At 46.8% G+C, this 288,358-nt stretch overlaps 1 protein-coding gene across 1 annotated transcript; it reads right to left on the bottom strand.

The window, feature by feature from the left end:
- Window positions 1–71,570: 71,570 nt before the first annotated feature.
- Window positions 71,571–209,186, bottom strand: PTH1R (parathyroid hormone 1 receptor). The gene is made up of 13 exons (XM_033165718.1): window positions 208,977–209,186; window positions 125,515–125,620; window positions 110,766–110,876; window positions 109,058–109,176; window positions 101,582–101,676; window positions 98,415–98,601; window positions 92,776–92,929; window positions 88,283–88,343; window positions 87,910–87,976; window positions 79,594–79,688; window positions 74,584–74,725; window positions 73,783–73,824; window positions 71,571–72,091 (listed from the first exon to the last, which is right to left on the bottom strand). The coding sequence occupies exons 1-13, from the start codon at window positions 209,049–209,051 to the stop codon at window positions 71,729–71,731; spliced, it is 1,617 nt and encodes a 538-aa protein (XP_033021609.1). The 5' UTR covers window positions 209,052–209,186; the 3' UTR covers window positions 71,571–71,728.
- Window positions 209,187–288,358: the final 79,172 nt, after the last annotated feature.

Below are 288,358 nucleotides of genomic sequence, written 5' to 3'. Positions count from 1 at the left end.
CCCTCCATCTTTCCCAACATCAGGGTCTTTTCTGTTTAGGGAAGTTTTTAATGTTTGATGTTTTATTGTCTTCTTAATATTCGGTTGGGAGCCGCCCAGAGTGGCTGGGGAAACCCAGCCAGATGGGCGGAGTAGAAATGATAAATGATGACGATGATTCACTGTGGTGGGTTCATTTCAATAGGTTGCAGGACTTCGTCGGATGCAGCCCTTTGACTTTGAACAGGCCTGCTTTGAAAACGGAGGGAGGAATAGAAAGATGGACCTTGAGCAGAGAAAACAGGGGGAAAAAACCCAGGAAATACCATCATGGAAGAGACGAAGGCTGAGAAAAGCCGACAGGAGGAAAAGAAAAATAATAATCCGAAGAGCCAACGGTCCCTGGTTTGGAGAGAGCGAGTGTGAGAAATGGCCCTTCGGCGAGGACAGACAAGGCCTTGGTGGGTAAAGCGATTTCTTTTTGTGGAATTATTTACACCTGGACACCAAGGAGAGGGGGACAGCCAGCCAAAATAGACTGAGGTAACGGTGGAAAAAAAAGGAGAGCTCTTCTGAGTGGGCACTGTGGGTTTTATCTCAGTTTATTTTGCTTTTTTAAACCTTTTTTTTTTGGTCAAAAATGAAGCAACCTATACTGAGCGTTATGGATTTTATTTTCTTTTTTAACTTAGCGGGTAGCGCCGTTCATCAATTTGAAGACAGGTTTTTGATTCACTGAACGGGGACTCGCGTCCTATTAATCATGGCTTTGAGTGTTTTCAGAAGGGTTTGGGGTTTCGTTTGAGTCAGGAATTATCCGTATTTTCTTTTCTCTCCTCAGCTCAGGCTCGCTTTGCATCCAGGACTTTGGACCGGTAAAATTTATGGAGTTCTCCCCCCCCCCCTTCCACACTTTTGAAATCCCTTCTCTTTGCAGCCTTTTGTGAAAGCGATGCTAGCTTCTGTTGCTAAATGTCGGTCCAAATGGCTGAGGAATTCTTTACTGAAATTTTAAAAGGGGGTGAGCGGATTAGAGATGGGCCTTTCTCGGGATAGGTTTTGAAATTTCCCGAGGTTTCATGGGGGGGAGGGGGGGGGTAAACCTGGAAGCCATTCCTAGGCCTCTTCTCCTTCGTGAATTCTGTCTAATTCTCTTTTAAAACCATCTAGGTTGATGCCCATCGCTTCCTCCTGTGGCAGTGAGTTCCAAAGTTTAACTCTGTGCGGCATGAAGAAATACTTTCCCCCGTCTTCCCTGGGGCGGGGTTGGGAGTATGGGAGATAAGGATCCGACCTGCCAGCCTGATTCAGGTGAGGAATTGCATCCCCCTGAAAGTCCTGTTTTTTTATGGCGAGAGAACGGTGGCCATTTTGGTTGTTGTGACCTTGCACGATTTCGTGGCACGATTTCCCTCCCAAAGAGGGGGGGGGGGTTTGCGATCTTGCGTGGCTCCTCCAAATGTGTGTTTTGGGGCAGGGAAACGACAGCACCAAATCTGTGGGATGTAATCCACTGGGAGCAGACGAGTACAACATTCCTTGTAATACTAGAGAAGACATGCAATGTATTTGATTTTTGTTGGAAGCCGCCCAGAGTGGCTGGGGAAATCCAGCCAGATGGGCGGGATACAAATAATAATAATAATAATAATAATAATAATAATAATAATAATAATAATAATAATAATGCGAGGGAATGTTTGGTCCAGCTTCCTGTTCCTCCTGGCAGGAGCATCTTTCCTTTTGCATGTGGTAGAAGGTGGGCATGACCTTACCTGTCCAGGTAACAAAAGGACGAGTCACACAGCACCCTCCCTTTCTTTTCAACTTCCTTCTTCATTTGACCAGCTTCTAGCTAGGACTGCTCCGCTAGCTCTCAGCTAGCAGAAGCACTGGGGTTATTCCCCCATATGGGGTAGATCCACGTGTACATATTTGTAACTAAGTCTGCCTTCAGGAATCCAACTGTGAACTGATGTGAGTAAACTTCTTTTATTGACTTTGAATAAGATCGTGGCGTCTTTATTCTTTTAAGAGGGATTCAAGGGAACTTACCAGGAAGGTGCAATTCAATCTGAAGACGGACTGAATTGTATAATAGTGAGAGGCTCACACGAGCCTGCAACCAGCTATCTGCTGTGCATGTAAGAAAGGGGAATGTAAACTCTGCTAAGTAAATGAACTTGCTAGCGCAAGTTAGGAAGGATTTTAAGAAACAATATATCCTCTCCTGCCTCCCTGAAGATTCCCACAAAATCATGCAATGTCACCACAACCCAAATGGGCACCATACTCTCGCGATAAAAAACGGGAAGATGGCATCCCAGATTTGGGCTTCCAATTGCTGGAGGGTACATAAGAGGCGCATAAAATTTTGCACAGTGGGGGAAAAGGGAATAGGACTTGCTTTTTCTCCCTCTCTTTTAATACTAGAACCCCTGAAGGGGAACGTTTGAAGATTCAGGACAGACGAAAAGAAGAACGTCTTCACAGGACACCAAGGAAACTGTGGAATCTGCTCCTGCAAGAGTTTGGGGCGGCCACCAATTTGGACAGCACTGAAAGAGGATTAGACAAAATCATGGAGGCTACAAAGGTATGAATGGCTGCTAGCCAAAATGGCCATAGGATAACTCTAGGATAAGAGGCATTTGCTGAGAAACAGCGGCAGGGGATAGTTAGATTGCCCATTTTCATTTTCAGATAACAGTGTGAATCCATTTTCTATTTTCTCATTAAGCAGAAACGCTTCATCTTGTGCAATTATCCTTTGGGAGGTAGATTTAAGGCTGTCTTGTTCCTTCGGAGAGTGAACTGCTAAATTGTTTCTTGGCTCTCCTATTCCTCAATTTTATAGTTTTTTGTTTTTTTTAAAAAATTGGGTTTCTTTTTTGTGGGAGTGGGGAATAGAAATGCCAGGAAGTACTGTGATGACCATCAAATTGGATGCCTTCTCTTCTCTTCCCCCCTCAACCGCACAAAGCCTAAAACCAAAATGTCTCAAATGGGCTGCGATTTGCCTGTGTGAAAGATTCTACGATTCAAACACAGAGACACCGAATGTACTTTTGTTCCTTATGGGAAATATTTCCATTAAAAACATTTTAAAAAGAGGATTGGGCAATTTTTTTAAAAAATTGAAATGATAGGAAAATAATTAATATATTTTTGGAATTCTGGGTCTGATATTTTACTTTTCCATCCCGCAATGTTCCAACTTAATATTGAAGGCTGAAAATTCCTAGCTCTTTCAATTAACTGTCATTTGGAAGGTTGGCTCAATTTTAATACGGAAAGGGGTGGGGATTTAAATTGGAAGTAATTTTTAATTTGCATTTTTACCTACAGTTCAAAAAGAACAAGTAAAGAATAAATGAAGAAAAATCAAAACAAAACCACAACAAACCAAGGACACAAAACAAAACACCTAAGGACTTCCCTTCCTCTCCTAGTCTGGTATCTTTTAGTTCCCTTCTCTCCTGCATATTCTGTTACCAAGTTCTACTCTTCTTACAAACTATCTCCTACTTCCCCTTTTGCTGCTGAATTTATTCAAGTCCCGGTAATCTGTTCACTTGTTTATACTGATTTTCAAAATACCCGAAGGATCGTCTCCACCCCCATCGTTCAGCCCGGACACCGAGGTCCACTTCCGGGGGTCTTCTGCTGGTTCCATCACGGAGAGGAGTAAAGTTACAGGGAACCAGGCAGAGGGCCTTCTCGGTAGCGGCACCTTCCCTTCAGATGTCAGGGAGAAAAAGAACTGCGCAACTTTTAGAAGATATCTGAAGGCAGCCCTGTATCAGGAAGTTTTTAACGTTTGACATTTTTTTACAGTGGTACCCTGACATACGAGCGACTCAACTTCCGTATTTTCCGACTTCCGAATGACCTCCGGAAGCGAAGAAATGGCCGCCGCTTCCGAAATTTTCGACTTGCGAAGGGAAAGCGGCAGCATGATACCCCGACTTACGAAAATTTGAATGCGCTTTTTTCGACTTCCAAATTTTTTCCCCGTTCCGAGATGGCGCCTTCGACTTACGAAGATTTCAACTTACGAGCGCGCCTTAGGAACGGATTAATTTCGTAAGTCGATGTACCACTGAATTTTGTTATATTTTGCTGGAAGTTGCCCAGAGTGGCTGGGGAAACCTTGCCAGATGGGCAGGGTAATAATAATAATAATAATAATAATAATAATAATAATAATAAGGTATTTGGTTGGCTCCTGTGAAAACAGGATGCTGGACTAGATGGGCCATTGGCCTGATCCGGCAGGCTCTTCTTAAATTATTACATATTCTTGCACTTTGCCATTTATCTCTACTGCTTGTGCACCTCCAGTTTCTTCATCCATCTTCTTTTCTCCAGGTTTAGCCTGCACAGACCTCCCAAACTCTCTTCACAGTTCTTGGTCTCCAGAGATCCCGTTCGCCCTCCTAGTTGCCTTCCTCTGGGCTTGCTCCAGTTTGCTAATTTTGCTAAAGATGCAGCCAGGCTCTCAAACGCACTTTGTTTCCTGCAGGTGCAAAGCCTGCCAGCTTTTCCCCTGAGACACGAGCAGCCGATCGATGGGGCACCCTGCGGCAAAGATTGCTAAACTTGCAGCGATGAGATGCGGCAATCAAAGGGATTGTCGGATGAGAGGAAATTACCCGGCCGAGTGAGGGAAGGATGGAACGAAGCCAAAGTTTGCGTGAAAAGATGGCTCTACTATTTCGAGGGAATCTTCCAGCATGAATATAGTCTCCACAAGTTCTTCTTCTTTCACATAAACCGATTGGAGAAAGTTGCATTACAAAACCGGGAAATGCCAAGAGCCAGTGTAGTATAGTGGTTAAGAGCAGTAGTCTCATAATGTGGTGAACTGGGTTCGCGTCCCCGCTCTTCCACATGCAGCTGCTGGGTGACCTTGGACTAGTCACACTTCTCTGAAGTCTCTCAGCCCCACTCACCTCACAGAATCGGGAGGAAGGGAAAGGAGAATGTGAGCCGCTTTGAGACTCCTTCGGGTAGTGATAAAGCGGGATATCAAATCCAAACTCTTCTTCTTGTTGTTGTTCTTGTTCTTGTTGTTGTTGTTGTTGTTGTTGTTGTTCTTCTTCTTCTTCTTCTTCTTCTTCTTCTTCTTCTTCTTCTTCTTCTTCTTCTTCTTCTTCTTCTTCTTCTTCTTTGCTGAATAAAGGAGAATGGCAGGAAGTGGACTCTCTGTCATGGAATTCTACTCAATATTGATCCAAAGCAGATTCCAAGATATAGTTAGCAGAGTAAAAACTTAAACATGTTGCAGGATCCCCAAAAAATAGACCAGAGGCAATTAATACTTCTTCCATCAGGGCTTTACTGCTACTGAAGGCAGATGAGCACAATGGTCACAAATTCAATACATTCAGGATTGGCGCTGTCAATAAGAAATCCAGTTGCAGCAGACTTAACTTAAACTTACAATAACTTCTTATAAGTCTAAACCTGAACACTAAGCATGTTAAGGTACCACTAAGGTACCTTAACACTAAGGTACCACTGTACATGGTTTATTGCTTTCATTTTATGGATAAGTGAATTCGTTAGATAGAAAAATCCATGTTAAATTGCTGCTTTAGGGGTTGTTTAAGTCTAGAACGGATTAATCCATTTTGCATTACTTTCTATGGGAAAGCACGCCTTGGTTTTGGAACGCTTTGGTTTTGGAACGGACTTCCGGAACATATTAAGTTTGTTAACCAAGGTACCTCTGTGATAGATTTGTAGAACTGGAAGATATCCCATAAGGTAATCCAGTCCAACCCCCTACAATGTATATATAGTTGAAAATCCTTTCTAGCCAGTGTGGCAAATCAGACCGGTGGTGCAGTCAGCATGCGAGTCTTAAACTCAGGGATGTGGGTTCGAGCACCACTTTGGGCAAAATATTCCTGCATTGCTGGGGGTTGGTCTTGATGACCCTCGTGGTTCCTTCCAACTCTACAATTCTATGATTCTCTGCTTCTGCTCCAGGTCCTCCACAGGTTCCTTGGAAGGTAATAATAATAATAATAATAATAATAATAATAATAATATTTCTTATTTATACCCCACCCATCTGGCTAGGTTTCCCCAGCCACTCTGGGCGGCTCCCGACAGAATATTAAGAAGACGATAAAACATTTAAAACTTCCCTAAACAGGGCTGCCTTCAGATGTCTTCTTAAAGTCAGAGAGTTGTTTATTTCCTTGACATCTGGTGGGAGGGCGCCACCACCGAGAGGGCCCTCTGCCTGGTTCCCTATAACATTGCTTCTACAAGTGGTAACATGCATGAAATACAAATCTTCTTTTTTTAAATATTTATTAATTTTTTTAAAAGAAAACAACAATAAACAAAAACAAATACAAAACAATACAACCATACAAAAAACAAATCTACAATAAAAACAATAAGAAAACTTATTACTGTCACTAACTTCTATCCTTTACATTGTATACTGACTTCCTCTCATCTCCCCTTCCTACGTTCCTTGTCAATCATCTTTAGTAATTTCTTTACATCTTAAAAAATCTTATTTTACTATAAAAAAATACCTAATCATTAATCTTATCTAATATCTTAACTCATTCTCTCATCCTTCCTAAACACTTATCCAAACTCTAAATCTACAGTCTAACTTTTCTTCCAAATTATATCTAATTTTCAATCATGCAATAATTTTTTAAAATACAATTTAAATTTCCTCCACTCTTCTTCCACCGCGTCGTCCCTCTGGTCACGAAGTTTCCCGGTCATCTCAGCAAGCTCCATATAGTCCATCATTTTCATCTGCCATTCTTCAATCGTTGGTATTTCTTCTGTCTTCCAGTTTTTAGCTATCAAAATTCTTGCTGCTGTTGAGTGGCTCGAATGAAATACAAATCTAGATGGATTGACACGAGCTTGGCTTTGACAGGTTCCCTGCGGGGGACATGGATTCTCTCCAGAGCTCTTCCGACACTGACACTGAAATCTCTCTAGGGGATTCGCTCTTTATCGCCTCCCGATCTAAAGACCTGGCTATCGCCAACCTCAAGCCAAAAATCTCCAGGCCTCTCCTGCAATTGTGTAAAACCGATTGCGCTGCCTTTGACAGATGAAGATAACGGTTTGGCATTTTGCAAGCAGAAAGTCAGTTCCCCCTTCAAATGGTTTTCAAATGTCATCGCTTAGGAGGGTGACATTTCCCCGTACACGTTTTTTTTTGCACCAGGAGAGACACAAATTGCAGCCTGCTATTTCAGGTGCATTAAGGCTGCTTTGGGGTTTTCAGTTTATTTCCCCCGCAATTTACTCACAAAGTAGCTTTGCATTTCCTTCCAGTCTGTTTCCATGTTATTATGAAGAAGTGAGCAAGCCTTTTAGCTGGCACCTATCCGCAGTGACAAGTTGCATGAACCGATTATTTATTTTTTAGATTTACCGTACTTTTCCGTGTTTAGGAAGAGGTTGTTGTTGTTGTTTTTTACTCTAACGTTATGGTTTTCCCAGTAGTGATGTACGGAAGTGAGAGCTGGACCATAAAGAAGGCTGATCGCCGAAGAATTGATGCTTTTGTATTATGGTGCTGGAGGAGACTGTTGAGAGTCCCATGGACTGCAAGAAGATCAAACCTATCCATTCTCAAAGAAATCAGCCCTGAGTGCTCACTAGAAGGACAGATCCTGAAGTTGAGGCTCCAGTACTTTGGCCACCTCACGAGAAGAGAAGACTCCCTGGAAAAGACCCTGATGTTGGGAAAGATGGAGGGCACAAGGAGAAGGGGACGACAGAGGACGAGATGGTGGGACAGTGTTCTCGAAGCTACTAACATGAGTTTGGCCAAACTGCGAGAGGCAGTGGAGGATAGGGGTGCCTGGCGTACTCTGGTCCATGGGGTCACGAAGAGTCGGACACGACTGAACGACTGAACAACAACAACAACAAAAATGTTCAAAAACGTGCCTCGTCTTGTATATGGATAGTGAATGGGGTGGATGGGCGATTGGCTGCAGCCGCGAGCAGGAGCTTGTCAGCGATGATTTGGTGGGTGATAGTTGTCTGCTAGAAGGGCTTCTTCGGATTGGCTGGTGTGCTGCACTAATTGGTTTGGTGATTGGTTTCTGCAGCAAGGACTGCCGTGGATTGGCTGCCGCTGCCGTGATTGGCGGCTGCTGTTCTGGGACACGCACGATTGTCAGCGGATAGCTTTTCTCAGGTGGGTTTGTGATTTTCAGCTGTGGTAGGGTCTGCTGGTGATTGGCTGTCGCTGTGGGAAATGGGCGGTCGATTGGCGGCTGCCGCCGATTGCAGTTGAGTGATTTTTGGCAACCCTCCCCCAAAGCTGTATAACTCTGTTTAATCCCCCCCCAAGAAAAGCTCAACAAACTAAGCCATCTCCCCCTTTATTTTCTTAATTTTGAGTCCCCCCAAATAGGGGGCGTCTTATACAAGGGGGCGTCTTATAGACAGAAAATATACAGCCCATCAAAAGATATCAGGGCGGTTCCCAGAATAAAATACAGGAGGAAAACAAGTAAATAAGTAAAACAAAACAGCCAAACAACACTCCCCACAGACATATTTAAAAGCCTGTAAAATATGAATCAGCCCAAGGCCTGGTTGAAGAGGAACATTTTTGCCTGGCTCCTAAAGGTGTATAATGAAGGCGCCAGGCGAACCTCCCTGGGGAGAGCATTCCACAAATGGGGAGCCACCACAAAAAAGGCCCTGTTCTTGTGCTGCCACCTTTTGGACCTCTCGTGGAGGAGGCACACAAAGAAGGGCCTCAGAGGATGATCGCAGGGTCCGGGACAGTTTATATGGGGAGGAAACCCACCTGTTTTCTCCTCGGCTGCTTCCTATCTGGGCTACCCCCTGCCATGCAGTAATCTCATCTAAAGCATCCATGACAGATGGCCACCCGACCTCTGCTTAAAAAACCTGCAAGGAAGGAGAGTCCACCACCTCCCGAGGGACATTATGTCAAACAGCTCATAATGTCAGAAGGTTTTCCAGTATGTTTAATGGGAATAATAATAATCATAATAATTTATTTAAACCCCGCCCATCTGGCTGGGTTTCCCCAGCAACTCTGGGTGGCTTCCAACCGAATATTAAAATACAATAGTCTGTTAAGCATTAAAAGCTTCCCTAAACAGGGCTGCCTTGTCTTCTAAAAGTCTGGTGGTTGTTTTTCTCTTTGACATCTGGTGGGAGGGGCGTTCCACCGGGCGGGTGCCACTACCGAGAAGGCCCTCTGCCTGGTTCCCTGTAACCTCACTTCTCGCAGTGAGGGAACCGCCAGAAGGCCCTCGGAGCTGGACCTCAGTGTCTGGGCTGAACGATGGGGGTGGAGACGCTCCTTCAGGTATAGCCTACTGGACCAAGGCCGTTTAGGGCTTTCAAGGTCAGCACCAACACTTTGAATTGTGCTTGGAAACGTACTGGGAGCCAATGTAGGTCTTTCAGGACCGGGGTTATGTGGTCTCGGTGGCCGCTCCCAGTCACCAGTTTAGCTTCCGCATTCTGGATTAGTTGTAGTTTCTGGGTCACCTTCAAAGGTGCATTGCAGTAATCCAAGCAAGAGATAACAAAAGCATGCACCGCTCTGGCGAATCTACTGTAATGTAATAAATAAATTGAATAGGTAAACCTCCCCACTCCTCACCTACAAGACGGATGAGAAGGTGAGGAGTGGAGCCTGAAGCTGCCCAGTCAACTTTTGCAAGGGTTTGAACCCTGGGCTCCTAGCTCCTAGTCAGGCTTGGGAACTGAACATCTCTCGTTTTTGCATGTGCACCTTCCCATCTCTTAATAACGACTGAACTAGAGTCAAAGCAGCAAAACAGGACAAGGGGACTTTTACTTGTTGCTGTGAAGAGCTCACACCTGTGTAACCAGCGTTTGCCGCACTCCAGCTGACACAGCTGGAATATCAGCAGGAGAAAATCACTTTGGGGAATATGTTTACAAGAGGAAAACAGTGTTATCTGACTTTCTCTAGAAGAAGGGGGGGAAACTTTAATGTGCTTTTACACGGGCAGGCAGCTTTTGCTCACCTTTGAAATTATTTTTCCAGCCGATTTATTTCTCTCGCCTCTTCGCAAAGCCGTGACCATGAGCTTCGGAGTCCAGCTACTGGCAGCTTTCATGGATTGCCTGCCAGCTATTGAGCGCTGTTATTGATTGCAATTAATACTCTTGTTCTCCTGCTTGATGGAGGTATATTTTTTTTAAGTGGCTTCGTTTCTGTGTTGCTGGCAGGTTGTTTTGCTGACTTTTCCACGCGGAAGCTTTTTTATTTGTGCCTATATGCAGGGAAACGGTACTATCCTCCACTGCCTCCCGCAGTTTGGCTAAACTCATGCTAGTCGCTTCGAGAACACTGTCCAACCATCTCATCCTCTGTCGTCCCCTTCTCCTTGTGCCCTCCATCTTTCCCAACATCAGGGTCTTTTCCAAGGAGTCTTCTCTTCTCATGAGGTGGCCAAAGTACTGGAGCCTCAGCTTCAGGATCTGTCCTTCCAGTGAGCACTCAGGGCTGATTTCGTTAAGAATGGATAGGTTTGATCTTCTTGCAGTCCATGGGACTCTCAAGTGTCTCCTCCAGCACCATAATTCAAAAGCATCCATTCTTCGGCGATCAGCCTTCTTTATGGTCCAGCTCTCACTTCCGTACATTACTACTGGGAAAACCATAGCTTTAACTATACGGACCTTTGTCGGCAAGGTGATGTCTTTGCTTTTTAAGATGCTGTCTAGGTTTGTCATTGCTTTTCTCCTGTTGCAAATCCGGAGGACAGGTCTTCTTTCATTTGCCCACCTGTGTTTATTCCGTCATGGTGTTGGTTATATAAGAACTACTGAAGAACATTTCATCCAATTTCTTCCTTCCTCCACCCACGTTTGTTTCATCAGGGTGGTGTCAACTTCAGACCCACTGAAGAACTCTCCGTTCAGTTCATCTTTAATAAACTGCCTTGAACCTTCTGTTGGCATCAAGATACTGTTCAGTGCTTAGCCACTTGTTGAATGGTTCAGTTATTCAGACACTGAAACGTTCACCATGCATATAATTCATTCCATGTTTTTGGCAAAACCAGTATTGACCTGCACATGGCATTGTAATATGTTTTTGCTTCTTTGAATGGTTATTAGTCAACCTTCATTCAGTTATTACTCTAGTAAATTCCCTTTTACATTTATTAGCCAGTTTGTGGTGGTTTGGTTTGGTACAGCGTGTTGATACTTTCACCCCTCCCATCGTTTGAATCTGCTGATCATAGTATGAGAAGGAGGGGGGCGGCGGGAACTGCTTTTTATCTTCCTGCGTCCCAGCCTGACTCTGTGTGGTTTTGATCTGTAACTCTGTAGAGATAAGATGGAGAGCGAATACTAAACTCTCACACAAGTCTGTAGTTTGTAGTATATAATATGAAGAAATAAAGAAGTTACCGTATTTTTCGCTCCATAGGGCACACCGGACCATAGGGCGCACCTCGTTTTTAGGGGAGGAAACAAGATTTTTTTCCCCTGGTTTTCCTCTTCTAAAAGCCCTGTTTTTTAAAGGATCAGCTAAAAGTTTTGCAGCTTTTTTGCAAAGGGATAAGCCCTGTTTTTTTGAGGATCAGCTAAAGGTTTTGCAGCTTTTTTGCAAAGGGAAAAGCCCTGTTTTTTTGAGGATCAGCTAAAAGTTTTGCAGCTTTTTTTGCAAAGGGAAAAACCCTAGGGATGTCCCATTCCAGAATGATAATTTTGCTATTTATACCCCACACATCTTATCGGGTTGCCCCAGCCACTCTGGGCAGCTTCCAACATATATAAAAACATAATAAAACATTAAACATTAAAAAAGCTTCCCTATACAGACGGCTCAGGGGTCGGACAACTCCATACCCTCCAACATTTCTCCAATGAAAATAAGGACACCCTAAGGAAAAGCGGGACATTCCGGGATTAATTCAGAAACCAGGACAGCTTATCTAAATCAGGGATGTCGCTGGAAAATAAGGACACTTGGTGGGTCTGGAAACGGTTGGTTCACTTCAAGAGAGACACAATCGAAAATACCTCCACCACAGCATACCCATTCCTCCAAAATAAGCTAAAGAAAATCCCCACAACACTAAACAGGTTCACATACTCTGTGCTAAAAGCATGGAAGGAAAAAAGTTGACACGTGCTTTAATTCTGTTGCTGGTTTTCACTTTTGGATGTTTGAAACTGTTGTTTTCACCGATAATTTCACTGTTTTATTTTTCTCTGTAAACTGCTTTGAGGGCTGGTGTTGTTTTTTTACAAGCGGTGTGTGAAATTTGTGAAATAAGAATAAGGGCGAGCGAAACCTTGGAAAATAGGAGAGTGTAAAGGATCTGAGTGGCTTGAGTCTCGCGAAAGGGGACACGACGGCACGCTGGCGGCAAAGGAAGATCGAGACGTTCGGTGTTGGCCGAAGGGTGGAGAGCAACATCGACAGGAGGCATGACCCAGATCTGCATCAACAGACACTGCTGCTTGTCCCAGAACTGCAATAAAACCCCTGTTCCAGTGGGTCTTGGAAGACGCTCCTTCCCTGCTGCTACCTTTTTGCTAATTTCACGGAAATGTTTACTGGATGTCCAAGGGTGAGAGACTACCAAGTGTTCGTAGGGATCGGTGCCAGGAATGTCGCTCGCTGGCTATACAAGGGCCCTGTTTGCCTCTCGCTGACTGGCCTACTTTCTGGCAGCAAACCACCATGCTTCCTGCTGGATCCGACTTTACCTTGGAACGCCTGGGAAGATAGGGGAACAGAATGCGGCCTCCCTGCCAAAAAGGCGCTTGACCCGTGGCTTCCAGGAGCCTTCAAGCGAAGCCCAGGAGCAAAGCATCTGTGTAATTGTCCGCCGTGTTGGAAGAAGACGAAGCGAGCTCTGTCCGTGCGGCGAAGCCCAACGCCCAACGCCTCTGGCTGCACTAAAAGAACGATCGCTTGGTGCAAGGAGAGCCAAGCGTACGTTAACACAAGGACTGCAAATATTATGGCCCGAAGACGTGACGCGGAGTGGGTACCGGGGCAACAGAGATGCCTTGTTGCCGTGCCCGCTGTCCGCTAGCCGATCTGGTTGTGGAGGAGACAGTGGTGGAGCTTCATGCTCTGGCACCGGGGGGGGGGGCGGAGAGCAGGCGGGGGCGGGGCTGGTGTGCGTCCCAGGGGCGTGACGCGCCACCTGCAGGGGCATGACGTGCGTCCTGGGGGCGTGGCATGCCATCTATGGGGGCGGGGCGCCCAGCACGGACAGGGGGGCAGCAGTGATGACACCCCACCAGGATCGCGCTGCCGGGGGCGGGGCGCTCCCCCCGCACCTCTCTTCCTCCACCAGTGGGAGGAGACTGTGAAGTTAAGGGTGGAGGAGAACATGCAGTCCACGTGTTTAAGCAAGCTGACTGAATTCTTCTCTCTCTCTCTCTTTGGCGATCCCTCGTAGCCGAGTAAGATTGTCTTCCATAAGCACGGTTTTAACAATGAGTCCATAAGTGACTATGGAGGCCAATTCTGGATCCACATGTCCTTCCACAGTGGGGACATTGGTTTCTCCCTTGCGTCCTGAGTTCGAGTGTCTTCAAAGCCCGTGACACCTTTGGTGAAGGCTGTTCTCCAATCTGAGCGCTCGCAGGCTAGTGTTTCCATCAACGATGACTGAATTCACACCTCCCAGTACTAGGCATGGGCAATTCTCTCCATTTCTGGTTTTTCCAATCTTAAGTTCAGTTCTCACTACAATGGAAAATAATATTTAGAATATACTGGACCCCATTCCGTTTGTTTAAAAAAGGGCTGTCTAAGGTATCTAACTGTTGGAGATGCAATAGCGATAATGTGTCTCTAAAACATATGTTTTTTTTTCCTTTGTCCTATATTGAAAGATTTTTGGCAAAAGGTAACTGAAACCATCAACAGAAGAAGAAGAAGAGTTTGGATTTGATATCCCGCTTTATCACTACCCGAAGGAGTCTCAAAGCGGCTAACATTCTCCTTTCCCTTCCTCCCCCACAACAAACACTCTGTGAGGTGAGTGGGGCTGAGAGACTTCAGAGAAGTGTGACTAGCCCCAAGGTCACCCAGCAGCTGCATGTGGAAGAGCGGAGACACGAACCCGGTTCACCAGATTATGAGTCTACCGCTCTTAACCGCTACACCACACCGGCTCCCAAGATGATCAGGGGTCTAGAAGCCTAGCCTTATGAGGAACGGCCGAACGATTTGGGTATGCTTAGCCTGGAAAAGAGGAGAATGAGAGGAAATATGATAGCTCTCTGCAAATATCTTAAGGGCTGTCACATGGAAGATGGAGCAAGCTTGTTTTCTCCTGCACCATTGGGTAGGGTCATGGATTCAAGTGAGAAGAAAGGAGATTCTGACTGAACATCTGGAAGTATTTTCTGGCAGCAAGAGTTCTTCATCTGTGGAACAGACTCCCTCAGGAGGCTGCGGGCACTCCTGGTTTTTAAGCAGAGGTTGGATGGCTCAACTAGATGACCCTCGGGGGCCCCTTTCAACTCTATGATTCAATGATTCTCGTGTGTGTGTGTGTGTTTGTGTGTGTTCTCATGAAAATTCATCAATAAAAGAATTTTAGTTCTTCTGAGGGGGAAGGCGAGAAAGAGAGTAAGAGGCAGAAAGGTACGAAATGGCAAGATGGAGTTGCAAAATCTGAAAATGAACATGCCCTTTCCCCAGCTGTTACGCCCGCTGCGACGAAAGTCCTTGGCAAGTGTGCAGTGCCCCCACGGGGGGCCAAGTGCTTTTGGCACCCACACCCTTCCAACGTAATTTTCAAGGGATCCAAACCTTTCCTCCTCCTGTTGGTAATTATGTCTGGTGGAGGGAGGGAAACAGCTGCAGCCCCTGCCAAGTGAAAATTAGGTTTGAAACAAGGATGGGAAAATCTTTTCGGCGCCAACCACCCCTGCTGGTCAACTTTGACAGGTAGGTAGGTTGGTGGGTGGGGTGGGGGGTGGGACAACTCACCTGTCAATCACTCGGTGCCACGATGATGTCACGTGACTGGCACCTTTCAAAGTTTTGCCTCTCCAGACTGAGCGAGTGGGTGGTAAAGTGGCAAATCAAATGCAATTCAATATAAGCAAGAGTAAAGGGCTAAGGCCAAAAATAAATCAGTTAATTTCACATATTGTTATGTACTGAGCTGAATCCTACAAGAATAGGATCCAGAAAGAAGCAGCCTGATTGGTCCAAGAACAATAGGATCCAGAATGCAGCAGTCTGATTGGTCCAAGAACAATAGGATCCAGAATGCAGCAGTCTGATTGGTCCGCAGGAGCCACCCAATCCAGCTCCAGGTGGAAGTGAATCAGCGACCTGATTGGCCTGCAAGAGCAGCCAATCAGGCCCCTGGAGGAAGTGAATCCGCAACCTGATTAGCCTACAGGAGTAGCCCAGAATTAGCCAATCACGTGGGGCCCATTGTGTAAATAATGTATATATAGTGTTGTGTGTTGATTCAATGGTTTTTATATCTGTATTACTATTGTCTGTATTCGCATTAGGGTAAAGTAACTGCCTTTCTGTTCCAGAAGGAACAGCTACCATTGGTTCATTCAAGTTGCTGCATTTGGATCCTCAGTCTTATTGGTTCCCACCAAAAGGCAGCTTTGTGATTTCTTGAGATTGTTCCCTTCCAAATGTATCCTTTCCAGCCAGTCTTCTGCCCCTATAAATGTAGCTTCCCTCTCCTCAGTCTCCAGTCTTGTTTGCCTGAATAAAGAGTGTTACATGAAGAAGCTGTCTCCTGCCTGCTGTGTCAGAAAGCTGAAACCACTTACTGAAATCACTAACCCCACGCTACAACATATAGCAGACGTTTTGGGGGAAAGACTCATTCCTTGCTACTATGAGCTGAATAAAGAGCATGAAATTCACACTTGACTCCAAGTATATTTCACATATATACTCTGAACCAGTAGTGACAGACCAGGGATGAGATCTTGGGGTCAGAGTAAGAAACATTAACTCGGTGTGGCAGGGACTGTGAAAAAGGCAGATTCTTTAATGCGATGTTGAGTAGGAAGGGATCCTGAAAATAAAACTGGCAGGATCATGAATGCCGTTATGCAAACCTATGATGTGTCTGCGTTTGGAACACTGTGCTCAGTTCGGGTTGTCTCGCCACAAAAAGGACAACGTAGAGTTGAAAGAGGTTCGGAAAACGATCGAGGAGATGGAGCAACGCCACTGTTGAATTTTTAAAAAACGTGTTGGTATTAAAGGTTTCTTAGTTTACAAAAATACGTGCATTGTCTCTTTTTTCAAGTTGCATTTTCTACAGACCAGCTTCATTTGTTGTGCGACATTAGTGTTGCACACTGGCGGAGGAACAGGGGTGCGGGGAGAGAGCTCCGCCCCAGGCGGCACGCTCTCTTCTATGTCCAACCTGCTATGCACCAGGTAGCGCCTGAACACAGGCCAAAAAATGCTTTGCAGTTCCACCTGGGACACCTATTGAATCGGAGGCCATTTCATTCTACCAGAAACAAACCCACAGGGAGGAAAATGAGTGTTTTTCTGTTCTTCCCACCAAACAACTCTAAAGACTCCAGGCACAAAAATCTATGGATAGACCTATTTGCTTGTCAGGTAGCTTAGACACAGCAGGTGTGGGTGGGTGGGTGGGTGGGTGGGTGGGTGGGGGGTGCATCTCCCATGTCAGCAATTTTGAGACCAATTGCCCACAAAGCTCTATCACAGGTTGAGTGATTCTTCTATAACGCACTTGGAAAGTGGAAGCTTGCAGGAAAATTGCTGCAGCTATTGTTCTGAAATTTAGCAGGCTTCAGGACGAGCAATCACGGCTGCCAATCATATCCAATTCCCCCAGATTTGTTTAAAAGTGTTTTCAATAGCCTTAAAAAAATAATAACGGAAATTTAAATGTCCCCTGTACAAAGCTGTCAGAATTAGCCTGCAATTTTTTTGGGGGGGGGCCTTAACCAACTCAGGGGGGACGCGGGTGGTGCTGTGGGTTAAACCGCAGAGCCTAGGGCTTGCTGATCAGAAGGTCAGCGGTTCGAATCCCCGCGATGGGGTGAGCTAACGGTGTTCGGTCCCAGCTCCTGCCAACCTAGCAGCTTGAAAGCACGTCAAAGTACAAGTAGATAAATAGGTACCACTCCGGTGGGAAGGTAAACGGCGTTTCCGTGCGCTGCTCGGGTTCGCCAGAAGCAGCTTAGTCATGCTGGCCACATGACCCGGAAGCTGTACGCCGGCTCCCTTGGCCAGTAAAGCGAGATGAGCGCCGCAACCCCAGAGTCGTCTGTGACTGGACCTAACAGTCAGGGGTCCCTTTACCTTTACCTTTAACCAACTCAGGAGAGACCCCCAAGCCTGCAAATTTCATCCACTTTTGTAGAAAGGAGAACCAGTTACAGACTTTTAAAATATATTCTCTGCAACAGTGGGAGACAGAGCCTTGTTTTTAACGGAACTGATTTGGATCTGAGGCAACTGGAATCTCCTTTCTTGTAGAAACTGAAGCCACTGGTTCGAGTCCTACCCTCCAGAGCTGAAGAAAACAAGCTAGTTCTATCGTGGCTTCCAGACCCTTGACCACCTGGGTTGTCCTTCTCTGCACACGTTCCAGCTTGTCAACACCCTTTTAAAATCGTGGTGCCCAGAACTGGACACAGTATTCCGGGTGTGGTCTGACCAGGGCAGAATAGAGTTTGAATAGAGCCTCACTTGACTCAGTTGGTACATAGAAATAAGGTCGTTCCACCCCTAAAGCGGGCTTGTTTTTGTTTCTGGCAACCCCGCACAGATTGTCGATTTATGACCTCCCTCTGGTATTGTTCTCAATCACTCCGCCGAGCCGCATGTTTAGAGCATGATACATTTCGCTGTGGCAATATGCGAGACAGGCCTCCTTCTCCACCAACTCTAATGAGAATGGAAGGTCTTCTCTGAGTCACCAGGGCTCAGCGCCCCCTTTCCATTGGCCGACATCTGATGGGGGGGGGCAAGACTGAAGATTCCTATGCAATGATGCCTCGGCACCTCTCTGCCCCGGGGAGGAGGGTGTTGACATCTTGTTGGGTGAGATCCCGTCGAGGAAGCGGGAGGAGAGGGGGAGAATGAGAGAGGAGAGATTGTTTTTTACAAAAACAAACTTGACCTCCCAATTTGTCTCGAGCTCTACTTTCGCTATGCCCCGATGCTTTTGTAACAAACAAGCAAAGTCAATGAATCGTAGAATCGTAGAGTTGGAAGGGACCACGGGGGTCCCTCTTGTTCAGGGGTAAGCAACCTAAGGCCCATGGGCCGGATGCGGCCCAATCGCCTTCTCAATCTGGCTCGCGGACAGTCCGGGAACCAGCGTGTTTTTACACGAGTAGAATGTGTCCTTTTATTTAAAATGTATCTCTGGGCTATTTGTGGGGCCTGCCTGGTGTTTTTACATGAGTAGAATGTGTGCTTTTATTTAAAATGCATCTCTGGGTTATTTGTGGGGCCTGCCTGTTGTTTTTACCTGAGTAGAATGTGTCCTTTTATTTAAAATGTATCTCTGGGCTATTTGTGGGGCCTGCCTGGTGTTTTTACATGAGTAGAATGTGTCCTTTTATTTAAAATGCATCTCTGGGTTATTTGTGGGGCCTGCCTGGTGTTTTTACATGAGTAGAATGTGTGCTTTTATTTAAAATGCATCTCTGGGTTATTTGTGGGGCCTGTCTGGTGTTTTTACATGAGTAGAATGTGTCCTTTTATTTAAAATGTATCTCTGGGTTATTTGTGGGGCCTGCCTGGTGTTTTTACATGAGTAGAATGTGTCCTTTTATTTAAAATGCATCTCCGGGTTATTTGTGGGGCCTGCCTGGTGTTTTTTACATGAGTAGAATGTGTCCTTTTATTTAAAATGCATCTCTGGGTTATTTGTGGGGCCTGCCTGGTGTTTTAACATGAGTAGAATGTGTCCTTTTATTTAAAATGTATCTCTGGGTTATTTGTGGGGCCTGCCTGGTGTTTTTACATGAGTAGAATGTGTCCTTTTATTTAAAATGTATCTCTGGGCTATTTGTGGGGCCTGCCTGGTGTTTTTACATGAGTAGAATGTGGCCTTTTATTTAAAATGTATCTCTGGGTTATTTGTGGGGCCTGCCTGGTGTTTTTACATGAGTAGAATGTGGCCTTTTATTTAAAATGCATCTCTGGGTTATTTGTGGGGCCTGCCTGGTGTTTTTTACATGAGTAGAATGTGTCCTTTTATTTAAAATGCATCTCTGGGTTATTTGTGGGGCCTGCCTGGTGTTTTGACATGAGTAGAATGTGTCCTTTTATTTAAAATGTATCTCTGGGCTATTTGTGGGGCCTGCCTGGTGTTTTTACATGAGTAGAATGTGTCCTTTTATTTAAAATGTATCTCTGGGCTATTTGTGGGACCTGGTGTTTTTACATGAGTAGAATGTGTGCTTTTATTTAAAATGCATCTCTGGGTTATTTGTGGGGCCTGCCTGGTGTTTTTACATGAGTAGAATGTGTGCTTTTATTTAAAATGCATCTCTGGGTTATTTGTGGGGCCTGCCTGGTGTTTTTACATGAGTAGAATGTGTGCTTTTATTTAAAATGTATCTCTGGGCTATTTGTGGGGCCTGCCTGGTGTTTTTACATGAGTAGAATGTGCCCTTTTATTTAAAATGCATCTCTGGGTTATTTGTGGGTCCTGCCTGGTGTTTTGACATGAGTAGAGTGTGTCCTTTTATTTAAAATGCATCTCTGGGTTATTTGTGGGGCCTGCCTGGTGTTTTTACATGAGTAGAATGTGTCCTTTTATTTAAAATGTATCTCTGGGCTATTTGTGGGGCCTGCCTGGTGTTTTTACATGAGTAGAATGTGGCCTTTTATTTAAAATGCATCTCTGGGTTATTTGTGGGGCATAGGAATTTGTTCTCTCCCCCCAACCCCCCCAAAATATAGCCCGGCCCACCACATGGTCTGAGGGATGGTGGACTGGCCCACGGCTGAAATAGGTTGCTGACCCCTGCAGTCTAGTCCAACCCCCTGCAATGCGGGAATCCTTTGCCCTACGTGGGGCTCGAACCCGTGACCCTATGACTTAACATGGGAGAAAATTCCCTTGAGGGATTCAATATGTAGGCTTGTTTCAAATTCCCAATTGGGCAGGCTTTAGATTCAGGAACGCATTACAGGGCCTGGTGCCGTGATTCTGCGAGAGCTCTCCATTAGAATGCAAAATATATAGGGTGGAAATACACCATCTTGGCTGCTTCGTTCTCTGGTCAACCGACTACTGACCCTCCAGTCACCCAACCATCTCTCATCCAACCACAGTCCTTGAAAACACTTACTCAACCGATTATATATATATATATATATATTTCAGTACATGCAAAGCCCTCCTTGTACCTTAGCTCAGAGGCGATGCAAATGTCACCGACTCCGGAAAGGTCTAGGACAGGCGGAGGCAAACTCGGCCCTCCAGATGTTTGGGGACTACAACTCCCATCACCCCTAGCTAACAGGACCAGCGGTCAGGGATGATGGGAATTGTAGTCCCAAAACATCTGGAGGGCCGAGTTTGCCTATGCATGGTCTAGGAAGCCCCTGAGCCCATACTTCCAGGCCACAGAGCTTGCCCCACACTCCCTGGTGTGGATTTGGCCTTCCTCATACCCTTTCCCTCCTTGGCTAATTCTGTGGGGGTGTTAGGACTGCAGGAAGGGCCCACTCTAGTGTGGTGTAGTGGTTAAGAGTGGCAGACTTGTAATCTGGGGAACTGGGTTCGCGTCTCCGCTCCTCCGCATGCAGCTGCTGGGTGACCTTGGGCTAGTCACACTTCTTTGAAGTCTCTCAGCGCCACTCACCTCACAGAGTGTTTGTTGTGGGGGAGGAAGGGAAAGGAGAACGTTAGCCACTTTGAGACTCCTTCGGGTGGCGATAAAGCGGGATATCAAATCCAAACTCTTCTTCTTCTTCTTCATATGCTCAACATAGGAAGGCAGCCAAGGCGGTCAAGGGTCCGGAAAGCAAACCTTATGGAGCAGATCACAAGTTTCCAGTTGGGGTTTAACTCTTTTATTATTATTATTGAAAGAAAAGAAATGTCCGCTCTTTTAGAGAAGCCATTAGCACACTCCTAACTAAATACCCATGAATCCAGGTCCTCGCCTCTGGAGCTCGCTCCATCTTCCATGACAGCCCCTCAGATATTTGAAGGTGGCTAAACATATCCACGGTGGCGGGTGGTGCTGTGGTCTAAACCACTCTGAGCCCAGGGCTTGCGGATCAGAAGGTCGGCGGTTCGAATCCCCGCGACGGGGTGAGCTCCCGTTGCTCGGTCCCAGCTCTTGCCCACCTAGCAGTTCGAAAGCACGTCAAAGTGCAAGTAGATAGATAGGTACCACTCCAGCAGGAAGGTAAACGGCGTTTCCGTGCGCTGCTCTGGTTCGCCAGAAGTGGCTTAGTCATGCTGGGCACATGACCCGGAAGCTGTACACCGGCTCCCTTGGCCAGTAACACGAGATGAGCGCCGCAACCCCAGAGTCGTCCGCGACTGGACTTAATGTCCAGGGGTCCCTTTACCTTTACCTAACTAAATGCCTCAGTCCAGGGGAAATGATTCGCAACTAGTGTTAGGCATGAAGAATGTGGCGCTGTCACCCTGAGGTGTGAATAACCATCTTGAAAATGGGAATTATAGTATTGCAAAGGGTGCAAGGAGTTATAGTTCAGCGAGAGGTAAGCTACAGTTCCCAGGATTCATTGGGGAAAGCCAGGTGTTTCAAATGCATGATGTACAATACACAACCTTTTCTTCTTTGCGGTGTGGGGATCTTGAGAAACCTTGTTTTTCCTTTAAATATTGCACAATCTCCTTGCCCTGTTTCCCCCTCTGAGTTCCTATCACGAGGCTCATTTCAAACCACAACAATTTAATAATACTGCCATTTAACGGGTGTCTCAATATTGATGTTTCCCCCCCCCCCCAGCCACAAATCGAAAACCACCCATGTCGGTTTTAACTGCCTGACAAACTTCTTGTAAACCCCACCAAGAGTTGATCGGCACAGCTCATATAAATATTGTTCTCTGTCGCAGAGGAGAACGGTGTTATTTCATTTAGGGCTTTTGCTGAAAGGTAGAGAGCTTTTGCAATGGTGTTTGGCAGTCCTGGAAAGTGGGTGTCTGAACAAAACTCATTAATTTGAAAGAATGAAGCCACACAGGCTCCTATAACATGCTGCTACAGATACATGATCAAGACTGCTACTGGTAATTCCTGGTTCATGGTTTATATACCCGACGGAGGGTGGTTTCTGAAAGGAATAGGGTCATTTATTACGCAAGCTGAGCAAAACTCTGCTGATCCGTAAGTGTGCTGATGTCTTCCCGCATCAGTCGCTGTGATGTTCGGGCTGAAGAATGCTTGAGAAGCGTGGTGGGAGTGTAAGAAGGTGAGAATATATTGGGATATGATATATCATGAGTTAAGAAAAATGTTGAAATATAATTTTGTTAAGAAACCTGAAGCTTTTTTTACTAGGTATTGTAGGTACAGACATTGAAAGAAAGGACATTAAGCTTTTCCAATACGCAGTGACTGCAGCTAGGATTTTGCTAGCACAAAGGTGGAAACAAGAAGAATTACCGACGAAAGAAGAATGGACAGTGAAATTGATGGAATATGCAGAACTGGATAAAATTACGGGAAGAATCCGGGAACAGCGGGACCAGAAAGTCATCAAAGACTGGTTAATGTTTACGAATTATTTAAAAGACAATTTACAATTGAATACGCTAATAGGACTTCAAGAAGTTTCGTAGTTAATGTGTAGAAATATTATTGTAAGTATGGTAGATAGAGTAAGCAGGAATTTTATGATAATGTAAGCAATGGTTGATTAAAGAAGTATAATATTAAGATATAACTTTGAAAGCCATGTGGAAGGTCTGAGGGAAGTCATGGCTATGTCAGCCAAAATTGGAAAATGTATGAGAATGTATGTTTGATTTGTTTTGTAGTAGTATAGTATAAAATAATAAAAATTATTATATATATAAAAAAAGAAGAATGCTTGAGAAGCTCCCGAACGATCGCCCAGGAGGGAAAGAACATGCCAGTTGGGCATGTGTCTCTGCCAGGGTTCTACTTGTGAGTAGGACATCTCCTGACAACCACCACATATGGTAAAAAGTACCCTCCTTCTCTTTAGACTTCCAACACAATTTTGAAACAGTGGCTCCCCTCCCTTGATGGTCTCAGCATGTGCTTAATTTGCGCAACGGCTAATCCAGCCTCAACCATCCTTTCTTTCTGCAGGTCCACTCCGTCTTAATCTGTTTCGGAAAGCTCAAAGCCCCAGCCGAATGCTGCCGAACAAACTAGAACCATAAATTCCTCTCCACCTTGGTGATGCCAAGCCAGTTGGGTTTGATGGGCTAATAAACAGCAGCCGTGGAAGCCTTCATTACTGAACCCACAGGAGAGAAAAAGCAATTTTTTGCTGATTAATTGTTTTCTCAGACACTCTAGACAGGCAGGGGTATTTGGCTTGGCAAGACCACGTGTAATTTTCAAGATTCTCCTCGGTGTCAAATGTCTGGGATGTCTGTGTTTATCTAATTTATCTGATAGAACAGGTTTTGTAGCATTCATGCCGAGTTTGGAATTAGCACGCAGTCTTATGTTGAGAAAGCGCATTTTGTGTTATTTTAAGATGTCCTTTAAAAACCGATTAAAAGATGAATATTGACGCCTGGAACCGAAACACTCGCATTCAGCAGGGAACATTTGATCCAGTTTTGGATCTGCTGGAAATATCGGTTTTGTCTTCATGGAAACTGGAGCCAAAGTTGGGAAGGTTGTGCCTTTCTCTGTGCGTGCTTCAAATTGTCAGATATTGTAAAAAAAACACCAAGTAAGTGCATGGAAACTGATGCGTTCTTGTTGCTTTCTTTTTTTTTTTTTTTTTTTTTTATAAGATTTTATTATTTTCTATTAAACAAATAAGAAACATAACATAAACAACAACATTAACAATACAAAAAATACAATGCATAAACACAGCACAAAAACACAATCAAACAGTTACAATAAAGAGAGACATGTACAAACCTTTAAACTAACACTTATCCTCTTATTTTCCTTGTTTCTATCTTCTCTGTTTTGGGGACTTCCCCCATTCCCTCCACTGTCTTCAAAATCTTATATACTTTCTAGGTAGCTTTGTATCTTATTCTATTCACATTTGCTCTATTTTTAATGTGCTTTACTTTACTTAATCATATCTTAACTTAAACACCAAATCTTAACATATTTTCTAACAATTAAATCTTTCACACAAAGTATCTTAGTGACAATTTTGTCTAACATATACCTACTAAAGCCGCTATTCTATTTAATTCTGCTCAAATGCTCAATTTTACTGATTTAACCAAATAGTCTTTAAATTTCTTCCAATCTCGTGACACCTTCTCCTCCCTCTGGTCCCGGATTCTGGCGGTCAGTTCTGCGAGTTCCATATATTCCATCATCTTCATCTGCCATTCTTCCACCGTTGGTATCTCTTCGCCTTTCCATGTTCTTGCCAATAAAATTCTCGCTGCTGTTGTGGCATACATAAAAAACACTCTATCCTGACTGGGTATCTCTTCACTAGTTATGCTCAGAAGAAATGCCTCTGGTTTCTTACAAAAGGTAACCTTCATTACCTTCTTGAGTTCGTTATAAATCTTATCCCAGAAAGCATTTACCGCTGGGCACAACCACCACATATGAAAAAAGGTACCTTTCGCATGTTTACATTTCCAACATACATCTGACATTTTGGTGTTCATCCTAGCTATCTTAACTGGTGTCAAATACCATCTGTAAACCATTTTCATTATATTTTCTCTTAAACTATTACAAGCAGTGAATTTAATACCTTTTTGCCACAATCCCTCCCAGTCATCCATCATGATATTATGTCCTACATCCTTCGCCCAATCTATCATTGACGATTTAACCAGTTCATCTTTCGTATGCCACTCTAGCAAAAGATTATACATTTTGGAAAGGTTTTTAAAGTTCGATTCTATCAGTTCTGTTTCCAGTTTTGATTTTTCTACTTGAAAACCAACTTTTTTGTCCATTTTAAATGTTTCATATACCTGATGATAGTGCAGCCAGTCGGGGACCTGGCTTTTCACTTGATCGTAGCTTTTTAGCTTAAAAGAGTCCCCTTCCTGCTGCAGTATGTCCATATATCTTAACCAATTTGCAGACATGTTCGGTCTCTTATAGGCTTTGGCCTCCACTGGAGAGATCCATCTAGGGGTCTTTCTCTCTAGCAAGTCTTTATATCTACTCCAGACCTGATACAAGGATTTTCTAACTATATGTGACTTAAAAGTTCTGTGGATCTGAACCTTGTCATACCAAAGGTATGCATGCCAACCAAACATGTTATCGTGTCCTTCCAAGTCCAATACATCAACATTCTCTAATTTAAACCAATCCTTTAGCCAGCAAAAGGCCGCTGCTTCAAAGTAAAGTCTTAAGTCCGGCAGGGCAAAGCCTCCTCTATCTTTGGAGTCTGTTAGAATCTTAAACTTAATTCTTGGCTTTTTGCCCTGCCATATAAACCTTGATAAGTCCTTTTGCCATTTCTTAAAACAGTCCAGTTTGTCCAGAATTGGTATGGCTTGGAATAAAAACAGCATCCTTGGTAGGACATTCATTTTTATCACGGCAATTCTTCCCATTAACGACAATTTCAATCTAGTCCATATCTCCATGTCTTTCTTTATTTCCGTCCACAGTCTTTCGTAGTTGTCCTTGTACAGGTTCAGATTTTTGGTTGTGAGATTGATACCTAGATATTTTACTGTTTTGACAAAATTGAGGCCAGTGCCTTCCTGTATTCTTTGGATTTGTTCTGCACTCATATTTTTTCCTAAAACTTTGGTTTTCTGCTTATTTAATTTGAAACCAGCTACAAGTCCAAATTGTTCGATTACCTCCAGGGCTCTGGGGACACTGCTTTCCGGTTCCTGCAGGGATAACGTCAAATCATCTGCGAAGGCGCGTAGTTTGTATTCCTTCTCTCCCACACGAATTCCTTTTATCTGTTTGTCCTTTCGTATCATATTCAGGAGGACTTCCAGGACCGTGATAAAAAGTAGAGGGGAGATAGGGCACCCTTGTCTTGTTCCCTTCTCAACTTCAAACTCCTCCGATATCACACTGTTTACAATTACTTTAGCTCTTTGTTCTGTATAGATGGCATTAATTCCATTCAAAAACTTTTCACCAACTCCCATCCTTTCCAAATTCTTTTTCATAAATGTCCAAGAAACTTTGTCAAATGCTTTCTCTGCGTCGACAAACAATAGTGCCGCATCTGTATTTATGTTTCTCTCCAGTTTTTCTAAAATGTCCACAATAATTCTCGTATTATTACTAATTTGTCTTCCTGGCAAGAAACCTGCTTGGTCTCTATGTATATAGTCTTTCAACACTCTTTTCAACCTTGTAGCCAATATATTTGCAAAAATCTTATAATCCACATTCAAGAGGGATATTGGACGGTAATTTTTCATTTGAGTCACATCCATATCTGGTTTTGGAATCAGTGTGATAAAGGCTTCCTTCCACGTCTCTGGTGCCCTATCTCCTTCTAATATCTTGTTGCAAACTTCTCTTAGTGGCTGCGATAGCCAGTCTTTCATTGTCTTATAATATTTCGCTGTTAATCCATCCGGTCCTGGAGCCTTCCCCAATTGCATGTTATTTATTGCATCTTCTATTTCCTGCGTCGTTATTGGGTGGTTGAGAGTAACTAATTTTTCCTCTGGGACCTTTTGCAATCCGTTTTTTTCCAGAAATCGGTCTATTTCTGCTTCATCTATCTTCTCCTCCTTGTACAGTTGCTTGTAGAATCTTTGAAAACACCATCTGATTTCCTCTGGTTTCTCCACGTTTTTTCCGTTTACTACCAAGGTATTGATGACATTTGCCTTTTGTCTTTTCTTCAATTGCCAAGCTAATAATTTTCCACACTTATTGGCCGATTCAAATGTTCTTTGCTTCATCATTTTCACTTTCCATTCAATGTCCTGATTCATTATATTGGCATATTGGGATTGCAAGTATTTAATTTCTTTTTGAATTTTAACACATCTGGGATGTCCTCTTAGTTCTTTTTCCTTTTCTTTGATTAATTTCAACAATCTCTCCAACTCTGCATTTTGTTGTCTCTTCTTTTTTGCTTTTTCACTAATGAGAAATCCTCTCATTACAGCTTTGCTTGCATCCCAAGCAATTCTTTTCTCCACTTCTGAACTCCAATTTATCTGGAAATATTCTTTCATCTTTTTCGCCGCTCTTTCCACTAGCTTGGTGTTTCTCATCAAAGCGTCATCCATTCTCCATCTAAAAGAATCCTTGGAAATCATTTTTAAATTTAACTGTACAGGATTATGGTCTGAAAGAGTTTTGGGGCCAATTTCTGCCTTTTGTATTTTTGGAGCCAATTCATTCGAAATCCAAATATAATCTATCCTCGACCATGACTGCTGAGATTCGCTGAAGTATGTTGCCTCTGTATCTGTGGGATTTTTTAATCTCCAAGAGTCCACCAAATTCAAGTTGTCCACCATTTCGAAAAAAGTCTTTGGGAGTTTCCCATCATTCGTTAATTTAGTTCTTTGAGATCTGTCCATTAATGTGGAAACTGCACCGTTAAAATCTCCAAGGCAAACTAATTTGTAATCCAAATAGTCCAACAGCAAGTCATGTATTTTCTTATAAAAGATTGACTTTCCATCATTTGGTGCATAAAGTCCCAGAATCAAGAATTTTTCGCCTTGTATGTTAATTTCAATTGCGATATATCTCCCTTCTTCATCTTTAAAAAGCTGTCTTGGGCTATATTTCTCCTTTGCGTATATCACTACTCCTCTCTTCTTGACCTTATCCGATGATATAAACTCTTGGCCTAGTTTTTTATTCTGTAATAATCTTCTGTGACGTCGGGCTATGTGGGTTTCCTGTAAGCATATTATATCCAAATTCTTCTTTTCTATGCTGTAAAACACTCTGCGTCTCTTTGGTCTCTGGTTCAATCCCCGGACATTCCATGTCATTAACTTGAGCGCCATTTTCCTTTCTCTAGTCTTCTCCTCCAGTTGCTTCTCCTTTCTTGTCTTCCTCTGGATCCTTGCCTGGACTTGGTAGACTTGGTGGTGGTCCCGGCGGTGGTGGGAATACCTCTGGGAACCTGTAAAATTGTGCTGGGTCGAGTGGTGTGCCTTTAAATTGTTCCAGATGCTTGTCCAAGAACTTCTGTTTCTCCGCCAGGGACCTTATTCTTATCTTTTTCCCTTCAAACGAAAATGCCAGGCCTTCTGGAAATTCCCAACTGAAGGGGATTTTCCTTTTTCTAAGCTCAGTTGCCAAATCGTTGTAAGGAACTCTTTTGTCAAGGAAAAATCTGGGGATATCCTTGTAAAAAATTACTTTGTTCTGCTCTACCACCAGGTTGTTTCTATAGTGACAGTCCAGAAAGAAGTCCCTATCGTGTCGATCGTGGCACACAATCAAACAGTCGCTGACTGTTTTGTTACTTTTCTTTCCTCTGGAACCTCTTGGACCAAATCTGAAGGCCTTCACTATGCGCGCTGAGACGTTGATTTCTTCTATCTCCCAAAATCCTGAAAATAACTTCACTATGTAGTCTTTTAGGTCTTCCCCTTCCACTTCTGGAAGATTTCTTAGGCGGATGTTGCCCTCTCTTTGATGTAGTTGCAGAAACGCAAGGGACTCTTCCACAGACCTCTGTCGTGTTCCAATATTCTCTATCTGTTCCAAATCTAAATTGTCCAATTTTTCCTCCACCTTTTTTATTTTTTCCTTAACCACTTTAATTTCCTCTGAGTCCTTTTTCAAGGTGGTCACCTCTTGCCCAATCCTATTAATCTCTTCTCTGTTCTTCTTTACATTCTCCTCAATTTGCCCAATTGATTTTTCTAGGGTCTGCGTGGAATTTTTAATATCAGCTTTTATATCCGCTTGAAGTTTTTCTATCGCTGAATTCACTGCTGTATTTCCTGATGAGACTTGATCTTGTGTTTGCTTCAGCCCATCAGTAACGCTTTTCAGTCCTGCTGCAATTTCTGCCACACTAGCAAACAATTTCTCCATTTGTTCCTGCAGAGTTAGGGAAACAGAGCCTTTTCTCTTCTCAGAGCCAGTTCCTTTAGATCTAGTTTCCATTCCCTGTGGGCTCTGCAACTGTAATCTCAAGGTCACTCCAGTTGCTGTGGTAACAATCTCAGACATTCACAGTAGAAGGCCAACAGTCCCAAAAGTAAACACCAGGTGGCCAGCAGATCAGTTCTGAGAACAAAGAGACTGCTGAGCCAGGAGCCCACACCAGTCCCAAAAATCCAACTTTTAGGCAAAGAGTTTAGATTCCACAGTATAAATTCCTTAAAGCCAAGAAGGGTCCACTTTCATATAGCCCAAGTCAGTAACAATTCTTGGCTTGCAGTGTTACCACCAAAGTTTATAAAGTAGCTTGTATCTGGTTACAAAGAAGTCAAAATGTCTCCACTGGTAAACAGTCACTGAGACACCAACAAAGAAAAAAAATGGCAACAATATATCACAGCCCGCTACTGACCCGGAATCCTAATCCAGAGGGTGAGGGGCGTCTTCTTTTGCCATATCAACTGTTTTTAAGTCTTAAAACAAACTTTAAGCAACTTTTAAACCACTTTTAAAAAGTTTGGCAGAGTTCGCAAAACTTTTCCGTTAGTCGCGGCTTTGATCTTTTAGCGCTACCAAGCTCGCGCGAACAGTACAAAGGGAACAGGCTTCCTTTTGCAGTTCCTCTGCAAGTAGTGCTCTTTAAACTTGTAAAAATAATCCAATTCTTTAACTTACAGAGTTTCTTCGGAGATTTCTATGCAGGAAGTGCCGGGTGCTCAAGTCTGGCGGGATCGCTGCTTTGATCCTCCGCAGGCAGATGCTTCTTCAGTCCCGTGCCGGCGCTCCGCTCGCCCGATTCTCCCCCTTACGAGGGTCAATCGGGAACGGAGACGGCACGTCTGGGACCCACGAAGCTCAGGTCCACGGGACGCTCTTCCCGTGGCTTTAAGGGACCCGTGGCGCAGGCACGGAAGTCCCTAAAGCCTGTCGGAGGACGGAGCCATCGGACTCCCGTCCGCCATTGACCGGCACCTAACCGGAAGTCCGATGCGTTCTTGTTGCTTTCAAAACAAATGTGTTCCTCAAGAGCATCCCGAGATCGTGTTTTTCATGTCCTCCTAGTGGTGCAGTGACAGAACTGCTAGCACACTTGCAAAGCTAAGCAGGGTCTGTTGTGGTTTTGAGTTGGATGGGTGACAGTGTGCTGAGATTCCTGCACTGAAGGCGGTTGGACGAGATGACCCTCAGGATCCTTTCCTGCTCCACAATTCTATGGAATCCAAGAAGAGTGGTGGGGAGGCTGGATCTGGCCCATCTAGAATACAGTTTCCGATCCGTGATACAGGGTCTGTTGTATCTTGCTTAAAAATAACAACAGATTAGCATGTAAGTTTTTCCCATCTGTGTGGGATGTGACATCACAGAAAACAGTCCAATACAACATTTCCTGTTTGCCCAAAGCAGACATGCAGGGAAATGTTGCTCCAGCCAGGAGGACTTCCTGTCACAACTGTCTGGAACATCCTCCCCCTCCGTGTGATCAGGTAGATGGGTTTGACCCTGGGAGACCCCATAAATGGGCCAGTCACACAGCCATCTTTCTCTTGACCCTTACTCTCTTCAACTCTTGTTGCTCTTGATGTTCTTGATCGGCTCAATCCCCATATGGGATGAACTCAAACTCTCTTCTGTAACTACAAGCTAAAAGCCTGGCACCAGGGAACCTACTGTGAACTGAATGTAAGTAAACTTCTTGTCACTTTTAAGAGAAGACTGTTGTGTCTTTATTCTTTGGAAGAGGGAACAAAGGGGATTTACCGGGAACAAACCCAATCTGTACAAGCCAGATTGGATTGCTTAAGTACAGTGGTAGCTTGGTTTATGAACTTAATCCGTTCCGGAAGTCCTTTCTTAAACCAAAGTGTTCTTAAACCAAGGCGTGCTTCCCCATAGCAGCAGGGGACTCAACTTACACTCAACGGGAAGCGGAACATGTTCTGCTTCCAAGGCAAAGTTCAGAAATCAAAACACCTACTTCCGGGTTTGCAGCGTTCTTAATCCAAGTTGTTCATAAACTAAGCTGTTCTTAAACCAAGATACCACTGTAAAGAGATTCAAACGAATCTACCAACTAGCTTCCTGCAATATACAGGGGAATGTTCTCTGCTACCAGCTCACTAGTGTGGGTGAGGAAGGATAATATTTATTCTATCTATCTATCTATCTATCTATCTACCTATCTACCTATCTATCCTCTCCTAGTATCCACAACATTCCCACAATCTGCTGGGGGTTTGACTAGAGGACCTTTTGGATTCCCCCCCCCATTCTACAATTTTATGATTCTACTAGCTGACCCGCCACGCCTTACTGTAGCTGAATAGTTGAATTATTGAATTGGTTGTTACACATATTATGAAATAGAAATTGTGTGACTGTGATGTTGTGGTTGTGGGTTAAGTAGTAGTTTCGTCGAAGGTTTGCCAACGTTTCTATGTTTTTGCTTCTTTTTTGTTGTTTAATCATTTGTTTATCCTTTTTTAAAGGTTCTTATGTTAGAAATGTGTGTTCATTGTAGAACTGAAGTACTTAGGAAGAGTTGTGCATGGCGATGGAATGTTGTGTTGAAATTGGCGAGAAAGGGCTGAGAAGGTTTTTTTGTTGAGTTTCTGTTGCATCATAAGACTTGAGGGTAGACCGTTAGAGGCTGGAGGCGGCGACGGCCGAAAAAATGGAGGCTGGAGGCGGCGACAGCGGCAAATGGTAGCCTACGACTGAGGTAGTTGAGGTGTTTGTTGATTGGATGTTGGAGAGGAGGGGCTAGGAGCTGCTCATTGGCTGGACGCAGGTAGTTGAGGTGTTTGTTGATTGGATGTTGGAGAGGAGCGGCTAGGAGCTGCTCATTGGCTGGACGCAGGTAGTTGAGGTGTTTGTTGATTGGATGTTGGAGAGGAGGGGCTAGGAGCTGCTCATTGGCTGGACGCAGGTAGTTGAGGTGTTTGTTGATTGGATGTTGGAGAGGAGGGGCTAGAAGCTGCTCATTGGCTGGCACAAATCCACCATTTTAGGTGTGTTAGGTCTGTTTTTTCTGTGATCCACCTGGCTAAGAACCTTCCCCTATACCCACGTAAAGTTGTGTGAAATTTTGAGCATAATCGGTCCAGCGGTTTAGGAGAAAGGCTGTCACGAACAAACATCCACCCCTTTTACACACACACACACACACACACACACACACACACACATATGAATGAAAGCCTCTATCTCTTTCCCAATGCATTCCAAAACATTTAATTCTACTAATGTCCCACGAGACTTGCCTGCCGTCTGTGACATACAGTACATCTCCTAACATTGCTTCAGTTTTAAACCATCAATTATTATTATTTTGAACTGAGCTGTACAATACCATCTCCATAAAATTTGAGGTTTTTGTTTTGTTTAAATCACATTCCCCTTAATGGCAGTATTCAGGGAAATAAAGGAACCGACATTACGCAAATATTGCCAGTGGTTTTCAGCGGTACCCATTTTGCAAATCGCTCTGCCAGCTTAACCTGCACTTTTTCGGCAGAGGGCTCTCCGTTTATCACTGTTAATGGAATTTAAAACCAATAGGCTTTTTGAAAAATCATATTATGAACAATTGGACTCAAATAAATTACATGCATTGATGCTCACTTTGGACACAGAGGGCTTCGTTTCAACTGAGCTATTGACGTATTCAACTCCCCCCCCCCCCCCCCGAGGAATGCTTGCCAGGATCAGTACTGGCTTCTGCTATAGGACTGAGGTCCAGGAAGATCTTCCCCACGGACCTTTTAATTAGGAGGAAGGTCTCGTTAAAACATCCCCAAATACCTGCATTGATGCCTCTCGGGCCAGGCCGAGACCGGGCTCACAGTTAGGAGTCTGTCTCATCGTGACTCCACCTCTGGTCCCTTCACTGAAGTCAAGTCAGGATGCAGAGCATGGACCGCCTCTCAGAGAAGCTGGAGGGAGCAGGAGATATTTCAGTAGGCGATTGGGGAGCTGAATCAACTCCCGCAAGGAATCTTGGCAGGCAGAAGGAGGAAGTGATCTTCTCAGTGCTAGTCGCTGGGAACCACAGGAGAGGGGAGAGAGAGCTGCTGTTGCGCTCATGGTCTCCTCGCAGACTTCCCACAGGCATCTGGTTGGCCACTGCAAGCTCAGGATACTGGACTAGATGGGCCTTTGGCCCGATCCTGCAAAGCTCTTCTTAAATTCTAAGGGGCTCTGAGAAAAAAAATGATGTCCATGCGGTGATATGATTCAGGTTTATAAAATTGTGACTCATGTGCTGGAAGTCATAGAATCATAGAAGAGCCAGTGTGGTGTAGTGGTTAAGAGCGGTAGACTCGTAATCTGGGGAACCGGGTTCGCGTCTCCGCTCCTCCACATGCAGCTGCTGGGTGACCTTGGGCTAGTCACACTTCTCTGAAGTCTCTCAGCCCCACTCACCCCATACAGTGTTTGTTGTGGGGGAGGAAGGGAATGGAGAATGTGAGCCGCTTTGAGACTCCTTCGGGTAGTGAAAAGCGGGATATCAAATCCAAACTCTTCTTCTTCTAGAATTGTAGAGTTGGAAGGGACCCCAAGGGCCAATCAGTCCAACCCCCTGCAATGCAAGAATCTCAACTCAAGCATCCATGACAGATGGCCAGCCAACCTCTCCTTAAAACAAAATAAAAAATAAAAAAAATCTTCCAGTAGCACTTTAGAGACCAACTAAGTTTGTTCTTGCATGCACACTTCTTCAGATACACTGAAATAGAAGTCACCAGACCCTTATATATAGTGAGAGGGTGGGGAGGGGTATTACTCAGAAGGGGGGTGGGAATGGGGGATTGGCTGATGGGTGTGGAAAACCTGTTGAGGACTGTTAACGACTGCAATTAGTCTTAAAGGAAAAAGCAAGGGGTGAGATGGCTAAAGATAGCTTTGACATGTATAATGAGATAAGAATCCAATGTCTTTGTTCAGACCAGGTCTCTCCATGGTTTTCAGTTTGGTGATTAGTTGCAATTCAGCAACTTCTCTTTCCAGTCTGTTTCTGAAATTCTTTTGTATTAAGACAGCTACTTTGAGATCTTGTATAGAATGTCCTGGGAGATTGAAGTGTTCTCCTACTGGTTTCTCTGTCTTGTGATACCTGATATCAGATTTATGCCCATTTATCCTTTGGCGTAGGGTTTGGCCTGTTTGTCCACCAACCTCTCCTTGAAATCCTTCAAGGAAGGAGAGTCCACCGCCTCCCAAGGGAGACCATTCCATTGTCGAACAACTCTTACTGCCAGAAAGTTCTTCCTGATGTTTAGTTGGAATCTCCTTCCTCAAAGCCTTTGGTTCGAGTCCTACCGCTCCAGAACAGGAGAAAACAAGCTTCTTCCCTCTTCCACGTGACAGACCTTCAGGTATTTGAAGTCGAGAGAGCGAAATGCTTCTCCCCTCGTATGGGGACCAGCACTTTAGCACCGTGTTAGGAACAGGTCAGCAAGAAATCACACAGCGTCAGTCAGGGGCGTACCCAGGATCAAAACTGGGGGTGGGGGGTGGGCAAGCCATGGTCGCTCAGGTTGTGTCATTTCAGCACGGAAAAGGTGAATGAAACCAAAATTTTAAGAAAATTATATATAATTATAGCAGTGCTTTATTACAATAGTTATTACAACGATTTGCTTGAAAAAATAATAATTTTTATTCTAGTTACATGTCTTACACTAATATCATTTTTCTTGGGTTTGAAGAAAACTTGTTCAAAACTTCCGTTTCAATCCAGTCCTGATTTTCCTTGAAGAATTTCCGATGGACGCTCATCAAACACAACCCAGTCAGTCTGTCCTCTCCCATTGCACTTCTGAGCCATGTCTTTACCCTTCGAAGGGTACTGAAAGATCGTTCAGCAGCTCTACCCATGCTGCAGCTGTCTGTTATCCTAGGACATTCTATAAAAGATCTCAAAGTAGCTGTCTTAATAGAAAGAAATTTCAGAAATAGACTGGAAAGAGAAGTGGCTGAATTGCAACTAATCACCAAACTTAAAACCATGGAGAAACCTGGTCTGAACAAAGACATTGGATTCTTATCTCATTATACATAACAAAGCTATCTTTAGCCATCTCACCCCTTGCCTTTCCCTGCAAGACTAATTGCAGCCGTTAAGAGTCGTCAACAGGTTTTCCACACCTATCAGCTGATCACCCATTCCCACCACCCTTCTGAGGAATACCCCTCCCCACTCCCTCACTATATTTAAGGATCTGGTGACTTCTGTTTCAGTGTATCTGAAGAAGTGTGCATGCACACGAAAGCTCAAACCAAGAACAAACTTAGTTGGTCTCTAAGGTGCTACTGGAAAGAAATTTTTATTTTGTGTTGTCCTCCTGTCAGTCATCGCTCAACTTTTCCCTTATTGGAGGATGGGACACCAAAAGGCAGAGGATGGCGGGGGGAGAGGTCATCGCCCTATGCCCAAGGCATCCTTCACCACTCAGTTTTTTGTTTTTGTTTTCCTTATTCAGAGAAATAATACTGGTATGTCAAAAAGAAGCTAGGAGGAGCACCCTTCCCCCAACATCTAGTTTTCTATGTCCAGAACAATTACCTTTTCTATGTACAGTACAGTAAAGCTACAATCCTAAAACACACATAGGCAAGAAACAGCCTCACTGAATTCAGCAGGACTTTATTCCAAGTAATCATGCATGGGTTGTACCATTTTGTTTTTTTATTGCGAAGAGTAAGATTGTGTCCTGTGAGCCCTCTGAATCTGAAACAGACACATTTTGCTAGATCTTCTGCTGTTTGATCCCACCTAGTGCCACAAGTCAGCCTTGTAAATAAGCTGGTATATAATTGTTAGAGATTTCAAAGTGCCTACATGCAGAAAGTCAGCTTTTCATCTGTAGCAATTACCAGTTGGCAGAAAGCCAAGATCTGCTCTCTCTCCAGACCCTTAGCAACGACCTGTGATTGGTCAATGAGTTCCTAAAGAATGAGCTCTGTGTGAGAGCTTGTGGTTGGTCATTAGTTGGTTGTTAGTGGTGTGCTGAATGTTGAGAGAGAGAGAGAGAGACAGAGAGAGGAGATTTTATGTTTTGTTTCTTTTATTTGTAAAGTCTGTACATAGTAACTTATGGATACTAGTTGCTTCAATAAATACTGTATATAGTTATCCAAGTGAGTTCCTGAGTTCCTGCGTTGTGCTGTCCAGTTAATGCTCTACAGCCAGAAGCTTGAAGAAAACCTGCGGTTAACTCTGCTGTGTCCAGGACTACGTTATATTCCTGACACTAAATCTTAAGAATAATGATATCATTAAGTAATAAAAGGGCAAAGGAACCCAGACGCTGACCTTTAGCCAAAGCTCCTGGGAACTCATTGTCTCCAGAATCAGCCAGATCCTGCATTTCCTTCCAGTGGTTATATCTGATAAAGTGAGGGCAATGCCATCCCTGCTGTCTGAAGCTATATTGATTTTATGCTTTCTGCCGGACGTTATTGACCCTCTTCCTTCTTTAAAAACAGGTGCATGATGATGACACCAATTACAGAAGCTTCAGGAAATGCAATCAAAAGAAATGAGAGGTTTTATTTTTCACATGGCTGTTTTCCTGCAGAACTGCTCCTCTTCCAGGTGCCACACACTACCTGCTCTGCATTTGTAAGAAATTGATCCGTTAGTGTAGGGACACCAGGCAGGTGTCTTCACTTGTACTCTTTTTGGCTCCTGCTTCAAACATTTCTGTTTACACACATCTACCCAGATATCTAGGGACGCGGGTGGCGCTGTGGGTTAAACCACTGAACCTAGGACTTGCCGATCAGAAGGTCGGCTGTTCGAATCCCCGCGACTGGGTGAGCTCCCGTTGCTCGGTCCTTGCTCCTGCCCACCTAGCAGTTCGAAAGCACGTTAAAGTGCAAGTAGATAAATAGGTACCGCTCCAGCGGGAAGGTAAACGGCATTTCCGTGCGCTGCTCTGGTTCACCAGAAGCGGCTTAGTCATGCTGGCCACATGACGCAGAAACTGTACGCCGGCTCCCTCGGCCAGTAACGCGAGATGAGCTCCACAACCCCAGAGTCGGACACAACTGGACTTAATGGTGGTGCTGTGGCCTAAACCACAGAGCCTAGGGCTTGCCGATCAGAAGGTTGGCGGTTTGAATCCCCGCGACGGGGTGAGCTCCCGTTGCTCGGTCCCAGCTCCTGCCCACCTAGCAGTTCGAAAGCACATCACAGTTCAAGTAGATAAATAGGTACCGCTCCGGCGGGAAGGTAAACGGCGTTTCCGTGCGCTGCTCTGGTTTGCCAGAAGCGGCTTACTCATGCTGGCCACATGACCCGGAAAAACTGTCTGTGGACAAATGTTGGCTCCCTCAGCCAGTAAAGCAAGATGAGCGCCACAACCCCAGAGTCGTCCGCGACTGGACATAATGGTCAGGGGTACCTTTACCTTTACCCAGTTATCTAAATACGGTATATAAGTTTTATGGCATGACTTGTAGCAGCATTAAAGCTGCTAGCACATTTGCAGAGCTAAGCGCTGCTAACCTGACTTCCGTCGGCACCTATAACGTGGGGCCCAAGTCGGTGCCCCTGCTCTGAGCACAGGCACGATGTGCTGACAAGACCCTCCTCCTGTCAGCAATCGTGCTGCAGCATTCTGCATGATCTCGCCTTCCTTTCGCTGCCGTTTCCAGCACCCCTGTGTCCTGCCATTATTACATTTCGCTCCCTGCCGTGGGTGGTTTCTCTCTCGGAAAGGCCAGCCAATCATCGCTGCAAATAACTCAAGTATTAAGCAAGCAGCGGGGCTGCGGCAGAAACAAGTTTGCAGCCAGCCAGCCAGAGATTCATCATTTGTGGCAGGGACTCTGCTTGGGCCCAAAATGAAGCCTCGGGTTTGGTTGTGCTCTGCCTTCCAGCAGCCACAGGGGTCAAGTTGTCCTTTTATGTCCCAAGTCATGCTAGAAAACATCCCCATTTCTTGCTGGAGCGAGCAGCAGGTTTTCCTTTGATCTTGGCGGGATGAGGATCTGCATTTCAAACCTCGGCTTCCACAGCCAAAGACATTCTCTCTCTCTCTCTCTCTTTCTTTCTCTCTCTTTTGGACTTGGGGCCTCTTGGCTGCTTTGCAAAATCCATCAGGTCTGGGACTCTTCCCTGCCCCCTCCCTCCCCCCTTCACAAACATTGATTTTTCCTCACATTCACACAAACATCAAAGGCTTGGGGTGACACGACAGCAGCCGCAAGAAGGAAACATCTGCAGTGTCTTCCCCTTCCTCCTGAATCGAGTATTTCTAAATGTTGGCACGTCCAACGTGGCATGGCTCCCACTGGCGCTTTGTCGGCTGTGATATAGTCTCATTTCACACGTGCAAATCCCTGTCCACGGTGCCCACCCCTTCACCAAAAACACGAGACGAGACCAAGGTATGGGTTCGAATTGGCCACAACTTTATTAATTTCAGAAGTGGGAGAACTTGGCATAGGCCTTGGCAGGCAACCCTCTCAGCCCGAGAGCTGAGGATATGCAGGATGTTGAGGCACAGCAGGTGGGGACTGTAAACCACACACTTACACAGCATGCCCACCCACTAGCCTCGGTTCGGGAGTTTGACCTGTGCGCCGCCTCCCAGAGGTCAGGGACTCCCGAATTTTGCCCTCTAACGGGCCCCGCACGCGCCGCCGCTTGGGAAGAGGAGCATGGCCGCTCCCTTCCCCCAGATGATAGACTAAAGGCAGCCTTGCCAAGGCCTAACTCCGCCAAAGTTGTAACGAAATGCTGCGGGGGAGGCAAAACCTGCCAATGCAGGGGAAATTCCTTCCCGGTCCCGAATACGGCAACCATCTACGACCACAGCAGCGCCCGCTGACCTGCAACGCAAGAAGTTAACCTGCAAACAAAAGAATTATTGACTTGAAGACCGGAACCTACCGCAGCAACTATAAAGAGAAAGTTGAGTTAATTAGAGGGAGGGGGTGGGTGAACCTGCGGGAGAGAAACGAAAAGGGGGGAAATCTGGCGGCTCTGCCGCTTTTACCTGGCCCTTGACCCCGCCCCCGGCCTCTGTCCCTTGTCCCATCCTGGCCGGAGGCCGGTCAAGGGCTGACCTGACCCAGGGGGAGTGGAACCTGCCCAGGTGATCCCGCCCGGTGCCGCAAACACCGCCCACCTGGGAAGGGAGGGCGGGAATTTTGCTAAGTTCGTTTGCTTGTCGGCTGATATCAACCAGCCCTTCCTCCAAGGAGATCAGAACAAATGGATGGGAATTCCCTTCCTTCCCCCGTCTGGGCCAAACACCTGCTCACGGCCATACCTGCTCAATTTCAGTTGGGTTATAATCCCTTCTTGCATTTACAGCTGACGCGGAATTTCATAGAATCATTGAACTGTAGTTGGAAGGGGCCCTGAGAGCAGGGGTGTAGCGAGGGGGGCAGGCAGGGTGTGTGCTACCCCGGGCAGCGCCCTGGGGTGGGGGTGACACTTGGGGTGGGGGTGGGTGGGGGTGGGTGGGGGTGGGTGGTCCCCGCCCCCCGCAAGTGACACCGCATCCTCGCTGGCCTGCCCCGCCCCTTGCGCCTGCGGGTGGCTCCGCCAGGCAGCGGGGAGAGAAACCCTTTTAAAAAAAGGAAAGCCAAAGCAAGCAGGCTGCTTGCCTTTGCTTTGCTTTTTCAAATGGGCTTTTCTCCCTGCTGCCGGGGCTGGAGCCGCAGTGACGGGGTGCCTCCGGTCGCTGCCCCGGGTACCGAGGAGCCTTCCTACGCCCCTGCCTGAGAGCAACCTAGTTCAACACCCTGCAATGAAGAAATCACAGCTCAAGAAGCCCTCAGAGCCCACCCAACCTCTGTTGAAAAACCTTCAATCAAGGAGAGTCTACAACCTTCCGATGGAGTCCATTCCACTGCTGAACAGCTCTTACCGCCAGAAAGTTCTTCCTGGTGTTTAGTTGGAAACTCCACTGGGTCCTACCCTCCGGAACAGGAGAAAACAAGCAGAAAGTGACTTTGGCCCTGTATACACTTAAGGAGTGTCTCCACTCCCATTGCTTAGCCCGGACACTGAGATCCAACTCTGAGGGCCTTCTGGTGGTTCCCTCACTGCGAGAAGTGAAGCTACAGGGAACCAGACAGAGGGCCTTCTTGGTAGTGGCACCCACCCAGAATCACAGAATCATAGAGTTGGAAGAGACCACAAAGGCCATCCAGTCCAACCCCCTGCCAAGCAGGAAACAGCATCAAAGCATTCCTGACAGGTGGCTGTCAAGCCTCCGCTTAAAGACCTCCAAAGAAGGTCCTCCAAACAACCTTTCTCCCTCCTCTATATCACATCCTTTGATATATTTGAACATGGCTATCATATCACCCCTTAACCTTCTCTAAGGTTAAGAGAACCTTAACCTTCTCTTCTCCAGGCTAAACATACCCAGCTCCCCAAGCCGTTCCTCATAAGGCATCGTTTCCAGGTGGAACGCCCTCCCATCAGATGTCAAGGAGATAAGTAACTATATAAGCTTTGGAAGACATCTGAAGGCAAGCCTGTATAGGGAAGTTTTTAATGTTTTACTATGTTTTTATATATGTTGGAAGCTGAGCAGAGTGGCTGGGGCAACCCAGTCAGATCACCAGGGTACAGATAATAAAATTGTTGTTGTTGTTGTTGTTGTTGTTGTTGTTGTTGTTGTTGTTGTTGTTATCTTCCATGTGACGGTCCTTCGGATATTTGAAGGTGGCTCTCATATAACCTCTCAGGCTAAACATATCCAACCCTCTCAACCATTCCTCTTATCATATCTAGAATCTCCTTCATTGGAAGTTTGTAAGCAAAGGTTGGATGGCCTTCTGTCATAGAATCATAGAGTTGGAAGAGACCACAAGGGCCATCCAGTCCAACCCCCTGCCAAGCAGGAAACACCATCAAAGCATTCCTGACAGATGGCTGTCAAGCCTCCGCTTAAAGACATTCAAAGAAGGAGACTCCACCACACTCCTTGGCAGCAAATCCCACTGTCGAAAAACTCTCACTGTCAGGAAGTTCTTCCTCATGTTTAGGTGGAATCTTCTTTCTTGTAGTTTGAATCCATTGCCCCGTGTCCGCTTCTCTGGAGCAGCAGAAAACAACCTTTCTCCCTCCTCTATATGACATCCTTTGATATATTTGAACATGGCTATCATATCACCCCTTAACCTTCTCTTCTCCAGGCTAAACATACCCAGCTCCCTAAGCCGTTCCTCATAAGGCATCGTTTCCAGGCTTGGACCATTTTGGTTGCCCTCCTCTGGACACCTTCCAGCTTGTCAGTATCCTTCTTGAACTGTGGTGCCCAGAACTGGACACAGTATTCCAGGTGAGGTCTGACCAGAGCGGAATACAGTGGTACTATTACTTCCCTTGATCTAGACGCTATACTCCTATCGATGGCTGCTAGTCACAATGAAGAAGGCAAACAAAACGTGCACAATAAAGCTGGTGTGAAAATTCAGTTTACGTGAATAGTAGTGTATTCAGCATCAATAATAATAATAACACCAAGGTTGTAGGCTCGATCCCTGTATGAGACTGCTGCATATCCCTGCATTGCAGAGGGTTGGACTAGATGATACTTTGGGTCCTTCCAAGTCTATGATTGTATAACAGGATATGCAAAGAGATTTAACAACCTGCATTCTACGCCATGCTGCTGGTTAACTCTGAGAGTGTTTTTAACTCGGCCGAGGGCTCTCTCCCACTGGAGATTGTGCAAAGCCTCGTGCTTTGAATCTAGGCACCCAGCTGATCCTTTTTGTCCGTTACTCACACGTGGGTCAGATCGGTATTTTCCACCTCCACAAAGCTTTTGAGTGGAGCAAAACGCCTGCTTGGAGAACACAGCAGAGACTTTATAACCTCTTGCATCTTTGCCCCAATGTTTAAACGTCGAGGTGCGAACCAGCAAAGGGTCCGCGGATTCTGAATCATTACTTTGTCATGGAAATAAAAAAAAAACTGGGGGCGAGCAGGGCGCTTTTAGTGAAATGTCATTCACAATTAAATAACAGCCTCCAGCAGCGAGGCTTCCTTTAAAAGGGTACCTGTTTCCTGTATATGAAGTATATGAAGTACTTACAGACAATTGTAATGTCAAAACGCTAAGCATTTTCCTCTGCCTTATCCACCCATCTGGGTATCTCAGTATAGGTGGCGTTGTCCGAATATCACACTAGAAAAAATTAAATTAGTATTTATCCTCCTCCTGCTCGAGGACTCAGAGCCACTTAGAAGAAAATATAGATATACAATGAAAGAAATAAAAGAGGGTTATTATCAAAATGATGGTTTTTAAAATGAAAATGTTGAAAGCAAGCTGTCATTTATAAAGAGCAGCATAATTGTTACGAGACTGTTCATAGGAGAGTGGTTCCGACTTTTCATCTGAAAGGCAGTAAGGAGGGGGTCACAGTGAATCTCCACGGGGACATCTTTCAACATCCGGATCCCCCGAGGATCCAAATTCTGTGCCGCAAAAGTTTAGTTATTGCTGTAGTTTATTGTGTTTTTATTTTGTTTTCTTGGTATTAATATGCTGTTCACCGCTTGTAGGGGGCAGTTTCGTTTGCGGGAGATTTGCCGTCAAACCTAACAATGCTAGTTAGTACATGAAGGGGTTAAGGACCACAAAGTCCTCATAGTTAGAGTAGGCTCAATGAGGTCACATCTCCTCTTCTTCTGAGAGGAATAATAATATAATAGAATTGTGGAGCTGGGAGGGGCACCAAGGGGCCATTTAATTCAACCCCCTGCAATGCAGAAAGTAAAGCTTGTTTCCTGTTCCTCTCTCTCTCTCTCTCTCTCTCTCGTTCTTTGCATGCAACAGAAGCAGACATTCCTTAGCTCTTAACTTAGCAGTCTGCTTTTGCTGTATTTCAACTAAATATTTTACCTGCATTACCCTTTTTGCGGTTGCTTAATGGAAAATGCACGACTGTGACCTCAATTAAGTAAGTAAATCGTTTTTAAACTTACTTCGCAGTGTGGTCTGTTCCACGGCATGAGGGTCGAAGTGGGGGAGGTCCGATGCTTCATGCAGCTGAACAGAAAGAAGGTTTAATGTCAACAATGCAACTAAATGATAGCACAATATTAATACAACTCTAATAATGCCTTCTGATTTCTTCATGGAGCACATAGTTAAACTATGGAACTCCTTCCTGCAGGAGGCAGTGGTAGCCACTACCTTGGATGGATTTAAAGAGGATTGGATGAATTCATGACGGAGACGGCTATTGATGACTACTAGTCATGATGGCTGTGCTCTGCTTCCATAGCAGGAGGCGGCAGTGCCTCTGGATACTGGTTGCTGCAAACTATGCTTCTCTCCTGCTCAAATCCTGCTTTCAGGCATCGCCTTGGAGCATCTGGTCAGGCACTGTGAGAATAGGATGCTGGACTAGGTGGGCCATTGCCATTTGCCTCTGCGCCCGCCCCCTTCAGCATTAACAACAAGTGGAATTTGCTGCCAAGGAGTGTGGTGGAGTCTCCTTCTTTGGAGGTCTTTAAGAGGAGGCTTGACAGCCATCTGTCAGGAATGCTTTGATGGTGTTTCCTGCTTGGCAGGGGGTTGGACTGGATGGCCCTTGTGGTCTCTTCCAACTCTAGGATTCTATGAACAACAACAACAACAACATTTGCTGTTGTTGTTCATTCGTTCAGTCGTGTCCGACTCTTTGTGTATTTGGGAGTGTTATTTTGTTTGAAGTTTCTTATCCTCTCCCCCCCCCCCTAGATTTAATAGCAACTAAGCTATCTTGAGTCATATAAACATAATTCCTTTTTTCTCCCTCTGCGGAAACTGATAGATCATCACAGTGAAACGAGATTTTTAGCCGGCAACTCGTTCAGGTTGTTTGGAAGTTATTTTTGGCATTTGGAGTTATTTGTAAAGTTGTTGAGTTATTAATCTTCCTTTGGATTAGTTTACAACGTTTCGGAGTATCTTTTCTTCAGCGACTCTGCTCTTGAATCATGAAATAGATTGTTTGTTTGAGTATTATATAAATATACGCTCATCTCGTTACAGGGATCTTTCACGGTGTGGATTCTACCTTGTCACCGGAGGAAGAAGGCTCCCTAACCCCAGCCTACAAGACCAGCACACTACAAACCCTGCCCACGAAATAATGCAGACATAGGAAGATCCGGCCCTCCAGATGTTTTGAGACTACAATTCCCATCATCCCTGACCACTGGTCCTGCTCACGGGCGTTTCTAGCCCCTTGGCTGCCCAGGGCGGGAAGCCAAGAGGCACCCCTGGGCACTTTGCTTCCCTCCTTTTCCCTTTCGGCCACTGCTTTCAGCGCGAGGGGCAGGCCAGCGAAGAGGGGGCATCACTCTTGTTGCTGGCATGACACCCCTTCCTTGCTGGCCCGCCCCTCACGCTGAAAAAAAGCTGCTGGAAGGGGGAAAAGGCGGCATGCCCCTATTCGGGGCCTGCCCGGCGGGGCAGGGTAGAGGGGGCGGCCAAAGTGTCACCCTCCCTCCCCTGGAACCCGGGGCGGACCGCCCCCTGCCCCCATTGCTCCGCCCCTGGTCCTGCTAGCTAGGGATCGTGGGTATTGTAGGACAAAAACATCTGGAGGGCCGAGTTTGCCTGAAATAATTCATCATCACGATGCCTCCCTTCCCTGAGCTCCCATTTATCAAGAGCTCCATTCATCGTGTGGTCACATTCCTCAGGGTTCACAGAGCCCGCTAGTGTGCGACTTCTGCGCTTGCTCCGTAAGCGTCTTTCAAATGTTAAACTAATATTAGCCAAGCGATTGGCGTCTTCTCTTTCTCAACAGGCATGGGGAGGCGGGGGCCTCCAGCCACAACCCCCTTATTAGCAGCTTGGCCAATGCCAACAAGAAGCTCATGGGTAAACACCGATTATTATTTTTTAAACGCCGATTATTTGTGAGCCATTTCCAAAATGGCAACCCCAGGCGATCTTAGGAGATGAGGAAGCTGGCAAGATCTAGCCTCCTACGACATGGGAGAGGCCGCAAGATTCAGATCGCCTTGCCTCAAAGAGGATGTTGCAGAGTTGGAAAAGGTTCGGAAAAGGGAATCAGTCCCAAACGATCAAGGGAATGGAGCGACTCCCCTTTGGGGAAAGTTTGCAGCATTTGGGGGTTTTTTTTGGTAAGAGAAAAGGCAAGTATTATTGTAGACTTATTTTATTTTTTGCTGGAAAACGCTTTGCTATTTTTAAACGACACAGCTGTATAGGCATATTTTTTAATAAATAAACATAGAATGGTAGAGTTGGAAGGCGTCATCTAGTCAAATCAAATCAGTTTATTTCAGCTTTAAGCTCATAGCAAGACAAGACAAAAAAAAAAACGCAGGAAAAGCAATTACACTCACACAATTGAATTTAAAAGGAAATTGGCGACAATGAAATTATTGGCAATAGAAGACTTAATAAATATACAGAAATAACGTGCATGTTACTTCCAAGCAATTTCAATTTCAATTTCAATTTCCTACTAACAATCCATTATGTCTCTTGAATGTCAGAACGGAAGTTAAAAATTCTGCCATTTGTAAGGCATCTATCCCAATCTGCTGCAATGCAAGAATTTCAACATGCGGTCTCCCATCCAATTTGAAACCATACCGGACTCTGCTTAGCCTTGCAAATGTGCCAGCGGCTTTATTGCTGCACCACCTGGCAAGAGAATGCTTGCTTTTCAGAGGGCTGGACTAGATTTCTCTTTGGGTCCCTTGCAACTCTACAGTTCTGTGAGTCTATAGGGATAGGTTTGTAGCCCAAAGCCAGCTTTTTCCTAACACTGCCAGAGGCCAAAAAGGGATCTCAGTTTTTCAGGAACAGGTGCAAAGGGAAGTCGTCTTTGCCTTTGGCAAATAAGCAGCGTTGGAGTATACGGGGACGCAGATCGGTTTGTGAACATTGCTTAATGTGCGGCGAGATCGTTGCTGACACAGCCAGGCGATTTGCGCCCCGCTCTAACCCGACAGGCTGCAATGTTTGACATATTGCAGCATTTGACACCCTGTGTCAACAGCCGTTCCGCATGCCGAGGGCATCTTCTGGGAATCATGCGCCGCTGCCCTTATGGGAGCGACACCCTGGAGGCGGTAAAAGGCTGAGGCCGAAGGTTAATGGCTCTTTGCTGCTCCAGGGAGCGTGATGGGATGTGGGCGGCCTGCAGAGTAGGGCTGGGGGTGGCTTTGCTCGGCTGGAAATGAAAGCTGCGCTGAGCAATGTAACATGGGGGTGGAGAATCATTGTTGTTGTTCAGTTGTTCAGTCGTGTCCGCCTCTTCGTGACCCCATGGACCAGAGCCCGCCAGGCACCCCTATCCTTCACTGCCTCTCGCAGTTTGGCCAAACTCATGCTAGTCGCTTCAAGAACACTGTCCAACCATCTCATCCTCTGTCGTCCCCTTCTCCTTGTGCCCTCCATCTTTCCCAACATCAGGGTCTTTTCTAGGGAGTCTTCTCTTCTCATGAGGTGGCCAAAGTATTGGAGCCTCAGCTTCAGGACCTGTCCTTCCAGTGAGTACTCAGGGCTGATTTCTTTAAGGATGGATATGTTTGATCTTCTTGGAGTCCATGGGACTCTCAAGAGTCTCCTCCAGCACCATAATTCAAAAGCATCCATTCTTCGGCGATCAGCCTTCTTGATGGTCCAGCTCTCACTTCCATACATTACTACTGGGAAAACCATAGCTTTAACTATACGGACCTTTGTTGGCAAGGTGATGTCTCTGCTTTCTAAGATGCTGTCTAGGTTTGTCACTGCTTTCCTCCCAAGAAGCAGGCGTCTTTTAATTTCGTGACTGCTGTCACCATCTGCAGTGATCATGGAGCCCAAGAAAGTAAAATCTCTCACTGCCTCCATTTCTTCCCCTTCTATTTGCCAGGAGCTGATGGGACCAGTGGCCATGATCTTAGTTTTTTTGATGTTGAGCTTCAGACCATATTTTGTGCTCTCCTCTTTCATCCTCATTAAAAGGTTCTTTTAATAAAGTGGAGAATCATAAGCCCAGCTAATTGACTTCGGAGTGGTGTGAATGTGTTCGGTCCTGGGAACCCAATAGTGCCCAGGGCAGAGTTACTGTATATACTTGAGTATAAGCCTAGTTTTTCAGCACATTTATTGTGCTGAAAAAGCTGCCCTCGGCTTATACTCAAGTGAGGTGGGCGGTGGGGGCGGCGAGAAAGAAGCCCTTTCTCTCCGCTCGTGCCGCCGCCACCACCCGCTCACCCCAGTCAACCATTCCTTAAGAAGTGTACAAGAACCCCACAGGTGCTCACTTCCCCTGGCTCCTGCTTAAACAGGACAGGATCCCAGCCTTCTCTGTTCTCTGTTTGAATCCCTGCGACGGGGTGAGCTCCACAGCAGCAAAGGAGGAAGAGGAAGGAGCAGCCCAAAGGGCTGCTCGTTCCTCCTCCTCCACCACAACAGCGGCAAAGGTGAGCCGGCTTATACTTGAGTCAATAAGCTTTCCCGGGTTTTTGTAGGGAAATTGGGTGCCTCGGCTTATATTTGGGTCGACTTATACTCGAGTATATACGGTAATCCAGATTTCGTCTGTTCACTGAGTGGGCGAACTGGGGTGGAGCTGCCAAGTTTGGAAACCTGATGTTTGGAAGTCATAGAATTGTCGAGTGAGAAGGGAACCCCAGGGTCATCTATTCCAACCCCCTGCAATGCAGGAATCACAGCTAAAGATTCCCTGGCAGATGGTCATCCAACATCATTTGCAAAAACCTGTGTAATGTAATATAAAACAGGTCTGGGAGCAAGTCGTCCACATTTAATTGCTTGGCCCCTGTGTGTCTTGAGAAACAATCCAAGTTCATCCTGATCAGCAACCCCAAAGATTTTTTAAATTTTACTTTTCATTTTTTTTAAAAAATAATAATCTTTATTTCAAAATATTTTTTAAAAATACATTCACACACAAATATACAACAAAGAAAAATGCAAATCATACAATACAAGCACAATCACAAAAGAAAAAAAAGATAATCAACCCACCCCAAAACAGCAAAAAAATAAAAAAATAAAATAAAATAAAAACAATGACTCCCCGTCATTTGTATATCGTTTCCCTCTACGTTTTAACATTTCTTACTTTTCCTCACCAAACAATACAACCATCTAACAAAATTCATCCATCTGCCATATAACATACTATCCATCTATATATTCCCTTATGTATCTCTCATTCTTGATGCTTTTGAATTGATGCTTTTGAATTATGGTGCTGGAGGAGACTCTTGAGAGTCCCGTGGACTGCAAGAAGATCAAACCTATCCATTCTCAAAGAAATCAGCCCTGAGTGCTCACTAGAAGGACAGATCCTGAAGTTGAGGCTCCAGTACTTTGGCCACCTCATGAGAAGAGAAGAATCCCTAGAAAAGACCCTGATGTTGGGAAAGATGGAGGGCACAAGGAGAAGGGGACGACAGAGGATGAGATGGTTGGACAGTGTTATCGAAGCGACTGGCATGAGTTTGGCCAAACTGCGAGAGGCAGTGAAGGATAGGCGTGCCTGGCGTGCTCTGGTCCATGGGGTCACGAAGAGTCGGACACGACTGAACGACTGAACAACAACAACAACAAATCTCTCATTCTAGACAAATCACCAATTCCGTTTTTATACCTTCTTTAATTAAGTAATCCTCCACATATTTCCACTCGCTTTTGATTTTTTGTTTGTTCAACAAACAAAACAAAACAAAACAAAACATTTTTTTCAATTTTTTTATTTAATTTGCACATACAACCAAACATATATTCACCTTTTTTTAAAAAACAAAACGTAAATACAAACAGATTACAGAAGTAAATACTACACCAATGTAACTTTCCTCCACCAGTGTATGTCATTTCTTATTCCTTAATATTCCCCGTGGCCTTTGGGTTGGACTCAGTCTGACCCTTATGTTTCCCTCCCCTTATGGTTTTGATTTATGGGCTACTACTAAAATGAGGCTGCATTTTAAATTGTATTTTAACCTGTATTTTAATTAACTGCTTTTTTTCTTTTTTCTTTATGTTTTATTGTAATTTTATTGGTGTTAGCCACCCTGAGCCTGGTTCTGGCTGGGGTATAAATAAAAATTTATTTATTTATTTATTTATTTATTTATTTATTTATTTATTCATCTACTGTAAATATATACTCTTATGAAAACTGTATGTAGCAACCGTGCACATTTTACCTCTTAGCCAACGAGAAAACCATTGAGCGTTCAACATAATATCACGATATTAAAAGATGCCCGCATCTTGGGAGAAAAGCGATGACAAACCTAGACAGCATCTTAAAAAGCAGAGACATCACCTTGCCAACAAAGGTCCGTATAGTTAAAGCTATGGTATTCCCAGTAGTGATGTATAGAAGTGAGCAAAAGAGAGAGAGAGGGAGAGAGAGGGAGAGAGAGAGAGAGAGAAAGGGAGAAAAGAGTTAGTTTTGCCATCCAGAAGTGTAGAATTCAGAAGCGGCAAACTGAAGGCTTTGTCAAACTTCCCCCTCACGAAATGCCCATGGAACTCAACTCGAGAGCTTCCACTCTCTTCCATGCAATCAGATTTCAACCCATCAGAAGTGTGCAATTTGCAATTCAGGATAATGGCACTTCACTTTTCGCCCAGGCTTAGCGGCAAAAAAGGTCTTGAAGTAGCTGTCGTGAGGAAGACATTAAACAATGTTTGCATCGCTCAAACAATTAACAATGTTCACGCTTCTCAGCAAGGCCTCTGGAGTGTTAGTCTTTCCCCACAATTAAATCAGGTCTCTGGTAGGGGTTCCCAGATAATATGAGATAATTAGCATCTCATCAGGACTGCATTTAAGTAGAGCACTTGACACCCCCGCTTCCCCAAATGCTCAGAGCATGCAATTACTTATCTATTATTATTATTAGTAGTATTAGGCAAATGCACATCAGGAAGAAATTAGAAAAAAAACTCCTCTGTGGAAAAATTCCGGCATTAGAAAGCCGAATGGTTAAAAGTAGTTTTCAGCCGTTATCACAGGGTGGGAGATAATTCTTTCCCCCCTTGTCACTGAAAGGCTCTCTTTGAATGATCAACTTTCTTTCATCAACAAAGGCAGTGTTTTTTTTCCTGGGGGTACGCATACCCCTAAACATTTTGTGAATCTTTTTAGTTTTGTCCATTTACTGTATTTATTTTTCCCCATTTGAACTATAAAATGGTGAGTCAAAATGAGAGTACCCCTAAACATTTTTTTTAAAAGAAAAAAAGCCCTGAACAGCAGGGGCGCCGGCTTGCTCCCCACATTGGGAGGGGGGCGCACAACGTGATGTGTCACATGACTCACCCCGCCCCCACCGCCGTGATTTGGGTGGGGAATAGGGAGCCTCCTTCTGCCCTTGTGACATCGAGCGGGGAGGAGGGGGGCAGAGCGGGGCCACAGGATTTTTTTGGGGGTGCGGCCCCCTCCTTGAAAATGTGGGGAGGGGGGGATGAAGACCCCCTCAGGCCCCACTACTCGGCGTGCTTGGCTTGTAGCAACAAAGGCAGGATTTGTCCTCAAAGCAATGCTGAGTTACTTTTGCTGAGTTCTTAAAAAACTAAAGAAAATCTAGGCCAAGTTCAAGGTTATGTATTCAGTGGTCTGTGTCTGCCTGAGCTTGAGTCTGGACTAAGGATTCTGAGCTCCTGTGTTCTGATTCGATACAGGTTGTCCAATCGCAGAACGTTTCAGGATTTTGGCCTCTGCCATTGGCCCTTGAACTCTGAGTCGTGATTCGCCGTTTGGAAGTGTAGACAGCCAATCACGTTGGGAGTGGGAGTGGCCCAGGCTTTCAGGAATGTATATAAGCAGTCACTTTGTCCCTGTTTCCCAGTTATGTAGTTCACTAAAGGTTCTTGCTGTTATCACTGCGTCTTGCCTCGAGGAAACCCACCTACAGTTCAATTAGTACAGTGGTGCCTCGCAAGATGAAATTAATTTGTTCCGCGAGTGCTGTCGTATAGCGGAAAATTTTGTCTTGCGAAGCACTGTCGGAGGAAGCGCGGCTTTACAAAAAAAAAAAAAAAACACACAGCAAAACGTTTTCGTTTTGCGAGTCGCGGCCATAGGGAAATTCATTTTGCGAGTCTCCCTTTCGTTAGCGAATGCCTTTCGTCTAGCGAGTTTTTCGTCTAGCGAGGCATTTATCTAGCGAGGTACCACTGTATTTACAAATTCCCACTTGACAGCATCAATTGGCGGACTAGGCACTACTGCAGGTACCCCATAATATCCGTTCCACATTTGTAAGAATTTGATCTTTTAATAATAATATTAATTTTATTATTTACACCCTGCCCATCTGGCTGGGTTACCACAGCCACTCTGGGTGGCTTCAATCAATCAATCAATCAATCAATCAATCAATACCAGATAAGGCTTCCAGCTAAATATAAAAAGTGCAGTGGCAGCTACCCTTTGGAACTCCCTGCCTATTGATATCCGCCAGACGCCCCCGTGATGGGTGGATCTTGGCGCCTCTGCCTGCACATTGTTCTGAGAATGAGGCAAGCAAACCATGAGGGTGTTTATCTGGGCAGAGTAGAAAATATGAAGGGGGGGGGGAATGCTCTTGTTTTTACCGTGCCCTGAGCTAATGATGCCGAGATAAGCAGAGAAAGGACAGTAACGTGGATGTATGTTTGTTGCAGGAGGGCTAGCAGGAAAGCAGCCTTTTGATGAGGAAATGGATAATTCCAGAGGATGCGACTTAATCAGATCTGTCTGCGAAAGGACGATGAGTGCGCAGTAATTGCCTTTGATCCGAAGGTTAATCCAATCAAAACCCAGCGGAGGGCAGTCTGGAAATGGCTGCCAGCTCCAAATAAGTCCCCCCCCCCCGCAGATAAAAGCCTATTTTTGTTTACCCGATTGGTAAATGGAGCATTCTGCCGGCTCGGTTTCACTTACGGCAAAGGGCCGTGTTTGCATCTGACATAATAATAATAATAATAATAATAATAATAATAATAATAATAATAATAATAATAATAATTTTATTTATACCCCGCCCTTCCCAGCCAGAGAACCGGGCTCAGGGTGGCTAACATCAATTAAAATCACAACAAAAAACATAAAAACGATCAATTTAAAATAACAGATTAAAATACAAATTTAAAATTCAATTAAAACTGCAGGTCTCAATTTCAAAATAGCCCACCAATAAAAGATGAAGCATAAATATTAAACAGAAACCAACCCAAAGGCCAGGTGGAACAGCTCCGTCTTGCAGGCCCTGCGGAAAGATGCCAAATCCCGCAGGGCCCTGGTCTCCCGTGATAGGCTGTTCCACCAAGTCGGGGCCAATATTGAGAAGGAGGAGGAATGGAGAAAATGACCCAAACTTGCAAATCTCGGCATAGTTTGCTCTGCTTCCTCTCATAACGAGGAAAGACGGAGGGATACTGTGGCCCAGATGGCACACTCATTGATCTCTGCCTGCCTGAGCGAGAAAACAAATGGTCTGGATGCATGAAGGAAGTTCTCCCCATCAGCTCTCATCTCACCACCTCTCCTTCGAAATGACATCTGGTAGTAGGGATGAGGACGCGTCTGCTAGACATTTGCCTCCAGCCACAGCAGAGAAACCAACAAAAGGTGGGACAAAGAGCCACCCCCCAGGACTGCACAGGCACTGCGACTGCTAAATTCACAATCTTATGGACCAGAAACTTGTTTTTGTAAAAGGAAAGCTGAGAGTCGAAGGCTCCTGATATAACAACAACAACAACAACAACAACAACAACTTATTATTATTTACACCCCGCTCATCTAGTTGGGCTTCCCCAGCCACTCTGCCCAGCTCCCAATAGAATTATTATTAATAATAATAATAAAAAGCGATAAAATACCAAACACTAAAAACTTCCCCATACAGGGCTGCCTTCAGATGTCTTCTGAAAGTCAGATAGTTGTTTATTTCCTTGACATCTAAGGGGAGGGCGTTCCACAGGGCGGGGGCCACCACTGAGAAGGCCCTCTGCCTGGTTCCTTGTAACCTCACTTCTTGCAGGGAGGGAACTGCCAGAAGGCCCTCAGCGCTGGACCTCAGTGTCAGGGCTGGACGATGAGGGTGGAGACCTCTAGTCATAGTGGAAAATGCAGATCGATACACCCTTGCAACAGCAGTCAAAAAGTAAATAATTTTTTGAAGACATGGCATCGCATAATTTGCCTCCTCCCATTCCAGCAGAGATGTCACCTTGCCGACAAAGGTCCATATAGTTAAAGCTATGGTTTTCCCAGTAGTAATGTACGGAAGTGAGAGCTGGACCATAAAGAAGACTGATCGCCAAAGAATGGATGCTTTTGAATTATGGTGCTGGAGGAGACTCTTGAGAGACCCATGGACTGCAAGAAGATCAAACTTATTCATCCTTAAAGAAATCAGCCCTGAGTGCTCACTGGAAGGACAGATCCTGAAGTTGAGGCTCCAGTACTTTGGCCACCTCATGAGAAGAGAAGACTCCCTAGAAAAGGAGAAAAGACCCTGATGTTGGGAAAGATGGAGGGCACAAGGAGAAGGGGACGACAGAGGATGAGATGGTGGGACAGTGTTCTCGAAGCGACTGGCATGAGTTTGGCCAAACTGCGGGAGGCAGTGGAGGATAGGCATGCCTGGCGTGCTCTGGTCCATGGGGTCACGAAGAGTCGGACACGACTGAACGACTGAACAACCCATTCCTGCCTCAGGGCTGGATTCAGCTACCTCATTCCATGGGCAGGAGTCCATCCCCTAACTTGGCTCGGTAGATCAACGATCAGATTCACTTGTTTCATCAATTCCTAATACTGGCCTCCGCGCCATCTAACTTGCATTACGGTGCACAAACAATGATTGACGGCTCTCCAGGAGGTGCCACCTGCCAAGTCAGAAATGAAAAGCATTTGAGCACAGAAGAACAATCAATCCCCTTTGTTTACTCAGCCAGGTTACTTAAAAGTGCATGCGCAAGAGAGAAAGGGAAACTCAGCTGCAATGCGCAGGCATGAAATCGCCCCGAAGCAGTGGATTTCATCAGGCTCGATAGCTCCATGTGTCTCTGGGCGTTTTACTGAATGAAAACAGAGCCGGTCCTCTCCTTTCTCCCCTCCCCTTCCTTTGAAACTTGCAGTTATTTATAGCGACCAAAGAAACCCCCAAGAATGCTAAGAACAAATTGCAAAAGGAAATGCTTCAGGCAAGGAGGACTAATGAGAAAGTTGAGGAAAGGTGCTGGTGTCTCATGTTTCTGGCTGCCAGGCCTGACCAAGTGCTGGGAAGTGTTTGCTGAGGGATCCCCTGCCTAAGGATCTAGTGAAACTGGCCGTGTGGGAGCGATTAGCAACTGAGGGTCAAGCTGCAAAGTGGTCTTAGTACCAATGAGAGCCAGTGTGGTGTAGTGGTTAAGAGCGGTAGACTTGTAATCTGGGGAACCGGGTTCGCGTCTCCGCTCCTCCACATGCAGCTGTTGGGTGACCTTGGGCTAGTCCCACTTCTCTGAAGTCTCTCAGCCCTACTCACCTAACAGAGTGTTTGTTGTAGGGGAGGAAGAGGAAGGAGAATGTTAGCCGCTTTGAGACTCCTTCGGGTAGTGATAAAGCGGGATATCAAATACAAACTCCTCCTCCTCCTCCTCCTCCTCAATGGACAATTTCACCACCACCTGTCTCTATGAGAGTGCATCCCAGCCTTGGATATGACTGAAAACACTTGCCACTCACTCTGTAGGTGGGCTGCCACTTGAAATCATATTTTAACAAAACGCTTCCGCCACAGAAAGCCCAGGTTGTAGGAAACAAGGTACTGGGTTCAGCTGAGATAGAGAATAATGAATGTTCAGATTTGGGTACCGTTTTCCAGTTGTGTTTCTCTACAATACGTACAATCGTTTGAAAGCTTGCCAAAACTCCAAACTCTCTATTATCTAAACAAGCCTTCTTAGCCTTTATCAGCAGTAGCACCTGGTCAAAGGGCATGAAGATGATCTGTGATCGCTACTCCCTTCCAGACTTTGCCGATCTATCCTCATGTGACAAAGACAAAATTCGCGACTGGATTCTTGCTAAGGACGCAGCCCTCGACCTAGAACTATCTAACGCGGCCAGACTCTCCACGTGGTTTCCTCGCGTGAAGGTAGTTAGATCTCTGGCCCACTATTTGAGTGAACGGATAAATCCTACACTAAGAATAATAATAATAATAATAATAAATTTTTATTTATACCCCGCCCTTCCCCGCGAAACCGGGCTCAGGGCGGCTAACACCAATAAAATCACAACAAAAACATAAAACAGTTCATTAAAATACAGATTAAAATACAAGAAGGGCCTTCACACTAGCCCGATTTCATGCCATCCCCACAGCATTCTTACAGAGTGTATTTTCCAATACTCCTCTGGATCTTCGACTCTGCCCATGCAACAAGGGAAAGATAGAGGACCTTATTAATTGTTTCTTCTACTGCCCAATATATGTCTCAGTAAGACCCAGGCTTTTCCTTTTAATCCCACCGAATATCGCCCAGGACGATGACCTCATGAAATACTTGCTGTCGGATGCCAACCCACTGATATCACGTGGAGTAGCCATCTACATATTACAGGCCCTGAAACTCAGGGCCACCTTTTTGGCTAACTTACCTCAGCCCTAGTCCTATGTAACTTCCTGACACAGACACAGTCGACATGCCCTGTTATGGCTCTTTATCTCATCTGTATTCCTCAGCATGATTTTACACTTAATGTTCTAACTGTATTTGTAGTATCCTATGTATAATCACGACAGGTCACTGCCTGGTCTCTCATGGCCATATGGCTAATGCAATAAATAAATTGATTGATTGACATACAATTGTAAGGATGTTGTCATGCAGTAGTTCACTTGGCTACAGACAGGTGGCGCTGTGAATTATAGAGTGAAGGAGAGAATGAGGGGACTGGGAGACAGGGATGCAGGCCCAGGAGATATGAGAGGAGGGAACCAGAGGATGAAAATTTGGGCCGGTGAGCAGGCAGATGGCACAGGTAAGTGGTCCATGCAAGCTGTGGAGGTTTGGGTGAGGTCTGAAGGACCCATGCCCAATGGGATAAGCTTCCAGGAAGATGTGAGCAGCTAAAAAAGCCAATGCAATTCTGGGCTGCATCAATAGGAGTATAGCATCTAGATCAAGGGAAGTAATAGAACCACTATATTCTGCTCTGGTGAGACCTCACCTGAAATACTGTGTCCAGTTCTGGGCACCACAGTTCAAGAAGGATACTGACAAGCTGGAAGGTGTCCAGAGGAGGGCAACCAAAATGGTCAAAGGCCTGGAAACAATGCCTTATGAGGAATGGCTTAGGGAGCTGGGTATGTTTAGCCTGGAGAAGAGAAGGTTAAGGGGTGATATGATAGCCATGTTCAAATATATAAAAGGATGTCATATAGAGGAGGGAGAAAGGTTGTTTTCTGTTGCTCCAGAGAAGCGGACACGGGGCAATGGATTCAAACTACAAGAAAGAAGATTCCACCTAAACATTAGGAAGAACTTCCTGACAGTGAGAGCTGTTCGGCAGTGGAATTTGCTACCAAGGAGTGTGGTGGAGTCTCCTTCTTTGGAGGTCTTTAAGCAGAGTCTTGACAGCCATCTGTCAGGAATGCTTTGATGGTGTTTCCTGCTTGGCAGGGGGTTGGACTGGATGGCCCTTGGGGTCTCTTCCAACTCTAGGATTCTATGATTCTATGATTTGCAGTTCCTTGTGGCATTCCAGGTGAGAAAATGCCACCAATTTCTGATATTGCGACAGAGGAGGTGCAAATATTTGCGCAGCGATGGAGAACCTCTGAACGCCGAAAGCTGTGCAGATTGCTTTGAGGGAAGCTTTCTGCCTCTGTCACTCAGCCCAGCAGAAGCAACTTAATTAGCTGGTGTGGGCTCGAGCGACAGAGACTAGCCTCCTGATCTTCACCCCAGCAGGACGCCCTGTAGACTGCAGGACTCTCCGGTGGTAATTTGCGCTATCTCGAGCAGGTGCGGGCCAGACCTGTAAGGAAGAACCTGGCCTGGAGCGTAGGAGAAGAAGAGAGGGTTGGGCTTTAATGAGCCATGCATTGAGATGGCACAGTCGGATGCGCAGGGTGCCATCTTTGCCCGCCCACACATGTTTGCGATCTCTGGCTCCGAGCAAGCCGAGCGATGTCTTCTTCATCTCCCGCAGCCTCTGAAAAGTAACAGAATGTGCTTGGCACCAGCAGCGAGCTGCCGAACGCCAATTATACCAGGCTCTGAAAGAAAAACCACAGCGCCTACATATAGCTAGCTCCCAATGCTTGCCTTTGGGCGAGTCGGCCGGAAAACAAGTGATGAGATCGAGCCTTGAAAACTTTGTGCTGTGTAGCTCTCGGCTGGAGGATACAAAGAGTCTTCTTTCACTAACATTCCCTCCCTGGGCTTGGAAGCGCCTGGGGACTGATAGGGGCCACGAAAGACCAGGCCGAGCTCAGCCATTAGACAGAGTAGGGCAGCTGCCTCAGACAGCAAGATATTGAGGACAGGGGTGGGCATTGAGGTATTGGAGAATAGGTTCATGTACAGCACATACCCTGTGCGAATGCCTTCATTTAAGGCAGGGGCCAGCAAACTTTTTCAGCAGGGGGCCGGTCCGCCGTCCCTCAGACCTTGTCAGGGGCCGGACTATATTTTGGGGAAAAAATATGAACGAATTCCTGTGCCCCACAAATAACCCAGAGGTGCATTTTAAATAAAAGGACACATTCTATAGGCGAAACACGAAAAATTAGAATATCGTGGAAAGGTTTGTTTCTTTCAGTAATTCAACTTAAAAGGTGAAACTAATATATGAGATAGGCTCATGACATGCAAAACGAGATATGTCAAGCCTTTCTTTGTTATAATTGTGATGATTATGGCGTACAGCTGATGAGAAGCCCAAATTAACAATTTCAACTTTGGGGTTCTCATCAGCTGTACGCCATAATCATCACAATTATAACAAACAAAGGCTTGACATATCTCGCTTTGCATGTCATGAGTCTATCTCATATATTAAACTCCAGTAGCTAATGAAAACAATTGCTTACATAAATGGACTTTTCCACAATATTCTAATTTTTCGAGTTTCACCTGTACTCATGAAAAAACATGCTGATTCCCGGACCATCCTCGGGCCGCATTTAGAAGGCGATGGGGCCGGATCCGGCCCCCAGGCCTTAGTTTGCCTACCCATGATTTAAGCCAACCCACTGTCCTCTGTCACAGTGGTGTCTAATGCCCTTTTGACCCTAATCTGCCCCCACAACTTTGACAGTGGAGATAAGTCCTAGCCATTGTAGGTAGTAGCTAGTAATACCTCCTATGCATGAGTCTAATAGTCTTTTACAGCCACCCCAGTTGGTGGCCATCATCGCTGCACCTAGTGGCAGTGAGTTCCTTAGTTCAGCTAGGCACTCTGTGGAAATAAAGTTTTTTGTCTGCTCAGAACCTTCCAACTGCATGGTACTCAAAGAAAGTCCCCAAGTGGAAACAAATCAACCAGAAGTGATAATCGTATGAAGAGTTGTTGTTGTTCAGTCGTTCAGTCGTGTCCGACTCTTCGTGACCCCATGGACCAGAGCACGCCAGGCACCTCTGTCCTCCACTGCCTCCCACAGTTTGGCCAAACTCATGCCAGTCGCTTCGAGAACACTGTCCAACCATCTCCTCTGTCGTCCCCTTCTCCTTGTGCCCTCCATCTTTCCCACCATCAGGTTCTTTTCTAGGGAGTCTTCTCTTCTCATGAGGTGGCCAAAGTACTGGAGCCTCAATTTCAGGATCTGCCCTTCCAGTGAGCACTCAGAGCTGATTTCTTTAAGGATGGATAGGTTTGATCTTCTTGCTGTCCATGGGACTCTCAAGAGTCTCCTCCAGCACCATAATTCAAAAGCATCTATTCTTCGGCGATCAGTCTTCTTTATGGTCCAGATCTCACTTCCATACATCACTACTGGGAAAACCATAGCTTTAACTATACGGACCTTTGTCGGCAAGGTATGAAGAGTATGAAGAGTACATCAGGCCAAAGGCCCAATTTGTCCAACGTCCTGCTTTCACAGTCAGATACCCCTACGGGAAGCCCACAAGCAAGACATGAACACACGGCCAACGCTCTTTCTACCTGAGATTCCCAGCTACCAATATTCACAGAATCGTAGAACTGTAGAATTGGAAGGGTGCCGTGGGTCATCTAGTCCAACCCCCAGCAATAGCAGCTGCAGTAGCACAATCTGGCAAGTGTTGGCCACCGCTGGGAAAGGCTGATTGCTCCAGGACCAACGACAGGCAGAGCTATGTAGACTATGTCTGCACAGAACTTTTGATACGGAGAGAAATGCATTGCATGAATATTATTTTAATACAGCTGGTTACGTCTTTGTGGTGTGTTTGAGAGTAAGGAGACAGGCAGGTGGAGGCTGGCTGAGAGGAGGTTGATGGACTATTGACCAAAGTTTTGACAGCCTGCTCCAAGGACAGTATTCTGTTCAAATACGCAGAATGTAGACCAGTCGTGCTGGCCCCAGGGGTTTGTCCGTAAAGCGAGGTCCAAGTCCAGTCTTGGATCTAGGGGTCCAAAGGAGGTCACTCCGGCGGGGAGCGAGGCAGAGAGCAGGTCAAGGTCCAAGGCAGGTGCAGGCACGAGGTTGCAGGTCAAGCATACGTTCGCAGCTAAGTTGCTCACGCAACTTGGGCTGGGTCTGGCTGGCTTTTACCAGGCCCTATGCTTAGGGCGGCCCCGATCCTCCGGAGACTCGCCTCTCCTCCGGGCCTGGAGGCGAGCACTCCTCCTGTAAGCACTTAGCTCTCTTCGCCTCTCTGCCCTGAGCCTCTGCAGCTCAGGAGAGGCTGGTGGGTTACTGGACCCAGGGGCTGCCTCAGCTTCCTCTGAAGAGGCTGGGAGTGGAGCACCTGCAGGCAATGGGTCCTCCCTCCCATCAGGAGCCAGAGCAGACTCCGCTGATGCCTGCACCTGGGGATCCAGCACAGGTGGGGATCCTTCAGGCTCAAGCCCTGGCCCTGGCTCAGCTGGTTCTGGAGCTGGGGAATCCTGTGCAGGCTGGGATCCCTCAGGTTCAGCATCTGAGTCTGACTCCCAGGCCATCACACCAGTTTTGAATGCTTTTCCTTTCTTCCGTGGCTTCCATAAAACCGTCCGATGGTCAAGATCTGTGCAGAAGAAGGCCTCCCGCCCTCTTCATCCACCCAACCCTCCCCCCCCCGCTACTTAGGATGCATGACCTGAATCCATCTTTCCTGCACAAAGCCTCAAATGTATGCTTAGCTGTTACCTTTGACCAGATGACGGAGATGGAGGAGAAAGGGAGCTTTTAAGGAACAGGCCCTGTCACCGAGCTGAGTTTGTTTAACCATGGGGGGCGTAGTATAAACTGAACCTCCTCCCCACCTCGCCATGCCCACCAAAAACTGCCTGGGCTTGGCGCAGAGGGGGTTCCTATGTGCTTGTGGTCACAGATTGGCTCGAAATCTATTGTGGGAAGAGAGGGCTTGGCATTTTGGATCGTGCCCATAGTGCAGCTCGCCCAGACATGGGCTGCCATCTGACAGTGGCCAGCAAGATGCCAGCCAGATACCACAGGGTTTTTTTTAAATTTTAAATAGAAGCAGACTTGTGAAGGCAACATGTTCTGGGGGAGAGGCGATCTCTCAGCATGCAACCCGTCTTTATCTGGCTAGGAAAACGTTCTCCTTCTTCCAGTCAAATGCAAGAGCTTCTCTCCATCCAGAGCTGCGTCCCCCAAACTTGTTGGGGGCCAATGCCCCCTTGGTTCCATCAGTTGGCCCCAAGTGCCTCTTAAAGGTAAAGGTAAAGGGACCCCTGACCATTAGGTCCAGTCGTGTCCGACTCTGGGGTTGCAGTGCTCATCTTGCGTTACTGGCCGAGGGAGCCGGCATACAGCTTCCGGGTCATGTGGCCAGCATGACAAAGCTGCTTCTGGCGAAATCAGAGCAGCGCACGGAAACGCTGTTTACCTTCCCGCCGGAGTGGTACCTATTTATCTACTTGCACTTTGACATGCTTTCGAACTGCTAGGTGGGCAGGAGCTGGGACCGAGCAACGGGAGCTCACCCCGTCATGGGGATTCGAACCGCCGACCTTCTGATCGGCAAGCCCTAGGCTCTGTGGTTTAACCCTCAGCGCCACCTGCGTCCTGCAAGTCCCTCTTACCCACATCTATAAAAAGCCTTTTTCAGAATCGTGGTTTGCACAACCCACTAAGGAAATCTCTAACGCAATTAAATTCAGGACCCATAACAATTCATTGCACGTTGATTCAAAATCCAATCCAAACTGTTTGGTTTAATTAATTCAACAGAATGGATGACCTTGATTTGGAGACCCCAGTTTTTCAAAGTCTGACGGAATCATAGAATTGTGGGGTTGGAAGGGACCTTGCGGGTCATCTAGTCCAACCCCCCCGGTAATGCAGGAATCTCAACTCAAGCATTAATGACAGATGACCATCCAACCTCTGCTTAAAACCCTCCAAGAAGGCAAGTCTGCCACCTCTTGCCACCCCCTTGCTTCTTAGAGCCCCTCCTGGAAATCGCACTGCCCCTCCAGGGGGTGGTGCCGCCCCCTCTGGAAACCACTGATTTAGGGTCTTCAACATCCGGCAGGTATATTTCCCAGCTATCCAAGGGGAAAGATCCAGCACTGGATAAGAGCTAGTGGCTCGTGCGACAAGAACAGAGGGGCCTTAAGCTCTGTGATGTAGCAGATACTCTGCATGCAGAAAATCAAATCACAATTGGACTCCTGACATTCTACAGGCAAGGTTGAGAAAGCCCTGTGTTTCTTAAACCCTGGAGAGCCCCCGACAGTCAGTGTAGACAACGATGAACTGGGAGGATCACTGATGACTGTCAATCACTGTCACACCTACGGATAGTCGGTCCCCCCCAGTGGGATTCACGCTGGACAAATGCCCCTTTTGCCCAACGGCAGTGCCGGCCTCGGAAAAAGACTGATGCCAGCAAGCTGGTTAGAAGGTCGGCACTGCTCTGTATCTTGTCCATCCAACTGTGTAAAACTCTGCAGTCCCATAACCGCTCACTTGGAAGTAAGCCTGCCTTTGTAAATAAGCTTACACAAGTTTTGAGCCTGTACATATTTTTACTAGGCTGATGAGGACTGGCAGAGAACTTATTTTCTGCTGTGGGTATAGAAGGGTGGTGGTGGTGGCAGACCTCCCCTTTCAGCCCCCCCCTGTTTCTATGCTGGGTTGCAGAGCTGGGATGGGGGAGCTGTTTGTCCCCGTTTTTCCAGCCTACTTGCTTGCCTGCATGCATGCAGGTTGCGGTCTCTCGAGGCGACCAGGCTAGTGCTTAAATATATTGAATTATATGAGAGTTACCTCTGTACAGGATGACATGTATAGAATTGTGCTTTCTGCTCTTATCTTTCAAGGGGGAAAGAGTAAAAGTGTGATCTGTGGCCCTGAGTGCCATTCATCAGCTTCAGTTGGGGACCCAGCTAGGCTCCTATCTGGGCAGGAATAGCCTAACTACTGTTGTCTATAGAAAATAAAATAAAAAATTCCTTCCAGTAGCACCTTAGAGACCAACTAAGTTTGTTCTTGGTATGAGCTTTCGTGTGCATGCACACTTCTTCCCAAGAACAAACTTAGTTGGTCTCTAAGGTGCTACTGGAAGGAATTTTTTATTTTATTTTGTTTTGACTATGGCAGACCAACACGGCTACCTACCTGTAACTGGTACTGTTGTCTATGCTCTGGCAACCTCTAGGTTAGATTACTGCAATGAGTTATACGTAGGGCTGTCTCTGAAGATGGTTTGGAAACTTCAGCTGGTGCAGAATTTGGTGGCCAGATTGCTCACCGGGGCAAGACGGTTTGAGCATATTGCCCCGATCCTGGTTCAACTGCACTGGCTACTGATTAGTTTCCTGGCCCAATTCCAAGTGCTGGTTTTGACCTATAAAGCCTTAAATGGCTCAGCACTGCAATACCTCAAGAATCGCCTCTTCCCATATGAACCTACCCGGACCCCGAGATCATCTTCTGAGGCCCTCTTTCATGTGCCTCCTCCTTGAGAGGTCCGGAGGGTGGCAACACGAGAACGGGGCCTTCTCTGCAGTGGCTCCCCATCTGTGGGATGCTCTCTCCAGGGAAGTTTGCCTGGCGCCTTCATAATACACCTTTAGGCTTCCGGGTCATGTGGCCAGCATGACTAAGCCACTTCTGGCGAACCAGAGCAGCGCACGGAAACGCCGTTTACCTTCCCGTCGGAGTGGTACCTATTTATCTACTTGCACTTTAATGTGCTTTCGAACTGCTAGGTTGACGGGTGGTGCGGTGGGTTAAACCACAAAGCCTAGGGCTTGCTGATCAGAAGGTCGGCGGTTTGAATCCCCGCGACGGGGTGAGCTCCCGTTGCTCGGTCCCAGCTCCTGTCAACCTAGCAGTTAGAAAGCACGTCAAAGTGCAAGTAGATAAATAGGTACCGCTCCGGCGGGAAGGTAAACGGTGTTTCTGTGCGCTGCTCTGGTTCGCCAGAAGCGGCTTAGTTATGCTGGCCACATGACCCGGAAGCTGTACGCCGGCTCCCTCGGCCAATAAAGCGAAATGAGCGCCACAACCCTAGAGTCGTCCGTGACTGGACCTAATGGTCAGGGGTGCCTTTATAAGTTGAATAAATGATTGTAATTATCATCTGTGGAGTTTCTTTGGAGTCGAACCATTCCCTCAGGTTTCTTGAGGTGGGGGGGGGGGATTGGGTCTCTCTGAAAACTCTTCTATATACCTGGAGTCTGTTTGGCAATGGGCTGACTCAGAATAAGGCAGCTCCCTCTGTTCTTATGTTTTAAGAAACGGACCACGGCTCAGTGCTTCTTGCAGAATGTGCCATCTGAGGAACTGTTTGCAGATTTCAGCGTGGCACTCCTGGAAACCCACTGAAAACCTTGCCGCTGCCCCCCTCCCCTCCGCCAGTCCACATGCCCGCCCGCATTTCAATCTCAAGTGACAGCGATTTCCCATTACAGAATCAACAGACCACACGCCAGACTCTTTTTCTCATTTATTTGCCGATGGATGTCTTTCGTTTGTAAACAATTCTTGTGCATTTTGCTCAATCATCTCCAGACACATGTTACTCATCATAAATCATCTGTCGTGAAAAAAACAAACAAACATGAAATCATTTTTTTTCTTTTCTTTTTTTGGGGGGGAGGACCGGGGTGGCGAGGAGAGGGCTGTGCGTTGGGACGTGGAGGGAATAATTCCTTTATGTCGAGGGAGACTTCCGATTGCTGCTGCTTGTACCCGTCAACTTGTTCCTGTGACAAACATGGGAAACCTAGAAAGACGAAGACTCGCTCCCATCGGGGAAAATATGAGCAAACTGATCTCTCCGAATGTTAGAAGAGAGAGGACAGATAAAAGAAAGTCCTTCACACAGTGCATGTGGAACTCCCTCCCACAGGAGGCAGTGATGGCCACCAAAATAGAGAACTTACATAAATCCATGGAAGAGTAGTCAATGGCTACTAGCCAGGATGGTTATGCTCTGCCTCCACAGCTGGAGGCAGAAATGCATGCTTTCCAGAAACCACAGGAGGGGAGAGTTGCTCATGTGTTCGAATCCTGCTTGCTGGATGGCTAAAAAGAAGTTTGGTCAAAACTCATGGAGAAAGAGAGGGCTAGGACCCTCGTACCTAAGGGACTGCCTCTCCTGGTATGTCTAGGGTAGGAACTTAAGGTACTCAAATAATAACTTTTTGAAGGTTCTGAGCCACAAGGATGCTAGGTTGGCTTCAACTAGGGCCAGGGCCTTCTCAGTACTGGCCCCGACATGGTGGAATGGTCTATCACAAGAGACCAGGGCCCTGCGGGATTTGGCATCTTTCCGCAGGGCCTGCAAGACGGAGCTGTTCCACCTGGCCTTGGGGTTGGTTTCAGTTTAACCCAGATGCATCATTCTTTTGGTGTGATTGGTGGGCTACTTAAAATGAGGCTGCAGTATAAATTAAATTTTAAATTGTATTTTAATCTGTATGTTAATGAATTGTTTTATGTTTTTGTTGTTGTGATTTTATTGGTGTTAGCCGCCCTGAGCCCGGTTTGGTGGGGAAGGGTGGGGTATAAATAAAATTTTATTATTATTATTATTATTATTATTATTATTATTATTATTATTATTATTGCTCCTCTATGCCTGGGCTTCTAAATTTAGTATGCTGCTTTGCACAACAGGAACTGACTTCAGTGCAATGCCCCTTAATTCGATGCTAGCAATGGCTTTGTGGACCCTTGTTTCACCGTTGTTCCTCCCCTCCTCCTGAATTTTGAGAACTCCCAACCTCTTCTTGAAAACCAAATTTTGTGTTCCCCCCCCACCCCACCCCCATGACTAGCTCTCAGTACGCTGTGTGAAGTCAAACACATTGCAAGCGCTTCCCTTGGGCTAGATCCTCCTTTCCAGCTTGAGTTTCTCATTATATAACTGCCCCCCCCCTTCCTTGCTACTTTGCAATTATGTCCAACACTCTCTTCCTCATCGCTAGGGCTGGGTGGAATCTGCCCATTGTGGTTTCTCCGTTTTGTTTCTTTCTGCAGACCTCAGCTCAGTTAATTGCATTTCCACAGCTAATTGCACATTTGCTTTAAGAAGGAAAAGCATTTCGGTGTTTGCTTCCCTTAATAGATTCAGGTTTTTGAAGGCAATTTCCCCTAACATCACGCTTCTCGGATGCCGTTCCCCCCCCACTAAAACAGGCTTTTTAAAAGCACACCTCCCCCAAATCATTCACGTTTGCTGTAGTGACAATTGTAGAACTCGATAGCAAAATTCAGAGACGTGCAAATTTCAAAGGTCATTTGCATTTCGGTCTGCACTGTCGTTTGAGGAAGTGAAGACAAGGTTGATTCTCCTTTAAATGCACGTTGAATCGAGTTTCTTTTGCAGGCCTACATTGGACCTGATCTGAACTTGGCTTGTTGGCATTAGAAACTTTGTAGGGAGATTGGGGGGCAAGCTTAAAAACTAGGCCTAATCCCAACATGAAGCTCAACATCAAAAAACCTAAGATCATGGCCACTGGTCCCATCACTTCCTGGCAAACAGAAGGGGAAGAAATGGAGGCAGTGAGAGATTTTACTTTCTTGGGTTCCATGATCACGGCAGATGGTGGCAGCAGTCAAGAAATTAAAAGACGCCTGCTTCTTGGGAGAAAAGCAATGACAAACCTAGACAGCATCTTAAAAAGCAGAGACATCACCTTGCCGACAAAGGTCCGTATAGTTCAAGCTATGGTTTTCCCAGTAGTGATGTACGGAAGTGAGAGCTGGACCATCAAGAAGGCTGATCGCCGAAGAATGGATGCTTTTGAATTATGGTGCTGCAAGAAGATCAAATTTATCCATTCTGAAGGAAATCAGGCCTGAGTGCTCACTGGAAGGACAGATCCTGAAGCTGAGGCTCCAAGACTTTGGCCACCTCATGAGAAGAGAAGACTCCCTAGAAAAGACCCTGATGTTGGGAAAATGGAGGGCACAAGGGGACAACAGAGGACGAGATGGTTGGACAGTGTTCTCGAAGCTACCAAACTGCGGGAGGCAGTGAAAGACAGGAGTGCCTGGTGTGCTCTAGAAGCAGTAATCCTTCTGAATACCAGGTGCTGGAAACCACCAGAGAGGAGAGGGCTCTTGTGTTCGAATCCCGCTTGCAGCTTTCCCGTAAGAGGCATCTGGTTGGCCACAGTGAGAACAGGATGCTGAACTAGAGAAGCCACTGGTCTGGCCCAGCAGAGCTTTTCTGGTGTTCTTAAGCACATAGCAGAGGATTTCCTACAACCAGGAGCAATGGAAAACCACCCCATGCTTGTATCTGCAGACATTTACATCACCATTTCCCTGCAACCATCATGGCACACTGACACCTGGTCTGCCAGCGGCCCCAAATCGAAGTCTCTCCAGCATTCTAGATTTTGCCACAGGAATAAGTTGTGGGTACATCTCCATTAACGGGGAAAACAACAAAGCTAATAGTAATATTGGGGTACATCAGAAGTGACCCTCAGAGGTAGCACATGTTTGTGGTCGGGATAGCATCTAAGCTACACCTTCCACATGTTGAAACCAAACGCAGATGGAAAAGAAGAAGAAGAAGAGTTTGGATTTGATATCCCACTTTATCACTACCCAGAGGAGTCTCAAAGCGGCTCACATTCTCCTTTCCCTTCCTCCCCCACAACAAACACTCTGTGAGGTGAGTGGGGCTGAGAGACTTCAGAGAAGTGTGACTAGCCCAAGGTCACCCAGCAGCTGCATGTGGAGGAGTGGAGACACGAACCCGGTTCACCAGATTACGAGTCTACCGCTCTTAACCACTACACCACACTGGCTCCCATAGAATTGCAGGGTTGGAAGGGACCCAGCTCTGTCAGAATTCCTGACAGTTGACCGTCAATGGAATGTAAGCTTTAGGGCATCAATGAAAGCTTTCAGATATCTCGCCCCCCAGCTCCTTTTGGAAAAGGGGCTTCCTGGCAGGACTCTCAAGAAAAGAGATCTTCCATTTGGGTTGCCGCACGGCCCTGCATTTTGATGGAGAACGGCCAGGGACCCCCTGATCTGCTTGCAAGTGAGAGGGGAATACAGAAGGTTAGCAGCAGACCCAGGTTTCAAAAACGTTGGCTTGCTTGATGCCACGACTTTGACGTCAGCTGTCCTCTTTGTGAGGTGACACACCTGCCACACATGCGGTGAGCTGAGAAGGGAGGCATAACACTTTCTAAAATGGGGCTTGGGGAAGGACTCATCCCATCGACAAGCAAGGGAGGCTGAACTAGATATCTCACAAGGTTCCTACCAAACTCCATCACCAGCTGCTTTTGTGTAAACTCACAGCTACTTAGAATCCTAGACTTTAAAAGCTGGAAGGGGCTCCAAGAGCCATCTAGTCCAACCCCTCGCAATGCAGGTATCACAGCTGAAGAATACCCGACAGGTGGCCGCCGAAACTCTGCTTAAAAATCCCCAGTGAACCTCCAGTTGCGTGTTGTGCTTTTGTGGAAGTGTGGTGTGTGTGTGTGTGTGTGTGTGGATTTAATCACAGGACATTGATTTCAGTTTCTTTTCCTTTCCTTAAAAAGGAGAGCAAGTTTCTAGCCCTTAACGTCTGAGAATGCACAGGTAAGTCAGAGCAAAACCTCAGGAGCCAGATCGAAAGGTTTGGTGTGTGGGCGGGGCGGGCTTCAGACCCATTTAGCTCCTCCCCTTCCTCACGACTAGCAGTGCCATCATAAATTATGCAAACTAGGAAACGCAGGGAATAAATTATGCAAAATAAGCTCAACTGTGCAAATCTGGGTAACTGATACCGGTTGCAGCATTCAGCTTCTTTTGGGGGACAGGATCAATATATCTATATTTTGAAATTGCAGAACAGGCGCGTTGACCCTCTTGGGTCTTCTGGCTCTAGAGAGTAGAAATCGGACAACTTGATGGGAGGGAAAAAACCAAGACACTTTTCAAGCTGTCTTACAGACCCTGAAATGGTTTCCTTTTACAATGGACAGCTCCGTCACTCCTTATTCCCCAAATCTGCTCTTGGGTTCATTAAGGTAAATTCACTTGACGTGTGTAAGCCAGTTTTAAATGGCTTCTTAACTCTCTCGCACAATAACTAAGACTGTAGGCTCTTAGGTGCTGGAGAATTTGCTCCCATGGGGTGTGAAGGAAGGATATCAACGGAACTCATTTTAATAGGGATTTCCTAATTGTTTTATGCCAGATTGTTTTGATTATTATTAAGCACGTTTGGAAATTTTTGGAAGTTATGCATCAGTCGCAGTTTAGCAAAGGGATCTTTTACTTCCGGAGTTTGGATTGGTTGCAAAAGGAGAAGACAGAACAGGCTGGCTGTGGCACACAGAGAATATCTGTGCTACATACTGAATCTGGTTTAGGATTTATTCCCTCTCTGACAAGGGAACTGTAGTTCTCAGAAAGGGCCCCGGGATCCCTAGCAGGGCATTCTCAGCCTCTATGCTGAACTACAACTCCCAGAATTCCTTTGGGGAGCCCATGACCATCAAAGTGGTACAAAACCAAGAGGTGTCAGACATTCCCACCCAAAACAGGGCCATGATCCGAAGACGATGTCCCCATTGAAATCAGTGGGATTAACGCCCGCGTAAATGTGGACGGGGTTGGGCTGCTCCCTAATCTCTGGAGTTTGAAGATCTCGAGAAACAATTCGCACAACCAGTTTTCAAGTGGTGGTTACCTGGGTGAGCCTGATCAGGTTGGTGCTACCAAGGCGGTAGACAAATTTCTGACCTGTGCCAGGATACTGGGGGCAAGGAAGCAGCTGCCACCATTCCCCTAAGCCCCCCAGGGAAGCTTGCTCCGGACTCCCTAAGATGGCCTACTGAACTCCCAGATATGGTAGAGCAGGGGTCAGCAAATTTTTTCAGCAGGGGTCCGGTCCACTGTCCCTCAGACCTTGTGGGGGGCCAGACTATATTTTGAAAAAAAAAATATGAATGAATTCCTATGCTCCACAAATAACCCAGAGATGCATTTTAAATAAAAGGACACATTCTACTCATGTAAAAACATGCTGATTCCTGGACCGTCCACGGGCTGGATTTAGAAGGCGATTGGGCTGCATCCAGCCCCCGGGCCTTAGTTTGGGGACCCATGTGGTAGAGATACGCTGTCCCATTGTAGGTGTTGGAAGTATGAGTTCACTGCCAGCCCCATTGGATTCTACAAGTGGAATTGGAGCGCGCCATCTTGTCCTTGGTGTCTTGGGCCGGCCCTGCTGTTGGACGACCGTGAACCATCATGTCCATAAAGGTCTTGTGAATTGTCCCCATTAGGTGCTATGACAGCAGAGGTAGGATATTCAGCATAGCTTTTTGGGTAGGTGGAGGTGACCAGCAGCATCTCTGGACAACCTGGGTGGGGACTTTGGGTCCACCCCCCCTGCTTCGCACCATCACCTCTGCCCTTCCTATGACTTTTAGCCAACATCCCTTTATCCTTTGGAGAATATGGAGCACCTGATCACTGGGCAGCACAGATACTTGCTCCAGAAGCTCTTAAAAACTCAACGGTCCAAAATCGGCCCCCAGAATTTAGTACAGGGCTGGGCCTCCAGAAGCTGTTGGACTACATCTCCCATCATCCCCTGCATGGGCAGTGGTATGTAGAAATGATGGGAGTTGTAGTCTAGCAATATCCAGAAGGCCAAAGGCACTGCCCTCATCCTGAATCTGCAAAATGGGCCAGTCGAGAAGCTTCACCATAGGATTCGTATAACTCACCCCTCACTGCTATCAAAACCCTTCTCACTTCCACCTGACCCCGCTGTTTTCTCCGGATGCCTTTACGTTTCCGATTTAAATTGGTTATCAAGGACATTCCCTTTCCAGGGATCCTGGAAATTATCATTCTGGGAGAGGACAAGAATGATTGATGTGCCCAACAGACTTCAATTTCCAGGATTCTTTTGTGCTGGGCGGATGGGGGTGGGGGCAACGAAATTGACAGCCAAACTGACAAAAAAGTACATACAATTCAGCAGCACAGATTCCACCCCCCACCACCACCACTCACAAAGCAGGATGGATGAGATTGCTGTGGAAGCTGGGCTGCCAGCTCTCGGCTGCTTCCATCCAATTGCACCGGTTCCTTTCACACAAAATTTCAGCTCCGCTCAGACAAAGGACCCTTCACGACTTCCATTTGGCTGTTATTAAAGTGAATCACCGGGAGTAAAAACCCCACGTTGTTCAGATGAGAGGTTTCCTGCTTCCTGTAGGAACCATGCAACCAGGTCTTTCGAGGACTGGCTCTTAATCAAAGGAGGAACAACTATTGAAAGCCCTTCCAGGAAGCAGACCCCAGTTAGCGACAGCCAGAAATGAGGGTTCATTGGGCTGAACCCCTCTTGGGCGGATCAACCACACGACAAACCCTGTTTCTTTCCAATAAACATGGGGGAACGGTCACGTTCAGGAAGGCCCAGGAAGGCCTTGGGGCAAACTTGCACCACCACCGGGCAATGATGCTCTACCCTTCACTCTCTTGGCGCCAAAACATGACGCACGGCATCTTCTTCCATTTCTATTTCAGTGGCAGATAAAGCTCAGAGTGCTGTCTTTGTAAACTCAGAGGATCTCCTTCATTTTAACCGGGAACGATGAGCTCTCCTGGGTCTGGAGAGCCCTTGCCTTCATGAACACCTTGAGAAAGCGAGAGAGCAAGCCAGGGAACAAAAGTGTGCGTGCGTTTGTGTGTGTGTGTGTGTGTGATCGGACCGTGGACCTGCATTTCCCCACAGAACTCAATACCTCGTTCCCGAAGAACCGGGGGGGAAATGTCTGAAGAACCTCGGCATTCAGTAATTGGCCGGGGATTCCTGTGAACACCCAGCGCTTCCTGGGTCACTTCTCCTTTGGACGTCTGACCATTCTTCCCGCCCACCCCTTTACATCACCGTCTCCTTTTCCTCTTCCACAAGGACCGTTGGCCGGTCTCCGTTGTAGAGTCCCGACCCGTTGAGATACTCCTCGTCTTTGTTGTACTGTTCCGGTCCAGTGGAAGGCATAGAGTTCTCCGAAATGGAGCCATTTTTGACGTAGCCCGGCAAGTTCCGGTGGCCGTTGAGGGCTCCTGGAAGGAGTTTCGAATTGAGCTGCAGGGCGACCCCGCCTCTCGCGGTGACATTGGTCACGCTGCTGTGGGACACCATGGGCCCGTAGCTGTAGGTGGTGCTCCCGCTGCGAGCTTTCCGCTTGAAGTCAAGCGCTAACGTCCATCTGCTCCACGACTTCTTTATCTCTGCTTGAACCTGGCGAGGAGGAAAAAAAGAAGGTGCCTCGTTACTTAAAAATAAAAATTCAACACAAGGACACAGAAATAATAATAATAATAATAATAATAATAATAATAATAATAATAAATTATACCCCTGGCTGGGTTTATCCAGCCACTTTCCCCAGTTTTTAACACCAAACTAAAATTTTTCCCTAAACAGGGCTGCCTTCAGATGTCTTCAAAAAGTCAGAGGGTTGTTTATTTCCTTGGCATCTGATGGGAGGGCGTTCCACAAGGCGGGCACCACCACCGAGAAGGCCTTCTGCCTGGTTCCCTGTAACCTCACTTCTCGCAGGGAGGGAACTGCCAGAAGGTCCTCGGCGCTGGACCTCAGTGTCCGGGTAGAACGATAGGGGTGGAGACGCTCTTTCAGGTCTACTGGACTGAGGCCATTTAGGGCTTTCAAGGTCAGCACCAACACTTTGAATTGTGCTCGGAAACGTAATGGGAGCCAATGTAGGTCTTTCAGGACCGGTGTTATATGGTCTCAGCGGCCGCTCCCAGTCACCAGTCTGGCTGCCACATTCTGGATTAGTTGTAGTTTCCGGATCACCTTCAAAGGTAGCCCCACGTAGAGCGCATTGCAGTAGTCCAAGCAGGAGATAACCAGAGCATGCACCACTCTGAAGAGACAGTCTGTGAGCAGGGAGGGTCTCAGCCTGCGTACCAGATGGAGCTGGTAGACAGCCGCCCTGGACACAGAATGAACCTGTGCCTCCATGGACAGCTGTGAGTCCAAAATGACTCCCAAGCTGCACACCTGGTCCTTCAGGGGCACAGTTACCGCATTCAGGACCAAGGACTACTCAGCACATGGATGAAGGCTATTTCACCAAAGCAGACCATCATCATAGAATTGTAGAGCAGGAAGGGACGCTTGTGATCATCTAGTCCAACCCCCTGCCATGGAGAAATATGCAGCTGTCCCATACGGGGATCGAACCTGCAACCTTGGCGTTACCAACGCCCCGCTCTAACCAACTGAGCTATCCAGGCATCGGAGAGAAGACGCTTGTACAATAATGTTAAATGCAATTCTGCGCAGATATGTTAAACGGACACATCATTTAGGAGAGCTATCTTTCTTTCTTAGCTGCAGGCAAGGTCACCGTTTTTATCATGTGTTTAAAGTCCTGCAAAATGGTTCTGCTGTCTCTTCCTTTCATCCCGGGAATCTTGAGGGTTATCCTTTCACCAATGGCAAGATTGCTTAACTTCTTATTTTAATGTATTTTAATATTTGTTGGAAGCTGCCCAGAGTGGCTGGGGAGACCCAGCCAGATGGGCGGGGTATAAATAAATAAATTATTATTATTATTATTAATTATTATTATTAATTATTATTATTATCTTATACTGCAACTCAATGAGACACATTCTTAAAGGTTCAAACCCCCCCCCCCCCATTTTTGCCTCCTCGGATCTACCTCTCTGAATATCAGGAGATTTTTTAAAACAAATATTAGGGAGCATTTGAAACTTTCAACCCACTCAGCGCTTCTCCTTGGAAGCTTAGAGGAAAACAACCCACACCCACCATAGCTGTCAACTTTTCCCTTTTCTTGCGAGGAATCCTATTCGGAAGAAGGGAATTTCCCTTAAAAAGGGGGGAAAGTTGACAGCTATGACACCCACATCGGGCTCTGGAAGATGTAAGACACTTACCTCCCCGTTGCAAAAGCAATAGATAATGGCGACGAAAAACCCCTAGGAAAGAGGAGGAGGAGGAGAAAGGACAGATTAACGTTGAATCAGCACATGGCTATTTCACCTACCACATTTTTCGCTCCATAAGAAGCACTTTTTCCCTCCTAAAAATTAAGGGGAAATATCTGTGCGTCTTATGGAGAAAAGGGGGTGTTGAAAGGACCCCGCTCAGCAGCTGATCAGCAAGAGATCGGGAGAGAGATAAGAGTCCCGGCTCCCTTTCAGCCCTGCCCTCCTACGTTGAATGTGCTGCAGAGGGAGGTTGTTTGTTTCCCCAGCGACATGTGACTGGCTGATTAGATTATCTGTCTGGAAACTGTAGAAAAGGCTCCCTTTCCTTTAGAAGCTGCAGAAATGTGAGTTGAACCCCATAAAAATGGGGATTTTCCTCTTTGCTTTCCCCCCTTTGCAAAGGGAGCTTTGCTTTTCCCCCTTTGCAAAAAAGCTGCAAAACTTTTAGCTGATCCTCAAAACAAACAAACAAACCAGGGCTTTTCCCTTTGCAAAAAAAGCTGCAAAACTTTTATCTGATCCTCAGAAAACCAGGGCTTTTCCCTTTTCAAAAAAAGCTGCAAAACTTTTAGCTGATCCTCAAAAGAACAGGGCTTTTAGAGGAGGAAAACCAGAAATATATATATATATTCTTGTTTCCTCCTCTAAAAACGAGGTGCGCCCTATGGTCCAGTGCGCCCTATGGAGCGAAAAATACGGTAAGCGCAGATATCCTCTGAGTTTGGAAGAGGACACAGAACCCCATACCTGGAAAGAGTTAAAGAGCATTTCATAATGCATCTGAATTTGCCAGATGATCCCTGACACTTCGGTGTACGGCATAGCCATAAAAACAATATAATGGACTCCGAAGAGAGGCATGAGGACCAGGGTGGATTTCAGCAGCTTCCTGCAGAGAGAGAGAGCAGAGAGGACAGGGAAAACGTTAAGAGAAGCTGAATTCGTTTCCAAACCACGAGCCACGACGAAATACCGACATCCAGGGTACCTCCCTTCGTTGGAATTTTAAAAACAGAGGCTGGGAGGCCACCCGTCATGGTGGTTACGTCGAGACCCTTGCATTGCAAGGGGGGTTGGACTAGATGACCATCTGTAACCCTTCCGAGCAGAGTTCTAGGATTCTATGATTTAAGCTCCTGTGAAGAGAAGCCCCTGCAGGAATGCTCAGGAGGGCTGAAAGCTTTACCAAGGACTTTCTGAAGGCAAGAGCTGTTTGACAGTGCAATGGACTCCCTCGGGAAGACGGTGGACACTCCTTCCACAGAGGTTTTTAAAACAAGGAGCTGTGATTCCTGTATCGGAGGGGGTTGTACTGGAAGACCCTTGGGGGAAACTCTTCCAACTCTACGATTCTTTGCTTCTATGGGGGCTGGCTGAGGTGGATTGGTCAGCTGCCTCATCTGCCCCCAACTTTGGCAAATAATAATAATAATAATAATAATAATAATAATAATAATAATAATGGGATACGGGTGGCGTTGTGGGCTAAACCACAGAGCCTAGGGCTTGCAAATCAGAAGGCCAGCGGTTCAAATCCCCGCGACGGGGTGAGCTCCCATTGCTCGGTCCCTGCTCCTGCCAACCGAGCAGTTCGAAAGCACATCAAAGTGCAAGTAGATAAATAGGTACCGCTCCGGCAGGAAGGTAAATGGCATTTCCATGCGCTGCTCTGGTTCGCCAGAAGCAGCTTAGTCATGCTGGCCACATGACCAGGAAGCTGTACGCCGGCTCCTTTGGCCAGTAATGCGAGATGAGCGCCACAACCCCGGAGTCGTCCACGACTTGACCTAATGGTCAGGGGTCCCTTTATCTTTAATAATAATAATAATAATAATAATAATAATAATAATAATATATTATTTCTACCCTGCTCATCTGGCTGGGTTTCCACAGCCACTCTGGGCAGCTCCTAACAGAATATTAAAAACACAGTTACAGGTAGGTAGCCGTGTTGGTCTGCCACAGTCAAAACAAAATATAAAATCAAAAAATCAAAAAAATCTTTCCAGTAGCACCTTTAGAGACCAACTAAGTTTGTTCTTGGTATGAGCTTTCGTGTGCATGCACACGAAGAATGTGTATCTGAAGAAGTGTGCATGCCCACGAAAGCTCATACCAAGAACAAACTTAGTTGGTCTCTAAGGTGCTACTGGAAGGATTTTTTGATATTATATTTTATTAAAAACACAGTAAAAGATCAAACACTAAAAGCTTCAGGTGTCTTCTAAAAGTCAGAGAGTTGTTTATTTCCTTGACATCTGGCGGGAAGTGCATTCCACAGAGCGGGCGCTACCACCGAGAAGGCCCTTTGCCTGCTTCCCTTTAACTTCACTTCTCGCAGGGAGGGAACCGCCAGAAGGCCCACGGCGCTGGACCTCAGTGTCCGGGCTGGACGATGGGGGTGGAGATGCTCCTTCAGGTACACTGGGCCGCGGCCGTTTAGGGCTTTCAAGGTCAGCGCCAACACTTTGAATTGTGCTCGGAAACGTACTGGGAGCCAATGTAGCAGAAAGCGCCTCAGAACGTCTGAGTGGATGTGGACATCTGGTACCATTCAGGAACGGTGCTCCCCGAAGGAACACTGACTGGAAATGATGCTGACGGAGGGAGGAGGGAGGAGAAGGAAATGCCCGGCCAACGGTTGCCGCCGCATGGAGGCAATTACCAAGGGGCACCCGCCGCCCTGAGGCCCAGCCTCTTCTGCAGCGAACAGGGTTGGAGGTTGGGGGAAACATCATTAAAAGCAAAAGAAAACAGCCGAGAGCCTCCAAAACCATAATGAGTAACAAGCCTCAAATGGCGTGTAATAAATCAATAGGTAGATGATAGGCCTCGGTGAGGATGGAAAACGAGGCTTGGCATTTTTTTTTTTTTTATTGCCAATGGCAGCTGGTTCAAACTCCCTCCTCCTGCTTTGAATTAAACATTTTCCTTCCAAGTTCTCAAGGTTCTCTCTTCCCTCCCCACCCCTTTTTTTTCCTTCTAAACAAACTCGGCCCAACTGACGAATGCGAACCTCTAGCTTTGCCAGGATTACTCAGATGTAGCTGTGATCGGTTAAGGCTGAGCAGAGATCTGCTTGCATGCCGAATTCTGAGCAGGACGTGTTCCTAGACCCTTAGCTGGATAGGCGGTAGAGAGCTAGGAAGTTCATTGAATCGTAGAGTTGGAAGGGTCCCCCAAAGCTCATCTAGTCCAACCCCTTGCCATGCAGGAATCACAGCTGAAGAATCCCCGGCAGATGGCCAACCAACCTGTGGTTGAAAAACCTCCAGGGAAGGAGAGTCCATCCCCTTCCAAGGAAGTCCATTCCACTGGTCCACATCACCATCAGAAATGTTCTCCCTAATGTTTCGTTGGAATCTCTTGCGACTTGTATCAATTGGTTCGGGTCCTACACTCCAGAGCAGGGGGGAGGAAAAAAAAGCTTGCTCCATCTTCTGTGGGGTATTTGAAGATGGCTCTCATATCTCCTCTTGGCCTCCTCTTTTCCAGGCTAAACTTACCCAGCTCCTTCAACCGTTCCTCATCAGGCTTAGTTTCCAGACCCTTGACCATCTCAGTCACCCTCCTCTGCACAAGTTCCAGATTGTCAACAATCTTTTAAAACTGCGGTGCCCAGACCTGGACACGGTATTCCAGGTGTGATCTGACCAAGGCAGTATAGAGCAGAACTAGGTACGATTAGTTCCCTTGATCTGGGCCAGGGGTCAGCAGCCTAAGGCCCATGGGACGGAAGCGGCCCCGTGGAGGTCATTTGATCGGCCCACGAGCCGCCCCTGAACTGAGCCACCCACACGCTGTACTAAACTGCATCTGCGCAGGGACCGAAAATCGCAGATGCGCGCAAGATCAGGCCCACAGAGGGCTCTCCATAGGACCAATCCAGCCCAGGCAAGATAAACCTTGCTGACCCCCGATCTGGACCATGGGTAGGCAAACTAAGGCCTAGGGGTTGGATCTGGTGCAACCACCTTCTCAATCCGGCCCACGGATGGTCCAGGAATCAGCGTGTTTTTACCTGAGTAGAATGTGTCCTTTTATTTAAAATGCATCTCTGGGTTATTTGTGGGGCCTGCCTGGTGTTTTTACATGAGTAGAATGTGTCCTTTTATTTAAAATTCATCTATGGGTTATTTGTGGGGCCTGCCTGGTGTTTTTACATGAGTAGAATGTGTGCTTTCATTTAAAATGCATCTCTGGGTTATCTGTGGGGCATAGGAATTCGTTCCTCCCCCCCCCCCAAAAAAAAAATATAGTCCGGCCCCTCGCAAGGTCTGAGGGACAGTGGACCGGCCCCCTGCTGAAAAGGTTTGCGGACCCCTGATCTGGACACTAGACTTCTGCTAACAGCATGTGTGGGGTTAGGCATTCTTCGGCTGAAAATGCTCTAATAACAGCAATAATAGTAATAATAATAATAATAATAATAATAATAATAATAATAATAATAATAAAAAGGTTAAGGTAAAGGGACCCCTGGCCATTAGGTCCAGTCACGTCCGACTCTGGGGTTGTGGCGCTCATCTTGTTTTACTGGCCGAGGGAGCCGGCGTACAGCTTCCGGGTCATGTGGCCAGCATGACTAAGCCGCTTCTGGCGAACCAGAGCAGCGCACGGAAACGCCGTTTACCTTCCCGCCGGAGCGGTACCTATTTATCTACTTGCACTTTGATGTGCTTTCGAACTGCTAGGTGGGCAGGAGCTGGGACAGAGCAACGGGAGCTCACCCCGTGGCAGGGATTCGAACCTCTGACCTTCTGATCGGCAAGTCCTAGGCTTCTGTGGTTTAACCCACAGTGCCACCCGCGTCCTAATAATAATAATAATAATAATAATAATAATAATAGGCAAATGAATGGGAAAGGTTCAAGAATTCATCAGTTCAGCCAATGGAACCTCTGCCTTCTGTGACATCAGGGCAGTTCAGCCAATCGCTGCCATAGGCACCACCACTATACTGTCTCGAAGTGCGTGGACTGGGAAACAGAGCATCTTCCGTGGTCGTTGGACTGCAGGTACAATCAGCCCCAGTCAGCATGGCCAATGGCCAGGAATGATGGGAACTATAGTCTTAGTCTAGCAGTATTTGGAGGTCTGTAAGTTCCCCATCCTTGCCTTAACAGATCAATCCTTGTTTCTCTGTGTAGAACTTAGTTCTCTCAGGCTTGTAGTTCACCTATCTCATGACACACTTGAGAACCAATTTTCAATTTCTGCCAACATCCAAGAATGTACAGAATTGGGGAGAATCTCTTAAATTGTGTGCGATGCATGACTTGGTAGTAACGGAAATCTTAAATTCCTTCCACGATGAATATCTGGTGGTGATACCAAAGGTGGATTTCCACCAGTTGTTACTAATAAAACGAAGGGAACCTTAATTTGAAAGTCTCTGCAGCACTTGACAAGACACAAGTGCATGTTTTGTCTACTTGTACATTCAAAATGTTTGCCACCGTGAAGAAACTTTCCATATTCCCAAATGAAATTTATTGGGCACCCTGAAAAATACATGAATCTTGTTTCCCCAAATTGTCCTCAGTATGTTGAAACCATCGCTATAGCCCAAATGTAATTCTGATCTAAATTTCATGTTTGAAGTACTGCTTGAATTTGAATTAGAAACAAAATTTAAATTAAAAAAACGTAACGTTTCTCCCCTAAAAAAAAAAGGGATCCCAGTATATGGATAGGCTGTGGGCATTCCCCTTCTCTGAAATGTCCCTGCGGGGTAGGACAGCCCCAAGCACTTACCTATACTGTTGCCTCGTGTCGCACCTGCCTGCGTTTGTTTCTCGGAGTTTGGTTGCGAGGACTCTGAGAATTTTGATGAAAAGGATAAAATTTGCCTGGGAGAGAAAGAGAGACAAAGCGTTTTTTCAAAGGGTGCCGTAGAGAGAGGCCTCTCGAAACCCATCTCCAGCTTCTACTAAAAGGGTCAGTTGTTGTGGGAGAAATTCCCCGGGGGGGGGTGTTCAAGGAGGGTCACACCCATTCCCCAACTGGTCAGACTTTATTCAGTTACAGGCAGGTAGCCGTGTTGGTTTGCCATAGTCAAAACAAAATGAAAAATAAAAAATCCCTTCCAGTAGCACCTTAGAGACTAGGTTTGTTCTTGGTATGAGCTTTCGGGTGTATCTGTAGAAGTGTGCGTGCAGACGAAAGCTCATACCAAGAACAAACTTACCGTATTCTTCGCTCCATAGGGCGCACCGGACCATAGGAAGTACCTCGTTTTTAGAAGAGGAAACAAGAAAAAAAAAATTCTCTGGATTTCCTCTTCTAAAAGCCCTGTTTTTTTTGAGGATCACCTAAAGGTTTTGCAGCTTTTTTTGCAAAGGGAAAAGCCCTGGTTTTTTTGAGGATCAGCTAAAAGTTTTGCAGCTTTTTTGCAAAGGGAAAAACCATGGAGGCGCAGGTTAATTCTGTGTCCAGAACCTAAAAGGATATTAATTTTGTATGGCATAACAGCTGCCGGGATATTAATAGCCAGAAATTGGAAAAACAAAGAGTTACCAAAAAAATTGGATTGGCAGATATTAATGGTGTAATGTAATGTGAGAGCTGGACCATCAAGAAGACTGATCGCCAAAGAATTGATGCTTCTGAATTATGGTGCTGGAGGAGACTCTTGACAGTCCCATGGACTGCAAGAAGATCAAACCTCTCCATTCTGAAGGAAATCAGCCCTGAGTGGTCCATGGGGTCACGAAGAGTCGGACACGACTGAACGACTGAACAACAACAACAATGGTGGAATATTTACAACTAGCAAAGAGCACCGGAGGAATAAGAGGACAAACGAGACAAAAAGTCCACAAAGAATGGAGATGTTTCAAGGAGTATTTGGTGAATAATGGAGTAGGTAGTTTCCTTATGGCAGAACTAGACTGAACCTGATGAAAAACCAAGACAGAGTAAATTAAGAGATAAAAAAGAATAAAAACAAAATTGAATAAATGTGCAATAATGTAGGGGAAAAAAAGAGTTTCTTACAGCGAGATTAATTGGAAGTCATTATTATTATTATTAATTATTATTATTATTAATTATTAATTATTTTAAAATAGCTTTATTTAATTTCTAACTTATAAAGTACAACCATATCAAATCAACCAATAGAAACAAATAAACAAAAAAGGCATATAATCTAGACATAGTAATCCACAAAAAATAATATATGAAAAAACAAAACACATGGGGGGGAAAAAGCAAAGAATTATAAATAACGATTAAAAGTTGGCTTCCAATTGTCTGTATATCGCTTCCCTTAATAATAAAACAAAACTTGCTATACCTTATACAATAATTGAAAAGTAAATAACTAAATAAATAGCTCACATTTTAATATAAATCTCTCCACATATATCTCAATCTAAGCAAATCACCCAATCCGTTCTTATACCTTCTTTTTTCAGATAGTCTTCCACATATTTCCACTCAGCCTTAGATCTTTGTTTTGATATATTTCGAATTGCTGCCGTCATCTTAGCCAAATTCATGAATTCCACCAATTTAATCAACCATTCTTGAATTGGAAGTCATTTTTTATTTTTTTGTGAAGATTTGGAATCGTTTGCAAGTTATCTATAATATGTAGATGTTTCTTTTTTTCTGTTACTTGTTTTGTTTTGTCTTGTCTTGTTCTGAGTTGTTTGATGTTTGTTAACCGTCTTTTAGTGTTATTTGTAATTTTATTATAACAATAAAGATTTATTAAAAATAAAATAAAATTCTGTGTCCAGGGCAGCTCCCTACCAGCTCCCTACCCATGTGTTCATCTTGAAAATCTGGGAAACTGGTTTGGAAAAGGTGGATAGCACAAACTTTATCTCCCTCTTTCGTAACTCTAGAACTCAGGAAGCTGAATGTTGGTCGATTCGGGACTGATAAAAGAAAGTCCTTCTTCACGTAGCGAACAGTTAAACTATGGAACTCACTTCCACAGGAAGCTGTGACGGCCACCAACTTAGATGGAATAGAGAGCTATCGATGACCATGTTCTGCCTCCACAGTTGGAAGCAGCAATGCTTCTGAACACTAGCTTCCAGAAACCACCGGAGGGGAGAGGGCTCTGTGTTCGAATCCTGCTTGTGTGTCCCCCCCCAGGCACCTGGTGGTTAGCCACTGTGAGAACAGGGTGCTGGACAAGATGGGCCACTGGCCTGATCCTGCAGGCCCTTCTTATGTTCTGACTTTCTTCGTCGGTCCATTTCCTTGCTGGAAATCGCTGGGCTGGTTTTTCCTTGGCACGAGGAGGTGCCAACAGCCCAGACCACACAAGGATACAACGGAGGAATCTGGCAGGATTAGTGCGGTGAAGTGCCAGGCCCCACAAGGCTTTCAAATTTATGGCCCAATTAAGAGAAGACAATGATTTAGACGGGATGGAGGTTTGATGTTCTTCAGAGAAAATCCCAGAGCAGTGGATCATTTTGCAAATGTTCCTTTTCAGTGTTTGAGCTGTGGCCCACCTTGTGTTTAGTCTCTTTGGTAGCCTTGACATAGGTCTGGAATATCCCGGACTTATCTAGGATTCATCTGTCAGAAATAGCATCCGGGCGGATTTTCAGAAAATCGGTAAAAATGTCCGGGGAAACCCATGTCAGAAGTGTTGAATTTTTTGGCAAATTTCCTTTAAAAAAAAAAAGCTCAAAAACAATTTTTTTTTTGGGGGGGGGGTTTGCAAACCTTACGTGACCTCTCTTTCCTGCCAAGTTTTGTTTTAGTTTCTTTTGTTTTCGGGGTGCCCCGGGGTGAGGAAGGGAGGGAAAGGGGGAGGATTTTTCTGCAGCAAAGCGGAGAAAACCGCGGCTGAAGTTTCTCTGTGCCGAAGCCGCAAAGGACTCCTCGGAAAGGGAGGGAGAAAGAAAGAAAGAGGGAAAGCTCAGCTGTTCTGCACTCGGAATACATTGCGGAAATGAGTGCAAGAGAAGGAAAAAAACTCCCCCTTTTCCCCATGCTGTGCAAAATTGTATAAACTTCTATCATGTTGCCTTTTACTTGCCTAATGTTATTAATGAATAATAATAATAATAATAATAATAATAATAATAGCCTTTTCCCCAGACTGGGACTCAAGACGGCTTACACAGATTAAAAGCAACACAGATAAAATGCAAAAAGCTGAAAACATATAAGATCACCGTTAAAAAGTAATTAAACTCTAAATTGAATTAAAACAATAGGAAAACAACAACCACAAGTCTATTCAAATACAAATAGCCAAAACAGCACAGCACTGTAAATCCCCTTCTTTAAAAAAATAGTCAATTGCAATAAATTGGGAAAATGCTTTGGTTTAGGAACGGACTATTTTTTAAAGAGGAAAGTTTTTGGAAGAAACTGAGGCTTAGGTTTGTGTTTAGAATGGTGAATAATTAGAAAATAGTTTAAAAGGTTAGACAGTGATAGAGAAGAATATATAATTAAGGAATAGAATTGGGAATGTTTAAAATGAATTGGCAGTGAGAGATTTCACTTTCTTGGGCTCCATGATCACTGCAGATGGTGACAGCACTCATGAAATTAGAAGACGCCTGCTTCTTGGGAGAAAAGCAATGACAAACCTAGACAGCATCTTAAAAAGCAGAGACATCACCTTGCCGACAAAGGTCCGTATAGTTAAAGCTATGGTTTTCCCAGTAGTAATGTATGGAAGTGAGAGCTGGACCATAAAGAAGGCTGATCGCCGAAGAATTCATGCTTTTGAATTATGGTGCTGGAGGAGACTCTTGAGAGTCCCATGGACTGCAAGAAGATCAAACCTATCCATCCTTAAAGAAATCAGCCCTGAGTGCTCACTGGAAGGACAGATCCTGAAGTTGAGGCTCCAGTACTTTGGCCACCTCATGAGAAGAGAAGACTCCCTAGAAAAGACCCTGATGTTGGGAAAGATGGAGGGCACAAGGAGAAGGGGACGACAGAGGATGAGATGGTTGGACAGTGTTCTCGAAGCTACTAACATGAGTCTGACCAAACTGCGGGAGACAGTGGAGGATAGGCGTGCCTGGCGTGCTCTAGTCCATGGGGTCATGAAGAGTCAGACACGACTGAATGACTGAACAACAACAACAAAATGAATTGGAAGTCTGCTAAAGATTTAATACAATGAAATCAGCAAAGAGGGAACTGAGGAAGTCGTGAAATAGAGTAAGAAATTACAAAAATGCTTGTATATATACTATGTGATGAGATGTAATTTTTATGTTATTGAAATGATGTTTTATGTGTCTCAATTATGTTAAAATCAATTAAAAGTAACCAGGCTTGAAAGTGCATGATAATAATAATAATAATAATAATAATAATAATAATAATAATAATAATTTGCCCCCTTCATGGATCACTGCCTTGTCGTGGCGAAGGGGCTTGAATTACTCAGGAAGCTATGGACAGGTCAAGATGGACAGGTCATAGTGGAGAGTTTGGACCAAACGTGATCCACCTGGAGTAGGAACTGGCAAGCCACTCCAGTATCCCTGCCAAGAAAACTCCATGGACAAAGACAACAGGCATATAAAAGATATGACGCTGGAAGATGAGCCCCTCAGGTCGGAAGGCGTCCAACATGCTACTGGGGAAGAGCGGAGGACAAGTACAAGTAGATCCAGAGCTGATGAAGCGGCTGGGCCAAAGCCGAAAGGACGCACAGTTGCTGATATGCCTGGAAGCGAAAGGAAAGTCCAATGCTGTAAAGAAAAGTATTGCATAGGAACCTGGAATGTAAGAACCATGAACCTTGGAAAGCTGGATGTGGTAAAAAATGAGATGGCAAGAATAAACATTGACATCCTAGGCATCAGTGAACTAAAATGGACAGGAATGGGCGAATTCAGTTCGGATGACTATCATATCTACTACTGTGGGCAGGAATCCCGTAAAAGAAATGGAGTGGCCCTCATAGTCAACAAAAGAGTGGCAAAAGCTGTACTGGGATGCAATTTCAAAAATGATAGAATGATCTCGATACGAATCCAAGGCAGACCTTTTAACATCACAGTAATCCAAGTTTATGCACCAACTACCAGTGCTGAAGAAACTGAAATTGATCAATTCTATGAAGACTTACAACACCTTATAGAAATGACACCAAAGAAGGATGTTCTTCTCATTATAGGGGATTGGAATGCTAAAGTAGGGAGTCAAGAGATAAAAGGAACAACTGGCAAGTTTGGCCTTGGAGTTCAAAATGAAGCAGGGCAAAGGCTAATAGAGTTCTGTCAAGAGAACAAGCTGGTCATCACAAACACTCTTTTCCAACAACACAAGAGACGACTCTACACATGGACATCACCAGATGGGCAACATCGAAATCAGATTGATTATATTCTCTGCAGCCAAAGATGGAGAAGCTCTATACACTCAGCAAAAACAAGACCTGGAGCTGACTGTGGCTCAGATCATCAGCTTCTTATAGCAAAATTCCAGCTTAAACTGAAGAAAGTAGGAAAAACCACTGGGCCAGTAAGATACAATCTAAATCAAATTCCTTATGAATACACAGTTGAAGTGAAGAACAGGTTTAAGGATTTAGAGTTGGTGGATAGAGTGCCTGAAGAACTGTGGATGGAGGCTCGTAACATTATACAGGAGACAGCAACGAAAACCATCCCAATGAAAAAGAAATGCAAGAAAGCAAAGTGGCTGTCCAATGAGGCCTTACAAATAGCGGGGGAGAGAAGGCAAGCAAAATGCGAGGGAGATCGTGAAAGATACAGGAAATTGAATGCAGATTTCCAAAGAATAGCAAGGAGAGACAAGAGGGCCTTTCTAAATGAGCAATGCAAAGAAATAGAGGAAAATAACAGAATGGGAAAAACCAGAGATTTGTTCAAGAAAATTGGAGATATGAAAGGAAGATTTCGTACAAAGATTACCACAATTAAGGACAAAAGTGGAAAGGACCTAACAGAAGCAGAAGACATCAAGAAGAGGTGGCAAGAATACACAGAGGAATTATACCAGAAAGATATGGAGGTCTCATACACCCCAGGTAATGTGGTTGCTGACCTTGAGCCAGACATCCTGGAGAGTGAAGTCAAATGGGCCTTAGAAAGCCTCGCTAACAACAAGGCCAGTGGAAGTGATGATATTCCAGCTGAACTATTTAAAATTTTAAAAGATGATGCTGTTAAGGTGCTACACTCAATATGCCAGCAAATTTGGAAAACTCAGCAGTGGCCAGAGGATTGGAGAAGATCAGTCTACATCCCAATCCCAAAGAAGGGCAGTGCCAAAGAATGCTCCAACTACCGCACAATTGCACTCATTTCACACGCTAGCAAGGTTATGCTTAAAATTCTACAAGGCAGGCTTAAGCAGTATGTGGACCGAGAACTCCCAGAAGTGCAAGCTGGATTTCGAAGGGGCAGAGGAACCAGAGACCAAATTGCAAACATGTGCTGGATTATGGAGAAAGCTAGAGAGTTCCAGAAAAACATCTACTTCTGCTTCATTGACTACGCAAAAGCATTTGACTGTGTCGACCACAGCAAACTATGGCAAGTTCTTAAAGAAATGGGAGTGCCAGATCACCTCATTTGTCTCCTGAGAAATCTCTATGTGGGACAAGAAGCTACAGTTAGAACTGGATATGGAACAACTGATTGGTTCAAAATTGGGAAAGGAGTACGACAAGGCTGTATATTGTCTCCCTGCTTATTTAACTTATATGCAGAATTCACCATGCGAAAGGCTGGACTGGATGAATCCCAAACCGGAATTAAGATTGCCGGAAAAAATATCAACAACCTCAGATATGCTGATGATACTACCCTGATGGCAGAAAGTGAGGAGGAATTAAAGAACCTTTTAATGAGGGTGAAAGAGGAGAGCGCTAAATATGGTCTGAAGCTCAACATCAAAAAAACTAAGATCATGGCCACTGGTCCCATCACCTCCTGGCAAATAGAAGGGGAAGAAATGGAGGCAGTGAGAGATTTCACTTTCTTGGGTTCCATGATCACTGCAGATGGTGACAGCAGTCACGAAATTAGAAGACGCCTGCTTCTTGGGAGAAAAGCAATGACAAACCTAGACAACATCTTAAAAAGCAAAGACATCACCTTGCCGACAAAGGTCCGTATAGTTAAAGCTATGGTTTTCCCAGTAGTAATGTATGGAAGTGAGAGCTGGACCATAAAGAAGGCTGATCGCCGAAGAATTGATGCTTTTGAATTATGGTGCTGGAGGAGACTCTTGAGAGTCCCATGGACTGCAAGAAGATCAAACCTATCCATTCTCAAAGAAATCAGCCCTGAGTGCTCACTAGAAGGACAGATCCTGAAGTTGAGGCTCCAGTACTTTGGCCACCTCATGAGAAGAGAAGACTCCCTAGAAAAGACCCTGATGTTGGGAAAGATGGAGGGCACAAGGAGAAGGGGACGACAGAGGATGAGATGGTTGGACAGTGTTCTCGAAGCTACTAACATGAGTTTGGCCAAACTGCGGGAGGCAGTGAAGGATAGGCGTGCCTGGCGTACTCTGGTCCATGGGGTCACGAAGAGTCGGACACGACTGAACGACTGAACAACAACAACAATAATTTGTACCCCGCCCATCTGGCTGGATTTCCCCAGCCACTCTGGGCGGCTTCCAACAAAAATCAAATACAAAAATATCACACATTAAACACTTCCCTAAAAAGGGCTGCCTTCGGGTATTTTCTGAATGTCAGAAACCATGGTGAACACTTAGGAAAATGTTGCAAACTCGATAAGTAATGGTTACAGGTGGGTAGCCGTGCTGGTCTGCCATAGTCGAAACAAAATAGAAAATTCTTTCCAGTAGCACCTTAGAGACCAACTGAGTTTGTTCTTGGTATGAGCTTTCGTGTGCATGCACACGAAAGCTCATACCAAGAACAAACTCAGTTGGTCTCTAAGGTGCTACTGGAAAGAATTTTCTATTTTGTTTCGATAAGTAATGATAATGATAATAATAACAACTTTCACACTGTTTCTGGCTGCTTCTTGCTCCCCACCCCCTGTTTGCTCTTGAGCCCCCCTGGCAGACTAAGAGTCTCTCTCCCCTTCTCCTTCTCTCTCGACCGCAGTCTTCGCTACTTACCATTACAGCTATGAGGATAGGAACCTGGATAACCCATTTGAAGTAGCCAGCACTCAAATCCCAGCACCTGGGGAGGAAAGAGGGATGCTGTCAAGGCCGAAGTGAGTCAGGGCATTTTGGTCCTCGAGGCGAACCACAAAACGGTGGCGCCTGCCTGATATCAATAGGCAGGGAGTTCCAAAGTGTAATTGTTGCTGCAGTCAAAAAAAAGTTTGGAGGAATGAGTATTGCGTGGCCCGTTCTGAAATGGAAACGGTTGCTTGGGCACTTATGGAGCGAGGGAATGCAGTTTGGGATTTGTGACCCATATCAAAAGAGCCTGGACATTGCCCCGGGGTCTTTGAGAAAGGGAAAGAGTAGCTTATAGACTTACTCTGTGTCTGCAAACGTCGCCCTTAAGGTCGCCCAGAATGTAACGAACACAACAGGGAGCCCTGGAAGAGAAAAGGAAAGGAGGCGGGTGAAAACTGGGCATTATAGTGTCAGGAACATAGGAAGCTGCCCTATATTGAGTCAGACCATAGGCTCCATCTAGCTCAGTAGTTTATACTCTGGCTGGTAGCCACTCACCAGGGATTGAACCGGGAACCTTCTGCATGCGAAGCAGATGCCCTGTCGTGGAGCTACACCCATTCCCCTTTTGTGGCAGCCATTTCCTGTTTTCATTTTGTGCGGAACTAAACGGCTCAGGACCGCGATAGCAAAAGGATGGCCTCTCCCCGTATGAACCTACCCGGACCCCGAGACCCTCATCTGAGGCCCTCCTTCGTGTGCCTCCTCCACGAGAGGCCCAGAGGGTGGCAACACGAGAACAGGGCCTTTTCGGTGGTGGCTCCCTGTTGAGGGAAATGCTCTTCCCAGGGAGGTTCGCCTGTCGCCTTCGTTTCATATCTTCAGGCGGCAGGTGAAAACGTTCCTCCGGTGGTGTAGCATGGGTTGCAGGCACCCAGGGCAGGCAAACGACTGGTACCACTGGAGCGACCCACCCTCAAGAGACAAAGCTGAAGCACAAAACTGCACAGTCCTCCCTCGTTGCCCTCGCTCCTCCTGTCCCTCTGCTGACACCTCCCCCTTACATGTGTAAGATCCTTGGGGCAGAGACCTGGAGGATTTCTGCTTGCTGCCGCTTACACTGTAAAGAGCGGCGTTCGTGGGCACAAATTGTATTTTTACATTCTCCATTGATCAGGCCCCCTCTCTCACACCCAGATACATGTACTCCCCGCTTTCCACAAAACCCCAACGGGTGGCACCGCCGAAATTGACTTCTATAGCATCCACATTGCATGCGCTGTGCATCTCCAGTCTATAAACACAGTGTGTACAATGCAGGTCCTATAAGGTCAGGTCATCTCAGATGAAGCTGGCCAAGGGGGGGGGGGACGCTGCAAGGCCCTGAGCTGCCTCCCCACTCTCCATAGCTGGAGTGAACCGTGGAAAGGGCCAAATGACAAGATAGGCGCACTTAGAGGAGCAGCAGTCTGAGGTTGCGGGGTGTGGGTGTGTGTCAAAGAACCATTACTATTTCTGCAGGAGGGTCTCCAGCGAACAAGAGATGCCCAATCAGAACGAAAAGGCCACTGAGAAGATGTTCCCCCTCCCTTAAGAACCTAAGAACAGCCTGCTGGATCAGGCCAATGGCCCATCTAGTCCAGCATCCTCTTCTCGCAGTGGTCCAAACAGATGCCTCTGGGAAACTAGGGAGGAGCATGTGAGTTTGCGCTCTCCCTCTGTGGGTTCCAGCAACTGGTTTTCAGAAGCATTGCCGCCTCCAACTGCACATACCCTCCAATATTTCTCTAATGAAAACAGGGACGTCCTATCCCATACCCTCCAACATTTCTCTAATGAAAACAGGGACGTCCTATCCCATACCCTCCAATATTTCTCTAATGAAAACAGGGACGTCCTATTCCATACCCTCCAATATTTCTCCAATGAAAACAGGGACGTCCTATTCCATACCCTCCAATATTTCTCTAATGAAAACAGGGACGTCCTGTTCCATACCCTCCAATATTTCTCCAATGAAAACAGGGACGTCCTATTCCATACCCTCCAATATTTCTATAATGAAAACAGGGACGTCCTATTCCATACCCTCCAATATTTCTCTAATGAAAACAGGGACATCCTATTCCATACTCTCCAATATTTCTCTAATGAAAACAGGGACGTCCTATCCCATACCCTCCAATATTTCTCTAATGAAAACAGGGACGTCCTATCCCATACCCTCCAATATTTCACTAATGAAAACAGGGATGTCCTATTCCGTACTCTCCAATATTTCTCTAATGAAAACAGGGACGTCCTATCCCATACCCTCCAATATTTCACTAATGAAAACAGGGATGTCCTATTCCGTACCCTCCAATATTTTTCTAATGAAAACAGGGACGTCCTATCCCATACCCTCCAATATTTCTCCAATGAAAACAGGGACGTCCTATCCCATACCCTCCAATATTTTGCCAATGAACAGAGGGACGTCCTAAAGAAAAGCACGACATTCAAGAATCAAATTCAGAAACCAGGACAGCTTCTGTAAATCCAGGACTCCCCCTGGGAAGTAGGGACATCTGGAGGGTCTGCAACTCTGGAGACAGAGCGCAGCCATCTTGGCAAGCAGCCACTGACAGCCTTCTTCCCCATGAATTTCTCTAATCCTCGGTCGCCATCGCGGCCACGCACCCTCCTTGCACTTGACGAGCTTATGCTATTTCGAGAACCTCCCTTCCCTTCCCTGAAGCGCCACTCACTCCATGGAAACAGAAAGGCTCCAGCTAATGAGCTGTGCACGCTTCATCACCTCATCCTGTTTCCTACAGCAGCTCCACTTCCTCTGAAAATTGTAGGTTGCCCCTGCTTATGTCAAATAGACGGGGGTGGGGTGGGGGTGGCTCTTGACGTGAGCGGAAAGAAGAGGGGAAAGGGAATGGGTGAGAGAAAGCAGGACGAGGGGCTCTCCCAGGACCCCATAATCTGACTGAGGTGAGCCTGCCCTGTGACATTGACAAACCCAGGAGAACAAGGGACATCGGATTTTGTGGTTTCAAAATGGCAGTGTGAGGTTTGGAGCTTTCAGGGTTAAATAAGCTCAACAGTTTGCCCCTCCCACAGGGAAGATGTGTCACAACATCCGGGGTATCTGATGTATGCGAAGCCTATGTGATTTATGTGACGCACTGTTTATTTTCCTGGTCAGTCCTACTTTCGCTTTTGACCGGGCGACGTGTCTTCCGTAAGACCGGGAGAGAAGCTCCGTGATTTATATGCCTGTAAATAAAGCTTGCTTGACTCGAAACAAGCCAGACTTTGTGGGAGTTTAATTGCTGGCAAGAAAGGCACACATACCATTGCGCAAGAAGAAGTTTGAACAACTCTGCAAAAGCACCGGAGAAGCAAGATACGCCGCAGGAAGCGTAGCTGGACACCACTCCAAGTGCTGTACTGGTTTTGAGGCTTTTCCAGTTAAAACCAAAAGCCCCAACAGGCAGCCTGGCTCTCTCCTCTACCTTGTTTTACACGAGAGTCGGTGTGGTGTAGTGGTTAAGAGCGGTAGACTCGTAATCTGGTGAACCGGGTTCGCGTCTCCGCTCCTCCACATGCAGCTGCTGGGTGACCTTGGGCTAGTCACACTTCTCTGAAGTCTCTCAGCCCCACTCACCTCACAGAGTGTTCGTTGTGGGGGACGAAGGGAAAGGAGAATGTGAGCCGCTTTGAGACTCCTTTGGGTAGTGATAAAGCGGGATATCAAATCCAAACTCTTCTTCTTCTTCTACTCCTCTCTGGACAGATGCAGGCCCTGTTCTTAAACTTTTGTACCTGCCCGATGCCCTGAGCTGAACGACATTGCAGGGACACAGCCCAGTTCAGCTTGCTTGGGATAAGAGACTTGTGTGTTCTTACTGTTTTTACTTTTTGCCACATGGGTTTATTTGAAAATATACAAGCGAAGGAAGAAGAGGGCCACTTTCCCCATCTGGGCAGCCCACCAAGGGCCAGGTGCAGGGAAAAATAAAGTCTTGCTTCAAGCAGCACATAGTTAAACTATGGAACTCCCTGCCACAGGAGGCAGTGATGGACACCAACCTAGATGGCTTTAAAAGAGGATTGGAAAAATTCATGATGGAGGAGGAGGAGGAAGAAAAAGAGTTTGGATTTGATATCCCGCTTCCTCCGCCACTGTCTGCATTCTCACACAAGAGGAAAGATAATTACTAAACAAAATATCCTCTCCTACTCATCTAAATCCATCCAACAGGAAAATCCAAACCCAGGGCCACTCGCTCATCTGCTGCCCTCCTCTCCTGGGGGAAAAACGCCTACCAATTTCTTTTTCTCAAATCATTTCCTAACATTAAAGGTAAAGGTAAAGGGACCCCTGACCATTAGGTCCAGTCGCGGACGATTCTGGGGTTGCGGCACTCATCTCGCTGTACTGGCCGAGGGAGCCGGCATACAGCTTCCGGGTCACGTGGCCAGCATGACTAAGCCACTTCTGGCGAACCAGAGCAGCGCACGGAAACACCGTTTACCTTCCCGCCGGAGTGGTAGCTATTTATCTACTTGCACTTTTGGCGTGCTTTCAAACTGCTAGGTTGGCAGGAACAGGGACCGAGCAACGGGAGCTCACCCCGTCGCAGGGATTCGAACTGCTGACCTTCTGATCGGCAAGCCCTAGGCTCTGTGGTTTAGACCACAGTGCCACCCGCGTCCCTGTTCTAACATTAAGTAAGTCCATTTTCTCATATCCACATCGCTACGCGAACATGCCCCATCTATCTCCACGATCAGGTAATTTCTCAAACCGGACAGGAAACTCTGAGCAGTTGGGTAAGGCCGACGGGAAGCAAGACTCACCCCAGCCAAATAACGTGAATCCCCAAAGGTACTTCTTCTCCGAGAAGAAGGCCATGAAGATGAGGCTGTGAAGGTAGAGTCCTTCCACCAGGATCCAGTAGTAGTTGGTGGCCAGGAAGTAAAGGAACAAGGTCACGGCTACCTTGCAGCCCACCTGAGGGAGATCAGAGAAAGGAAAGGAGGAAGAAAAGAGGGTTAATATACCAGAGCACTTAGAACGGACACAATCTTCTTGGCCTGACCCAACCTCACCGCCAACATTATACTAGGAGCTGAGGGTCCAGTTATGAGCCCGAACCTGACGTTTATCAATATATCTGGACCGACCTGAAGAAGGCATATGAAACGAAGACCTTAAATGGACGTCTCATTGCTCATCCTTTGTGTACACAGTTACAGGTAGGTAGCCGTGTTGGTCTGCCATAGTAAAATAAAAATAAAAATAAAAAATAAAAAATAATAATTCCTTCCAGTAGCACCTTACAGACCAACTAAGTTTGTTCTTGGTATGAGCTTTCGTGTGCATGCACACTTCTTCAGATACATAGTCCTTATCGACAAGATTTACTACAAGGTCGAACTCTCAGTATCGGTTATATTGAATAGCAAATTGCAAGACTGCGTACATATTTTTTTTCAAGTTCCTTGTGACTGTACGTTCATGCCAGTGGTCAGCAACCTTTTTCGGCAGGGGGCCGGTCCACTGTCCCTCAGACCATGTGGTGGGCCGGACTATATTTTGAAGGGGAAAAAATGAACGAATTCCTATGCCCCACAAATAACCCAGAGATGCATTTTAAATAAAAGGACACATTCAAGCTGATTCCCAGACAGTCTGTGGGCCAGATTTAGAAGGTGAGTGGGCCGGATCCGGCCCCCAGGCCTTAGTTTGCCTACCCATGGTCTATGCTTTCTGCCGATATTATTTTGAGTCATAATACGAATTGCACTGGGACATTGGGTGTCAATTATGCTTTTATCATATAGAGAGTTGGGTTCGATAAGACCTAACCACTGGGATCATCACCAAGGCCATTGAGGAATCTGCTGTCCATCCCAGCTACCACCCCCACCCCTTGCAAAGATGCACCCAGGAGAGGGATCTCTCATCTTCCTCTTGGAATATCCAGGACAGATCATAGAATCATAGAATCAAGAGTTGGAAGAGACCACAAGGGCCATCCAGTCCAACCCCGTGCCAAGCAGGAAACACCATCAAACCATTCCTGACAGATGGCTGTCAAGCCTCTGCTTAAAGACCTCCAAAGAAGGAGACTCCACCACACTCCTTGGCAGCAAATTCCACTCCCGAACAGCTCTTACTGTCAGGAAGTTCTTCCTAATGTTTAGCTGGAATCTTCTTTCTTGTAGTTTGAATCCATTGCCCCGTATCCGCTTCTCTGGAGCAGCAGAAAACAACCTTTCTCCCTCCTCTATATGACATCCTTTGATATATTTGAACATGGCTATCACATCACCCCTTAACCTTCTCTTCTCCAGGCTAAACATACCCAGCTCCCTAAGCCGTTCCTCATAAGGCATCGTTTCCAGGCCTTGGACCATTTTGGTTGCCCTCCTCTGAACACGTTCCAGCTTGTCAGTAACCTTCTTGAACTGTGGTGCCCAGAACTAGACACAGTATTCCAGGTGAGGTCTGACCAGAGCGGAATACAGTGGTACTATTACTTCCCTTGATCTAGATGCTATACTCCTATTGATGCAGCCCTGAATTGCACTGGCTTTTTTAGCTGCTGCATCACAGGAAGTACTTATTTGTGAAGCACAGTGTTATTTTTCTTTAAAAAAGAGGTGACAGAACTCACCATGAACGCTTCCCAACTGCAAGGTGCAGGAACTGAGTTTTGGTGAAGTTTCAGCCGGGACATTTTCCCCCCAGCTGGAACTGTGTTCTCCCACCTCTCAGGTGGATTCTGGCACTTCTCCATTGCTATGATAAGAGAATGAGGGAGGTGTTCGGGGTGAGTTCTGGCACATCTTTTTCTAGAAAAATAGCACTGGTATGCTTATATGCAGAATTCATCATGCAAAAGGCTGGACTGGATGAATCCCAAGACGGAATTAAGATTGCCGGAAGAAATATCAACAACCTCAGATGTGCTGATGACACAACCTTGATGGCAGAAAGTGAGGAGGAATTAAAGAACCTTTTAATGAGGGTGGAAGAGGAGAGCGCAAAATATGGTCTGAAGCTCAACATCAAAAAAACTAAGATCATGGCCACTGGTCCCATCACCTCCTGGCAAATAGAAGGGGAAGAAATAGAGGCAGTGAGAGATTTTACTTTCTTGGGCTCCATGATCACTGCAGATGGTGACAGCAGTCACGAAATTAGAAGACGCCTGCTTCTTGGGAGAAAAGCAATGACAAACCTAGACAGCATCTTAAAAAGCAAAGACATCACCTTGCCGACAAAGGTCCGTATAGTTAAAGCTATGGTTTTCCCAGTAGTAATGTACGGAAGTGAGAGCTGGACCATCAAGAAGGCTGATCGCCGAAGAATTGATCCTTTTGAATTATGGTGCTGGACTGCAAGAAGATCCAACCTATGCATTCTGAAGGAAATCGGGCCCTGAGTGCTCACTGGAAGGGCAGATCCTGAAGCTGAGGCTCCAGTACTTTGGCCACCTCATGAGAAGAGAAGACTCCCTGGAAAAGACCTTGATGTTGGGAAAGATGGAGGGCACAAGGAGAAGGGGGTGACAGAGGACGAGATGGGGTCCATGGGGTCATGAAGAGTCAGACACAACTAAACAACTAAACACAGCACTGGTTTGGGCTGCAAAATAGCCCTGGCAAAGGTAAAAAAGGGTAAGGAACCCCTGGACAGTTAAGTCCAGTGAAAGGCGAATATGGGGTTTTGGCGTTCATCTCGCTTTCTGGCCAGGGGAACCAGTGTTTGTCCACAGACAGCTTTCAGGGTCATGCAGCCAGCAGGACTAATTCGCTTCTGGCACAGCAGGACACTGTGATGGAAACCAGAGTGCATGGAAACACTGTTTACCTTCCCGCTGGAGCGGTACCTATTTATCTACTTGCACTGGCGTGCTTTCGAACTGCTAGGTTGGCAGGAGCTGGGACACAGCAATGGGAGCTCACCCTGTCACGAGGATTCGAACCGCCAACCTTCTGATTGGCAAGCCCAAGAGGCCCAGTGGTTCAGACCACAGCGCCACCCTGACAAAGCACATAGCTAAACTACGGAACTCCCTGCCACAGGAGGTGCCGATGGTCACCAACTTGGATGGCTTCAAGAGAGACAAATTTGTGAAAGAGAGGGCTATCGATGGCGGCTGCTAGCCACGATGGCTATGCTGTTGGAGAAAGCAACGGCTCTGAAGACCAGCTGGTTTCCCAGAAGAGGCATGTGGGAACAGGATTCTGGGCTAGACACCTTTGACCTGAGTCAGCTGCAGGGCTCATTACGTCCTTAGTCAAGGCCGACTGGAATTGCTGCAGACCATTTGGGTTTTATTTTTAACACTGTGGGTGATTTGAACGCAGATCCATATCAATGGCATGCTTGATTGCAAAGACACTCGCCCCTTGGGGAGTGAATGAGCAGCAGTTAGATTTCATAACGTCACCAGACAGGGCCTTCTTCGGGAGATCGGCCGCCGTGGCGCGGCGATCCCTCCGGCGCCCCGGCGTGCCACCTCTCTGCCGCCTCCCTCCCGCACTTGCCGCCCCTCGGGAAGGGGGGGTGGGCGAGCGGGGGATGAGGGGCGTGGCGCTGGAGCGGCGCAGGGCTCTGTGCGCCCTTCCAGTGCTCCTGGGACGGGAGGCAAGGGCGGCCGGCTCGCAGTCCGCCCGAGAGGCACGCGAGCGCCCGGCTGCCAGCCCGCCCGTGGGGGCGGGGGTGGGTTGGGGAGGGGGTGCCCGGTATGCCGGCGGGCTCGCAGGGGCGCCCCTGGGGGGCTGGCGCCCTGGCACGGTGCGACAGATGCCCCTATGGATGAGACGGCCCTGTCACCAGACACGGACCCTTGGATTAAATGAGAGAATAATGAGGGAGGCAGAGAAAGGATGCTGGGGCTTGATTTAAACTTTGGCGGCACGAAGTGACCTCAGTGCCTAGGAGTTGGCTCCTATGGACTGAATTATTATTATTATTATAACAATTGTGAGCTGTAATCTATTGTTGGAGAGGTGCCCAGGACAGGACATACATCTTCGAGTGCATCGCTGCTGAGCCTTTCCGCCTGGCCCATTACAACAAGCGATCCACTATCACTTCCCGGGAGATCCAGACTGTTGTGTGCCTGCTGCTGTGCACCAAAGCCGCCACCAAGTACACCAGCTACAAGTAAACTTGGAAAAGAACTGCTCCACTTATTTTGTTTTGTTTTGTTTTGATGGGATGGCATCCAATTTCATTGTGCTTGTACAATGACAATAAAGAAATCTTAAAAGAGAGAGAGAGAGAGAGAGAGAGAGAATCTGAAGAAGCTCATACCAAGAACAAACTGAGTTGGTCTCTAAGGTGCTACTGGAAGGAATTTTTTATTTTTTATTTTGTTTTGACTATGGCAGACCAACACGGCTACCTACCTGTAACTATATATATGTGCATGTGTGTGTGTGTGTGTGTGTGTGTGTGTATATATATATATATATATATATATATATATAGTGTGTGTGTGTGTGTGTGTGTTCTAGAATGGGGAGCGGTGCCATCTTGTGGCTAAGGGATATTAACCCTTAGCCTGCAGGATAATAAGAATAATAAGAATAATTTTTTTATTATTATTTATACCCTGCCCATCTGGTTGGGTTTCCCCATCCACTCTGGGTGGCATCCAAAAGAATGTTAAAATACAAGAATCTATTAAACATTAAAAGCTTCCCTAAGCCAGTGTGGTGTAGTGGTTAAGAGCGGTGGACTTGTAATCTGGGGAACAGGGTTCGCGTCCCCGCTCCTCCGCATGCAGCTGCTGGGTGACCTTGGGCTAGTCACACTCCTCTGAAGTCTCTCTGCCCCACTCACCTCACAGAGTGTTTGTTGTGGGGGACACTCTGTCTTCTAAACAGGGCTGCCTTCAGATGTCTTCTAAAAGTCTGGTAATTGTTGTTCTCTTTGACATGTGGTGGGAGGGCGTTCCACAAGGCGGGTGCCACCACCGAGAAGGCCCTCTGCCTGGTTCCCTGTAACTTGGCTTCTTGCAGCGAGGGAACCGCCAGAAGGTCCTCGGAGCTGGACCTCAATGGACCCAATGGCCCATCTAGTCCAGCATCCTGTTTTCACGGTGATCAACCAGATCACTACGGTAAATTCAAGCACAAGAGCCCTCTCCCCTCCCATGGCTTCCAGCAGCTGACAATGAGAAGCCTTGCGGAGGAGCGGAGACGCGAACCCAGTTCACCAGATTACGAGTCTACCACTCTTAACCACTACACCACACTGGTTCTCAAACAGGATGCTGGACTAGGTGGGCCACTGGACTGATGCAACCACCTCTTCTGATGCTCTTATGGGCTTCCTCTTCTAGGATTCTGTGATGCCCACCAGTTCCTTAAGTGCCCAGAGATGCAACCCTGTTCTAACCCACCCCTGTTTTAATTGTCGAATCCGGTAGAGGTTTTGTACCGGGGGTTGCTGCTGCCCAGGGGCTCATACTCACCAACTGGGACTTGTCTGCTGGAGGTGCCTCCGTGATGGACTTGAAGTCTTCTTCCGAGATCCGCTCCATCTCCTCCAGCGCCGAGCCGGAGTACAGGACAGCGTCCTTCACGAAGATGCTGATGGCTCGAAGCATGTAGGAGACGAACAGGTGCATGTGGATGTAATTCCTTGTGCAGTGCAAGCGCCTGGCGTGGGAAACAGGAGGCAGAAGAGGGATGAGTTGTGGGGAGCACCGTCAGTAAGATGGACCGTCTCTTAGGTTAGCAACAACGTATAGAACTGCAACAGATATATGTTGGAAATGTAAAGAAAAGGAAGGCACTTTCTACCATATGTGGTGGAAGTGCAAGATAACAAAAGCATTCTGGGAAACAATATACAGTGGACGCTCGGGTTGTGAACGTGATCCGTGTGGGAGGTGTGTTCGCAACCCGTAGCGTCCTTAACCCGCAGCGCTGCATCTGCACATGCGTGGGTTGTGATTTGCTGCTTCTGTGCATGCGTGTAATGAATCAGATCTAAGTTAGGGGATGTTCAGAAACCCACGGTGTTTTAGGAGTTAATGGGCACCCCAGTTTGAGTGGCAGATACCCCGTGGGAGGCGGGACCTTCCGCTCTTTAAAAGGAGGGAGCAGCCGTTAGTGTGAGGAGAGTGGTGACTGGAAGAAGGAGGGTGTGGGGCCAGGTTTGGGTTAGGTTAGGATCGTTGAAGATGTGTATTTGTTGCTGAAAGAGTTTACACCGTTATGAAACTAAGCTTATGAACCATTGCTGAAACCGTTATGTTCTGTAAGAAATAAAGACCTCTTGCTGTTGAGCTAAGAAAATATCGTCGTTCTTTTGGTCCAGCGAGTTATGTATGCTCTTGAGGAGGTGAACTCAGGGAAAGGACAAAACTGACCTGCAGGGTGATCGTTTGTGTCTTGGAGTTCCCTCAGGAGGGGCTAGCAGGTGGAAACCCTGGTATTGCCACAGAGTTGCTAAGAGGGCTTAGCTAACTGGTATAGTGTGAGGGGATCTAATAAGGAGAAACCCCGAACTGTAGACAAAGGAGAGGTTAACCCCTGAAGCCCTGAGCAGAGGATATAACCGGCCACGGCTGCTGGACAGGAAAACTCCCGTTACTAAGGGATCCCCAGATTATAGATAAAAGGGGATTGAAATAACAGAGGGACCTCAGAGGGACAGGTGGGGTTGTAATTTGACCCAGAACACCTGATTAAAAATTCACTTAGTAACGAGGGGAGAGTCTGAAGTGGAGGTTCGTCGCAGCGCCAAAACCCAGAAGTAATCAATTCCAGTACTTCTGGGTTCGGCGCGTTCATATCCCACAGCGAACGCAACCCAAGGTATGACTGTATAATGAGTTGGAAAAAATGTTTAAGGTAACTTTTGTGACAAAACCAGAAGCCTTCTTATTAGGAATTACAGGTGAAGAGATACGAAAAGAGCAGAAAAGACTATTTATGTATGCGACAATGGCTGTGAGGATGCTTTTTGCCCAGAGATGGAAGGAAGATAAACTCCCAACTAGAGATAACCAAGAAGACAGACTTTGCCGAAATGCGAGGATCAGAAACCGAGAAGATAAGAAAATTTAACAAAGATTGGAGAATATTTAAAGTGTGTCTTGAAGAACACTGTAAAACATTTTAAAAACGTTAGCAGGATTACCGTAACACTTGTAATGCAATAGTTTTATGGTTACCGTAAATTTAGGAGCGTAAAAAAATTGGATAACATTATAAGATGCAGTATAAAAAGATTTACAATGGAAACCAGGGTGGGATTGGGGTTGGGGGTGGGGAGGGAAGACCAAGGATTCAAGGAAGCCTATATATGTATCGAAATTGATTTTATTTAAAGGTAAACAACACTTGTAAAAAAAAAAACTTAAAATAAAAATTATGAAAGAAAGAGAAGGAGCATCTTGTAGATCTATTTGCTCAGGAAAGGATTTCCCTGTGGCGGATCTGCTCCCCAGGAGATTCCTCCACCCACACACCACTTCTGCAGGAGAAATTTGGACGGAAAGGAGAAGGAAGCTCAGAGAGACTTCAGAAAAGTGTGACTAGCCCAAGGTCACCCAGCAGCTGCATGTGGAGGAGCGGGGACGCGAACCCGGTTCACCAGATTACGAGTCTACCGCTCTTAACCACTACACCACACTGGCTCTCAGTGTGAAGAAGTACGCCAGTAAGTGGGAGATGATCATGGCGCAGCAAGGCCAGTGGGGCCCGGAGCTACCCGGCACTGGAACAAAGTGGCTTCTTGAGGCCTGCCAGCAATGCCATCCTCTCCTGCTAGCTCCCGCAGGACGCACCCTGCCTGGCGCCTCCCGGGAGGAGGAGGAAGGCGGCTGCTCAGCTGCCCAATTTGAGCTGAGGACTCGACACACCACCCTCGCCAGGACCGGTGCTAGGGTTTCTTGCGCCCTAGGCGAGACCACCTTCTGGCGCCCCCCGCCGCCCGCCAAAGCCTGCTTTAGCGGGAGGTGGGGGTGGTGGAGAGGCAAGCAGCAGTTTCTCTGCTGTAGCGAAGAAGCTGCTGCTCGCCTGTCCCACCACCTGCCCCCCGCCAAAGCCTGCTTTAGCGGGAGCCGGGGGGTGGTGTAGGGGGCAAGCAGCACCTCTTCGCTACAGCGGAGAAGCTGCTGCTAGCCCGTCCCACCCCCCTGCGCCCAGGCCTGGCCAGCGCCCCCTCCATTTTGGCGCCCTAGGCAATTGCCTAGTTCGTCTTAATGGATGAACAAGCCCTGACCCTCGCCTTCTGCCGGCTCTGTGCTGGGGCGACAGCACACGTCCCCACAGAGAGAGCTCCAAGTGCCCCCTCTGGCACGTGTGCCGTAGGTTCGCCACCACTGATCTATGCATCAAAGCCCTTGAAAACAGCTCTTTGTCTTCAGCAACTGGGGCCCAGGCCAGCGGAGCCAGGCATGGCTTGGGAGAGAGAGAGTACCAAGGGCCGGGTCAATGTGCTCAGAGGGCCGCAGTTTGCCCCTGACCTGATCTGGGGGTTTGCCACCCTTGCTGTAGGGCCAAAGTAGCTCGGGCAATGGGCAACCGCATTGCTCCTGCAGTCCCTTTTAAAAATGTTCAAAATAGATACTTGAGTGTGTACACACACTGCATATGGCAGTACAGACAAGAAGTTGCAGCTACTTACCTGAAGTATCCTAGGATAAGGACGGCGATGGTTAGGGACCCCAGCGAGATGGAATAGCCGACAGTATAAATCAGATAAAGGCGATCGAAGACTTCCTGAAGCAAACACAAAGTAAGGGGAGAAAGAGAACGTTAAGGGAATTGCATTGAGACACTGCCGTTAATTTTGTTTCTCTGCGAAGGAACACAGGGAGCTGTCTTATACAGAGTCAGACCATTGGTGCATCCTGCTTCCTATTACCTGCACAGACTGGCAGCAGCTCAGGCAGGGAAATTCCTACCTATTTGGGACCTTTGAATGCAAAGCAGATGCTCTAGGGCCAGACCCTCCAAGTGCCCCTGATTTAGAGAAACTGTCACGGTTTCTGATTTCATCCCAGAATATCTCACTTTTCCTTAAAAGGTAAAGGGACCCCTGACCATCACGTCCAGTCATGTCCGACTCTGGGGTTGCGGCGCTCATCTCGCTCTATAGGCCGAGGGAGCTGGCGTTTGTCCGTAGACAGGGTCATGTGGCCAGCATAACAAAGCCGCTTCTGGCGAATCAGAGCAGCACACGGAAACGCCGTTTACCTTCCCGCCGGAGCAGTACCTATTTATCTACTTGCACTTTGACGTGCTTTCGAAGTGCTAGGTTGGCAGGAGAGGGACCGAGCAATGGGAGCTCACCCCGTGGCAGGGATTCGAACCGCCTACCCTCTGATCAGCAAGCCCTAGGCTCTGTGGTTTAACCCACAGCGCCACCTGGGTCCCTATTTTCATCAGAGAAATGTTGGAGGGCGTGGAGTTATCTGACCCCCGAGCCATCTGAAGGCAATCCTGTACAGTTGTACCTCGGAAGTCAAACGGAATCTGTTCTGGAGGTCTGTCCGACTTCCAAAATGTTCGGAAACCAAGGTGCGGCTTCCAATTGGCTGCAGGAAGCTCTTGCAGCCAATCGGAAGCCGCGTCGGACGTTTGGGTTCCAAAGAACTCCCTGGAAATGACCCTGATGTTGGGAAAGATGGAGGGCACAAGGAGAAGGGGGCGACAGAGGATGAGATGGTTGGACAGTGTTCTCGAAGCGACCAACATGAGTCTGACCAAACTGCGGGAAGACAAGAGTGCCTGGCGTGCTCTGGTCCATGGGGTCACGAAGAGTCGGACACGACTAAATGACTGAACAACAACAACAAATTTGATCAAACCGGTTTTTAGAAAGAAGCAGAGCTGGCCTATCCAGTGGTGGCCCTGTATCTCTGGAACTCACCGCCAAAGGAATTATGCAAGGTTCCACTTTCGCCACCCTTTAAACCAACATTGAAAACATGTTTCTTCCCATCAGCATTTTACTAAAAGCAGGCTTTGACCTGCTGCCATTTTTGGTTTTGTAACTGGATTGCTTTACTTCCGATCTTTTTAATTCTACTTTGCAGTTATTGTCTCTCTAAGCAGCTGAGATCAATTATGTGAAGAGAGAGAGAGAGAGAGAGAGAGAGAGAGAGAGAGAGATGTATTTAAAAGTGGGTTTCTATTGTTTTAATGCTGCTTGAAAGACTGCCTCCGGGCTGCTGAGTATTTTGCAGAAAGGGTTTCAAGGCTCTTTAGGTTGGCGCAATTAACGTGGATTAAAGCTGTCTGCAGCCCCAGCCCGGCGTACCCATTTGAAGAACAACAGTGGGCTTTCTGCGGTTAGGAAAGCGAGAGGGAGATGCACTGAAAAGTGTGGGATCAATAAATGATGAACGGGGTGTGTGTGTGTGTGTGTGTGTGTGTGTAAACGCCACAGAAGCCAATCGGGGAGACTGCAAGATGAGTCCTCATTGCTGCACAACTTGTCTGCAGGCAAATCAGAGCAAAAGCTCAATAAATATAATCTACGCTGTGTTGACAAGCTTCAGAAAAATACAGTGGCACCATGGTTCTCAAACGCCTTGGTGCTCCAACACCTGGGTTTTCAAATGCCGAAAACCCGGAAGAAGCATTTCGGTTTTCGAATGTTTTTTGGAAGCCGAACATCCAACGCGGCTGTCGTCTATTGTTTCTGGAGGCCCTGCACCAATCAGTGTTGAATGGTTTATTCACGGTTCATTATTATTCCGCCAAATGTATACCTCTTTAAAAGTTACTGTAAATCTCATGACCTCGTTTTGCAGGTGTGAACAGGTGTTGTTAATTGAATGGTAAATGTAGTACAGTGGGTACCTCGACTTACGGATTTAATCCGTTCCGAATGCACATTCGTAGGTCGAAAAATTTGTAAGTCGAAAAAAGCGATTTCCCCATAGGAATGCATTGGAAACGAAAAATTCGGAAAAAATTGTAAGTCGAGTAAACCGCATCTAAAATTCGTAAGTCGAGTAAACCCCATCTAAAACTGCCAACGGATGTCCTTCGGATGTCGAAAAATTCGTAGGCGTGCGGGCACTTTTTTCATTCGTCAGTCGAAAAATTCGTATGTCGAGTTATTCGTAAGTCGGGGTACAACTGTATATAAGGAGTGTTGTGTACTCCTCTCTGTACCCTGGTGGTTGGGTCACGGTTTGTGGGATTTTGCAATCTTAGTGTAACTTCTTTTTTCTATAATTAAAAACCATTTTGAATACGTGCGGTTTCCTCAGCGTATCTTCTGCGCAGCAGTTGCTCCGCTGAATTTTCATAAGAATCGGAAGCCGCGCCTTGGTTTTTGAACATTTCGGAAGTCAAACGGACTCCCGGAACGGATTAAGTTTGGCGCTTTTGTTTTTGCTATTCATTTTGCATTTTTTGTTTTTGAGGATTTTTCGGTTTATTTGTTTTTGTGACTGTGTGGAACCCAGTTCTGCTACTGATTGATGGATTGTGTGACTGCGGAAATGGATAAAAGCCCCCCATCCAAACAAGGACTATCATCAGTGCAGGTAAGATTTTTTTTTTTAATCATCTGCAATACTGTCTTATTTATTTTATAGTACAGTACATTGATTGCTTTCATTTTATGGATCAAGGGTCTCGTTAGATAGTAACAATCATGTTAAAGTGCTGTTTTAGGGGTTCTTTTTAAAAGTCCAGAACGGATTAATCCCTTTTGCATTACTGTCTATGGGAAAGCATGCCTTGGTTTTGGAATGCTTTGGTTTTGGAACGGACTTCCGTAATGTACAGTGGAACCCCGGGTTACGTACCCCCCCATGATGCGGACGTTCGAGTTGCGAACGCCCACAACCTGGAAGTGTCTCCGGAGCGTGCGCAACCCGTGTGTGATCCCCAGATGCGCAGAAGCGTTCTGCACACTTCGCACATGCGCAGAAGTACTCAAATCACGCTTCTTCTGGTTTTTTTGGGGGGGTGCGTTCGTGATACGCACGCCGTGTTACGTACCGTGATCCGGAATGGGTTGCTTACGTAACCCAGGGTATCACTGTATTAAGTTTGAGAACCAATTTACCACTGTAATGAAAGATGTATGCTCAATGAACAGGTTGTCTGGAGGGGACTTAAGTCAGTTTAGGCAGGCTTTCCTTGGCATATAACAGGGACAGGCAAATTCTGAGCATGACATTCCATCCACTGGTAACCTCAAGGCTGGATTACTGCAATAAACTCTTTGTGCGGTTCAACATTTTAATTTACAGACTCCTGAACAACTTAGGTCCAGGTTATATCAGGGCTCGCCTGAACCCTTCTATCCCAGCGTGATCACTGAGATCACCTGAAGGTGCATCAATTTTTTTAAAAAAATCCTTCCAGTAGCACCTTAGAGACCAACTAAGTTTGTTCTTGGTATGAGCTTCCATGTGCATGCACACTTCTTCAGATACACTGAAACAGAAGTCACCAGACCCTTATATATAGTGAGGGAGTGGGGAGGGGTATTACCCAGAAGGGTGGTGGGAATGGCTGATAGGTGTGGCAAACCTGTTGACGACTGTTGACGACTGCAATTGGTCTTACAGGAAAAAGCAAGGGGTGAGATGCATCGTTGGTCATTCTTCAGGTTGGTGAGGCTCATTTGACAACAATGAGAAACCAAGCCTTTCGTGTCATCAGCCAAGTCCTGGGGAACTCTCTGCCACTAGAGATTCAGTGGGCGCCTGCTGAAAACTTTTCTTTTTCTGCCAGACCGATGCAGGCAGTTAAGGATACATTTTCCCACAATAGTTAAGCGAGATCTGGTTTTATTTATCATTTATAATATTATTAATTAGTTTTTTTGTGTACCCGACACATCTGACTGGCTTGCCCCAGCCACTGTGGGCGGCTTCCAACAGACTATAAACGAATTGATTTAGTTCGTAAAGTCTACACGCCGCTTGATCATAAGAAAAGAACGTTCAGAAAAAGATAGTTGTCACTAATTAAAAAATCAGAAACGATAATTTAACACTTTTGATGGACTGAAAACTCTCGTCTCGTTGCTTTTTCTGCTTTTCGTTGCATGCTTTTATGTACGGTTGTTGGGAAATGCTTTGAGATTTTATGAACTGGGGGCACGTAAATATCCCCCCTTATTTATTCATAAAAATATATGTAAATGTCTTAAAGGAATGAGGAAACGATGGCACCCCATTCTCCTACAGGACATTCACAAAACCCGTGGCTGATCTTAAGGCCAGGACTTTCCACCCTTTGCGATACCCTTTCCCTCTCCTCGCTGCAGAAAACCCTCATCCCTTTCCCCTTGCAAGTTTCAGTAAGGCAGGGCGGAACCGGAGAGCTTTTGAAATGACATCTCTGGTTTTCGACCTGCCTTTGGAGAGAGCGGCGGCTTTCTCCGGAATGCAAAACCTCAGCCCTATTACATCAGAATCCCCAGGACCTGGGAATGTTTTCCTGGCCGTATTCGCCTCTGGAAATGTGCGCTTGCCAAACTTAATCTATTCAGAAGCTAAATAAACAGAGAGGCAATAGCCGCGGTTGAATTCAGCCGGTGGGCATGGATGCAGCGAAACGGCGCCTTCTCCCCCCCCCCCATGCGCGGGGTTCCCACCGGGAAGTCAGGTTGCACCAGCCTGTTGCTCTTTGCTCCCTGAAAGGCCACATTCATGGGCCACGCATCTAAAGCTCTACAATGCAGCTTGAAACAGTCCTGGCTTGCCCCAAAGAATTCTGGGAGCTGTAGTTTGTGGAAGGCCCCTCAAAGAGCAACAATTCCCAGAGCTCCTTGCGGAGAGGGATTGCTCATGTTTCGTTGTGTTTTTTTTAAGGATTGTTCCGCCCCGCTATGTTTTTAGCTTTTTCTGTTTTATCTATAAGCTGCCTGGAGTCCCTGTCAGGGAAGAAGACTGGGTATAAATATAAATATATGATAATAATAGTGGTTAAAGCATTCTTAGCAATTAGTTTATTCAGTAATCACAACGAGAGACAAAGGAATCTCAATAATAATAATAATAATAATAATAATAATAATAATAATAATAAATCATTTATACCCTGCCCATCTGGCTGGGATTCCCCAGCCACTCTGGGCAACTCCCAACATCCCAATTATTATTATTATTATTATTATTAATCATTTATACCCTGCCCATCTGGCTGGGATTCCCCAGCCACTCTGGGCAACTCCCAACATCCTTATTATTATTATTATTATTATTATTATTATTATTTATCATTTATACCCTGCCCATCTGGCTGGGATTCCCCAGCCACTCTGGGCAACTCCCAACATAATAATAATAATAATAATAATAATAATAATAATAATAATAATGTGATAACACATCAAACATTAAAAACTTCCCTAAACAGGGCTGCCTTCAGATGTCTTCTGAAAGTCAGATAGTTATTTCTCTCTTTGACATCTGACGGAAGGGCTTTCCACAGGGAGGGTGCCACCACTGAGAAGGCCCTCCGCCTGGTTCCCTGTAACCTCGCTTCTCGCAGGGAGGGAACCGCCAGAAGGCCCTCGTAGCTGGACCTCACCGTCCGGGCTGAACGATGGGGGTGGAGACGCTCCTTCTAGAAATGATGCTGCTCAATGTAAAGTCCCACCCCTTCAGTCCCTACATCATCCCTGCACCGGCTGGTCAGTGCTTTCTGTCTTTGAGATTTATGTTCTGCTATTCTCACAGCCCGCTTGGTTTGGGGAGACTGGGGGGGGGGGGGCGGTCGGTCGGTCAGGAATGCTTTCAAGAGACACTGAGTCTACTATCTGTCTCTCCTCCAGTGCTTCTCCTCCAATATTTCCCAGCTTTTGTCCTCGGCAGCCTCTGAACTATGCCCTTCTTCAAACCACTGTTCTAAATCTATACTGTCCTCCTCGTCTCAGGAAGGTGCAGAGAGGGGGGTGGGCAGCTCCTACCATTCCTCCTCAGTCCAGCCCCTGACAGACAGGAGGGAGCAGAGGAGGGCATGCTATCATTTGCAACTAGCTCTTTACAGGCTGAAGTTTGCAAGCTGCATGCACCATCTTCTTAATATTTATTATTATTATTATTATTATTATTATTATTATTATTATTAGGCCTCTTCCCCATCTGGAGATTGAAGCCCTCACCCTGCGACCTGGAGGGGCCCTAAGCTACTGAAGGTGATGGGGCCCTTTATATGTCCAGCTGTCCTTGGTCAACAACAAATTGCCACTGTTTTTTGTGTTGAATACAGGTGAAATTCGAAAAATTAGAATATCGTGAAAAAGTCCATTTATGTAAGCAATTGTTTTCATTAGCTGCCGGAGTTTAATATATGAGATAGACTCATGACATGCAAAGTGAGATATGTCAAGCCTTTGTTTGCTATAATTGTGATGATTATGGCACACAGCTGATGAAAACCCCAAAGTTGAAATTGGTAATTTGGGGTTCTCATCAGCTGTACGCCATAATCATCACAATTATAACAAATAAAGGCTTGACATATCTCGCTTTGCATGTCATGAGTCTATCTCACATATTAGTTTCACCTTTTAAGTTGAATTACTGAAAGAAATTAACCTTTCCACGATATTCTAATTTTTTGAGTTTCACCTGTACTGTATATGCTATATGGTAATTTATGGACCTCATAGGTATCTCAAGCATAGCTGTCAACTTTTCCCTTTTTTTAAAGGGAAATTCCCTTATTCTGAATAGGATTCCTTGCAAGAAAAGGGAAGAGTTGACAGCTAGGATCTCAAGCCATTGGCACACGCAGAATGTAGGCACCCTATATATAGAAGTGAGCAAACCAGTGATATTTTAGGGAGCAGGCTAGCTGGGCCTGACTTACATCATAGGAGACTACACAACACACAAACAAACACTGTTGCTGTATGGAGGTTTTATTTTATTCATTTTGTATCTTATATTTTGGAAATGTGCATCCAGTTTTTTCCCCCTTTAAATTTTTTTGGTGCCCCCAAGAGAGCGGGGCCCTGAGCTATAGCTTGTTTACCTCATATGTAAATCCGGCACCGGTTCCGCAGCTGAGGTCTGCATGTGACAGGCCCAGGATCTTAAGGTCTGATTAAGCAATGCAACCAACCCCACCTGATGGAAATGGGTGGGTGGGTGGGCGGGGAATGAAACCAGCTCACCCTTTCCGTGGTGTTGATGGTGAGGAACTTGGCACACTCGCTGTAGTTGGCCCAAGTGCGGTTGTTGCTGGGCACCAGAGCCCAGCTCCCGTTCAGGTCACACCGTCGATAGGCATGGCCTAGCAAGGAAGAGAAGAAGCGAGAGTTCAGGTGAGGCGAGGCAGTAGTTACCGACGGGCGAATCTCTGTCTCCGTTACTCCCCATTTCTCAGCTTTCCCATCTTTAGTTCTGTTCTCCGTTTGTGATTCTCCCCACCCTCCTCAGCATTTTAGCACAAATTTCTCTTATTCCGCATATTTTTGCAGGTAAAAGTAAAGGTAAAGGTACCCCTGACCATTAGGTCCAGTCGCGGACAACTCTGGGGTTGCGGCGCTCATCTCGCTTTACTGGCCGAGGGAGCCGGCGTACAGCTTCCAGATCATGTGGCCAGCATGACTAAGCCGCTTCTGGCGAACCAGAGCAGCGCACGGAAACGCCGTTTACCTTCCCGCCGGAGCGGTACCTATTTATCTACTTGCACTTTGACGTGCTTTCGAACTGCTAGGTGGGCAGGAGCTGGGACCGAGCAACGGGAGCTTACCCTGTTGCGGGGATTCGAACCGCTGACCTTCTGATCAGCAAGCCCTAGGCTCTGTGGTTTAACCCACATTTCTGAGCTTTCCCATCTTTAGTTCTGTTCTCCGTTTGTGATTCTCCCCACCCTCCTCAGCATTTTCGGGCAAATTTCTCTTATTCCGCATATTTTTGCAGGTAAAAGTAAAGATAAAGGGACCCCTGACCATTAGGTCCAGTCGCGGACAACTCTGGGGTTGCGGCGCTCATCTCGTTTTATTGGCCGAGGGAGCTGGCGTACAGCTTCCGGGTCATGTGGCCAGCATGACTAAGCCGCTTCTGGCGAACCAGAGCAGCGCACGGAAATGCTGTTTACCTTCCCGCCGGAGCGGTACCTATTTATCTACTTGCACTTTGACATGCTTTCGAACTGCTAGGTGGGCAGGAGCTGGGACCGAGCAACGGGAGCTTACCCCGTTGCGGGGATTCGAACCACTGACCTTCTGATCGGCAAGCCCTAGGCTCTGCGGTTTAACCCACAACGCCACCCGCATCCCTAAGGTAAAGGGACCCCCTGACCATTAGGTCCAGTCACGGACGACTCTGGGGTTGCGGCGCTCATCTCGCTCTATTGGCCGAGGGAGCCGGCATACAGCTTCCGGGTCATGTGGCCAGCATGACTAAGCCGCTTCTGGCGAACCAGAGCAGCGCATGTTCTGCACGTTTATTTTCTGCTAATAAAGTTATTTTTGTGCACAGATGCGTTTTTAGCACACATCACTTGGCTGGAGAGCAGCATTGCAAATTGGGAGCACTGCAGACTTCAAAAAAGGAGCTGGGCATTAGGCTTCAGAAAGTGCAAGTTAGCTAGATTCCCCTTTGCAGGTGAACTGAACTGAGCTTTTGGATTAATGCAGGCGTTAGGATAGACCTGGACCTCTTTGGAAGATGTTACGTTTCCCTACACTGGAGAGCATAGATTGTGCCCGCTTTCCAACAGGATCACCAGCCCTTTGAGGTGTTCTGGGGTGAAGCTCTGGAGAAGAAACCCAGAGCCTTGCTTAGACCCAAAGTCCAGCTGTGCTACATATTTTCTGCCTGCCCTCCGTGTCAAAAGAGCTCAGCTGATCAAACTGGGCCCAACAATGGCCTTACCTTCGTGGTTGAAGTCGTAGATGTAATCTGGGCAGGGCATGGCCACTGTCTTCCCTGGGGCACCTTCGGGCCAGCAGATGAGGTTGTCCCACTCGGGGATGCAGAACCCATCTGGGAAAGCAAAGCAAAGAAGTCTATAGTTGAAGGGCTGCAATGGAAACAGAGCCATGAATCGTCCGTGAAAAACGGCCAAGCTTAGAAGGAGAAATTTCACAATACTGGTGAAAGATGTAGGGACAGGATTCCCGCCGGCGGAAGTCCTGCACAAGGACTTTGGCCCGTACAATGAAGTTCTCTCCCTTTGTGTGCCCTCAAAATTGTCTGTTGGGACCCCCGATGAACCCCAGAAGAGAGGATTATTCCATCAGCCAAGTTAAAAAGCTTGTAGTCGCAGAATTGCTACATTCTAGGCCAGGCATAGGCAAACTCTGCCCTCCAATTTCCTCCATCCCTGACCACTGGTCCTGGTAGCTAGGGATGATGGGAGTTGTAGTCCCAAAACATCTGGAGGGCCAAGTTTGCCTATGCCTGTTCTTTTTTTTTTTGAAAAAAACAACAATTTTATTGTTTGCTTGTCATATACAAAATGATTAATAAAAAATGATGCACAGAAATTTTGAAAAATGTACATAATATACACCCGACATTAGACAAACAAATAACTGTGTACCATATTACATAAACAAATAACTGTACCTGTATAACATATTACAAAAAATAATACAGAGACAAAAAAAAACAAATGATAAGTTTACTGAACTCTAATACGATTACTTAATTTGTTGTTACTTCTATCTTATATTGATTTCCGTGTAATTACAATATCATACAGATAAATCCGTTTTAGCAAAAAAGAAAGAAAGAAAAAGAAAAAAAGAAAGAGAAAAAATAGAAACTGCCCACCCCTCCGCCCCAAAGAAACCCCCATATCAATATTTTCAACCCATTTTCCAATCCCTTCCAACTTCCTGTCATACCCAACCGTATAGTTCACTCTTACTTATAAGTGTGTATCAACCTGTCCACATGACCTCATATAGATCTTTATAACACTACTATTTCCACCATTACCCTATTTTTCCTTCATATCCTTCCTTCTTCTCCTAGGCTTATTGAAACGCTGGCATAGTTAACCGACCCCTACTATATTTCTGAACATACATTATATACCAGTAATTGCTCCATTTTTCCTGAAATTTTTGTTTTGATCCCCCCCTTAAATTATTAGTTAACTGGGCCATTTCGGCAAACTCTTGCAATTTACTTTGCCACTCTATTATTGAAGGTGGTTCAGGTTCTTTCCACCTTGTAGCTATTAAAATTCGAGCTGCCGCTGTAGCATATGCCTGTTCTAGGCCCCTTTCCATTCAAAGGATCTCCAAAGTGGCTTACAAACAAGAAATGACATCACTGGTGCAACATTCGCCATATAATATAATTAGTAAATCACCTGTAAAATGGCTGCAATCTATAAAACATTATTCACAAACCAGCAAGTAACAAAAATTGCTGTTACGGCATTAAGTCATATTATATGACGGAGGTGGTTGAAGGAGCAGAGGAACCAAAAGTTGCTGATCTCTCAACTTTGTCGGTGGAATGGCCTGCATCCTTTCTCTCCCACCTGCTGTCATGGGAGGGAGTAGCTTGGTTTCTTGGCAGAGCGGTTGCGGGAACCTACATCTCCTATCCCTTCCTCTGGAACAGCCGCTGCTCTTCTGCATCAAAGTTGTCCATTTTTTCCACCTTGAGATGTGTGAGCATGGGTGCAGTTCATGCATCTTGCTCACAAGGCCAGAAGCTCCCTCAGTCCCGTCTCTGGATATCATAGCAGCAGCAGAAAAAGGTCCTTCCATTCATTCTGTTACTTCGCCCGTTGCCAATGGGTGCGTGGAATCCCTCCCCTTGTTTGCGTCCCTTGAAACTGCCCAAATAGGAATCTTTAAGTTACAGGTAGGTAGCCGTGTTGGTCTGCCATAGTCAAAACAAAATAAAAAACAAAAAAATTTCCTTCCAGTAGCACCTTAGAGACCAACTAAGTTTGTTCTTGGTATGAGCTTTCGTGTGCATGCACACTTCTTCAGATACACTGAAACAGAAGTCACCAGACCCTTATATATAGTGCGAGGGTGGGGAGGGGTATTACTCAGAAGGGTGGTGGGAATGGGTGATTGGCTGATAGGTGTGGTAAACCTGTTGACGACTGTTAACGACTGAAATTGGTCTTACAGGAAAAAGCAAGGGGTGAGATGGCTAAAGATAGCTTTGTCATGTATAATGAGATAAGAATCCAATGTCTTTGTTCAGACCAGGTCTCTCCATGGTTTTAAGTTTTGTAATTAGTTGCAATTTAGTAACTTCTCTTTCCAGTCTATTTCTGAAATTCCTTTGTAGTAAGACAGCTACTTTGAGATCTTGTATAGAATGTCCTGGGAGATTGAAGTGTTCTCCTACTGGTTTCTCTGTCTTGTGATTCCTGATATCAGATTTATGCCCATTTACCCTTTGGCGTAGGGTTTGGCCTGTTTGTCCAATATAGAGAGCTGAAGGGCACTGTTGGCATTTGATTGCATACACAGTGTTGGAAGATGAGCAATTAAATAGTCCTGGGATGGTATGTTTGATGTTGTTGGGGCCAGTAATGGTGTTGTCCGGGTTTATGTGGCAGCAAAGTTGGCATCTGGGTTTATTGCAGACTCTGGTACCAGTGTCCATGTTGAGTCCTGTTGTAGTATTATTGTGGGTGAGGAGTTGTTTAAGATTGGGTGGCTGTCTGTAGGCGATGAAAGGTCTTCCTCCCAGAGCTTTAAATTCACCTTCAAATTTCAGTCAAGGCAGCAGCAATTCAGGGCTTATCTTTGTCCAAGCATCCCCCTCTTTTGGGGGGCTCCAGAGCTTTGCCCGTGAAAACCCACTCTCTACTGCTGAATTGGAGCAAAGAGAAATCTGCAGAAAAACCAGACAGCTGTTTGTTCTGCTTTAGCTTTAAAGAGCAGGTTTTTGCAGAGACCCGTGCCTGGAAAGAGTGTGAAGAAAGGTAAGTGTTGATATTGGAAAAGCCCATAGAAGTGCACAGAACACTTCTAGGAGGAATTGTTTTGCTCCTAGTGTGAGTGACCCTGGAGAAATTCCACAAACCCGATCAAATATCTTTCTTTGTGCACTTTGACATTCCTCGGATATTTCATCCATTTATGAACTTCTGAAGTCACCCTGAAATTCCACTATCAGCCAAGCATGGCAGGAACGTTTAGCGATGAACAGGACGTACCCAGATGAAAAACAGAAGAGCCTCAGCCCCATATCCAGGTCTTTGTTTTACACGAGGGATTTGGGGCTATTTGGTTCCAGATCCGGTCTGCTCACGGGATGCCCTGTTCAAAGAAAACACGCTGCGTTTGGGCATGGTGGCAAAAGGCCTGTTTGGTTTCATTTCTCAGCCGTAACTCCCAGCTGCCTGGAATTGAGGCAGGAGAATTGCCCCGAGAGACCCTGATGGGAAGCAGAATTGCTGCAAACAGACTTGGGCAAACACCGAGGGACCGGTTCCTGCTACCCACAGGCTACGGCGGTCTTGGCAGCCTTCGCGCCTTCCCACTTTGAGATGCTGTAAGGGAAAGGGGTGTTTGGATGAATGGGATTCCGGAGGCAAATGTTGCTGGTCCTCGCCATCAAGCTGAGGTGGGGTTAGCTTTCTCAGATGTTTGCTTTTCCCAAGTTTCTGACGAGTGCAAAACAATACCATTTCTCTTATCATCCATGCCACCTCTAGGAGCATGCAAAAAGAACCCGCACGTTTCCGAGCACAATTCAAAGTGTTGGTATTGACCTTTAAAGCCCTAAACCATGGGTAGGCAAACTAAGGCCACCCTCTCACTATATATAAGGGTCTGGTGACTTCTGTTTCACTGTATCTGAAGATGTGTGCATGCACACGAAAGCTCAAACCAAGAACAAACTCAGTTGGTCTCTAAGGTGCTCTTAGGGACCCAGGTGGCGCTGTGGGTTAAACCACAGAGTCTAGGGCTTGCTGATCAGAAGGTCGGCGGTTCGAATCCCTGCCACGGGGTGAGCTCCCGTTGCTCGGTCCCTGCTCCTGCCCACCTAGCAGTTCGAAAGCACACCAGTGCAAGTAGATAAATAGGGACCGCTCCAGCGGGAAGGTAAACGGCGTTTCCGTGCGCTGCTCTGGTTCGCCAGAAGCGGCTTTGTCATGCTGGCCACATGACCCGGAAGCTGTCTGCGGACAAACGCCGGCTCCCTCAGCCTATAGAGCGAGATGAGCGCCGCAACCCCAGAGTCGGACGCGACTGGACCTGATGGTCAGGGGTCCCTTTACCTTTAAGGTGCTACTGGAAGAATTTTTTTTTATTTTTTATTTTGTTTTGACTGTTTCCCAGGGACAGTCCCGGATTTACAGATGCCACCCCCGCTTTCCGATTTGATCCTGGAATGTCCCGCTTTACCTTAGGACGTCCCTATTTTCATCAGAGAAATGTTGGAGGGTGTGGAGTTATGCCACCCCCGAGCCAAGGAGATAAGTAACAAGACAACCATTAGAAGACACCTGAAGGCAGCCCAGTATAGGGAGGCTTTTAAATGTTCAATGTTTCATTATGCTTTCACAGTCAAACCTCGGGTCCCGAACGCCTCCGTTTTGGAACGTTGCGGCTCCCGAAAGCCGAAAACTCGGAAGTAAATGCTCCGGTTTGCAAACATTTTTCAGAAGCCGGACGTCCGACACGGCTTCCGCTGAAGTGCAGGAAGCTCCTGCAAGCAATCGGAAGCCGCGCCTCGGTTGTCGAACATTTCGGAAGCTGAAAGGGCTTCCGGAACGGAATACGTTTGACAACTGAGGTTTGACTGTGTATGTGTTTGAACTCGCCCAGAGTGGGTGGAACAACCAAGTCAGATGTGAGGAGTAATAATGATGATGATGATGATGATGATGATGATGATGATGTGGTACCTCTGGTTGCGAACGGGATCTCCTGCCTCAATTGCTTTGTGTTCCCTCCCTCCCTCCCTCTCTCTCTCTCCCTCTCTCTCTCTTTCTCTCCTCTCTGCCACAAGCTCTGCCTCAGTGCGAAAGAGCACATTGAAACCATCTGCACAAACGCTCTGGCCGGGAAGCAAAAAAGCAAACAAGGTCCCGAGGTGTTTATCCAGGAGCGCGGAATAATAAATCATCCCCTGGGTTTCTCTGGCACGGAGGACGAGGCAGCAGAGACCGCAAGCCGGGATACGCTGTGCCGTTGTGGTCAGCCCATTACGGGAAGGACAGCCCGCGGGTTGGAGAGAAAAGGGGCAGAGCGGCCCAAATTATTTCGGCGGGGCGTGGGGAGGAGAAGGATGAGCGTGAATCGGGTCTGTGTCAAACGGCCACCAAGAACGCCTGCTGGCCTTAAGAACACAATAAGAACCTGCTGGATGAAGCCAATGGCCCATCGAGTCCAGCCTCCAGCGATTCCCCCAAGGGAAGCCTGCAAAGCAGGATTCGAACACAAGAGCCCTCTCCCTTCCTGCGGTTTGCAGGAACCAGTATTCAGAAGAATTGCTTCCTCCAACCGTGGAGACAGAGCAGTTGTGATGGCTAGTAGTTATTGGTAGCCCTCGCTTCCATGACTTTGCCCAATCCTGTTTTAAAGCTACTCAGGTTGGTGCCCATCGCTGCCTCATGTGGCAGGGAGTTCCATATTTTAACTTCGCCCTGCTCTGGAGAAGTATGCCCTTTTAAACCTCTCTTTTACTCTGATCGTAATTATATATATATTCAAGAACCTACGCTTAGATATGCATATGCTTTATGCAACTTTCTGGATGTGCCGTTGATTGTTTTGTACCTATTTTGAATACGTTCTGGCTAGTAAAGCTGGAATCATAATTGCGGGTCTGGGAAATTTTTATTCCAAAAGGAGCCAGCTTTCGTGCACCCAACTGCTTCACGCTGTGCAATTTTAATATCTGCAATATACCCTTAAAACCATCTCACAATTCTTTCGTTCTGAATCAGCGAATGGCAGGCAGGCGGCTGCAGAAACCCAGGAGACAGAAAATAACTTTCGAGACTGTGAAATAGTGTGCGCGCACATTCGGGGGGCCTGCAGACAATGAGCCTAAGTCCTCGAACGCATTCCTATTTTCATCCGTCCAAGGTGATGCTTGCCCTAGCAAATCAGAGATTTATTTATTTGGGTAAGGAGGCAGGACGGATGGGACCGACCCAAGCTAAGATGGAAGCAGCCGAGAGGCACCCAGAATAGCCACGCTGCCAGCCTGGAAGTTAATAACAGGCTTTTGTGAAACGCCTCCTTCACTCTCTCTCTCTCTCTCTGCCTTTTCCGCAAAATGTCCCTTCTTCCTTTCCAAACCATGGTCAACACACAGGCTCCCAATTCATAAAAAGCAAAGGGAGAAGGGGATTGGGTGGGTGGGGTCCTGGACGGTCCACGGCTGCTTATTTCTCTTCATCCCCTTCCAGGGCCACATTTGGGGGTGGGCACCTCATCCCCACTGCCAAGGCTGCGACGTCATGTTTACCTACGTCTCGAGAAACACACAGCATTTGGGGGTTTCCTGTTCCTTCGGGATGCCTTTCATCTGGGAGCTAAATTTAAAAAGCAAGCAAGCAAGCAAACCGCAGCCTTGTGGGGACAAATTTTTCTGCTCTAGGTTTTAGAAAAAAGAAAAAAAAAACCCACACAAGTCTTTCTCGGGTTTTCCCTCCCTGGAAACCTGAGCCAAGTGCTGCATATGGGAAACGTACGGAGAGAAACGAGGGCTGGAAAATGAGTCAATGCCACAAAAGCTGGAGGCACCTCAGCTCTGGGACATGGGGAGGTGTGTGGCCCTCCTCTCCTCTTTATGTGGCCCTTGGGGACACCTCCTCCTCGGCCACACACCCCTGGCCAAGCACCCTTCACTGCCCCTTTTGCACCCATCTTGAAGCTGGACGGCCATCTGCCAGGGTTTCCCTTCCAACTCTTCAATTCTACGATTCGATGAGCATTCCTGCCTCTCCTGGAGCTCCAGTCGTGACCCTTCCTTGCCTGGACGGACAGCCATGTGAGAGTCGGTGCAATAATTTGCAGAGATGGAGCTTCAGTGGGAGAAGGAAGCAGGGGGGCAGTTTTCCCCACACCCTGAGAGTCTACGCAATAATTTGCAGTCGGCTCATGCTGGGATGAAGCTTGCAAGTTGCACGCATGGTCGTTGTCTTCACATATGTTGTTGTTGTTCAGTTGTTCAGTCATGCCCGATTCTTCGTGACCCCATGGACCAGAGCACGCCAGGCACCCCTATCCTCCACTGCCTCCTGCAGTTTGGCCAAACTCATGCCAGTCGCTTCGAGAACACTGTCCAACCATCTCATCCTCTGTCATCCCCTTCTCCTTGTGCCCTCCATCTTTCCCAACATCAGGGTCTTTTCTAGGGAGTCTTCTCTTCTCATGAAGTGGCCAAAGGATTGGAGCCTCAGCTTCAGGATCTGTCCTTCCAGTGAGCACTCAGGGCTGATTTCCTTCAGAATGGATAGGTTTGATCTTCTTGCATGGCAGGGGGTTGGACTAGATGGCCCTTGGGCTCCCTTCCAACTCTACAATTCAGATTCTTGCATTTATTTAAGTCCTCTCTTGCTCCTGAGCCACTCTTCCTTCCTCCTCGAGGAGGAGCCACGAGGATCGAGCCCCTCATTTCGCTAATTAAGTGCTTTCGTTCACGATTAGACCTGGAGAGAATTATGGAAAGGCCACCAAAGTTTTATGGGCGATCTGTGCTCCCCAGGAACATCACAAGCAGGGAGGGTGGAGTCGGTAAAAATTTATGAGCCCCTCGGTCGCAGCTCTACAATGGAATCGATTCCATGTGGCTTCCCTCTTAAATGGGGTTTGGTTTCTGCGTCCTCCCCTGCCTCCTTATTATTAGGAGGAATAAGGTTTTCATCGGAGAAATGTCGGAGGGTATGCAAGAATTTTAGGGCAAAAGTCAGAGGCGCATGAAATCCAGGGGGGTGGGGATTGTGTTCAAACCCATGTATTAGTCCAGGAGGTATGAATTAGGTTGGCCTGTTTGTGAAATGTGGACTGAGGAATATTCCTGCTCTCCGACAGTTCCATTCCTGGCTATTTGGGCTTCGTTCAAGAATGACAGAGACTGTTTTGCTTCCCTCCATGTTTTCAAGGTCGGAGGTGATCTGGCCTCTAGCATCTGGAAATTGTACCCCCACCCCAAGAAAGCTTGCCACTCCTTTACGTCCCTGTCTGCAAAAGTTATTTTGGAAGTGACTTCCAATGCAAACCATGGAGATATTTCCCTGTCTTTTGGGGATCATTCATGTTCTCCGCCAGTTTATTTCCAAGCTGAGGCTTTGTCTAACTTACATAAGAAAGAACACTTTCTGGTTTGACCCTTTCTCTTTAGAAGGGTAAAAGTGGGGACAGCGCCGAAGAATTGATGCTTTTGAAATATGGTGCTGTAGGAGACTTTTGAGAGTCCCATGGACTGCAAGAAGATCAAACCTATCCATTCTTAAAGAAATCAGCCCTGAGTGCTCACTGGAAGGACAGATCCTGAAGTTGAGGCTCCAGTACTTTGGCCACCTCATGAGAAGAGAAGACTCCCTGGGAAAGACCCTGATGTTGGGAAAGATGGAGGGCACAAGGAGGAGGGGACGACAGAGGACGAGATGGTTGGACAGTGTTCTCAAAGCTACCAACATGAGTCAGACCAAACTGCGGGAGGCAGTGGAAGACAGGAGTGCCTGGTGTGCTCTGGTCCATGGGGTCACGAAGAGTCGGACACGACTGAACGACTGAACAACAACAACAATAGAATACAGAGCTTATGTAGTCCCATTGACATCAATAGGTTTTTAAAAGGCAACAGCTTTTAGTGTAATAATCGACAACAGCTGCGCGGATGCTATTTGCCCAAAGATGGGAGGATAAATCACCTACAGAAGAAGAATGGTTGATAAAGATGATGGACTGTGCCGAAATGGCGAAAATCAGACTGGGGAAATCAGAGATCAAGAGGACAATAGATTTAACAGAGAATGGGGAAATATTATAAGTTACTTGAAAGAAATCTCTAAACAATTAAAAACATAGGCAGGATTGTGAAACAACAACAACGAAAAGCAACCACTTGCAATGAAGCGAGAATTATGGTTACAACTGAGTTTTAAGAAAATATGCAGAATATGATACAATGCAGTTTGAAAAGAATATTTAGGGAAACCATGGAGGGAAGTCTTGGGATTCTGAGAATCCTATTTGTAAAATGATTATGATTTAAGTAGGTCAGTATTTGTTCATTTGCTAAATCAGGGGTGGCCAACTCCCAAGAGACTGCGATCTACTCACAGAGTTAAAAACTGGCAGTGATCTACCCCCTTTTTTAGGGGTTCAGGTCAAATTTGTTGAGCTTTTTTGAGGCAGGAGGGAAACCCCGTGGGGGGGGGGGGGGTTGAAAAGCTAAAATTTTGAGCCTTCTGAGACAGAGCCAAAGTTGTGGAGTTTCTTTGGGGGGAGCCAGTGATCTTCCACAGACGTCCAGCGATTTACCGGTAGATCCCGATCTACCTGTTGGACGTGCCTGTGCTGCATTTCTCTACTAAATTTCCTCCAAGGAGTTCAAGGTCCGTGGTTCAAGGTCCACGGTTTTATCAGGTTCATGGGGCCGGGTGGTGATTCGAACCCTGGTCTCCCAGGCAAACACTTTAACCATTGCACCACCGTTGGCTCTGAGGCAAGTAGGGGGACTGTGGTTTTCCACCAGTATCTAAAAGTGGGGGTTGTGGGGAGATGGTTTCAGGATGCAAAACCCATCTGGGTGGCCCTTTCCCCCCTCAAACCTCCTCGAGGGACCTCTTAGAATGATCGAATCATGGAATTGTAGAGCTGAAGGGGACCCCAAGAGTCATCTAGTCGAACCCCTTGCAATGGAGGAATCTCAGCGAAAACATCCAAACTCTGCTTAAAAACCTCCAAGGAAGGAGAGTCCAGAACCAACTCAGGGAGACCGTTCCACTCTCAAACAGATCTCGCTGCGAGGAAGTTTCTCCTCTTGGCTGAAAGGCCAGGCACAATTGCTTTTGCTACCCATTTCCAGAGCCGCCTTGTCTGTGTTAATAAATCAGATTGCATCTTAAAGCAAAAAAAACCGAAAAACGGTCTATGGAACACTCCAAAGCCACTTCTTAACATTTTGGCGAAGTGTCTGTACATTCTCTTAATTATCTATGACTTCATCTCGCTCATTAAAACTAACAGGACGCAGACCCCGGGCCTAAGCGGACCTGACAGCTCTTACAAGTTTGGGAGTGCGGTCGGAAAGACATCCGATTTCGGCAAACACTCCCCTCCCCTGCTTTGTTCAAAGCCCCTCTCCAAGCTTGGCTTTCCTTCCAGGCAATTTTCACCTTCATTGTGGCCCTTAAGTGGGAAATCCCTTCTCTCCAGGGGCGTACCCAGGATCGAAACTAGGGGTGGGGTGGGGGCAAGCCATGGTCGTTCAGGTTCAAAAACAAAAACAGCTTCAAAAAACAGAAACCCCCCCCCCCAAACAGAAAGCCCCAAATGGCTGACAAACTCAGTTTCCCAAGATCCTCCGTCCTCGCAAAGGAACTACTCACCATGCAAGGGAACTCAGTTTGCCAAGCTCCCTTGCAACGGTGAATCCTGGGCAAATTCAGAAACTGTTCCTCTCTTGCCAGCACGATGTAGCGTGGATACAAAAAGCAGGCAGACGAGGAAGGATGAGAACCCAGGCTAAGACCATGGTCAGCCCTCGGATTCGCCCCCTGACCCTGCCCAAGTCTCAGCCTGCATCCCCATTTGACCAAGCAGGGCGCAGGCTAGGATCCGGTCTCTGATAGGCACGGCAGCTCTTTGGCGGCACGAGGGAGGGGGAAACAGCCGGCACAACACACACACACACACACACACACACACCCCAACTGCTTCGGCAAGAGCGGAAGAGCTCAATTGTTATTGAGATTTTGGGAGGGGGAGAAAGACCAGTCTTGAGCTTTTTTTCCCTTTTAGGCTGCTGATAACCATTTAATTTTTTTTTGCTTGGGGGGGGCAGTTGCCCCCCCCTGCCCTCCTGGGTACGCCCATGCTTCCCTCTCTCTCTCTCTCTCTCTCTCTCTCTCTCTCTCTCTCTCTCTCTCCTCCAATCCCTGTTCCAAGCGCGCAGCAAATTCATTGGAACCCTTTTACAAAATCAGATCTGTTGGACAGCTCGGATCTAAGGTCTTGCAAACAGATCTGGCAAGCGCTGAAAGACCGAGATGTCCGTAAATCAAGGTGTTCACCTTCGTCGCCTCGTTACCTTCGCCTCTGTCTCTCTGCTGATCTAGGATTCTCAGCTCTCAGCGGCTGCTTCAGGGAAGACTCTTACTCTCATGGGTCATGGGTTCGAGTCCCATGTTGTGCAAAAAGATTTCTGCGGTGGGGTAGACTTGAAATTCCTTTGCGGTCCCTTCCAGCTCTGTGATTCTGCAAATGTGGGTTTTAGAGCCCCCAAATGTGGGCACTGCTGTGTCTTACTGCAGGTCAAAAGTACAGCCTTTCTATTAGGCATTTTAGGTAAGGACATTTTGAAATGTGATAGAAATTTAGTTTTGTATGCCACAACAGCAGCAAGAGTCTTAATAGCCAAGAGCTGGAAATTGGAAGAACTACCTACTATTGAACAATGGCAGATGAAGATGTTGGAGTATATGGAGCCTGCAGAAATGACCGGGAGAATCCGTGACCGGAGAGACGACGCGGTGGAGAAAGAATGGGGAAAATTTAAATTGTATTTAAAAAAGTATTGTAAGATTTAAAGTTAGGTTGTTATTGGAAAAAAAAGGATAGGCTGTCAAATATATAATTTGAATTAAATAATCTGAATTTCAGAAGAGTACAGAATGTAGAAATAGATTTAGAAAATGTTCTTTGTTGATTATTATTTTTAAATATGTGATAGATTGGGAAGTTACGTTAAATTGGGAAGTTACGTTAAATATTTTGAAAGGGACGCAATAAGGGGAAATAGGAGGAAGTCCATCTAAAGATGTGAAGAAAGTTGAGATTTTTAAAATAATAGTTTATTTTTGTTTTTACTTTTTGTAGAATGTTTTGTATTGTAGTTTTTTTTCCCTTTTGTACGTATTTGTTGTTGTTTTTTGAAAATCTTAATAAATATTATTTCAAAATGTGGGCACTGCTGTGTCTTACTGCAGGTCAAAAGTACAGGAGAAGGCATCCTAGTTGGGAGGGAGTCTCAATGAGGTGTTAATTGGCTGATGTAATGAAGATCCACCAGGATGCGGTTATAGTGGGTGGGATTCTGCCCATGTGGAGCAGGAATCCTGAAATAAGCAGAAAAGGCTGTGCGGCGTGTTTTCAGGACACACACACACACACACGAGAACTTTTGTTTTTGGAAAGGGATGTTTTCATAACCATGGGACCCAGGCTCGTCCCAGAGCAACTCGCAGCTAGGACTGTAATGGGGAAACTGCTTTCTGGGTGGCAAACAGGGCTCTCCGTGGTTTCAATGAAGAACAGCTGCAGTATTGACAAGGGACTGAGAGTTTGTCGCAAACACAACACACACACACACACCCTCTGCAAACTGCAAACACACGCACACTCACTCTCTGTCGCTGGCTCCCTGCATCTGGCGCCCATTAAACGAAACTCGAAACAGAAGATATATGCGCGAGACTGAACCAGCCCTGTGGTGGGAGTGGGGGCCTGGTAATTTTGACAGATGGGGCCAGACACGTGCAATTTGGACCCCTAAATGACTCCTGGGGAAGGGGGAAGCGGCATTTGGTTGCCAACTGACTGGGGGAAACGGCCAGGTCTGCTCTTGTGTCATTAACAGCATCTTCATCTGCAGTGACTGAGAGGCAGCATGGTTTAGTGGTTATGGCATTGGGCTAGGGACCTGGATTCAAATCCCCACTTGGCTATACGAGGTGTGCTGGGTGACCAAGGAGTGCCTCTCAGTTTAGCTTACATCGCAGGGGTTTACATGAGGAGACAGGGACAGAACTAGGTGGATTATGTTCAGGTCCTTGGAGGAAAAGGGTTGGAGATGAATGCACTAAATAAATAAAACAATTATTATTATTTTGCTGGTCAAGCTTTATCCTGGGGTGGTGATAGGCACGATTCCCGGATAACGTCTGCAGCTGAGGCTGCTATTAAACGTGCAAGCTGATTTCTTTTTAAAAGGCAAAAAGTTGGCAATCTGAACCGCTCATGAATGATTCCGGACATCATTATCTGTGTAAGGCTGTGGACAATCCCGCAGGGACTTCTTGAGTGTGCAGTGCACGCAGGAGAGAGGGAAAAGGCAGAGAGAAGAAATTGTGTACAGCTGTTGGCACCCATCTCTCTCAAGATGGAGTGCGCCTCCGGGGTGTGTGTGAAGTCAATCTGCTGTGTTAGCAGCACCAGAGTAACCTCCCTGGGGTGCAAACCTGGGCAGTGTGCATGCAGATCCTGGGCTGCCCAGACAACAAGACCCCCCTCCCTCAATGCTCTCCAAGTCTTCCAGGAAGTGGGAAGAAACTCAGCCTCGTCTATAGCTGAGCAAATATCAGGCACCTACCTAACCTGCGCTAGCAAGTTCCTTTACTTAGCAGAGTTTCACATTCCTCTTTTAAATCCACAGCAGATAGCTGGTTGCAGGCTTGTTTAAGCCTCTTACTATTAGATTCCTGGTAAGGTAGGCTACTCCGAGAGACTGAGAGACTGGCCCCCAGTCTCAGGCTTCGGGGACTCGGCTTCCTCTCCGCCTTTGGCCATAGATCAGCAGGACAAAGCGAAAAGAGCCGTTTACCATTTAAAGAGTCTTTAATGATCACAGCAAAAGAACAGAGCAGCCGTTCTCGGAATGAAGGTGCTCCCAATTCAGGTTTCCACCCCAGTCACTTCCGTGCCTTGCAACCTGATCTCGCAACCACTGTGCTTTTCGTGTAGCCACCTTATCTGCTCTACGTGACCTTGAACTGGTAGGCTGGACACTTTCCAGTGAGAGAGAGTCTGCTAGCTCTCTCTCTTCCAGTTCTTCTTCACTTTGTTGTTCGTCTCTGTGGGAATGTTCAGGGAGGCAGGAGAAGGTATATTTTTTGTTAATATCCTTCCTAACCTGCGCTAGCAAGTTCCTTTACATAGCAGAGTTTTATATTCCCCTTTTAAATGCACAGCGGGTAGCTGGTTGCAGGCTTGTTTAAGCCTCTTGCTATCATACAATTCAGAATTGAATGGTATGTTACTGGTAAGTCCCCTTATATCCCTCTTAAAAGAATAAACACACCGCAATCTTGTGTAAAGTCAATAAAAGAAGTTTACTCACAACATCAGTTCACAGATGGATCCCTGAAGGCAGACTTAGTTACATAGTATATACATGTGGAGCTATCCCATATGGGGATAATCCCAGTGTCCTCTGTTGGCTGGAAGCTAGCTAAAAAGCTGCTCCAATGATGGAGGAAGTCAGAGAGAGAGAGAGAGAGAGAGAGAGATATGCGTGCCCTGTCCTTTTGTTACCTGCACAGGTAAGGCCACGCCCACCTCTAGTTGCATGCAAAGGAAGTATGTCCCAGCCAGGAGGAAACAGGAAGTTTTCGACTGGCTGGACCAAACATTCCCCTGCATGTCCACTCTAGGAAAACAAGGAATGTTGCACTTGACTGCTACTTATGTATCACATCCCACAGTCTGGAGGAGAGAGGCTCACTCACCTTGCAGTTTGGGTCCTTTGGCCTTTAGATGGCGCTCACACTTGGCCTTGGCTTTGAGCAGCAGGAAGATCTGCTCCTCCTTTGTCAGGACATCATCCACATCCTCCTGCAAGGAGACAGAGCAAAACAAGGTCAATATCGCCGATATGTCTATTGCTGCAAGCTTTGCAAATAAAATGGTGGGAGAAAGCGGGGCACAAGAGACCCCCATGCCTGGAATACCATGTCCAGATCATTTAGCTTGGGGAATTGGCTACAAGTGTGGTGTAGTGGTTAAGAGCAGTAGACTCATAATCAGGTGAACCGGGTTCGTGTCTCCGCTCCTCCACATGCAGCTGCTGGGTGACCTTGGGCTATTCACACTTCTCTGAAGTCTCTCAGCCCCACTCACCTCACAGAGTGTTTGTTGTGGGGGAGGAAGGGAGATGAGAATGTGAGCCGCTTTGAGACTCCTTCGGGTAATGATCAAGCGGGGTATCAAATCCAAACTCTTCTTCTTCTTCAAAACCACCAGAGAGGTGCAATTTTCAAAAGATGGCTGTATTGCAACAGGACTAAATGTAAGGTTCTGTACTTGGGCAGGGATAACCAGGAGCAGAAATACAGGATGGGGGACACCTCGATTGGCAGCAATACATGTGAAAAGGATCTAGGGGGTCTTAGCGGACCATAAGCTCAACACGAATCCAGAGTGTGATGCAGCATCAAAAAAGGCGAATGCGATTCTAGGCTGCGTCGACAGCAGTCTAGTACCCACATCAAGGGAATTCATAGTACAGTGGTAGTTTGGTTCTCGAACGGCTTAGTTGTTGAACAAATCAGCTCCCGAACGCCACAAACCTGGAAGTAAGTGTTCCGGTTTGCGGACCTTTTTTCAGAAGCCGAATGTCTGACGCCGCTTGCACTTGAGTACAGGAAGCTCCTGCAGCCAATCGGAAGCTCTGCCTTGGTTTTCGAATCGAACGGTTTGGGGAGTCGAACGGACTCCCGGAACGGATTAAGATAGAGAACCAATGTACCACTGCATTGCTCTCTTCCGCCTTAGGCAGACCAGACCTGGAATACCGTGTCCAATTTTTGCCAGCACAATTTAAGAAGGATGCTGACAAATTGGAAGGTGTGCAAAGGATGATCAAGGGTCTGGAAGCCAAGCCTGATGAGGAACGGTTGAAGGAGCTGAGCATGTTTAGCCTGGAAAAGAGGAGGCTGAGAGGAGGTATATGAGAGCCGTCTTCAAATATCTCAAGGGCTGTCACACGGAAGAAGGAACAAGCTTGTTTTCTCCTGCTCCGGAGGGCAGGACCCAAACCAATGGATTCAAATTACAAGAAAGGAAATTCCGACTAAACCTCAGGAAGAACTTTCTGACAGAAAGAGCTGTGGAATGAACTCCCTCAGAAGGTGGTGGAGTCTCCTTCATTGGAGGTTTTTTTAAGCAGAGGTTGGATGGCTTCTTTAGCTGCGATTAAGCTGCCTTATACCATGTGATCACTGGATAGCTCAGTTGGTTAGAGCGTGGTGCTGATAAGGGCAAGGTTGCAGGTTCGATCCCTGTATGGGGCAGCTGCATATTCCTGTATTGCAGGGGGTTGCACTAGACTCAGGGGTAGGCAACCTAAGGCCCGTGGGCCGGATGTGGCCCAATTGCCTTCTCAATCCGGCCCACGGATGGCCTGGGAATCAGCGTGTTTTTACACGAGTGGAATGTGTCCTTTTATTTAAAATGCATCTCTGGGTTATTTGTGGGGCCTGCCTGGTGTTTTTACACGAGTGGAATGTGTCCTTTTATTTAAAATGCATCTCTGGGTTATTTGTGGGGCCTGCCTGGTGTTTTTACATGAGTAGAATGTGTCCTTTTATTTAAAATGCATCTCTTGGTTATTTGTGGGGCATAGGAATTCGTTCATTATTATTTTTTCAAAATATAGTCCGGCCCACCACATGGTCTGAGGGCCAGTGGACCGGTCCACGGCTGAAAAAAGGTTGCTGAACCCAAGACTAGATGATCCTCAGGATCCCTTCCAACTCTATGATTCTATACTATTGTCTGAGACAGAGTTCCTCTATGATATGCTAATATCTATCTTCTATAATATATTCCTTTTTGGGAAGACCAGGGTGACTTCACACAGTACAGCAGAACAATGGAACAACGAACAAACGAGCGGAACAAAGGTATCAGGTGTGACTGAATTTTAGAAGGCGGTGGAATCACAAAGAATAGCAGCTTTGTGGAATTACAAGTTAATTATACCCCCTTTGACATTTCAACGAGGCCCTGCTCTTATGGGTTGGTTCATATGCAAATAGATGCCAATGCAATTGATCTAATTAATCAGCTAAAGGTCAGGCGTGCCATCAACTCACAATTCCTGAATCAGCCGACAACTTCTAAGGGCCAATTATAAATAATGAGAACACAAAGGGGGTCTTTGCCTCATTTCACACCTGGTCACTCGACACCCCATGCTGATCCGCTGGCAGGGTTGCAGCACGTGATGAAAGACGACCGCGGAGGGAAAAGGAACGAGTTCCCCGTCTGGATGTGACTGCTGCAGAGTCAAAACCAGGGGGTTGTTGTTTCATGAAACCTTTGCCCCCCCCCCCCAATCCCTCTGCCTCCATATTGGAGATCTTTGTCAGTTTGCATTTCTTGGTGCAGAAAGTATTGATCTGATGTATAGAGTTCTTTCCTATTCTACTTAATTCAAGAGGGTTCCAGAAGCTTCTCTGTGTGAAAGAAACAAGCAGGAGGTTCATGATGTTTGGGTTATTCCTTCAGAGAAGCTGAGAGCAGCTGCCTTAAACTGGTTCTGTTATCTCTTCTGTCAAGGTCACGTTGACTATAAAAATAAGGCCAAAAGGAGCCTGGGTTTCACTTTTATCTTTCAGTCTCTTTTCCTTCTGGTGTGGTGTTCACATCATATGCCTAGTGTTAAGTTTTTAGTCTTATTATAAGTTATTGTAAGTTGCAGCTTCCTGTCTGCCATGGGTCAGCTTCGGACACATGTCTCTTGTTCTCTGAGAGATGCGCACTCACCGACGGGGTGAAAGGGGGGCTGCAGGGCTTCGCAGAGACTTCAGAGAAGTGTGACTAGCCCAAGGTCACCCAGCAGCTGCATGTGGAGGAGCGGGGATGCGAACCCGGTTCACCAGATTACGAGTCTACCGCTCTTAACCACTACACCAGTGTTTTTCAACCTTTTTTGGGCAAAGGCACACTTGTTTCATGAAAAAAATCACGAGGCACACCACCATTAGAAAATGTTAAAAAAATTAACTTTGTGCCTATATTGACTATATATAAAGTAATTCTCTTGAATAGGAATCAAATAAACACAAAGAAAGTATTTTATAATCTTGGACTTAAGAGCAGGGGTCCCCAAACTAAGACCCGGGGGCCGGATGTGGCCCAATCACCTTCTAAATGCTGCCCGCGGATGGTCCAGGAATCAGCGTGTTTTTACAGAATTGGAACCTGTCCTTTTATTTAAAATGCATCTCTGGGTTATTTGTGGGGCATAGGAATTTGTTCATATTTTTTTCAAAATATAGTCCAGCCCCAAGTAAGGTCTAAGGGACTCTAGTCTTGTACCTGAGTGACTTTTTGTGACAAAGACATGAGTGGAGAAGCTCCTGAGACATCCTGACATGATATAGGCAGAGGGCCTTCTCGGCAGTGGCTTCCACCCTGTGGAACGCTCTCCCATCAGATGTCAAGGAAATAAACAACTACCGGTATCTGACTTTTAGAAGACATCTGAAGGCAGCCCTGTTTAAGGAAGTTTTTAATGTTTGACATTTTAGCATGTTTTTAATATTTTGTTGGGAACCGCCCAGAGTGGCTGGGAAAACCCAGGCAGATGGGCGGCGTATACATAATAATAATAATAATATAGAATTTATTATTATTATTATTATTATTATTATTATTATTATTAGGCTCCAATACAGAAAATACTACAAAAGCACCAGACATCTTCAGTACAGTACTCTGCTCTCTCATCCAAATGAAACTCAGGCTGCAAAGGGACTTTTCAGTTTTCGTGAAACCGATGAGCGAGCACCACTATTAAACAAATCCATTTGTTTTCTAGCTTCTTGGTTTATTTATTTTTTAAAGGGGTGGGCTTAAAACGAACCTAGGTAGTTTAAAACAAAAACAAAAAACCAAGCATCACAGTGCCATCCTGTACTTGCCTACAATGGAACTCGCGCCCAGGTAAGTGCATTTAGAATTGCAGTCGGGAAACTTTTAAGTAAACTTTTAAGTAAATATCACGAGGATTGGCTTGTTTGGTTGGTTTTTTTTTGCGGGGGCGGCAGTTGATTGGTAGGCAGGAAAACATAGAGACGCGACACTTTTCCTGGCATTCCCCAGCGGACAAGGGAACTTAAGGCACAGCCGCCAGCCGCGCGAACTTTAAAGCCGGATCTGCTTCCCTTGATTAAACACCACCGCATTAAGCAAGCCTTGGAAACGCAGCAAGTCTTTTCTCGCACCTGTTCCTGAAGCAGCACAATATCTCTTTCTCCCCCCCAAACTACAAATCCCAGCAGGCTATGCGGGAACAGGTGGCGGAAGGAAGGTGGAATGTTTTCAGCCCGCTTTTCCAGAATACGCCGATTCACGGGTCGCGCGCTTGGCCGCGCTGCTTGTCGGGACTTGAAGTCCCCCCCCCCCCCGCTCTTCCAAGCGACGGTGTTTTGTCCGCGGAGGGGGCAGAGCAGGTCTGGCCACGGTGCACCCCGGGAGCTGTAGTCGGAGGCGGGCTGACGAACCGTGGCGGCGGCTTGCGGCCCGCTCTTTCCACCCCCCCTCCCGCTTCTAAGATGCGCGCGCCTACATTGGCCTCGGAACCCCACTTGCGACAAGGCGCGCGCGGCGCGCAGGACCCCTTCAGGGCCACGCAGACGGCTGAGGAGGCGGGGAACTCCGGCAGGCCGGAGGGCGCTGACGATTGGCCGGCGGGAGGGCGAAGGAAGGAGGGAGGTGCTTTTGAGGCGGCCGGCGCGGCTGCTGCGTCCAGGGCCGTGCAGTGCAGTGTAGCCTCGGCGCTGCTGGGGCAAGGCGGGTGTCTGTTTTCGGCTCTGTGTACAAACGCGGGCTGACCCTGATTGGCTGAAGGAAGGCAACAACAACGGCCGGGACGTTTTTCCCACGGCACACCAGGCAACATCTCGCGGCACACTAGTGTGCCGCGGAACAGTGGTTGAAAAACACTGCACTACACCACACTGGCTCTCAGCTTCCTCATCCCACAGAGAGATCATTCACAAACTTAACAACTCTGTATGTGGTTTACAAAATTCATTAATAATGTGCGACACTTCGACACCTTCCAGTACATGAAATCTTAAATAATATATACCAGGCACGTCCAACTTCCAAGAGACTGCGATCCACTCCAACTATTAAAAAAATCTGGCAGTTGTCGAGCTTTTTTGGGGGGTAGCTTCATCATAGTTGTTGAGCTCTTTTTTGGGGGGGGGGTGGAGACAGGGTCCTGAGATCAACCAGAGACCCCCCCCCCCCGATTGAACAGTAGATTGCGATCGACTGCTTGGACATCCCTGATAATACAATGCCAAAACGATGGTGACACGCGCAGCTCAGTAACTCAAAGCCAAACAGTCCAAATATTCCTGAAATAAGTCCATGAGAACAACTCTCTACGTGTATTCCCAATGCAACTCCAACGACGAGATACCCGGATTTGAAGCTCCACCCACTAGACCGCACTTCCTCCTGATTTCCTTTCCCCCTCCCCCAAGAGAATGGGAAGTGGGTCTAAGCACCCAGGCATGTGTCTGTACGCTCTTTACAGATTAGGAAACACTGCTCACGTCTGCAGCCTTTAAAAGTGTTTGGGGCACCCTACTAAACAGCCCCCCCCCCTCTTTCAAGGCTGCCAGCGGGGGACGTTTTCATTGCCGTCCTGATAAAAATAGCGCAAGACGACAGCTGACGACAGGCTCCCAAAGGAACATCTCTTCCCTGCTGCCTTGGAAATACCGGCGGGGTTAAATATATATATATTTTTTCTGGGGGTGGGGGTGGGCATCTCCCTTGTAAATCGCCCTGTCTGCCACCAGGAATTCTACCTCCCAGATGTCCTTTCCCCTCCATCAACAACATCCCAGCTGAATCCTGAACACAAACAATGACACGCTGGCGATGTTGGAAATTGCCGTCTGGGCCGGTTCCTCTCGGTTCCAAAAAAGGAGACGCTGCTAATGGGGTACAGGGGTGGATCTACGCACAGGAAAAATCCCACTATAAATAAGTCAGAAAATTAGATTATAACAACAACAAAAACAAAACCCTATGGCGGGAAAGCATATAAAATTTCCTGCTCTCTGGTGCCATCTAGTGTCGCATTTTTATAGCACATTCAAATCATTGGTTTTTTTTTACTAACGTAGCTGAACCCTAGGTTGGAGACAGTGTTTATATTGTGATTTTATGTTGTGAACCACCCTGAGATCATAGAACCATGGAATTATGGGGTTGGAAGGGATCCTGAGCTCATCTAGTCCAACCCCCTGCAATGCGGAAATATGCAGCAGTACCGTACGGAGATCCAACCTGCAAACTTGGTATCATCAGCACCATGCTCAAACCAACTGAGCTACGGGTGGTATACAGATTTAATAAATAAGTGAATAAATAAATAAATTTCTGCAATAAAAAGTCCCCACAGTAACCACACACAGAGGATGCTGCCTTCTCTAGAGTCAAAACACCAGTCTAGCTAGTTCAGTACAGTAGTACCTTGGTTCTCAAACTTAATCCGTTCCGGAACTCCGTTCCAAAAACCAAAGCGTTCCAAAACCAAGGCGCGCTTTCCCATAGAAAGAAATGCAAAACGGATGAATCCGTTCCAGACTTTTAAAAACAACCCCTCAAAACAGCAATTTAACATGAATTTTACTATCCAGCGAGACCACTGATCCGTAAAATGAAAGCAATAAACAATGTACCGCAGTCATACAATCAATCAATCAATCCATCCATCCATCAGCAGCTGAACTGGGCTTCACACAGTCACAAAAACAAAACGAAAAAGAGCCGCAAAAACAAAAAGGAAAAATAAATAGCGAAAACAGACAGACCTCAGCGTAACACACAAAATGGAGCACGTTCAGCTTCTGAAAAAACTTCGCAAACCGGAACACTAACTTCTGGGTTTGCAGCATAAGGGTTCCAAGTTGTTCAAGTACCAAGGCATTTGAGAACAAAGGTACCACTGTATTGTCTCTACCCGTGGGTCAGTCTTGGCCCCCCGAGGCCGTTCCCCCAAACCACACCCACCTGTCAATCAGCTGACAACTTCTGGGTGAAGTCACCCAGCGGGCGAGATTCCATCCTGGGCTCTGGCTGCGCCCGCCAGTTCCCCCGTGGGGAACGGTTTTTTGTGCATGGTGCAGCTGGAACAGCAGGGGTTAAACCCTGCTCATGCCCGCCATAGAGAGATGTTCCATTGTGCTACATCTTGATTGACATCTCGCTCCGTGGTCCATAAGGACATGGGAAGCTGACTTAGACAGAATCAGTATGACCATTGTGTATGCCATCAAATGCCAACAGTGCCCTTCAGCTCTCTATATTGGACAAACAGGCCAAACTCTACGCCAAAGGATAAATGGACATAAATCTGACATCAGGAATCACAAGACAGAGAAACCAGTAGGAGAACACTTCAATCTCCCAGGACATTCTATAAAAGATCTCAAAGTAGCTGTCTTAATACAAAGGAATTTCAAAAATTGACTGGAAAGAGAAGTTGCTGAATTGCAACTCATTACCAAACTTAAAACCATGGAGAGACCTGGTCTGAATAGAGACATTGGATTCTTATCTCATTATACATCACAAAGCGTGTTCTCCCATCGAAGAGAGCACGGGTTGCAGAAGGGTTAAAGGAGCAGCTCCAAGTTAATGGGAGGGGGTTTTGGGCTGGCCACAGCTAGGATTGGTTAAGGCAAGTTGCTGGGGAGTTTAGCATGTTGCTAGTTGGTTGATTGACAGCTCTTGCCTTTAAAACCTAAGTTTGTGAAACTTTGGTTTCACTTTTGCGGTGTGCAACGGATCTCCCGCCCGCCCTCCCTAATTTGGGAACGGTGCTTTTGCTGCTTGACCTTGCTATGCCTGTCATGGGGTTGTCTGCTTTGAAGCGGGAGCCTGGTAGGAATTTATCCGGTGGCTGATTGGCTTTTGTCACTGGTTTTGCCTACTGCGTAGCAAATCGTCACAACTTGTAAGGTTGGCGGTTAGGCATTGGTATAAATTTGCTTGCACTAGGGGTCAGGATAGGCTGGGCCTGCCCCTAGTAACGCTGCTTCAGAGGTATGGATAGGCTGGGCCTACCTCTGAATGCGCGGGGCAGGGGTAGGAAATTGGTTGGGCCTACCCCTGAAAATAAGGGTATTCTGTTAAAAGAATCCAGGGACTCTTTCTGCTTTTGTCCATACCCAATGGTGGGAGGCTTGGGCCAAGCGGAGTCCTAGGGAGCATTTGGGGGAGAAGCCTGGGTCGTTGCCCGACTCCGCTTCTGCCTTAGGTGTTCACCCTTTTCTGACTTCGCCCTCAAAAGCGAATGTCAGCTGTCCCATGGCTGGGGGGAAAGTAGTCGGTTCCAATGCCTAAGCAACCACTCACATTGGCTGTATTTAAATAAAGTTGTGGCCAAAATTATGCCAAAAACCCAAACCAAAATTAATGTGTCATGACTGAATTACTGGGGGGGAGCTGGGACGGTAACCTCGACATGCAAAGCTATTTTTAGCCATCTCACCCCTTGCTTTTTCCTTTAGGACTAATTGCAGTCGTTAACAGTCATCAACAGGTTTTCCACACCCATCAGCCAATCCCCCATTCCCACCCCCCTTCTGAGTAATACCCCTCCCCACTCTCTCACTATATATAAGGGTCTGGTGACTTCTCTTTCAGTGTATCTGAAGAAGTGTGCATGCACACGAAAGCTCAAACCAAGAACAAACTTAGTTGGTCTCTAAGGTGCTACTTAGAATGGCACGCGGGTGGCGCTGTGGGTTAAACCACAGAGCCAAGGCTTGCTGATCAGAAGGTCGGCGATTTGAATCCCCGCGATGGACTGAGCTCCCGTTGCTCGGTCCCAGCTCCTGCCAATCTAGCAGTTCAAAAGCACGTCAAAACTGCAAGTAGATAAATAGGTACCGCTCCGGCGGGAAGGTAAACGTCATTTCCATGCGCTTCTCTGGTTCGCCGGAAGCGGCTTAGTCATGCCGGCCACATGACCCGGAATCTGTACGCCGGCTCCCTCGGCCAGTAACGCGAGATGAGCGCCGCAACCCCAGAGTCGGACACAACTGGACCTAACGGTCAGGGGTCCCTTTACCTTTTAAGGTGCTACGGGAAGGAATTTTTTTTATTTTGTTTCGACTACGGCAGACCAACACGGCTACCTACCTGTAACTAGAATCAGATCGTGGGTTTATCTACTTCAATATTGAAAACAGGGCAATTAAGCCTCCGGGCAACCTATGCCGCCATCGCTGGTGGTCCGGGTGCCCAAGCAGGCTCTGTCTGGGTGGGCAGCCTCTGCCCAAGCAACAAGTTGCTCAATCTCGCTGGGGAGCCAAGCCTCGTAACTCTGCCAGACGGAGGCCAGCGTGCCAGCTTTTAAAGAGCTCCAGAAGGCAGAACCCATAAACAAAAGAGCAGGTGGAGACCGAGAGAAATAAACATATTTGATTACTCAATGCTGCCCGCCTTTGCCCTCACCGGCCAGTTCCATCCTCTCTCTCGCTCTCTCTCAAAGTAGACATCGCTGCATGGAGACATCTGCCCCACCTGCCGGGGGTGGGGGTGGTGGTCTTCGTTTGCTGTGAAAGCAATTAACCGGGCAACCAGGCCATTGTCGACACGGTTTAACTAGCGGCCGCCGGCCCGGGGTTTTTCTGCTTCGCGAGCCAGCGTTTCCACTGGGACCGTTTCCTCCACGCTCTTTGCAATCAGCATCGCCCTAACGAGCAGAGCCAATCCAATTACTCTCAGGAATTTTGAGCCCCGCTCCGTTTTGAGCCCCGTCCAAGCTTTCCATCGGAGACATCGTCCTCAAGCATCGGCAAAAACCGGGCCCCACGCGCGTTATTATAGGATTCCCGATTCGCGAGCCCCAGAAGATGTGGCTGCCGGTTTGTAGCACCACAGAATTGTAGAGTTGGAAGGGACCTCCAAGGGTCCTCTAGTCCAACCCCCTTGCTATGCAGAAATCTCAGCTAAAGCATCCATGGCAGATGGTTCGCCGACCTCTGCTTAGAAACCTCTAAGGAAGGAGCACCCACTACCCAAGGGAGTCGGGTCCACTGTTGAACAGCTCATACTGTCAGAAAGCTCTTCCTGATGTTTAGTCGGAATCCCCTTCCTTGTAACTCGAAGCCATGAATTCGAGTCCTACCCTGCACTAAACCCATTGGAGTGGTTTGTATCTTCACCCCTCCTGGCTGTGGGTCAGTTCCTTCACTGTTCTGCATGGCCTTAGCTATTATTTGAGGCTCCTCGTAAACGCCCTGCACGCTTCCCTCGGAGTTGCGCTGCAACATGGAACCCGGAGTCAAAAAAGTGATATAGGGTTGGGATGGTATCCTGTTGGGTGTGTGTGTGTATGCCGCTACCCACTTCTCCCCCCCCACCTAAACTCCCATCTCCTTCCCTCGCAGCTGGCCCAAGCATCTGTTCCCTCACAGCTTAACGGAGGAAGGCACACTTTGGAGAGCAGTTTGCCAAATTGTTCTCTGAAGCACCTCCCTCCCTCCTCTAAAGCTCGTTCCAGGGACTTTTTATTGCCGGGGGACCTTGGAGAGCGCCCTCTGCCTTCTTTAAACACCCCCAGCAGCTCATCTGAGCCACCTCCTCCACTTGCACACCCAGCAACTGACGTCATTGCACAGCCACTGGCTTGGCCACCTGCTGGCAGCCCTGCAAACTACAACGTGACGACATTTTTTCTTACCATCGTATAGAGCAGTGTTTTTCAACCTTTTTTGGGCAAAGGCACACTTGTTTCATGAAAAAAATCACGAGGCACACCACCATTAGAAAATGTTAAAAAATTTAACTCTGTGCCTATATTGACTATATAGGCACAGAGTAATTCTCTTGAAGTAATTCTCTTGATTTTTTCAATTTTTCCCACGGCACACCAGGCAACATCTCACGGCACACTAGTGTGCCGCGGAACAGTGGTTGAAAAACACTGGTATAGAGAGAAAAAAATCCACAGCCACTCTCTTCCATGATGGGGATAAATTTTACCAGCCAATTATAACCCGTTCCCAAACCCCCCACCCCACCCCTGACCAATCTACCTACTGCTTGGGAGCCTGAATTCCATCCGCCAACATCACAACATTTTTTTTAAAAATAAAAAAACCAGTGTATACATTTTATGAAATAAAGAAAGAAAAACAAACAAACAAACAAACAAAAGGACACTTTTGCCGGAGAGTACTGAAGTTTATTGTCTTTTCCACCAGAAATGGGAAGACCATTTATTAGGGTTTATACTAATATATGGATTTTATTAGAACAGTTTCCCTCTTCTGCCCTCCCATATTTATAGGCACGTCTGCCATTATGGTTTGGGAATTGCTTTTATCGCAAGGGTGAAGATCATTTCTGCACTGTGGGACCGGGGGTTGGACTAGATGAGCTTTGGGGGTCCCTTCTAGCTGTACAATTTGACGATTATTTGGGGAGTTGCAGCTCTTCTGCATTTCTGGCTTTGATCATGTAACATGGCTGTAGAACGGCCATGAAGATAAATTTAAAACAAGGAAGAATCTGGAATGTTCTGGTTTTTACGGGTTGGTCTTTGGGAGACCGTGTGATACCCGGACTGAGTCGCACCTGCTGCTGGTGTTTAGGATTTGCAAATCCACAGGTGGAGGGGCAGCTACTCCTGCCTTTGGCTTGGACTCTGCAGCCGGCATTCGATTTGCTTCATTTCTGAATCCAGCGCTTCGCAGAAGCCAATGTTCTTGAGGTTTACTCGCTCCAGCACGTAGCTTTCCGTCAAAATGACATTTCGAATGCTAAGAGGTTTTTTCTCTCCCCTTGGTGGTTTTCAACCCTCTCCTCTGATCCTGCCAAGGAGCTTTTGCAAAATCGATTCTCTGTTATTTAACTCGGGGGGGAAATGGGAGTTGAGGATCTGGATTGAGGACCTGAGAATGGGACTTCTGTCCGGAGCCCCGTGAAATCCGTTGCGCTGAAGTCCTCGTCTCCAGAAACCCCAAAACCCCTTGGGAAAGGACAACTTGGGATAATTATGATAATGGTTTTCAGTATTCCCATTTGGCTGGCTGCGAAAAGTCAAGCCCCGGTCTCCGAGGAGAGCTCAGATTCGGAGGTTGTTTACCGGACTAGTTTTCAGGAATAACACAGCGTTGTTTTGAGCTGTGCGTCTCAGGACCCCTTCCTTTGGCAAAGGACCAAGTATAGCAAAGAGCAAACACAGCCAGTTTCGCAACAGCTGAGAGCATAAGGATTATTAAGATGGGCAGGGATTTGGCCAGAGAGAGGCCGTGAGATGGTTCGCAATTCGGAGAACTCGGTGGATCACTTGGAAATTGGACAGAGGGACAGTTTTTCTCTCTCTCTCTCACGACGCTAAAATTCGTGGGCAGTCAACGAAGCTGAAGGTTGGAAGGACAAAATTAAGTCCTTTTTCCTGCGGCGCATAGTTAACCTACAGAAATCCCTCCCACAGGAGACAGGGATGGCCTCCAAATGGATCGCTTTAGAAGAGGATTAGACGAATTCACGGAGGGGGGGGTAGCCATGATGGCTGTGCTCTGCCTCCACAGTTGGAGGCAGCGATGCTCTTGAATGCCAGTTTCTGGAAAGCACAGAAGAGTGACACCTGGCTTGAGAGCAGTACATGTGAAAAGGATCTAGGAGTCTTGGTAGACCACAAACTTGACATGAGTCAACAGTGTGATGCAGCAGCTAAAAAAGCCAATGCAATTCTGGGCTGCATCAATAGGAGTATAGCATCTAGATCGAGGGAAGTAATAGTACCACTGTATTCCGCTCTGGTCAGACCTCACCTGGAATACTGTGTCCAGTTCTGGGCACCACAGTTCAAGAAGGATACTGACAAGCTGGAACGTGTCCAGAGGAGGGCAACCAAAATGGTCAAAGGCCTGGAAACGATGCCTTATGAGGAACGGTTTAGGGAGTTGGGTATGTTTAGCCTGGAGAAGAGAAGGTTAAGGGGTGATATGATAGCCATGTTCAAATATAGAAAAGGATGTCATATGGAGGAGGGAGAAAGGTTGTTTTCTGCTGCTCCAGAGAAGCGGACACGGGGCAATGGATTCAAACTACAAGAAAGAAGATTCCACCTAAACATTAGGAAGAACTTCCTGACAGTGAGAGTTGTTGGCCAGTGGAATTTGCTGCCAAGGAGTGTGGTGGAGTCTCCTTCTTTGGAGGTCTTTAAGCGGAGGCTTGACAGCCATCTCTCAGGAATGCTTTGATGGTGATTCCTGCTTGGCAGGGGGTTGGACTGGATGGCCCTTGTGGTCTCTTCCAACTCTAGGATTCTATGATTCTATGATTCTATGAAGGGGAGAGGGGGGTCTCGTGTTCGAATTCTGCTTGTGGGTTTCCCACAGGCGCCATGAGAAAAGGATGCTGGGCTAGATGGGCCATTGGCCTGATCCAGCAAGACTCTTCTTACGCTCTTCTCTGGAGAGAAGGGTCTACACAGAAACCAGACGGTTAAAAAAACTTCCTAAAGTGTCCCAAACTCTGGATTCCTGCCCAATATCCCTAAGCAGATCTGCAGGGAGGCCAGCCCTTTGATCTGATCCGATGTCACACCTGAAGGCCTGAAGGCAATGGGGAGAATCTCTGGCCACAACAGCAGGTGACTTGGGGGCCTCTCCCTTTTTTGAAATATTTTAAATTTTATTTTACAAACAAATGGTTATAACAAAACCAGATATATAACCATAAATAGAGATTTCTCCAGACTTCCCACCCAAGCTGTTGGACTATGCCAAAATGACAAAATTGACCGGAAAGCTCAGGAACCAAGAAGACAAAAACTTCAAGAAAGAATGGGGGGAAACTTATTTAGGAGACCACTGTAAGCAGATGAAAACATTAGCAGGATTTTAATCTCGCTTGTAATGCAACAAATACTATGGACAATATGGATAGATATAGATCAGGGGTCAGCAATGTTTTTCAGCCACGGGCCGGCCCACGGTCCCTCAGACCTTGTGGGGGGACCGGACTATATTTTGAAAAAAATAATGAACGAATTCCTATGTCCCACAAATAAACCGGAGATGCATTTTAAATAAAAGCACACATTCTGCTCATGTAAAAACACCAGGCAGGCCCCACAAATAACCCAGAGATGCATTTTAAATAAAAGGACACATTCTACTCGTGTAAAAACACCAGGCAGGCCCCACAAATAACCCAGAGATGCATTTTAAATAAAAGCACACATTCTACTCGTGTAAAAACACCAGGCAGGCCCCACAAATAACCCAGAGATGCATTTTAAATAAAAGCACACATTCTACTCATGTAAAAACATGCCGATTCCTGGACCATCCACGGGCCGGATTGAGAAGGCGATTGGGCCGCATCCGGCCCTTGGGCCTTAGGTTGCCTACCCCTGATATAGAATATAGATTACGAAATAATGTGCAGTTGAAAACGTTGACAATAGGAAGGACCCATGGAGGGGATGGGGAGGGAAGACTCGAGATCCAGAGAAATCTCTCTATGTGGATATGTACTTGGTTTTGTTATAAATTTATATTTGTAAAATCAAATAAAAATGATTTAAAAAGGGGGGGGGGAGAGATGTTGAAATGTTTCTTTGATTGTCCTGGAATCCTCCCACCAGACTTGCCATCTTCTCCTGCCAGACCCGTGTGGCGTGCCACACCTTTTGAGAACCAGTGGGATGGACTAGGTCTGGACATGGGAGAGACCAGGGTTCGAGATAAACAACTCCCTGACTTTTAGAAGACATCTGAAGGCAGCCCTGTTTAGGGAAGCTTTTAATATTTGATGAATTGTCGTACAGCGGTACCCAGGGTTACGTATGCGATCCGTTCCAGGTCAGTGTACATAAAACGTGTGTGCGTATCATGAACACACACCAAAAAATGGAAAAACCCCGGAAGAAGCGCGATTTGAGCGCTACTGTGGATGCGCGAAGTGCGCAGAACGCTTCTGCGCATACGGAGGCCGTGCGCGGGTCACGCGTGCTCCGGAAATACTTCCAGGTTGCGGGCGTTGGCAACTCGAACGTCCGCAACACGGGGTGCGCGTAACCCGGGGTGCCACTATATTTTGATATTTTGTTGGAAGCTGCCCAGAGTGGCTGGGGAAACCCAGCCAGATGGGCGGGGTATAAATAAATAAATAAATATAACAACAACAACAACAACAACAACAACAACAACAACAACCAATTACCTGGGACCTTCTGCATGCAAGACTGGTATTCTGCCATTCAGCCACAGCCCTTCCACACTCCCCTCTCCGCATGCCAACCCCTCCCCTGGCATCTCCAGTGGTTCCTGGACTGGCAGTTGTGCCAAGATACCTTCTTATTCCTGGCAGTCGGGTATATCTCTGTGTGCAGCTACTGCTGCTTGCTTTGCTACTGTAGCCCCAGTCCGCTCCAGCTGGCTCACCGAGATTTATTTACTTTAAAACCTTTCCAGCCTTAACATTACAGGAAATCAGTTGCAAACCACTTTATGTTATTTTTTTAAACGGTGAAAATAATGTCTATTCTTGTTTCCCCCCAGCTTCCTTCTTAAAAACAGCCAATCCTAAAAGCACGCAAATATAGATCGTTCCCGACAAAAACAATCGGTGCAGGGATAAAAATGGAAACATGCTACTGCTAAATGACTGGAAGGCAACGAATGTCACATCTCAGTCTGCTCTTTAGACTCAGGAAAAGATGGAGGGGTGATCTGAGAGCCATCTCCCAGTCTCTGTCACGCGGAAGATGGAGCAAGCCTGTTTTCTGCTGCTCCGGAGGGTAGGACTCGAACCCATGGCTTCAAGTTACAAGAAAGGAGATTCTGTCGAAACCTCAGGAAGAAATTTCTGATGGTTAAGAGGTGTTTCAGCAGTGGAACGGTCTCTCTCGGACTACAGAACATCGGAGTTTTTAAAGCAGAGGTTGGATGGCCATCGCTCCTGGATACTTTAGCTGTGATCTCTGCATTGCGGGGGGCTGGACTAGAGAACCCTTAGGAATCCCTTCCAACTCTACAATTCTATGGATGCCCATCCAAAGTTTAGTGCCACAATGGCTAAGATACAGATAACAAAAGAACAGACATAAATGCTTGAACACAACAACCTATCCAAATAAAGTCCTGATGCACGAACTAGGGTGATGGATGGGTAAGTTATGCCTGAGGCCAAAAAAATCTTTTCACCCTGTGGCTCTTAACTTCCACATACAGTGGTACCTTGGTTCTCCAACTTAATCCATTCCGGAAGTCTATTCCGAAACCAAAGCGTTCCAAAACCAAGGTGCGCTTTCCCATAGAAAGTAATGCAAAACGGATTAATCCGTTCCAGACTATGCCTAAAACAGCAATTTGACATGAATTTTACTAACTAACGAGACCACGGACCCATAAAATGAAAGCAATAAACAATGTACTGCAGTCACACAATCAATCAATCAATCAAAACAAAATAAAAAATAAATAAATCCTTCCAGTAGCACCTTAGATTCGAACCGCCAACATTCCGATCAGCAAGCCCTAGGCTCTGTGGTTTAATCCACAGCGCTACCTTAGAGACCAACTAAGTTTGTTTTTGTTATGCGCTTCCGTGTGCATGCAAACTTCTTCAGATACACTAGTGCTACTGGAAGGAATTTTGTAATTTTTAATTTTGTTTTGACTATGGCAGACCAACACGGCTACCTACCTGTAACTGAATCAATCCATCAGTAGCTGAACTGGGTTCCACACAGTCACAAAAACAAAACAAAAAAGCCGCAAAAACGCAAAATAAATAGCGACAACAGACAGACCGCAGCGTAACACTCAAAACAGAAGCGCAACACTCAAAACGGAGCACGTTCGGCGTCCGAAAAAAGTTTGCAAACCGGAACACTTCCTTCTGGGTTTGCAGTGTTTGGGTTCCAAGTTGTTTGAGTACCAAGGCGTTTGAGAACCAAGGTACCACTGTACAACAGGAAAAATACTTGCTTATCTGATCTGCCTGGATGGATTGGTCAGCTCATCACTCATAAGGAAATGACTTTGAACAGATAATATTGAGTGGACCAGTATTAAAAATAGCCTCTGCCAGCCGGGCAGATTTTATTTTATGAGTTTAAGGTATTATTAGCCTCCCTTTCGACAAATGCTTCAAGGTGGCCAATGATAAATAGAATAATTGCAGTGCTACCTGGACACGCCTGGGATTGAACCCGAGACCGACCACCGAGCTGAGGGCCCATCTCCTTAACAGAGAGCCTTCTCTCTCCTAATCCCTATTGGCAGGCGTGCAAAAGAGCTCCCACAACTTGGCTGAGAGCATCTCCACTGCATTTGTTATTGTTGTGGCAATTTTCTTGGTGGGGGGGGGGGTGTCAGTCTGGATGATGCTCCGAGTCCCATCCAATTCTTGGGGTCCAGTCCTTGGTTACTGATAAAATCTAATAAAATCTAATGGGAGCTGGAGAGACAGAGACCTTCTTGCTCCGTGCTGGGTCCAAAGTCGTGATGAATGGAGAAGCGAGATCTGCTGGGGTATTTGGTACCCCTGACCGTTAGGTCCAGTCGCGGATGACTCTGGGGTTGCGGCGCTCATCTCACTCTATAGGCCAAGGGAGCCGGCGTTTGTCCGCAGACAGCTTCTGGGTCATGTGGCTAGCATGACTAAGCTGCTTCTGGCGAACCAGAGCAGCGCAGGGAAATGGCATTTACCTTCCCGCCGGAGTGGTACCTATTTATCTACTTGCACTTTGACGTGCTTTCGAACTGCTAGGTTGGCAGGAGCAGGGACCGAGCAACGGGAGCTCACCCCGTCACAGGGACTCGAACCGCCAACCTTCCGATCGGCAAGCGTACGTGCTTTCGAACTGCTAGGTTGGCAGGAGCAGGGACCGAGCAACGGGAGCTCACCCCGTCACAGGGACTCGAACCGCCAACCTTCCGATCGGCAAGCCCTAGTCTCTGTGGTTTAGACCACAGTGCCACCTGCGTCCCTACAATGGTCAGGTTGTAGATATGTGTAAATAAAACCATCATCATTATTCAACCGTCAGTCAGAAAAGATACATTTATCCATACAAAATTAAAACGTCTAAAACGTCTAAAGGAACTTTAGAATAAAACATAGCCAACGCTAACATGATGCGATACAGATAAACCCATGTCAATGCAATCAATTTTAGTCTTACGACGCTTAAGAGCTAGAAAGAGAAATTTGGCCACCAAGGAGGCTGTTTTTCCAGTAACATTATTCAACAAATATAAAACCTGTCTTTCTCTGGATAGAGAGCTAAGTTGAGATAAGAGTGGGGCTATAAGATTTTGCCTGGAATCTGAGTGTAGGAAGGTGAGAATATATTGGGATATGATATATCATGAGTTAAGAAAAATGTTGAAATATAACTTTGTTAAAAAACCTGAAGCTTTTTTGCTAGGTATTGTAGGTACAGACATTGAAAAAAAGGACATTAAGCTTTTCCAATACGCAGTGACTGCAGCTAGGATTCTGCTAGCACAAAGATGGAAACAAGAAGAATTACCAACGAAAGAATGGACAGTGAAATTGATGGAATATGCAGAATTGGATAAAATGACGGGGAGAATCCGGGAACAGCGGGACCAGAAATTCATCAAAGACTGGTTAAAGCTTACGAACTATTTGAAAAATAATTTACAATTGAATACGCTAATAGGACTTCAAGAAGTTTTGTAGTTAATGTGTAGAAATATTATTGTAAGTATGGTAGTTAGAGTATGTATGAGAATTATGATGATGTAATCAATGGTTGATTAAAGAAGTATAATACTAAGAGATAATTTTGAAAGCCATATGGAAGGTCTGAGGGAAGTCACGGCTATGTTAGCCAAAACTGGATAATGAATGTGAATGTATGTTTGATTTTTTATTATAGTATAGTATAAAAAAATAATTAAAATCATTTAAAAAAAAAAGATTTTGCCTGGAATCTGTTTAGAAAGGGCAGCTCAGGAGAATATGTTCGGTGGAGTCTACCTCTCCCAGTTCACAGTGACAAATTATCTGGGCATATGGGACTCCCCTGTACCTTCCCCACAATACCGCAGATTCGAGGACATTTAAAAAATAAAACCATATATCTAGAAGGTATCACAGTCTCTGCTGAACTTCATTCCAAGGAATCTGAACCTGGGTAAGTGCCTGGGGCCCTTGCAATGTCTCTCCCCTGGAGTCTCTCACCCCTTGGAGATTGGGGTCCCATATTACCACCACTGCCAGTAACAGCACAACATGAACTTTGTTTATTGACTCCCATTTCTTTTCTTTTCTTTTTAATTTAAATTAAGTCTTTATTAAATTTGTGTGTTTTTTTTAAAAAAGGATTTCAAACATAAAACAAAACAAAACATTAAATCTTACACCACACAAATAATAACAGACATAAATTTACAATAGTCTCTTTCAAATTACGCATCAAATTTGAAATATGACTTCATATTGCTTCTACAACGGTTTTCTTAGTATAATACTCATTTCATTACTCTAACTAATAATTTAATTACTCTCATTCCTACAAACAAACAAAAAACAACAACAACAACAAAACAAAATTTTATATAGTTTAAATCTCCCACGTGCGTAACTTAATCTAAGCAGAATGGAAACATGTGGAAGGATATTTAAGAAAAGAAGGTTTGAAAACGGAACTGATGATTTACTTATTGACTCCCCATTTCTGATTCTCGACTTGCTTTCAGCTAGCGACCCAAGTGCAGGATTCAAATGGAGGACTACGCACACACGACTTGGCAGCCACGGAGCGCGGATGGAATTTGGAAACACGCCCCCCCCCCCCGATCCACATCCTTTGGTCATCTTGTGATGCTCAACACTTTTATGATAGCAACCTTGATTTTTATGGCGGCCAAATACCGTATATCAGCGGCACATTAGCATTTACGGCCTTCATGCATCCGTAGCATCTGCCCAATTTATCTCCGGCCAGCCTGCGTTTCTAGGAACTGAAGGCGGCACCGTGACCGTATCACTGCAAGCGAACTATGTGGAAAACCAATCGTAGAATCCTGGAATTGTAGAGCTGGAGGGGACCCTGAGAGTCATCTAGTCCAACCCCCTGCAATGCAGGAAATAAAGGAATACTTCAATGCAGTTTTGTGTGTGTGTGTGTGTGTGTGTGTGTGAAGATCCACAAATGCTGGCCAAGATTAAAATCAAAGCAGTGTGTCAACCCTTTATATATATATATATATATCTGAAGGAGCGTCTCCACCCCCATCAATCTACCCGGACACTGAGGTCCAGTGCCGATGGTCTTCTGGCTGTTCCCTCGCTGCGAGAAGCCAAGTTACAGGGAACCAGACAGAGGGCCTTCTCTGGAAATTAACAACTATCTGACTTTTAGAAGACATCTGAAGGCAGCCCTGTTTAGGGAAGCTTTTAACGTTTGATGGATTATTGTATTTTGATATTTTGTTGGAAGCTGCCCAGAGTGGCTGGGGAAGCCCAGCCAGATGGGCGGGGTATAAATAAATTGTTGTTGTTGTTGTTGTTGTTGTTGTTGTTGTTATGGCAGAACCAGAGGCACTGCCTCACGTCAGGTTCTTTTTCTGCAGACCCAAAAAGCACCTTCTAAGAATACAAGGAGAGTCCTGCTGGATCAGGTCAGCGGCCCATCCAGTCATAGAATCATAGAATCGTAGAGTTGGAAGAGACCACAAGGGCCACCCAGTCCAACCCCCTGCCAAGCAGGAAACACCATCCAAGCATTCCTGACAGATGGCTGTCAAGCCTCCGCTTAAAGACCTCCAAAGAAGGAGACTCCACCACACTTTGGCGGTTGCAGGCCTTTGGCGGAATCCTTTAGTCATCTACAAATTTGGAGGGGGTGTGGGGCGGTGACCCCCCGCCCCCATTGCGGCGTTGGTAACAGGGTTCCCGTTAAAGGGGTCTCAGGGGGAGACATTGACCATACGCCCAGAGGTCGTCATTGCCCTCCCCCTCCAGTGGCGGCAAACATGGGGGGGGCTCTCTGCTTGAACCTATGTTCTCCAGTGTTAGCCCACTCCCCACTCATGCTGGATAACCCTGAAATTACCCAGAACCCCGGCTGGGGGGCTGGGAAGGATAAACACCCAATGCCTGAGCCAAGGTCTCCCTACATCTGAATATTAATAATGTTGCGGCCAATTTAATCCCATAGAACGTTGTCACGTGTCGTTATTTCCCTCAGGGGGCTGCCCCGAGGTTCGGGGGACTCCGTCTGGCCGCGCAAAAGGATCCATATTCCACAACACAGCAAAGGACCCCTCTCCCAGTTTCGTGAAGCGCTGCTTGGATGGTGAGGGCAGCCAATCTGGTTCTCCTGCAAATGTCGCTGGACTCAAACTCCCACCTGGACCGGCCAGCATGACCAATGGTCCGGGATGAATAAAGTTGCAGTCCAGGAACATCTAGAAGGTGCCCCCAGCTTAGAGAAGAGTCCCAGTTTGCTAAGTCAGCATTCCTGACCTGCTTCAATGTTTCCATGCGATGCTTCCATATTTATCCTTGCCGTGGGCCCTGGGCCCTCAGAAAGATCTCACCGCCTGTTTTGGTCACTCCAAAGCCCCACAAAGCCACAAAAGGACAGAAAAACAACCAGCTCCTCTCGTATCGCCGATGGCCGAGAGAGGGAGAGACTCCGGGGACGGGATTTAACGAGCTCATAAACCCGCCAAACATCTGTGTTAAGAAAGGGTCGGGGAGAGAAAAAGCACGCGATGAAGGCCGGCGAGGTTCTGTATACAAAGTTCTTCTCAGAACTCCAGAGCCTTCCAGCTCCTCTTTGAGGCGGACGGACTCGCCGTCGGGAGTTGGGGAATGAAGCGGCAGAGGGCTGTGCCAAGAGAAGAGGCAGGAATGGGCACACCCGCCTGGGAGAACGAATGGCGGCTCTTCTTGGGTGCTGCCTTTTGACAGCTTAACTAGCATAGTCGCTACGACTCTCCAGCCGCTCTGAAGCAGTTATAACAGGCATGAGGTTGCCAGAACAGCCTGCGGGATCTGTCCAACGGCCCAGTATACTGCATTTTCTCTCTCTCTCTCTCTCTCTCTCTCTATCATCTATCTATCTATCTATCATCTATCCATCTATCTATCTATCTATCTATTTTTTAAATTATTTTTTACAGTTTCAAATACTCACTTAAAGGTAAAGGTAAAGGGACTCCTGACCATTAGGTCCAGTCGCGGACGACTCTGGGGTTGCGGCGCTCATCTCGCTTTATTGGCCGAGGGAGCCGGCGTACAGCTTCCAGGTCATGTGGCCAGCATGACTAAGCCGCTTCTGGCGAAACAGAGCAGCGCACGGAAACGCCGTTTACCTTCCCGCCGGAGCGGTCCCTATTTATCTACTTGCGCTTTGACGTGCTTTCGAACTGCTAGGTTGGCAGGAGCAGGGACCGAACAACAGGAGCTCACTCCGTCGCGGGGATTCGAACCGCCGACCTTCTGATCGGCAAGCCCTAGGCTCTGTGGTTTAGACCACAGCGCCACCCGCGTCCCTTTTTAAAATATTCATTTAAACATCCTTAAAATACCATTCAATGTTCCATTATTACAACCATCACAGCTTATTTACTCTGTTTAATTTAACTTAACGCTGCCAGCGTTTTCAGTTGTACACAATTGTTTCCCATCTATTCAATAAACGTTTTCCAATCTCTTCTAAACGTATCTTCTTCTGGTTCTCTCATTCTATATGTTAAGTGTGAAAGCTGCACATATTCTGTCAGCTTAAGTTGACATTCTTCTTCATTTGGGACCTCGTTCGTTTTCCATTTTGGGGCTAACAAAACACGGGCCGCAGTATTGGCATACATAAATAACCTTTTTTGACACCTGGGAATTTCAGTCTGAATTATCCCCAACAGAAAGGACTCTGGCATTGGGGGGAAATTTCAAGGTGGAGAGGGCTATCATAGAATCCTAGAGTTGGAAGAGACCACAAGGGCCATCCAGTCCAACCCCCTGCCAAGCAGGAAACACCATCCAAGCATTCCTGACAGATGGCTGTCAAGCCTCCCTTTAAAGACCTCCAAAGAAGGAGACTCCACCACACTCCTTGGCAGCAAATTCCACTGCCGAACAGCTCTCACTGTCAGGAAGTTCTTCCTAATGTTTAGGTGGAATCTTCTTTCTTGTAGTTTGAATCCATTGCCCCGTGTCCGCTTCTCTGGAGCAGCAGAAAACAACCTTTCTCCCTCCTCTAGATGACATCCGTTTATATATTTGAACATGGCTATCATATCACCCCTTAACCTTCTCTTCTCCAGGCTAAACATACCCAGCTCCCTAAGCCGTTCCTCATAAGGCATCATTTCCAGGCCTTTGACCATTTTGGTTGCCCTCCTCTGGACACGTTCCAGCTTGTCAGTATCCTTCTTGAACTGTGGTGCCCAGAACTGGACACAGTATTCCAGGTGAGGTCTGACCACAGCGGAATACAGTGGTACTATTACTTCCCTTGATCTAGACGCTATACTCCTATCGATGGCTGCTAGTCACAATGAAGAAGGCAAACAAAACGTGCACAATAAAGCTGGTGTGAAAATTCAGTTTACGTGAATAGTAGTGTATTCAGCATCAATAATAATAATAATTTTATTATTTGTACCCCGCCCATCTGGCCATGTGAGGTGGAAAACAGGAGAGAACAGGTAGCATAAAAGACCCATTTCCAAATATACTCTTCATCAGTATATACAGTGGTACCTAGGTTCTCAAACGCCTTGGTACTCAAACAACTTGGAACCCAAACACTGCAAACCCGGAAGTAAGTGTTCCGGTTTGCAAACTTTTTTTGGGAAGCCGAACATGCTCCGTTTTAAGTGTGACGCTGAGGCCTGTCTGTTTTTGCTATTTATTTTGCATTTTTCCTTTTTGCGTCTCTTTTTCCGTGTTGTTTTTGCGACTGTGTGGAGCCCAGTTCAGCTACTGATGGATGGATTGTGTGACTGCAGGACATTGTTTATTGCTTTCATTTTATGGATCAATGGTCTCGTTAGATAGCAAAATCCATGTCAAATTGCTGTTTTAGGGGTTGTTTCTAAAAGCCTGGAACGGATTAATCCGTTTCGCATTACTTCCTATGGGAAAGCGCGCCTTGGTTTTTGGAACGCTTTGGTTTTGGAACGGAATTCCGGAACGGATTAAGTTTTAGAACCAAGGTAGCACTGTATACATTTTGCCATCTTAGGCTCACACGAGCCTCAGTGGGGAAAAAAATTCCCGGTGCCATGATCTTACGGGTTTTCCATAACGGGCATTTGGTTGGCCACTGTGAGAACAGGATGCTGGGTGAGATGGGCCACTGGCCTGATCCAGCAGGCTGTCTCCTTAGGTTCTTATGTCCTCTGGGAGGGAGATGGTGACATCCACCAGGATTTTCCTAGCAAGTAACCTGGCCGAAGCGGCTGATGGAGGAGGCAGCTCCTCCCTGAATTGTCAGTCCCTTGCCGGGTCATTTCACTTCAGATTCCAGAGGGGATCTCACATGGTAGAACGCTCCTCCACATCTTTTAGCTTAAATGCATCCCCGCCACATAGAAAGCTAGCATGTCAGCACTGTTGTGCCGCAACACCAAAGAGAAGGTTTACAAGGCTAATAAAAGTCCCGTATGTTGGACAGAGAGTTTGTGTGTGTGTGTGTGTGTGTGTGTGTGTGTGTGGCTCCCCACCATTGCTTTACAACCTCTCCCCCCCATCTATAAGTCCAGCAGAAGCCATAAGCGAGAAATTATAGTATATACCATTCTGAGCATTTAGAATTCAGATCTGCAAATTTCAGACAGCAAATTTCAAGCAAACAGTGAGATCAAGTTTTTTTTTTGGGGGGGGGGGGTCTTTAAGGCTCCTCCATAGCTAGCCCACCCCCCAAAATAGTCAAAGATACATCAGTGGCATTCAAGGGCACTGGGGTACAGTGGCTTATCCCTTTGTAACCTTCAGATTTGCTGATGCGGTGGAAGAACAGTATATTGCTACATTGGAGAAGTAAAAGATTCTAAAGGTGTTGCAAGGAATAATTTCCTTTGTATATGTCCTCCTTTCTCTCTCTAATGCAGATTTCTACAAAAGGTTTATTGGAGTTTCGAAGCGATCACGGTGTTCTGTCTGTGTTCTCCTGGTTTCTCTGACAGCCACTTTCAAGGTAATTCGATAAAGAAATAAGCAGGTTTGGGGGCCTCTGAATCAATGAGCTATATAGGGAAAGCGCTGTGGGTTAAACCACAGAGCCTAGGGCGGGCTTGCCGATTGGAATTGCAACTTATTACCAAACTTAAAACCATGGAGAGACCTGGTCTGAATAGAGACATTGGATTCTTATCTCATTATACATGACAAACCCTTGCTTTTTCCTGTAAGACCAATTGCAGTCGTTAACAGTCCTCAACAGGTTTACCACATCTATCAGCCAGGCACCCATTCCCACCCCCCTTCTGAGAATACCCCTCCCCACCCTCTCACTATATATAAGGGTCTGGTGACTTCTCTTTCAGTGTATCTGAAGAAGTGTGCATGCACACGAAAGCTCAAACCAAGAACAAACTTAGTTGGTCTCTAAGATGGCGCTGTGGGTTAAAAACCACAGAGCCTAGGGCTTGCTGATCAGAAGGTCGGCGGTTCGAATCCCCACAACAGGATGAGCTCCCATTGTTCGGTCCCAGCTCCTGCCCACCTAGCAGTTCGAAAGCACGTCAAAGTGCAAGTAGATAAATAGGTACCGCTCCGGCAGGAAGGTAAACGGCGTTTCCCTCCGCTGCTCTGGTTCACCAGAAGTGGCTTAGTCATGCTGGCCACATGACCTGGAAGCTGTACGCCGGCTCCCTCGGCCAGTAACACGAGATGAGCGCCGCAACCCCAGAGTCGGACATGACTGGACCTAATGGTCCCTTTAGCTGTATAGTCAAACCAGGCCTGAATGAAGGAAATCCAGAAAAAAAGCAAACCGTGGGAATGTTTTTAAGGAGGGCTCACATCCACTTATGCAAATAATGTGAGCATCTGGACCTCGTTGGCTTTAAACGACCCAGGTGTGATTGAATTTCACCCGGTGAACCTCCCCGAAAATGAGACGTCTCCTCCTCGTCTGTCTTTGGCCAGGATCGCTGGTCTTTATGGACCAGTTCCCTCCAGGGAGAATTTGAAGATCCTCTTCTCTGCTATATAACTCTACCTTCGCATCCAAACATCTGGAGATGCTCTCCTCGAAGGCAGATCATTGTCATGCTGTTGGCAAGGGGATGTAAACACCAGAGCGTTCGGGAGAAAACAAACCCTGTTTTTGCAGTCCCCTGCCCTTCTCCTTCCCCAGAAATCCCCCCCTGCCCCCATCGCATCCCAAGAACCCGATCGGAAGATCGTGGAGAAGAGCGAGGATGAAGCAAGTCATTTGATCGCTGGAAGGGAAGTTCGGGCGAATATTTCTCCCGGCTGTTCCGTAGGGAGCGATACCGGAGCCAAAGGACGCAATGCAGCATTGGGGTTGAAAAGACAAGTCTAGGAAGCGTTAGTTGACAACAGGGGCTTTCAGGAATGCAGAAGGGGAAGCCTGCCAGATCCCTCCAATTTCTCTGAAATCCATTTTGTTACTGATGGGGAAAGACTCCCAGCAGCAGTGGAGTAATGGAGCAAAGAGGAAGGGCCAGGGAGAACTTGGTTCAGGACTTTACGGAGCAGGAGTGACAATACCATCTGCCGGAATACCAGGGTAACTGATGGGCGTTCCTTGCAAGCGGATGGGGTGATAGCGAGGCTGTCAAGTTTGTGACGGATTCACACAGAGCGGTGATGCCGAACCTTTTAGAGACCGAGTGCCCAAACTGCAACCCAAAACCCACTTATTTATCGCAAAGTGCCAACACGGCAATTTAACATGTATACCTCATTTTTTCTGTGTGTTTCACTTTTCTTATTTATGACTGCTGTTGTAATAAATAATCCTTCATAATAGTTATTGCTTTGTTGTTGTTTAGTCATTTTGTTGTGTCCGACTCTTCGTGACCCCATGGACCAGAGCACGCCAGGCACTCCTGTCTTCCACTGCCTCCCGCAGTTCGGTCAGACTCATGTTAGTAGCTTCGAGAACACTGTCCAACCATCTCATCCTCTGTCGTCCCCTTCTCCTTGTGTCCTCCATCTTTCCCAACATCAGGGTCTTTTCCAGGGAGTCTTCTCTTCTCATGAGGTGGCCAAAGTACTGGAGTCTCAGCTTCAGGATCTGTCCTTCAAGTGAGCACTCAGGGCTGATTTCTTTAAGGATGGATAGGTTTGATCTTCTTGCAGTCCATGGGACTCTCAAGAGTCTCCTCCAGCACCATAATTCAAAAGCATCCATTCTTTGGCGATCAGCCTTCTTGATGGTCCAGCTCTCACTTCTATACATCACTACTGGGAAAACCAGAGCTTGAACTATATGGACCTTTGTTATTGCATTACATTCTTCATTAAATTATCTTTCCATTGATATACCATTTTATGCTGTAACTCAGTGCTTTTTTTCTAAAAAAAAAAAAAAGGGCTACAGTCATACCTCGGGTTACGGCCGCTTCAGGTTGTGCGTTTTCAGGTTGCACACTGCGCCGAACCCGGAAGTACGGGAACAGGTTACTTCCGGGTTCGGCACTTTGCGCATGCGCCAAATCGCAACCCGTGCATTCACAGGCGCGGTGCGGCGGGTTGCAGATACTGCAGGTTGTGAATGTGCCTCCTGCACGGATGGCGTTCGCAAACCGAGCGTCCACTGTACTCTCATTTTGACTCAAGAAAATCACCACGTGTGTGTGTGTGAAATAAATACAGTTCAAATTCGGAAAAATACAGTGGTACCTCAGTTTTTGAGTAGCTTAGTTCTCGAACTGCTTGTAACCTGAACTCCTCAAACCCGGAAATGATTGTTCCAGTTTTGGAACTTTTTTCGGAAGCTGAAGTGCGCATGGCTGCCTTCAGGTGGTGCACGGGCTCTGAGATGGAGCTTCTGGGCTGCCTCCACCACCCCCAAACCCAGCAACTATTCAGCCTGGCTGCCTTCATGGGGCTGGAGGGGATTGGATCCAGCTCCTGTTCCCATGCAAACAGCAACGCTGCCTAGTGGAGCAGCCTGATCCCACTCCTACTTGCCTGCAGGCAGGAGTGGAGGCGGGGATCTCTCAGAAGTGGAGAGCAGCCCCCGTTGACAGAGGGTCTGACAATGGACTTCTGCGCTTGAGGCTGCAACGTGCATTTAACAGCCCGGCAACCCCTAAAGCACAGAGTGTTTGAGGATCGGGACATTCGCAGGGAAACCAAAATGCTTGTTTACAAAGCTATTGTACTACCAACCTTACTGTATGCTTGTGAAACAGGGACCACTTATAAACACCATATCCAACTCCTCGAAAAATTCCATCAACGGCGTCTCTGAAAATTTTTACACATCACTTGGGAAGACAGGTGAACTAATGCCAGTGTACTGGAAGAAGCAGAGATCACCAGTGTGGAAGCAATGATTCTTTAACTTCAAGTTCGTTGGGCTGGCCATGTTGTGCGGATGCCTGATTATCGTCTTCCAAAGCAACCACCATATTTTTCGCTCCATAAGACGCACTTTTTCCCTCCTGAAAAGGAAGGGAAAATGTTGCTGCGTCTTATGGAGCGAAGGCTTCGCTCCCTGCGGCCTCCCCCCCACCCTGATTTCGGGCACTGGGTGCTGCATCGGCGCGGGGAGCTGGGCGGTGGGGAAAGCAGCTTGGGATCCCAGCTGCTTCCTCCACCACCCAGTGCCCGAAATCAGGATTTTTGGATCGACGCGGGGCGCTGGGTGGTGGAGAAAGCAGCCGGGATCCCAGCTGCTTCCTCCACCACCCAGCACCCCGTGCCGATCCAAAAAGCAGGCTTTCTGCATCGGCGCGGGGAGCTGGGCGGTGGGGAAAGCAGCCGGGATCCCAGCTGCTTCCTCCACCACCCAGTGCCCGAAATCAGGATTTTTGGATCGACGCAGGGCGCTGGGCGGTGGGGAAAGCAGCCGGGATCCCAGCTGCTTCCTCCACCACCCAGGATGCAGAAAGCATTCACTCCTCGTCCCCAGCTCCCTTCAAAGCAAGCGGGGATGAGCCCTCTGAATGGGTGTGTGGCGCCCCTTCAGAGAGGCTCATCCCCGCTTTTTTTAAAGGCAGCGGGGGAGAAGGGCTGAGCGTTCACCCCTTCTCCCCAGCTGTCTTTAAATCTTTAAACCTCCCCAACACCAGCGAAAGTGGGGTGGGAGGACAGGAAGCCCTACAGCATCGCCACTGGGCTTCCCCTTTCTCTGCCCCACTTTCGCTGGTGTCGGCAGGGTGGGAGAGGCAGGGGAGGCCCGTAGCATGTTCCTCTCCCAGTCCCTCCACCGCTGCTGCCTCCTTCGCTCCCCCTCCCAGCCTTTTAGAGGAGGAAAACCAGGAAAAAATATTTTTCCCTGGTTTTTCCCCTTTAAAAATTGGTGCGTCCTATGGTCCGGAGCGTCTTATGGGCCGAAAAAATGCGGTACTCTATCCCCAACTTAAAAATGGAAAGCGTAATGCTGGTGGTCAACAAAAGAGGTTCAAAGACTCTCTCAAGGCAAATCTTAAAAAATGTAGTATAAACACCGACAACTGGGAAACACTGGCCTGCGAGCGCTCCAACTGGAGAACAGCCTTTACCAAAGGCGTCATGGGCTTTGGAGACACTCGAACTCAGGACGCAAGGGAGAAACGTGCTAAGAGGAAGGCACGCTTGGCAAATCCACACCGTGATCAGCTCTCGCCAGGAAACCTATATCTCCACTGTGGAAGGACGTGTGGATCCAGAAGTGGCCTCCACAGTCACTTACGGACTCATTGTTAAAACCGTGTTTATGGAAGACGATCTTACTTGGCTACGAGGGATCGCTGAAGAAAGAAGAAGAAAAGCAACTCTGCTTGCTTGGCCACCCTCTGGCATCCTTGCAAGGTGTCAGGCCAGTTCCTTTTTAGGGCTCGGGTCCCTCGGGAGCCAGAAATGGAGCCCTGAACTGTGCCCGAGCAGCTGTTAGATAACAATGGCTTTCGGTCATCTCCCAAAGCTGGAAGCAAACCAGCGAACTAGAGGTGAACATTCCCCAAGCGCTCCTGTCTGGCCCCCCGCCTGCGCTAATCTCCTTTCCACCCTGCAGCCGATAAACAGCCGTGCACAGATAACGCCCCCCCCCCCGGTAAATCGTCTGCAGCCAGCCGACATTTCCTTTCTGGCATGTGAGACGGGGGTCACCTGCCTATTATAGAAACGGGGTCAGGGAACTGCGGTCGACAGAGCTGAGAAACCAGGGTGGATAAAAATCAATGGTTGTTTTTTTGAAATAAATACCAGTAAATAAATCTGATTTTTTTAAATTAAATTGGATTTTTAAAATAAAATGCTTTTGGAGGGGAAAATCTTTCTAAAGATAGTTTTCTGTTTAAGATACATTATAGCCCAAAGGCTATTCATCATGGAAATAAGGATTTGTTTTAGGTTTTTCGTTGGTGGCTCTCAGAAAGAAGAGGCAAGCTTAGATGGACGCCTGGTCTGATCTAGATAGGTTCTCGTTGCATTTTTGATTTGGGTTTATTTATTTACTTAATGCTCTGCCCATTAAAAAAAAGGGGGTCTGGGGGTATTCTTGGGACAGGAGAGAAGAGGAAATCGGCTATGAAAAACTATGTGAAATTGTTCCAGTTACAGGTAGGTAGCCGTGTTGGTCTGCCGTAGTCAAAACAAACTAAAAAATAAAAAAATTCTTTCCAGTAGCACCTTAGAGACCAACTAAGTTTGTTCTTGGTATGAGCTTTCGTGTGCATGCACACTTCTTCAGATACACTGAAACAGAAGTCACCAGACCCTTATATATAGTGAGAGGGTGGGGAGGGATATTACTCTGAAGGGGTTTGGGAATGGGTGATTGGCTGATATGGGTGGAAAACCTGTTGATGACTGTTAACGACTGCAATTGGTCTTACAGGAAAAAGCAAGGGGTGAGATGGCTAAAGATAGCTTTGTCATGTATAATGAGATAAGAATCCAATGTCTTTGTTCAGACCAGGTGTCTCCATGGTCTTAAGTTTGGTAATTAGTTGCAATTCACCAACTTCTCTTTCCAGTCTATTTCTGAAATTCCTTTATATTAAGACAGCTACTTTGAGATCTTGTATAGAATGTCTCCCAGGACCTGGTCTGAACAAAGACATTGGATTCTTATCTCATTATACATGACAAAGCTATTTTTAGCCATCTCACCCCTTGCTTTTTCCTGCAAGTCCAATTGCAGTCGTTAACAGTCGTCAACAGGTTTTCCACCCCTATCAGCCAATCGCCCATTCCCATCCCCCTTCTGAGTAATACCCCTCCCCACCCTCTCACTATATATAAGGGTCTGGTGACTTCTGTTTCTGTGTATCTGAAGAAATGTGCATGCACACGGAAACTCATACCAAGAACAAACTCAGTTGGTCTCTAAGGTGCTACTGGAAGGAATTTTTTAAAAAATTTTCATTTTGTTTTGACTATGTGAAATTGATATCTCGATCTTCCCGTAAATCCTGCCGCTCTGTTCTCCGAGACTCCTGCTTGCAGTTTTCGCAGGATTTTTATTTTCCCTTGCAAAAATCACCGCCGGGAACTCTCGAGGCAGTTATTAATGGAGGCATAAGAAATGCCGGCTGTCACCAACAATCCTAATGGATTTTCTCTCATTCATGAATAAATACCGCCATTCATTTGCTTTGACACAGCCTTCAGTCTAGGAACTCTTGTAAAATATAGCCATCGTATTTGCCAGGTACCAGGGAAGAAAAGGATTCAAGAGGCAGGGAGATAAAAAAATACCCAACCCTTGGCATCTCCAGGTAGGACCGGCAACGTCCTCTTCCTGGAGAGCTGCTGCCAGTCAGTGTAGACAATATTGAACTAGATCAAAGGAGGAAAGAAAAGTGGGTAAAGTAGATTAGAAGATGATTGGAAAACTGGGAAATATGTTCTTACTTTGAGGTCAACAGGGGGAGATTTGAGGAAGTCAATTTAAAGATGAAATTGGAAGGAGTTGAAATACCTGGCCCAGGAAAAGCAATGATTTATGCAAAATGATGGGTTAAATGTGAAATGATATTATATGTGCTCCTGTGAGGGGGGGGGGGTTGGATATTTTGCTCTTCTCGGTGGGAGAAGGGGGAGTATGAAAAATTTAACCATGTAATGATTTGTGCTCTAAATTGAATTTTTTAAATAAATTGTTAATTAAAAAAAAATTGAACTAGATCAGTGGTTGCCAAAGTGGTATGCCAGGAGGCAAGGAGGCAGCGGCGGTGTTGAAGGTATCCATGTCTATCTGCCTTTGGGAAGCTGGCATCCCAGGATCAAGTCCATCAGTTTTGTTGAATTAATTAAGCTGAACGGTTTTCACTGGACTTCGAACAAATGTGCCATTAATTGCTACTGTTTTGTAGCAATTCATCTTCCTTACGGGATGAGCAAACCGCTGTTCTGAATATTGGGACGCGGGCGGCGCTGTGGTCTAAACCACTGAGCCCCTTGGGCTTGCCGATCGGAAGGTCGGCGGTTCGAATCCCCGCGACGGGGTGAGCTCCCGTTGCTCGGTCCCAGCTCCTGCCAATAGTAGATAAATAGGTACCACTCCGGCGGGAAGGTAAACGGCATTTCTGTTCGCTCTGGTTTCTGTTACGGTGTCCTGTTGCACCAGAAGCGGTTTAGTCCTGCTGGGCACATGACCCGGAAAGCTGTCTGCGGACAAACGCCGGCTCCCTCGGCCTGAAAGCGAGATGAGCGCCAAAACCCCATAGTCGCCTTTGACTGGACTTAACCGTCCGGGGGTCCTTTACCTTTTTACCTTTATTCTTTTTGGAGGTCCCGAGCAACAAAGATGCTAGGTTGGCTTCAACTAGGGCCAGGGCCTTCTCCGTACTGGCCCCGACTTGGTGGAACGGTCTATCACAAGAGACCAGGGCCCTGCGGGATTTGGCATCTTTCCGCAGGGCCTGCAAGACGGAGCTGTTCCACCTGGCCTTTGGGTTGGTTTCTGTTTAATATTTATGCTTCATTCTTTTATTGGTGGGTTATTTGAAAATGAGACTGCAGTTTCAATATTGAATTTTTAAATTTGTATTTTAATCTGTAATTTTAAATTGATTGTGTTTATGTTTTTTGCTGTGATTTTAATTGGTGTTAGCCGCCCTGAGCCCGGTTTGTTTGGCTGGGAAGGGCGGGGTATAAATAAAATAATAATAATAATAATAATAATAATAATAATAATAATAAATATTATTAATATTATTATTATTCTGAATAATGATTTTTGTACAGTAGGGTAGGGGGGCACAGGAGATGGGTTTATGGAACCGAGGGGGTTCTGACTATGGGGAAGGGGGACATAGCTTTCATGAGATCCTCATGAGATGACCCAAAAAGTTAAGAACCACTGATCTAAACATCTAAGGTGATTTCTGTCCTGTTGGGCATGTAGCACATCATCATCATCATCTTCATCATTAGATAGGAGACGGGTTCTTTTCAGTCTTCTGCTCTCTCTGCATTAAAAAACAACAACTGCTTTGTATGTTGACAACAAGTGCTTATCTACACTTCCCTTTCCTCCATGACTCTTAATCTCGGGGTCACAAGTTCAAGCCCACCTTGGGCAAAAATAGAGTCCTGCAGTGCAGGGGGTTGGACTAGATGACCCCCCGTGGTCCCTTCCAACTCTATGATTCTCCATTCTTTCCAGACACAGACCATGATTTAAAGCTCCATGTCTGAGCAGACTTTTTTGTTATTGTTGCTCCAGAGCTTTCCCTGTGAAAACCGGCTCTTCAAAGCTGAGTCTGAACAAACGCCCATCTGCAGAAAACAGATTGAGCTAACAGGAACCCAGAGGAAAGCCAAGCAAGCTGTCTTGTTCCAGATCAGAAAGCTTGTCCTTCTTAGCTTTGCATCGTCCTCTCTGACTGGCAGAAGCTCTTCCAGGGTCTCCAGGAATGGTTCCCCCCCCCAAGTGAGAAGAAGTCACTTTTCAAAAAATTTAAAATGCTAAACACCATTGCATGTTACATCTCAAACACCATTGCTTGTCAGCTACCAAATACTTTCCGATAGCAATTGCTCAGTGTCCGAAGACAGCCTGTCCAACAATTCAATAAAGCTCACGACTGAAAGCACTTTCGAAAGCCAAGCAATCAAAACGCTGTCAACAGCCGCCGCGCACCAGTTAATCAACTGTAATTGCATGCCGGATGCAGACATGAAATATTAAGGCAATTAGTGAATATTTGACAAGGACAGATAACAGAGCGGAACTTTTCTGGAAGCAACTGCGATTCAGCTGTAGACCCCACGGCGTTCTGCAACGAAGCCAAAATGGATCTCGCGGTTGTCAAGTTCTGCTTCCCTAGGACTGCCAGGGAAAGAGCCGTCCCTGTTCCAGGAGGAATTAAGGGAAGCAAACTGATAACACATCCACATCTGGCTTTGCTCAGCTTGGGCATGGCTCCCGGGGCATTGCAGCTTTCCTGGACCAAATGTTTTGGCATGGAGCTCTGCGTTTGCAACGCGTGGGATTTGTTGCTCTCTGCAAAAGCAGTTGTGCTGGATTAAGCCTGCGGCATGAGGCATGTCGGGAAGAATGCTGGCAGCATGCGGAAATCAGCGCCGATTGAAACTTCAACGCGGGGACCTGGCTTCTGCTAAGTCGGACCATTGGTGCACATCACTCAGTCTTTTCTACGCAGTGGCATACAGTGGTACCTTGGTTCTCAAACATAATCCGTTCCGGAAGTCTGTCCCGAAACCAAAGCGTTCCAAAACCAAGGCGCGCTTTCCCATAGGAAGTATGGGAAGGATACGGACAAGCTGGAACGTGTCCAGAGGAGGGCAACCAAAATGGTCAAAGGCCTGGAAACGATGCCTTAGGAGGAACGGCTTAAGGAGCTGGGTATGTTTAGCCTGGAGAAGAGAAGGTTAAGGGGTGACATGATAGCCATGTTCAGATATATAAAAGGATGTCATCTAGAGGAGGGTGAAAGGTTGTTTTCTGCTGCTCCAGAGAAGCGGACACGGAGCAATGGATTCAAACTACAAGAAAGAAGATTCCACCTAAACATTAGGAAGAACTTTCTGACAGTAAGAGCTGTTGGACAGTGGAATTTGCTGCCAAGGAGTGTGGTGGAGTCTCCTTCTTTGGAGGTCTTGAAGCGGAGGCTTGACAGCCGTCTGTCAGGAATGCTTTGATGGTGTTTCCTGCTTGGCAGGGGGTTGGACTGGATGGCCCTTGTGGTCTCTTCCAACTCTAAGATTCTATGATTCTAAGTAATGCAAAATGGATTATTCCATTCCAGACTTTTAAAAACAACCCCTAAAACAGCAATTTGACATGGATTTTACTACCCAACGAGGCCACCGATCCATAAAATGAAAGCAATAATCGATGTACAGCAGTCACACAAACAGTCAGCTGAACTGGGCTCCACACAGTCCCAAAAATAAAACGAAGAGAGCCGCAAAAACACAAACGCAAAATAAATGGCGAAAAGAGACAGACCTCAGCGTCGCACTCAAAACGGAAGTGTGGCACTCGAATCGGAAGCCTAACACTCAAAACGGAGCACGTTCGGCATCCGAAAAAAGGTTTGCAAACCGGAACACTTACTTCCGGGTTTGCAGTGTTTGGGTTCCAAGTTGTTTGAGTACCAAGGGGTTTGAGAACCAAGATACCACTGTATTCAGAAACATAGTCCGTTTGCTATGGTCTCAGCCACACCCCCTTCCGAGATTATGCAATAATCTGAGAATTACGCAACAATAATAATTTGGGGTGCATTGCAACCACCAGATCAGATCTCCAAGGATCCTGCAGTCTACCCCAGAGCAAACATCACTTAGTGCTTTTCATCTCTACTTGCAAACTCTTTCTATCCAAGAAACTCAAGGCAGAATAAATGGCTCTCCCCACTCCTCATTCGATCCCCACAACAACCCTGTGAGGTAGGGGCTAGGCTAGGCTCAGTGCAAGTCACTGGCCCCCGAGGTCTCACCAAACATGCCCAGGTGGGGATTCGAACGCCAGTCTCTCTCAGTTATAAGTCCGGCGCTCTAACCACTGCACAGCACTGCCTCCCTAGACCAGACAATGCTATTAATGGGAAGGGCCCGTGCTTCAGTGGCAGATGATGCACCTTGCCTGCAAAAGGTCCCGAGTTCAAATCTCGCACCTCCAGGAAACCATCCCTGACTGAAACCCTGGGGAAGCGCGATGGACCGATGGTTCGAGCTGCGGTTTATGGACGAAACGACTTTCCATTTGGTTTAAATCCCAGAGCATTTTGGTTTTCTTTCTTTGACGAGTAAAACGTACAGGAATGAAAGGAGAGAACGATGAACGAGAGCAATGTGGGGCCAAGAAGATGGCGGTGGGGGTGGGGGGCAGGTGGAGCGGAGTCTGCAGCCCGGCTTTCGCCCTGCGCTTTTTCCAAAATTGGAACCACATGGCTTCCTCGCTGCCTTTCCTCTTGTCCTGGTTTTACAGCGTCTTGCAATTAGCCACACGGCCTCCTCCTTTCCCAGCCTCGACTCTCTCGGCCTAATTATAGAGGGAGCCGCAAGATACGGAGCCGCAAACATTCTTCGCGCTGCGATGAAGGAGAAGCGGCAGAGGGAAGAATAATAACAATTTTAAAAATGGGTAACTGCAGAGTGGATCCCGTCTCGCTCCCGACCGCCTACCCTCCGCAAACAGCCTCGCCCTTCTCGGGTCACGATTTCGCTGGAAGGATAATTAGAGGCCTGGGTCAAGCGGAGAGCTGAGCCCGGCCTGGAAAACAGAAAACCTAGAGATCAATGTTGAGAGAGAGAGAGAGAGAGAGAGAGAGAGAGAGAGAGAGCACAAAATGAATGAATGGGGCAGGGTGAGGATTACCAGGTCAGCAGCAATCCTGAGATTTCGGGGCTCAAACTCAAGATCTAGGAGTGGCCCTTGGAGATGTCATGGGATGGGCGCCCCAGTGATGTCACAGGGGTGAGTCCTAGTGATTTTTACACTACTCTGCAAGACTCAACCCTTGAGGTTACAGGTAGGTAGCCGTGTTGGTCTGCCATAGTCGAATTTTTTTAAAAAAATTCCTTCCAGTAGCACCTTAGAGACCAACTAAGTTTGTTCTTGGTATGAGCTTTCGTGATCGATTGACTGTGTGACTGCGGAAATGGATAAAAAAACCCTATCCAAACAACGACTATCATCAGTGCACGTAAGAAAATAATAATATTTTTAATTTTTATCATCTCCAATACTGTCTTACTTGTTTTATAGCACAGTACATTGATTATTGCTTTCATTTTAGGGACCAATGGTCTCGTTAAGATAGTAAAATCCATGTTAAATTGCTGTTTTAGGGGTTGTTTTTAAAAGTCTGGAACGGATTGATCTGTTTTGCATTACTTTCTATGGGAAAGAGCACCTTGGTTTTGGAACGCTTTGGTTTTGGAACGGACTTCCGGAACGGATTAAGTTTTAGAACCAAGGTATCACCTTGCCGACCAAGGTCCGTATAGTTAAAGCGATGGTTTTCCCAGTAGTAATGTATGGAAGTGAGAGCTGGACCATAAAGAAGACTGATCGCCGAAGAATGGATGCTTTTGAATTATGGTGCTGGAGGAGACTCTTGAGAGTCCCATGGACTGCAAGAAGATCAAACCTATCCATTCTCAAAGAAATCAGCCCTGAGTGCTCACTAGAAGGACAGATCCTGAAGCTGAGGCTCCAGTACTTTGGCCACCTCATGAGAAGAGAAGACTCCCTGGAAAAGACCCTGATGTTGGGAAAGATGGAGGGCACAAGGATAAGGGGGCGATAGAGGATGAGATGGTTGGACAGTGTTCTCGAAGCGACTGGCATGAGTTTGGCCAAACTGCGGGAGGCAGTGGAGGATAGGGGTGCCTGGCGTGCTCTGGTCCATGGGGTCACGAAGAGTCGGATACGACTGAACGACTGAACAACACCACCACTGTATTTCTTTTGCTATTCGCAGCAGGCGACAAACCTGATTTACTGATGGCTGCAGGATGCACCAGCTCCTTAAACATGACATGAACTAAGCGAAATCGCCCTCTGGCAAATCAGGAAAGCCAGCTGGACTCGCGTTTTCGTAATGAGCTGCCTCTCATTGTGCAGGGGGAGCAAAAAAAGAAGTTCCGCTTGCCCTCCAGGCCCACTTATATTGTAGCGGCCCTGCAAAATGAGACAATAACTTTCTCCCTCTCCCTCTTCCGTGCATTATTATCTCCTAACTAAAGCTGTTCCCCTTAATGAATATAAATGGCTAGGAGATCTGCGCTTGAGTGAGTCTCGGCAGTCACTGGGCACAGCTCAGCTGCCTCGGCAGGAGGCAGAGAGGTTCAGCAGCTGGCATGCTAGGAAGACACAAAACTGCTTAATACTGAGTCATCGGTCTGCCTGCCGCAGTATTGCCTGCACAGACTGGCAGCATCCCTCCATGGTTTCAGTCCTAGTTGGGACCTTCTTCGGGAATTAAACATTTGACCTTCTGCATGCACTGCAACTACTGTGCCATCCTTCCTCTAAAAGACACATAGGAAGCTAGCTGCCTTTCACTACATCAGAGAATCGGTCCATCTGGGCCAGTATTGCTTGCTCAGGCTGGCAGCAGCTCTCCAGGCTTTCAGACTAGGGGTGTTCCCACCCCAACCTGGGGATTGAACCTGGGACCTTATGCCATTTGAGTTCAACAGTCAAAAGTGATGGGGAAAAAACCAGGAAGGATATTGTGTCCAGTTCTGGGCGCCACAATTCAAGGAGGATATTGACAAGCTGGAGCGTGTGCAGAGGAGGGCAACCAAGATGATCAAGGCTCTGGAAACCAAACCTTATGAGAAACGGTTGAAGGAGCTTGGTATGTTTAGCCTGGAAAAGAGGAGACTGAGAAGAGATATGAGAGCCATCTTCAAATATCCCAAGGGTTGTCACAAGCTTGTTTTCTCCTGCTCCAGGTGGAAGGACCCAAACCAATGGTTTCAAGTTGCAAGAAAGGAAATTCCTATTAAACATCAGAAGACTTAGCTGACAGTAAGAGCTGTTTGTCAATGACATGGTCTCCCTTGGAAGCTGGTGGACTCTCCTTTGGAGGTTTCTAAGCAGAGGTTGGCTGGCCATGGATGCTTGAGTTGAGATAATAAATTAATAATAATAATAATAATAATAATAATAATAATAATAATAATAATTTATTTGTACCCCACCCATCTGGCTGAGTTTCCCCAGCCACTCTGGGCAGCTCCCAATCGAACGTTAAAAACAATACAGCATTAAATATTAAAAACTTCCCTAAACAGGGCTGCCTTCAGATGTCTTTTAAAAATAGGATAGCTGCTTATTTCCTTGACCTCTGATGAAAGGCCGTTCCACAGGACGGGTGCCACCACCGAGAAGGCCCTCTGTCTGGTTCCCTGTAACCTCACTTCGCGCAATGACGGAACCGACAGAAGGCCCTCGGCGCTGGATCTCAGTGTCCGGGCTGGACGATGGGGGTGGAGACGCTCTTTCAGATATACTGGGCTGTTTAGGGCTTTCAAGGTCAGCACCAACACTTTGAATTGTGCTCGGAAACGTACTGGGAGCCAATGTAGATCTCTCAGGACCGGTGTTATGTGGTCCCGGCAGCCACTCAAAGTCACCAGTCTAGCTGCCACGTTCTGGATTAATTGCAGTTTCCGGGTCACCTTCAAAGGTAGCCCCACGTAGAGCGCATTTGCAGTAGTCCAAGCGGGAGATAACCAGAGCATGCACCACTCTGGCGAGACAGTCCGCGGGCAGGTAGGGTCACAGCCTGTGTACCAGATGGAGCTGGTAGACAGCTGCCCTGGACACAGAATTAACCTGCGCCTCCATGGACAGCTGTGAGTCCAAAATGACTCCCAGGCTGCGCACCTGGTCCTTCAGGGGCACAGTTACCCCATTCAGGACCAGGGAATCCCCCACACCCGCTCGCACCCTGTCCCCCCCAAAACAGTACTTCTGTCTTGTCAGGATTCAAGCTCAATCTGTTAGCCGCCATCCATCTCCAACCGCCTCCAGGCACTCACACAGGACCTTCACTGGTTCTGATTTGAAAGAGAGGTAGAGCTGGGTATCATCCGCATACTGATGGACAATGATTAAAACAACTTAAAAAAACAGCTAAAAAACAAACATCAGTGGGATCCCCAGGGCTAACTGGCCAGGAAGACCCTTCATCGCCTACAGGCAGCCACCCAATCTCAAACAGCTCCTCACCCACAATAATACAACAACAGGACTCAACATGGACACTGGTACCAGAGCCTGCAATAAACCCAAATGCCAACTTTGCTGCCACATAAACCAGGACAACACCATTACTGGTCCCAACAACATCAAACATACCATCTCAGGACTATTTAATTGCTCATATTCCAACATTGTGTATGCAATCAAGTGCCAACAGTGCCCTTCAGCTCTCTATATTGGACAAACAGGCCAAACCCTACGCCAAAGGATAAATGGACATAAATCTGATATCAGGAATCACAAGACAGAGAAACCAGTAGGAGAACACTTCAATCTCCCAGGACATTCTATACAAGATCTCAAAGTAGCTGTCTTAATACAAAGAAATTTCAGAAATAGACTGGAAAGAGAAGTGGCTGAATTGCAACTAATCACCAAACTTAAAACCATGGAGAAACCTGGTCTGAACAAAGACACTGGATTCTTATCTCATTATACATAACAAAGCTATCTTTAGCCATCTCACCCCTTGCCTTCCCTGCAAGACTAATTGCAGCCGTTAAGAGTCGTCAACAGGTTTTCCACACCTATCAGCTGATCACCCATTCCCACCCCCCTTCTGAGTAATACCTCTCCCCACTCCCTCACTATATTTAAGGATCTGGTGACTTCTGTTTCAGTGTATCTGAAGAAGTGTGCATGCACACGAAAGCTCATACCAAGAACAAACTCAGTTGGTCTCTAAGGTGCTACTGGAAAGAATTTCCTATTTTGTTTCGACTATGGCAGACCAACACGGCTACCCACCTGTAAACGGTCTCTAAGGTGCTACTGGAAAGAATTTTCTATTTTGTTTTGGCCAGGTTAGTCATGCTAGGCCAGTAGGGAGACCAGGGAGGAATTTTAATGTAGGGACCCAGAAGGGTTTCTTCAGGAAAAAAAAGGGAAGATGTACCTTCAGGTCCCTCCCCAGCCTACAAGTCCGTGATTCTATGCCTGATGGGCTCCCAAACCCTAATCTGGAGTTCTCCATCCGCTCTGGAAGCGCTGCTGAGCTCCGTCCGAAGAGCTTCTGGATGACCTCCGCATGCCAGTTTCGCTAGCCAGCTGGCCGCCGGCCCTCCCAACTCGCTTTTATTTTGGAACCGACGTCGCCACGGCATACCGAATTGCAACATTTTCTAAAGTATTTTGGGACTCCGGTGCTGGGTGATGTCATGCGCAGATGTTTTGTGGTGCGGAGCAGATAAAAATAAAAAACAAACAATGCAGCAGAGAGCGCATACTTTGACGCTAACGTTTCGGAATCCCTCGGGGAGGTGGCCGCTTGCCAGGCACACACAGACTCACACATGCCGGGTCCAGGCCCCGTCTCTCAAATCCCCTCATTCTTCCCAGATGAGCCACCAGCCCGCCGAGCACAAAAGCTAATGCTTTTCATGTGTCCGTCGACGGGAGTCGTGCCGTATTCCCGGTGGAAACACGGCGCACTGATAAACACAAGACGCAAAGTGACTTCACTCCCGGTTGTGCAAGAAAGCAACGGCCAAGCCAAGGATTGAAGGCAGGATTCGCGTGCTCTGCGCTGGTTCCCCGACTGCGGCGCCAAAGTCCTGCTTCTTACTCACAGAGAGAGTAAAAAGAAAGACGTTGCGTGGATTACATTTCCTGGATCTTTTCCCAACCTGGGGGGGCCCCCCCTCAAAAATGAAGCCGAATGTTGGACGATTCAGCACACATAAACAGAATTCCTTGTTTAGCAAAGCACATGGTTAATCTGTGGAACTCAATGCCACAGGGGGCAGTGACGGCCGCCAACTTTTAGAAAGACAAATTCAGGGAGACTTCTGTTTCAGTGTATCTGAAGAAGTGTGCATGCACACGAAAGCTCATACCAAGAACAAACTTAGCTGGTCTCTAAGCTGCTACAGGAAGGAATTATTATTATTATTTATTTTGTTTTGACTACGGCAGACCAACACGGCTACCTACCTGCAACTGAAATTCAGGGAGGCGAGGGCTATTGATGGCTCTGCCCTGCCTCCACAGCTGGAAGCAGCAATGCTTCTGAATACCAGTTACTGGGAACCACGGGGGGGGGGGGGGAGAGGGCTTGTGTTCGAATCCTGCTTTCCCATAATGGGCATCTGTGTGAGAACAGGATGCTAAACTAGAAGTGCCATTGCCCTGATCCTGAGCTGACATTCTTAGGAAACGTTGCAAAAGGGAATGCCAAAACACTCCTCGGATCCCGACCTGTCAATAACAACCAACTGGCCTGATCCGGGAAGCATTTCTTAGGAGTAAAAGCTGGTTTGGGGATTTTTGACAGCTTGGTGGCAGAGGATCTGATTGGGCTGGGAAAGACTCCTTGCCTGAACCCAGGGCTTTCCCACACTTTGTGATCATTACAGTCGGCTCCCCGTTGCAAGCAGGACTTGAACCCAAGACCAACTCTCCCTTCCTGCCGTTTCGAGTAACTGGTGTTGGAGGCCTTGCTGCCTCCAAGTACAGAGGCAGAGCTAGAAGACGCCGATAAGCTCTCTGCTCTGTGAATTCGTCCAATCTTATTTCAAAGCCACCTAGGCTGGTGGCCGCCAATGCCTCTTGTGGCAGGGAGTTCCATAGTTGAACTGTGCGCTTTGAGAAAGAACAGCATGGCATGAAGACACCAGAGTTTCTGGAGTTACATGACTGTTACACACCCACTGGGTACCTATGGCCTTCATTTCAGAGCAAATGAAAACTATTTGGCCCTCCCTCTAATTTTTTTTTTTGGGGGGGGAAGGCACATCTGGCTCCCAAGCATGCCCCCTCTCCCAATTTTCACTGGAACAATGATGGGATGTATAACATAAGACAGGAAGACCTCCCCCCCCCAAACTGTATATATTAATGTTATGTAGTTATGCATTGTAGAATGAATGAATTTTCTTTTGTACTGTTTGTTTCATAGAATATATATAATAATGTTAGGTTACCAAGCAAATTTAATAGAAGTTATTTAAAAAAAAATTAAAAGCTTCCCTAGAAGAAGAAGAAGAAGAAGAGGTGAGGTGAGTGGGGCTGAGAGACTTCAGAGAAGTGTGACTAGCCCAAGGTCACCCAGCAGCTGCATGTGGAGGAGAGGAGACGCGAACCCGGTTCACCAGATTATGAGTCTACCGCTCTTAACCACTACACCACACTGGCTCTCCCTAAAAGCTTCCCTCTGAAAATTTATCATTCCAAAAATGAAACCTTCATCTGCTTGTCAATATTAAGATGATACCAGCAAGAGCGAGTCTTTCTGCAAGAAAAATGATTTAAATCAAGTCTTGCCGACTAGTGATTTAAATTGATTTGATTCAAATCAAATCCACGGCAGATTCTGTTTCTGTGTTCCCAGCCCTTTCCCATCACTCTCACACAACAAGGGGAGATTGTTAACAGGCTGGTTGCTAAGCAACTACCACCCTAACTAGCAGGCATGGCCAAACTCGCCCCCCCCAGCTGTTTTGGGACTACAATTCCCATCATCCCTGACCACTGGTCCTGTTAGCTAGGGATGATGGGAGTTGTAGTCCCAAAACAGCTGGAGGGACAAGTTTTGGGGTGCCTGCCCGGGAAGTGTTCCCTGATGCTCCCAGGTTGTCCTATCAATGCATCGGACGTGCAAGGCCTCTGCATTTGTTGTCCTCCGGCTCCCAGACGGAGAGCATTCTGGCTGGCGGACACGGCTCCAAAAATGGTGACGGGGAGGCTGTTTGTTCTGGCATGGGGACAGCCCAGGTTGTGAAGCCCATGAGGCTCGAGCTTTCCTTACGGGGTCAGGTTTCAGAGGTATGCGGCTGGGGGGTGTCCTGGCTGCAGATCTGGCTCTCCCCACGCAGCATCTGCTCTTTCCAGGGAGTTTTTGAATGGAAGGAGAAAAGAGGACGAAGGAGCAAAAAGCTGTTGCGCACTCCTCCGACGGAAAGCGGGGTGTGTGTGTGTGCTTAGGAAAGCCTTCCCGTCCCACTACTATGCAATGAGGCTCTGGAGCGATCTTGGCCCCTAAAAGACAGGGGCCGGCAACTTGCGGCCCATGGGCCAGATGCGGCCCACGAAGACCGTTTTACTGGCCCACGAGCCGCCCGCAAACCCAGCCACCCGCTCAGAAAGTCTTCCGCATGCTGCGCTAAACCAGCACAGCGCAGCACAGGGACTCGCCGAGTGGTGTCGGAAACGGCATCCGCACATGCGCAGATACCAGAAACCGCATCTGCACATGTCCAGACGCCAAAAATTGCTTCTGTGCAGGCGCAATTTTCAGCGTCTGGGAAAGCGCAGAAGTAATTTTCGGCGCTGCGGACATGTGCAGACACAAGTTCTGGCATCGTGCTGCGCATGTCCGGCCCACAGATGATCTCCGTGGAAGTGACCCGGCCCATGGCCGGTAAACCTGCCCTAAGACATGGAGAGCAGCGGATCTTGACTAGCTGTGGGGAGATCTGAAGTCGTGCAATTGAGGAAAGGTATGTTCAACACTTAGATGGGACGTGAGTGGTGCTGTGGTCTAAATCACCGAGCCTCTTGGGCTTGCCGATCAGAAGGTCGGTGGTTCAAATCCCCGCGACGGGGTGAGCTCCTGTTGTTCAGTCCCAGCTCCTGCCAACCTAGCAGTTTGAAAGCACGTCAAAGTGCAAGTAGATAAATAGGTACCGCTCTGGCGGGAAGGTAAACGGCGTTTCTGTGCCTCTCTGGTTTCGCCAGAAGTGGCTTAGTCATGCTGCCCACATGACCCAGAAGCTGTACGCCGGCTCCCTCGGCCAGTACAGTGAGATGAGCGCCGCAACCCCAGAGTCGTCCGCTATTGGACCTAATGGTCAGGGGTCCCTTTACCTTTACGGAGCTCAAGGCCAGCCGCCCAAAACATCATACATACATCCCAGAAGTGGCAGTCTGCAGCAGAATCCTGTCTGGTAGGAAACCTGGTAGGTATCTGAAGAAGTGTGCATGCACACGAAAGCTCATACCAAGAACAAACTCAGTTGGTCTCTAAGGTGCTACTGGAAAGAATTTTTTTTATTTTGTTTCGACTATGGCAGACCAACATGGCTACCTACCTGTAACTGGTAGGAAACCTGTTGATGGGTTTACCTAGGCAGCCTGGCCATTCTTTTGTGATGGTAAATACTTAATTCCTGAGTCCAGGTCACAGGCTCACCCTGCTCATACCCAAATGTGCCCTTAAGGCAGGATTTGTGAGCACAGAGACAATGGAGAGGCTTTTCCCATTTCCGTCCAAACTGCAGAGGTATATTTGAGGTCACTGAAAGAGTCAAAATGGCTTTAGGACTGTTTCCCTGTACTGTTTTCAGATATGTGGTTTATTCATGTGTTTGCATGGTACATTTATGAACATTTATTTTATATCTTAAAAGACCTCATAATTCTCATAACCATGACATGCACAATTGCATCAAACTCTACCACGTGACATCTGATTCGCCTTTTCCTCAAACTGAAAAGCCCCAAAGCTCAATAACACAGCAGAATAGTATACGATCAAACCGACAAAATCGCACAGAGGCGAGGTAAGTAGGGAGGAATTCTAAAGATTAATGTAATATATGATATCGATTTGTGATATCCCTTTTTTCCTTTTTTCCTTTTTTGCTATTTTCTTGTTACTGTGTTTTGTTTATTAGATTTGCGTATGCACTGGTATAATTTTTTCCAATAAAGATTATTTTTAATCCAAAAAATTAAAATAAATAAAAGTCCCAAAGCTCCTTGATGGTTTCGGTGGCCCTCTTCTGAACCTTCCCCAACCGCACAGGGTCCTTCTCGGTGAGCGCTGGCATGCTTCGGCAGATATTTTGCAAGGCAGGTAAGCGACGGAATCGGGACAAGGAAGAAGGCTCCCATCACCTCCTTCCGTCAGCCCACCTCCAACTTCTCCCACTGGCACGGCAGCCTCCACCAAAAAGAAGGCACCTCTCCTCTGTCCTCTGGTGCCGATGCAAAACCCCTCTCCCCCGGCCCCCTGGAAACGGCGCCAAGCGGAACTTGAATCAGCAACGCTGGGTTTTTTATGACCTGAGTGATATTTTACTCTGTTGGCATGCCCCGAAACCACAGGTATCTGACCCCAGTCTCGAGGCCCATAACTTTGATTAATGTCTTCATTCACGGGGCCGTGCGTTCTGTAAACATGCACGCTGCAGCCAGAGGCCTCTCGGGCGCAAGCATCTGATGTGGCAAATTCCCCGTGTCCCCCCGACTTTCTCCACGTTTTACGCCCTGACAGAGGTTCTCCCTTTTTAACACGGTCGCTGCTGCCACCCCCTCTGCCCTCCGAAGCTGCGTCAAGGAGAAAGGTGGTGGTGGGGGGGGGGGCTGGGGGTTGTAACGGCAGAGGAGGAGGAGGAGGAGGGGGAAGGTGGTGCGATGTACTCTGGGGAGGGGGGAAAGCTCCGAACTGGGAACAACAAGGGAAGCAGTGTGCGAACGGTGCATGAAACCCACAGTGTAATTCAGAGGCTCGCGATGACGTCTCCACTCACAGCTCGTCAGCCTCCTTGCCGATGCGTCTTAAGAACAGGAAGCAGTGAGAGCATGGGAGGGCATAAAGGTAAAGGGTAAAGGGACCCCAGACCGTTAGGTCCAGTCACGGACGATTCTGGGGTTGCGGCGCTCATCTCGCTTTACTGGCCGAGGGAGCCGGCGTACAGCTTCCGGGTCATGTGGCCGGCATGACTAAGCCGCTTCTGGCGAACCAGAGCAGCGCACGGAATCGCCGTTTACCTTCCCACCGGAGTGGTACCTATTTATCTACTTGCGCTTTGTCGTGCTTTCGAACGGCTAGGTTGGCAGGAGCAGGGACTGAGCAACGGGAACTCACCCCATTGCAGGGATTCGAAAGTCCTTTGAAGGAAGGACTTGCCTGGAGGAGGAAGAAGAAGAAGAAGAAGAAGAGTTTGGATTTGATATCCCGCTTTATCACTACCCGAAGGCGTCTCAAAGCGGCTCACATTCTCCTTTCCCTTCCTCCCCAACAACAAACACTCTGTGAGGTGAGTGGGGCTGAGAGACTCCAGAGAAGTGTGACTAGCCCAAGGTCACCCAGCAGCTGCATGTGGAGGAGCGGAGACGCGAACCCGGTTCCCCAGATTACGAGTCTACCGCTCTTAACCACTACACCACACTGGCTCCACACTGGCTCCATACTGGGTAACATTGCTTGAGCTGATGGGAGATGAAATAGGATTGTTGGTTATTCCAGGAACCCGCCCGCAAAAAGACTCCGATGTTGGCACAACTCCTGGGTTGGTCAAAGCTCCTGGGAGCCACTTCTCTTGGTCACTGACATGCTAAGCTCTGGGAAATAAGTCACCGTATCATGGACACAGAGCCTTTCGGTGTCCTCCTTGGGTGGGCTGGACTCAAACCAACATTCCACGGGACCAGTTCTCCTCCTTCTCCCATGGGGGTAAGGAGGTCATATGTATGACATACATTTAACCCAATGATACCACTTCAAACAGTTGTGATTTCCCCCAAAGGATTCTGGAAGCTGTTGTTAAAGGTGCTGAGAATTGTCAGGAGGCCCCTATCCCCCAACTCCTCAAAAGATTCCATCAATGGTGTCTCCAAAAATTTTCTAGACATCACTTGGGAAGACAGGCGAACTAATACCAGTGTACTGGAAGAAGCAAAGATCACCAGTGTGGAAGCAATGATTCTTCAACATCAACTTCGTGGGACTGGCCATGTTGTGCGGATGCCTGATTATCATCTTCCAAAGCAACTACTCTATTCCCAACTTAAAAATGGAAAGCGTAATGCTGGTGGTCAACAAAAGAGGTTCAAAGACTCTCTCAAGGCATTTTTTTTAAAATGTAGTAATAAACACCAACAATTGGGAAACACTTGCCTGCGAGTGCTCCTATTGGAGAACAGCCTTTACCAAAGGTGTTACGGGCTTTGAAGACACTCGAACTCAAGATGCAAGGGAGAAGTGCTAAGAGGAAGGCACACTTGGCAAATCCACACCGTGATCAGCTCCCGCCTGGAAACCTATGTCCCCACTGTGGAAGGATGTGAGGATCCAGAATTGAACTCCACAGTTACTTATGGAATCATTGTTATAACCGTGTTTATGGAAGACGATCTTATTCGGCTATGAGGGATCGCCAGAGAGATGAGAACAGGATGCAGGAATAGATGGGCCTCTGGCCTGATCCTGCTGGAGCCTTCATATGTTCCTAAACATAGAATCATAGAGTCCTAGAGTTGGAAGAGACCACAAGGGCCATCCAATCCAACCCCCTGCCAAGCAGGAAACACCATCAAAGCATTCCTGAAGGACGGCTGTCAAGCCTCTGCTCAAAGACCTCCAAAGAAGGAGACTCCACCACACTCCTTGGCAGCAAATTCCACTGCCGAACAGCTCTCACTGTCAGGAAGTTCTTCCTAATGATTAGGTGGAAACAGGCAAGGTGACAACCCAACATTCCTGCATTCAGCCCCGTCTTAACCATAGGGGCTAGTGGCGCGATGCGCCAGGTTGCCAGCCCCCCCCCCGGGACGCCCCCGCGAGCCCACCGGCATACTGTGCACCCCCTCCCCAACCCTCCCCCACCCCCGCGGGCGGACGGGCGCTTGCGCGCCGCTGGCGCAGCCGCTGCCGCCCATGCCGCTCCCGGGCAGGCTGCGAGCCGGCCGCCCTCGCCTCCCATCCTGCATGGGGAGCCCCGGCTGGAGTGCTGGAAGGGCGCGCAGAGCCCCGCGCCGCTCCAGCATCACGCCCCTCATCCCCCGGAGAGGCGGCACGTTGGGGGCGCCGGAGGGATCACCGCGCCAAGGCGGCCGATCTGCCTAAGACGGCCCTGCCTGCATTACAGGGGGCTGGACTGGATGACCCTTGGGGTCCCTTCCAACTCTATGATCCCATGGCCGCGCACTTCTGAAGAGCTCCCCCTGCTGGTTCAACCCTGCCTAACTACCGCCCAGGCCCCGCGACCAAAAATATCCATAGAGTCAGAAACTAGATTCTCTGAGGACGTTCCTCGTTCGCTGGCTGGCAGGGAAACACACTTGGTCCAAGGTCCTGGCCCGGCGCCACGAAGGTGATGTCAGTGCTGGTGAAAGATTTAAAAGCTGCAACCTCACAGGCTGATCTTGCTAGGAATGCGTGGAATATCGCCGCGCATATTGTACGGGGCCAGTCGGAGAATTCGAGATAGGCAAAGCATTCAATATCGTGGCTCCGTTTTGACTGCTAATCAGCCACCAGAGGGCAGGCTTTTCAGCAGCTGCCTCCAGGGAGACGCTTTGGCCAAGGAGGTCCCGATTCACGGCTGCAGCGAAGCTTCCGAATCCCAGCTGCTGGAAAGCACAGGAGGGGAGAGGGCTCTTGAGCCTGAATTCTGCTTGCATGTCCGTCCGTCCCCAGACACGTGGTCTGCCACTGTGAGAACAGGAATCATAGAATCCTAGAATCATAGAGTTGGAAGAGACCCCAAGGGCCATCCAGTCCAACCCCCTGCCAAGCAGGAAACACCATCAAAGCATTCCTGACAGACGGCTGTCAAGCCTCCGCTTAAAGACCTCCAAAGAAGGAGACTCCACCACACTCCTTGGCAGCAAATTCCACTGTCCAACAGCTCTCACTGTCAGGAAGTTCTTCCTCATGTTTAGGTGGAATCCTCTTTCTTGTAGTTTGAATCCATTGCCCCGTGTCCACTTCTCTGGAGCAGCAGAAAACAACCTTTCACCCTCCTCCATATGACATCCTTTGATATATTTGAACATGGCTATCAGATCACCCCTTAACCTTCTCTTCTCCAGGCCAAACATACCCAGCTCCCTAAGCCGTTCCTCATAAGGCATCGTTTCCAGTCCTTGGACCATTTTGGTTGCCCTCCTCTGGACACGTTCCAGCTTGTCAGCATCCTTCTTGAACTGTGGTGCCCAGAACTGGACACAGTATTCCAGGTGAGGTCTGACCAGAGCGGAATACAGTGGTACTATTATTTCCCTTGATCTAGATGCTATACTCCTATTGATGCAGCCCAGAATTGCATTGGCTTTTTTAGCTGCTGCATCACACTGTTGACTCATGTCAAGTTTATGGTCTACCAAGACTCCTAGATCCTTTTCACATGTACTGCTCTCAAGCCAAGTGTCACCCATCCTGTATTTGCGCCTTTCATTTTTTTTGCCCAAGTGTAGTACTTTACATTTCTCCCTGTTAAAATTCATCTTGTTTGCTTTGGCCCAGTTGTCTAGTCTGTTAAGGTCATTTTGAAGTGTGATCCTGTCCTCTGGGGTAAATGTTGGGATAGTAGGATGTTGGGATAGTTGGGCCATTGGCCTGATCCAACACAGCTCTTCATAGATTCTGATTTAGAGGCCTTAATTGCCCCTCTAAGTCCCCCAAAATATGGCGAGACAGGCCTGCTCAGTGCCGGATTTACGTATAAGCTAAACAAGCTACAGCTTAGGGCTCCACCAACTCTCTTGCCCCCCCCCCCAAAAAAAAAATTTAAAGGAAAAAAACCTGGATGTACATTTCCAAAATATAAGATAAAAAACAAATAAAATAAAGCCTACATACAGCAACAGCCTTTTGTGTTGTGTAGGCTCCTATGGTGTAAGTAAAAAGGCCTCATCACCTTCAGTGGGACGTGGTCTAAACCACTGAGTCTCTTGGGCTTGCCGATCAGAAGGTCGGTGGTTCGAATCCCCGCGACGGGATGAGTTCCCGTTGCTCGGTCCCAGCTCCTGCCAATCTAGCAGTTCGAAAGCACGTCAAAGTGCAAGTAGATAAATAGGTACCACTCTGGCGGGAAGGTAAACGGCGTTTCCATGCACAGCTCTGGTTTCGCCAGAAGTGGCTTAGTCATGCTGGCCACATGACCCAGAAACTGTACGCCGGCTCCCTCAGCCTGTAGAGCGAGATGAGTGCCGCAACCCCAGAGTCGTCCGCGACTAGACCTAACGGTCAGGGGTCCCTTTACCTTTACCTTCAGTAGCTTAGGTCGTCATCAAACCTAAATCCGGCCCTGTTCCTGCTGCATGGGGAGGGTGACTCTCCTTTATGCTCTTGGCATCTGTCCCAAAGTCTTGCCCTAAGGATACCACCTGCGGCGAAACGGGAATCGTTGGTTCCTTCCACCCCCACCGCCGCAATCGATAAACTCAGCAGAAATTCCCCAAAGCGTTGCTGCTGCCTCAGTTTCTCCGCTCGGGGGCAGCGAAGACGAGCGGCAACATGGCACACCGAGACGCCACCTTCTCAGCAGTGGAAAGGAGGGCAGAGGACTGGTTCTTGCGTTTCTACCAACAGAGGCAGGAGCTTCACCCTGAGTCATAGTCGGGCCGGCTCTGCCAGGAAGAATTCGACACAAATGCAAGGGATGCTGGGAATGCGTCAGACCAATGGGAAATCTGAGCGCACACCGTTCTTTCCCAGAAGCCACTGGGCAGAGGAAACCAGAAAGCCGCAGATCGTGGTTGCTCCCCCCCACATCCCCTTGCATACCCTCCAACGCTCCTCGGATGAAAACTGGGAATCCCCAAAACTGACCCACCTCAAGCCCCCATTTTTGGTCCCCGCCCCGGCAGAGCAATACCTTATATATATTTATATATAAAATTTATTGTTATTTCCACATTAAACAACAAATAAAGAACATACAAGCTAGAAAAAATACACCTACAAATATAAAAACACTACAATTACAATTACAAATAACAAAAACAAAAAAGAAACTTATACATACCTCACACCACACGAACACTGGAACACACCAATTAATTATTGTTTAAATCTTATTTCAAATCTTACTTCGGGACTTCCTCCGTTCTCTCATCTGCGTTCAGTTCGAATTTACTTTAGTAACTTTGTAACTCTTTTAACATTCATTCACCATTATCCTTAATCATATCAAATGACATCTTAACTTATCTAAATCAACTTATTACACTGCAGAGCAATACCTATCAGGTGAGTGCCACTTCATGAATGGGACACAGCACACATGCCCTCCTTTATTTAAATTTATTATTTGGTAAATTTTCAAAAAGAAAAACGCACGCCAGTGAATTCAATTTTGGAACAGGGCAAGATTAGAAACGGATACCCAAAGCCAGGCACCCCCATACCCAGCCCTCCAGATGTTTTGGGACTACAACTCCCATCATCCCTAGCTAACAGGACCAGCGGTCAGGGGTGATGGGAATTGTAGTCCCAAAACATCTGGAGGGCTGGGTTTGGGGGTGCTTGATTTTTAAAAAAATCAAGACTCCTTGTGCTCCATTCCCCGTTTCTCCCTCCCCCACCCAATGGGAGGCCCTGTCCTCTGCCAGCCCCTCAGAGCTGGCGTGTCATGTGGGGCTGAGCCTTGGCAGCTGCAGCTTCTCCTCCTCCTCTCCAGCAGTCACTGGGAGCTTCCCAAAGGAAGATGCTGGAAGCAGCACCCATGGAGAGGCAACGGGATGCTCCCTCACTGCTGCTGCTCAGGAAAAGCACCGGCTAATCTGGTCTACCGGCTGAGACCCTCCCTGCCCGCAGACTGTCTCGCCAGAGTGGTGCATGCTCTGGTTATCTCCCGCTTGGACTACTGCAAATGCGTGGGATTACCTTTGAAGGTGACCCGGAAACTACAACTAATCCAGAATGCGGCAGCTAGACTGGTGACTGTGAGCGGCTGCCGAGACCACATAACACCGGTCTTGAAAGACCTACATTGGCTCCCAGTACATTTCAGAGCACAATTAAAAGTGTTGGTGCTGACCTTGAAAAGCCCTAAACGGCCTCGGTCCAGTATACCTGAAGGAGCGTCTCCACCCCCATCGTTCAGCCCGGACACTGAGGTCCAGCTCCGAGGGCCTTCTGGCGGTTCCCTCCCTGCGAGAAGTGAGTTTACAGGGAACCAGGCAGAGGGCCTTCTCGGTGGTGGCACCCTCCAACCAGATGTCAAGGAAATAAACCACTCTCTGACTTTTAGAACAAAATAAAAAATAAAAAAATTCCTTCCAGGAGCACCTTGAGAGACCAACTAAGTTTGTTCTTGGTATGAGCTCTCCTGTGCGTGCACACGTCTTCAGATACACTGAAACACAAGTCACCAGACCCTTATATATAGTGAGAGAGTGGGGAGGGGTATTACTTTTAGAAGACACCTGTTTGAGGTTTTATCGCTTTTTAATATTCTGTTGGGAGCTGCCCAGAGTGGCTGGGGAAACCCAGAGAGAGGGGCGGGGTATAAATAAATTATTATTATTATTATTATTATTATTATTATTATTATTATTATTATTACTTCTCCCTAAGCTCACCGGCAGCAGCAATGGCAGGGGAAATAGGGACATTCTGGGATCGAAGCCGGGATGGGTTTGGTAATTGCGGCACTGTCCCTGGAAAACCGGGACACTCGGAGGGTATGCCACCTTAACCCACACAAACGACTACCACCTTCCACCTCCTCTGCCGAAGAGCCTGCATTGAATGACCCAAGCCTGGCCAGCCGCCAGAGAGAGGCAGGCTGTTTGGCACGGCTTGTGCTGAGTCGGCGCTCCTCGGCATCTTTTATCTCGCAGGCCTCTGCAAGGCGCTGACTCAGGCCACGGGTGGATAAGGTCTACTTGCCCTCACCGACCCCCTCGCTCTCCTTGAACCTCAGTCTCGGTTCCGTGCGAAGTGCCGGAGATAAGACATCAGTGGATCCTGAGGCCGGCAGTCAAAGTTCTGGCGGCTTGGTTCCCAATCGATAGGAGAAACAGAGAGCCCTGCAAAGTCAGTGGCAGGGCGAGGGATGGGCGGGGGGGGGGGGCGGGAAGTCCCAGGGCAAACCCTTTACTCCCTGGAGAAGAGGGGTCTGGCAAAGACTTTTGCCGGGGGGGGGGGGGGTGTGACTAACGGCTGCGTCTCCAAATAGCATTCTCCCGTCATCCCACACCGTTGGCCATGCCGGGCAGGGGATGGTGGGAATTGTAGTTCGACAACACCCCAAGCCTGGCAGCAGCGGAACTTTGGAACTCCCTGCCACTTGACGCCAGGCAAAGCGTCTCCACTTTTTGGAGCCTGCTGGAGGCGTTCTCCTTTCGACGAGCCTATTCGGGCATTTAGGAAGTTCGCAGGGAGTTTTTGCTGGCTTTCGTCTATTCTGTTGCGGCTCCAAACTTCCGCATGTTTTAAATTATGGCTGCAAACTTTTTAGCAACGGCTTCCTCGTTTTATCATTTCTGCGAGCCGCTTTGGGGTTTCTTTCTACGATCGAGTGGTATACAGTCACACCCCGAGTTGCGTTTGCTTCACGTTGTGTTTTTTCAGGTTATGAACGCGACAACACTTCACACGTGCGCAGGAGCGGTCTGCGCACTTCACACATGCACAGGAGCACTCTATTGCGTCATGCGCATGCACAGAGGCGGCGCTCTACTTACAGACTTTTGGGGGTGCAAACGGCACCCGGGATCAGATCGGGTCCATAAGTAGAGGTAAAAGGACCCCTGACCATTAGGTCCAGTCGTGGACGACTCTGGGGTTGCGGCGCTCATCTCGTTTTACTGGCCGAGGGAGCCGGCGTACAGCTTCTGGGTCATGTGCCCAGCAAGACTAAGACGCTTCTGGCGAAACCAGAGCAGCGCACAGAAACACCATTTACCTTCCCGTCAGAGCGGTACCTATTTATCTACTTGCACTTTGACGTGCTTTCGAACTGCTAGGTGGGCAGGAGCTGGGACTGAGCAACAGGAGCTCACCCCGTCACGGGGATTCAAACCGCCGACCTTCCAATCAGCATGCCCTAGGCTCTGTGGTTTAACCCACAGCGGCACTGTATTAATAAAATAAGAATATATATGTATATATTTTCTGGCATAAACAAAACACAAAAATCTGCTTAGCTCTTAGAACCGGGGTCAAGGACCCCTGGCCTAGCAGCCATATGTAGTCCTCCCAGGCTTTTGATCTGCCCCTCTGGGACTCTCTGCAGGCCCCTGTGCCCTCTCGGCTCAGCTGTGCCCCCCTCTCTCTCCTTCTTGCTGGGCTGACATGCGTTCTCGAACTCTGGTCTGACTCAGCCGATGGATCTACGGGGATATTTCTCGGCTTTCGCCACCCTCCTGGCTCATCCTGCGGTTTCTGCAGGGAGCCGAAAGTCGAGAGCCCCAGAGCAGAAAGGGATCTGAGGAATGGAAAGACAGAGGAGACGCAAACAGAGTTAATTGCGGCGAGCGGCGGAAGGCCGAGGAGAGCGAGAGGCGAGGGGCGATGACTGGAAATGAGGCAGAGAGCGAACCGAAGAGTCATATGATGGGATAATTAAGGCTTATTCATGCGCTGCGCCGTGTGACATGCAACAGCAGCAGACTGGGTTAGACGAAGCAACGGCGTGAGATGCTTCTGCAGAGGCTGGCTGACCTGAAGCCAGGGCGGAAGGATGGCAGGGTGACTCGCGGGGGTCGGCAAGGGCAGTTCTGCCATTTCCCCCCCGCTCCCTGAACGAAGCTCTTAAGGCCCTCGACCTGCAGCAGCTCAGATCGGGCATTGCACATGCATCCAGGAATAGTCAACATGGGGCGTTCGAGAGGTTGCAGGCGACGACTCACGTGGCAATTGGCCACGCTCCCTGGGAATGATGGGAGTTGGAGTCCATGAAGGTTATCTGTGATGTATTTGCAGGGTATCCCAGTACAGTGGTTCCCAAACTTCATCCGTTCCGGAAGTCCGTTCCAATACCAAAGCGTTCCAAAACCAAGGCGTACTTTCCCATAGAAAGTAATGCAAAACGGATTAATCCATTCCAGGCTTTTTTTTTTTAAACAATTTAATGTGGATTTTACAACGAGACCATTGGTCCATAAAATGAAAACAATAATCAATGTACTGTACTATAAAATAAATAAGACAGTATTGCAGATGATGAATTTTTTTTTTCTTACTTGCTCTGATGATTGTCATTGTTTGGATGGGGGGGGGCTTTTATCCATTTCCGCAGTCACACCATCAATCAATCAATCAGTAGCGGAACTGGGTTCCACACTGTCACAAAAACAAATCAACTGAAAAAGCCTCAAAAACAGAAACGCAAAATAAATAGCAAACCCAAAAGCGCCATTGTAAAGGCCTTTGGCTGTATTCAATAAATTGATTTGGAAACTGAGCTGTATAGATTTCACATACGCACACAAGTTTTAATTCTATCAATGTTGAATTTTTTCTTAACGATCATTTCCCCCTTATGCTTTTATCTACAGTATTCTAATTTTTATCTGTAAGCTGCATGCCAATCCCATTTTCCGATTTGGACCCAGAACAACCCGCTTTTCCTTAGGACGTCCCTATTTTCATCAAAAAATGTTGGATGGTATGGAGTTATGCAACCCCCCAAGCCAAGGAGATAAGTAACTACCGGTATATAACTTTTAGATGACATCTGAAGGCAGCCTTGTATAGGAAAGGTTTTTCTTTTAATGTTTAACGTTTTATTATGTTTTCATATGGGACGCGGGTGGCGCTGTGGGTTAAACCACAGAGCCTAGGGCTTGCTGATCAGAAGGTCGGCGGTTCGATTCCCCGCGACGGGGTGAGCTCCCGTTTCTCGGTACCAGCTCCTGCCCACCTAGCAGTTCAAAAGCACGTCAAAGTAGATAAATAGGTACCGCTCCGGCGGGAAGGTAAACAGCGTTTCCATGCGCTGCTCTGGTTCGCCAGAAGCGGCTTTGTCATGCTGGCCACATGACCCGGAAGCTGCATACCGGCTCCCTCGGCCAGTAAAGCGAGATGAGCGCCGCAACCCCAGAGTCGGCCGCGAATGGATCTGGGGAGACCCGGCCAGATGGGCGGGGTATAAATAATAAATTATTATTATTGTTGTGGTTGTTGTTGTTGTTGTTATGGTCAGGGGTCCCTTTACCTTTACCTATGTTTTTTATATATGTTGGAAGCTGCCCAGAGTGGCCGGGGCCACCCAGTAAGATGTGTGGGGTATGAATAGTAAGATTACCATTATGGACTGGGACGTTCCTATTTTCATCGGAGAAATGGGTGTGTGGCGCTGGATGAACAGCCGCATCTTTGGAGACTATCGGTTCAGGAGGCAGTGGGAAGAGAGGACTGTTTTATCAGCTAGCAATGGGTCGCTGAGGCTGACTCTCAGAAGGAAGGTTCATTCCTTATCCTTATCAGTCCTTTTGCTGCCTCGCCTTTTTACAGAATCGAAAGGTCCCTTAAGAGTGAAAGAGACACTGCCTCTTTTATCGATACTGCCCTTGGAGGCCAGCTGGATAAACAAACCAAGCTGCTCAGTTTGTCACGGCTACTGGTAAAGCTTCGAGTGTTCTGAAAGATGCCCCAAGAAGTTTGGAAAAGCACAGCGCCCCATTAATAAAATGGGAACCAACTGCTGTGGTTCTGGTATCTATGACTGCATAGATTCAAAGCACCATGATACAGCCTCGGCCCAGTATACCTGAAGGAGCGTCTCCACCCCCTTCGTTTTGCCCGGACACGGAGGTCCAGCTCTGAGTGTCTTCTGGCCTTCTGCGAGAAGTGAGGTTACAGGGAACCAGGGCCTTCTCGGTAGTGGCGCCCGCCCTGTGGAACGCCGTCCCATCAGATGTCAAGGAAATAAACCACTATCTGACTTTTAGAAGACATCTGAAGGCAGAACTATTTAGGGAAGTTTTTAATGTTTGATGTTTCATCACATTTTTAATATTCTGTTGGGAGGCACCCAGAGTGGCTGGGGAAACCCAGCCAGATGGGCGGGGTATAAATAATAAATTTTATTATTATTAGTATTATTATTAGTATTAGTATTATTATTATTATTATTATTATTATTATTATTATTATTATTCATGGCTCCCCGCCAACGAAATCTGGGAGCAGCGGTTTGTTAAGAGACCTGCTAGGAGACGCCTCCTAGTCCTGTTACAGAACTACAATTCGCAGAGTGGTTTGACAGTCAGTCCCTCTTCACAGAGATCTCTGGGAATTGTGGCTTTGGGGGGGGGGGAGCTGGGAATCTCCTAGCAATGCAGAGAGATGTCTAATATTGAATCAGATTCCCCATTTATTTATTTATCTCGCAAAATTCACACGCTGCTCAATTGTAAGACGACAACAACAACCCCTCAAAAAGGTAAACGAATAAAAATCGAGAGAAATTTCAACCCTACTTTGAAAGATACGAAAGTTAAAATACTAAAACAGGTTAAAATCGCCTCGACTTCCTAAGCATCTGGGGTAGGCTTTCCTAAACAGGAATGTTTTTAGCAGGTGCCAAAAGGAGTACAGCGAAGGAGCCTGCTCGATCTCAATAGGCAGGGAGTTCCAAAGTGCTTCCACACTGAATCATCGAATTCTTTCAAATGATGGACTAAATGTGATGGATTATCAGTTAAACATCTGGCCAGTTCAGATGACAACCTTGAGCTAGGTTAAGAATCCGAATCAGCCACTAGCCATAGCCATAAAATAAATCAAAATGTACTGAAGATAGAGGTAAAAACATAACTATAGAAAATACATTTTGGGGGTTTACATCAGTAATCAAATAACAGATCTTATTCTAATTACCCCCCCCCCCCCGCTAAAAACCTTGCAGTTTTTGCTGTCACCTGATGATCTTGGTCTGCACTGTATTATTGCCGTCATGGGCAATAATAGAGGGGTAAACCACCTCACTCCTCAAATCTTTATAAAAAATTATCTCCTGCACATTTCAAAGTAACAAAGTGTTTATTGTTTCCTGGCGCAAGACAAAGCTGAATTCTGCTACCTACTATCGACTTCAAGTCTCTGCAGTAAAGATACATACAGGTGAAACTCGAAAAATTAGAATATCGTGGAAAAGTCCATTTATGTAAGCAATTGTTTTCATTAGCTGCTGGAGTTTAATATATGAGATAGACTCATGACATGCAAAGCGAGATATGTCAAGCCTTTATTTGTTATAATTGTGATGATTATGGCGCACAGCTGATGAGAACCCCAAAATTGAAATTGTTACGTTGGGGTTCTCATCAGCTGTACACCATAATCACCACAATTATCTCATATATTAGTTTCACCTTTTAAGTTGAATTACTGAAAGAAATGAACCTTTCCACGATATTCTAATTTTTCGAGTTTCACCTGTATATACTAATTATACATTACAATCATACCTCAGGTTACGGCCGCTTCAGGTTGCGCGATTTCAGGTTGTGCACCGAGCCGAACACGGAAGTACCGGAATGGGTTACTTCTGGGTTTCGGCGCTCGCGCATGCACAGAAGCACTAAAATCACACTTTGCACATGCACAGAATCACAGACGTGGCACTGCAGGTTGCGAACGTGCCTCCCGCACGGATCACAATCGCAACCCGAGCATCCACTGTATGCCTAATTATACATTACACAGACACCTATATATGGCACAGATACAATACACTAACAGAAAAGGATGGATTTATTTTCTTTCTTGTGTAAACCACCTGCAATCGGCACTGGTGACCTGAATTATTCACACCTCTGGTTAAATATTCAAAGCGGATTTCGAAAACGGGGCCTACGCATTGAGCAGGGGGAGACAATTGCTATTTTCCGAGATAATCTTCTCTTTCTCTCCCTGCCCCCGCCCATATTTAATATTCTCCCAGGATTTCAGATTCAATTTTTCTAACAGCAGGATTGACAATGAACTGGCTCTAATTCAATTACTAACAGCACACCGGTAATCTTTTGGCAGGTAATGATTCCTCCATACATTTATTGCTTTCTGTCAGCCAGCTCCACGTGTTTTTATTTATTTTAGTAAATCTCCTTTTCGTCAGCTTTAAGCAAAAATGCCCACCAGAAGCCCCCATGTCAAGCATTGAGGGTTTAACAAACAAACCCAAAACCCTAAAGGGAGATACATTCCAAAGAAACATTAGGGAAAGTTTGCTACAGTATCTGCAAAGGCAACAAACAGTCAAACCAGCTGACCACGGAGTCTGCGAGCTCTTCGTGGATTTTGTATTTGATAGAGTTGGAAGGGAACCCAAAGCTCATCTAGACTAACCCCCTGCAATGCGTTCTCTGTATTTGAGAGTAGGGGATGGGCAGAAATCACACACACACAGCTGTAGGTGTAAGTCAGGGGTCAGCAAACTTTTTCAGCAGGGGGCCAGTCCACTGTCCCTCAGACCTTGTGGGGGGCCGGACTTTCTCTCTCTCTATATATATATGTGTGTGTGCATATATGTATATGTATGTGTGTGTGTGTGTGTGTGTGTGTGTATAATAATAATAATAATAATAATAATAATAAAATTTATTATTTGTACCCCGCCCATCTGGCTGGGTCTCCCCAGCCACTCTGGACAGCTTCCATCAAATATTAAAATACATTTGTGTGTGTGTGTGTGTATATACAGGTGAAACTCGAAAAATTAGAATATTGTGGAAAAGTCCATTTATGTAAGCAATTGTTTTCATTAGCTACTGGAGTTTAATATATGAGATAGACTCATGACATGCAAAGAGAGATATGTCAAGCCTTTATTTGTTATAATTGTGATGATTATGGCGCACAGCTGATGAAAACCCCAAAGTTGAGATTGTTAATTTAGGGTTCTCATCAGCTGTATGCCATAATCATCACAATTATAACAAATAAAGGCTTGACATATCTCGCTTTGCATGCCATGAGTCTATCTCATATATTAGTTTCACCTTTTAAGTCGAATTGCTGAAAGAAATGAACCTTTCCACGATATTCTAATTTTTCGAGTTTCACCTGTATATATAAATGAACGAACTCCTACGCCCCACAAATAACCCGGAGATGCATTTAAAAACACGCTGATTCCCGGACCGTCTGCAGACCGGATTGAGAAGGCAATTGTGCCGGATCCAGCCCCCGGGCCTTAGTTTGCCTACCCATGGTGTAAGTGCTCTGAAGGATCAAACGGAATCCGTTCTGGAACTCCATTTGAATTCCAAAACATTCTTGCAGTAAAATTGAGATGAGATTAGACCCTCCAAACCTTGAAGCATGGGGAGTCCTACAAATAAAAATAAATTATAATTTGATAGAATATTTGGATTATTTGATGTATATGTATCATTTGGGATATTTAATATGGTTCTGATTGGATTGTTAATTTGGAAAATTTAATAAAAATCATTTGTTTTTTTTAAAAATATACGTTCAGAAACCAAAGTGTGGCTTCTGATTGGCTGCAGGAAGCTCCTGCAGCCAATCGGAAGCCGCGGATTGCCCCATCAGACATTCGGCTTCCAAAAATAGTTCGCAAACCGGAACAGTCATTCCCAGGTTTGCGGCGTTCGTGAGCCGAAACGTTCGAGAACTAAGCTGTTCGAAAACCAAGGTACGATTGTACTGCTAAAATACTCATGGCAAGCGTTCACCTCCATAGCCCACAAGTGTTCTAAAAGTGCAAGAAATCTCCGCGGAAAGAGGGAAGATTCACACCTCCCTCATGCCGAATCCACTGCAAACAAAGTCGGACATTCATCTCTCAGGCATGCGTACCAAAAACGTATCATAAGACAGTAGGAAACGTCTCGCTCGATCAGTTCATTCGGCTTCCAGCAGAAGCCAGCCAGATCTTTCTGGAAGCAAAATGAGCTGGGTGTGAAGCTGTGAGCCGTTTCACTCCTCTCCAGCACCAGGCAATATTCTAGATGCATTGGTAGCTTGGTTCTCAAACGCCTTGGTACTCAAACAACTTGGAACCCAAACACTGCAAACCCGGAAGTAAGTGTTCCGGTTTGCAAACTTTTTTCCGGAAGCCGAACATGCTCCGTTTTGAGTGTTACGCTTCCGATTTGAGTGCCAATCTTCTGTTTTGAGTGCCGCACTTCCATTTTGACTGTTACGCTGAGGTCTGTCTGTTTTCGCTTTTTATTTTGCCTTTTGGGTTTTTTCGGCTCTTTGTTTTTTGTGACTGTGCAGAGCTACTGATCGCTTGGTTGTGTGACTGCAGCAGCAAATTGTTTATTGCTTTCATTTTATGGATCAGTGGTCTCGTTAGATAGTAAGAGTCATGCTAAACTGTTGTTTTAGGGTTTTTGTTCTTAAAAGTCTGCAACAACGGATTAATCCCTTTTGCGTTACTTTCTATGGGAAAGCGCGCCTTGGTTTTGGAACGCTTTGGTTTTGGAACGGACTTCCGGAACGGATTAAGTTTGAGAATCTTGACTTTTGTAGCGGTAGCGGGCCGACATTCTGCCGTTAACTCACGATTTGGGCCTGTGTGCTTCCTCCTGTGCATATGTTTCATAGCAGAGCAACACAGCTTAGTCCCTGATAATAAGGCTTCCGGAGTCTGTAGTCTTTGTTCTACAAACTACTTTATTACAAACTATATACAGATCAGCCTGGAGCACACTCTCCTTGCATGGTGCTCACAGAAAGCGAAACCGAAAGTGTGATACAGACAACAGCGTCAGTTCAACAGATGTACATATCCAGTTGTGGGACGTCATATCCTTTCCAGGTTTAACCCTGTGTTAACCTGATACTACAACAGAGAACCAAGGTACCACTTCTAAGCATGGAAGTTCCACTGGTTAGCATAGCAAACGGCCACGGACGGACGCATCCATCACGCCTTTGATTCCAACAGGCCTCTCCATCTCTTGTGGAATTCAAAACAGATGAGCAGGGAACAGTTACAGGTGGGTAGCCGTGTTGGTCTGCCATAGTCAAAACAAAATCGAAAATTCTTTCTAGTAGCACCTTAGAGACCAACTGAGATTGTTCCTGGTATGAGCTTTCGTGTGCATGCACACTTCTTCAGATACACTGAAACAGAAGTCACCAGATCCTTAAATATAGTGATAGCTTTGTTATGTATAATGAGAAGAAGAAATTTCAGAAATAGACTGGAAAGAGAAGTGGCTGAATTACAACTAATCACCAAACTTAAAACCACGGAGAAACCTGGTCTGAACAAAGACATTGGATTCTTATCTCATTATCATTATCTTTAGCCATCTCACCACTTGCCTTTCCCTGCAAGACTAATTACAGCCGTTAAGAGTCGTCAACAGGTTTTCCACACCTATCAGCTGATCACCCATTCCCACCACCCTTCTGAGTAATACCCCTCCCCACTCCCTCACTATATTTAAGGATCTGGTGACTTCTGTTTCAGTGTATCTGAAGAAGTGTGCATGCACACGAAAGCTCATACCAGGAACAAACTCAGTTGGTCTCTAAGGTGCTACTAGAAAGAATTTTCGATTTTGTTTTGAGCAGGGAACAGTTGCAAAGTTTCATCCAGGAAACCAGGTACAGTCCCCTTCCCTCCACCATGAACCATCATGAAACCAACTTGCTTGCCCTGCTATAAAACAGTCACGTTCAAAACCGACATCAAATAGCAAAATAGCTCCGGGGCTCAAGGAAGTCCCACAGCGAAGGGGTGTTGCTCAGTGGTATAGCAGCTATCAACGGGCAAAGTGGCACAAGGGGCGCATCAGAGCATAGTGAACTAGTTGGACCAATGGTCTGATCAGCAGAGGGGCAAGATCTAGCATTCCTTTGCACCCCACACTCCAAAAGCAACCACCTCAGACCCACATGTAGCCATAGCATATTCTATTCATTCCCCCAATGTTTTATCCTCCATAAAGGTAAAGCTAAAATATTAAAACAGATTAAAATTACTTCAACTTCCTAAGCAGCTGGGTATGACTTTATTTCATATTCTCTTCCAAAGGAATGTGGATTCTGGGCCTCTGGTAACAAGTAGGCGACTGCGGACAGATACTTAAATCGACAGGATGGGTTGTGTTTTGGCTTGTGTTATTTTGTTCATATTTATTGCTTATTTATTTAATATTTTTTTAAAAAACAACAACAACAACCTGCAAAGCAGTTTACCGAGAAACAAAAACAAAAAAACCCCACCACAGCAGTAAAATCAAGAAAAATTAACAACCCTACGTTAAAACATACAAAAGCTAAAATATTAAAACAGATTAAAATTACTTCAACTTCCTAAGTACGCTTCCCTAAACAAGAACGCTTTTAGCAGGTGCCTGTAAAGAGTCTTGCAAAGGAACGTTCTTTATTGAAATAGGGCTGGGAGTTCCAAAATGCAGGTGCCGCCACACTAAACAATGCAGTACAGGTATTATGTGGAACCTGTAGTGGTGCTTGAAACTACTGAAAGGGAGGTTTAATTTATTGTGATTTCACCATGCCCTGTATTATCTGGAAAGGAAAACATTTATTTAAAAAGCAGGACTGCAAAGCAGCCGGCGAGTCTCATCGTGATCAGTGGGACTTATTCCTGAGCCGACGGTGCATAAGATGGGCTGCAATCTTGAATCCCCAAAAGGTAAAGGTACCCCTGGCTGTTAGGTCCAGTTGCGGATGACTCTGGGGTTGCGGCGCTCATCTCGTTTTACAGGCCAAGGGAGCTGGCATTTGCCCGCAGACAGTTTTTCTGGGTCATGTAGCTAGCATGATTAAGCCGCTTCTGGAGCAACGGAACACCGAAACCAGAGCAGCACATGGAAACGCTGTTTACCTTCCCACTGGAGCGGTACCTATTTATCTACTTGCACTTTGATGTGCTTTCAAACTGCTAGGCTGGCAGGAGCTGGGACCGAGCAATGGGAGCTCAACCCGGAGCGGGGATTCAAACCGCCGACCTTCTGAAATTAGAACCGCCGACCTTCTGATCGGCAAGCCCAAGGCTTAGTGGTTTAGACCACAGCGCCACCTGCATCCCTTTATCCTCCATACCAGCTAACAAAACATTCTGCGGCACAGGAGAAGCTCGCATAGTTTATCCACCTCCATCTATGTTCCACACTCACTGACCAAGCACTTTGTGTAACTCGGAAAGCTTGCATGTGCTGATGCCAAAGGAGGTCAGGCTACTGAGCCCATTGTTCCTGCATTTCACATGTGAAAGTAGAGGTGTGGCTTGTATCTGTAAGATACAAGGGAAGAAATTCCCAATCAGTCGTACTTTATTCAGTAATGCGTAACAGGACAAATGCAAAAGAGTTTTTCCGGGTCATGTGGCCAGCATGACTAAGCCGCTTCTGGCGAACCAGAGCAGCGCACGGAAACGGCGTTTACCTTCCCGCTGGAGTGGTACCTATTTATCTACTTGCACTTTGACATGCTTTCAAACTGCTAGGTTGGCAGGAGCTGGGACCGAACAATGGGAGCTCATCACGCCGTGGGGATTCGAACCACCGACCTTCTGATCGGCAAACCCTAGGCTCTGTGTTTAGACCACAGAGCCACCCGCGTCCCAACTCTTCTGGTTACCTAGACACAAAATGCAGTGCTATAACAGATTACAAGTTTTGGTCATCACGTTAAAAACACAGGTGAGTTGGGTCAAGCTATGCTTGGATCGGATTGTTTTCCGAATACAGGTGGAGCCCCACCTGGTTGAGCAGTCCTCCCCGCAGATGCTCCCTGCAGGCAGAGATCTAAATAATCTGGTAGAAAGAAAGATCCTAGTCTAGCTAGCCTCCTCTCCTACATGCTAGCTTTCTGGGTGCAAGGGTGAGTGGCGGAAACACCCAAGTCTGCAGCCTCCCACCTGCAGTAAGTAAGTGCTGCAGTCTAAATGGTTTCATCTCTTCTTCATCTGCTCGGAGTGTGGACGTAGGTGCGTGGTCGCAATTGGATCCACGTCAGTCACAAAACACGCCTTGCGCATGAGGAATTTCTAACACTGACCAGTGCTAAAGCCTGGGTTTCCCCAGGGGAAGTCAGGGAGGGAAATGGAAGTGTGGGAATGCCCCTAAAGAGAGGAGAAACCAAAAAAGAACTCCTGTCCCAGATTGGTAGGTGTTGGTCAAGTAGAGATGTGAATGAAGAAGAAGAAGAAGAAGAGTTTGGATTTGATATCCCACTTTATCACTACCCGAAGGTGTCTCAGAGCGGCTCACATTCTCCTTTCCCTTCCTTCCTCCCCCACAACAAACACTCTGTGAGGTGAGTGGGGCTGAGAGACTTCAGAGAAGTGTGACTAGCCCAAGGTCACCCAGCAGCTGCATGTGGAGGAGAGGAGACACGAACCCGGTTCCCCAGATTACGAGTCTACCGCTCTTAACCACTACACCACACTGGCTCTCCCACACTGAAGTCACCTTCCCTTCTTCCTGTCTCACGGAAATGGTCCCAACCAGGCATAGGCAAACTCCAGCCCTCCAGATGTTTTGGGACTACAATTCCCATCATCCCTGGCCACTGGACCTGTTAGCTAGGGATGATGGGAATTGTAGTCCCAAACATCTGGAGGGCCGGGGTTTGCCTATGCCTGGACTCTCAGCGGTTGGTTGATTGAATGGGTGGGCCCCCACACCGAGGGGAGATTCTCCGTTTAATTTAAGCTCGAGGCAAACTCAAGTTTCACGACGATCTTATTCAGTCACAGTTAAACCCGTAATAACTTCTGCTATAATTAGAAAGCAGGAAGGGAGGAAGAGCAGCAGCAATGGAGAATAATTGCAACAGCATGTAGATTAAAAGGGGATGCCAACCAGTTTCCACGAGAGAGAGAGAGAGAGAGAGAGAGAGAGAGAGAGAGAGAGAGAGGGAGAGAATCCAGTGGAATTAATTCCAGGAAAATAAAGCGAAGTGCAAGCTGCCTTAGAGTAACACACACAGACGCACGTAAAGGCACTGCAAATTTTCCTGCAAGATATGCCTTTATAAAGGCAAGATTCAATGTCTTCCCTTCCAATGTAATGGAAAATAGGATCTCTAATGGTCAGATATCTCTTTTATGTGATTTTCACTGTGGATCACCTGAATCGCTGCACCACATACTCCTTAGCTGTTCTCATTATTCCTCGCTCAGGAGTAAGTTACTTGCTCCATATCTAGTGGGATGCACGGGTGATGCCAAAGAAACCAAACTGAGATTTCTACTGAACGACGAAGATCCATCTAGATCACGCACTGTTGCCAAATACTTGAACAGAGTCTTAGCTCTAAAGAAGAAAAAAGGGCTCTGATATGATCAGGAAAACCCTGCTAATCCAGGAGCCAAAATGTGAAAATAGATAGTCGGACAGTCTGTGCTTTTATTTAGTAACGAGCAGAGGGTTTCAGCCTCTGGCGAAGGTTTTAAATATTATAGGTTGTTTTGGAATCGTATTTTATGTGTTGGGCCAATGGCCGTAAATAAAACTTACTTACTTACTTCCTGCAAGGTGGGGAAACTGCAGAAAACGTCAAGTATTCTTGATCGAAAGCAATTGTTAATTCGGCATTCAGACTAATTAGCAAAATCAGCATTGTAATATTTTTGTAGGAAGGGGAGAATGAGGTGCAATTGAATTCAAACTACAAGGACATTAGGAAGAACTTTCTGACACCGAGAGTTTTTCGACAGTGGAACGTTCTTGCTCAGGAGGTGGGAGACACTCCTTCCTTAGAGGTTCTAAAAACAGAGTTTGGATAGCCATCTGGCGCGGATTCTTTAACTGTGATTCCCGCATGGCAGGTGGTTGGACTAGATGACCCTTGGGGTCCCTTCGAACGCCATGATTCTATGAATACGTGTCTACTCAGATTTACATCCCAGTGAGTTGAAGAGGGCTTGCTTTCAAGGAAATAGGTACAGGATTATAGGGTTCAAACAGGGGCGTTCCAAGGGAAATTGGTAACCGGGGCAACAAAAAAAATGTCCCCCCCCCCGAGGCGTAGGAAGGTCAGATGCTACCCGGTGCGGAAAATTTCTTGTCACCCCCCCCCCCCATTGATTCCCCCCACACTGCAAAAATGGTTCTACATTATTTCATATTTTCTTACAAAGGAATAATAACAAGTAATGATAATAATAAAAAGCTTTTATTTATATCCCGCCCTCCCCGGCCGAAGTCGGGCTCAGGGTGGCTAACACCAGGTACATAACATTGGTTATTACCAACCAATAATTAAATTACCTCCTAAAAACATCTCAAAATGAAATTAAAGTCTAATTAGATGGCTTCCCACAGGGTTAGGGTTGGGAACAGTAAGTGCTCCACTGAACTGAAATTTCAGGCTTCACGACATAGGAAAACAGCCAAGTGAACAGCTACATTGGTGGAGGAGGGTCAAGATATTAACCGATATGCATGAAATTTCATATATAGCTATATAATCCCTAGTATAGTAAGATAAGACCTCTGGAGCAAGCATTTAAATAAAAAGTTTTTTATGAACCGCCCTAGAAGGGCAGTAATTGTCCCTTGATAATTTACCACCCCCTCCATTATGGCACATGGGGCGGCCCACCCCCTACGCCCCACCTTGCTACGCCCCTGGCTTCAAAAGACAGGGAAGAATAAAACCAGGGGGGCCCTTTCTATTTTTTTTAATACACACACACACACACACACACACACATATATACACATACATACATATATATACATACACACACACACACACACACACACATATATATATGAAACGTTATTTGCTATCCTGCGTTTGGGACAGAGGTAAGTGCTGAAAAACTGATGGTGGCAATACTAGCAAAAAACCCAGCAGCTGCTGCCTATGAAACCCAGGGTGGTGTCAGGGAAAAATGCATTTCCTTTCAGGTCTCTTCCCCCCCCCCCAACCTACCCGCCAATAAACTATTTATATTAGGCAAAAAAGAAGTGGAAAATATGACTTGATTTCTAAGCAAGCTAAATGCTCCTGCAGATGACCTGTTTATTGAACGTTCATCCTGATTTACTTGCACAAGGCTTACACAGACGTCAGATTATTTCCTTTCTTCACTGAGCATTCATCCTGATTTGTTTGCATGGAGGTTTATACAAGAGGCCTTCGCCCTCGTTTTCCCTTGCACTGTGTTCATTCATCTTTCCATCCATCATTTAACACTTTTCAATATATTTCCTTTTTTTCAAAAATACAGGTGAAACTCGAAAAATTTGAATATCGTGGAAAAGTCCATTTATATAAGCAATTGTTTTCATTAGCTACTGGAGTTTAATATATGAGATAGACTCATGACATGCAAAGCGAGATATGTCAAGCCTTTGCTTGCTATAATTGTGATGATTATGGCGTACAGCTGATGAAAACCCCAAAGTTGAGATTATTAATTTGGTGTTCTCATCAGCTGTACGCCATAATCATCACAATTATAACAAATGAAGGCTTGACATATCTCGCTTTGCATGTCATGAGTCTATTGCATGTATTTGTTTCACCTTTTAAGTTGAATTACTGAAAGAAATGAACCTTTCCACGATATTCTATTTTTTTGAGTTTCACCTGTATAATAAAAAATAAGATTTTCCCCATCGCTTTCCGAGCCGCAAAAAGTCCCACTCCCCTTTTAAAGCTGATTTGTTGCACAAGAGGAACAGAGCACTTTAATTGTGCAGCCTCAATTCACGGCACTTGTTCGCATGCTGGATTGTTATTGTTGGATTGTTATTGTTGTTGTTTAGTCATTTAGTTGTGTCTGACTCTTCATGACACCATGGACCAGAACACGCCAGGCACTCCTGTCTTCCACTGCCTCCCGCAGTTTGGTCAGACTCATGATGGTAGCGTTGAGAACACCATCCAACCATCTCGTCCTCTGTCGTCCCCTTCTCCTTGTGTCCTCCATCTTTCCCAACATCAGGGTCTTTTCCAGGGAGTCTTCTCTTCTCATGAGGTGGCCAAAGTCTTGGAGCCTCAGCTTCAGGATCTGTCCTTCCAGTGAGCACTCAGGGCTGATTTCCTTCAGAATGGATGGGTTTGATCTTCTTGCAGTCCATGGGACTCTCAAGAGTCTCCTCCAGCACCACAATTCAAAAGCATCAATTGTAGTCATTCTACTCTATTCCGAACTTAAAAATGGAAAGCGTAATGCTGGTGGTCAACAAAAGATGTTCAAAGACTCTGTGAAGGCATTTTTTAAATGTAGTATAAGCACCAACAACTGGGAAAAACCTTCCTGCGAGCGCTCCAATTGGAGAACAGCCTTTACCAAAGGTGTCATGGGCTTTGAAGACACTCGAACTCAGGACACAAGGGAGAAACGTGCTAAGAGGAAGGCACACTCGGCAAATCCACACCATGATCAACTCCCACCCAGAAACCAATGTCCCCACTGTGGAAGGACCTGTGGGTCCAGAATTGGCCTCCACAGTCACTTACGGACTCATTGTTAAAACCGTGTTTATGGAAGACAATCTTACTCGGCTACAAGGGATCTCCAAAGTAGGAATAAGAAAGGCCGAATGAATGAATGAATATTAGGGGGAAATATTACTTTGCAATAATGTATAGGTAAAGGTAAAGGTACCCCTGACCGTTAGGTCCAGTCGTGTCCGACTCTGGGGTTGCGGCGCTCATCTTGCTTCACTGGCCGAGGGAGCTGGCGTACAGCTTCCAGGTCATGTGGCCAGCATGACTAAGCCGCTTCTGGCGAACCAGAGCAGTGCACGGAAACGCTGTTTACCTTCCCGCCGGAGAGGTACCTATTTATCTACATGCACTTTGATGTGCTTTCAAACTGCTAGGTGGGCAGGAGCAGGGACCGAGCAACGGGAGCTCACCCCGTCATTGCGGGGATTCGAACCGCCGGCCTTCTGATCGGCAAGCCTTAGGCTCAGTGGTTTAGACCACAGCGCCACCTGCGTCCCTTGCAATAATGTATATAGTAGGCAAAATTGCCTACGGATATGTGCGTATTTAAACAATATTAATATTAACACCACCACCATAAAGTAAGGTTGCCATACATACATCTGGAATTTCCCGGCCATAGCTGGAATACTGTAGTCGGAAGCAGAGTCTGGGAAAATCTGGAATCTGACGCCGGAAGTGTAGCTCAACAACTTTGGGCAAAACTACTCTGGATTTTCACTTTTTGAAATACGGCAACCCCAACATAAACGTGTGCTAAAATGCAGGTGAATTTTCACGAGGCCCCTTTAATTTTTTTTGTGTTTTTAATATTCTGTTGGGAGCCACCCAGAGTGGCTGGGAAACCCAGTCAAATGGGTTGCATGTTAATCATCATAATCATCATCACAAACTAATGTGGAGTGCTGAACTCAAGAATGGAAAAATGAGAAACAGAAAAACTGAAATAGATATTTTTGCACCCCCTGGGCTGTAACCCTGCCCCCTGTCTCCCTACATATTCTTAGCTAGGGGCAACACCCCTTAAAATTTAAGCAGATGCAACTGCTTTCTGGCCATCCTCTTAGCTACAAAGTCTGAAAAATTCTCAGAGCCCACTTGCTGGAAATTCAGCCCGATTTAACTCAGCGGGATCCCCTTCCAAGTCGACAGGCTTAGTATTGAGAGCAGTACATGTGAAAAGGATCTAGGAGTCTTGGTAGACCATCAACTTGACATGAGTCAACAGTGTGATGCAGCAGCTAAAAAAGCCAATGCAATTCTGGGCTGCATCAATAAGAGTATAGCATCTAGATCAAGGGAAGTAATGGTACCACTGTATTCGGCTCTGGTCAGACCTCACCTGGAATACTGTGTCCAGTTCTGGGCACCCCAGTTCAAGAAGGATACTGACAAGCTGGAACGTGTCCAGAGGAGGGCAACGAAAATGGTCAAAGGCCTGGAAACGATGCCTTGTGAGGAACGGCTTAGGGAGCTGGGTATGTTTAGCCTGGAGAAGAGAAGCTTAAGGGGTGATATGATAGCCATGTTCAAATATATCAAAGGATGTCATCTAGTGGAGGGAGAAAGGTTGTTTTCTGCTGCTCCAGAGAAGCGGACACGGGGCAATGGATTCAAACTACAAGAAAGAAGATTCCACCTAAACATTAGGAAGAACTTCCTGAAAGTAAGAGCTGTTCGGCAGTGGAATTTGCTGCCAAGGAGTGTGGTGGAGTCTCCTTCTTTGGAGGTCTTTAAACGGAGGCTTGACAGCCATCTGTCAGGAATGCTTTGATGGTGTTGATGGTGTTTCCTGCTTGGCAGGGGGTTGGACTGGATGGCCCTTGCGATCTCTTCCAACTCTAGGATTCTATGATTCTATTGCATTGAAAGCCTCCCATCAACGCACAAGCTGGCAGCAGCACCTCCGAGTTCTGTTTTATAAACCACTCTGGAAGCTTTCCCCTCCCTGACATTGAGGGAAACAGGTGGAGAGTTTCCAGAGACAATGCTCGTAAAATATCACAGCCAGAGCAGAAAGCCTGGCTGGCAGAATGCCGCAGTCAAACTACAGCCTCCGGTATTATAACCATGAATTGTGAGATGCTAGGATCTACTCTGTCTGCAGGCAGGGGTTGTTGCTGTTTGAGTGTTGCATACGTTGTGCATGCAGATGATCCCAGGTTCAATTCCTAGCATCTCCAGGTACATCCTGGGAAAATCTCTTACCCTGAAAACGTGGCGAGCCTCTGCCAGTCAGAGCAGACACTATTGAGCTAGACTGAAGGGGTGGCCAACTCCCAAGAGACTGCGATCTACTCACAGAGTTAAAAACTGGCAGTCATCTACCGTATTTTTCGCTCCATAGGGCGCACCAGACCATAGGGCGCACCTTGTTTTTAGAGGAGGAAACAAGAAAAAGTTTTCCTCCTCTAAAAGCCCTGGGTTTTTTTTTGAGGATCAGCTAAAAGTTTTGCAGCTTTATTTTTTTTGAAAGGGAAAAGCTCTGGTTTTTTTTGAGGATCAGCTAAAAGTTTGGCAGCTATTTTTGCAAAGGGGGGAAAGCAAAGCTCCTTTTGCAAAGGGGGGAAAGCAAAGAGGAAAAGCCCCGTTTTTATGGGGTTCAACTCACATTTCTGCAGCTTCTAAAGGAAAGGGAGCCTTTTCTACAGTTTCCAGACAGATAATCTAATCAGCCAGTCACATGTCGCTGGGGAAACAAACAACCTCCCTCTGCAGCACATTCAACAAAGGAGGCCTGGGCAAGGGGGCGGGGCTGAAAGGGAGCCGGGACTCTTATCTCTCTCCTGATCTCTTGCTGCTCAGCTGCTGAGCGGGGTCCTTTCAACACCCCCTTGTTTATCCGTTCCACAGCGACCCCCGCCGCCCGCTGCCACCGCCCGCTCTTACCGGCGCTGCGCGGCTGCCCACTTCCGGCTCGGAGGAGCACCAGAAATAGCTTGTGTGCACACGTATGGGCATGCACTCCCTCCCCTCCAGCCCGCCGCGCGATCGGCGCTGGAGACACTGGTCTGAGGCGCGGTAAGTTTGCTGACCCCTGATCTACAAACTCAACTATCGTAGCGGTAAAGAGAGATGTTCTGCCCCATTGAATTTATGTGCAGTGCTGATGCTTCTCTCCTCCTACACTTACAATCACACACTTTTGATGCTCTACATGCTTGGCGCTTTTCAATTATGGTTTACTGCTGTTCCTTTGTTGTGGGAAGTGGTGGTCATTACAAAGGGGCTTATTTTCCTCCGAAATACCTTAGAAATGGCCCGGGTTGGTCTTCTTTAATTTTTCAAGGACTTGCTGAGAGATTCCAATCAAGTTGGGCCAGGGGCAGAGTATTGGAGGGGTTTAGACCAGTTGTCAGCGTTTATAAACACAGACAATGGGGAAACACTTTCCTGCGAGTGCTCCAATTGGAGAACAGCCTTGACCAAATGTGTCACGGGCTTTGAAGACACTCAAACTCAGGATGCAAGGGAGAAACGTGCTAAGAGGAAGGCATGCTTGGCAAACCCTCACCGTGATCAACTCCCGCCTGGAAACCCATGTCCCCACTGTGGAAGAACATGTGGATCCAGAATTGACCTGCACAGTCACTTACACTGCAATGCACTCTACGTGGGGCTACCTTTGAAGGTGACCCGGAAACTGCAATTAATCCAGAACGCGGCAGCTAGACTGGTGACTGGGAGTGGCCGCCGGGACCACATAACACCGGTCCTGAGAGATCTACATTGGCTCCCAGTACATTTCCGAGCACAATTCAAAGTGTTGGTGCTGACCTTGAAAGCCCTAAGCGGCCTCGGTCCTGTATACCTGAAGGAGCGTCTCCACCCCCATCATTCAGCCCGGACACTGAGGTCCAGCGCCGAGGGCCTTCTGCCGGTTCCCTCACTGCGAGAAGCAAAGCTACAGGGAACCAGGCAGAGGGCCTTCTCGGTGGTGGCGCCCGCCCTGTGGAACGCCCTCCCATCAGATGTCAAAGAGATAGACAACTACCAGACATTTAGAGGACATCTGAAGGCAGCCCTGTTTAGGGAAGCTTTTAATGTGTGATATTTTAATGTATTTGATTTTTGTCGGAAGCCACCCAGAGTGGCTGGGGAAATAATAAGATGGGCGGGGTACAAATTATTATTATTATTATTATTATTATTATTATTATTATTATTACACTGTTAAAACTGTGTTTATGGAAGGCAATCTTACTTGGCTATGAGGGATCGCCAAAGAAGAAGATTGGAGAGGGGGGGGGCGTAGCCCAGGATGCACAATTTTTTGGTGGGGGCTAAACACAAGGTCTGAGTAAATATATATAGGATCAAGCAGGAAGAAGTCACGGGAACATAGGAAGCTGTCCTGTTAGTCCCTCTAGCTCAGGCATGTCCAACAGGTAGATCGTGATGTACCGGTAGATCACTGGACGTCTGCAGTAGATCACTGGTAGATCATCGGCTCCCCCCAAAGAAGCTGAACAACTGTGGCTCAACATTTTACCTCCTTCCTGAAAAAACTCAACAACTTTCACCTGCCTGAACCCCAAAAAGGAAGTACTGTATTTTTTGCTCCATAAGACGCACCTTTTCCCTGCTAAAAAGTAAGGGGAAATATATGTGCGTCTTATGGAGCGAATGGTGGTCCCTGGAGCTGAATTGCCCAGGGGCCAAAAGAGGATCATGCTTTTTATTTTGCAAAGAGTAAAGGGGGTGTTGAAAGGACCCCGCTCAGCATCTGATCAGCAAGAGATGGGGAGAGGCTCCCTTTCAGCCCCGCCCTCCATTGTTGAATGTGCTGCAGAGGGAGGTTGTTTGTTTCCCCAGCGACATGTGACCGGCTGATTAGATTATCTTTCTGCAAACTGTAGAAAAGGCTCCCTTTCCTTTAGAAGCTGCAGAAATGTGAGTTCAACCCCATAAAAATGGGGCTTTTCCTCTTTGCTTTTCCCCCTTTGGAAAAGGAGCTGCAAAACGTTTAGCTGATCCTAAAAAAACAGTTGTTTTCCCTTTGCAAAAAAAGCTGCAAAACGTTTAGCTGATCCTAAAAAAAAACAGGGCTTTTCCCTTTGCAAAAAAAGCTGCAAAACTTTTAGCTGATCCTCAAAAAAACAGGGCTTTTAGAGGAGGAAAACCAGAAAAAATATTTTTTTTTCTTGTTTCCTCCTCTAAAAATGAGGTGTGCCCTATGGTCCGGTGCGCCCTATGGAGCGAAAAATATGGTAATTCGTTCTGGAGGTCCGTTCTTAACCTGAAGTGTACTTAAACTGAAGCACCACTTTAGCTAATGGGACCTCCCGCTGCCGCTGCGCCGCCAGAGCGCGATTTCTGTTTTTAGCGGCGTTCTTAACCTGAAGCGTACTTAACCTGAAGCGTACTTAACCCGAGGTACCACTGTATTGCTGGGTGAAAAATTATGAAACGGTTATCACGATATGGACTTCAAACCAGTTTTGGATGACATACGGATATATCGTCCTGCCCTACAGCCCCTCCAATCCGACATTATGTCCCCAGTCAGTGGCCAGCTAGATGTCTAGGGAAGTCCCACAAGCAGGACAGCAACTCTCCACACCTGCGAGTCCCAGAAACTGGTGTCCACAGTGGGGGAAGAACTTAGACACTGTGGCGAGAAGCCACGGAGAGTCTTGGCTTCCATAACTACATCTTGCTGTGGACGAATGTCATAATTCTACTCTGTAACGTGGGGGGAACGTGCTTTTGTCTGTTCAGAACCTCACAACCTTCACAGCTTCATTGACTGACTGCCTTCCTCCCCGAGAGTTGGAGGAAAAACTCCACTTTTCTCTGTATCAGGCAAAACTGTGTACAAACAGCTCTCACCGCCCGGCACAATTGCATACACTTCTATCACAATCGCCTCTTTTCTTAGCTGCAACGACCGTTCCCCACATCAAATGGGGTGCGCATTTTGCGTGGTCGCGCGTCGCCTCCTGGGATCACGAGGCAGCTCCTGGCAGTTGGGTCTGGCACCACCTTCCCGGGCTGGATACCTGTGGACTCCTCGCTCTCTCTGTTTCCTGAGTTTTCTTCACTCCGAGCCCTGCTCTCCTTCCCATAGCTGTCAAGTGAGGTGAGGATCAGCACCCTCACCCGTCCCGGGGACAGTCTGCGGTTCTCAGGGACAGTCCACGCCGCGGTAATCCCCCCAGGCTACAAATAAATTTACACCAGGAAAGAGCTCCCAGGAAAGAGAAATCAGGGCAGAGAAAAGAAAGCACTTGTTCACGCAGCACACGGTTAACCTCTGGAACTCCCTGCCACAGGGAGCAGCGATGGGCACCAACTTGGATGGCTTTAGAAAAGGATTAGGCCAATTCATGCAGGAGGAGAGGACCACTGATGGGTACTGGCCAGGTTGGCTCTGCTCTGCCTCCAGTTAGGGGCAGCAATGCTTAATCTGAGCACCTGTTGCCAAGAAACATTCGTCTATTTTATCTTCTTCATCTTTATATATCTGTCTTCTGTCTGTTTGTTATTAGGTATTTATATTCCACCTTTTTCTCCAAGGAGCTCCCTGGTCCTAGTCCTCATTTAATCCCCACAACAGTCCTGTGAGGTAGGCAGGCAGGCAGGGCTGAGAAATGCAGGGACCCAAGGACTCCAACTCTCCTTCCCGGAAATAAGGGAAATTCAAGGGATATCAACAATAAGGGATGAATCCCAAACCGGAATTAAGATTGCCGGAAAAAATATCAACAACCTCAGATATGCTGATGATACAACCTTGATGGCAGAAAGTGAGGAGGAATTAAAGAACCTTTTAATGAGGGTGAAAGAGGAGTGCGCAAAATATGGTCTGAAGCTCAACATCAAAAAAACTAAGATCATGGCCACTGGTCCCATCAACTCCTGGCAAATAGAAGGGGAAGAAATGGAGGCAGTGAGAGATTTCACTTTCTTGGGCTCCATGATCACTGCAGATGGTGACAGCAGTCACGAAATTAGAAGACGCCAGCTTCTTGGGAGGAAAGCAATGACAAACCTAGACAGCATCTTAAAAAGCAAAGACATCACCTTGCCGACAAAGGTCCGTATAGTTAAAGCTATGGTTTTCCCAGTAGTGATGTACGGAAGTGAGAGCTGGACCATCAAGAAGGCTGATCGCCGAAGAATTGATGCTTTTGAATTCTGGTGCTGGAGGAGACTCTTGAGAGTCCCATGGACTGCAAGAAGATCAAACCTATCCATTCTCAAAGAAATCAACCCTGAGTGCTCACTAGAATGACAGATCCTGAAGTTGAGGCTCCAGGACTTTGGCCACCTCATGAAAAGAGAAGACTCCCTAGAGAAGACCCTGATGTTGGGAAAGATGGAGGGCACAAGGAGAAGGGGACGACAGAGGATGAGATGGTTGGACAGTGTTCTCGAAGCGACTGGCATGAGTTTGGCCAAACTGCGGGAGGCAGTGGAGGATAGGCGTGCCTGGCGTGCTCTGGTGCATGGGGTCACGAAGAGTCGGACACGACTGAACGACTGAACTACAACAGCAATAAGGGATAGCAGAGGGAAACGGCTTGGAATAAGGGAGTTTCCCGCAAAAAAAAGGGAGACAACAACTATGCTCCTTCCTCTGTGGCTCACACCGCTCGTCCCAAATTGGTCTTCCCTTTCTTTCTGCAAACTGTTACCATTTCCCAAGCTTAGTTCCCACTGTTCCACAGAATTAGCCAAATCTCTCGCACATCTGCGCACCTCTGCCAACAGTAAGTTTTGCAAGGTCCTATTCTGGAGAAAGAACGCCGGCCTGAATTGAAAGAAAGTTTTAAAAGGATTCTAATATGAATCACACATGCTCTCAGGGATACCGTATATGTATTGCATTCCTAGCCTCTAGATATGGAGAGTCCCACTCTAGCAAAATACCTGTAGGGGGGTTTTTTTGTGTGGAGGGTGGGCGGATTAAATAATATTTCCCTTCAAATAGTGAAGTATGCAGCAGGTTTTTTCACATTTCCACAATTATATATATACACAGGTGAAACTCGAAAAATTAGAATATTGTGGAGAGGTTCATTTCTTTCAGTAATTCAACTGAAAAGGTGAAACTAATATATGAGATAGACTCATGACATGCAAAGCGAGATATGTCAAGCCTTTGTTTGTTATAATTGTGATGATTATGGCGTACAGCTGATGAGAACTGCAATGTAACAATTTCAACTTTGGGGTTTTCATCAGCTGTGCGCCATAATCATCACAATTATAACAAGCAAAGGCTTGACATATCTCGCTTTGCATGTCATGAGTCTATCTCATATATTAAACTCCAGTAGCTAATGAAAACAATTGCTTACATAAATGGACTTTTCCATGATATTCTAATTTTTCGAGTGTGTGTGTGTGTGTGTGTGTGTGTAATTAACCCAGATCTCCTTTCTGATGATGGCTGGATAAATTTTGATGGCACTCATTGCAATTTTTTTATCATTCAAAACATCATACACTCTTTCTTTTACACCTTCTGCACTAATTTATAAGTCACACACCAGGAAGAATTTTGCTAAGTTAACAATGCAGTCCCGTACGTGCTTGCTTAAAAATAAACCCTGTTGTGCACAATGAGACCTAGTCCCATGTTAAATGTGCGTAGGACCTAGAAAGGTCCCTGATGAAAGAGGTTGGAGATCAAAGGTCCACATCATCAACAGCATGATGAGTTGGTGGCTACTGGACACCCTAAATTCCTGTGTCTAGAAGGTGTAATTTTTTTATTAAGGCTTCGGGTGTTAAAACTGGGGAACAGACCTGTCTATATTAAGCTGTGTACTAGACACTTCTAAATCTGCTGGAATCAGCTTGTGTTTAAAGCTAATTAAGCCAGACTAATTAATACCTCCTATGTAAGGTCATGTGCCATTAGGACAACAGAGGATCGAAGGAATAATGACAAAGGAGCCAACAGCTTGCAATAGAGAGCGTGAGAAGCAACGTCAGCTAGAAGCTTAGAGAGTTTAGGAGCAATGTATCACAGAGGCAAAGTAGCAAGCTGCAGAAAAAGCCAGAAAGCACAAGGGATGGTGCCTGTCTGAATCCAGGGCTGTGTCTATGGGAGAAGCAAGGCTGCTGTGCAGCCCTCCATCGCAGGCTCAGGGTGCAAATGTGTGTAAATAAACCACGTATCAGAAAGACACCACAGACTCCGCTGTGCCCCATTTCCAAAAGGAAACACAGGTCCGGAGTAAGTTCACCTGGAACTCCTGACATGCCGAACTACCAGTGTGGTGTAGTGGTTAAGAGCGGTAGACTCGTAATCTGGGGAACCGGGTTCGCTTCCCCGCTCTTCCACATGCAGCTGCTGGGTGACCTTGGGCTAGTCACACTTCTCTGAAGTCTCTCAGCCCCACTCACCTCACAGAGTGTTTGTTGTGGGGGAGGAAGGGAAAGGAGAATGTGAGCCGCTTTGAGACTCCTTCGGGTAGTGATAAAGCGGGGTATCAAATCCAAACTCTTCTTCTTCTTCTTCTCCTTCTCGGAGATTGGGGTGGCAGGCAACAATATGTTCTAGCTGCATGTTTGCATGTATATATTAAGACACACATGCTAGTCGAAGTCTGAGATTTAGTGAATGCTGACAAAGGTTTTTCAAGCGCCTACGAAAAATGCATTTCTTTTTCTTTGCAAAGAGGGAGGGTGTACTGTGAAGCAAGGATTTCAAACACCAGAAAGATAAAGCCCCAGAGGCTATGGGATCTCTTTTCTCAGAAAAAGGTGGGCACAGCTTTCTCTCGGGAATGTTTCAGGTGAGAGGTAAGGCCATCATTTTTTTTCAGAGAGCTGAAAGTGATTGTCTTATTATTATTATTATTATTATTATTAATTGGATTTCTAGTTTGCTTCCTGGCCATTCACTCAAAAGGCGCTTGCAAAACATCTCCTGCCATCATCAAAACCAGTGATTTGCAGAGCGTTTTCCTACCGGTATAAAGGTTTTCTGAAAACAAAAGCCCTCTTCAAAATGGATTGTTTGGGTCTAACCTTCTGGAGGTGCCCAAATGTGTTAACTTTTGCTGGGCGAATAAGTTCTAAATGTAGGGGAACAACCAAGTGTCATTGCCCCGGACTATATGCAGAGACATCATTGCCCCAAACATTCAGAGCTACCGCTGCCCGCAAATATAGAAGTGTGCATGCACACGAAAGCTCATACCAAGAACAAACTAAGTTGGTCTCTAAGGTGCTACTGGAAAGAATTTTCTATTTTGTTTCGCAAATATAAACACATTTAATTTGCCTGTAAATTCTGGAACAAACTGGCATTTAAAATACAGTCCCCCTACAATAACTGCCTGTCCGAGGTAACATCAGGGTGATCATGCTAAGACTATGGGCAACAATTCTTCTCCCATACGATCTTCAAATATGCCTTTAAATTTTATTCTATTTTAAATCCCATTGTCTGTTTTCAGACACAGGTCTAGGATGTCCTGCTTAGGGACACGAGATCGAATGAAGCAAACCCAGAAGCAGTGATTTCTATCCCTGTGACCGTACGGGTCAGAAGGATTCTGGAGCAGAGCTCAAGTTTAACACCAGGGAGAAGATGTTTCTTTGCAAAACAGTACCCAGGTGTGTTCCCCCCCCTTCCACCTTTAACAGCATGTACTACAGGGGTAGTACACACTGTTAAAGGCTGATCGCCGAAGAATTGATTGTTTTGAATTATGGTGCTGGAGGAGACTCTTGAGAGTCCCGTGGACTGTAAGAGCAAACCTATCCATTCTGAAGGAAATCAGCTCTGAGTGCTCACTGGAAGGACAGATCCTGAAGCTGAGGGTCCAAGACTTTGGCCACCTCATGAGAAGAGAAGACTCCCTGGAAAAGACCCTGATGTTGGGGAAGATGGAGGGCACAAGGAGAAGGGGACGGCAGAGGACGAGATGGTTGGACAGTGTTCTCGAAGCTCCCAACATGAGTCTGACCAAACTGCGAGAGGCAGTGGAAGACAGGAGTGCCTGGTCCATGGGGTCACGAAGAGTCGGACATGACTAAACGACTAAACAACAACTACAGGGGTACATTGCAATAAGTATCTATGCTTGATGAGCAGTAATGACATTCTCACTTGCTTAGCAGGTTGATGCCAGGGGATAACCTACTGGAGGTTTTTCGATACGGGCTAGATTCCTATCGTGTGCTGTGAATTTTTCAACTGCAGCAGAATTCCTACAGCCCTCCTGTTACCTTCCGCAGGTTTCAGATCTGGTGCAGATGCGTGGCAGAAATCCCACCAGCCTGGGAAGGTAGACGAGCCGTGTATCCGCTGCCTGAGGTCTTTTTAAAACAAGAGACATCACGGATCGAACCTTTGTGGAGGGCATGTTCTCTACCACTGTACTACGGCATGTCTGCAACCCTTCAAGGTCGATTTGCTCTTGCAACCTCATCCTATTTAGCATGTTCCATTGGATCCAGCCGAACTTATTTTTTGTACAATTCGTACCCTATACGTGGTTACTCAGGACTAAGTCCCGTGGTGTTCAGGGAGATTTACTCCCCAGGAAATGCCTTTCAGGCTGCAGGCTGTGAAACCAGGTCTCTCCCATCTGCAAAATGAACCACCTTTGCAGGGTGGTTGTGAAGACTGGCCATAATGTGCTTTAAAAAAAACAAAACGTTACAGTGGCTAAAATTACCGAGACGATCAAACCCTTCGGCTGTCAGACACGGGAATAGCCAAATACACATATACACATTTAACACATATTCGCGATGGACTTTTGTTCTGGACAGCAAACAGATCCTTGGAGTCTTTTGAAATGTACCATGAATGGCAAGGCCAGGCAAATCCTGCAAGCATTTCTCCATCTTTCCAAAGGTTTAGTGAACTTTAAAGGGGCTAGTTACAGGTAGGTAGCCGTGTTGGTCTGCCATAGTCCAAACAAAATAAAATAAAAAATTCCTTCCAATAGCACCTTAAAGACCAACTAAGTTTGTTCTTGGTACTGTATGAGCTTTCGTGTGCATGCACACTTCTTCAGATAGTATCTGAAGAATATAGTATCTGAAGAAGTGTGCATGCACATGAAAGCTCATACCAAGAACAAACTTAGTTGGTCTCTAAGGTGCTACTGGAAGGAATTTTTTATTTTATTTTGTTTTAAAGGGGCTGCTGGTGGTTCTCAGCGGTAGACAAGGATGGAGCACTGAAAGTCAAGTTTCCACCCCAGTTTCAGCTGCCACTGCCATTGCGACTCTTAAAACTGAAAAGCAAAATAAGTCTCCTTTTCCGTCTCTATGGAAGTTGCTGCTGTCAATTGCTTCTAGGGGAGGAAACACGAAACATTTACGGCTGGTGTGTCCTGTCGGAACAGCTTCATCTATGCACAGGCTTTCAAGTTACGCCGGACAGAAGGGAAGAGGTGCAAAAATGCAGGTATGGGGAGCCAAAGGTGTTCTGTTTGATAGCAGCTTATGCACAAATATTACTTTAAAAGGGATGGTGCTGGGCATCTGTAAGCTGTTTGTGGGGGAAGAACGGTTCTGTTATTTCACAGTGGAAACCACCGACGCCAAGCAATTCAGACACGCTTGTAAATAGCAACCAACAAAAATATGCATTTAGCAGAGTTTGGGGTGGGTTTTTTTTGGTCGTTGTTGTTTAAAGGCAGCGCAAAGTTGTTGTTGTTGTTTTTGTGACACAGCTCACCTCGTTAGTCAGAAAGGAAATTGCTCCTGTCGTCGGAAACAATTGCTCAAAAAAGGGGAGCCTGCCAAAAGGGGGAAGAAAACATAGAGAGAAAACTTAAACCTGTGTGACTTACCAGCCCGAAGACGGAACTAAGCACCGAGCAGCATATGACCAGACCCAAGCTGTGATACACCAGATAGGATCCCATAGCCAAACAGAGACTCTCTGCAACATCCAAGAAGTCTCAAGCAGGCTGGACTGTCCGGGGTAATCCTGTCGCCGTGTTCCTTGAGTTACCGGCAGACCCCAGTTTGTTGATGGGGGGTTTCAGAGTTTAAGGGGAAAGGTGGGGGGGCGAGGTGTCAGGATTAGCCCCAAAGACAGGAGGCGAGGAAGAACAGCCCTTTGCCTCGCTTTCTCATGACTGAAGAGTTTCAAAGGGGTCGGAAGAGGAAAAGCGAAGGGCAGTGCATGGAATGGGGGTGCTGAGCGCCCCAGTGCAGACGCAGCCTCAGTCCCTGGTGGCAGGGCCTTCTCCCTGAACACATCTGTCCCCTGGTTGACAAATCACATCCATATGTCAAAACTGCTATTCCGTTTCCCTTTTCTTTTCTCTTTTTTCCCCTCCTCAAGAGGCAGTGGGAAGTTCAAACCATTTCTTTGTCAAACACACAAACACACACTCTCAGAAGGGGCGGGGGAAAGGGGTGGAGGGGAGGGGAGGGGAGGGGTTGGGGGAGTTGTAAAGTGGGGGGGGGGAGAGGAGGAGGAGGGAAAGAGAGCTTTAAACCACTAGGATTATTTTTAGCAACAGTGATTTTGTCGAGCAGGTCTCTAAAAGTCTGTTCAATAGAGGGGGAAATCTCTTTTGGAGTTTTTGGGGTTGTTGTTGTTTTTTGCAGAAAACAAGCAAGCACACAAAGTAAGCTCGGTTTCCGTAAGAGAGCCTGAAATCTCTTGCTTTTCCCGCTCCCTGTTCGGAATTACGTGCCGTTTCCAAAAAGCAAACAAACCCCCGGTAGCTTCGTGGAGGAACAGCACCAAGCTCCGTTGCTGCTCCTCGCCTGGCTCCAGGGTCTCTTAATCATAAATACCTTCGTGCCTTCTCCATCTCCCTCTCGTCTCCTCACTTTGCAGAGTTTCCAAAATTAAAAAAGGAAGGGGAAAAAATAACCCCGCCGCCGACTGAATGAAGCGTGGAAACGTGGAGCAGGCGAAAGGGTTTCCTTTTAAAAGGCGCCTGGCGGTCTTGCAGCTTTTTCTTCTTCTTCTTTTTTCCTGGCTGGGGGTGGGCAGTAGAAAAGAAGAGGGGGGCAGAAATCCCTGCAGACCTTCCCTCTGCCCCCGCGATCCACAAACCTGCAAGAACTCCGAACCGGTTCCTGTGGCGTCGCTCAGCAGCGCAATCGGCGACAAGGGAAGAGGCGGAAAAAGGCTGTTAACGTGGAGAGAGAGATAGAAAAAAAGTGCTTGCTCTCGCCTTCCTGGTCGCTCCTCGCTTCGCCTCGCTTGCTGCTGCTGCTGTTGGCGGCTGGATCGACTTGCAGCCTCCTTTTTCGAAATGAACACGCTGACAGCCTGTTTACTTCCACATCCACAGAGAAGGGGAGGTGTGCATTTCTTTCTCTCTCTTTTTGCGGAAAGCCGAGAGCCCGTTTCCATTAGGCGGCGGCGACCAAAAGCGCACGGCGTCCGCGCCAGGCAGGGCGCATCTTTGCCCAAGGAAAAGCTCCGGAGGTCGCCAGAAACTCTTCAGAGGCCGCCCTGCGCTCCTTTCTTTCCTGCCGAGAAAGATTCAAGTCTCTCTCTCTCTCTCCACGCCCCTTCTGCTCCCCTCCGTTGAAATTGACCAGCTCCGTCCGCTCCCTCGAGCAAGAGCGCTTGTCAATTCTACCCAGCGGGATGCGTAAAACCCGCCAGACCCAAACCGATTTCTTCAACGCAGGCCGAGGGGAGCCCCCGTGACGGGGAGGGGGAAGGGACGGCAGGGGAGGGGACGGCCCCGATTGCGTGCAGGTTTACGCGGGAGTAAGCCCCGCGCTCATGTAAGCGTGCTTAGTTAGGGTTTGCAGAGTCGTGCCAAGGAGTGCGTTACAGTCTTTTTCCGGCAGCCTAACGTTACAAGAAAAATTGCTGTGTGGCTTCAGAAACTGAACCCGAGGGAAGTTATTCTCCGCCGCCGCGCACGGTGGATGGACTCTTTGGGAACGCAGCAGTGCGCTTAAAATGGCCCGAGGCTATGCGCGTTCACTCGGGAGTAAGTTTCGCCGGATCCGACAGGGTTTACTACGAGGTAAGCGTGCACAGGGTGTGTGCAGTTGGGCATCTGTATGCTTACTCGGGACTGCGCGGGGGGAAGGGGCTTCCTCGCAAGTAATTGCATGGATGGAACCGGAGCGTTATAGCCCGGGTCTAATAGTGTGTTTACTCAGACGTAAGCGCCACTAAGTTCAGTAGGGGCTCGTTTCCAGCTTAACTGCAGTGCGTACGAGCTGGCAACTTTAAGCGCGTTTACTCGGAAGGAAGCCCCGGCGTTTGCAGTGGGGCTTACTCCCAGAAAGTGAATGCATGGTGTTTTGGCAATGATGCTTTGAAAACTCTCCGTTGTCTTTTTTTTGGGGGGGGGGGCTTAGCATTTTTGAGAATGTGCGAGACAGGATTGAGCACCAGATGAGCTCTCCAAACTGGTATCTTCCTCAGAGTAGACCCATTGACATCAACGGCCACGGCTCACTGAATAGGCCCCTTCATTTTCAATGGGTCTACTCTGTTGTTGTTGTTTTTTTAAGCAGAGTTGGACGCCACCCTAAGTCCATCTTGGGGGAAAAACACAAAATTATTATTGAGAGTTTAAATAGCTCCAGATCGGCTTGAATGAGCCACCTTCAGCAGACTTTATGAAAAGGGTCTCTCTCCATCCCAAGCTCTCAAAGGGAAGACTTCCTGTAAAAGAGGGAGAGAGGACGGCTGCTAACACAACCTCCTTCTCTGCGGCTCTCAAGGAAGAGATGTGTGTGCTTAACTAGGGGCCAGCTATAAAAAACCCCCAGCCAGTGGAGATGGCCCCCCATTGGAGGCCTGCGCCCACCACGTGACCCGCGGGCAGGCAACCGCAAGGCTGGAATGGCCACACCCCTCACCCACCCCCTCCCCTCCTCCTCCTCCTCCTCTAGGTGGGAGGGGGAAGCGGTTGCTGCTGCTGGAAAAGTTGCAGCTTTTCCCCGTCGCTCCAGAATCTGAGCAAACTAACTGAAATCTTTGGATTGGACACATATATCAAATTCCTGCATTGCAGGCGGTTGGACTGGACCAGTGCCGGATTTACGCATAAGCTAAACAATGTATAGCTTAGGGCACCACTCTCTTGCCCCCCCCAAAAAAAAAATTAAAGGAAAAACAACAACCTGGATGTACATTTCCAAAATATAAGATAAGAGAGATTTCACTTTCTTGGGTTCCATGATCACTGCAGATGGTGACAGCAGTCACGAAATTAGAAGACGCCTGCTTCTTGGGGGAAAAGCAATGACAAACCTAGACAGCATCTTGAAAAGCAAAGACATCACCTTGCCGACAAAGGTCCGTATAAAGCTATGGTTTTCCCAGTAGTAATGTATGGAAGTGAGAGCTGGACCATAAAGAAGACTGATTGCCGAAGAATGGATGCTTTTGAATTATGGTGCTGGAGGAGACTCTTGAGAGTCCCATGGACTGCAAGAAGATCAAACTTATCCATTCTCAAGGAAATCGGCCCTGAGTGCTCACTGGAAGGACAGATCCTGAATTTGAGGCTCCAGTACTTTGGCCACCTCATGAGAAGAGAAGACTCCCTAGAAAAGACCCTGATGTTGGGAAAGATGGAGGGCACAAGGAGAAGGGGACGACAGAGGATGAGATGGTTGGACAGTGTTCTCGAAGTGACTGGCATGAGTTTGGCCAAACTGCGAGAGGCAGTGAAGGATAGGCGTGCCTGGTGTGCTCTGGTCCATGGGGTCATGAAGAGTCGGACACGACTGAACAACAACAACAAAGTTTGTTCTTGGCATGAGCTTTTGTGTGCATGCACACTTCTTCAGATACCTAGAGACCAACTAAGTTAGTTCTTAATCTTAGGGTCGCGGGCAACCCCCTGTATTGCAGGGGGTTGGACTAGATGACCCTTGTCCCAATTCTATGACTCTGTTATTGTTTTTCAGCTGTGCAATGGCCGGAAGCTTCACCTACTGTGTACGTGAATTAAAGGCACACAGAACTATACATTTAATAAACATTGGGATGGGTGTGCAAGGTCACTGAGTCTGTAGCGGCTGGTGAGCTCAGACGTCTTGTTTTAATTTGTTCATGCTGCCTTGTGGGAAGAGAGGCAGGGTTTAGAATTAATAAATATAAAACAACAGGAGATTTGTTCGTGTTGCAAAACAGGGTGGAAATTTTGGGGAGCCTGCATGGAAACCGTCAAAGAAGCTGGTCCCTCTAGCCTCGCCATCCTTTGGAACATTTGATGAGTCCTGGAAGACGTCACGCTTCGGATGAGAATGGGAATATATGTATATTTGTTTTGTTTTGTTTTCAATAAAAATTTATAAGACTTTCCAATTTAAAGCACAAGTCATTACATGGTTAAATTCTTCATACTCCCCCCCTCTCCCACCCAGGGGAGCAAAAATCCAGACACCCCCCCCCATAGATGCACATATAATATCATTTCACATTTAACCCCTCATGTTGCATAAATCATCGCTAAAGTCCTGGCCCTATTCCTGGGCCTGGTATTTATAATCTTTTCAATTTCATCTTTCCAATGACTTCCTCAAATCCCCCCCCCCCGTTGACTTCAAAATACAAATCTATTCCCCAGTTTTCTAATCCTCTTCAAATCTAATTTATACCACATTTCTTTCCTCTTTATCCTTTTTTAAAATTATTAATACATCAAACTTAATAGCATACATTTTCTTCTCTACCTCGGCCTCAATTTACTTCTAAACCTTTATAATTTCCAAACCAATTTTAGCTATTATAACAATAGTTTAAAAAAAAACACACCTCCCTTTTTCTACCCCCTTCCCTCCCTCCGGCCTCAAAAAAATTGGCTATTTGTTTTTAACATTATTCCGTTACCGCAGTGTCCATATCCATTTGTCCAAACCATATATCATCTGTCCATCTGTCAAAACCATAAAGAAAGAAGAATTACATTAAATATATCCACACTTATTGCCCTACTCCAACCCTTTCAAAAGTGTATATTTGAGGCATAAAGGGCACTCTGGTCAGTGACCAAAATAAATCGATTCATTCATTCATTCAAGGCATAAAAGTTGCCAACCAGAATGCAAAGGAAAGTGGGGTCTATATCTATATTTGTGGGGGATTTCCTCCCCTTTTCCTTCAAAGCTAGCTTGCTTTGAAATCGATAGCAGGGTATTTATAAAGCAACATATTTTTTGCAGAGTCCCGAATTCATCGGAGGGAGGAGGGGTGTTGGCTTGGCCCGAATGACCACAAACGTGTCTATTCCAGGATGGGTCAACCTGAATAAATATGTACTTAAGAACCCAGTCCTCCTTCAGATAAGAGACTTGGGATATCTGTGTCCCAGCCTTCCAAACCACTTGCTCTCGAGTAGGCCCGTTGATGTCAAGGTTTCAGGCACACAACTAGCCGTCCTCCACCAAGTCCTTTGTAAATGGGACGGCAGATTACCGGTAGGTCTTGCTATCAGTGTGTGTGTGTGTGTGTGTAAAGGGACAAGGGGTGGTGCACAACAACAGGCCGGACAGCATCGTGGACATATGAACATCAAGAAGAGCGTTGCAGGATCAGGCCGAAGAATCCCGTGTCCTGTTTCCCACAGACGCCAACCGGATGGTTAAATGGTTCAGGACGGGGCTCCGCAGGTCCTTTTCGGCGGTGGCTCCCCGTTTGTGCAATGCTCTCTGCGGAGAGACTTGCCTGGCACTATCATTACATGTCTTTAGGTACTAGGCAAAATCCTTCTTTACCCAGCCATTAAACCAGGGGTAGGCAACCTAAGGCCTAGGGGGGTCGGATCTGGCCCAATTGCCTTCTAAATCCGGCCAGCAGACGGTCCGGGAATCAGTGTGTTTGTACATGAGTAGAATGTGTCCTTTTATTTAAAATGCATCTCTGGGTTATTTGTGGGGCCTGCCTGGTGTTTTTACATGAGTAGAATGTGTCCTTTTATTTAAAAGGTATCTCTGGGTTATTTGTGGGGCATAGGAATTGGTTCATTCCCCCCCCCCCCCAAAAAAAAATATAGTCTGGCCCACCACATGATCTGAGGGACGGTGGACCGGCCCACGGCTGAAAAAGGTTGCTGACCCCTGCATTAACAATTTATGGCCTGTTAAGTGGGTGGGTGGGGGAGGGGCTTATTATTTATATTATTTATTATTAAATTATGTTGCATAAGTTACGTTCTTTATGCTGTACACCACCCTGGGATCTATATACCTGGTGGTATATAAATCAAATAAGAATGAACATTTGCAAATGAATGAATATTTGCAAAAGAATGAATATTTGCAAATGTTGCCAAATCAACTCACATTTAGCGGGAACAGGCAAACCATGAGATTACAGTGGTGCCTCGCTAGACGAAAATAATTCGTTCTGCGAGTGCTGTCGTATAGCGAATTTTTCGTCTTGCGAAGCACCAACGAGAGAATAGCGGTTTGACGAAAAAAAGAAAAAAAAAAATCGGAAATTTTTTCGTCTTGCGAGGCAAGCCCATTGAAAAATTCGTCTTGCGAGACAGCCTTCCGCTAGCGAATGCCTTTCGTCTAGCGAGTTTTTCGTCTAGCGAGGCATTCGTCTAGCGGGGTACCACTGTATTTGGGCATATAAATCACAAACGACCCCCAAGCTGAAGCAAAGTCAGAGGGGGTCCGCATCCCCCCCCCCGTTTGCATAGAATCATAGAGTTGGGAGGGACCCCCGAGGGTCATTAAATAATATTTATTGTATTTTCCAAAAACAACAACAAATACACAGATACCCGAGGGTCATCCAGTCCAACCCCTGCTTCGTTTCATCTCAGCGCCGAAGCCCAGTAGCCCCATATATACACATTGATTTCTAAACCCTCCCAACTATACACCTTGCAGGTTGGAGGGCACAGCAGCCCCGAGAGAGCTATTTTAAAAGGGGAAAGAAGTAAAAAAAAGAAAAGAAAAAAAGAACTGTATCCCAGGATCCTGCTGAAAGCAATAAGTCCTTTATGGTAAAGAGCCTTTTTTAAAAAAAATAAAAAAAAATTTTTCCAGTAGCAAATGAGCTGCGCACTCTCACTGGGGCTTTTGCTGCATCTGGGACGTGTTTACTCGTATATTTTTAGACAGTTAATGGCAAGGAACCTGAAGCAGCAGAAGGCTCCAAGGAGGGAGGCATCGAGAGGAGGCAGAGGGAAGGGCGCGAAACAGGCAGGGATGCTCTGCGGTGGACCTGTGGCTTTGGGAATCGTTTTCTGCTGCACCGTCTTGCTTCTTGAAGACAGAGACCTCCAGGCTGAGGGGGCCTCACATATGCTGAGCTTCTGCCTCCCCGCCTCCGCCTTCCACTTCCAAGTTGGAGGGAAAGGCTCTGAAATGCAAACCACGGGAACGGCCGCCTTAAGCATATCCGGCGCCGTGGTGCAAATATCTCTCCGGTGTCGCTGCCCCCATTTCCCAGAGTTGTCGACCTTTTTTAAGCATTCACCGGTTCCCCCTCGGCAGCAGCAGTCTCAGCAACCCAGAGCCAGCCTGGTAGCGCAGTTGGCTCTGGCTGGCTTCAGGAGCTGCTCGCTGCCGTGGCGCCCGCCATTTTGCCTCGCCTGAAGTCCCCATATGCAGGGCCAGTGCGTCCATTTAGGCGAACTAGGCAATTGCCTAGGGCGCCAAAATGGAAGGGGCACTGGCTAGGCTTGGGCGGGACGGGCTAGCCAGCCCTGTCTCGTCCATTGGGGCTGGTGGCGCGGTGCGCCAGGGCGCCGGCCCCCCAGGGGTGCCCCCGCAAGCCCGCCGGCATACCGGGCGCCCCCTCCCCAACCCGTCCCCACGGGCGGGTGGGCAGGCGGGCGCTTGCAGCAGCTTCTTCTTATGATGTGTCTTGTGCCATTGAACCAATCGCGCAACATTCATTCCCTACTAATAAATCTACAACGCTTAAAATAGAAATCTGGGGGCATTAAATGAAACCAGGGACATTCCAGGGACGGATTTTGTCCGGGGACAGATTTGTAAATCCGGGGACTGTCCCCGGTAAACGGGGACGTCTGGTAACCATAGTGTAAGGCAGTTTCCTATGTTCCTAACCAACCCACCCACCTGTGTTGAGCCAAATTACTCACCTCTCGCCATGCTTCTCTGCCTAAGAGATCCGGAGCAGACACCGAGGGAAGTCTAAAGTACGGCAGAAATGGCAGGCTGCTCATCCAAATCGAGGATGTCTCTCTCACCTTGGATGGATGCCATTTCCAGGCCAGTGTCCTCACTGGACTCATGAGTAAACAGGGGACTTGGCCGCATCACCATCATCAATGGGCCAGTGACCAAAGGAAGATGCAGGGCCGATCTGAGGTCCGAGTCCTAGCAAAGAGAGTCTACGGCAAAGGGTCAGGTGAGAGGCGAGATCCAGACACAGTCTTAAGCCTATCTGGCGCCGTGGTTCAAAGATCCCTCCGGCGGCACCCCCCGTTTCCCAGAGTTGCTGACCTTTTTACAGCGCTGCCGGCAGCTTTGCGGGGCTGGAGGAGGCGGGCAGTGGCTGGAGGGCGGCTCTTCCGGTGGGGAAGAGGCGGAGGCTCTGGGTGTGGCGCTGCTTCAATGCAGCGGGCAAGGGCGCTGTGCCCAGCCTCCGCCTCTTCCCCACCGGCCCTCCAGATGATCTGGGACTACAACTCCCATCATCCCTAGCTAACAGGACCAGTGGTCAGGGATAGAATCATAGAATCATAGAGTTGGAAGAGACCCCAAGGGCCATCCAGTCCAACCCCCTGCCAAGCAGGAAACACCATCCAAGCATTCCTGACAGATGGCTGTCAAGCCTCCGCTTAAAGACCTCCAAAGAAGGAGACTCCACCACACTCCTTGGTAGCAAATTCCACTGCCGAACAGCTCTCACTGTCAGGAAGTTCTTCCTAATGTTTAGGTGGAATCTTCCTTCTTGTAGTTTGAATCCATTGCCCCGTGTCCGCTTCTCTGGAGCAGCAGAAAACAACCTTTCTCCCTCCTCTAGATGACATCCTTTGATATATTTGAACATGGCTATCCTATCACCCCTTAACCTTCTCTTCTCCAGGCTAAACATACCCAGCTCCCTAAACCGTTCCTCATAAGGCATCGTTTCCAGGCCTTTGACCATTTTGGTTGCCCTCCTCTGGACACGTTCCAGCTTGTCAGTATCCTTCTTGAACTGTGGTGCCCAGAACTGGACACAGTATTCCAGGTGAGGTCTGACCAGAGCAGAATACAGTGGTACTATTACTTCCCTTGATCTAGATGCTATACTCCTATTGATGCAGCCCAGAATTGCATTGGCTCTTTTAGCTGCTGCATCACACTGTTGACTCATGTCAAGTTTGTGGTCTACCAAGGTTTTCAAGCAGAGGCTGGATGATGGGAGTTGTAGTCCCAAAACATCTGGAGGGCCGAGTTTACCCACGCCTGATTTAGAAGAACTTTCTGACGATAAGAGCTGTTCAGATGTGGAACAAACTAGCTCAAAAGGTGGTGGATTCAGGGGCATACGGAGTGGGGGGTGGAGGGGGCGGCCTGCCCCGGGTGCCAGTCAGTTGTTGTTGTTGTTTTTTGACAAGATGGCCCCTGCCTGCCCCGAGCTGTAGAATGGCCAAGGGCACACGCAGTGAGAATGGGCACCGCTCTCTCTCTCCGCCCATATGGGCTGCCTCTCGCATGGCAACCGTACGGGCTGCCGTGCATGCGCAGTCCGTACAGACGCTGTGCAAGTGGCAGCCTGTACGGACACCTGTATGGACATCATGCGCGAGCGGTATCCTGTATGGAGTGCGCACGTGCGACAGCCCACCAACTGTACGGGGTCCTGCACATGCGCACTCTGTACGGACATCGCACGTGCACCACAGGGTGGTTTGCCCCACCCCAGGTGCCGGAGAGGGTTCCTCCACCACTAGGTGGACTCTCCTTCAGTGGAGGTTTTCAAGCAGAGGCTGGATTCTTAGGCTCTGCTTCTGGCATTGCAGGGGGTCAGACTAGATGCCCCCTGGGGCGCCCTCCAACTCTACAATTCTTCTTTTCTTTGACTCCACGGGCCGAGACATGACATTTAGGGACCTATCTCACGTACACTTGAGAACCCCCACAGCGTCACGGAATTAGAATGTGAATGTAGGGCCTTGGGGGGGGGGGAGAGAGGGACCCTCTTTCCCCATAGGCCACTCTGCAAAATGCCAGGTATATAATGTCCGCGCAAAAGAGCTCCGAGTTCTACTTCAGCGACCCTTCCATCGTTTCAGCTTCTCCGAACCGTACGCCTCCTATGCATTGCAATCCCTTGTAAAGTCAAAGAAATCGACGATTAGAGAACCAGCCGCCGTTTGCCGGGGATAAATATTAATTGCGCATTGCCCACTTCAAAGAAACGCTTAGTCAGTTTCCGGGGCACCGTATCGTGGATGGGCTTTCATGCTACCTGAGTTGGAACTAACAGACTAGATAGCATTCGCTGAGCCAGTTTCCACTTAGCCAACAGTACTTTTCTTAAGGGGTGTGTGTGTCATTTTGTCTTATCTCCCTCTGCAGGAAAGCCTCCTGCTGCGTCTGAAGCAAAACTGCAAGCGAAATCATTACACCGTTTGATTGCAGGTGCAGGTATCGTTACAAGGCTTCGCAAAGCCTTATCTCTGTCTCCTCTGCCTTCTGTCCGTTGGGTTGGCAGAGGCCAGGAGAGGTGGGCACAAGCATGCCAGTTTCATGTGTTATCACTTGGCCACGAATAAGATTCCAGGGAGCGGGGAGCGGGGTTCACAGTTCATTTGTGATAAGACCTTTCAAAAGCGCGTCTCAAGTCACGCTGGCTGGAAAGGAAGCTGAACCGAAAGATTATCCGGCCCTGTTTAGCGGCTGCGTTGGACAGGAGCCAAATCACACCGCCAGGTGAGTCACATGATATGCCGAGTGCTGGTTTTATCAGGTGTTGACCTTTAAAGGAGCGTCTCCACCCCCATCGTTCAGCCCGGACACTGAGGTCCAGCGCCGAGGGCCTTCTGGCGGTTCCCTCCGTGCGAGAAGTGAAGTTAAAGGGAACCAGGCAGAGGGCCTTCTCGGTGGTGGCGCCCGCCCTGTGGAGTGAGAGATTTTACTTTCTTGGGCTCCATGATCACTGCAGATGGTGACAGCAGTCACGAAATTAAAAGACGCCTGCTTCTTGGGAGGAAAGCAATGACAAACCTAGACAGCACCTTAAAAAGCAGAGATGTCACCTTGCCGACAAAGGTCCATATAGTTCAAGCTATGGTTTTCCCAGTAGTAATGTATGGAAGTGAGAGCTGGACCATAAAGAAGACTGATCGCTGAAGAATTGATGCTTTTGAATTTTGGTGCTGGAGGAGACTCTTAAGAGTCCCATGGACTGTAAGAAGATCAAACGTGTTGTAGTTGTTCAGTCGTTCAGTCGTGTCCGACTCTTCGTGACCCCATGGACCAGAGCACGCCAGGCATCCCTATCCTCCACTGCCTCTCGCAGTTTGGCCAAACTCATGCCAGTCGCTTTGAGAACACTGTCCAACCACCTCGTCCTCTGTCGTCCCCTTCTCCTTGTGCCCTCCATCTTTCCCAACATCAGGGTCTTTTCCAGGGAGTCTTCTCTTCTCATGAGGTGGCCAAAGTACTGGAGCCTCAACTTCAGGATCAGTCCTTCAAGTGAGCACTCAGGGCTGATTTCCTTAAGAATGGATAGGTTTGATCTTCTTGCAGTCCATGGGACTCTCAAGAGTCTCCTCCAGCACCAGAATTCAAAAGCATCAATTCTTCGGCGATCAGCCTTCTTCATGGTCCAGCTCTCACCTATCCATCCTTAAAGAAATCAGCCCTGAGTGCTCACTGGAAGGGCAGATCCTGAAGTTGAGGCTCCAGTACTTTGGCCACCTCATGAGAAGAGAAGACTCCCTGGAAAAGACCCTGATGTTGGGAAAGATGGAGGGCACAAGGAGAAGGGGACGACAGAGGACGAGATGGTGGGACAGTGTTCTCGAAGCGACTGGCATGAGTTTGGCCAAACTGCGGGAGGCAGTGGAGGATAGGCGTGCCTGGCGTGCTCTGGTCCATGGGGTCACGAAGAGTCGGACACGACTGAACGACTGAACAACAACAACAACAGCTTCCCTCCGGATTTCTTTTTTTTTTTTTTAATATAATTTTTATTATAGATTTTACAGATATAACCAAAAAAGGAAAACTCCACCATAAGTACAGTCTTAAATAAAGTTACATACAGTAATCATTTTGCTTGTATGCGTCTTATTTTCCGATTTTGAACACAATATAATGTACTTATTATACATATACAATACTATACAACCATCTAGCAAACAAATAAGAAGTTAAATACACACCATGAAAAAAGAAGAAGAAGGAAAAAAAAGAAAGAAAAAAGAGAAAAAAAAAGGGAAAAAGAAAAGAGTAAAAAATAATGAAAAAAAGCAAGAAAAAAGGAAAAGAAAAAAAAAAAAATGGGAAATTCCCCGTCTTCCTGAGAAATCCCTTTGCTTAAACCGCTATAAATGTGAATGCTTACAACCCTGCACACTTCCTTGACTCCCTTCTACCATGCATTCTTAGGCATTACATTGCTCCCATCTCTTTTCCTTCAGGCTATTTTCATTCCCTTCACTCCTCGAATGCAGGCATGATACCAGTACTTTTATTGTATTTTAACACGTATTTTTTATACACCTCCCATTTGCCAGTAAAATTCTGCTTTGTATTTCCTCTCAGATTGTTTGTCAACAGAGCCATCTCTGCATATTCTTGTAGTTTGATTTGCCACTCAGTAACCGTTGGCACTTCTTGCTCTTTCCATCTTTTTGCTATGACTGTTCTTGCCGCTGCAACTGCATACAAAAAGACTTCTTTCAACTTGTTTGGGATCACCTTGTCAACCATACTTAATAAAAAAATCTCTGGTCTTTTCACAAAAGAAATTGCCCTCCGGATTTCTAACCACTTTTGCTGCTGCTGCGCAGTGAGCATCCCTGAGTCCATTGATGTCTTTCTTCGAATCCCCGAATCCCCAATTCATCTTGTTCACTCAGCTGTCGCCTAACCAGTACTGAGGACAGCAAGATTTTAATTTCCTGTGTGTTACACGTTGGGCATTTAGTTAACGCAACTGAATGTCATAATCTATTTTTCTTCTTCTTCCCTCTTTAAAGGAGATGGGTATCTTCCTTTCATTACACATTCCTTCATAGATAATAACAATAACATGATCTTTGCCAGAGGGAGGTTTTGCATTCTGCTGGTGTCCATGCAACGGAGGCTTGTGAAGACAGCACAGTCACTCGAGACTCGTAGAATGTCGGATTTATGAGCACGGACGTTCCATTTTAATCTTCCAATCTCTTTTGAAGTGATGTAAACGATGAATAATCATCACACTCCTACAAACATCAGAAGATATAGTTGTCCTCGCGTACCGCTGCAACAGCTTGTGTTGAATTTCTAGTGTGGGTTCCCGCCTCATATCCTCCGACATTTCACAGGTGAAAACAGGAACTTCCCAGTGTGCTCAGCAAAACCTTATTTCTGTTTATACACTGCTTGGCTTCTCGCTCCACAACAAGGACATGAATGCAGTAGCCTATCCCAGTTACGCTGGACAAAGGACTCGGATGTCATTGGATCTCAGATTTCATGGACAACCAATGAAGCTGAACGTTGGAAGATATGGGACAAATAAAAGAATGTGCTTCTGAGAGCCAGTGTGGTGTAGTGGTTAAGAGCGGTAGACTCGTAATCTGGTGAACCAGGTTCACGTCCCCGCTCCTCCACATGCAGCTGCTGGGTGACCTTGGGCTAGTCACACTTCTCTGAAGTCTCTCAGCCCCACTCACCTTACAGAGTGTTTGTTGTGGGGGACGAAGGGAAAGGAGATTGTTAGCTGCTTTGAGACTCCTTCGGGTAGTGATAAAGCGGGATATCAAATCCAAACTCCTCTTCCTCCTCCTTCTCTCCTCCTCCTCCTCCTCCTCGCAGTGTATAGTTAAACTATGGAACTCCCTCCCACAAGAGGCAGTGAAGGCCACCAACCTAAATTGCTTTAAAAGTCTAGAAGCCAAGCCATATGAGGAACGGTTGAAGGAGCTGGGTATGTTTAGCCTGGAAAAGAGGACGTTGAGGTGAGATATAATAGCCATCTTCAAATATCTAAGGAGCTGTCCCATGGAAGATGGAGCAAACTTGTTTTCTCCTGCTCCGGAGGGTAGGACTTGAACCAATGGCTTCTAGTTACAAGATTCTACCTAAACATAAGGAAGAACTTTCTGACGGAGCTGTTCAACAGGGGAACTGTTTCCCTCAGGAGATTGTAGATTCTTCTTCTTTGGAGGATTTTAAGCAGAGGTTGGATGGGCATCTGTCATGGATGCTTTAGCTGAGATTCCTGCCTTGTGGGGGTTGGACTAGATGACCCTTGTGTCAGGCATGAGCCAGCTCCTAGCGAAGGTTTGCAGCCAACTGCAGAGAGTAGCCAGGAACAGAGAGGCTTAGATGTTAGTCTGGCAGAGGAGAGCCGGCAGCTGCAGACTTCGGCTCTTCCTGACCTTGATGGGCAGGCTGATAAGGCAGTAGCTGAACTTATCACAGCCAATAATAATAGTAATTATTTATTATTTATAACCCACCCATCCGGCTGGATTTCCCCAGCCAAAGCTCGCAGGAAGCACAAAAAGGCACGAACAAACTCAGAGACAGCCTCTCCGGACAGGAAGAGGTGAGAGCTGATCCACTAAGTCTGAAGAGTCTGTGAATGGGAGGGCTGTTAGACAGGAAGCAAAACAAAAGACGTAAGAGTCATAAGTTCAATATCTTCTGTCATCACTGGAAGTAGTCTTCAGAAGGGTCATCTTGAGTAATGATGCCAGAGGCTCGGTTGAAGCCGTCCGGAGCTATCTGTTTGTTTTTGCAATAAATCTTCCTTTTTAATTATCCACGTTTACTGTGTTATCAAGCTGGTAACCTGGACTCCTGACAGCTTGGGGTCCCTTCCGACTCTACAATTCTATGATTTTATGAGCCCAGAGGCATCTCCAGCTTTCCTCCTGAGCTTGGAGCTGGTGAGGGTGCTTGGGGTCACCCTTGTCCTCAATCTTTGCTTCACAAAGTCCCTCCAACCTTCAACTTAATGTTGATAGAAAGGACCCCATCAGCTCCCATTGGGGAGGTCGAAGGGTCCTGGCAACCGTGTGCCTTTTGTCATTTGAAAGTTTTGGACTGCTGTACCCTGCAGGGATATGGGATGCGGGTGGCGCTGTGGGTTCAACCACAGAGCCTAGGGCTTGCTGATCAGAAGGTCGGCAGTTCGAATCCCCAAGATGGGGTGAGGTCCCGTTGCTCGGTCCCAGCTCCTGCCCACCTAGCTGTTCAAAAGCACGTCAAAGTGCAAGTAGATAAATAGGTGCCGCTCTGGCAGAAGGTAAACGGCGTTTCCGTGCGCTTCTCTGGTTCGCCAGAAGCGGCTTTGTCATGCTGGCCACATGACCCGGAAGCTGTACGCCTGCTCCCTCGGCCAGTAACGCGAGATGAGTGCCGCAACCCCAGAGTTGGACACGACTGGACCTAACGATCAGGGGTCCCTTTCTCTTTACCTTACCCTGCAGGCATATGTTCAGCTTCTCCATCTGATGTGCATTAAACTGACCTCAACAGTTTGCTTAAGCACACACGCACTTCAGGAAGCTCCATCTCACCTCGGATCTGGTTGTACTTTATATAGAGTCAATAATTTAGGTATGAAACCAAATGTCACCACAGTCAAGGAAAATGTAGCACGGGGAAATGAAATCCGAGCGGATTTGTTCAGAGCAAACAAATCCAAGATGTGAAACACGAGCTCATACAGGACAAGGCAACGGTGGCCTATAGAGAATGGCTGAGATTCAAACATCATCAGCAAAAGTCGCCCTCTGAGCAGGAGAACAGGAGCCTGGAGACAACCAGTATCTAAGGGGACACAGTTCACTTCTAGAAGCGTGGAAGGGTGTTGGAAAGAAAAAGGCTTTGACCACATGAATATCCTTATTTATTTATATTCCATATATTTTTGATACAAAGGGAAAAAATAAGAATGAAAATAAAAATAAAAAGGCACAAAAATGTGTAGAGAGAATAACAAGATATTAATACATACAGAAAAATACCCTAACCCATATATTCCTTTATAATTGGATATTATTGTCCTAGTTGTTGTTCAGTCGTTTAGTCGTGTCCGCCCTATTTAAGCAGGACTCAGCCGGGGGATCGCCCTCTTTCCCGCTTCCAGCTGCTCCAGTTTTCCCACCCTCCCTCCCTTCAAGGTTTTCTTTTCTGGACCTTGCTATGGACTTCGGTTGGTCGTGTTGAGGGGCCTGGCAGGAATTTTTTTTCCCATTTGGCAAATTGGCACCGGCCATTTGGTTCTTCGCCTTCCTCGTAGCAATTTGTCACAACTCTTGGTTTGGCAGTTAGGCGTTGGAATATTTCTGTAGAAGCGAGGAGGGGAGGTTGGGCCATCACCTGCCCTGCATATTGAAGGATATTCCGTTAAAGGATTCTGGGGGGCCTGGCCCTGTCCGAAGCCTAGGGGGAGTTCCTAGTTGATGTGCATCAGCAGGACTCCCCCTTGTTGTTGTTGTTCAGTCGTTCAGTCGTGTCCGACTCTTCGTGACCCCCTGGACCAGAGCACGCCAGGCACTCCTGTCTTCCACTGCCTCCCGCAGTTTGGCCAAACTCATGCCAGTCGCTTCGAGAACACTGTCCAACCATCTCATCCTCTGTCGTCCCCTTCTCCTTGTGCCCTCCATCTTTCCCAACATCAGGGTCTTTTCCAGGGAGTCTTCTCTTCTCTTGAGGTGGCCAAAGTACTGGAGCCTCAACTTCAGGATCTGCCCTTCCAGTGAGCACTCAGGACTCCCCCTACTGGTGGTTAACCCTTCCCGGACTCGCAGCACATGGGCTGGAGTCAGATATAGTCGGTTAGATCCAATATCTGTAACCAATAAAGTTGTGGCCTTTTCCACCCATTAACCTTATATATTGTCTCATATGTCTTTATTTCACCACGGGGAGGTCATGACACAGCCACGCAACTGTCTGATTTACTATAAGGCATTGGGCTATATTCCTATATGCTTACTAGTCTGCCTTAGGCAGGGTTGCATCTTTCTCTTCTGCACTTAATTCACTCTTCTGGTCCAGATCTCACCCTTCTCCCTACTTCAAAAAACAAACAACTTGTATCCATGTACCAGAGCCTTTCCCTATCTCCTTCCATCTAGAGATATCACTTTCTGATCAGCTGCCCAAATCTTTGTTGGCTCCTCGGTGGTAACTTTTCACCCACTACCTTGTCATGGTGTTCCAGCCCAATCAGCAGATCTGGTCACCGCGTCCTGACCCCAGATTTCTCATTTAGACATTTGGCACATGTCCTTCTCCAAACCCCACCCCTCGTGTTCTGTTTTAAACTCTTGCCCAACGTGTGCCTTGCTTTACTTCTGCTTATCATTTAAGTCCCTGCATTTAGCTGTCCTAGGCAGTTAAGTCTCACGATTCCATAGCCACATAATCAGAAAAAGATATCTTCCTATATACAGAAAAATGGAAGGCTGTCGTCATGCAGTTTCTGGGGGACTATTTGTAATGCTGCAGGTCACCATCCTGAAGGATCTGTGAGGATACCGGGGGTTGGGTAAGGCATAAAGGTAGGGGTTGGTGGGGTTAGTGAGTGACACAAGCAGGGATGGTAGCCCCTATATTGTCTATATAATTGTATGTATGTGAATACAGTCATACCTCTGGTTGCGTTCGCTGCAGGTTGCGTTTGCTACAGGTTACAAACGCGCCAAACCCAGAAGTACTGGAATGGGTTACTTCTGGGTTTCGGCGCACGCACATGCTCAGAAGCATTACATTGCACTTTGCACATGCGCAGAAGCGCCGAATCACGCTGCGCACATGCACAGATATGGCGCTTCAGGTTGCGCTCTTTTCATGTTGCGAACAGGCCTCCAGAATGGATCCCATTTGCAACCAGAGTACCACTGTAAGCACATTTTATTCTAGACTTATACTGCAGAAAATGTGGGTTTCCTTGGGGAAGGGCTGTAGCTCAATGGTAGGGCATCCGCTTTGGATGCAGAAGGTTCCAGGTTCAGTCCCCGGCATCCGCGCTTAGGCAGGAAGAACATGTGAAAAGCATCTAGGGGTCTTAGTGGACCACAAGCTTAGCATGAGTCAACAGTGTGATGCAGCAGCAAAAAAAGCTAACCCTATTCAAGGCTGCATCAACAGAAGTCTAGTGTCCAGATCAAGGGAAGGAATAGCCCCACTCTCTTCTGCCTTGGTCAGACCACACCTGGAATATTGTGTCCAATTCTGGGCACCACAATTTAAGAAGGATGTTGATAAGCTGGAACATGTGCAGTGGAGGGGGACCAAGATGATCAAGGGTCTGGAAACCATGTCTTATGAGGAACAGTTGAAGGAGCTGGGTATACTTAGCCTGGAAAAGAAGAAACTGAGAGGAGATATGATAGCCATCTTCAAATATCTCAAGGGGTGATCCACGGACGATGGAGCAAACTTGTTTTCTTCTGCTCTGGGGGGTAGGAATTGAACCAACCAAGATATGAGAAAGGAGATCCCGACTCAACATCAGGAAGAACTTTCTGACGGAAAGAACTGTTTGACAGTGAAACAGACTCCCTCAAAAGGTGGTGGGCTCTCCTTCCTGGGGGGTTTTTAAGCAGAGGCTGGATGGCCATCTGTCATGGATGCTTTATTTGAGATTCCCGCACGGCAGGTGGTCGGACTAGATGACCCTTGGGCTTCCTTCCAACTTTATGATTTGATGATCTGCAGGTATGGCTGGGCAGAAAACCTATCATTATAGACAACACAAAGATAGATGGATCAGTGTTCTGGCCTGGAATAAAACAGCTTCCTCTATTAGTAGAAGTCCCTGAAGCCACAATAAGCCTGGTCTGTTTCAGTAGCATCTCCAGTATTCAATGAGAGTGAACCAAGGAGATGATATTCCCAGAAAACGAAGTGATTTATCCCTCAGTTGGATAAGGCTGTGTTGAAATCTATATTTCTCCATTAGCATGAGCTGCAATCATTTATTGATGGATATTCTGCTCCGTGCTATACGGTGACGCTTTTGAAGGGCGGGCATAGACAAAGGAGAAGGAAATGGCTTCTCTCTGACCCTATTCTGCTGAAAATAATCACAAGTTGCAGCTAGCCAGTGAAAGCAAAGGGAGAAAGAGGAAGTTTTTGGACTGTTGATCCTGAGAAAGTTGAGTGGGTTTGTGGTTTCTGCGCTAGAGCCCTGCAGTGGTGGAGAGGCATTGCTTTTACACCATCAGCTGGAGCAGGGCTGGCGTGTCCATTTAGGTGAACTAGGCAATTGCCTAGGGTGCCAAAATGGAGGGGGCGCTGGCCAGGCTTGGGCGGGGGGGGGGGCTAGCAGCAGCTTATCAGCTACAGTGGAGAAACTGCTGCTTGCCTCTCCACCACCCCCACCTCCCGCTAAAGCAGGCTTTGGCGGGGGGGGGGCAGATGGTGGTTTGCCTAGGTCGCAAGAAGCCCTAGCACCAGTCCTGAGCTGGAGGGGGAATTGAAATGGAGATACAACATGTTACATGAATATAGAGCAATAGATTACCCAGCAATTCCCTTCTCTGTGGCAATGAAACTCTTACAATCTTTATTGAGAGCCAGTGTGGTGTAGTGGTTAAGAGTGGTAGACCCATAATCTGGTGAACCGGGTTCGCGTCTCCACTCCTCCACATGCAGCTGCTGGGCGACCTTGGGCTAGTCACACTTCTCTGAAGTCTCTCAGCCCCACTCACCCCACAGAGTGTTTGTTGTGGGGGAGGAAGGGAAAGGAGAATGTGAGCCGCTTTGAGACTCCTTCGGGTAGTGAAAAGCGGGATATCAAATCCAAACTCTTCTTCTTCTTCTTCTACTCACAAGATGCTGAAAGTTTGAATGTTTGTTATTATTACGGCCAAACCACCAATGTACTAAAACCAGAATTTCTCCACAGTTCTTTGCAAAGACGATAAAAATGATCAGAGTGGAATTTAACAATCAGTACGCTAATTAAATAGGCATAAAGTGTGTATCCAAGCAAATAAGAACTCTACTTAAGAATTTAAAGAATAAGAAGATTTAACCATAAGCTGTGATGATTTGTGACTGTTTGTGCAGCTGTGTAGTATTTTGTGTTCTTTGACTTATGGCTATTGCACATGATCTAGTTACACAAGAAAGGTTGCAATCCTGGACACACCTGGGGCTGAGTACACACTTGACTTTTAAAGCACACTGACCCCCCACCCCCACCCCCAAAATGGGAACTATAGTTTACCCTTCACAGAGCTACAGAGTGGCTGGGGAAACCCAGCCAGATGGGTGGTAAATAAAAAAGAAATTACTATTATGGTTGTTGTTACAATTTCCAGCATTTTAAACAAATTTAGGATTCTTGGAGGCATAGCTGTCAAGTCTCCCTTTTTTGCAGGAAACTCCCTTATTCCAAGCCGTTTCCCGCTGCTATCCCAGATTGTTGACATCCCTTAAATTTCCCTTATTTCAAAGGGAATATTCCTCTCCCCAGGCACGTCTCTACCCTGTGGCGCCAGTGGCACGGGGAACCAGGGCGGGGTGGCAACCTGAGTGTCCGGGAAGGAGAGTTGGAGTCTGGGGGGAGCAGAGCTGTTCCCCCTCCGCAATCCTAGAGTGCCGCTGAGGGAGGAGGAGGAGCTGGAGGAGGAGGAGAGTACACCACCCACCCACCTCCCTGCCCACACAGCTGGAGGACCGTGCTAGGGAAAGAGGCCATGTTTCCCAAACTTCCTGCCCCACATTCCTCAACATCTGGCTGCCGAGCGCGCGCCAAGTGTGAGGAGCGAGGAGAGAGCCGCGTCAGAGACCCTTAAAAGTCCTCCTGGATCTGAAAGCGAGCTATCGTGCAGCGCAGGAGAAAAACACCGAGAGGTGGGCTCCGTGGGTTGCCCGTGAAGCCACCTGGCCCTTTAACTCATGACGCTTGCACACGGAGCGACGGCTCCGCCCGGGCCAGCAACGAGGGTTGTCATGCTTGTGTCACCCCTCCTCGATGGCCCACCCCTCTCCATGTCCCGGCTCTGCTCAGGGAGCCCAGCCAGTGGCGAAAGAAGCTTCTTTCGCCGCTGGCTGCCGGAGCTGGGGCATGGAGAGCGGCAGGCCAGCGAGGAGGGCTGACACCCCTCCTCGCTGGCCCGCCCCTCTCCATTCCCCGGCTCCGCTCAGGGAGCCCAGCCAGCGGTGAAAAAAGCCACTGAAACAACATGTATGTGAAAGCCAGTGAAACAAAATGTATGTGAAGATAGGTAGACATATTGATATACACTCACAAGTAAGGGTGAGTTATACGGTTGGGTCTGACAGGAAGTCGAATAGGTGTGGAATTTGTGTTGGTTCTGGTTTTCTAAAATTTGGGGTGGGTGGGAGGTGAGGGTAACTCTATCTTTTCTTTTCTTTTTTCTTATGATTTTTACATATGTGTTCTCAAATGATATAATATGTTATGTTTGGTGTATATAATTTAAATTATGATAGATCCCATTGGATAACAATTAAGAACAATAACCAAACTAACAGATGTTTTTCTCTTTTGTTTACAAAGTTTTTATTTTTATTTGTAAATGGAACGTATATGTTACATTTTTTTTTCTTATTGGTTTACGAAATATATACTGTATAGTTTTGTTATATAATGTACAAAAGATAAATAAACGATCTTTTATGAAAAAAAGAAAGAAAGGGGGAAAGCCCCCTTTCAGCGGCTTCCCCCTCCCCCGCTGGATGGAGGCGCCAATTGTGGGGGCGGGGCCCCACCTCAAGTGTCACCCCGAAGGGCGCTACCCTGGGCGGCCCGCCCCCTGCCCCCTTGCTACGCCCCTGCTTGGACGGCTGCATATTAGGGATTCTTCAGCTGTGATTCCTGCATTGCAGGGGGGTGGGGTGGGACTAGATGACCCTTGGTGTGTCCTTTCCAAGATACGTTTCAATGAAAAAGTTGCCACTCTTAATTTTGAATGCTGAACTCTGCCATCAGAGCTCATTAACTCAGCAAGTAATTGCTCGTTGATGCAGCAATCTCCCTACGAGCAGCGACAGATTTGCATATAGGCTGAGCGGGCTGCAACCTCTTAAACTAAGGAGGGTTCTCAGCCTCTTGCCAAAAAGAGAGACGAATATTTCACTATCTGGGCCCTGTTGCTTAGTAACATGAAACACATGACTATTATAACAGTTGCAGAAGTGCCTACTTACTGTTTAGTGTTCAGATGTCTGTCTATCATTATAATGTGTGTTTGGAGAACGAGTGAGGATTTTTTGATATCATTGTGAATCACAATAGTATTAATAATATTAATTAATTAATATTAGGTCTGCCTAATATTATCTGGGGCGGAGGGATTTCCTAAATGTGGCGCTTTGTCTTGGATCTTCAGCAAGTAAACTCAAAAATCAGGGGTTTCCCATTTGGGGGGTGGTGGTGGTTTTTTGGGGGGAAATAATTTTTATTTTATTTTAGAAAAACAAAGTTATAACAATACCAAATACATAACCATATGTTGAGATTTCTCTGACTCTCCCGACTTGCCCCACTCCCCTCCGTGGGTCCAATTGTCAACACTTTCAGCCACATATTGTTTCACAATCCATATATTGTATCTCTCCATATTTGTCTACAGTGTTCGTTACGTTACAAGTGTTGTTAAAAAACTGCTAATGTTTTTATCTGCTTACAGTGGTCTCCTAAATAAGTTGTAAATTTCCCCCCCATTCTTTATTGAAGTTTTCGTCTTCTCGGTTCCGGAGCTTTCCGGTCAGTTTTGCCATTTCGGCGTAGTCCAACAGCTTAATTTGCCATTCGTCTCTGGTGGGGACTTTGTCTTCTTTCCATCTTTGGGCTAATAACATCCGTGAGGCTGTTGTCATGTACATAAAGAGTCTTTACTGTTCCTTTGGTATGTCGGAACCTAAAATTCCTAATAAAAAAGCTTCTTCTTCTTCTTCTTCTTCTTCTTCTTCTTCTTCTTCTTCTTCTTCTTCTTCTTTTAAAAAAAACCAAAGGTTATTTAAAACATTTTTTTCAATTCATTATATATCATTTCCCATTATGCTTTTATTACCTTACACCAGGGGTCCATAGCTGTCAAGTTCTCCCTTATTTTAAGGGAAATTCCATTATGCTGAATAGGCTTCCTCATGAGAAAAGGTAAAACTTGACAGCTATGCAGGGGTCAGCAATCTTTTTCAGCCGTGGGCCGGTCCACCATCCCTCAGACCATGTGGTGGGCCAGACTAATTTTTTTTTTGGGGGGGGGATGAACAAATTTCTATGCCCCACAAATAACCCAAAAATGCACTTTAAATAAAAGGACACATTCTACTCATGTAAAAACACGCTGATTCCCAGACCTCCTGTGGGCCGGATTGAGAAGGCGATTGGGTCGGATCCGGCCCGTGGGCCTTAGTTTGCCTACCCCTGCCTTACACGACCACTACATATGATAAAAGTTACTTCTTTTCTCTGGGCATTTCCAGCAGGTATTTGTACTCGTCTTAAACATTTTTGCGTGTTTACCAGGAGTCAAATACCACTGCTACATAATTTTCATATATTTTTCCTTCAGTGTACAACAAGCCGTGAATTTTAAATCTGTTATCCATAATCATTCCCAATCTGAGAGTTGAAAATTATGCCCCAAATCTCTCGCCCGGTGTTATCATTACAGATCTAACTTGTTCATCTTTTGTATGCCATTCCAAGAGCAATTTGTACATTTTCGACAGTAATTTTGTATTGTTTCCCTTGACCTGGGTCTCCACTTATTTTTGGCCCTATCTCTCTTTAACAGGGGTCAGCAAACTTTTTCATCAAGGGGGCGGTCCACTGTCCCTCAGACCTTGTGGGGGGCCAGACTATATTTTGAAAAACAAACAAAAATGAACAAATTTCTATGCCCCACAAATGACCCAGAGATGCATTTTAAATAAAAGGACACATTCTACTCATGTAAAAATGCCAGGCAGGCCCCACAAATAACCCAGAGATGCATTTTAAATAAAAGGACACATTCTACTCATGTAAAAACACGCTGATTCCCGGACCGTCTGCGGGCCGGATTGAGAAGGCGATTGGGCCAGATCCGGCCACAGGGCCTTAGTTGGCCTACACATACTCTTTAACATGGGGGAACGTTCAGCCAGACAATTGATCCCCCCACCTCCTCTTTCTGAAGTGTTGCAGCCCCAGGAAGTTCTGATACATGGATCTTCAGAATATACAGCTTTGGGTTCTCGGTGATGGTTTGGAGCCTCTTAGCCTTTCCTTGGGAGGAAAGCAATGACAAACCTAGACAGCATCTTAAAAAGCAGAGACATCACCTTGCCGACAAAGGTCCGTATAGTTAAAGCTATGGTTTTCCCAGTAGTGATGTACGGAAGTGAGAGCTGGACCATAAAGAAGACTGATCGCCGAAGAATGGATGCTTTTGAATTATGGTGCTGGAGGAGACTCTTGAGAGTCCCATGGACTGCAAAAAGATCAAACCTATCCATCCTTAAAGAAATCAGCCCTGAGTGCTCACTGGAAGGACAGATCTTGAAGTTGAGGCTCCAGTACTTTGGCCACCTCATGAGAAGAGAAGACTCCCTGGAAAAGACCCTGATGTTGGGAAAGATGGAGGGCACAAGGAGAAGAGGGCGACAGAGGATGAGATGGTTGGACAATGTTCTCGAAGCGACTGGCATGAGTTTGGCCAAACTGTGGGAGGCAGTGGAGAATAGGGGTGCCTGGCATGCTTTGGTCCATGGGGTCACGAAGAGTCGGACACGACAGAACGACTGAAGAACAACAACAGCCTTTCCTTTCCTGCCCATTCAGTGGGAAGGTTCTCAACCTGTAGTCACCTGGCCATCTGGGGGAGAGGAAAAATAAATACTGTGCAAGTTGACTGGATGTCTGAAGTCCAGTGTAATAAATGAGCCCCGGGAAGATGATAGCAGGGGGAACCTTTGGCCTGTGTTTTCCAAGCAAGATGGCAGGCTGTGATTTATGACTGCGTGGAGAAACCTTGCTCTTGGGTTCAAAGTAAGTCTTGAGGATTAATGAACCAAGGCAAATGACCCCGGAACAGGGGTGAGAGGAAGGCAGTTCATGCTTTAGAAAACGGCGAGAACCTTCCTCTAAAAACGTTAGAAACAGGATCGGCTCCATATTGTGGAGAGGTCAAACATTGACTTGGGTCAACAAGGGCTTCCCATTGGGGAATTGGGTTGGTCGCTGTGAGATCAGGAGTCTAGATCAGATGGCCTTTGGCCTGATCCAGCCGGCATGCTCCTCTTATCTGAATTAGAACTATTGGATTTACTTCCCTCAAGATGTAGCGACGGCCACTGGTTTGTTTGGCTTCAAAAGAGATCTAAACAAATCTATAGAGGACATAGCTCTCCATAGCTACCAGTCATGATGGCTACGTTCTCCCTGCACTGTCAGAGGAATGATGGCTCTGTTGTGTATTGATTCAAGGGTTATAATATCTGTATTATTATTGTCTGCATTCACATTAGGGGAAAGTGACTACCTTCCTGATCCAGAAGGAACAGCTACTATTGGTTCATTCAGGTTGCTGCATTTGGATCCTCAGTCTTATTTGTTGTTGTTCAGTCGTTCAGTTGTGTCCGACTCTTCATGACCCCATGGACCAGAGCACGCCAGGAACGCCTATCCTCCACTGCCTCCCGCAGTTTGGCCAAACTCATGCCAGTCGCTTCGAGAACACTGTCCAACCATCTCATCCTCTGTCGTCCCCTTCTCCTTGTGCCCTCCATCTTTCCCAACATCAGGGTCTTTTCCAGGGAGTCTTCTCTTCTCATGAGGTGGCCAAAGTACTGGAGCCTCAACTTCAGGATCTGTCCTTCTAATGAGCACTCAGGGCCGATTTTCTTGAGAATGGATAGGTTTGATCTTCTTGCAGTCCATGGGACTCTCAAGAGTCTCCTCCAGCACCATAATTCAAAAGCATCAATTCTTCGGCGATCAGCCTTCTTCCATACATTACTACTGGGAAAACCATAGCTTTAACTATACGGACCTTTGGCAGCTTTGTGATTGCTTGAGATTGTTCCCTCCAAAATGTATCCTTTCTAGCCTGTCTTCTTTCCCTATAAATGTAGCATCCCTCTCCTCAGTTCCCCATTCTTGTTTGTCTGAATAAAGAGTGTTACATGAAGAAGCTGTCTCCTGCCTGCTATGTCAGAGCTGAAATCACTTGCTGAATCACGATTCCCACGTTACAACAGGCTCTGAATGCCAGTGGCTGGGAATGGTAAGTGCGGGAGAGAATTGTCGCCCTCATGTCTTGCTTGTTGGTCACCATGAGGACAGAATGCAGGGCCAGATTTAGGTTTGATGAGGCCCTAAGCTACTGAAGGTAATGGGGCCCTTTATATGTCCAGCTGTCCTTTGTCAACAGCAAATTGTCACTGCTTTTTGTGTTGAATATACGCTATATGGTAATTGATGGACCTAATAGGTATCTCAAGCCATTTGCACATGCTGCCATGCAACCAATCCATGCAGAATGTAAAGGTAAAGGGACCCCTGACCATTAGGTCCAGTCATGGATGACTCTGGGGTTGCGGCGCTCATCTCACTTTACTGGCCGAGGGAGCCAGCGTACAGCTTCCGGGTCATGTGGCCAGCATGACCAAGCCGCTTCTGGCAAACCAGAGCAGCGCACGGAAACACCGTTTACCTCCCCGCCTGAGTGGTACCTATTTATCTACTTGCACTTTGATGTGCTTTCGAACTGCTAGGTGGGCAGGAGCAGGGACCGAGCAATGGGAGCTCACCCCATCGCGGGGATTCAAACTGATCGGTAAGTCCTAGGCCCTGTGGTTTAGACCACAGCACCACCCGCGTCCATGTAGAATGCAGAATGTAGGCACCCTATATATAGAAATGAGCAAACCAGTGATATTTTAGGGAGCAGGCTAGCAGGCGGGGCCCATTACCTACATCATAGGAGACTACACAACACACAAACACTGTTGCTGTGTGTAGGTTTTATTTTATTTGTTTTTTATCTTATATTTTGCAAATGTACATCCAGGTTTTTTTCCTTTAATTTTTTTGGGGCCCCCCAAGAGAGTGGGGCCCTAAGCTATAGCTTGTTTAGCTTGTACGTAAATCCGGCACTGTCAGGATGCTAGGCTAGATGGACTCCCTTTGGTCTGATCCAGCAGCTGGGCTGTTTTTAATTCTTTTATGTTCTTACCATCCAAACTCACTTTGGAAAAAGCAAAGAATCACAGATTCGAAAGGGATCCATGGCATCATCTAGACCAGAGCTTTCCAAACTTATGTTTCTCAACACATTTGTGTGGCAGCTGCGGTGTGTCAAACGAACACTCCCCATACTTCTCCTAGGGGTGGAAAGGGGTTAGTTTAACCCATGGGTAGGAAAACTAAGGCCCGGGGGCCAGATCCAGCCCAATCGCCTTCTCAATCCGGCCCGCAGACGGTCCAGGAATCAGCGTGTTTTTACATGAGTAGAATGCGTCCTTTTATTTAAAATGCATCTCTGGGTTATTTGTGGGGCATATGAATTTGTTCACCCCCCCCCCAAAAAAAAACCAGTCCAGCCCTCCACAAGGTCTGAGGGAAAGTGGACCGGCCCCCTGCTGAAGAAGTTTGCTGACCCCTGGTAACTTCTGGTTTGCTAGTAAAATTGAATGACCGTGTCGCAAAATGATGCATGTCTTAAAAGTGTGTCAACAACATGGAAAGTTTGGAAAGCTCACCCACCTCCCCAGAAACTCGCAACAAGATCATTGTGAGGTGGCTGAGGCAACTTCGCTGCTTTTCTCATCTCGGCAGCACCTTTGCAGCCTCCCCAGCTGCCCAGCCTCCCTGATCTGGAAAAGCACTACAGGAGAAATTCCTTTGTGATGTCCTCCTATGGGCTTTAATTGAACCATGGATGCCCAGGAGGGCTGAGGAACGCAGGGCACTAGTGAGAAATAATTTGTAGAAGCAAAGAAAGGGCAGCCACACACTTCAAAAGTGCCGCCGAAAACCTGCAGCCTGCACCCATGGAAACTGAACCGAATTCTTCTCTCCCCTTGGATAATTTCCAAATGCGTTTTCTTTTCTCGTTAACTGCTGATCCATCACTTTTAAAATGCGCGAGAAGTCTTCAGCGTTAAAATAAGCTGCACCACACTGACTGCCCCCATCCTCTTCTTTCCCTGCTGGTAAGCAGGCTGCCATCCAACTGGCGAGAGGCGAGAGCCTCTGTCCCACCGTGGCATCTGCAAGTGACGTCAGGCACTCAGTCCCTTCCCATGCTTCCTCCAGCAGTTGATTTTTCCCCATTAAGAAATTGGGGAAAAGTTAAGAAAGGACTCTGTGTAATGTGATCTTTGGAACAAGCTGTAACAGAGAGCTGAGAACATAAGGAGAGCCCATTGCTCCAGAGCAAAGACCCATCTGGTCCAGCATACTGTTCTCACAGTGGCCGACCACATGCCTGCGGGAAACCTGCAAGCAGGACTTTGCTCCCACCGAAGGCAGTGATGTTCCCCAATCTAGAGAGCCAGTGTGGTGTAGTGGTTAAGAGCGGTGGACTTGTAATCTGGTGAACCGGGTTCGCGTCTCCGCTCCTCCACATGCAGCTGCTGGGTGACCTTGGGCTAGTCACACTTCTCTGAAGTCTCTCAGCCCCACTCACCTCACAGAGTGTTTGTTGTGGGGGGAGAAGGGAAAGGAGAATGTGAGCCGCTTTGAGACTCCTTCGGGTAGTGATAAAGCGGGATATCAAATCCAAACTCTTCTAACTGGGTGTCCTAAAGATGTTTCGGACTACAACTCCCATCAGCCCTAGCCAGTTGTCATCCAAAACATCTGGAGAACACCAGGTTGGGAGAAAGGCTGGCCTAGATAGCTATGACAAGTCAGTCTACAATAGAAGGGTGTAGAAGGGGCTAGTGTAGTGGTATAGTGGTTAAGAGCAGTAGACTCATAATCTGGTGAACCAGGTTCGCTTCCCCGCTCTTCCACATGCAGCTGCTGGGTGACCTTGGGCTAGTCACACTTCTCTGAAGTCTCTCAGAGTGTTTGTTGTGGGGGAGGAAGAGAAAGGTGAATGTGAGCCGCTTTGAGACTCCTTCGGGTAGTGATAAAGCGGGATATCAAATCTAAACTCTTCTTCTTCTTCTAGATGGCTTTCAAAGAGAATTGGACAAATTCACCGATGATAAGGCTTTTGATGGCTACAAGCCATGAGGGCTCTGCTCTGCTTCCCAGGTCGGAGGTAGCAATATTCTGAATTTAAAAATGGAAAGCGTTGTGCTGGTGGCCAGCAAAAGAGGTTTAAAGACTGTCTCAAGGCAAATCTTTTAAAATGTAGTATAAACACTGACAACTGGGAAACACTGGCCTGTGAGCGCTCCAGTTGGAGAACAGCCTTTACCAAAGGCGTCATGGGCTTTGAAGACACTCGAACTCAGGACGCAAGGGAGAAATGTGCTAAGAGGAAAGCATGCTTGGCAAACCCTCACCGTGATCAACTCCCGCCAGGAAACCAATGTCCCCACTGTGGAAGGACGTGTGGGTCCAGAATTGGCCCCCACAGTCATTTACGGACTCACTGTTAAAACCGTGTTTATGGAAGACAATCTTACTCGGCTACAAATGATCGTCAAAGAAGAGAGAAGAAGAAGCTTCTGAATGCCAGTTTTTGGAAAGCACAGGAGGGGAGAGGGCTTGGATCCTGTACTTGCAGGTTTCCCACAGGATCAGGATGCTGGTCTAGATGGGCCACTGGCCTGATCCAGCAAACACTCCTAATGTTCTTATGTAGAGAAGCTTGGGGGAAAGGAAGACTGTTCAAATCAGATGTTCTAATTTTATCAAATGCTTCCCTGGTTTTTCCCCCCCTTCCTTCTTTTCTTTCTTTTTATACCCTGGTCCAAAAGGGGACCTTTGTGTTTGCGAACTCTGTCACACCATGATTATAGCTTTTCTGTCCTGGGAAAACAAACCGATTTTATTTAAGCTGCGCCCGAGATGCGAGGAACACAATCTGCCTTTCAGAACAGCAGGAGCCGGGATAAACAGAGCCCTAATTGCGCAAAAGAGGGGGATATATATTCGCCCGCTTCTAATTTTGGCGCATGCGGGTGAGGGCAAACAGTGGCTGTGCTAAAGAGAGGTTTTTAATTTGTGCCGGTTGTATGTGTGTTAGTGGGGTGATGTCAAGCTGGAGAGTTTAAGCTGCGGTAGGTAACTGGAAGCTCTGTGTTCAGAACTCCTGAATACCTGGAGGTCAAAATAGGATACAGCTGTTGCCTGCATGTTCTGCTTGCAAACTTCCTGCAAGCACTGTCAGAATGGTAGACCAGGACAAACTTATCTAGGTCTGAGCTCTCCTTCACTCTAAGGTCCCAGCGGGGCAGGTGATAGCATTAAAACACAATAGGAAAACTATTTTAAACAACTTACAATTACAAAAACAAGACATACCGCACAGATGTCCTGTTTCAAGCAGAACATCCTGGATTGAAAGAAGCCATCCCGACTTGAGAGCCAGTGTGGTGTAGTGGTTAAGAGCGGTAGACTTGTAATCTGGTGAACCGGGTTCGCATCTCCGCTCCTCCGCATGCAGCTGCTTTGGGCTAGTCACACTTCTTTGAAGTCTCTCGGCCCCACTCACTTCACAGAGTGTTTGTTGTGGGGGAGGAAGGGAAAGGAGAACGTGAGCCGCTTTGAGACTCCTTCGGGTAGTGATAAAGCGGGATATCAAATCCAAACTCCTCCTCCTCCTCCTCCTCCTCCTCCTCCTCCTCCTCCTCCTCCTCCTCCTCCTCTTCTTCTTCTTCTTCTTCTTCTTCTTCTTCTTCTTCTTCTTCTTCTTCTTCTTCTTCTGATCCCAATCCCAGATGTCCCATTTTGGCTCCCACACTCTGGGCACAGCAGAATGTGGGATCAAAAAATTGACTTTTTTCATTCCACCCTGCCGCATGAGTCAGTTGGCTCACACTAGAGTGTGGGACCAGGAATAGAAGTGGAAACCTACTTTGTCGCTGCCCGTTGCTACTCTTGGTGCTGACCTTGAAAGCCCTCAATGGCCTCGGCCCAGTATACCTGAAGGAGTGTCTCCAGGCCCATCGTTCAGTCCAGACACTGAGGTCCAGCTCCGAGGGCCTTCTGGCGGTTCCCTCCCTGCGAGAAGTGAGGTTACAGGGAACCAGGCAGAGGGCCTTCTCGGTGGTGGCACCCGCCCTGTGGAACGCCCTCCCACCAGATGTCAAGGAAATTAACAACTATCTGATGTTTAGAAGACTTCTGAAGGCAGCCCTGTTTAGGGCAGTTTTTAATGACTGGTGTCATTAAAGGCCTGGAAACAATGCCTTATGAGGAACGGCTTAGGGAGCTGGGTATGTTTAGCCTGGAGAAGAGAAGGTTAAGGGGTGATATGATAGCCATGTTCAAATATATCAAAGGATGTCATCTAGAAGAGGGAGAAAGGTTGTTTTCTGCTGCTCCAGAGAAGCGGACACGGGGCAATGGATTCAAACTACAAGAAAGAAGATTCCACCTCAACATTAGGAAGAACTTCCTGACAGTGAGAGCTGTTCGGCAGTGGAATTTGCTGCCAAGGAGTGTGGTGGAGTCTCCTTCTTTGGAGGTCTTTAAGCGGAGGCTTGACAGCCGTCTGTCAGGAATGCTTTGATGGTGTTTCCTGCTTGGCAGGGGGTTGGACTGGGTGGCCCTTGTGGTCTCTTCCAACTCTAGGATTCTATGATTCTATGATTCTATGTTTTAATGCATTTTTAATATTTTGTTGGAAGCCGCCCAGAGTGGCTGGGGAAACCCAGCCAATTGGGCGGGGTATAAATAATAAATATTACAGTGGTGCCCCGCTAGACGAATGCCTCGCTAGACGAAAAACTCGCTAGACGAACGGCATTCGTCTAGCGGAAGACAAAAAAGTCAATGGGGCTGCTTCGCAAGACGAAAAATTTTCGTCTTTTTTTTTTCGTTTAGCGGAGCGCGGCTGTCATTGCCGCTTTGCTAGACGGAAAAACCGGTAGACGAAAAAATTCGTAGAACGAATTCTTTTTGTCTAGCGGGGCACCACTGTAGTATTATTATTATTATTATTATTATTATTATTATTATTATTATTATTATTGTAATTCTTGGAAGATCTCCTGCTAGACCAGAAGGCTTTTGACCAGAAGGAACGTGGGATAGCAGGTTGGAATGCATGGTTGACTGGTGGCTCCCAATAATTCTGTGCTCTTTTCGGAGGTCCCTTATGTATTCTGCCTTATTACTGTCACACAAGAAGCTGTCTTCCTGCGGTGTCAGCACATTGGTCGAGCTACTTCAGTATCGTCCACACTGATTGGCCGTGGCTCTCCAGCGTTTCAGACGTCTTCTTTCCAGCCCGTCCTGAAGACGCCGAGGGTTGAAGCGGAGACCTTTTGCTTTGCAAAACACGGCCTCTCTCGCCGAACAAGGTCTAGCTGTTTTCCTGCAACTAGCAAGGTGTTACAGTTGAGCAAATCGGATCATTAGTTACAGAAGTGACTTATGCCCAGAGGACAATTCTCTCCCCTATTCTTAAACAATAATTAATCGGGCAGAACTGGGGAGTGGGGGCCCCCCACTGCTTCCCTTCGGTTTCACCCTGACCACTTTATTGCTTTGCACTTGCAAGAATCCCACTTCAAAGGCAGATTCCAAAGTCTTGTGTGAAATGGAGATTGCTTCTTGATGTCTGAAACGATTATTGCTTTGACCTCCCTGTCTCTTTCTGCTGGCGGACAGACTCCTCCTTCAGCTATTTGCACCACAGCAGTCATTCCATGCACCGAGTGAGAAAGCACAAGAAATCTGTAGCTTAAGAAACAGGGCCTGGGTTTGTTGCCCCCCTCATCCGTTCCAATCCCCTTTTCCTTTCGTGTCATGTCTTTTCAGGCTGTAAGCCTGGGGATTACACAAATTCATAGAGGAGAGGGGAATAGGGACACCCCCTTCTGCATCCGGAAGCTTCTCTTGTGTTTGATCTCCTGCACACATTGACATTGTATACACATCAGCGCCGTTCACCTCGAGCCAATGACAACCTCTCCGCCTCACCTACCTCGCAGGGTTGTTGTAAAGAAAAAAAAATGTGCAAGGGAAAGGATCATGCACAACACCTTCCACAGATAAATGGAATGAAATAAAATTGTAGCTGTAAACTGGCTTGAGTCCCTGTCAGGAAAAAGGTGGGAAATAATAATGCTAAGACTACTACTACTACTGTTGTTGTTGTTGTTGTTCAGTCGTTCAGTCATGTCCGACTCTTCGTGACCCCATGGACCAGAGCACGCCAGGCACTCCTGTCTTCCACTGCCTCCCGCAGTTTGGCCAAACTCATGCCAGTCGCTTCGAGAACACTGTCCCACCATCTCGTCCTCTGTCGTCCCCTTCTCCTTGTGCCCTCCATCTTTCCCAACATCAGGGGTTTTTCCAGGGAGTCTTCTCTTCTCAGCTAAGACTACTACTACTAAATAGTAATAATAACAATAATACAGCTAAAGGGGCCTCCCACTGCCTCTGCGCCGCCAGAGCACAATTTCCGTTCCTATCCTGAAGCAAAGTTCTTAACCTGAAGCGTTATTTCTCGGTTAACGGAGTATATAACCTGAAGCGTCTGTAACCTGAGGTACCACTGGAGAGGGCTCCTGTGTTCAAATCCTGCTTGCTGGTTTCCCCGCAGTCATTTGGTTGTCCCCTGCTGTGAGACTAGATGAGCCATTGGCCTGATCCAGCAGGGCTCTTCTCAGGCTCTTAACACTGGCAGTTGGTGTTTATTCTTAGACCACAGTTTTGTCCATCGATTGTGCTCGAAAGGAACGTCTGCTTGGACATAATGGCAATGCGCTTTAGAAGGGAAAAGCCATGAAGTTTGAGATCCGTATAACACAGTTCGGAGATGTACAGGGCAAAAAGTGCAAGACATTCCTTTCACCTCCTGCAGAAAATAAATCTTGCTTGTCAGTTGGTGGGAGGCAGCTTCTGATATATATGCTACAGTAGCATTACATGATTCCAGAAGGTCAGGCTCAGATGCTACCAGCGCTATAAAAATATCCTTATCTGAGAAATGTATGCCATAGAACAATTGATTATCTGTCTTGGTAATAGCTGGGCTCAGACGGGAAGGCAGATGGTGTCAGAGAGATAGCATCCACTTACCTCCAAGGAGGCTCTGTCTCCTTTTGCAAACACCACCCACCAACTCTGGACATTTTCTTCCAGATCAAGCACCTGCTTGAGTAGAACCCCCCTGCCCGAGAACCTGTGCTTTCATAGAATCATAGAATTGGAAGAGACCCCAAGGGCCATCCAGTCCAACCCCCTGCCAAGCAGGAAACACCATCAAAGCATTCCTGACAGATGGCTGTCAAGCCTCTGCTTAAAGACCTCCAAAGAAGGAGACTCCACCACACTCCTTGGCAGCAAATTCCACTGTCAGACAGCTCTCACTGTCAGGAAGTTCTTCCTAATGTTTAGGTGGAGTCTTCTTTCTTGTAGTTTGAATCCATTGCCCCGTGTCTGCTTTTCCAGAGCAGCAGAAAACAACCTTTCACCCTCCTCTATCTGACATCCTTTGATATATTTGAAGATGGCTATCATATCACCCCTTAACCTTCTCTTCTCCAGGCTAAACATACCCAGCTCCCTAAGCCGTTCCTCATAAGGCCTTTGACCATTTTGGTTGCCCTCCTCGGGACACATTCCAGCTTGTCAGTATCCTTCTTGAACTGTGGTGCCCAGAATTGGACACGGTATTCCAGGTGAGGTCTGACCAGAGCAGAATATAGTGGTACTATTACTTCCCTTGATCTAGATGCTATACTCCTATTGATGCAGCCCATAATTGCATTGGCTTTTTTAGCTGCTGCATCACACTGTTGACTCATGTCAAGTTTGTGGTCTACCAAGACTCCTAGATCCTTTTCACATGTACTGCTCTCAAGCCAGGTGTCACCCATCCTGTATTTGTGCCTTTCTTTTTTTTTTTTTGCCCAAGTATAGTACTTTACATTTCTCCTTGTTAAAATTCATCTTGTTTGCTTTGGCCCAGTTCTCTAATCTGTTAAGGTCATTTTGAAGTGTGATCCTGTCCTCTGGGGTATTAGCCACCCCTCCCTTTCTAAGACGGGGGAATGTTTCTAGTCCTTATTGTGGGAATGTTTTGGGATGCAGGAGAGGATATATTGTTTAAGATATCCTATTCCAACTTGTGTTTACAAGTCCCAGGAATTAGCAGAGTTCTCATTCCCCTTTTAAACACACACACAAACAGCGGATAGCTTGCTCAGGTTTGTTAAAACCTCCGTAATAAATGTCCTGGTATTTCCCCCATCAATCCATCTCAAAATAAGACACTACACAGTCTTCTATAAAAGCATAAAACGTTTACTCACAAGAAATCATCTGTTCACAGTTGGATCCCAGACGGCAGACTTAAACTTAGTAAAAGTTACATTTACTCAGGAGGCTGTTCCATAAGGGAAAACAGCTCCTTTGTCCTGTCTTGGCTGGAAGCCAAGAGAGCATCTTAGCAAAGCAGCTTCTTCCTTGAGAGCATGGTCCAAAAGAGGAAGATGGAGTCTCACCCCTGTGGTTTTGTGTTAACCTGCCCAGGTCTGAAGCTCAACATCAAAAAAACTAAGATCGTGGCCACTGGTCCCATCACCTCCTGGCAAATAGAAGGGGAAGAAATGGAGGCAGGGAGAGATTTTACTTTCTTGGGCTCCATGATCACTGCAGATGGTGACAACAGTCACGAAATTAAAAGATGCCTGCTTCTTGGGAGGAAAGCAATGACAAACCTAGACAGCATCTTAAAAAGCAGAGACGTCACCTTGCCGACAAAGGTCTGTATAGTTAAAGCTATGGTTTTCCCAGTAGTAATGTACGGAAGTGAGAGCTGGACCATAAAGAAGGCTGATTGCCGAAGAATTGATGCTTTTGTATTATGGTGCTGGAGGAGACTCTTGAGAGTCCCATGGACTGCAAGTCGGGCTCAGGGTGGCTAACATCAGATACATAACATTGGTATAAAATCAAACAATAATTAAATTCCCTCCTAAAAACATCTCAAAATCAAATTAAAGTCTAATTAGATGGCTTTCCACAGGGTTAGGTTTGGGAACAGTAAGTGCTCCACTGAACTGAAATTTCAGCCTTCATGACATAGAAAAACAGCCAAGGAAACAGCTATTTTGGTGGAGGAGGGTCAAGATATTAACCAATATGCATGAAATTTCATATATAGCTATATAATCCCTAGTATAGTAAGATAAGACCTTTGGAGCAGGCATTAAAAAAATTCCCAAAAAATAAATAAATTCAAAATCCCCCCCAAAATTGTTCCTTGATAATTTGTCACCCCCTCCATTATGGAACCCGGGCAGACCGCCCCGCCCACCCTTGCTACACCCCTGAATATGTCCCCAACCAAATAGCTGATACTTTGCTACAAATTGCCTTTTTTGTTAGAAAACACTTGGCCGCAACTCAAAAACAACCCATTTTCTGTTTGCAGAGTTCACTTGGATCAGCTGGCCGGGGTCTTTGTCTTCCTCTTCAGGCTTTCCGAGCGAAATCTATGTTTTTACAGAGCTGGGAGACTTTTTGCAATGACAGTTTCAGGTCAGGCTCTATGGTGCTTGAGCTGTAAACACATCTAAGGCAGACCAAGAGATACGGCCTCAGCTTCCATGCTTGGCTTCCTGGTGTGTGTTGGGGCAAAGTTTATGAGAAAGAAGCTGGACCTCGGAGGGAAGCCACATTTTGATAGCTGGTGTGCTTTGGCTCCACAAGAGACATTTATATCCAGCACATTCTTGGAGAATTGATTGACCTTTTCATTCATCACCCACCTCATTAATTCAAAAAAGATCTGCAGCAAATTTTTGGCTGTTTGTTTGTCATCATTCGGGCTCTTCCTCCCTGGGATTGCTGTTGCATCCGGAAGACAGCCTTGGCCAACCTTGTTCCCTTCCGATATTTCAGATGTCAGCTAGGGAGCGCTGGGGGTGGGGGCTGGACTCAGTTCGCATTTGCAATTTCCAAAAGGAGCAAAACGCAGCCAAATTCTTTCCAAATTCTCAGTTCTCCACAGTTTGCGATCAGTGCCAGGTTTACGTATAAGCTAAACAAGCTCTAGCTTAGGGCCCCACTCTCTTGGACCCCCCCCCCCCAAAAAAGGAAAAAAAACCGGATGTACGTTTCCAAAGTATAAGATAAAAAACAAACAAAACAAAACCTACATACAGCAACAGTGTTTTGTGTTATGCAGGCTCCTATGAATTATGGTGCTGGAGGAGACTCTTGAGAGTCCCATGGACTGCAAGAAGATCAAACCTATCCATTCTGAAGGAAATCAGCCCTGAGTGCTCACTGGAAGGACAGATCCTGAAGCTGAGGCTCCAAGATGTTGGCCACCTCATGAGAAGAGAAGACTCCCTGGAAAAGACCCTGATGTTGGAGGGCACAAGGGGAAGGGGACGACAGAGGACGAGATGGTTGGACAGTGTTCTCGAAGCGACCAACATGAGTCTGACCAAACTGCAGGAGGCAGTGGAAGACAGGAGTGCCTGGCGTGTTCTGGTCCATTGGGGTCACAAAGAGTCGGACACGACTAAACAACTAAACAACAACAATTTTCATCGGAGAACAGGATGTTGGACTTGATGGGCCTTTGGCCTGATCTAGCGAGGCTCTCCAAATGTTCCCATCATCTCCCACACCCCTCAGTGTGCCTGGAAAGCACTGTATTAACATCAGTGATTCGTTTTAGTCCAAAGGCGATAAAATACTTCATGATGTTCTCTTTTGCTCCCAATGAAACCCTTCGCTCTTAATTAAAGCATCGCATGAAGGGGAAGCCATAAAAGGAGTCACTGGATATATGGAAGCTGCTCAGCAGAAGGAAGGGAAATGAATGTTGCCGGAGACTAATTTGTGGAAGTGTGCATGGGAGAATTGCTGTTTTGAGGGATTGTTTTTAAATGTCTGGAACGGATTAATCCATTTTGCATTACTTTCTATGGGAAAGCACGCCTTGGTTTTGGAACGCTTTGGTTTTGGAACGGACTTCCGGAACGGATTAAGTTTGAGATGCAAGGTGCCACTGTACAGTATCTGATGGCGCCAGGGTGGGCATCTCTGAGAGAGGCTGTGCCAAGCTTGCAGAGGGAGACAGCCCCCCACTGATTCCCCCCCTGCAAAAATGGTTTAACGTTATTTCATATTTTCTTACAAAGGAATAATAATAATAATAATAATAATAATAATAATAATAATAATAAACAACTTTTATTTATATCCCGCCCTCCCCGGCCGAAGTCGGGCTCAGGGTGGCTAACATCAGGTACATAACATTGGTATAAAATCAAACAATAATTAAATTACCTCCTAAAAACATCTCAAAATCAAATTAAAGTCTAATAAGATGGCTTTCCACAGGGTTAGGGTCGGGAACAGTAAGTGCTCCACTGAACTGAAATTTCAGCCTTCACGACATAGGAAAACAGCCAAGTGAACAGCTGTTTTGGTGGAGGAGGGTCAAGATATTAACCGGTATGCATGAAATTTCATATATAGCTATATAATCCCTAGTATAGTAAGATAAGACCTTTGGAGCAGGCATTTTTTTTTTTTAAAAAAAAGTTTTTATGAACCGCCCTAGTAGGGCAGTAATTGTTCCTTGATAATTTGTCACCCCCTCCATTATGGAACCTGGGGCAGCACGCCCCCTACGTCCCCCTTGCTACGCCCCTGGGGAGCTGCTGCCATATCCTCACTGGCAGATTCCCCCACTCCCAGCAGAGGACGCCCACGTCCCGCTGGTGGCATCCTCTGGGTCCTCAGCCAATTCTCCACCTGACTCATCCAACCCATGGCATTGATAAGTTTGTCTTCTGGGAAAGCAATTCGGCCAATTCATTCTTACCTCCCCCCCCCCCGGCATTCTAAAGTGGTGCAGTCCAAGAAGGCCTATATCACATGCACACACACACACACACACACACACACACCGGCCTTACCACCTGACTCCTCTAGGGGACTGTGGAGAAGATGATTTACACCAGTGATGGCCAAACTTGGCCCTCCAGCAGTTTTGGGACTACAGTTCCCATCATCCCTGACGACTGGTCCTGTTAGCTAGGGATGATGGGAGTTGTAGTCCCGAAACATCTGGAGGGCCAAGTTTGGCCATCACTGGTGTAAATCGTCTTCTCCACAGTCCCCTAGAGGAGTCAGCTGGTAAGGCAGGCGCTGCCCCTGATGGGAGAGACCTGCAGAAACCATACATGCCTTAAGTAAATCCCTTTTGGCTCAGCTTCTCTCCGTCTCTACAGCTGCACAGTAGGTTTGGCGGCCCCCAAGCTCTCCTTTCCGCCCTCCATCGCAAGCCGTCCTCAAAAACAAGTAACGTAATTAGGTTCCCGAGCTTTCCTCCTTGTCCTTCTCTCGAGGCAGATTTCCTCGCGCCGTAAATAAGAGCCAATCACCGTGGAATTACGTCCCCCCCATGCCGCCCCCCCTATCCCGCCGCAACCTGGCCAGGCCTCCTTCAGGTTCCCATCGATATTGTTTCAAACAGATTGTTGAGTTTCTGATTTATTATTCCAGAGGTTTGGCCAACGCAAACGTTTCCTTTCCTTAAAGCTAGCTGAGATTTGTAATATGCCTTGGAATAATATTCCGCTTGGACCACATCAAGGAGGCGGCTGTAAATTATGCAAAGCTGAGTGAAAAAGCGGGGGGGGGGGAGGCTGCCCGTACATTGTGATGTGAGTCACCGACCGGCGGTTATGGAGTAGCAAACGTCAAGGGCGCAGAGTAGCCAGCCTGCCAGCACTGTGCAAAACAGCTGCTTTCTTGTCCTTAATGATGAATGGGGAGGAAGCAGACTTCTCTTATTTCCCGGGCCTATTTCTGAATTGCACTTAGGCTTCCCAGCCCTTCAGATGGAGGATGCTTCAAATAGAGTATTAACCACCACCAGGGGCGTAGCAAGGTAAATTGGTTGTTGTTGTTGTTCAGTCGTTCAGTCGTGTCCGACTCTTCGTGACCCCATGGACCAGAGCACGCCAGGCACGCCTATCCTTCACTGCCTCTCGCAGTTTGGCCAAACTCATGTTAGTAGCTTCGAGAACACTGTCCAACCATCTCATCCTCTGTCGTCCCCTTCTCCTTGTGCCCTCCATCTTTCCCAACATCAGGGTCTTTTCTAGGGATTCTTCTCTTCTCACGAGGTGGCCAAAGTACTGGAGCCTCAACTTCAGGATCTGTCCATCTGTAAATTGGTACCTGAGGTTCCAATTTTTTTTTGTCACGCCCCCCCCCCCCCAGGCATGGGAAGGTCAGGTGGTACCCGGTGAGGAAAATTTCTTGTCAACCCCCATTGATTCCCCCCGGCCTGCAAAACTGGTTTTACGTTATTTCATATTTTCTTACAAAGAAATAATAACAAGTAATAAAAAAACCTTTTATTTATATCCCGCCCTCCTCGGCCGAATTCGGGCTCAGGGTGGCTAACATCAGATACATAACACTGGTATAAAATCAAACAATAATTAAATTACCTCCTAAAAACATCTCAAAATCTAATTAAAATCTAATTAGATGGCTATCCACAGGGTTAGGGTTGGGAACAGTAAGTGCTCCACTGAACTGAAATTTCAGCCTTCACGACGTAGGAAAACAGCCAAGTGAACAGCTATTTTGGTGGAGGAGGGTCAAGATATTAACCGATATGCATGAAATTTCATATATAGCTATATAATCCCTAGTATAGTAAGATAAGACCTTCGAAGCAGGCATTAAAAAAAATTCAAAAAAAATTTTCGAAACTTTTTTTCCCAACAAAATTGTTCCTTGATAATTTGTCACCACCTCCATTATGGAACACGGGGCGGCCCGCCCCCCGCCCTCCTTGCTACGCCCCTGCGTTCCAGGCTAGGCTTTTCAGTTCTACTGCACCAAAGGAGTATTTCATCCAGTTGAAAAAAAGGGACTCATCTCCTTCTCTCCTGGCACACCTAGGCTTGTCCTGTGACTTCCCCCCGCCGGTGGAAACCCAATTTTTACCACTGAATCAATGCAAACGTCGATCAGGTTTTCTCCAGATTGACAAGATAGCACTAAAGAATACCCTCCAATATTTCTCTGATGAAAATAGGAACGTCCTATTCCATATCAACAGCAACAATTTCATTATTTGTTTCTCGCACACATATAGAAAGGTAAAGGGACTCCTGACCATTAGGTCCAGTCGCGGATGACTCGGAAGAAGAAGAGTTTGGATTTGATATCCCGCTTTATCACTACCCGAAGGAGTCTCAAAGCGGCTCACATTCTCCTTTCCCTTCCTCCCCCACAACAAACACTCTGTGAGGTGAGTGGGGCTGAGAGACTTCAGAGAAGTGTGACTGGCCCAAGGTCACCCAGCAGCTGCATGTGGAGGAGCGGGGAATCGAACCCGGTTCACCAGATTATGAGTCCACTGCTCTTAACCACTACACCACACTGGCTCTGGGAGGAGCCAGACTAGTTTCTCTTGGGAGAGAAATTCCATAATCTGGGTGCAGCCACAGGAAAGGAGGTCTATCTCACACCACCACCAGCTGTGCCTCTGATGATGATGGTACAGAGAGGAGGTGCTCATCCAAGGATCTTAGCACCCGGGCAGGTTCGTAACGGTGGAGTAAGCGAGAAAATGGAAAATGCCCCACCCGGCCAGCTTTTAGACTGCAGCCATTGACATCTGAGACCTCTCTTCCTGGTTCCACCCTCTCACTCTCTCAACCACTCGCGTGTCCTGCCAAACGGTGTGGCCAAATAGTAGGGCTATGCACATTTTCCACAGTTTCGATGCCTGGGATTCTGAATGGAGACTACAACTGCGTGGTTGTCGCTGCATCCAGATAAAAAAATTATGCTGGAGGATGCGAACTTCATTTTGCAAGCCACTGTGTAACGCAGCCCAGTGGTTGGAGCGCTGGGCTACAGTCTGCGAAAAGGGAGTTTTAATCCCTGCCTTGCCACGATGTTTGCTGGCAGGGCCGTCTTAAGTAAATCCGGTGCCCTGGCGCGAAGATCACTCCGGCGCCCCTCACGCTCTGCTGGGCAGGGCCAGGCGCGGTGGGCAGCCGGAGGGCGCGGAGGGGCGGGTGGGGACGCTGCCAGCTGTACTCCACCTCTGCGTCCACCTGCTCAGCCAAAGCAGCGGCGCAGCGCTGCCGTCCAGGGAGCCCTGGCTGCAGCGCCGATGGGAGGCTCGCCGACAGCCTCCCCGCGTTCGCAGCCTGAGAAGAGGTGGGCAAGAGTGGCGGTGCTGGCGGGGCTGGAGTGTGCAGGCGCCCTTTTCAGGCCACGGCAACTTGCGCCAGTAGCCTAAATGGCTAAGACGTCCCTGTTTCCTGGGCATTCTGGGGATAGTCAATACCCTTCTCCAGAGTCCAATTTATAATGCAGCTAAATAATGACTTGGCTCATGGGCATACCCAGGGGGGCAGCTGCCCCCCCCTAGAAGCAAAAAAATAAATAAAATTAAATTAAATGGTTATCGGCAGCCTAAAAGGAAAAAAAAGCTCAAGACTGGTCTTTCTCCCCCTCCCAAAATCTCAATAACAATTGAGCTCTTCTTCCGCTCTTTGCAAGGCAGTTGGCCACTGTGTGTGTGTGTGTGTGTGTGTGTGTGTGTGTTGCGCCGGCTGTTTCCCCCTCCCTCATGCCGACAAAGAGCTGGCGTGCCTATCAGAGACCGGATCCTAGCCTGCACCCTGCTTGGTCAAATGGGGATGCAGGCTGAGACTTGGGCAGTGTCAGGGGGCGAATTCATCATTGCCGGGATTCACCGTTGCAAGGGAGCTTGGCAAACTGAGTTCCCTTGCATGGTGAGTAGTTCCTTTGCGAGGACTGAGGATCCTGGGAAACTGAGTTTTTCGGCCATTTGGGGCTTTCTGTTTGGGAGGGAAAGTTTTTCTGTTTTTTGAAGCTGTTTTTGTTTTTGAACCAGAACGACCATGGCTTGCCCCCCCCAGTTTTGATCCTGGCTACACCCCTGACTTGGCTTGCAAAGAATCCTGCTTGGCTCATAACACCAGTCCTGAAAGACCTTCATTGGCTCCCAGTACGTTTCCGCACAATTCAGAGTGTCGGTGCTGACCTTGAAAGCCCTAAACAGCCTCAGCCCAGTAGACCTGAAGGAGCGTCTCCACTCCCATCGTTCAGCCCAGACCCCAAGGTCCAGCTCTGAGGGCCTTCTGGAGAAAGGGCCAAAATGAGGACCATGTGCATGCTATGAATTTGCAGAAGTGTAAGAACGGAAGCATACGGAGCACCACAACCCACCTCCTGAGAAGCTCAGCTCCATTTCTAAGCCAAAGGGCTGCAAGGCTGGGCTTAGAAGTGCGGGGTTCGTGGTTTGCAAAATGTGAGAAACCCAAGAGGTTGGGCATATGACATTTTTAAAAGCAGGGGTCCAGGTGCTCCCTTCTCGATGCACGTGTGAAGAATCTAGTCCCCATTTTTGTTGTTCAGCCATTCAGTTGTGTCCGACTCTTCGTGACCCCATGGACCAGAGCACGCCAGGCACCCCTATCCTCCACTGCCTCCCGCAGTTTGGCCAAACTCATGCCTGTCGCTTCGAGAACACTGTCCAACCATCTCATCCTGTCGTCCCCTTCTCTTTGTGCCCTCCATCTTTCCCAGCTTCAGGGTCTTTTCCAGGGAGTCTTCTCTTCTCATGAGGTAGCCAAAGTACTGGAGTCTCAACTTCAGGATCTGCCCTTCCAGTGAGCACTCAGGGCTGATTTCTTTAAGGATGGATAAGTTTGATTTTTTTGCAGTCCACAGGACTCTCAAGAGTCTCCTCCAGCACCATAATTCAAAAGCATCCATTCTTCGGCGATCAGCCTCCATATATGCATAACAACAACAACAACAACAGCCTCAAAGCTCTAAACAGTCTCGGTCCAGTATACCTGAAGGAGCGTCTTCACCTCCATCTTTCAGCCCAGACACTCAAATCCAGCTCCAAGGGCCTTCTGGTGGTTCCCTCATTGCGAGAAGTGAGGTTACAGGGAAACAGACAGAGGGCCTTCTCAGTGGTGGCGCCCGCCCTGTGGAACGCCCTCCCGTCCGATGTCAAGGAAATAAACAGCTCTCTGACTTTTAGAAGACATCAGAAGGCAGCCCCTCGGCGAAGTCCCACAAGCGACAAGTGAGCTTAGCGCTCGCTGCTCGTTTGTCCAGAAGGTTGTTTCTAGAGGACCTCATTTGCAGATGGAGTAAAACATCATCTTGGATCACGGGTGCAGAGTTTACTGTAAAATAATACACCGTGATGGAATGGGGTTTTGTGGCGGGCTGAGAACGTTGCGGTCTGGCTGGAGCGATCAAAGGAGCTTGCGAGGATTCTGGGCCAGCGATGTGGGATTAGCTGGTAACACAGAACGCCACGAACTATTTTCTTCTCCGCTAAAAAGGCCCTTATTATTTACATTTCCACTAAAGCCAGGCAGCTGCTTTTAAGACCCCAAGGATTCCAAACTGAGACGGCTCATTACGGCCTATGAAAGGAACCCAGACTCGAGGGGAAAGACTGATGAGTTAGCAGAAGACGAAATGGAACGGTTGCGGGGGGTACAAAGCGGAGATGGAACACGAAAAACATCGGCTCTCGTGATCGCAGCTCCTTGCGTCTTGCATTCTGCTCACCCATCCACCGTTTAATTGCTCAAATTCACAAAATCATCCACATTTCAGAAACGGTTCCTGGCAGGATGGGAGTTCTGTTGGTGACAAAGCAGGCATGATCGATCTTTTGATGGGAAAGGAAGGATGAAGGAGAGAGACAGGTCTTAGGGTTGACTCATGTTACCTTTTTATTGGGAGAAAATGTCCCCATCAGTTTCACACATCTTCACACAGTTAGGCATCTGAGAGGAGGCAGGGGCGGAGCAAGGCGGGGGGGGTTTGAGGGTGGGACGCCCCCGGTTACAGCCTGCAGGGGGGTGACACTCGGCGCCACCCCCCGCAACTCCCAAGCCACGGCGGCGGCTGCTCACATGGCAGCAGCTGTACGGATGGGGTGCCGCTCGAACCCAGCATCCGGGACGGACTACGCATGTGCGGCAGTCTGCACGGACCGCGCTTCCTAGTGCACGTGCGCCATGACGTCACAACGCACGCACACTACGGAGCGGCACCCAATCCCCGGGGGAGGGGTTGCCCCTGCGTTTACCACTCCGGGCGGCAAAGGCGCTCCATACACCACTGAGAGGAGGGGAGGGAGGAAGGGCAGGGAAACATGGTTTGCCACCCCTGGTCTCTGAGCTGCCCCCCCACCCAGGACCACATCCGTCGCCATGGTGCAAAGATCCCTGCGGCCGCCGCTTCCGAAATTTTCGACTTGCGAAGGGAAAGCGGCGGCCCGATACCTCGACTTACGAAAATTTGAATGCGCTTTTTTCGACTTCCGAATTTTTTCCCCGTTCTGAGATGGCGCCTTCAACTTACAAAGATTTCGACTTACGAGCGCGCCTTCGGAACGGATTAATTTCGCAAGTCGAGGTTATTAATATAATATTGGCTATTGATTCAAAACCCTAAAATGCATTTTATATAATTGATTTTTTTGTTTTGTTTTTTACTTCTATTCTTTGTATATCGTATTGTTGTTTTATCGCTATGGCCGATGGCTGGCGCAAATTAAGATTCATTCATTCATTCATTCATTTATTCATTCATTTCCGAGTTCTGCAAAGGGCAACACTGAGACTCAGCTGACAGCCAGGGCTGCCCCCTGGACGAGTTGCAAGTAGGAAGACTGGCTGAGGTTGGTGGGGCAGTGCCCCACATGCCCGAGTATGATGGACCACTCTCCATCAGACTCAAGATTTTACCAGCTCTTTGGATGTTTGTGGCACACAGCTCTGCTTTGCACAGCTCTCAGTCCCTCCTGCAAGCCTGAAACCGAGTCCCCGATGGACTCAAACCACAAGGCTAAAGTTACTCGCGAGGGAAAGTTTCCAAAATAGAACGTAGCCCAGAAAACAAAATTACAATTAAGGGGGGCGAAAGGAGATATAAAAAAATGCAGTCAGAGGCACAAACTGTGGCCACACAATGTTCTGCCTGCACCCACTCTATAATTACGCCGAAAAGCGCTGGAAGATTCAGGGATATTTTCAAAGTACACAAATAATCTCAGTTATCCTCAAAAGTCCCAGCGGTTATAGGCTAGGGGTGGAGTTTTTTTTTTGGGGGGGGGAGTTGAAGGGGACAGAGTCCGCACCAAACTCAGTTTATTTTCCTCCATCCCTTCTTGCTTCTTGGAGGCTAGAAACTTTGCCAAAATTGTTTAATGAACTGCGGGGGTGGGGCTAAGGGCCTTGAGCGAGAAACTCCGAAATTTAAGCGGGGAGACTGAAAAAAAATATATAATAATGTAAGAATAAGGAAGAAAGTCATGTTCTTAGGGATAAAACTGCAGCAGAAAGGAGATTTCTGGTGGTACATTCCATTCTGGAGAATGGAGAGAAGCCTGGTGCACAGTGGATTTCGAGGTCCTAGAATCATAGTTGGAAGGGACCCCAAAGGTCATCCAGTCCAACCCCCTGCAATGCAGGAATCTCAACTCAAGCATCCATGACAGATGGCCATCCAACGTCCTTCATTTTGACTCTGACGTCAGTAGGGGTTTGCCAGCTACTTACACCCTACTTTACAGAGGGCAATCTTTTGGGGATTGGGGAATCCGTGGCTCTTCAGCTATTATTGCTTTGCTGCATTGCCCGCCAACCCCAACCACTGAGCATGCTGGCTGGTGCTGATGGGAATTATAGTTCAGCAGCACCAGAGGTTTCCCCAACGACACTCTATTTGCGTGGAGAGCACCGGCAGCGAGCGCCGAGTGAGCGGACTCTGCAGGCACACTGCTCACTTCATCGCAGCCTCTCCCGCCACGGAAAGATAGATGGCATTTCTAACTAAACTACAGCCATTGTTTCCAAAAGTGCATGTCTGCACCTACATTACTGCAATGTCTCATACGTAGGGCCGCCTCTGAAGACTTTTCGGAAACTTCAGCTGGTGCAGAATTCAGCGGCCGGGTTGCTCACCAGAACAAGACGGTTTGAGCAAATTGCACTGATCCTGGTCTGACTGTACTGGCTACCGATTAGTTTCCTGGCCCAATTCAAAGTGCTGTTTTGTTGTTGTTGTTTTAAATATTTATTAAATTTTATAAAAAAACAACAATCCACAAAAACCAAACAAATACGAAACAATACAACCATAAAAAACAACCTACAATACAAATAAACAAAAACTTATTACTATCACTAACTTCTATCCTTTACATTGTATATTGACTTCCTCTCATCTCTCCTTCCTGCGATCCTTCTCAATCATCTTTAGTAATTTCTTTACATCTCAAAAAATCTTATTTTACTATACAAAACACCTAATCAATATTCTTATCTAATATCTTAACTCATTCTTTCACAATTCCTAAACACTTAACCAAACTCTAAAGCTACAGTCCAGCTTTTCTTCCAAATTATATCTAATTTTCAATCATGCAATAATTTTTTAAATTCAATTTAAATTTCCTCCACTCTTAAAAAATCTTATTTTACTATACAAAACACCTAATCAATATTCTTATCTAATATCTTAACTCATTCTTTCACAATTCCTAAACACTTAACCAAACTCTAAATCTACAGTCCAGCTTTTCTTCCAAATTATATCTAATTTTCAATCATGCAATAATTTTTTAAATTCAATTTAAATTCCTTCCACTCTTCTTCCACCGCGGTGTCCCTCTGGTCACAAAGTTTCCCGGTCATCTCCGCGAGCTCCATATAGTGCATCATTTTCATCTGCCATTCTTCAATCGTTGGTATTTCTTCTGTCTTCCAGTTTTTAGCTATCAAAATTCTTGCTGCTGTTGTGGCATACATAAACAAAGTTCTGTCACACTTTGGGATTTCCTGGCCTAGGATGCCCAGTAAAAAGGCTTCTGGTTTCTTTTTGAAAGTGGTTTTGACCTACAAAGCCTTAAACGACTCAGGACCACAATACCTCAAGGACGGCCTCTTCCCATACGAATCACCCCGGACCCTGAGATTACCGGTAAATCTTCTGAGACCCTCCTTTGGTGGCTCTTCCTCGAGAGGTCAGGAGGGTGGCAACACGAGAACAGGGCCTTCTCTGCAGTGGCTCCCCGCCTTTGGAATGCTCTCCCCATGGAAGTTCGCCTGGCGCCTTCATTATGCACCTTGTTTCATTTTTATTAGGTATCTTGTGGTTTTATATCTTTTTTTAATAAGTCTTTATTAAATTTATATTTCTTTAAAAAAAGGATTTCAAACATAAAACACAACAAAGCATTAAATCTTACATCGCACAAATCATAAACATAAATTTACAACAGTCTCTTTCAAATTATACATCAAAATTTAAAATATGACTTCATCTTGCTTCTACAACGGTTTTCTTAGTATAATACTCATTTCATTGCTCTAATTTAGTTACTCTCATTCTTACAGACGAACAAAAAAATGGCAACAATATATATATGTATATCTCCCACGTGCGTAACTTAATCTAAGCAAATCATTAGTTCCGTTTTCAAACCTTCTTTTTTAAAATATTCTTCCACATATTTCCATTCTGCTTTTGTTTTCTGTTTTTGTATATCTCTTATTGCTGCTGTCATCCTTGCTAAATTCACATATTCTATTAGCTTAATTTGCCATTCTTGGACTGTTGGTGTTTTTTCTCCTTTCCAAGTTTTAGCTATAAGTATCCTAGCTGCGGCACATGCGTACAAAAGGATGTTTCTTTTCTGTCTTCATTGTGGTTTTATATCTTGATTTTATTATGTGAACCGGCCTGAGATCCCCGAGTATAGGGCGATATATAAATTCTAACAACAACAACAACAACCCCATGCAAATTTAAGGGGGAAGGGTCGTGCATCAGGGGCAGAGCATCCGCTCAGCAGAAGGTCCCAGGAGCATCTCCAGGTAGGCCTGGGAGAGAGATCCTTCCCCACAACCCCGGAGAGCTGCTGCCGGTCAGGGCAGACAATGCTGGTCTAAATGGACCAGTGGTGTTACCCTTGCTTCCTATGTCCCTATGGTGAGCAAACTGGAAGAGACAACAGTGTCTTGTGTTTTGCCGATTTCCGAGGGGATATCTTCTGAGACCTTTCACGGGCACCGTCGGAGATATTGGCAGGCACATCAGCACCCATGGGTGCTGCATTGGTGGGTTCTGATCCAAAGCGCCCAACAAGTACCATGGGAGGACCTTACTGGTCCTGAGGAACGGTGCTTTTGCCGCTTCTCCCCTCCAGGCACCTATGTGGAGGACCTTGAGGTCCACAAATAACAATACTTCGGAGGTCCCAAGCCCCAAGGAGGTTACATTGGTCTCAACTAGGGCCAGGGCCTTTTCAGCACTGGCCCCGACTTGGTGGAACGCTCTGTCACAAGAGACCAGGGCCTTGCCAGTGTGGTGTAGTGGTTAAGAGCGGTAGTCTTGGAATCTGGTGAACCGGGTTCGCGTCTCCGCTCCTCCACATGCAGCTGCTGGGTGACCTTGGGCTAGTCACACTTCTCTGAAGTCTCTCAGCCCCGCTCACCTCACAGAGTGTTTGTTGTGGGGGAGGAAGGGAAAGGAGAATGTGAGCCGCTTTGAGACTCCTTCGGGTAGTGAAAAGCGGGATATCAAATCCAAACTCTTCTTCTTCTTGTTGTTGCGGGATTGGACATCTTTCCGCAGGGCCTGCAAGACAGAGCTGTTCCGCCTGGCCTTTGGGCTCGACTCAGTCTGACCCCCACTCTCATTTTTTATTTTATTTTATGGAACCCCCATATGGGATTTTGTATATAATTTTTTTTGCTGGCCCATGTAGGATCAGCATGGTTAGTTGGCCCCGGGGAATATTTGACATTTCCCCCCCTTATGGCTTTGATCTATAGGCTACCACTAAAACGAGGCTGCATTTTAAGTTGCATTTTAAATTGTATTCTAACTCTTTGCTTGGTTTTTTTTTTAATGTTTTTACTGTGTATATATTAGGTGTTAAAGGGACCCAGGTGGCGCTGTGGGTTAAACCACAGAGTCTAGGGCTTGCTGATCAGATGGTCGGCGGTTCGAATCCCCGCGACGGGGTGAGCTCCCATTGCTCGGTCCCAGCTCCTGCCCACCTAGCAGTTCGAAAGCACATCAAAGTGCAAGTAGATAAATAGGGACCACTCCAGCGGGAAGGTAAACGGCGTTTCCGTGCGCTGCTCTGGTTCGCCAGAAGCGGCTTAGTCATGCCGACCACATGACCCGAAAGCTGTCTGCGGACAAACGCCGGCTCCCTTGGCCTATAAAGCGAGATGAGCGCCACAACCCCAGAGTCGGACACGACTGGACCTGATGGTCAGGGGTCCCTTTACCTTTACCTTTACTTTTTATATTAGGTGTTAGCCGACCTGAGCCCGGTTGTGAAAGGGGAGAGTGGGGTATAAATAAAATTTTATTATTATTATTATTATTATTATTATTATTATTATTATTATTATGTCCCCCCCAGGAGTTCAAATTATTTTATTCTTGTGATGCACAGAGTCTAAAAACTGCTCAAGAACATTTCACCCCCCCCTTGGTGTTTCGGGTGCACATGACCCGGGCTCTGTGTTTGGACACCAGTTTGATTAGGCTTTTGCTGAGAAACTCCTGGAGCACGGCTCTAGCCAAGGAGCCTTGAATCTCCAGCCTTTCAGAGACCACAGCAGATGTGATGAATTTGTAGTTTGGCACCTCCTCGCGCAGCTTGTCGTAAGTAGCTTTGTCAAACGGAACACTGAAAAAATGTACCTGTTCTGCTGATACACGTAGTAATCCAGTATAATATGTGCAACACATTGGCGGTGCACAATAATCTCCAAGTCAATTATACATTCTTCATCATATATTAGTCATCAAAGTTCTGAGAAGAATATATAAAGTCTTATACAAAAGCCACAAGGACGTATAACCCAACAAATCTGAAAACAGACTGTTGATATCTAATTACGTGTTTTTTTTTTCAAATGTTTGATACCATCTAATTAAATATCTAATTCTAGTATGTCTTCCAGACGTTAAACTCAGTCTTTTGTTGTTGTTCAGTCATTCAGTCGTGTCCACTGCCTCCCGCAGTTTGGCCAAACTCATGCTAGTCGCTTCGAGAACACTGTCCAACCATCTCATCCTCTGTGGCCCCCTTCTCCTTGTGCCATCCATCTTTCCCAACATCAGGGTCTTTTCCAAACATTGGGAGCCAATGTAGGTCTTTCAGGACTGGTGTTATGTGGTCTCGGCTGCTGCTCCCAGTCACCAGTCTAGCTGCCGCATTCTGGATTAGTTGTAGTTTCAGGGTCACCTTCAAAGGGAGCCCCACGTAGAGCGCATTTGCAGTAGTCAATATGAGAGATAACCAGAGCATGCACCACTCTGGCGAGACAGTCCGCGGGTAGATAGGGTCTCATCCTGCATACCAGATGGAGCTGGTAGACAGCCGCCCTGGACACAGAATTAACCTGCACCTCCATGGACAGCTGTAAGTCCAAAATGACTCCCAGGCTGCGCACCTGGTCCTTCAGGGGCACAGTTACCCCATTCAGGACCAGGGAGTCCTCCACACCTGCCCCCCAAAACCGTACTTCCGTCTTGTCCTTCTTGGCCGGCTTGCCCACATCCTTCTTCTTCTGGTGCAGTCGGAGCGGCTACACCCCTCGAGGCACCTTGGCTTTTGATCCATTTACTGACTTTTACATTTGAAAAAACAACAACCACAAAAACACAGAGCGAGAGGCAGCTGGTTCCGATCTCCAGGCCTGGCACAGCTTAGCCTGTTATCTCTTCCATCACCATCCCAGGCCCCTCGCTGCTGACAGCAGAGAAATGTTTACACAGAGAGCCCGTGGGAACGTTGGAGTCCGTTTGCTGGTAGGTCGCTCTCGGGTGAGAGAGTGAAGCGAGAGAGCAGAGAAACAGGCTTATCTGATGCACAACAGCTACAATGGGGAAGCAGGCAGCTCAGGGACACAGGAACATCAGAAGAGGCTGATGGATCGGGCCAATGGCTCATCCAGTCTAGCATCGTCTTCTCACAACCCCAACCAGCAAGCAGGATTCGAACACAAGAGCAGCTCTTCCCTGCTGTGGTTTCCAGCATTGCTGCCTCCAACCGTGGAGGCCCAGCCCAGCCGTCATTGCCAGTAGCCACTGAGATTGCCTCCATGAATTTGCCTAACCCTCTTTGGAACCCATCTAAGTTGCTTCCCATCGCTGCCTCCTGTGGGAAGGAGTTCCAAAGGTCAACTATGCACTGCCCGAAGAAACGTTCATGGGCTGTGGATCCGCCTTTGAGCACTGGCTGGCTTGGCACAGTGCAGAGAAGGGGATGGGGAGCAGGAATTGTAAGGAATTGTTACTCTGCACTGTAAGGGGGGGGGCGATTTGGGTTCACAGTAGGTTTTCCAGGCCCGCTGGACACCAGCCATTGCTTTGATGCATGTTTGAAAATCAATTCTGATCCCTTTTGCAGCACACCACCTTCTGATTCCTAGGGAAATCAACTCAGTTTGTGCTCCTCCGCTGTCCAACTCCTGGGACCTGAAGCCAAATCAGTCCTGCTATGAGTGGGAAGAGGCAGGCAGACTCCTCGGAGGCCCCACGGAGCACCCTGCCCCAGCTTGCCCCACCCTGCGGGCAGCTGGCCCCACCCCTACGGGTGGTTTGCACTGTGCCGCCCCAGGCACCCGATCGGCTTGCTCCGCTGCTGCTCTCGGCCATTTTGGTTACCCTTTCTCAAACTTTCCCCAGCTCTTATTTATGAATATACAAGCCCAGCACTCCGGCAGGTATTAAATTCCTTGCAATGTGGGGGACATTAATCAAGGAGAGCCAGCCTTGCCCAGCTGCATTCATGTCACAATCTCTTATTACACAGAATCTCAACACAATTGTTTCCCGGTGAGTCCCCACTTTGATATCTGTTGAGATAGCAGAGCAGGGGAAAAAGACAGACACCTTCATTGTTTTGCAGACTCTAAATTCCTCCCCAGGTGACAAACTGGCAATGCTTCCTGCCAAGAGAACCCTTGATGGAATTCCAATTTATTTTGGCCTTCCTGTTCTGTGTTTCCCCTCCGAATATGTTTGTTTCTTTTGTCCTTTGCGGTGTTGACGGTTTGCAAGAGGTGGAACGGCGATAGCCGTTATTATCACCATTATTGCTAATATTGTTGTTATTCTTGTACGCTTGGGCCATTGAGGCATATCGGGTACAATCAACAATGTTATCTGCGGCTGTCAGTTTGCATAAATAAAAGCCCCGCTGTTCATTTCCGGAAAACGGCCAGTGGATTCCCTGTGCAGCTCATTTGGCGAGCTGAAACGATGACCTGTCATGTCATGGAACGCTTTAGATTCGCAAACACACACACACATGCACAAAACCCCCGGCTTCCTTGACGTCTGCTTCTTGATCACCCTTGAGAGGTCTGCATGATGGACATCTTTGCAACATGCTTTGAACATGAAGTCTGAGTGAAAACAAGCAAGGGAAAGGCAGGCAAGCCAGGGAAGAACCATGGGGACAGTGCAGGGCAAGTAATAGGAGAGCTGCAAAGGTATGGTTCAGTCGTAATAATAATAATAATAATAATAATAATAATAATAATAATAATAATTTTATTTGTATCCCGCCCATCTGGCTGGGTCTCCGCAGCCACTCTGGGCGGCTTCCATCAAATATTAAAATACATTTAAAATATCACAGATTAAAAACTTCCCTAAACAGGGCTGCCTTCGGGTATTTTCTGAATGTCAGGTAGTTGTTTATTCCCTTGACCGCTGCTGGGAGGGCGTTCCACAGGGCGGGCGCCACTACCGAGAAGGCCCTCTGCCTGGTTCCCTGTAGCTTTGCTTCTCGCAGTGAGAGAACCGACAGAAGGCCCTCGGTGCTGGATCTCAGTGTCCAGGCTGAACGATGGGGGTGGAGACGCTCTTTCAGGTATACTGGGCTGTTTAGGGCTTTAAAGGTCAGCACCAACCCTTTGAATTGTGCTCGGAAACATACTGGGAGCCAATGTAGATCTCTCAGGACAGGTGTTATGTGGTCCCGGCGGCTGCTCCCAGTCACCAGTCTAGCTGCCGCGTTCTGGATTAATTGCAGTTTCCAAGTCACCTTCAAAGGTAGCCCCATGTAGAGCGCATTGCAGTAGTCCAAGCGGGAGATAACCAGAGCATGCACCACTCTGGCGAGACAGTCTGCGGGCAGGAAGGGTCTCAGCCTGTGTACCAGATGGAGCTGGGAGACAGCTGCCCTGGACACAGAATTGACCTGCGCCTCCATGGAGAGCTGTGAGTCCAAAATGACTCCCAGGCTGCGCACCTGGTCCTTCAGGGGCACAGTTACCCCATTCAGGACCAGGGAGTCCCCCACACCCACCCGCCCCCTGTCCCCCAAAAACAGTACTTCTGTCTTGTCAGGATTCAACCTCAATCTGTTAGCCACCATCCATCCTCCAACTGCCTCCAGGTAATCTTAAAGGATGACATAAAAACATCAGAAGAGACCTGCTGAATCAAGCCAAGCCCCTTCCAGTCCGGCGTCCTGTTCTCACAGTGCCCAGCCTGTAGGAAGCATGCAAGGAGGACGTGAGCACAACAGTATTCTCCCTGCTTGTGATCCCCAGCATTTGGAAACTTACCACTTCCAGCAATGGAGTTGGAACATCTCCACCCTTTCTTCTTCTTCTTCTTTGACGATCCTTCGTAGCCGTGTAAGATTGCCTTCCATGAACAGTTTTAACAGTGAGTCCGCAAGTGACTGTGGAGGACAATTCTGGAACCACACATCCTTCTGCAGTAGGGACATTGGTTTCCGGCCAGGAGTTGATCCCGGTGAGGGTTTGCCAAGCGTGCCTTCCTCTTAGCACGTTTCTCCCTTGCGTCCTGAGTTTGAGTGTCTTCAAAGCCCATGACACCTTTGGTAAAGGCTGTTCTCCAACTGGAGTGCTTGCAGGCCAATTGTTAGTGTTTATACATTTTTGCCTTGATTTTATACAAGATTTGCCTTGAGACAGTCTTTAAACCTCTTTTGTTGACCACCAGCATTACGCTTTCCATTTTTAAGTTCGGAATAGAGTAGTTGCTTTGGAAGACGATGATCAGGCCTCCGCACAACATGACCAGTCCAGCGAAGTCGTTGAAGAGTCACTGTGTCAACACTGGTGATCTTTGCTTCTTCCAGTACACTGGTATCCGTTTGCCTGTCTTCCCAAGTGATGTGTAAAAATATTCGGAGACACAATTGATGGAATCTTTCGAGGAGCTGGAGATGGAGTTTATAAGTGGTCCATGTTTCACAAACGTACAGTAAGGTTGGTGGTACCATAGCTTTGCAAACAAGCATTTTGGTTTCCCTGTGAATGTCCCATTCCTCAAACCCTCTGTGCTTCAATTGGGAGAAAGCCACACTCGCAGAGCTCAGGCAGTGCTGGATTTCGGCATCAATGTCGTCCCTTGTGGAATGATAGCTGTCCAGGTAGGAGAAGTGATCAACATTTTCCAATGTTCCACCATTGAGTTGGATTTGTGGCGCTGCAGAGGGGTTGTTTCTGCTTCCAGCAGTGGAGGTGGAACATCGCCATAAGAGCTTGCTGGATCAGGCCAATGTCCCATCGATTACAGCATCCTCTTCTCTCAGTGCCCAAATAGATACTTCCGGGAAACCCTCAAGTTATCTCCTTTTCCAATCTTTCTCTCCTTTCTCTATCTTTCTCTTCTCTCTCATCATTTTCTCTTTCTCTTTCATTGGGTTTCTTGTTTGAACTTTGATTTTGATGACCCTCTAGTAGCCATTAACTAGATGTATGTTTCAACATCTACAAATTTATATTTTATTTTATTTTATTTTATTTTGGTGACGGTGTTTCTATTTTACTTAATATATGTAGGGTTTGGTGTCAGCGTTGCTTGTGCAGGTTCTCCGCTATTCACTTGTGTTCCTTTGGTGGTGAGAGAGGTTGGGCTTCGGCTAGGGTGTGGTTGTTCATTTGTGGTTGGCTGTGAGAGCCAGTGTGGTGTAGTGGTTAAGAGTGGTAATCTCGTAATCTGGTGAACTGGGTTCGCGTCTCCGCTCCTCCACATGCAGCTGCTGGGTGACCTTGGGCTAGTCACACTTCTCTGAAGTCTCTCAGCCCCACTCACCTCACAGAGTGTTTGTTGTTGGGGAGGAAGGGAAAGGAGAATGTGAGCTGCTTTGAGACTTCTTCGGGTAGTGATAAAGCGGGATATCAAATCCAAACTCCTCCTCTACCTCCTCCTCCTCCTCCTCCTCCTCCTCCTCCTCCTCCTCCTCCTCCTCTTCTTCTTCTTCTTCTTCTTCTTCTTCTTCTTCTTCTTCTTCTTCTTTGTTTTCATGTGAGTGGAGTGGGTGGGTGTTTTGGATCAGGTTAGCCATATGTATGCTGTTGGTGGATTTTTGTCCTTGTCCTGTCAGTGATAAAGGGGAGCCATACCGGGTTGATCTATTTGTCCCCGTGTCAGTTTCAGCTTATTGGTTAATTTTTCTAGTAAGGCTGTTTCCCATACTATTTGGTACCATTGGTCCATGCTTACTCCTGACAGGTCTCTCCAGTGTCTGGTTATGATGCTTCTGGCTGCTGAAAATAAGTGGGTTATGAGTTCTTTGTGGTGTAAATGGGCATTATTGTCTTGGAAGATGTTTAATAAGACCAATTCTGGGGTGATTTCTAATACTTGCTTGGTTATGTTACATATTTCTCGTATGGTTGTTGTCCAGAATAGTTGGATTTTGGGGCACTCCCACCACATGTGGAGGTATGTGCCAAACGAAGATGCATACAGAGAGGAAGAGGAAGAGGCCTATATGAGAGGCAGGTCAGAGTGGGCTTTCTCAGGTTGGGAGACCGAAGAAGGGGAAGTTCTCCTAGGTGGGAGGTGAGAGGATTCAACTCTCTGTATGTGTGAAGATTAAGAAAAAAAATGGTGACACAGTGCTACATACTTGTAATTGAGGATCATATGGGCATTGAAACAAAATTAAAAAAAAAATCCTTCCAGTAGCACCTTAGAGACCAACTAAGTTTGTTATTGGTTCCAGTTACAGGTAGGTAGCCGTGTTGGTCTGCTATAGTCAAAACAAAATAAAAAATAAAAAAAATTCCTCCCAGTAGCACCATAGAGACCAACCAAGTTTGTTCTTGGTATGAGCTTTTGCGTGCATGCACACTTCTTCACATACACTGCAACAGAAGTCACCAGACCCTTATGTATAGTGAGAGGGAGGGGTATTACTCAGAAGGGTGGTGGGAATGGGTGATTGGCTGAAATAGACTGGAAAGAGAAGTTGTTCAATTGCAACTTATTACCAAACTTAAAACCATGGAGAGACCTGGTCTGAATAGAGACATTGGATTCTTATCTCATTATACACGACAAAGCTATCTTTAGCCATCTCACCCCTTGCTTTTTCCTGTAAGACCAATTGCAGTCGTTAACGGTCCTCAACAGGTTTTCCACACCTATCAGCCAATCACCCATTCCCACCACCCTTCTGAGTCATACCCCTCCCCACCCCCTCACTTAAGAGATCAGTATGTGAGAAGTAAGAAAAGGGGCACTGAGTGACTAATAGCGGGGGAGCTTTTTTTTTGCACAACCCGCAAAAGGGAAAAAGAAACAGTCTTGAAGAAAAGGAAGAAAAGGCAATGCCTTTTATATATATATTATGAACCCGGCTCATTCCAGGTCTTCTGGGTTAAGATTAACCAGACCGGGTGAGCTGTGGTTAAAGGAAAACATAATGAGCACTGGGCTGTGTGACTTGGCACCAAAACAGCTTGCCGGATTTGGTCTCCCCTTCAAGCTAATGCTTGACTACTTTGAGGGGTGGGGGGAGAGTTAACCATTTTGAAAAGGCTTGGGTGCATTTTCTTCCTGGGCAAAGTCCAGCAGCCATAGAACAGAATAATGAGCAAAAAAAAAGCCCACAAAACCCACATCTCATGAGATCAACAGGATGCTTAGCACCACGAGTCCCAGGACTCGCTTCCCCCGATGTCATATTCTCAACAAGGAAGCTCAAGTCTTGGGCAAGATCCTGCAGAGACCCAACTATTCTCATGCAACCAAAGAGGAAGTCGGGAAGCCAATGGGAGTGGGGCGAGGGAGAGAAATGGATTGTTATTATTTATTAGAAGTACTAGTGTGGGGTTTTTTGCGGGGGGAGGGGTCCATCTAGATGATGCCCTGAATCCCTTCCAATTGGGGGGTGGTGGTGTCCTGTGCCCAGGGACAGTTAGAATCTAACACAGGATGCTGTTTCTGAGCTGGTCAGACAAATGTCTTTGTAAGGCAATGACCGTAGCCAGTGTGGTGCAGTGGTTAAGAGTGTTAGACTCATAATCTGGTGAACCAGGTTTGCATCCCCGCTCCTCCACATGCAGCTGCTGGGTGACCTTGGGCTAGTCACACTTCTCTGAAGTCTCTCAGCCCCACTCACCTCACAGAAGGGGGAGGAAGGGAAAGGAGAATGTTTGCCGCTTTGAGACTCCTTCGGGTAGTGAAAAGCGGGATATCAAATCCAAACTCTTCTTCTTCATGCAATTTTACTAGCAAACCAGAGGTTACCAGGGGTCAGCAAACTTCTTTAGCTCAGTGTTCTTCAACCTTGGGTCCCCAGATGTTGGTGGACTACAACTCCCATCATCCCTGACCATTGGCTAAACTGACTGGGGATTATGGGTATTGGAGTCCAACAGCATCTGGGGACCCAAGGTTGAAGAGCACTGATTTAGCTGAGATTCCCATATTGCAAAGGGGTTGGACTAGATCAGTGTTTTTCAACCTTTTTTGGGCAAAGGCACACTTGTTTCATGAAAAAAATCACGAGGCACACCACCATTAGAAAATGTTAAAAAAATTAACTCTGTGCCTATATTGACTATATATAAAGTAATTCTCTTGAATAGGAATCAAATAAAACACAATTTTCCCCACGGCACACCAAGCAACATCTCGCGGCACACTAGTGTGCCGCGGAACAGTGGTTGAAAAACACTGGACTAGATGACTCTTGGGGTCCTTTCCAACTCTACAACTCTCTGATTGTATTATTCTAAGTCCAAAGAAATGGATTTTCTGTATGACCCAATGCCTGCTGAATAATCTAACTGAGGATGGACGGACCTGTCAATTTTGGTTTCTCTCAGCTTTTCTTATTTCCGGTCTTAAGTTCAGTTCTCCACAATTCCACAGCAATTCATGAAATTGGAAGAGAGAGAGAGAGAGAGAGTTCATGAATTGCTGAGGAATTATATATCAGTGTTTATCAACCACTGTTCCGCGGCACACTAGTGTGCCGCGAGATGTTGCCTGGTGTGCCGTGGGAAAAATTGTGTTTATTTGATTCCTATTCAAGAGAATTACTTTATATATAGTCAATATAGGCACAGAGTTAATTTTTTTAACATTTTCTAATGGTGGTGTGCCTCGTGATTTTTTTCATAAAACAAGTGTGCCCTTGCCCCAAAAAGGTTGAAAAACACTGTTATATATCATGATAATTTGTGTGTCTGTGTGTGTGTGTGTGTGTGTGTGTGTGTGTAGATAGATATAGATATATAGATATAGATATATCCTCATGATAATTTGTTAGCATTTTAATGAATGCATCTCTCAATACACACATACACATTTTTGCAAGCAATTTCCCCTAATACAATTCATTTCTGTATGCTATGTTCACAAATGGATGCATTTCCATTCACAGTTTCCTCTACTTAATGCATTTTTGCTCATGTTTGTTAGGTGATGAGGCTTCTGTATGACTCTTGAGCTAACAAAAGTTACACCACTGAAAGACACTTCCTAGCCAATTTCGACACAGACTGGCAGGCTTTCAAAACTTCAGAGGTCGGCACAGCATCCACATAATGGAAACCTTGAGTTAGACCCTTTCGCTCTGACCTCTTGAGATATCTCTGGCGGGAACCAGAAAGGAAATCCATCTAAATTTGAAGAGACCACCAGATGGATATGATTCCGAGAAAGTCAAAAGAAAACCTAAGAGTCACTGGGAGGCAGTTGGAAGGAATTCTAGGAAACACAAATCAGATTTTTAGACTTGCGGTGAGAGGAGAGATAATCTCACTATCTGGGTCATCACCAAACGTATAAATGTGCTTCATAAATCCATAGTAAAAGTTATTTTTAATTAAATGTTTCCTCTGCAAAGCTAAAACAGGCACAGGAATGTGGGAAGAAGAAACCGTTGCATCTGAGAATGGTGCCATTAACTTTATGAGCCATTGGAGGAGACTGGAAATGAACTTAAGTTGGGGAAAAAATCTCAGTTGACTTGTGTTACACTGGTGAAACTGGCACTCTCTGCATTGCAGGTTGGACTGGATGACATTTCGGGGTACCTTACCACTCTATGGTTTTATGGGATGCGGGTGGCGCTGTGGTCTAAACCACTGAGCCTCTTGGGCTTGCCGATCGGAAAGTCGGCGGTTCGAATACCCGCGATGGGGTGAGCTCCCGTTGCTCGGTCCCTGCTCCTGCCCACCTAGCAGTTCAAAAACACTTCAAAGTGCAAGTAGATAAATAGGAGCCGCTCCAGCGGGAAGGTAAATGGTGTTTCCTTGCGCTGCTCTGGTTCGCCAGAAGCGGCTTAGTCATGCTGACCACATGACCCGGAAGCTGTACGCCGGCTCCCTCGGCCAGTAAAGCGAGATGAGCGCCGCAACCCCAGAGTCGGACACGACTGGACCTAATGGTCAGGGGTCCCTTTACCTTTACCATGTTGTCACTTCCTTGCCTTTTCTCCACACTAAAAAGTCCCAAATGCTACAACCTTTCTTCATAGAGAAGTCACATAACCATCCCATTTTCCAGCTTTCCCTCGGCTTTTTTTCCCCCAGTGGGGACTCGCCGAAGCTCATTTCCAGCCCCTCTCAGTTGAGTTCTGGCACATCTTTTTCTAGAAAAATATCACTGCCTATCACCTTAAACCAGAGCTGTCAACTTTCCCTTTTTTGCAATGGGAAACGGCGCTGGAATAAGGAAATTTCCCGCAAAAAAGGGAAAGTTGACAGCTATGCCTTAAACCCTCTCCTTTCAACTTGGACTGGGGACTTTCCGTGTTCAAATCACAAGCCCTGACACTGAGATACAGTCTTTCCATTGGTCTAGATAAAGGGAAGTAATAGTAGCACTGTATTCCGCTCTGGTCAGACCTCACCTGGAATACTGTGTCCAGTTCTGGGCACCACAGTTCAAGAAGGATACTGACAAGCTGGAACGTGTCCAGAGGAGGGCAACCAAAATGGTCCAAGGCCTGGAAACGATGCTGCCTTATGAGGAACGGCTTAGGGAGCTGGGTATGTTTAGCCTGGAGAAGAGAAGGGTGATATGATAGCCATGTTCAAATATATCAAAGGATGTCATATAGAGGAGGGAGAAAGGTTGTTTTCTGCTGCTCCAGGGAAGCGGAAATGGGGCAATGGATTCAAACTACAAGAAAGAAGATTCCACCTAAACATGAGGAAGAACTTCCTGACAGTAAGAGCTGTTTGACAGTGGAATTTGCTGCCGAGGAGTGTGGTGGAGTCTCCTTCTTTGGAGATCTTTAAGCAGAGGCTTGACAGCCATCTGTCAGGAATGCTTTGATGGTGTTTCCTGCTTGGCAAGGGGTTGGACTAGATGGCCCTTGTGGTCTCTTCCAACTCTATGATTCTATGATTCTATGGTAGAACCATCTCGCTGGCTTATGAGAAAGGATGCTCAAGGGCTGATGTCACCGTTGCAACACGAGAGCGCAGAATTCACTGGGGTCCATGTAGCAAGAGATATGTGAGCACAGAAAGGAAACGGGGGTGGAAGCAGGAGAACCAGCTTGTTGCTTATGGGGTAGTGGAAGAAACCCAGTTCCCTTAGCATTGGGAAATCAAGGCTCATGTTGACAAAGGTGTCCGAGAAGTTTCCGAGTTCCTTTCGAATGACAAGCTGCAGCCTTTTGGGAAGGCGAACTCTCTGGGGTTAGCCTGAGCATTGCAGGCCTCCCCTGCTGAATATTTCTTCACATTGTCCCTTCTTAAAATTGAGCAATTGTGGCTTAGAGGACACAGTATCTGGGCCTCTTCTGCATTGCTCAGACACACGACTCCCACGTGCAAGGAATCTTTATACATACTTTCCCCTAATAAGGCACATTTCACTGCAAGTTTATCTGCTATTATTTTGCTTGGAGAAGTGTGAATGTTGGGAGATTCAGGGCAGACAGAGCAAAGCCTATCTGTCCTGAATTATGCATCACATAATTAAACTATGGAACTCACTGCCACAAGATGACAAATTAATGCAAGAGGGGACTATTGATGGCGGCTAACCATGGTGGCTAGTCTTTGCCTCCGCAGCTGGAGGCAGCAATGCTTCCTCCAAATACCAGTTGCTGGAAACCACAGGAGGGGAGAGGGATCTTGGGTTCGAATCCTGGTCAAGCGTTTCCCACAACCACTGTGAGAGGACCAGGGAGTCTCTCACACCCACCCGCCTCCTGTCCTGCAAAAACAGTACTTCTGTTTTGCCAGGATTCATCCTAAATCTGCTAGCTGCCATGCATCCTCCAACCATCTCCAGGATCCCAAACCAGGTTCCTTCCATCGATTACTGCTCAATCCTTTCAGGTAGTGATGTTCAGGCTTGAACCTTAGGCCTTTTGCATGTCATCTGCCAGTGAGCCAAGCTCCATCTTTTAAAAACAGCATAGATGAAATCAGTGTGATGAGATTGGCTTTGCTCTTTAAAAAAAAAAATTTAAACCACACAAGGTGGCAGTATAGATTGTCAAAAGGGGTTTTGAGCCGATGACCAGAGATTTAAAATAGCCTTATCCCAAGAGACCAGCTATGAGTTGGACTTCTGTTCCTCACAAATGGATTCTCCACCACATGAAGATGTTCCTTAGTATATGCTCAGTTTTCTTTGATCTGTACAAATCAGAATGAATCGATTTGAGCCTGGAAAACAAAATCTCCTTTGTTGTTGTTCAGTCGTTCAGTCGTGTCCGACTCTTCGTGACCCCATGGACCAGAGCATGCCAGGCACGCCTATCCTTCACTGCCTCTCGCAGTTTGGCCAAACTCATGCTAGTTGCTTCAAGAACATTGTCCAACCATCTCATCCTCTGTCGTCCCCTTCTCCTTGTGCCCTCCATCTTTCCCAACATCAGGGTCTTTTCTAGGGAGTCTTCTCTTCTCATGAGGTGGCCAAAGTACTGGAGCCTCAACTTCAGGATCTGTCCTTCTAGTGAGCACTCAGGGCTGATTTCTTTGAGAATGGATAGGTTTGATCTTCTTGCAGTCCATGGGACTCTCAAGAGTCTCTTCCAGCACCATAATTCAAAAGCATCAATTCTTCGGCGATCAGCCTTCTTTATGGTCCAGCTCTCACTTCCGTGCATTAATACTGGGAAAAACATAGCTTTAACTATACGGACCTTTGTCGGCAAGGTGATGTCTCTGCTTTTTAAGATGCTGTGTAGGTTCGTCATTGCTTTTCTCCCAATTTCGTGACTGCTGTCACCATCAGTCATCATGGAGCCCAAGAAAGTAAAATCTCTCCCTGCCTCCATTTCTTCCCCTTCTATTTGCCAGGAGGTGATGGGACCAGTGGCCATGATCTTAGTTTTTTTGATGTTGAGCTTCAGACCATATTTTGCACTCTCCTCTTTCACCCTCATTAAAAGGTTCTTTAATTCCTCCTCTCTTTCTGCAATCGAGGTTGTGTCATCAGCATATGATTAAACACACCCAACTCCCTCATACTTAAACCAACAGCATCAAACTTCAAGAAAGGAGATTTTGACTAAACATCAGGAAGAACTCAAGATCCCTTCCAAATCTACAATTTTACGATTCCAGGTGGGAAAGATTAGGGATAGGGGAACAGGCAGGGAGTCCAACAGTAGGTGGCGCCAGAGCGGATGACAGGCAGAGTCAATGGATTCTAGTTTTGTCCCCATTTCTATTTTCACATAGGAGAACTTTTAGACCTGAACACACGCCTCCTATCTGCTTGAAGTAGTTCAGGAAAAGCGGCACCATTTGATTATCCAGTATTGATAAAGCTACCCGTCATTCTAGCCCCTCCCTACACAAGATTTTGCCACTGAAACCTTCCTTCCCAACTGCATACCAAGAGAGCTTTTGTGTGAGAGGGTCATTTGTGTTGTTTTTGATCCCTGGCAGCACATTCCCAATCTGTTAGTTGCACAATCATTGCCTGGGAATTTGGGAGTTGTAAATGCTGACTCCAGACTGCAAACATTTGTTCCATAAAAAGCGGTTATCCTATTGAGTACAGGACGTTAATCGTGTTACCTAATCCCACACAGATTTGTTTAGGGCTCAGAGAAGAGATAGAGAGATGCCAACAGGCTTTGATCCTCTTCCTTGTAACAACGGTGACATCGCCATGCTGTGGGTTGCTTCATCTCGACAACTAGCCGTACAGGGTATTGCCAGGGACTGCTGCCTCCGTGTGCAGCACCCCCAGCTGGTGAAAATTCGACCCGCGGGCAAAAGCTTCTCAGTCAAGAATACCTGAAATCTGCACAGATATCTCTCTGCATCCCTAGTTCCCCATTGCAATTGTTTGTTATAATGAATGAAGCAACCCGTAGGACGTGCCAGTTCTTGGTTTCTGGCACTTTATTCAGCCCTTAACGGGAATGTGGTTATTTTGCAATGCTCTGTTTTGGTCAATGCTGCTCCAATGAAGGAGAAACCGCAGCCTCCTGAGGGAGTCCATTCCACCGCCAAACAGCTCTTGAGGGAACTGATTTAGAGGCAGTGGTGGAGGAAGGGGGCAGGGGGGTGGGCCGCCCCGGGTGCCATCTCTGAGGGGGGTGACAAGAGGGCACCCAGCAGGGGGCTCACCCCGCTGCCCCAGGTGCGGCGGCACAAGCCGCCATCGTGCCGCCACAGCCACGTGCGGAGGGTCCTCCGCTCACGGCTGCACCCTAAGCCACCATCCGCACAGTGCTCGAGCGGCACAGTCAGCAAACTGCCCGGCAGTGCATGTGCGTGCACCATGCGTATGTCACATGCATGGCGCCACTCGAGCGCTGTACAGACGGCGGCGGGATCCCTCTGCCGCCGCCGCAGCCACGAGCAGAGGAACCCGCTGCCGTCCATACGGCGCTCAAACAGCGCTGCTGGCAAACCGCGTGGCAGCGCATGCGTGGGAGCGCATGCGCAGCAGCGCTATGTACAAGAGGGCACCCCGCTATGTACGGCGCTGTGTATGTGCCCTATGTATGGTGCGCACACATGCGTCATACATAGCAGCGCGCACAATGCACCCCACATACCGGTGTAGCGCATGCGCTGTACGTATGGGGCACGTGCCGCAGGGTGGTTTGCCCCTCTGCCCGCCCCCCTGCACCGGGTGCCAGTTCTCCTTCCTTCACCCCATTTTGAGGGAATTGATTTTGGATGGGGGATTTCCCTTTGTTTCATACTTGCATTGGAACCTTGCGCCTATTTCCAAAAGAGGACCTTCAGTTGACAGGGTGGATTACAACTCCTGCTACACATCACGCCAATCTCTGAGCGTTGAGACATTCCAAGGGTCCCAGGCACTTACCCAGGCTCAGATTCCTTGGAATGAAGGTCAGCAGAGACAAGATATGTGGTTTTATTTACACATATCTACAGCCTGACCGTAGGGTGGAGGGTCTCCATGCATTAACCACCCCCAGCAGATCTTGCTTCTCCATTAGTCGAAGCAAGCAGGTCTCTCTGTCTCCAACATCCACCTGCTACCAGCTTGGCTTACACGCAACTTTCTGTTACAGGTAGGTAGCTGTGTTGGTCTGCCATAGTCAAAACAAAAAAAACAAAAATAAAAAAATTCCTTCCAGTAGCACCTTAGAGACCAACTAAGTTACTGGAAGGATTTTTATTTTTTTATTTTCTTTTGACACAAATTTCTGGCAATTGTTCTCCTTCCTACCTAGCAGCTAGGTATGGGGGGGCGGGGGAGGGGGAGGAAGGTCCACACATTACCCAGGATGACACCATAACTGAGCTGTAGCTCTTGCAAACCAGTTCATTCTTTATTTTATTTTTTTATTTTTTTATTATTACCTTAAGAAAATGACACCATATACAAGCAACAAATTAAAATACATTCACTTCCTCCTTTAAGCTTCTGCTCTGTGCTCTGGTTACATTGTGTTGCTATTCTGTAAGAATCTGTTATGTCCTTTTCTGTCACATATATTATTTTATTTCCCGAATGCTATCTAACCCTCTCTTTCCCTCCTCCCCATTGCTTCCCTCCACCTGTGTGAGATCTTAAAGGTAAGGGTAAAGGGGACCCCTGACCATTAGGTCCAGTCGCGGACGACTCTGGGGTAGCGGTGCTCATCTCGCGTTACTGGCTGAGGGAGCCGGCGTACATGTGGTCATGTGGCCAGCATGACTAAGCCGCTTCTGGCGAACCAGGGCAGCGCACGGAAACGCCGTTTACCTTCCCGCCAGAACGGTACCTATTTATCTACTTGCACTTTGACGTGCTTTTGAACTGCTAGGTGGGCAGGAGCTGGGACCGAGCAACGGGAGCTCACCCCGTCGTGGGGATTCAAACCGCTGACCTTCCGATCGGCAAGCCCTAGGCTCAGTGGTTTAGACTACAGCGCCACCCGCGTCCCTATGCGAGATCTTACCATCACTAAATTGTTTTTGTTGCTTTAATTAGTGCGTGTTAAAAGTGAGGGTTTTTTTTGGAATTCGCTGAAACTGGCTGGGAGATTCTGCAGTTAGGAGGAAGGGACGGGGAAAAAGAGTCAAAGATGATAAGAATAGGAAGATTTAGGTATAGAGTTCATGAAGATGTTACGTGTAAATTTGATTATTTTTTGAATTGTTGAAATTCTAAGGAAATACTTAGAGGTTTCTGGATAAAAACAGGGTTGAGAGAATTATAGAAGATTAAAGGTAAAAATATTGGGTAATAAATTATATATTAGATAGTTTGACAAGGTATAAAAGTTAAAGCATGAAACTGCTTAAATAAGAAAGTTCCAGTTACAGGTAAGTAGCCGTGTTGGTCTGCCATAATCAAAACAAACAAACAAAAAAAAATTCCTTCCAGTAGCACCTTAGAGACCGACAAACTTAGTCGGTCTCTAAGGTGCTACTGGAAGGAATTTATTTTTATTTTTATTTTCCTGAAAACCAGGAAGGGGGGATCGGGGGGAGCCACATTAAGATGTGAAGGGAAAAAATGTGATAATCTTATAAGTTTTATTTTTGTTGTTTTGTTTGTATGTCGTTTATTTGTGTGTTATGTTTTATCTATATATATATAAATGTTCCCACTGCGTGTACGCCGGAAACCTATGTTCTCCGTAACCGCTGCACCAAACAGCATCAAATTAGGACAAAGCGTAACTTGACCATCAAGGAAGGATCTGGCATAATAAAAATTTAAAAAAAACCCACACCTGTCATACCTAAAATAAAGGATAAAGGGGAAAAAGTGGCGCGCCTATTATACCTCACCAGCAAAAGGAATGAAGACTCCAACAGCATCCAATAGAAAGGCGGATTGCCTGTTGACGTCATCAGACGTGCACCAACAAATAATGCCCCGTCCACTATTTTATAACTGCCATCTGTAAGCACCGAAGGGCTTTCTGACACAAACTGCTTAGTGGAAATGTGGAAAAAAGATGGAGCAGGAGGCAGGGCAGTTGCGGAAGAGAGGGGGGAGGGAAAAAATGCGGGAGCGAAATAAGCCCAAGGCTGCCTGAGAGGTCTCAGTGAGTAAGACCGGCTCTGAGGAGATTTTGTCACTGGGGTGCGTAATTTTGGGACTGGGGTGCGGGAGAATGCTCTTTTTAATGGCGTAGAGCATGGGGCCAGTTGATTGTGAGGAGGGGGGTCTTTGTGGGGGGTGCGCTTTTGCAGTAAAAAGAACCACAGCAAGGCCCGGAGTAGGCCTCCATAAGGTGCCCAGTGCCCTCACTTAAAATGGCCGCTGCACACTCACAGGCATTTTAAAATTTCCCGAGTGCCCTCACCTAAAATGGCCTCCGCAGCTTCGCATGTTCCACACACACGGTTCCACACACACCGACCAATGTGTTCTTTTATGTAAAATGCATCTCTGGGTTATCTGTGGGGCATAGGAATTCGTTCATTCACATGGTCTGAGGGACAGTGGACCGGCCCACGGCTGAAAAAGGTTGCTGACCCCTGCTCTAGAGGGACAGGGAAGAACGAAAACAGGAGCTTCCAGAATACTCTCGGGGTCAGAATTTTTAAAAAAGCAAAAAAATAACCCACAGCAACGCGTGGCTGGGCCAGCTAGTATTTTATAAAATGAATAATTTTTTATTTTTTTTAAAAAAGGAGTAAACAAGTTGGCTCCATCTTCCATGCGGCAGCCCTTGAGATATCTGAAGATGGCTCTTCTATCTACTCTCTGTCTCCTCTTTTTCAGCCGTCCTCTTTTTCTGGATGTACCAATTCAGTAAGCAAAGCTGCCCAACTGAATTCCTCCTTCCACCCTTCTTCTTAGTTTGTCTCTTCCCCTCCCGCTTGACCACCGTTTCAATGTTCCTGGCCAATCCTGATTCCAACAGTGAGCTATTCAGTCATTACTGATGGGCAGCAAAATATTTAGACACCTCCCTCGCCAAGGGGGAAACTTTCCAGCGCTGGCTTTTGCTGCTCCTCGGTTTCTTTGGCCTGCAAACTGGTCCACGTTTCGCCCCAAGGTTGCACAACTACGGTGCTGAAGGAAGGCGAAAGTTGCAGTAAGAACAGAGGCAGGCAAGGGTTTTGAAACCTGCGTACGTTATGCAAACGGAACAGATAACACACGTCACTTATTTTGCACGGTGCTTGCCTTTCTTAAACAGAAAAGAAAAGAAAGGAGAAATTGCATTTCAGAAAAGATGCAAAATTTATCTTGCTTGCAAGTGATGGGAAGGGATAAGGAGGTTTGCGGGGGACAGAAGGAACTGAAAATCTCAGCCAGCCACCTCTCTGGTTTTTTGAGATTTCCGCAGCCGTTGTCCACACAACATTTAAAGTAACTCGAGTTTTTCTGTGTACAGCTTCCCTTTTAAGATACAGCAGATGTTTGCTACCTGGACTTAGCAGAAATCTATTTTCGTTTCGGCAAGTTTCCGTTGTCCATTTTGCGTTGTCCAGCTGCTTTTTATGCTGTTTTTAAAAAGATTTTCCAGCTGTTTGCATTTGTAATCACCTTGCGATAAAAGGCAATTCATAAATGAACAAATTAATAATATATTTCATGTCATAAGGTCTAGAAACTTAGTTTGCTTTCGTAAATGAAAGCAGATGAGGCTATTAGGAAGCTGAGCGTTGTGACCCAGAAGAATCTCGCACAACCCCTTTTTTTTCTTTTCCGCAGAAACATTATCCTCTGTTTACTAGGTGTAGTTGGATTCTTATTGAACAGGCTTTAACTCTTAAAGTTCATATTGATTGTTGAGCTACATGGTCAGGTAAAGGAATAGCCTTTCCTGAACAGGAACACTTTAGAGATGATGATCGTGGGGGGGGGGGGTGTTTATTTGAACGCTCTCCCTACACATTTTTTTTAAAAGCCCTGCCTGAGAAAAGCTAGCATGTAAAGGATAAGGAATCTAGTCGAGCCTTCTCCTTGAGATGCTACATTTCTGCATGCAGTGCCTTTGCTGGGCATTCCATTCCTCCCGAATTCTGGTTTAATTAAAACCCTCTTCAGACATTTTTTTTGGTTTATGTTAGGCAGGGAACATCCTGTTCTCATGGGGAATGCCTGCCAGTCAGCAATGCATGAACTGTGGTTAGGGACGTTCTGAGCCAAGAAATTGTCACCATCACTGAGGACAGGCCACACCACAACAGTTGCCACCAAAATGTAGCCCAATGTGAAATGTGAAATAAATTTGTGGTTCCCCCCCCCAACCCTCCTTGAGGGAAGCCAAATAATGTTTCGAGAACATTTAGCAATATTTCTCGGAGGAGTTTTATTCAGGCTGAAGCATTATTTATTTGTTTGCTCACTGCATATATATCTCAGCAAATAGCTCAGGGGAGTGTACATGACTCTCCCCTTCCCCATTCAACCCCCCCACAACAACCCTGCAAGGTAGGCTGGGCAGAGAGACAGTGACGGGCCCAAGATCACCGAGTGAGGATTTGAACCCTGGTCTCCCAGGTTCTAGTCCAACACTCTAACCATTGCACCATGCTGCCTTGTCGCTGACTTGTCGAGCAAATGTGGAGTTTCTTTCCCAGGGATTTTCAAGAGTTGACAGAAGAATCCCAATAAAGGTCTAATAATTTCTCCGTCTGTTTGTATTATTATCTCACCCTAACAAAGAACTGGAAGTTCTTCCTGGGTGGGGAAGGCATCCAGTGGAATTGATCAACAGCAGATTCTTGAGCAAGCGAAATTAAAAGGCCTCTCTCACAAAATACATTACGCTTTTATTGAATTAGCTGCCACGAGACGCAGTGACAGCCGATATCTTAGATGGCTTTAAAAGGGGATTCGACATGTCGAGAGAGGAGAGGTCCATCGATGCCTCTAATATGGAACTTCTAACTGAACGCTGTTTCTGGGAATCCACAAAGTGGATTATTCCCGGCTCTGCTCTGGGACTTCCAAGAAGCATCTGGCCAACCAACTGTAAGATGTTGGACGACGGACCTTCAGAGGAGCCCAGGATTTCAATAATACGGTCAACATCCTTCACACGTACTAAATCGCTTCCTACGAAATCGGGGATGGGGGACAGAGGAAGCTGCCTTATGTAGAGGGCTGGGCCGACTAACTTAGCATCTCCCCTTACGAAATTTTGGTCCTGTGTATGTTGTCAAACATCAGTCCTGGCCAGCGTGGCTGATGGTCAGGGTTTAGGTTTAGGGGAGTTGTATTCCAACATGCAGAGAGTCACATATGCACAAATTTAGGATGGGGGACACCTGGCGATAGGTGAAAAGGGTCCAGGAGTCTTGGTGGACAACAAGATTGACAGAAGTCTACAGTCAAAACAAAATAAATAATTCTTTCCAGTAGCACCTTAGAGACCAACTAAGTTTGTTCTTGGTATGAGCTTTCGTGTGCATGCACACTTCTTCAGACTATGGCAGACCAACACGGCTACCCACCTGTAACTAGAAGTCTACAGTGTGATGCAGCAACAAAAACTGCAAATGCGAATCTAGGCTGCATGAACAGAAGGATAGCAGCCACATCAGTGCCGGATTTACTGTACAAGCTAAACAAGCTATAGCTTAGGGCCCCACTCCCTTGGGGGCCCCCCAAAAAATTAAAGGGGGGAAAAACTGGATGTACATTTCCAAAATATAAGATAAAAACATATAAGATAAAACCTACATACAGCAACAGTGTTTGTGTGTTGTGTAGGCTCCTATGATGTAAGTCATGGGCCCCGCCTGCTAGCCTGCTCCCTAAAATATCACTGGTTTGCTCATTTCTATATATAGGGTGCCTACATTCTGCATGGACTGGTTGCATGGCCACATGGCAAGAGGTCCATAAATTACCATATAGCATATATTCAACACAAAAACAGCAACAATTTGTTGTTGACAAAGGACAGCTGGACATGCAAAGGGCCCCATTACCTTCAGTAGCTTAGGGCCTCATCAAACCTAAATCCAAAATCCAACGAAAGACATAAAGGGAAAGGGACCCCTGACCATTAGGTCCAGTCGCAGACGACTCTGGGGATGTGGTGCTCATCTCGCTGTTAATGGCCGAGGGAGCTGGCATACAGCTTCCGGGTCATGTGGCCAGCATGAATAAGCTGCTTCTGGCGAACCAGAGCAGCGCATGGAAACGCCGTTTACCTTCCCACCAGAGTGGTAACTATTTATCTACTTGCACTTTGATGTGCTTTCGAATTGCTAAGTGGGCAGGAGCTGGGACCGAGCAACGGGAGCTCACACCATTGTGGGGATTCGAACCGCCGACCTTCTGATCAGCAAGCCCTAGGCTCTGTGGTTTAACCCACAGTGCCACCCGCGTCCCTTAAGGAAAGTCATAGTCCTGCTCTATTCTGCCTTGGTCAGACCACACCTGGAGTCCTGTGCCTAATCCGGCCATCTCAGTTTCACGAAGGATGTTGACAAGCTGGAAGGTGTGCAGAGGAGGGCGACCAAGACGATCAAGGGTCTGGAAACCAAGCCTGATGAGGAACGGTTGAAGGAGCTGGGGATGTTTAGCCAGGAAAAGAGGAGGCTGAGAGGAGACATGGCAGCCATCTTCAAATATCCGAAGGGCTGTCCCATGGAAGATGGAGCAAGCTTGTTTTCTGCTGCTCTGGAGGGCAGGATCTGAACTCATGGATTCAAATGACAAGAGAGGAGATTAGGAAGCGCTTCCTGACGGTAAGAGCTGGCCAACAGTGGAAAGGACTGCCTCGGAAGGTGGTGGACTGCCCTCCATTGAATTTTCAAAATGGACGGCCATCTGCCAGGGATTCTTCAGCCGCACTGCAGAGGGTCAGACTAGATGACCCAAGGGGGTCCCTTCCAACTCTGTGGTTCCATGCGCATTCCATCGCCGCCCTAAAACATTCCTCAATGGAAACAAAGGGAGCTCCTTCTGCTTTATTAACAGAAGCCGGTTAGCCCAGGCGGGAGGGAAAGAAACAGCGTCGCTGAGTGACTTGACTTGAGAGAAGTTAATAAATGTCTCAGCATGGAATGCGCACAGCGATGTGTTAAGTTACCGCGGTTTCTGGCTGAACAACTTGTTAACAGCTGTGTCAGTTGAGGACACTGAGATGGAGGCAGGGCTGTACCCCCCCCTTCAGATGGGAGGGGGGTGCCTGTTCTCCAGGCCAAAGGATTTTTCCCATCCGTTTTCCAAAAAGTTGCAATTAACGAAAGTTTCACCTCCCCCCCCTTTGTGTGAGTGCAATGCCAATGCAAAACACACACACACACACACACACACACACACACACACACACAAAACTCTTTCCCTTTAATAGCTTTTCTAAAGGCTCACAACCTTGACACAACCTTGATGGCAGAAAGCGAGGAGGAATTAAAGAACCTTTTAATGAGGGTGAAAGAGGAGAGTGCAAAATATGGTCTGAAGCTCAACATCAAAAAAACTAAGATCATGGCCACTGGTCCCATCACCTCCTGGCAAATAGAAGGGGAAGAAATGGAGGCAGGGAGAGATTTTACTTTCTTGGGCTCCATGATCACTGCAGATGGTGACAACAGTCACGAAATTACAAGACGCCTGCTTCTTGGGAGGAAAGCAATGACAAACCTAGACAGCATCTTAAAAAGCAGAGACACCACCTTGCCGACAAAGGTCCGTATAGTTAAAGCTATGGTTTTCCCAGTAGTAATGTACGGAAGTGAGAGCTGGACCATAAAGAAGACTGATTGCCGAAGAATGGATGCTTTTGAATTATGGTGCTGGAGGAGACCCTTGAGAGTCCCATGGACTGCAAGAAGATCAAACCTATCCATCCTTAAAGAAATCAGCCCTGAGTGCTCACTGGAAGGACAGATCCTGAAGTTGAGGCTCCAGTACTTTGGCCACCGCATGAGAAGAGAAGACTCCCTGGAAAAGACCCTAATGATGGGAAAGATGGAGGGCACAAGGAGAAGGGGGCGACAGAGGATGAGATGGTTGGACAGTGTTCTCGAAGCGACTAGCATGAGTTTGGCCAAACTGCGGGAGGCAGTGGAGGATAGGGGTGCCTGGCGTGCTCTGGTCCATGGAGTTGTACCTCTTCTGGACACATTCTGGTTGGCCTCTTCTGGACACGTTCCAGCTTGTCAGTATCCTTCTTGAACTGTGGTGCCCAGAACTGGACACAGTATTCCAGGTGAGGTCTGACCAAAGCAGAATATAGTGGTACTATTACTTCCCTTGATCTAGACGCTATACTCCTATTGATGTAGCCCAGAATTGCATTGGCTTTTTTAGCTGCTGCATCACACTGTTGACTCATGTGAAGTTTGTGGTCTACCAAGACTCCTAGATCCTTTTCACATGTACTGCTCTCAAGCCAGGTGTCACCCATCCTGTATTTGTGCCTTTCATTTTTTTTTTGCCCAACTGTAGTACTTTACATTTCTCCTTGTTAAAATTCATCTTGTTTGCTTTGGCCCAGTTGTCTAATCTGTTAAGGTCATTTCGAAGTGTGATCCTGTCCTCTGGGGTATTAGCCACCCCTCCTAACAAACCATGGTTTGTTCTTCTAGAACTCGGTTTGTTTTCCAGCAGCTGGGTGATAATCTGGGATTTGGGTGGATAAAGAAACCATAGTTAAGGAAGGGGGTGGGACTCTCATAATGCCAAACCACAGTTAAAAAAGAAAATCAAGGTCTGCAAGCCAACAGCAAACCGTGGCAGTAACAAACCATATTGAGACACTGGTCCAGGTTCACACATAAAACTAAGCCAGCATTTATAGTTTAATAAAGCATGACTTAGCTTTGTGTGTGGCTCGGGCCGATATAACTTATGATTCTTTGGCTGAAAATTGCTCAGCAGTGTATATCGGAGAGCCCATCTGTCATTCATTCTTGGTGGCTCCAAGGGGAAATTTGCATTTCAGCTAAAATTGAATCACGCTCTTGCTAGACCCAGACATTTCACTGCAGACACTTATGAAAATGTTCTCAATTATTTATCATTTAAATGAGACTCTTCATTGTCACAAAGGGCCTCCCCTTAAATCAATTTGAATGAATCTGATTTAAATAGATGGAACGTACAGAGAGATAATATGTGGGGCTTTGAGTAACTGGTACAACCATAGAGGGATTACAGAAAGAATACTATGGAATAAAATACAGGATGGGTGACACCTGGCTTGAGAGCAGTACATGTGGAAAGGATCTAGGAGTCTTGGTAGACCACAAATTTGACATGAGTAAACAGTGTGATGCAGCAGCTAAAAAAGCCAATGCAATTCTGGGCTGCATCAATAGGAGTATATCATCTAGATCAATGGAAGTAATAGTACCACTGTATTCCGCTCTGGTCAGACCTCACCTGGAATACTGTGTCCAGTTCTGGGCACCACAGTTCAAGAAGGATACTGACAAGCTGGAAGCTGTCCAGAGGAGGGCAACCAAAATGGTCCAAGGCCTGGAAACGATGCCTTGTGAGGAACGGCTTAGGGAGCTGGGTAGGTTTAGCCTGGAGAAGAGAAGGTTAAGGGGTGATATGATAGCCATGTTGAAATATATCAAAGGATGTCATATAGAGGAGGGAGAAAGGTTGTTTTCTGCAGCTCCAGAGAAGCGGACACGGGGCAATGGATTCAAACTACAAGAAAGAAGATTCCACCTCAACATTAGGAAGAACTTCCTGACAGTGAGAGCTGTTCGGCAGTGGAATTTGCTGCCAAGGAGTGTGGTGGAGTCTCCTTCTTTGGAGGTCTTTAAGCGGAGGCTTGACAGCCATCTGTCAGGAATGCTTTGATGGTGTTTCCTGCTTGGCAGGGGGTTGGACTGGATGGCCCTTGTGGTCTCTTCCAACTCTAGGATTCTATGATTCTATGAAAATAGGATATGGACTATAAAGCGTTTTGATATTTTGTATGATATGGTGGTGGTGGTATGTGTGTGTGTGTGTGTTGTGTTGTGTGTGTGTGTGTGTGTGTGTGTGTGTATGAATAGATAAAGCAAATCTTGGAGCCTGCCACAAAGGAATCACATTCATGAACCTCCCTCAATCAGCCAATAACTCAAAATCCAGTCCCCCCCACCCCAAACGATTACTGCAAACTTTCAAACCCACATGACTCATCTCCCCCAACGCTTTCCCTCTCCCTTCTAATCTAGCTGTTAAAGATTAACAACGTTTCCGTGATCCTCAAGTTTTATGATAAAGGCAATTTCCTGGGAATTATTATTCTAAAGCACCTATTTTCTCTCTCGCCCTCCCTTATTCCGCTTTGCGAGCTAAAACCGAAGCCTATTAATATCTCCGCGAATGAGCTGACGAGCACTGATTCCATTCTCTCTCGTTTACTCAGCAAATGGCAGCTCGGTGAGCGGCGCTGGTTTTATTTAATCCCCCTTTTATCAGAAAGCTAAAGCGATTTATCAGGATTGCAAATGAGGATTTATGGGAAACCCTGGGGGAGAACAGAAGAGGCGTCTTGCATCAAACTTTCAGATTTGGGAAGATGGCCTTAAATGGGCAAACAGAGAGGGAATGTCAGGGGTGTTTCCTGGGAACGAGGGAGTCCATTAACCAGGAATTGTGGGATAAGCTGGAAATCCAGGGGACCAAATAGCCCACAAGCAGTGGCCAGGGGAATGGGGTGGAGCTGCGGACTCATTCTTCCAATGTTGACATCATTACACTGCTACCTCGGTTCTCACACTTAACCCGTCCCGGATTTCTATTCCAAAACCAAAGCGTTCCAAAACCAAGGCACGCTTTCCCATAGGAAGTAATGCAAAAGGGATTAATCCGTTCCAGACTTTCCCTTAAAAAGAGCCATATTTTTAAAGGACATAGGGTGTCAATCTGGTCAACCAAAGGCCTGGTTAAAAAAGTATGCCCAAAAGTATAATAACAATTTTGCCTACATGCCAGTTTTTGAGTGTTAAAGGAAGGATAAGGAGTTGGGAAACGGTGGATGTATAATGTGTCAGAATGTATTGAAGAATACTTAAATGAAGCAGCATTGTTTGGTTTACATTCAATATTAAGAGAAGTAGATGCAAGGGGATTTGACAGGACGTCTGATTTGTGGAATCAAATGGGTGTGGACAATATGAGTTAAGTATGTTATGTATATGTAGAAAAGAGAGTGTAGGTATATGTAGGTATGTAGGTATGTATACGCATGTTTCTATTGATGAAGTGCCTACTTATATATTTCGCTGTGGTGGTTTTGTTTTTGTTTTTTGTTTTATTTTAGATATAAAAATAAGACACAGATACGACAATGGGGGATGTTAAATTTTATTTTGTAATACCATATAATAACAGTTGTATTATGATGTTTTTTTTTCTTTTCGTTAAACAAAATTAATTAATTAATAAAAAATAAATTACAAAAAAGGAACATCTTTGCCTGGTGCCTAAAGGTGTATAATGAAGGCGCCAGGCGTACTTCCCTGGGGAGAGCATTCCACAGAGGGGAGCTACTGCAGAGAAGGCCCCGCTCTCGTGTTGCCACCCTCCTGACCTCTCGAGGAGGAGGCACACAAAGGAGGGCTTCAGAAGATGATGTCAGGGTCTGGGTAGGTTCATATGGAAAGAGGCGGTTAAGGCTTTCCTCTCCTCCCAATCCTATGATTCCGTGAAATACAAAGGAATTTGAATTTCTCCTCCATGCACACTCCGGGTACATCTAGTTTAGCTTCTTAATTGCCATTTTTCAACAGAAAGCTGTTGTATTAGGGGTGGGGTAGGGGCGGGAATCTGGGGCACTAATTATCTTTTTTTAAAAGCACCGTTTGTGTGCTCTGGGTTGGGATGGTCCCCTCTCCAACCAACAGCCTCGAAACCAACTCAATAGCCTGCTTTCTCCGCTCGCCTTGTTTCTTGCCAGATGTTCCCCAGCGGCCACGGTCCCTTTCCGAGGGGTTTCATATTAGGTTTTGGAGCCCTGTCAAGCCAAACCGGACCAGAGAGCAACAAGAACCGAAGCGTCTGTTTCGAGAAGGCCGGGGTGTGTGTGTGTGGTTATTTCTGAAACCCACGATACGACGTTTACCTGCCGGCTGGAAGGCCAGATGCCGAGAGAGACGTCTCCAAATTGCAGCCTCTGTTTTTAACTCGAACACACAGCCCAGGTTCCCACAGGGCTGGACTCTGCTGTTTGCACAGGTGAGCTTGTGGGGAAACAAGTTGGCGGATCACATCCTTCAGCTGGACCCGCATCACTTGTTTACTCTGAGCACGGGCATATTTTGTAGCAAATGTAGAACTCGTGGACATCCAAACAGGATGAATTTTTGAAGATTAGTTAGGCGCCAAGCCAGTGCCAGGTTTATGTATAAGCTAAACAAGCTATAGCTTAGGGTCCCACTCTCTTGGGCCCATAGCTGTCAACTTTTCTCTTTTTTAAAAGGAAATTCCCTTATTCCGAATAGGATTCCTCGCAAGAAAAGGGGAAAGTTGACAGCTATGCTTGGCCCCGCCCCCCAAAAAACCCTGGATGTAATATTTCCAAAATATAAGATAAAAAACAAATAAAACCTCCATACAACAACAGCATTTGTGTGTTGTGTAGGCTTCTATGATGTAAGTCAGGGGTCAGCAAACTTTTTCAGCAGGGGGCCAGTCCACTGTCCCTCAGACCTTGTGGAGGGCCGGACTATATTTTGAAAAATATATATGAATGAATTCCTAAGCCCCAGAAATAACCCAGAGATGCTTTTTAAATAAAAGCATATGTTCTATTCATGTAAAAACACCAGACAGGCCCCACAAATAACCCAGAGATGCATTTTAAATAAAAGGACACATTCTACTCATGTAAAAACACGCTGATTCCCGGACCGTCTGCGGGCCGGATTGAGAAGGCGATTGGGCCGGATCATAGGCCCCTCCTGCTAGCCTGCTCCCTAAAATATCACTGGTTTGCTCCTTTCTATATATAGGGTGCCTACATTCTGCATGGACTGGTTGCATGGCCACAGGTACAAATGGCTTGAGATACCTATGAGGTCCATAAATTACCATATAGCATACAGTGGTACCCCGGCTTACGTACTTAATCCGTTCCGGGTTACAGTACATAACCCGAAAAGGACGTAACCCGAACAATTCGTTCTGCGCTTGCGCAAACCGGAAAAACCCAGAAAAACGATGAAAAACGCTCTGCACGTGCACAAATCGTGCATGCGTCGGGTTGCGCTTCCGGGTTAGCGGAGTTCGTAACCCGAAAAGTACGCAACCCGGAGCATACGTAAGCCGAGGTACGACTGTATATTCAACACAAAAGAACAGTGACAATTTGTTGTTGACAAAGGACAGCTG

This window comes from Lacerta agilis, chromosome 12 (assembly GCF_009819535.1).
Source record: "Lacerta agilis isolate rLacAgi1 chromosome 12, rLacAgi1.pri, whole genome shotgun sequence".
In the NCBI taxonomy this organism is placed as follows: Eukaryota; Metazoa; Chordata; class Lepidosauria; order Squamata; family Lacertidae; genus Lacerta; species Lacerta agilis.
Note: the sequence above shows the minus strand (reverse complement) of the source record. Positions and strands in the feature narration are given on the sequence as shown.

Coding starts and splice junctions, on each gene's coding strand:
- PTH1R (XM_033165718.1), bottom strand. CDS start 209,051: ATGGGATCCTATCTGGTGTATCACAGCTTGGGTCTGGTCATATGCTGC. Junction 98,602..101,581: donor CTTATCCTAGGATACTTCAG/GTAAGTAGCTGC, acceptor TTCCCACGCCAG/GCGCTTGCACTGCACAAGGA. Junction 87,977..88,282: donor GCGACGTTTGCAGACACAGA/GTAAGTCTATAA, acceptor TTTCCTCCCCAG/GTGCTGGGATTTGAGTGCTG.